Raw genomic sequence first — 288358 nt, 5'->3', positions numbered from 1 at the left:
GTAGTCTGTGGCCCTGTTTGAATGGTATTCTGTGGGTGCCATGGCCCTGTTTGAGTGGTATTCTGTGGGTGCCGTGGCCCTGTTTGAGTGGTGTTCTGTGGGTGCCATGGCCCTGTTTGAGTGGCGTTCCGTGGGTGCTATGGCCCTGTTTGAGTGGTATTCTGTGCATGCCATGACCCTGTTTGAATGATGTTCTGTGGGTGCTGTGGCCCTTTTTGGTATTCTGTGCATGCTATGGTCCTGTTTGAGTGGCATTCTGTGGGTGCTTTGGCCCTGTTTGAATGCTATTCTGTGTGTGCCTTGCCACTGTTTGGGTGGTATTCTGTATGTGCCTTGCCACTGTTTGAGTGGTATTCTATATATGCCATGGCTCTGTTTCAGTGGTAGTCTGTGGGTGCTGTGGCCCTGTTTGAATGTTTTCTGTGCATTCTGTGGCCCTGTTTGTGTGGCAGTCTGTGGGTGCCGTGGCCCTGTTTGAGTAGTAGTCTGTGGCCCTGTTTGAATGGTATTCTGTGGGTGCCATGGCCCTGTTTGAGTGGTATTCTGTGGGTGCCGTGGCCCTGTTTGAGTGGTGTTCTGTGGGTGCCATGGCCCTGTTTGAGTGGCGTTCCGTGGGTGCTATGGCCCTGTTTGAGTGGTATTCTGTGCATGCCATGACCCTGTTTGAATGATGTTCTGTGGGTGCTGTGGCCCTTTTTGGTATTCTGGGCATGCTATGGTCCTGTTTGAGTGGCATTCTGTGGGTGCTGTGGCCCTGTTTGAATGGTATTCTGTGGGTGCCATGGCCCTGTTTGAGTGGTTTCTGTGCATTCTGTGACCCTGTTTGAGTGATAGACTGTGGCCCTGTTTGAGTGGTGGTCTGTGGCCCTGTTTGAGTGGTATTCTATGTGCACTGTGGTCCTATTTGCATGGTATTCTGCCCTTGTCATGCCTCTTCTTCCCTTCATGTTCCATTTTCCATATTTTCTGTGAAAAGGGGATGGGAACAGTAAAACTATACAGAAGAGAAACAAATACCAATTTCTTGTAGTGTTTATTTTGTGATGTACAATTCTCTAGGCCTTTGACATGAAGAAAGGAAAAATAAAGAAAAAGCTTCCCACAAGTTTGGGAAAGGGAGGGAAGCCTTGGAAGAAGTAGGCAGGCTGTTTCCAGATTTGTCACCTACACATAGATTCAGATCTGTCGCCTACATATAGATTCAGATCTGCAGACCCACGTAGAGGGTTGGCAGCAGGCAGGGTGCAAGGCAGGGTACAAGGCAGGTTGCAGGCGGGTGGCCTCTGGCCAAATCTTGTTGACATATTTTGCTTGGCTTGAGTCATATTTGAAAAACATTCAAATTAGTTTAAAATGTAGAAATTTTCATAACAAAAACTCAAATTTCCAGCTTTTCTTGAAGAATTGGGATCAGGGTGCTGGTGGTTGGTGTCAGGGTGCTGGTGGGTTGATGGCTGCCTCTGTGAAAAGACCTGGCTCCTAGGTCATGGCCCCTCCAGCATGGGACTGGGGCCCTGGGGTGTGCTGCTGTACCTGGCCTAGAAAGTTCTGGTCTTGGACTTGGACCTGGGAGACTGGGGCTGGTGCTTCCTGGTCTCTCCTCTTCACCTGCTCCTGGCAGCCATGTGTGAGAGAGCACATCTTCAACAAGAGGCCCAGGGTACCTGCAAAAGTTCAGATTCCCAGTGACATAGGGACACGGGGACCCTTGGTCAAGTGGGCATTTGGGAAGTGGTGCTTAGTAGCAATCATGAACATGTAAGGTAATCTCTCTGCTGCCTTCTAAGGTAGAATAAACCATTCCTTTCTTTTTAAAAATAATTACAATGTGTTTTAAAAATGTGTTTTAAAAAATTACTATTACTTTATAAGATCCATGAAGTCTACGTGGTGCTTTATAGGGCATATCTGACTACAGCTGGTGTACTTTTGGGTGTTTTATGGCAAATTATTCTCAGATTACCCTTTAATGCAGGAAGGTCTGCCTGTTGTCTGAGCTCCCTGGGTCATATGGAAACCCCTCTGACTTGATGCAAAACAGCTGCCTCAGTCAGCTGTTCCAAAAAAGGAGCATTTTCAGGCTGAAGCAGCAGGAAAAGTTTTGAAATGTTGAATTACTCTTTCCTTGCCATTAAAATGTGATTTAATTTTGATACTAACAAATTGTGTAAATCTAAAGTGAAGTACTCAGAATGGAGTTTGTTAAGTGTGTTCTGGCGTTACTTACAGTATGCCCTGGGGGGACGTTCCCCAGGGAGGACAGCACAAAATTTCACTGACCTCCGTGTCCCAGGACCTCAGCCTGGCTGGGCCAGGGTCAGGGGCCAACCCATGGGCCTACCCCCTCTCTCTTCTGGGTCCCTGCTGAGATAAGCAACAAAGGGTCAATTGTCGGAGGCCTCCTTTTGTCTGAGGGGCTCCATGAGCCTCTCTGAATGCCAAAGTGTATCCATGCGCATGGATGAGCACATATGTATGAGTGTGCATGTGTGCATATGTGGTGATACACATGTGTGTGCATGTGTGTATGCATATGCATACATATATGCACATGTGAATACACATGCACACAAGCACTAAAAGACTGCATGTGTGCATGTGCATGTCTGAATGTGGACGAGTATACATGTATGTGCCTGCATGTGTGCACACATGTGTGAATGTGTGCGTGTGTGTGCATGTGTGTGTGCATATGCATACATATATGCACATGTGAATACACATGCACACAAGCACTAAAAGACTGCCTGTGTGCATGTGCATGTCTGAATGTGGACGAGTATACATGTATGTGCCTGCATGTGTGCATACATGTGTGAATGTGCATGTGTGTGTGCATGTGTGTGCACACACACAGGCAGTGGTGAGGCTTAAAGAGTTTTTGAGTTGCAGATACATGAGAGCAGGCAAGGGGCCTTAGAGAGGACTGACCAGATGATGGAGGTTCCTAAGGTAGAGGAGGAAAAGCATCTCATCTCTCAGGAGATCACACAGTTGCCTTTACCTGGCATTTGCTATGGCACAAAAAGCCTAGAGATTCTCCTACCTCCCCTGCTTTCTCTGTAGGAATGAGGAAGAACAGGCATATGGAAGCTTCTTACACAGTTCATTTGCCTCATTGGTCTGTTGCAACCTGAGGTTTCAAGGGAAGACCCACAAGAACTTTTCTACACTGTTCCAGCCTCTGTTCAGGCCTTCCTCATTGGACCCAGTGCATTCTATGTGATATTTCAGCCATGTTTCCAGAATGACTGTGAAATACCCTGTTCCCATCCATCCTGGAAGTGGTTCCCATGTAGCATGGGGGTTTTTCCCCTTCCCCAGTTGTCCTGTGCCCTTGCAGGACCTATTCATGCAGAGGTCTGCCGGGAGCCCTGGCTGCTCTGTCGTTTGGTTTGAGCCATTCCTGTCCACTGGAGTTTCCTTGATTCGCACCTTCTTCCTTAACAAGCTGTCCTTTTAAGAATGACAATAAAACATATTTTATTCAGAAGTCAGAAAAAGACTCATAAAAACGCTTCATTGAAATTCATCTTTGTGAAAGATTCATCTTGCAGCCCCTGTAACCAGCACAGCTGTCATGAGCAACTTTTCCTGAGTGTTTTTTTCTTCTTGTCCTTCCCACCCCGTTTCCTCTCCCTACTCCAGCAAGGGCTTATCTTTCAACTGTGGAGAAGCCACCAATTAAACTGTACTCCAAAGCTTATCAAAATATTCAGTCAGTAAAATTATCTTATAATTAGCCTCACTGTAAGCCAGAACGTTTTAATCCCAGGAAACGTAAAGTTATCCGGCATGTGAAATCTGTAAATTGCTCATCCTGACCTTCTGGCTACAGTTTCTGCTTTTATTTCTTTCCCAAAGTAATTTCTTCCTTGTTCTTCAAATTCTTGATTGTCTCTGAGGCATCTTCCTCTTCTGTTTGCTTAAGTTTGAAAGAAAACTTACTCCTAGTTGAGATAGAGAATTGAAAAATTCAGGTGAATCAACCTGATTTTATATATTTCATGCCGTCACTTTTAGCTGTTGTTTTTGCAGACATGAGCCTCTGATTGCTGATGGCTCGTCCTTGTTGGTCTCATACTTTGGATGCCTGCAGTGATATGCATGGCTGAATTTTTCTGGAGCCCAGCTATTCAAACAGTATCTGGGGGTTCTGCAGGCTGTCGAGCTGGGCAGGGGTGTCAGACTTTTTTATTTCAACCATTTCTCTTCTCATAGCTCTCCCTCCCCATTCACACTCCCACTGCCAGGGGACCCTCCTGTCATGTTTCACCACCTGGGACAGCACCATGAATGTTATGTCCCCACCCCAATCCTATTCAGACCAGCATCAAGGGAACCATAAATGATGTTTGGGGATCTTAAGGTGGAACTTAGACTTCGGCTACAGAAATGATATTCAGATGATGCTTAGGTTCTTAACTATTGTGAGCTTCTTAAACTAGTCTTGCTGTAGGTATGAGTGGGCTAATGAGACTTACACAGGCATGTTTGACCGTTCATTGCTTGTCGCATAACAATATTTTTGAAGTTCCCAAAACTCATTGAAAAATTAAATTTTGGAATGTACTAACATTTTGATAAATGGAGTATTGCCTGCATATAGTGTTACTAGTGGTAGTTATTATTTAGAGTTTTTCCTATCTGTCACACAGTAGGCATACACATACACACACCAAGATACAAACACACAAATATATAAAAATTGCTTCATCCTTATATTAATTCTGTGAGAAAGTAATTATTTTACCCATTTTACAGTTGGGAAAATTGAGGCTCCAACAGTTTCAATAACTTGCTGATGCAACTGAACTTGACTGGCTGGCCTGACTCTTATTATCCCTTCTGTGAACTATCCAGGGCCCATGTCATGTGATTTGACCCCCACTTATGCTTGAGAGGTTTCTGCATCCCCCCTGCAGAGTAAAGAGGAAATCACAGTTCGCCTCAACCTCCACTTGTTGCTGTGCCCAACAACTGAGTGCAGCATGTCTTGATGTCACATGTGAATTTCAGGCTCAATTTATTTGCTGACCTCAGAGCTGAGGCTTGCAGGCCTTGAGCTTACAGGATCAGTGTGAAGGCTGTGATGATCCCGTAGGGAGACTCTGGTCCAGGTGGCCTGGGCTCCACTTAGTGCTCCTAGGGTAGGAGATAGAGAAGGGACCAGCTCCCAGGACCCTTCCATGTGTGGCTATGTTCCCCTAATGCCACCCTTGGAATCGCCACATGCTCCAATTCCATCTTTTTGTGACTGTGTCTTGGAGCAAGAAGACCCACATTTTGGAAGGCATTTCTATCGAGAGACACCTCCTGTCTAATCCACAAGTAAATATTTTACGCCTCTTTAAGTCTCTTTAAAAATACAAATTTTCTTTAGGAACTAAGTTGAAACTAAATATGTCATTAAAATATGTTAATTTTGAAGCATTAACTGTAGGAAGTTTTAGGAAATCTTTAAAAAATAATTGTGTCAAGTTAATGTTCTTGTGAATTCTGCATATTCTTGATATTACTTAATTTATTTTTCTCTCTTTTTAATTACAGCTTGGGTTGACGATAGCCATTCGCTATAGCCACAGGTAAATGTTTACCTTTTTGTTTCTTTTAAGAATTATCCTTACCAGTTTGTAGCTCTTGGTTTGCTTAAGTCTCAGGTTTTGAGCTTTTTTTTTGGTGACTGCTTCCCTGTAATGTCAGTGTCACAGATGGAATTGTTCTAGTTGCTTGATTGGCAACAGCATATTGCTATTTAGAGGAATGAGGTCTTGTGAAAATGTGGTGGTAGATAGCACATTTCTTTTCTTTTTTTTTTTAAAAAAGGGATATTCTAGGTCATGACACAGAAGCACTATCTGGGTAATGTTCTCACTCTTAAGAGTGAGACACTCTTAGTGTGTCCCTGAAAACAGGAACACCCTGAATGAGAGGTGAGTCCCAGCAGAGAGAAACCCAGCAAGAGTTTGTCTGTGAAGCCCTAGCCACCCACTCCATGCTGGGCCTCTCTCTCTGTGTCTCAGGATGTCTGACAATGGCAAAAAGCCCTATTTTTGTCTTGCTTCATGATTTCTACCTTGGTCTCAACTGTATCACACTGATGAAAAATGTTTGTTTTTTGTGTTGGTATCAACCTTTTCCCCTTTGCATGTGTCAAAATGCATTTAAATGTTAAAGTAAGATCCAGCCCTAGCGGAGGGGTGATAAGCAGGGTCCTTCCTGTCCTTACGAAAACTGTGCTCACAGCCTCCCAAAGTGCCACTCTCTGGTCATAGGCTTTGGGCTTGGGGATGTCTGCTCAGCTGCCCACAAACAACCCAGAGTCACCTAATTTCAAAACAAGTTTTCCGCCTAAAAATGCTCATAACAAGGGTATGCATGGTTTCAATATACATGTGAATTGGGCGATTGTAGGCAATCCCTGAGACCTAGAAAGCTGCAGGGGAGCCATGTAGATTACAGCAGGAAGAGGGCAGGAGAGTTCTCAGCCCTTGGAATGAGACTGTGGGAAGAAAGGTGCTTACGTGGGACATTCTGGAGACTTGTCAAAGAAACTGCTCCAGAGAGGCTCAAGGTCATGGAAGGGAAAGAAACATATTTTCCTGGCCCATTGCTAGGTGCATGGCTGAGTCCCCATAGAAAAGTCAGATTAACTAGAGAAAGCATGCAAATTTATTTAATATAAGTTTTACATAACATGGGAGCTCTCACAAGGAACTAAAGACCCAAAGTAACGGAGGAACCTGTATGTTTTTAATGTTAGTTTGATGGAGAAGTGGACAGTTGTGGAGATGGATAATTAGACAATGGGGGTATGATCTAATGGTGATAAACTGGGCGGGAGATTGAGGACTTAACAAATTTAGCCTGTTTGTTCAGATTCTTCTCTGTGGTCCTGTGTCTTCAGAGATAAGTATTTCTCTGGGTATATGGAGGCTACCTCTCGAATGAGTTTTATGGCTTTTATCAGGGGAGGAGGGGAAGGGGAAGATGAGAGTGACCTTCCTGCTTCTGCTGTTTTCTCAAATGTCAAGGTGCTGTTTTCTCAAATGCTGAGGTGTCCCATCAATTGCTTGTATGTTTCCAGTTCTATGCATGCATGATGCATGCCCATGACCAAAGTGTGGCATCCTGCAGAAGGGTGCTTTTCCCTTGTAAGCCCAGCTAGACTCCTGCAGCTGCTGAGGCACACAGCTACAGCACACTTAGGAGGAAGTATGCTATGCACACAGACCTCTAACCCTAAAGCCAACTGTGTGTGTGGTATGGTGGGGTACTATAGTGTGAAGTGCTCTCTCCGGAACTTGGAGGAGCCTGTTTTTCTAGAATGTTCTCAAGGTGGACTGCTCCAGAAAGAAGACAGCTAAGATCTTGCTCTGGTTCAGAGACAAGCATGCTCTTCCCCATGATGTCTCACTATGTTGCAAGGGCTGGTTTTGAACTCCTAGACTCAAGCAATCATCTTGCCTCAGCCTCCCAAATTGCTGGGATTACAGGAGTGAGCCACCATGCCTGGCCAATGGAGGCTTCTGAGAGGAAGTAAGTCTTAAACCATCCTCGTTCCTCTAAAGTGTGAAAGTGGCAGGAAGCCCAGCTGACTCGGAGATGCCCCTGATAGGCTGATAACAAGGGTTTCTCAGAACACATAGTCTTTAAATTGCTGTCTGGCATTGCTGTGGAGGAGAGGGAGAGTTTGGGGAGAGCATGGAGGTGTGGGGTGGATCCTGGCTGCTTCAGATTGTTTCTGTAGTCCTACTAGTTCAACTTTGACTCCAAACTTAGAACCTACTCCTCAAACAAGCCCTGCAGAGAATTGGACAGAATGCAAGGAGGAAGTTAGCAGCTATCTGTTGTACATGAGCTTGCCTCTTCAGGCTCCAGCCCCACCCTTCTGTGCTCTCCTCTCAACAGGAGACATCCTAACACATGTGGCTTCCCTGCTGTGTTTCCAGGGTTGTTTGTCTCCAGGCTGTCTTTACCACCTTTAAGGTGTCAAGTGCAGAGCACTTAACAAATATCATGGATAGTTATGTAAGTGCAACAAAAAACAAACAAAAATCTCAGTAAGTGCGAGAAGTGACAACTGAAAGTGATGAGATTGAGGAGAAGGAAAGTGAAGACATCCCTGGAGGCTCCCTTGCAAGTTCCAAGGTCCTTCACCATCTCCCTTGGGGTCTGGGGACCAGGGAGTAGGTGGTGGCCCAGTGAAGCCAGTATTCACAAAAGGCTGCCCTCAGCAACTGGTGCCATCTGTAGAGGAGTCTGAAGACTTTGGGAGCACAAAGACTGATTAGAAAGTGATTGCAGTAACTCAGAGACAGCATGAGGACTTTCTAGGCTTGGCTGTGCCTCTCACAAAATGCGAATGTCAGACGATTCACACAAGCCAAGCTGAGGAGAGTTACTGAGGAGCATGTGATCTGCTTGAGGACTGACACTTTCAGTACTGTGGAAATGGAGAAGGGATGATCAAAGGGTTGTGTTTTCTAAAAATTGCTTCTGAAATATAAGGAATTCTGATTTTAAAATTCTGGAAAGTACAACAGCGTTTGTAAATTTGTGGTGGGACAAACCTACCCTCTGGGAAATCCTCATTTTCCCAGAATTGATGACACTTCGTGAGGCGTCACCGAAGAGCCGTTTGCAGGTCAGGCCTCTTATTCCCCGTGGGCACAGGAGGAGCTGACCTTTCCTCTTAGAAGCCTGCAGGTCACCATGGCTGTTTTTTTTTTTTTTTTGAAGACAGAGTCTTGCTCTGTCATCCAGGCTGGAATGCAGTAGCATGATCTCAGTTCACTGCAAGCTCTGCCACCTGGGTTCAGGCAACACTCATACCTCAGCCTCCTGAGTAGCTGGGATTACAGGCACCCATCACCATGCCCAGCTAATTTTTGTACTTTTAGTAGAGACAGGGTTTTACCATGTTAGCCAGGCTGGTCTCGAACTCCTGACCTCAAGGGATCCACCTGCCTCGGCCTCCCAAAGTGCTGGGATTACAGGCATGAGCCACCGTGCCCGGCCACTGTGACTCTTCTGCTCCTTCTTATACCTGGCCTTTCCACCTACCTCTCCCCTCATCCAGGAGGAGGGAGATGAGGGATGTAGGTTTCTGGTTGAGTTCCCTCTTTAAAAATCCTATTTGCTTGTTTGGACTGGCTGAAACTTCTATCCTTTTGTTGATTACTTTTTATGTGTGTTGTGAAAATTAGCCATTTGTTTTAGTCTGTTTGTGCTGCTATAACAAAATACCATAGACTGGGTACTGTATAAAGAACAGAATTTATTTTTTCACAGTCCTGGAGTCTGGGAGGGCCAAAATGAAGGTGCCAGCAGATTCAATCGTCTGGTGAGGGCCTGTTCCTTGCTTCCAAGATGGTGCCTTGTTGCTGCAACCGGGGGAAGGGAGGAAGGCTGTGTTCTCACATGGCCGAAGGGAGAAGTGCAGAGAGGAAGGCTTCATGAAGCCTCTTTATAAGTGCCTTCATCTCATTCATGAGAGAGGGAGCCCGCATGGCCTAATCACCTTTTAAAGGCCCCACCTCTTAATACCGTCACGTTGGCCATTAAGTTTCAACACCTGAATTTTTGAGGGAACACATGCAAACCCTAGCACCATTTTAACAATTTCGAAGTGTATAGTTTAGTGGCATTAAGTATATTCTCACTGTTGTACAATCAGCATCACTGTCTATCTCCGGAACTTTTTCAGCATCGCAAACTGTAACTCCATACCCATTAATTAAACAAGAAATTCCCTTCCCTAACCCCTCTCCAGTTCCTGAAAACCACCATTTTACTTCTTGTCTCTATAAGCTGGACTATTCTAGGGACTTTATATTAGTGGAATAATACAGTATTTGTCTTTTTGTGACTACGTTGTTTTACTTAGCATAATTCTTCAAGATTCATGCATATTGTAGAATATACTGGAATTTTATTCCTTTCTAAGGCTGAATAATATTCCATAGCATGTATAGGCCACATTTTGTTTATTCATTCATCCAGCAGTGGACACTTGGAATGCTCCCACCTCTTTGTCATTGTGAATAATGCTGCTATGAATTTGGATATACAAATATCTCTTTGACACCCTGCTTTCAATTATTTTGGGTACATGCCCAGAAGTGGAATTCCCAAATCATAGGGTAATTCTAAGTTTCAGTTTTTGAGGAGTGGCCATACTGTTTTCCTATTGATTATCATTTCCCTTGTCATGTTGACCCAGAACTCAGATGCCAGAGTTGAGGGCTTTCTGGGCCTTCTTTGTATGGGCACGGATACCTTTGGCATCAAGATTTGGGACTTTATATTCTAATGACCAGATCTGCTTCCAAAATTCTAATAAAGGTATCAGGACCAAGAGAGATGGTGGAGAAAACCCCAGCAGACTCCTTTAGTAGATGGGAGAGGCGATGAAGGAAAGCAGGACAGGAAAACGTTGTTCCAAAATGACAGTATTGGAAAGATGGGTTTACTCTTGAAGAAGAACGGATTTGGGGGCCTTAAAGGAGATGAATGTGGGGAGGAGGGAAAGGGGTCACTACAATTCTATAACCTTGGCCAGCCAGCAGTACCTCTCAGGCTGCTGCAGACACAGAGGGGCAGGATTGCATCAGAGCTAGAGGGGCTCTTATATGGCAACCGAAGACTTGAGGACCGAAGGAGGCCTGATTTTGTTTGCGTGCATATGCAGCAGTGCTTCAGCTGTTAAATCTCCTTTATTCAAATGAAAAGTGTTCAAGGTGAGACCATCCCCCGCATGTGAGCATGCAAGTGTACACACACACACACACACACACACACACAGAGTCTAACACTTGCTCACCCCAACCACTTCCACTGCTGCCCCCAGACACCTCTAACTCTTGCTAGAGGAGTTATTAAAGTTATTCCAGATCTGTCTGTGGTATAGAGGGGTGTGTGTGTGTGTGTGTGTGTGTGTGTGTGTGAGAGAGAGAGAGAGAGAGAGAGAGAGAGAGAGACAGAGAGGGAGAGAGAGAGACTTCATGTGGGCATGTGGGCAGGGAGCTGAAGGGTCAGGAAGTAGGGAAAAAATCATCATATTTTGATGGTATAAATGTACCAAGCAAGGAGAGCCTCTGCCATGACTGCCTGTGTGTTTAACAACAGGTCCTGCTCATGTTTCATTTATTATCATGGTGTTTTAATTTATTTTTGTAAAGTCAAGCCATTTTCATAGAGTGGAAAATTGTCTCTTGATGTTCATTCCCCACTGTTTGGCTTGAGGTTTTGGGGTGGAATCCACACAGTGGTGACAGCTGGGTTACCCCCAGAAGTGCCCTTTGCAGATAACAGCTCTCAGGGCCCCATCACCCACACAGTGGGGAACAATTTCCCCACTGTGTGGGTGTTTTGTTTTTTTCTTTTTCTACAAGATTGAAAGAGAGTTTAGATGTTCTTCCTGCCTGACCCAGTGCAGCAGAGTGAAGCAGGCTGCTCCCTCCTGGTGAGTACCCCTGGGCCGAGATGAAAGAGGAAACCGGCTCAGAGGTGAGCATCTCACCTTTGGCTCTCACTCGTATGATACCGGAGAGAACATGTGAACTAGCAGCATGGAATTTTTGCTCGTGCCACTTATGCCTGTATTTCTAAGAAGAGCTCATGAGAGTGGAGGATGAGAGCAGTGAACTAACTCCTAAGAGAATGACTTTGCTTTGTTTTTTGTTAGTTATGTTTCTTTAATAAACGAGGAAGGAAGCAAATTTTCCATTTGGTTCTGTGATAGTTAAATGAAGGTCCACAGAAGTGTGACTCTTAAGCAAACTCTCAATGCGGTTCTTTCCCACGACTGACTTCTTTCTACTGGTTTCTCACCTAAGAAAGGCTAAATTTGGCATCCCATTCAGGGCTGTGCCCAAACCTAATATGGGAGTTACAGTCACCAGCCCCATAAGAGGCTCTGGCATCCCTCGAGGGCTGGACGGGGAGAGAGAGTTGGGGAACCTGCGTGCGATCGAACTGCACAGTGTGACTGTCCCTGACCTAGACTACTGGGGGCCTGCCCTAGACTACTGGGGGCCTGCCCTTACAACAAAGTACAGACCCCAGGTGATTAAGCAGTCATTCTGAGACTGTGCTCATGTTTTTGTTTAGAATGAGCCCAGATGGCCTAGCAAGAAGTGAAGGGGTTGTGTACTTTTGTGTTCTGATTTAGATTAGAAGAGGAGTTGGAAGTTCATAGATGAATCAGAATGCTTATTGAATGGACAGGCAGCATCAATGAGCAAATGAAATTGCCATCTTGAAATACAAAAGGGAGGAAAAGACCAGAACCATAGCCATCAGGCCTATTGGATTTTGATTTCAAGTGTTGGCGTATAAATACCTAGCAACTCCCATTTGGGGCTGGTTTGATCTTGTGGAGACAGCTGGGGAGACTGTTGTTCTCCAAATTTTGTAAAAATAAACAAAAATGCCTTTCTGCCCTTTTTCCCTCTTCCAGGGAATAGTTGTTTCTGTCACTGGGACTCTGTGGTCGACTGTTCCATCTGTCTTTTTTTCAAACTTCACAGTGAGGCTCCAATCAGATATACACAGGGTTGCCAAGAAATTATTCAACCCCAATGGTATAATCTTAAAACAAAGCCTTCTTTTGGATGGTTGTGTTTTTGATGGCCTTAACACAAAATATTGCCCCTAAAGGGTGGCCTATGAATATTCACGAGGAGCCCAAGTCATATGCTTTTCCTTAGCGAGACCCTTAAGGACTGAGGGTAGTTGTTGGCGTCTCATGGCAGTGCTTGGCATGGGGCTATGAATTTGCTAGGAGAGGGGCAAATGCCCTTCAGGGTCCAGGGGTTAATGTAGCAGATGGATGTGTCTTTCTGTACCTCTCGTATTCCCTTTAATCTTCTGTCTCCTTTGGGTTGGTAGCCTTGTCCTTTCGGTGCCTTCTGCTCTGACCACATGGCCATTTCCCAGTCAAACCTGCTCATGGCATGTCTGCTGCCACACCCACAGGGTGGTCTCCGGGGAGCCTCAGACCTGACCATGCCCCTCCCACTAAGAAGTGGTTTTCTTAGTGGGCTTCCCTGCTTAGGAAGCAAAATCCTGACCTTTAGCACAGGGTTCAGACCTCACTCCCAACCCCTGTCTCCTCATGCTGAGCTTCCTGCCGCATCCATCCCTTGCTTTTGTTGTTTCCCATGGAGGATTAACTTCCCTTCTCTCTTGCAGACCAGTGAACTCACCCTCCAACAGCCCCCTTTTATCATCTCCTTTTCAGATCTATCAAGGAACCGTGCTCCATGCTCTTTTCTATTGTTGGGTCTCAGGGCTGCTTCTCAGGTCAGAGCCCAGCTCTATGTCTTCTCCTTCCTGTCTCCTCAGGCAGCAGATGGGAAAGGCAGGCAGCATCCCTATTCCTGCCACACATGCCCCTCTACGTCCTTCGAGCCAAGGCCATCTAACAAAGCCGTACTACGTCCACAGGTTTGGGAGGAACTGGTTCATCTTTCTTGAATGATATCCTCCTGAAAAATGACCCCTCCCTTACTTTCAAAAGACTAAGGCACCCACATGAAATTGATTAGGAGATTCAACACAGCTCAAATTAAAATCCCAGTAAGATTTTGTGTAGAAATTGGCAAGATAATTAAAAAATTTTTATGTAAAGACAAAAGAACTAGGCTGAGCACCATGGGTCACGCTTGTAATCCCAGCACTTTGGGACGCCAAGGCAGGTGGATCATCTGAGGTCAGGAGTTTGAGACGAGGCTGGCCAATATGGTGAAACCTGGTCTCTACTAAAAATACAAATATTAGCTGGGTGTGGTGGCATGTGCCTGTAATTCCAGTTACTCAGAAGGCTAAGGCAGGAGAATTGCTTGAACCTGAAAGGTGGAGGTTGCAGTGAGCTGAGATCATGCCACTGTAATCCAGATTGGGTGACAGAGTGAGAAAAAAACAAAACGAACAACAACAACAGCAAACAGAACTAGACCAGCCAAGCAATTTTGAAAAAGAACAGAGTCGGAAGACTTCCAGTACCTCATTTTCAGATTTGCTGTAAAGTTGCAGTAATCAAGGGCAAACTATAGGACAGGCAGGCCAAAGGACGGACAGACAGGCCAGTGGGACATAGGAAGAGGTCAGGAGTAAACCCCACATGAATGATCAATGGATTTTCCACAAAGGTGCCAAAATGATTCAGTGGAGAAAGGATAATCTTTTAAATAAATGGAGCAGTTGGACATCCATATAAAAACTCAAAAACCAAGAAAATCCCATACCACATACCATGTAGCATGTACAAGGAACAAAGGTGGATCATGTCCCTAAATGTAAAACCTAAAGCCGTAAACCTTCTGGAAGCAAACATAGGAGAAAATCTTTGTGATCTTGGGTTAGAGAAAACTTTTTTCAGACACAGAAAGCATGAACTATCAAGGAAAAAGTTGGCAAAAATGGATTTTATCAAAATTAAAAACATCTGCTTTTTGAAAAACACTGCAAAGAAATAAGCCACAAATCGGGGGAAAATATTGGTAAAACACATATCTGATAAAGGAGTTGTATCCAGAGCATATAGAACTCCTACACCCCCTTAACAAGAAAATAAAACAACCCAGTTTAATAAATGGGCACAAAATACTGGAACTGATTCTTCACCAAACAAGATGTATAGATGGCAAATAAGACCATGAAGGGATGCTCAACTTCATTAGTCATTAAGGAAATGCAAATTAAGACTAGAATGAGATACCATTACACATATATTAGAATGGCTTAAAACCTCAATACCATCAAATTGCCCCTCACCAGACCTCCCAACACAAACACAAATGCAAAAACACCCCGATAATATGAAGTGCCGATGAGGACGTAGAGGAACTGCAACTCTGATACGTTGCTTGCTGGTGGAAGGCAAAATGATACGGCTACTTTGGAAAAACACTTTGGAAATTTCTTATGATGTTAAACATACCTTTACCATAGACCCAAAGATTCCACTACCGGATACTTAAATGAGAGAAATGAAAACATTTGTGCACACCAAGACTTGTATGCAAATGTTCATAGCTACTCTATTCATAGTAGCCTCAAACTGAAGACAACTCCAAATGTCCTTCCAGTGGGAAGTGGGTAAACAGACTGTGTCACTTCCACATAGTGAGATACTACCCAGCAATAAAAAGCCGTTCTGCTAAGTGAAAAAAGCCAGACTCAAAAGTGCCCTTACTGTGTGATTTCATTTGTGTGACATTCTGGAAAAGGGCAAATTATAGGGAAGAAAGCAGACCTGTGCTCACCAGGGTGGGTGGAGGGCAACCCAGAAAGCAACATGAGGATTTTTGGGGGGTGACGGATTCTAAATCTTTGTTGTGATGACATGACTATATGTGTTTTCCAAAATTCATAGAACTGTGACACCTAAAATGGGTGAATTTTATCGTAACTAAATTATACTCAGTAACTTGAATTAAAGAGAGTTAAGGTAGGAGAGTCTCTTGGGCACTTTTTGTGGCGAGAACACCTTGTCTGAGGTCATGTTGACAGTTTTTCCAAGTGCTTCTGGGTACGGTGTAAGGGAGTTCTTCGTGTGGAGTTATCTTGTTTTACATGCCCAGGATGAGACCTTTGAGTTCACATTGAGCCACGTTATCATTTTCAATGAAGGCAGGTTTCAAACTGTGTGACTGCACTCAGTTTAGCCTGTTCCTATTTCTTTCTTTTTTTTTTTTTTGAGATAGAGTCTTTCTCTTGCCCAGGCTGGAGTGCAATGGAGCGATCTCGACTCACTACAACCTCCACCTACTGGGTTCAAACGATTCTCCTGCCTAAGCCTCCTGAGTAGCTGGGATTACGGGTGCACACCACCACATCCTGTTGATTTTTGTATTTTTTTTTTTAAGTAGAGACGAGGTTTCACCCTGTTGGCAAGGACGGTCTCAAACTCCTAATCTCATGATCCACGCACCTTGGCCTCCCAAAGTGCTGGGGTTACAGGCATGAGCCACCACACCCAGCCCAGCCCATTCCTCTTTCTAAGGCTTTCTATGTCAACAAAGGTGCAGTCAGGTCTTCCGTCAGTCCTGGACGCTCTGGACCATGTGGTGCTTCAGTGAGGCCCTCTTGCTAGCGTGGTGCAGCCCGAGGCAATCGGATTTGATGTTTTTCACTGCAAGGTGGCTGCAGAGCAGAACCAGTGCTCTGGTCTGTGGTCCTCAGAGCCCTTGAGGGTGCTGGGATAGCATCCCTCCATGAAGTGCAGGTGCCCGAGGTCACGTTCCCAGAGGCATCGCTCATCTCAGCCATCTGGAAAACTCACTGACCTGTGGGCCTCTCCCAGAGACCCGGGAAATGGGGGTTTGTTTTCAGACCTCACCGTTCTGTCCCGGCAGCAGAGATGAACATGGCCAGGGTCACTCCAACTCCCACTGGGTTGAATGCTGCTGAGTGCAGGGCAGAGAGCAGGATGGAGAGAGAATGAGCTTGGAGGAAGCCCCCAGCATATTCCCTGGAGTGCTGAGAGGAGCTGCCCTTCTGCCAGGACCAGGAGAGGCCAGCTCTATCAGCAGGAGACCCCTATGGGGGACTGTCCAGGCTGGTGTTTGTGACAGGCCTGCCAGGCGTTGGGAGGCACAGGGCGAAACTACTGTGGAGCTAGAGTCCATTGCTGCCTTCTGCATATTCCCTTGAGTGGTGCTGTGTCGCTCTGGCCCAGTGGATTGCGAGACAGTGAATCTGCAGCTGGTGCCTACCCATTTTATGGGGTGGTAGAGGGGGTCTACCAAGGTCTTACTTGTATTTCTGTTGAGAGGGAAACCGGGGAGCTCTCTGGTTGGGCTGCGTGTGGGGACCCTGGCTCCCTGGCTGATATTCTGTGGCCTGACCTGCAAGCCTGGCTTCAGGCTCTAGACTCCCTCCTGAAGAGTGTTTCTTAAGTTTGAATGAATGGCTTAAATTGGCAAGATGTAATCCAGGGGCTCTGTTAAATTAGCCACAGAAAGTTCTAGATTTGCCTCCCTCCAGTCACCAAGATACTGTATTTATAGGCAGTTTTTGATGTATGAATTACATTTTGGCTTCTTATGTGGCACAAACTACTTACAAATCAAGAACATTCTATATCCTCTATATCACATGGAGGATGGGCCTGTGGGGGCACCGGGACATCCCCTGGAGGGGCAGCAAACACCCTGTCCGCAGTGGCCAATGCAGACGGAGTTGTGTTGAGGCAGCTTTTTTTTCTTTTTCCTGAGGTGGTTTATCACTCAGATTCTGCTTCCTGTTGAGGTTGGTAGAGCCTCAAGTGCCATGCAGAGAAGTCGATCTATAAGCTTCCATTCTCTGGTCTTTCATGAGGCAGATGTGACTGCTTGTCCAAGTGCTATACTCTGTTGTATAAAGCAATCTCCACCATCGTTAGAGCCGATGGTGGGTGAAGATGGTATGTGGGTGCTTGGAGTGGAAAGACAGCCACATGTATACACTCACACGTCAGCAGCCGTGGGTCTCCACAACGTTTCTCCTCTAGAGAACAAGCTCCTTTGTCTGCATCCCCAAAAGAGCCGGCATGTGCTGGGTCCTGAGTGCCGGGCCTCAGGCAGGGTGGTCCATCTTGTGGCTATTTACTTAATATCCTCCTCCTAGACCTATGGTTCTAAACCATGGTGATTTTTGCCCTCCAGAGACATTAGGTGACATTTTTGGTTATCCAGACTTGGGGAGGTTACTACTGACTGGCAGCTATGGTGGAGAGGCTAGGGATGCTGTTAACCACCCTAAAATGCCTGGTTTAGCTACTCACAACAAAGAATAAACTGGCCCAAAATGGGAAGAGTGCCTAGGTAGAGAAACTGCCTTGACTGAGAGCTCCTGACGGTAAGCACAGTATTTATCCCTCTTTCCATCTTCAGGGCCTGGCAAGTATCATGAGCTCAGTTGGCCTAGGCTGAATCAAATCCGTGCTTAAAAGGCTCACATGCATGTTGGTTTTTGCGTTGATAAAATACTCTCAATATTCCCTGAGAATTTTTGTTCTATTTGTTTGCTTGTTTAAACATAGAAATTAAATCAGCTTTCAGTTAGTCATACTAGTGGGTGAGAGAAAAGGGTAGTTCCTCCAAAATGGTAGATCCCCCAGAATCCACTTACCGTTGTCTGTGCAATGATCCAGAGACACAAATGCATAGTAGGACTCACTCTCACCCGCTAGAGCCAGCCCGAGGCCCTTTCTTGTTTGGTTTGCAGGCATGGGGAGGGTGTGCTCTGCCCTTCAGGCTCTGCAGCATGTGCTGGCGGCAACTTCTGGGGGGAAGAAGAGAGGGGAAAGAAGAGATTTGCAGGCACGCAGTGGGTAGAGGATAGCATTGTTGGTACAAATTCCAGACATCTTCTGCCGGTAGCTCTTTGTGATCGTCCAGGCAGAACCTACCACATCTCCATCAAGGAGGCAGGATGTGGAGGTTCCATACCAGGTGCACTTGGGGATTCGAACTCAGGCCTCTGACTCTCAGCAGAAGACTTGTTCCCCAAAGTGTGTCACCAACACCACCCAGGGTGCTGGGATGGTTGCCTAGGGCTCAGATCCTTGATTCAGCCCCAACCTCTAGGGAGGGTGCTTGTTTGCTGGCCACCAGGAGGGGGATGAAGTGGCATTTGGAGAGTGTCAGGGCTGGAATGGCAGGCCATGCTCATGGAAAATTTCCTTGTTTAAGTAATGACTGAGAGCATTAAGGAGACTTCAGGTGGGGGATGATGTGGTAGAGGCCACTGAGACCTACCACCTGGCAGAGATCTGGAAAGCTCTTGTTCAACCCCAGGGAGAGGTGACCAGAGGGACCAGTTTCTATTTCCTCCCTTGAGAACGAGAAGGGGACAGTGGCCCCTGTCCTCTGGCATAGAGTCAAGGAGCAGAGATTACTGCTCTGCTCAGCCTGGCACCTCACCCCCACCTTCTGTGGAATCTGTCCCACCTAAATGGCCAGCAGATGTCCCTGGGGAGGAAGCTACCTACCTGTGCTTTGAGAAACTCTCCCAGTTGAGAGAAATGACCTACCCCAAGGGACTTGTCTTGCTTGAAAGGAAACCTTTAAGAATCTTCTTTTAAATCACATGTTTTCTGTGATGAGTATAGGTAGGAAGAAAGGAAACATTAGGTGTTGGAGACAAACTGCTCATTTGGAGGAGAATTCTGTTGTTTCATCCTTTGTACTTGTTACAATTCTTTTGTATACCAGAAAGCAAAGGTAGAAGAAAAAAACAGTGATTCTGCCAGTTGCCAACAGTTAATCCTGACCTTAAAACTAGTCTTGATGTGGAGGAGACATCAGTGTGCAATGCTTTAGACGACATACTGCTTAAATGCTTCCTCATTTAACTGTCATAGCCCCTAAAATGGGTGTTACTAATTTTGTTTTAGAGATAAGGGCACTAATGCTCAGAGAGATTGAGGGGTTGTCCAAAGCCACATAATCACTTAATGAAGACCATGTTCTTTCTAGTGTCTTAGGAATCTCTGTTGACCTGGGCAGAGTCTGAATAAGAGATACCATTTGAGAAAATGCACCAAACAAATCAAAAAGCAACTTTACAAGAGAAGATACAAAAGTGTACCTGATTGCTTGCCAAAGACATAAAATATATGATACGTACCGTGAAATACAGCAATTTCCCTTTATCCTTTATCCAGTGCTTCGCTTTCTGTGGATTCAGTTACCTGCAGTCAACCTTGTTCTGAAAATATTAAGTGGAAAATTTCAGAAACAACTTACTAGTTTTAAATTGTGTACCATCCTGAGTAATGTGATAAAATCTGAAGCCATCCTGCTCCATCCCATCCTGAATGGAATCCTCCTCTTGTCCAGATTACCTACCCATTAGTCACTTAGTAACTGTCTCAGCGATCAGATGAATTGTCACGGTGTCACAGTGCTTGTGTTCAAGTCATCTTTATCTGACTTCATAATGTCCTCAAAACACAAGAGTCATGATGCTGGCAATTGGGATATGCCAAAGAGAAGCCATAAAGTGCTTTCTTTAGGTAAAAAAGTGAAAATTCTCGACTTTGTAAGAAAAGAAAAAAAATCATATGCTGAGGTTGCTAAGTTCTACAGAAAGAAGGAGTCTTCTATCCATGAAATTGTGAAGAAGGAAAAAGAAATTTGTGCTAGTTTTGCTGTCACACCTCAAACTGTAAAAGGGACAGCCACAGGGGTGATAAGTACTTAATTAAGATGGAAATTAAATTTGTGGGTGGAAGACATGGACAGGAATGTGTCTGGTTGGCAGTTGAGTTCAGTACTCTCCCTGGTTTTAAACATTCACTGGGGTCTTGGATTGTATCCCCTGTGTATAAGGGAGACCTCCCGTAAAAGACAGAAGACCCTGTATGCTAAGAGAATATGTAATGTAAATCCCAACTTTTGTATGGATTCCAAGGACATTGATTTTACTAAGACTCAGATGATGCTGTTAAGACTATCTGCTTTGGGGTCTTTTTTTTTTTTTTTTTTTTTAAGACGGAGTTTCGCTCTTGTTACCCAGGCTGGAGTACAATGGCGCGATCTCGGCTCACCGCAATCTCCGCCTCCTGGGTTCAGGCGATTCTCCTGCCTCAGCCTCCTGAGTAGCTGGGATTACAGGCACGCGCCACCGTGCCCAGCTAATTTTTTGTATTTTTAGTAGAGACGGGGTTTCACCATGTTGACCAGGATGGTCTCGATCTCTTGACCTCGTGATCCACCCGCCTCGGCCTCCCAAAGTGCTGGGATTACAGGCTTGAACCACCGCGCCCGGCCGCTTTGGGGTCTTATTCATTCTTTCCTTCATCCACCAAACAGTTATTTTGTATCAGGTAGGATGCCTTTAGCTTTGAGTAACTGGAGACCCTGGCTTAACTATTTTAAACAGGAAGTGGATTGTTTTCTCTCTTAATGATTCCAAAATGGGGCGGTTTCAGGGTGATTATTTCAGGGGCTCAGTGACACCTCAAGGACCAGAGTGGCTTTGATCTTTCTTCTGTGCAACTCAGCATGTCAGTTTTGTCTTTGACTGACTCCCTCATGGTCACAATATGGCTGCTGAGGTTACTGCTCTCACATGTGGATGTGTGAGATTTAGAAGAGGAGGACCCATGTTTTCCTATATGTCATTTTTTAGCAGTATGGAAACTTTTTTTCCAGAAACCCTTCAAGAGACTTTCCTTCATCTCTCATTGGCCAGATAAGCCCGTCCGTCCATTCTTAAGGCCATCACTGGCAAGAAGCATTGGGGTGACTGATTGGCTTAGTTAGTGGCTCCATAGTGGAAGGTAGATTACGTGAGCAGACTTAGGACTCTATTACCGAGGATGAGGGGAGGAGGGGTTGGTCTAACAACTGGAAATGTTGCTACACATTTTAAAAATATTTTTGTTACAGAAAATTTTAAACATGAAGGAGAGAAGCATAGTGGATTCTCTATTATTTGTCCCTCAGTTTCTACGATTCTCAACGTTTTGACAGTTTTAGTTCACCACCGTCTTCCCTTTTAATTTCTGGCTAGAGTACTTTATTTATTTATTTTTGACCTAGTTCTTATTGATTGATTGATTGAGGCAGAGTCTGGCTCTGTTGCCCAGGCTGGAATGCAGTGACATGATCTTGGCTCACTGTAACCTCTGCCTCCCAGGCTCAAGCCATCCTCTTACCTCAGCCTCCTGAGCAGCTGGAAACATAGGCCTGTACCACCAAGCCCAGCTAATTTTTGTATTTTTTGTAGAGACAGGATTTTGCCATGTTGCCCAGGCTGGTGTTGAACTCCTCGGCTCAAGCGATCCACCCACCTTGACCTCCCAAAGTGCTGGGTTTACAGTTGTAAGCCACTGTGCCTGGATGCTAGCTAGAGTACCTTAAAGTGCATCCCAGACATAGATCATTTTTTAAGGCACTCTGGACATATATTGAGTACCTGCTATCTGCCTACTTACAGCCAAAGAAGATATCTGTTTCGGGGATGAGAAATTAGTGAAAACTCACTGGTGTTAGCTAATTTTTGCTATAAAAGACAAAATTCCCTGAAACAAAGGAAAAAGACAATATCCAGGAAACGGAGTTTTCTCCAAAACTTTTGTTTGTTTTGGCTGCATCTGGAGTCCTTGTGATGTTAGAGAACAGGTGTCCTGGGAAGTTCGGGTGGGGGACAGGGGATCCTTCCTGCCCCTCCCCCCTCCCCCAGACAGAGGTGGAGCTGAGTGGAAGTTCAGCATCTCGTTTGTCATTTCCCCTCTCAGGCTGATGAGGCCAATGCTTTCTAAGAGTGGGTTTTGATTGGGTGACACCTGTTTCTGCATGTTAATAGATTTCTGGGGTAAGATAAAGCTTGGTGATGTCACCTGCAGGTGTGTGAGCCTGTGGTAGCGGTCTGCTGCTTGACATTTGTTTCACGAGGCGTTGCTAGCTACATCTGTCCTCAGCTGTGAGAGTGTATGCACCAGCAGGCTGAACAGAGAGATGTTTGTAACCAGAACAGAGAATCAGATGTAACAAGCTGACTCTGGGCTGGGTTGCAAACACATGTACTTTCCCTATGGCGTTAGCTGATTTCATTCAGTTATGGAACAAAATACAAATGTTATTTCTTTAAAATATCACTGTGGCAGGCAAAGTATATTTCCATGCACCCTTTTCTGAGTTTCTTAAGCCCCCTGTTTTATTACAGGTTTAAAAGACCCCTCTTCCTCTGTATGTCTGAAACAGGAAGACTGCCTTCTTATTTACCTTCAGTTTAAAAATATTTAATCCTTTGAAGAGAGTTTGCATGCCTCGTGCGAGGCGGTACCTTTGTATGTAACACAATAAAATTTGCCACTCACCTACATGTGCTGCTTCATTTCTATATGACAATTAAAGGTCAAATTGCAAAGTTGAATCAGTTATAGCTCTGTGTTTAGGATACGTTCAAGCTGAGCTGATTTTATCTGCCTGGGCTTTGTAAAATGTTAGTATTTCCATAATGAGTTTAAAAAAAGAAACCTTTTGCATAACCATATTTGAAAAATCCAAAAACAAAGAAAAAGAGAAAGAGAATGGAGTGATGATATGAAATGATGCCATTTGACTGGACATTTGTGTAGCCTGGGTGGCTTTTGTGGCAGTTACGCGGCTTCTTATCTCAGCATTCTAGAGTGTGTAAATGGTGTCTAGGTGTGCTTTGTTTCATGTGCTGTGCATTTCGGTGCTATGTGAGAATCCATCTGACCCCAGTACATTTTATTTGACATGCACAGCTGGGTCGCTGGAGGATAGTCCAGGCCATTAGGAAGAATGCAAAAGAAAACACAGACAATCTATTCATCAGAACACTATGAAAGGGAGACTTATTGGGGCAAGCTCTGGCAAGAGCACACCTGGAGGAAGGAGAAGGAGGAAAACCAACTGGGCGCCTAGGGAGAAGGGCGGAGAAAATGCAGCTGCTGTTGACTGCGGCCGTCCGCATGGTGAAGGGCTTTGCCAGTGGTGAAACCTGATTCCATTTCCAACTTGTGAAATCGTATTTTAGGATGCTCTGCAAACAAGAGGGTTGGATGGTAGACATGAGGTCTTATTTGCTGAGGGGTCTTTACTCACCAGGCGCTTGGTACCCCAGCAGGACCCTGGGCTAAGGAGTGTGGTGCTCACTTTGCCTCTGAGGGCAGAAGTTCCTGACCTGTGGGATCAATGCTAGGACTCCCCAGGCATCCCTCAGACTCACAAAAGAGAGAAGAATCCTCAGGAAGGATCCTAGAATCCTTGGGAAGGCCTTTCCTTGCCCTTCTTCAACCACAAAGATGCCCCAGTAACCTCAGCCCTGTTCTCATAACCTACCTGCTCTCAACCCTGTCTTTCCCTTCCTGCTTCCTAGCCGTGGGGTTGTCACCTGAATAGCCTTGTTTTGTTTTGTTTTGTTTTTTTGAGATGGAGTCTTGCTCTATTGTCCAGGCTAACTGCAACCTCTGCCTCCCAGGATCAAGCAATTCTCCTGCCTCAGCCTCCCAAGTAGCTGGGACCACAGGCATCTGCCACCACACCTGGCTAATTTTTGTATTTTCAGTAGAGACGAGGTTTCACACATTGACCAGGCTAGTCCCAAACTCCTGACCTCAAGTTATCCACTTGCCTCGGACTTCCAAAGCGCTGGGATTACAGGCATGAGCCACCAAGCCCAGCCTTGAATAGCCATTTTGTAATCCTGTGTAGAGACCCAGGGAAAGGTCCTACCTCAGCTACAGTAAGCGGCTGGGGTGTCTGTGCATCACCTTGGTCATTTGGACCTCTGACCATCAGGCATTTTGAGCCTGGCCTGGACTGAGACATGGCTTGCTGTCCCCAACTTGCTCACTGGTCCTTGGGAAAAGATCAGTGTGTGTACTCAATTCACCATGATTGATCTTGGTGTAGAAGGTGGAATGCCAGAGGTACCCAAGAGCATTCCTTTCTGGCCAGAACTCTATCCAGATCTTTAGCGCAGAGACCAGGAGCTTTAGAGAGAGAGAGAGAGAGAGAGAGAGAGAGAGAGAGAGATAAAGAGAGAGAGAGAGAGAAAGACTTGAGTTCATGTCTAGGTGATCTGGGGCAAGTCAAGCACATGCACAGAAGAGCACTCAGGAAGTGGCAGCTGGGCTTACTTCCATCTGGGAACCACAGAGGGAGCTGGTGGTTTAACATGGCCCCCTATTATCCACTGGTTCCCCATTCTCCCAGATTGGAGTCCTGCAGGAAGTGAGTGTTACTCTATTTAGCCGAAGTCCACAATAAATCCTACAAGAGCTTCTAGGAGTAACAAGGCATATATCTGTAATTTCAGCTATTTGAGAGGCTGAGGCACGAGAATTGCCTAAACCCTGGAGGCAGAGGTTGCGGAGAGCCGAGATGGTGCCACTGCACTCCTGCCTGGGCAACAGAGTGAGACCTTGTCTCAAAAAAAAAAAAAAAGGGTTTCATTTAAGTATTGGTTTTTACAAAATCATGACTCCCAAATCAAACCAGTTTCCAGACTTATTAGGCATTTTCAGAAATCTTTAACTTCCTTTTTGCTTGATTATAAAGCTCAATGGAAATTCTAATCATATTTAAAAAGAAAACAAAAAGACAAAACAAAACAACAAATCTTGACAAATACCATTTGACAAGATTGACTTATAAACAACTAGTACTAAAAACCCAAACCACTGGAAATGCACGTGGCTTTTCCCGGTGGGGCAGAAACTGAAGGTGCTCATTTGGTTAACTGAGCTCTGGGAAGACCTGAGTGAATGCTGCTCCCTGACGGCTTTCAGGGTTTTATTTGTCCCATTCCCTCCACTTCCCCTTACATAGGTACTGCTTCTTGACCTGGAACGGAGAAACTCAAAATCTAACCCCAGCTATGTTATTAAATGACGAACCTTTAAGTTCACACAGGGGAGTTGATGGGAATTTCAAAACAACGGGGTTAAATTCTGCTTTTACAAAGATGGAACAAAAGCTCTCTGTCTTTTGGAGGTCACTAATCCGGTGTTTGCACCTTATTGTCACTGTGTAATGTCTGAAAAACTTGGAATTATTTCTAATTAGTGGGTTTCAGTGGATCTTGCTCTCTGAGCTGTTGACCCCTCGTGTTTGTTTAGCAGGATTTTCTCACTGGGCTGCACCTCGCCCAGCATTGTTTTGCTGTCAGAGGGTCTGAACGGCTCCGGGTGACCCCCGCAGAAATGTCCATGTCGTGTCGTGAGACTGGGGGAGCTGTTGTGAATTTTGTGATGACAGATGGCGGAAGCATAAAAGGCACCTCCACGGGCTTTGTGAAAGGGGATTTGCGCTCTCAGAACCTTTTTTTCTCTCTCTGTTCAGGAGGCATTTCTGTGATTGTTGACAGAGCTGCAGTGCTGCCTGTGTAGAATAGTGGTGGGGACTTCGAACCGAGAACACTCACATGTTGGCACACAGCTACTCACTGGGCCACTTCATCCTTCTCTGTCCCCATAACCAAGCCTCAGATAGCCTGAAGGTCTCAGCCATGTACGCTGTTGGAAAAGCTGGAGCTTCCCTGGAAACTTGGCACCCCAGAACACTAGGGTTTAATTTGATTAGGATTTCACCTGATTTCTGGAGATTACAGAACCAGAGTTATCAAAAGGGAGAGCATGGAGCTGAGTGCAATGGCTCACACCTGTAATCCCAGTGACTGGGAGCAGAGTAGAGGTTGGAAGTTGAGGCAGGAGGATCGCTTAGGGACAGGAGTTTGAGACCAGCCTGGGCAACATAGCGAGACCCTATCTCTAAAACAGTAATTTAAAAAAATTGAAAAGAAGCAAAAGAGAGAGAGAGCAAAAAGGGGTTCTTTGGTGCTGCTTATGAAATGGGCATTTGTGATTAGCTGCCTTCTGGGCTCTGGCTGAGACACAGAGGTTGGTAAAAGGTCACTTGCATGTGTTGGGCGGAAGCCTAGAGGGATACAAAAAGAAGGAATAACAGAGTTTTAAAATTGGTGCAAATGGCTAAGTCCTGTGTGTGCATGCCCCTGGCCAGTCACCCCCTGGACACTCATTATAGCCCCTTCAGCACCCCGATGGGGACCCTCATCATGGCCGAGTGAAACCCCAAAGGCTCCCAGAAGAGTTGCTCTCTGAAGGGGCTGAGGCCGGCCTGGAAGGGTAAGTGGACCTCTGTTGCCAATATTTACCTATTAGTAGAAATCCTAGATTTCTGGCTTGTTTGGAAAACTGGGCAGTCCGGTGGCACCTGGGGCCCTTATCCCACAGGGAGCCATCAGCTGGGGCCCCACAGTAGCTACCACCTTCAATGCACCCACATTCACTAGGTTTTTAATTTTACTTACACCTTGCCTGCCTACTCATTTCCTTGATTAACCCCATAGATGTTTCAGTTTGCAAATCTCTGATTTGTTCTAATTCTCTCAGAGAAACTGAAATGTAAATATATAAAAAGGACCTTTAGAATCAATTCCAATAAGATAATCCAAGATGTAGAAAGTGTTTCACGCAACAAAGATGTTTCTCTCCGTCATTCATAATATACAAAACTGGAAACAATACAACAATGGGAGAGGCTTAACTACATGACAATGTGTTCTTCTGATGGAGTATTACGTAACCATAAAAGTATTGCTCATGTAGACTTTTTAATAACATGGAGAGATGCTCATGATATAATGTTGAGTTAACTTTAAAAAGCTCCACATGAGATTGCATGTGCAATATGCTCTGTTTTCCAAAATATAAAAGTGATATGCATAGAGGAAGACTAGAACAAAATTTGCCAAAATATTAGCAGTGATTGTTTTTTGGTGATGAAATTATCTGTGATTATTTTTTCTTTATTTCATTCTGGGGTTTCCTCCTTTTCTACAATGAATGTGCATAGCTTTTGTGTTCAGGAAGAAAAGTAAAAAAAAAGGAAGAAACAGAAGTCCTGAAGATTATGTGATTTTCCCTGAGCCCCACAGCTGCTTGGTAACAGGGCAGGACTAAAACCTAAGTTTCCCGATTCTGAGATGGGTGGGACTCATTCCATTTATTAGGGCCAGGCTGCCCACAGCTGTGCACCTGGGTTTATGGCTTCCAGAGTTCTCACTCCCAGCCCATGTGCTTTGAGTGTGGTTGTCTCTATAGGGGAAGGGTGCATATATTATTTGGGTCCTTCGTTTTGCCTTTAATTTTGCAGTCATGAGCAATCTTTAAGAACCAGACAGCTGTGCCTCTTGCATAGAAATTGAAGCAAATACAGGCATTACTGCTAGTTTCACAACTCATGTGACTTGTGGGCGTATTTCCTTGGGGGTACACCTAGGCTAGAGCTTCTCCAATTTCTGTTTTTCCTCCCTCTTCTGCTTCTTTTTCACTAGGGAGGACACGTCAAAGCCACTTAGATCCCTTCACTGGGGCACAGAAGTGACACTATCCTTAGAAGAGCCCCTGAATATACCCTGTTGACTTTGCACCGAAAATGATCCACGTTTCAGCAGGTGCCATGAGAGCCAAAGACCTGAGTGCCCTTTCTAACGCCTGCCACTCACTACTTTGGTGACTTTGGTCAAATCTGTACTTTCCCAGAGCATCTCCCGTAGTGGGAGATGGGAAGGGGAACGTTTTTTGCTGAACAACTTTCCGCAGGGCATGTGGAACAGGCCTGATAGGAGACACTCAGTAAAGATTTTCATGGTCTTTGAAGGGGAGGAGTCCCTAAAACTGAACACCAGGGCTCTCCATCTGCCAAGGGCAGACTCAGGCTTCACCAAGCCCATAGGGACCTGAAGCCATTTGTTCCTCTACATCCAGAAACTCAACCATCCAGTGATCCACCCTGGTAGGCATGTCCTTGGGAGGTCAAATTCTCTTTGAGACTTGCTGAATTATGGGATCTTCAGGAGTGCCTCTTGGCTAAGGGTATATAAGCTTTCTTATATGCTATATCTTATCTCTTATATTCCTGCATGGGGATAGCCTTTCCAAGGAGACCAAATGCTCCCTCACTTTAGCCATGACAGTCTCTCCTAAGAAGAGAGAGCTTTGCTAACATTTGCCTCCAAGATTCAGCCTTGCCTGCCTACACTGTCGAATTAGCCAGGCTTTCACCAACTGTAATACAGTCTACTTCTTGGCCCTGTGCCTTGCAAACAAGTCAGCTCACCTGATTCGAACTCTGGGGTTGGGTGGGCTGCCGTTTTCATCCTGAGCAACCTCATATCCAGGATGTCAGGCGGGTGTCTCCCTGGAATGTCCTGGCCAGCCAGACTCACTGTGATCAGACACCTGTTGGCCCAGGTTTTCTAGCAAGTGGGTTGATGTGCAGGTGGGAACCCAGGGCAGTTGGGACATGAGATGTGACAGGCAGGCTGATGCCTTCCAACTTTGCTGAGTTTTGTTTCTTATGTATTTCTGTATGGTGGATGATTTCTGTTTTGCCACGCTTTTGAAAGGACTTAAAAAAAATCAGGGCCTTCAGGAGAATTTCTAGTTGCTGTGAAAATGAATGCCAACTGGAAATGTGTGTATCAATATCCAAAAGCCTCACCTTGCCTGTTACAAAAAATGCAACTGCACGTTTTCAGTTTCAAATGTTGAAGGACGAGATGGGCCCCTTTGCCTGGGGTCCCTGTCATCTGGCTGCCTTGGATTGTAGCGGAGCACACGGCAGGTGTGTAGCGTGGGGTTGGGCTGGAGCCAGCCCTGAGAGCTGCCTCCTCAGATCTGCCTCTCAAACCCTTTCGTTTTTACTTTGCTTTAACTTTGCATTTCTCAATCTTTGAACTATGGCCTAATTTCACATTCTGAAACTATGCATGAGTCTCAATTCTGTGAAGAATAGGATGTTTCGAAGGAGTGATGAGTCATCTTTTATTTCAAGCCAATGAGAAGCAGCCAACCTAAGAGATATTGAGGGAAGGAGCATTTGTGATATTTCAAGGTAATTTTATCTATTTTTAAATTTTATTTTTAATTTTACAAGGAGCACATTCTTATTGTAAACCTCAGAGTCCATGTTGCCTCCTCCACTCTGCCCCTTGCAGAGGCCAGCACTGCCGTGGATTTATTTATTTCCAGGTGATTTATGTGCGTTTATGTAGGTGTGTACAAAGAGACAAATATGTAGTTTTATTTGCATGTTTATTTTTGCATGTAAATGATAGCATAATCCATACGTTGTCCTACAACTTGTTTTTTTTTTCCCTCAAAACTAAATAAAGATTTGCCTTATTTTTAACTGCTGACACCTATTCCATGGTAGGTTTATTTAGCTTTATTTACCCTTCCTGATAGACAGAAAATAGGTTACATTTCTCAGTGTATCTCAGTGAAGCTCTGTTTCAATGACAAAATGAAATGCACTTTTATTTCCTTCCCCAAGTGGTAAATACTATTTTAAAAAAGAAGAAAACACAAAAGGAAAAATGATTCGGAAGGCAGGGAGGTCAGGCAGCTTGCCCACCGCTGGAGCATCCCGGCCTGTGACATGCTGTGTACCTCATTTGTGGCCAGCAGGATGTGGGGATAGCAGTGTCAGGGAGGGGCCATGGGGCAAGCCAGGCCTGGGGTGGGAGAAGCAGGAGAGGAGGGGCAGAGGGCGGGAGAAGAGCCTGGACAGTGGTATTAGAAAGGAGTGTGTGGACTGACCCCTGCTCTCAAAAGCAGGGAGGGGAACCTGAGGGAGGGGACGGACTTTGGAAGGGCTTCTCAGGGTGATGAAGTAGGATTAGCTCAGACTCAGTTAAGTGAGTCATTTGAAACAAAGGCATGAAGAGTAGATAGAGCCACATGCCCAGGGAGGAGGTGGACCAAGCAAGGCGAGGTGAAGCCAGGGGTAAGATTTGAATCAGGAAGATCAGAGAACAGGAAGGATCCAGAGGTCTTGGCAAAGGCAAAGAGCTTCTTTGGAAGATGAGAAATACAGGGGAGATGCCAGTGGAGGGAGCCAGGGGCAGAGTCGTAGCATTGCTTTGGGTGACTCAAGCAGTGGTGAAAGTCTTTGGGTGGAGGCAGAAACTCGAGGCACCCCTGGGTCCATTTGTCTGTCTCTGTGTTCACTCGCTCACCCATTCATGCAGTCATTCGGTAGCTCACCCACCTCCCTACCTCCCCGCTCACTCACCCACTGACTCACTGAGCATAAACGATGCCCCAAGCACAGGCTGGATGCTCAGGAACCCACTGTGCTAGAAACGAGACTTCTTTCCTTTGGGGCCTCCTGTCTGGTCTGGTCTGGGAGAAAGATGCACAAAGATGAAGTGCAGAAAGGGCTGCCCCAGAGTCTGGCCAAGGTGCAAGAGACCACAGAGCTTCCCACTCAGGCTGCCTGATGCATCAGGGCAGGAAGACCCTGCAGACAGGCCTTGAGGGATAGACTGTGCTTTGCTGAGTGGAGGAGGGAAGGGACAGCATTCCTGTACAAGGGCCCAGCAGTGTCCTGGGTGCTGGGAAGTTAGATGTGACTGGAGAATAAGGTGCTGTAGGGATCGGGGGATGAGGGAGGTGAGGAAGGGAGTGGACAGGAGTGAAGCTTGGATGGGCATGGAGCTGGGCTTCTGTCTGTAGCAGATGTCAGTATGTTAGCAGGTGAGGACTAGTGCCTGACTGATTTCTGGATGAAGAGGCCTGGGGGTGTGGTAATGGGTATGCTGGAGCCAGGAGGCCGAGGCAGGCACTGACTGGGGGCATAGCTCCTTCTGCAGCTTTCTGTGTCTATCCATCCTTCTGTCCACTCTTTGACGCTTCCAGAGAACTTGTTCTCTTCCAGACTGTGAAAGTCATTGACTAATAAGACGTGATCACCAGCGTCTGTAGGCTGCTGAATGGTGTCTTGGATAAAGTATGGGCCATTTATTTTTCATGCATGATGAATCAATCAGTCTGAAAGGAAACAAAGTCCTATTTGGACAGGGCGCAGGAAGGTGAGAAGGTCTGGATGGGGACTGGAGAGCCGATAAGGACTTCTTTTGAATTCCAGGTGTCAAACGAGTCTTTGCATTTTAGAAATTAGAAGATCACTATTAAATACCTTTTGGTGTGTATCAAAAAGTTGACTTGAAAAACAGCTCAAAAATTTCTATTCTTGATAGAAATGCAGCAGAACTGATTATTTACACTTGTTTTTTTTTGCAGACTGCATTTTTGTGTAACGAATTTCATGTAGTCAATGGAGAAAAGGTAGTTAAGCTTTGGAAACATTTCAAGTATAAATAAAGTGAGAGCCACACTATAAAGGGAGTTTCCAAATGACACTTATTTTAGAAGTTTGATTTTTTGTGGCTGCTCTGTCTGGTGTTATCATTTTCCCTAATTCCTGCAGAGATTGTCATTTGTGGCACCAGAACCTTTTCTCTGGAGCTGGGTGCTTTGGTTTCTGGCTCAGGATTGGCTGACGCACCTTTCCTTCCTAGGAAAAGAAGCCCACCATCAACAGTGCATGTAAGCAATTGATTCCTTTCGTGAGAATGCTCTTCTATATTGATCCACGTGAATCCTGGAAGGAATCTCACTTGCTATTGGTTTTCAGATCACAAGCAGCTCGCCTGGTCTTTGTTTTCCATTCTCTTCTCCTAGTACACACATCCTATTCATTTTTCTCACCATTGCTCCACTAGAATTTCTTTTCTTTTTTCTTTTTTTTTTTTTTTTTTTATCAAAACAGGGCCTCACTCTGTTGCCAGGGTGGAGTGCAGTGGCGCGACTCCAGCTCACTGCAGCCTCAGCTTCCCAGGCTCAGATGATTCTTTCACCTCAGCCTCCTGAGTAGCTGGTACTACAGCCATGTGCCACAATGCTTGGCTAATTGTTTTGTATTTTTAGCAGAGATGAGGTTTCACCACGTTGCCCAGGTTGGTCACGAATTCCTGGGCTCAAGCTATCCTCCCACCTCGGCCTCCCAATGTGTTGGGATTGGAGGTGTCAGCCACTGTTTCCAGCCTGGAGTTTCTTACATTGCTAGTATACAGGCTAGGCTGAAGTATTTTCCAAAATGCTCCCTCTGGAAAATGCACCCTCATGGTCATGGGGGTGACGTTGTGACAGTGGCAGCTAACATTTCCTGGGTGCTTGGCATGGTCCAGGTTCTACTCCAACCACCTTACCTATATTATTTACTTTTATCATCACAACAATTCTGGGAGTAGGTACTGTTTGCCAACTTTGTAGCTGAAGCCACTGAAGCACAAAGAGGGTAGGCCACATGGCCAAGGTCACACAGCTAGGAGATGATGAGCTTCTTCCCTGCTTGTGCCCTCACTCTCAACCCTGGGGTCCGCCGGCATTGTGAAGACTCAGCATGTCAAGTCTCATCCCTGGGGAAGGCTGTGTGTGTTGTAAACCCGTATCAATGCAGTCGTCGTTGGCATTGTTTAGTCATGTATTGGAGCCACACACACTTCCAGACCGTGTGATGAAAGGTTCCAGGAAACTGCATGTCTGTATTCTGTCACCCCAAAGGCCTAGCTGAGTACGTAGCTTCACCTTTTGTTTAACCTCTTTGGAGGGTCACTGGCCACAATGGTGAATGCATAGTGGGTCAGCTTGCTGGCAGGGATGTGTTCTGTCCTGCTGTCAGGGACACACACCAGCACTCAGCAGGGCTGTGGCTCGTGTCTCTTCCAGCGAGGCCAGGCCAGGCTCTGAGTGAATCTGTGTCATGTTGGAGTCCCTGCAAGCCCTGTGCTTGCCTGGATGACCCTCCCCTTATTCACTGGCCACAAAGGGGCGAAGTAGCTAGGGAGTCATTCAAACCCATGGCTTCTGTCTCCAGAGCCCACACCCTGAGCCACTGTGCTCTCCTGGCCCTCAGCCACTTTGCAGAGCTGCCACTGCCCCTTGCCATCCTCCTGGCCACAGAAGACCCCTCCTCTAGAGGAAGGGCAGCTGGTGCCCCTTCCTGTGTGAACCTAGTCACTGCCAGCCCCTATCCAGATCCCTTCAGTTGTCAAATGGACCTAACCTTCTCATCAAAAGTCTGGGTGGGATCTTTCAGGGCCACCTTCAGGCAGGTGGCTTGTAACAGATGTACCAAATATGTGGGTTTCACAGAGCCTTTTAGAAAATGTGGGTGATTCCTTCACAGCCTGTTTAAACCATGGGGGAGTGGGGAGGGCGAAGGACTAGTTCTCCTATGCCTGGGGGAAAATGAGGGCTGTTCCCTTGGTTTTCTGGGTTTTTAGGGCTGAGTCTGCCCTACAGGGCATTTCCCAGATTCCCACCTGGGGTGGTGCAAGGTCCAGCGGCCACACCAGCCACTGCCCCCTGCTGGTCAGCACAGAGCATCCCATCGTTGTAGAAGGCTCTTTAGGCAGAACTGCCCTAGTCAGCTGTTGCTGGGCAAGCTTTGTGTAGCACCATCCACTTGCTTTTCAACGGAAGCCCTAGACATCATTATTATTTTTTAAAGCCTGGTTCAACATCTGCAAATCTATAAATGTAATCCATCACATAAACAGAACCAAAGACAAAAACCAAAGATATGATTATCTCAATAGATGCACAGGAGGCCTTCAACAAACTTCAACAGCCCTTTATGCTAAAAACTCTCAATAAACTAGGTATTGATGGAGTGTATCTCAAAATAATAAGAGCTATTTATGACAAACCCACAGCCAATATCATAGTGAATGGGCAAAAACTGGAAGCATTCCCTTTGAAATCTGGCACTAGACAAGGATACCCTCTCTCACCACTCCCATTCAACATAGTACTGGAAGTTCTGGCTAGGGCCATCAGGCAAGAGAAATAAATAAAGGATATTCAAATAGGAAGAGAGGATGTCAAATTGCCTCTGTTTGCAGATGACTTGATTGTATATTTAGAAAACCCCATCATCTCAGCCCAAACTCTCCTTAAACTGATAAGCAACTTCAGCAAAGTCTCAGGATACAAAATCAATGTGCAGAAATCACAAGCATTCCTATACACCAATAATAGCCAAATCATGAGTGAACTCCTATTCACAATTGCTACAAAGAGAATAAAATACCTAGGTATACAACTAACAAGGGATGTGAAGGACCTCTTCAAGGAGAACTACAAACCACTGCTCAAGGAAATAAGAGAGGACACAAACAGATGGAAAAACATTCCATGCTAATGGTTAGGAAGAATCAATATTGTGAAAATGGTCATATTGCCCAAAGTAAAACAAAGCTGGAAGCATCGTGCTACTTGACTTCAAACTATATTACAAGGCTACTGTAATCAAAACAGCATGGTACTGGTACCAAAACAGAGATATAGACCAATTGAACAGAACAGAGGACTCAGAAAGAATGCCACACATCTACAACCATCTGATCTTTGACAAACCTAACAAAAACCAGCAATGGGGAAAGGATTCCCTATTTAATAAATGGTGTTGGGAAAACAGGCTAGCCATATGCAGAAAGCTGAAACTGGATCCCTTCCTTACACCTTATACAAAAACTAACACTAGATGGATTAAAGATTTAAACATGAGGCCTAACACTGTAAAAACTCTAGAAGAAAACCTAGGCAATACCATTCAGGACATAGGCATGGGCAAGGACTTCATGACTAAAACACCAAAAGCCATGGCAACAAAAGCCAAAATAGACAAATGGATCTAATTAAACTTAAGAGCTTCTGCACAGCAAAAGAAACTGTCAATAGAGTGAACAGGCAACCAACAGAATGGGAAATAATTTTTGCAATCTACCCATCTGACAAAGGGCTAATATCCAGAATCTACGGAGAACTTAAACAAATTTACAAGAAAAAAACAACCCCATCAAAAAGTGGGTAAAGGATATGAACAGATACTTTTTAAAAGAAGATGTTTATGCAGCCAACAAACATGAAAAAAAGATCTTCATCACTGATCATTAGAGAAATGCAAACCAAAACCACATTAAGATACCACCTCTCACAGTTAGAATGGTGATCATTAAAAAATCAGGAAACAACAGATGCTGGAGAGGATGTGGAGAAAAAGGAACACTTTTACACTGTTGGTGGGATTGTAAATTAATTCAACCATTGTGGAAGACAGTGTAGTGATTCCTCAAGGATCTAGAAATAGAAATACCATTTGACCTAGCAATCTCATTACTGGATATATATCCAAAGGATTATAAATTATTCTATTATAAAGACACATGCACACGTATGATTATTATGGCATTGTTCACAATAGCAAAGACTTGGAACCAACCCAAATGTCCGTCAATGATAGACTAGATAAAGAAAATGTGGCACATATACACCATGGAATACTATGCAGCCATAAAAAAGGATGAGTTCATGTCCTTTGCGGGGACATGGATGAAACTGGAAACCATCATTCTCAGCAAACTGACACAAGAACAGAAAACCAAACACCGCATGTCCTCACTCATAAGTGGGTATTGAACAATGAGAACACATGACACAGGGAGGAGAACATCACACACCGGAGTCTTGGGGTTGTGGGACTAGGGGAGGAATAACAGGGGTTGAGGGGATTGGTGAGGGATAGCATTAGGAGAAATACCTGATGTAGATGATGGAGTGATGGATGCAGCAAACCACCACCATGGCATGTGTAGACCTGTGTAACAAACCTGCATGATCTGCGCATGTATGCCAGAACTTAAAGTATAATAAATAAAGAAGTAAAATTTTCTAAATTTTAACTTTTTGTGACACATTCAAATGTTAAACAGTTGGGGTATAGGTTGAACAGAACATAGAAGTGGACTGAATTCCAGGGTTAGGAAGAAGGGAAGGGCATTAATCTGCGTTGTGACAAGCCTTCTGGGTGGTTCTGGTGTGGGATGAAGTTTAAAAATCATCAGCCTAAACCATTTAGTTTGCCCACAGTTATGCCAGGGAAAGTCAGGGCTATAACCCAGGCATTCTGATTTGCAGCCAACATCACCCTCATAGGTAAGGCCAAATCTTTAGGGCTATTCCTTACCATAGACACATGGTCACCACCCAGCCCACACCTGGTATCCCACATGCCATCTGTGGATGACTCTGAAATTTTTCTAGATATGATGCTTTCCTCTTCCTTTGTAATTTCCAATCAAAACCGTCTTCCTGTCTCAGGGTGCAGGATTTCTCCTTGGCTCCTGGGAAATAGTGGGGAGAGGAACCCATGTAGGAGTCACCAAGCCTGCTGACTGTGACAGGTGGAGTTTTGGTTTGAATGAGGTCAAAGCTGTGGTCAGAATCAAAGGATAGGTCAGGCCTGCTCAGGAGGGACCCCTGACCCACTGTTTAAATCACCCCAGTGCTGGAAAATCTATTATTTACTGTGTGGGATTAATTTCCCAGAGTCAGACTAGTAAAGACTTTATTACACCCTTTTCAGAATATGAAATTGATATTTACATGTTGGAGAGTGTGGTACCAAGCAGGCACTGCTTATCGAAACTTTACTGGATGTCATTTGAGAGGAAACATTTTGCATTCCTGGAGTGAGATATTACATATTGGGAAAATCCCTTTCTGTGTGCCTGCCTGGACGGGGCAACCCATGGGGACCTGGCTTTGTTTGGTAGTCTGGGGAAGGTCTCCAGTGGTTTCTGCTGTGGAGGAGGCACCCTGTTCACTTTGGGCCGAGAAACATTTCGTAATAGGACTATGACACCCCATAGACCTTGCTGGCACTCTGCTTCCAGGAGAGAAGTAGGTAATAATGTGGAAGCATCAGCCACTGGTCCCAGCCCAGTGGAGAAACAAACACCCTGAAGCTTGCACAGTGGAGCACTTAAAACTGAGAGTGTTATTAATGCCATTTATCTCAGGGGACTGCAGATTTGATTGATCAAATCCTTGCCATAATCTTACTGGTTGGGGATGCGACTCGACAGGAATCTTCAGTTAACTATGTGGAAGAATGCAGTGGGTCTTACATTACTGCTACTAAGATGAAGTTCCAGTTCAAGGTCAAAATCACTGGTGGTAAGAAAAGCAGCAGCTCTGTCTCCCTGGGAGCCAGAATCAGCAGTCTCCACTTAACCTGTGGTCACAGATGAGACCACCATAGCACGCTGAGACATCTCCCCTGACCCCAGCTCCAGGCATCGTTTGGAGACCAACACTCATAGTGACCTGGGAGTGAGGGGACTCTTCCTTTGGGTGCCTGCATCCTGCCGACTCATTCTGAGACTCACTTCTCTCACAGGCTTGTTCTGCCTCCTGTTTGTTTCATACGGCCTGGTGTTTCAGTAATCCACCTGTGTGTAACAAACCACTCCAAAACTTAATGCAAACAACTATAATCATTATCGTTGTTCACAAAACGTGCGTCAGGAATTTGGAAGGTTGTCATCAGGGGTTGTTCACACAAGCTGCATGGCAGCCGGGAGCTCAGCTGAGGCTGCAACATGTGAGCTGATCTCTCGTCCTTCAGGGCCTCTCTGCTGGCCTCAAACCATCACATCATCGAGGTTGGACTTCCTGGGATTGTAGTCCCTGGGTTCCAAGAAGGAGCACGTGGAAGCTGCCAGGCCCTCTGAGGGATAGGCCCAGAACTGGTGCAGCATCATTTGTTCTGTCTTCTTTTGGTCAAAGCAAGGCTGAGGCCCATCAGGATTCAAGAGGAGGGGACATAGAGGACATCTCTTGATGGCTGGAGTGCCAGAAGTTTGTGGCTACCTTGAATTTGCCACCTTCAGTTTGTACTGGGTGCAATACCTGGGCCTGCCTAAGGTTAGCACATGGATATGGGGTGGTGCCCAGCCAGGAAACTTTCCTCGTGGGCCAGGTGTCCCTGTCCTGGGGGTCTCCTACCCTCCACAAAACCGACCAGAGGTCATTCTTGCTGGCTCTTGGTCACATTGATGGGAGCATAGCCTCTCCCAGGTTCTCAGGTCCAGAGGAGAGCTGTCTCTTCCAGTAAGGCCACACCAGGCTTTGAGTGCATCTGAGCTGTGTGCCACTGGCTACCTGCACCCAGCTCCAGGAGGCTGCAGGATGTGGCCTGGCGCCCTCTGCTTTAAGGTCTAGATGGAGGCCCAGGTTTCATTTCTTAAGAGTGATGCTTGACTGCAGTGTTTCTGTTTACCTGGATTTTGGAATCCCTTGGTGTGTGGGTTTTGGGGAATAGGGACTAGAGGGAGGGGGCTGTTTGTTAGTGAACCCCTAAGCCTCCTGAAGGGCTGGTTCCTGGCTTGGCTCCAGTGAAAAGTCTCCAAGGAGAGAAGGGAGTGACACCCCACCGGACTGCAGGAACACCACTAGCTTGTCCAGTTATGATCAAAATCTATTTTACTTTTATAGTAAAAACTTGTATAGCATTTCTATTTTGCTTTTGCTGCCTGCAGTTTTTTTTAACATAAAACAAATGTTTTGAGTCACATTGGCACTCTAGGCAAATGTGCCAGGTTCCCCAGTCACACATACGCCCCAGGCTGCCCTGTCCCTGCAGAGGGTGACAAAACTGGGGAAGTTCTTGTCATAAAACTGTGTTGTCCACATCATGGGTCATTGGCAGTGACATTCTCCTAGGACCCTGTCTGTGGCTAATGGGAGGGTCCTCAGGCGACAAGGGCCTGGTGGATTGGGTGCCCAGACAGGCCAGTCAGTGTTTGATGCCTGTGAGTCCAGTGCGAGATGTGGGAGGAGACTTGGTGGCAGCCAGACAGCCTGGCCCCAGATGGGGTCCAGTGTGGACTCAACCTCAGCTCTGGGGAAAGAGTGTGTTGGGAGTTGAGGGGTGGTCCACAGGATGCCATGAGCCCCAGGTAGCAGGATGTTTGCTGAGCCTGCTCTTACAAGTTTTAAAGTATTATCTTACGTATGGCTCTCAACAACCCTGTGGCAGAGGTGCTGGAATTATCCCTGTCACTCTTTTGGGCACCTCGTGGGTGGGAAGGGGGCTGTGATTTGCCCCAGGTGCCTCCTTGATCACTGACCCCACTGCCCAGCTTCAGAGCAATGGAGTAGAGCCAGGGGAGGCTGTGAGCCTCCCTGCTCATCCCTCAGATTGCCCTGGCTCCTGCCATGGGAGAGGGTAAAGGGGCTCCCCTTGGGAGGGGCCAGAAGGGGCACGGGCCTCCTAGGGTGAATCTGTTCAATTACATTTTCTGCATCTGTCCAGCAGGGCAGGTTTATATACAGGGAGACAGGCTCTCCAAGAAAACAATGGGGCCACCCCAGGTTTTGAGATGTCCTTGAGGAAGTTCATGCAGCCCTTCCCTCACAGTGTATGAGGCTGAGGATGGGGAACAGGGTAGCTCTGTGGTCCTGGCATCCACTGTGTGGCATCAGCTAGCCCTAGGGCCCTATCGATGCCCTGGTCCTCTGGGTGAGAGATCTGAGGCCCAGAGCATTGTGCTGGGTGGAAAACAGCAACCCCACCCCAGAGCAAGAGCCAGGGAGGATGCCAAGAGGGCAGGTGGGTGCTGCTTGCCTCCGGAGACAGGCAAAAGGGAGACCAGCTCCCACCCTCAGCTGTCTGTGGGGCTCCACAAGGCAGCAGGAGGCATCAGAAGCAAACAGAATGCTTTTGGGTGATGGTGACGGGCTGCCCTGCGGCAGGGAGAGTGGGCACAACCTTTGTGTGGCCCACGTTGGTCGGCATCGTCACGACAAGAGATCGTTTAGTTCTGTGGTTTCAGGCTCACTGCAAAATACCTCTCTCCCACCCCCACCCCGGCCCCTGGTTTCCCTTCCAGCCACACCTGACATCCCTCAGTCAGAGCTGAGCCTAGAGGCTGCAGGGCAAAGCAAGGCAGATGAAGGCAGGTCTCTGGGAAGCGGAATGAGCAGAGAAATTGGAGTTGAGAGGCCCCAAGAGCCCCTCTGCCACTCAGCCTGACCTTGAGCAAACCCATCACTGTCCTCATTAGATGGCGAGGGAGGACGAGATTAGCATTTCTGCACATGACTCTGGATGGCCTCCTGCAGCACAGGGGAGGGGATTGGTTGTTAAAATAGTAATAATGGTGCTACTACATGACCGTGCCCACCTCCTCCAGGCGTTGTGAGGGTTTAACAAGTTAGAGCAGAGCAGAGCTCGTGGTGGAGGCCATGAGGGCTGTGATGCAGGTGTTTTAGAATGATTGGGTTTATTATTTGTGTCATTTTCTGAATTTCAGGAGGATTCTCAGGCTCCATCCCAGATCTCGTGAATCAACATCCCTGGGGGTGGGAGGTGGGAATCTGCCTTTTATGAAACAGGTGCTTCAGGTCCCAGAGCCCTGAACTGGGAGGTCACTGAGGTCTCTCCTGTGTTCTCTGAGCAGGATTCTCACTGACCTTGTTCCCTTGTCCTGCCACTGGCAGGATTATAAGCTGTGATCAGGTGCAGCTCTAAACCCAAGAACTGACACTAGCCTGCCACGTGGCTCAGCTCCATAACCTGATGGCAGCCTCTGAGCCCGTCCCTTGTCTGCACGTGGGCCAATGAGGCAGCACAGTTAGAGTGAGGGAGACTGACTTCCCATGTGCCTACCTAAGCCAGGATGTATACTCGGTTTGACAGGCACAGAGGATGGCTGTACATGCATAAATATCATAAGTGGAAACTGCCACCCCCTTTTTTTTTTTTGAGGTGGAGTCTTGCTCTGTTGCCCAGGCTGGAGTGCAATGGCATGATCTTGGCTCACTGCAGCCTCTACCTCCCGGGTTTAAGTGATTCTCCCACCTCTTCCGAGTAGCTGGGTATACAGGCACCTGCCATCATGCCTGGCTACTTGTTGTATTTTTGTAGAGACAGGGTTTCACCATGTTGACCAGGCTGGTCTTGAACTCCTGATCTCAGGTGTTCCCTCCACCTTGGCCTCCCAAAGTGCTGGGATTTTAGGCATGAGCCACCATACCTGGCCAAAACTACTACCTTTGAGAATATTTTTCTTGATTCTTGAAGAGGGAAGGACCACGGAGAACATTACTTCAGGGTTCTGTGAGTCACCACACACTTCTACTCTCTTTATTAAGTATATTTTTTGGACAAAGAAGAATGCAACTTTGAACACTGTGTCACCGCAAGCTACACAATTGTAAGACTCTCCTCTTTACGCCTTTGACATGCAAGACACGTCCCTTATAGATATGGGGAGGTGTGAGGCGTGGAGCCCCAGAAGTCACCGACCCAGCAGACAGGCTCACACTGTGCACATGGGTGTGGGCTTGCGGGTATGAGTGTGTGGTCCCGGTGTGTGGGTACACAAGTGTGGCTTCTGGCTGCATTTTCTGGCTCCTCTCCTCCAGGAGCCCCTTGCTGCCCACCTCGATCCTATCCTTCCAAGGGGAAAGCTACTTTTCTAGCACCCAGGTGGAATTGCATCCTGCAGTGGGTCCAGCTCTGCCTGGGCTGGAGGCCAGGCAGCATTCTCCCTGATCCTGGTGCTGTGGGATTTGGGGAAGGCTGCCTGACCTCTTTGAGCCTTGGGTTCCTCAATGTCAAATGGGGCTAGTGAATTCCATCCTCATGGCACCTCAAGTGAGGCTGTTGAAAGATATTTGGGATTTAACCTCTACAAGGGATGAGGAGGTTAGGGCACACAGACTCAGGTGAGTCCCTGGCTCAAGGACACCCAGGAAAGAAACAGCAGAACCACTTCTGGGGCCCTGGAGCCTGTGCAAATCCACTCTACTGTATTTTATAAAGCACCAGCTGCAGTCCTCACAGAAAAGTGGGGATCCAGGATGCCTCTGCTTTCAAGGAGACTGGACACATCATCGTATCTGGCTTCTTTCCACTGACTGCGTGGTACTTTATAAACATCCCTCTCAAAGTCATAAGGCTTGGGCACATCCTCTGTGATAGTGTGCCTTGGCCCCAGAACTGTATTTCTGGAACTTGAAAGCCAACTTGTAATGTTCTATCTTGGCATCTAAACCCAGGCAACCCCAGGGTGGCAGCTTTTTTCTTGAAGAGAGGCACCTCGGGAGACTCACCCACAGAGAGAGGCAGGTAGAGAAATGAGGTGGGCCAACCATGGTGCCAGGGGGGATTCCGGGCTGTGCAGGTAGAGAGAGCTTCCCCCTGGTGCATGTGGTGTGTCATGCCCAGGGGCTGAGTCTGCTGGCTGAGTCAGAAGGGCTGGGGTGCTCTGGGAGGGAGGGAGCAGGCTGGGCAGTGGGACCAGGCCTGTGCTGGGAGCCCGTCTAGGGTAGATCGCATCGCACTGTGTGCAGGGTGTCACTCCAGCTTGCCCAGGACCCCTGCCTTGTGTGGCTTGTGGCTAACGGGTGCTTCCCCACAGGCACCGTGGGGCCTCTGCAGCCAGGTGTCAGGACAGAGTGATGGCGGCTCAGTGTCAGGTCTCACTGTATGATGGCATGGCAATGAATTTAACACACTGGCACAGATGGGTCAGAGTCAATGAAATGATTCTAAAAGTATTTTTGGTCCATTTGTTTATTCTTTCAGCAATGTTTGTTGAGCGCCCCCTAGGTGCCAAACCCTGCTCTAGGCATTAAGGGATACCATGGTAAACAAAACTGATGAAAATCTCACCCTTGTAGAGCTGACAGTCTAGTGGAGGAAATAGGAAAAAGATAAGTCAATACAATATGAATTATATCAGTGATATTGAAACTGAGCCTGGGAGGCCAGAACTTAAGTCTCTCTACTACTCCCCCTCTGTGCTCGGATGGCCTCTTGTAACCTCCCCAGGCTGTGCCTGCTGGTGGCCCTGTTGCCCTCCATATCACAGATCCTCAGGAGATGCCCAGTAGGTGAGAGCTGAATGAAAGCAAAATGCTTAGGAAAGTTTCCTGTTTGCTGTGAGGGCCCCTCCTTCTCTGGCACAGCCAGCAGCAGCAGCAGGCGTGGCTGTCTCACAGTTCCTGCCCTCTTTGGGGCAGCGCGCAGAGGGTCCTGCTGGCTGCCTAGGAACTTCTGCCACCCTCCACCTCATGGACTATCCTCTGCCTGCCCTCTGCTCTGCAGGCAACAGGGCATCTCTAGTCTTGATGCAAACTGCCCTTCATTTCAGCAGCTCTGAATCGCCAGACCCTCTACTGACACTGAGGCTGTGCATTCCTGGAAACCCTGGAGGCCAGAAAGGCCCACTGGGATGAGATTGGTCACCTGGAGGGTGAAGACAGAGAGCAAGGGAGGGAAGCAGTGCCCGGCTTCACTGCCTGCTGGCGTCTCACCCACTGGTAATAATGACTCTGCACCTGAATGCCATGATGCCTCGCATCTGGGGAGAGCACTGCATCCCACAGCCATGCAGCAATCCTTCTTCCTGAGCAGGTGCTTCAAACCCTAGATCTGGAGGGGCACAGGCACCGAGTGCTCCCTCAGGCACTGGAAGGTTGGGTGTGTGAGCCTCAGGAAGCACTCTTGAATTATTTCTCAATGTTTTGAAGCATGCTTATTCTAAGTGTTGTCAATCTCATTTCAAAATTTAAAACAATCCCCATGCTGTCTGAAAATCACAGGCCTTTCCTGAGTCTATGAATAAAACAGTAAAAGACCTAGGTTTTATAAGCAGTTTCAGTTTGGATTTTCAAAACTTTTTTTTATCAATATCTTCTTTGTATTTATCCATCATGGCTAAGAGAGAAGAGCAGCAGAAAGGATCAACACGCCCATTCCACAGACTGGGAAAATCAATATGCAGTAGAGGACGTGTTTTCTTTGCAGGCACTTTCTAGTTAAGGGGTTGACAATCCTTTTCCTTAAAGGCCAGATAGTAAATATTTCATTATTTGAAGTCCATGGGGTTTCTGTTGCAGGTACTCAACTCTGCTGCCATAGCTGAAGAGCAGCCATGGATAATACATCAATAAATGAGCATGGCTGGCTTCACTTAAACAATATTAATATTAACAGGCAACCAGCTTACTGTCCCTACCCTAACCGAAGGGGAAATAGGAGCCAATCCTCAGACTTTGTGAGTGTCCAGACCTAAATGCTCTCCTATAGTTTGTTTTTCCTCCTTTGAAAATAAATTCCATTTGGGTGAATAGCAGCCAACATACCACAAGTTGCCCTTCCAGGAAGTACAGAATACCTAAAACTGCTGGATAAAAATATAAAAAGCATCTTCTTTTTCCATGCTTTAGTAAGCAGACAGATAAAGTGAGGTGAAATGGTAAGAAAACACCACTCCAGGGATGTAGCTGTAAATTGAAGCTGGTGGTGCCCTGAGGGCTTCTGTAATCTCAGTGCACCTCAAGCTTCCAGATTTACAAGGCCATTGCTCTAGGATGGGATGCCCAGGGCCGACACAAAGTAGGCAGTTGGATTGAGAATTGTGTGTGAAGCTGGGACCTGGTGACATTGTCAGTGAAAAGTAGGAGCTGGATAAAAGATGAGGATGATAAGGGAACTTTGCTATCTTGACCTTAGATCCAATGGAGGGGCCAAGAAACCTAAATGGAGTCTGGGGATACATTTCCCATATCTGTATGTTCTGGATTTCCCCAGCCAAGAATTTTAGTTTAAGGCCACTATGGGCTGAAAATACCATCAAGCCCTAGGAACCCATCTAAAATCTTCTCTGGAGGAAGCACATTAAGGCTGGATTTCCCAAGAAAATATCAAAAGGAACATGAGCTTGCAATCTAAACTCACATTGCTCACAAGTAAATAGGCTATAGTGGACAGGTCAGCAGAAATAATGAACGATGGTATCATATCTACAAAGACTGCAGATATTACCAAATGGAGAAAATGAAGCATATTTAGTAAATTCAAAGAAGCAAAAGAAGGTGTCAGAAGAATGACCAAGGAATAAGAGGCTTTGAGAAATGACCAAGAACATAAAAAATAAAGAGGACTTTTACAAGTGAAAAGTGCAATAATAAAAAATGAACTCAAAAGAGAGATTAAATAGATTAGATACAATTAGAAAGAAACAGAACATTAGAAGTTCCATCAGAAGAAATTATGCCTAATACATGGAGAGAAAGAAATGGAAAATATTCAAGAGGAGTTAGGAAATGTACAGGAAAGAATGAACAGCTTTAACGTATGCTGAATTGATACACCAGAAATAGGAAATGCAGGCTGGGCGCAGTGGCTTATGCCTGTAATTCTAGCACTTTGGGAGGCCAACGTGGGTGGATCACTTGAGATCAGGAGTTCAAGACTAACCTTATCAACATGGTAAATCCCGTCTCTACTAAAAATATAAAAATTAGCTGAGCGTGGTGATGCATGCCTGTAATCCCAGCTACTCAAGAGACTGAGGCAGGAGAATCCCTTGAACCTGGAAGGCGGAAGCTGCAGTGAGCTGGGAATGTGCCACTGCACTCCAGCCTGAATGACAGCGAGAGACTCCATCTCAAAAAATTAAAACAAAACAAAACAAAAACAAAGAAATAGGAAATGCAGAGAAATGAGAGGAGGGCTCACTACAATAAGTATTGGTTGAGAATGTTTCGGAATTGATGATGGATACAATTTCTGAGTCAGAAGCCCAATCAAATCCAAAGAAAATGAATTTAAAAAGCCCACATCCAATCCCATTCATTGAACTGAAGAGCAGCTTGCCCAGGAGAGGTGATAGATTTCCCTCACCAGGACAGCAGCTGGACTGAGAGGACCTCTTCAGCAACAGCTCAAGCCAGATGTCCATGCCATGGAATCTTCAACTTGTTGAAGGAAAAGTGATTTAGCCTAGGATTTCTACTTAGAGAAATCCTCTCTTGAGAAAGTAAAATGAAGACACTTTGAAGTATAAACTGAGAACATTTATTACCAACAATCTCTCTACCTAAAAAACTGAAGAACATTCTCTGGGAATAAAGAAAATAATCTTCGAAGAATAAGATGGGTTGCAAGAAGACATGAACAGAGAAACTGGTTAATGTATATTTAATCTACACTGCTGTCAAATGTTGAAAACAGTAACAGTATTGGCGGATCTGTGGAAGCGTAGAACTTAAACACCCCGGAGCGGTTGTGTGAGGTGAGTATCTCCAGCCAAGCCCTTATGGCCTTTTTTTGCTTGGTTACAAGGGCAACTGAGGTTCCATTAGGTTAAATATGCATGCTGAAATGTCTATGGTGGGCACTAGAAGAATAAAAACAGACTGTGTATTTCCATATGAATAGAGGAGAAGACATAGATTGAAAGGAAAAAAGAGCCAGGTGTGGTGGCTCAGGCCTGTCACCCCAGCACTTTGGGAGGCCGAGGCGGGTGGATCACCTGAGGTCAGGAGTTTGAGACCAGCCTGGCCAAAATGGTGAAACCTCATCTCTACTAAAAATACAAAAATTATCAGGGCATGAAGGTGGGCACTTGTAATCCCAGCTACTCAGGAGGCTGAGGCAGAATTGCTTGAACCTGGGAGGTGGAGGTTGCAGTGACTGAGATCGCATCAGTGCATTCCAGCCTGGGTGATAGAGTGAAACTCTGTTTCACAAAAAAAAGAAAAAAAGGAAACAAGAATGGATGTTGTAAAAGATACAAAGAATGCAGACATAGAGTGAAGAGTACCCTCCCTGTCCCTTCCCTGTCCCCATTCACCTTCCCAGCGTCATAGTACCAGTCCCAGGGAGCAAGTATCCTTCCCACCTGAGACAGTAGATATGTGTGCCTCAATAATGCATTTAATTTGAACTATAAGAATTGTTCTGCCAGTTTTTTTTTTTAACTTAGCAGTATGTCTTAGAAATCTTTCATTGGGTTGAATTTATGTAACCATTCTTCTACTGACAGACACTTCTGTTTTTATGCTTTTTGTTCCACCATTACACAAACAAGGCTGTGGTGAGTGACTTCGTACATGTGTATCAGTGTCCATCTGTGACTGTTTCTGTAGGATGGATTCCTGGAGCTAGAGTTGTTACATACGACTGTCACAATTTAAACATTGCCAGACTGCTCTGCAAAAGACTCCATTGGCCGGGTGTGGTAGCTTATGTCTGTAATCTCAGCACTTTGGGAGGCTGAGGTGAGAGGATTACTTGAGCCTGGGAAGTCGAGGTTGCAGTGAGCTGTGATGGTGCCATTGCAACCTGGGCAAGAGAGTGAGACCCTGTCTCAATAACAATAACAATAACAACAACAACAACATGACTCCATCAATTAAACTCCTGAGATTGAGAAGGCTCCTTTCCCCCACCGTCACTAACAATGGATATGGCAAATCTGGTTTAGTTTTGCTTTCCTCATTGTTTCTGGATTTTTAATCTCATAGGAAGAGCTTCCTCATGTGGGACTATACAAATATCTTTGAATTTTTCTTTCTAAATTTTTTCATGCTTTTTTTCTACATTTGACTTTTGAGATCATTAGAAAATTATTTTTAAGTTTCTGAAATATTTTTTCAAAGTGGATAGCCAGTTTTCCCTATACCATTATATCGAACAGTTCATATATATGTATATGTATGTGTGTATATATACACACACTCAAATATATCAAATATATCACATATATATTAAATACAGGAGATTGTTTCAGAGTTTTCTAGTGAATTCCATAGATCTAAGACTTTTCCTGTAAAACATGAATTATTTCTTTCTTGAGGGTTTTTCAAGATTTACTTGTGAAAGTATGAAATTATTTGTGTCTGATACTCTTTAGGGATAAATCTCTGATAACTTGAAAATTATATCATAAATTGATATCCAAAAATTATTTTGTTAACTATTTTAATGTAACCTATTTTCTTTGTAATCTTATATATGTGTGTGTGCATGTGTGTGTATATATATAAAAGCTTTATTAAGGTATAATTAACACACAATGAACTGTGCTTGTTTATAATGTACGATTGATAGTTTTCACATTCAGGAAAGCATTACCATAATCAAAATAATGAATATATTCATCACCCTCAAAAGTTTCCTTATGTCTCTCATAATCCCTCTCTTCCATCCTCTTGCTTTTCTCTCCCATCCCCAGACAACCAATAATCTGCTTTCCATAACTATTAGTTCCCTTGCATTTTCTAGAGTTTTATGTGGGTGGAATAATACAGTATATATTCATTTCAGTCTGATTGATTCTTCTTTTAATTGGTGCAATTATTTTGAGATCCACTCATGTATCAATAGTTAATTCCTTTTCATTGCAGAGTCATATTCAGTTACGTGGATGTATCACAATTTGTTTACCCATTTACCTGATGACATTGGGTTTTTTTTTCATTTGGGAGCTATGTCCAATAAAGCTGCTATGAACATTTGCATTTAAGTCTTTTTTAGGGACATATGCTATCTTTTCTCTCAGGCGAGTAAGAATAGAATGGGCTAGATCATGTAGTAGATGGGTGTTTAACTTTCTGAGAAACCACAACAGTTTTAAGTGGTTGTACCATGTTACTTTTCCAGCAGCAGCTTATGAGAGTTCCAGTTGCTCCACACTCTCAACAATCCTTAGTGTGATCAGTCTTTTTAATTTTAGTGATTCCAATGGGTGTGTAGTGGTATCTCATTGTGGGTTTCATTTTCATTTCCCTGAGACAAATGATATTGAACATCTTTTCTTTGCATGGACTTGTTTGCTATCCATTTATTTTCTTTAGTTAATTATCTATTCAAATATTTCACCATTTAAAAAAATTGGATTTTTTTTCCCATATTGGTGAGTTTTGATAATTCTTTATATATTTTGCATGCAAGTGCTTTATCAGATATGTCTTCTACAAATATTTTCTCCCAATGTGTGACTTGTCTTTTTGTTCTCTTAACAGTATTTTTCAAAGGGCAGAAGTTTTTAATTTTCATAAAACTCAACATATTATTCTTTTCTTTTATGGATCGTAAAAGGTCTTTTAGTTTTGTATCTAAGAAATGTCTTTTTAATCCAAGGCCACAAAGATTATCTTCTATTTTTTTTTTCTAGAGTTTAGATAGTTTTAGGTTTTACATTTAAGTTAATGGCTGATTTTTTCCTTAATTTTTACATATAGTGTAAGGTATGGGTCAAAATTCACTTTTTTGCATGTGGGTATCCAACTGTTCGAGGTCCCTTTATTGAAAAGACTATCATTCCTCCATGGAATGTCCTGTGTTCCTTTTTTATGACCTTTTCAGCCTTTTATTGGTCATTGATCTAGTCAGTTTTCTGTTTGTTTTGGTTCAATTTTGATAATGCATGCTTCTTAGAATATCATTCAGCAATCCCCAGCTATCAGAGTAAAAGACTCATTGTTAACAAAGTTGTTTGCCTGTGTTTCAAAGACCCTTTTTCATATTATGGTTCATTTATCAGTTTCTGGCTCTGCTTTCTCTGGGTAGACCCCCACGAATGTAATAGTGCCTTTTCACAAGAACTTTGTGCAGGTTTCCAAACAGTGTCCGATCCTGCCATTCACTTTTATGTGAGTCTCTGCAGAAGGCATTCCATGCCCTTTCTGTCACTGGGTTTGTTTGTTTGTTTTTGAGACAGTCTCACTCTGTCGCCCAGGCTGGAGTGCAATAACACCATCTTGGCTCATTGCAACCTCCATCTCCTGAGTTCAGGCAATTCTCGTGCCTTAGACTCCCAAGAAACTGGGATTACAGGCATGTGCCACCATGCCTAGCTAATTTTTGTGTTTTTGGTAGAGACAGGTTTTGGCCATGTTGGCCAGACTGGTCTCAAACTCCTAGCCTCAAGCAATCCACCTGCCTCAGCATCCCAAAATGCTGGGATTACAGGGGTAAGCCACCATGCCTGGCCCCCTTTCTATCACTCTTAATAATCATTCCTAAACTCAGGATACACATTTTGTTACGCATAGGATAGTCCTGGTTTGCTCCTGTTGGTGATAATAATTTTTAGTTAAGTGTCCTAATTTTGGAGAGCAACATTTTTTCTCAGAAGGTCTTTCATTGTCTGGCCTCTGCCCGCCTCTCCAGTGTCATCTTGGGCTACTTTCCTAAGCAGTCCATTCCAGCCATACCAGCCTTCTTAACACATGTAACTCTGAGTGCTATTTTATGTTTAGGAATGAGTAATACTTCCTATCTGATTTAAATAGATCTTATTATTTCAATAACCTCTTAATTTTTAATATTTATGAAAATTGTTAATACATGCTGCCTTGAACTAAAAATTTCTTTTCTAGAAATGCACTTAAAGATATACTCCATCCTTTATATGAGAGAAAAAAGTATGCATATTAAAGGATAGCATTACTTATCATAGAGACATACAGTACACCCTTAAATGTTAGGGGAAGTTGGTTAAAGAAAAAGTAGTTAATTCATGTGATGGAGTACAATGTGGTGTTACAACAAGTGATAGGATGCAGCCATAAAAAACAATGAGTTCGTGTCCTTTGTAGGGACATGGTTGAATCTGGAAACCATCATTCTCAGCAAACTGACACAAGAACAGAAAATCAAATACTGCATGTTCTCACTCATAGGCGGGTGTTGAACAGTGAGAACACACGGACACAGGGAGGGGAGCATCACACACTGGGGTGTACTGGGGGGAGCTAGAGGAGGAACAGCAGGGAGTGGGGAGGTTGGGGAGAGAGAACATGGGGAGAAATGCCAGATATAGGTGACGGGGGATGGAGGCAGCAAACCACCTTGGCATGTATGTACCTATGCAACAATCCTGCATGACCTGCACCTGTACCCCAGAACCTAAAATATAATAAAAAAAAAAAGGAAAAAAATTAGAATGGGAAAAAAAAAGTGATAGGATGGGTAATAGGCACTGCAGAGGAGGCAAAATTTTACTTCTACCATCTTAAGATTTTCAGCTGGACTTGATAATTAAGTTGAGACAAGTCAGATTAACAGGAGCAAAGCCTACACATTTATTTAAGTTTTATGTAATATGGGAACCCTCATAAGGAGAAGAAGACCCAAAAAAGTGGAAAAACCCAAATGCTTTTATACTAGGTTAAACAAAGAGAGGCAGTTGTGGAAAATTAACTAAACTATGTAGGGAGGCTAAAGAAGAAAAGAATGATCTTAACAAGATGGTTTGTCCAGAATTCTCTGAGTTCTTACTCCTTGTCAAATAATGTTTTCTTTCTCCTGGTACAGGGAGGGTATCTTTCACTTGAGAGTTTTTAATCTTCTGTTTTTAGAAAGAAACGGGAAGACTACAATGCCCTTCTTACATCTTCTATTTTTCCAGGGCCTTTTACTCAATATAATACTTTTACCAAAGTGGCATGTTTGGGGCTTACATATTCTGCCACCCTTAAGCACTGACATGAAAGGAGCTCAGAGAGATGTTATTAAGTGAAAAACTGAGATACAGAAGAGTAGGTACTGCATATTCTTTTGTGTAAAGAGAGGGATGGGTGGATATAAATATATGTTAACGATCATAATCCCAAAAGACAATGCCAAATGCCATAACCCCAGATGCTGAAATCTTTAAAGATCAAAATTCCTAAAGTCTAAATCTCTGAAGTCTAAAATACCCGATATCTAATTGAATCCCCATGCCATAATGACAGATTTGGAGTTAGGTTCAATAAAGGCTTCTAAAAGTGAATTTCAAGTTGTTACCAATAAAGTTTGTCTTTTGCTTTCAGCCAACGCATTTGGCAGAAAATTCAGATCAGTAGATTGGCCACAAGATACAGCAACAATTGAAACTTCATTTTTAAAATGTTTCATTTATCTGTGCTAGCATTCTTTCCAGCTGATGTAATTTCCAGAGCTTTTAATGAATTAGAGCCACGTTTGCCTGAAGAAGCCATGGAAGTTATTGACTGGTTCAAAAATAATTATGTGCGTGGTAGGATAAGAAAACATGCAACGGTGTTGCTTGTGCCAAATTTGTGGTCTGTATATGAGTGCATGGGGAATGAATTTCTGCTTACCCAAAACAACATAGAAGCATGGCAAAGGAGATGGAAACATTTAATAGGGATGCTCACATCAGTGTATATCAAATTATAAAAGAATTCCAAAAAGAGCAAGACCAAGTAGAAAATGAATGTGAAATTATCCTCTGAGGAGAGCCAGGCCTTAAAACAAAACAAACAAACAAACAGCAGCTATTTCTCTTGATGCAAGTCTTCGAAATATAGCTAATGATTAGTTCTTATTCTGTGCACTTTCCCATAATTGATTCCTAGAATGCACTTTGTCACATAGCAAATTTCTTTTTAGTTGTTTTTGCTTAGTCACCACTATTTTAAATTGTCAGTATTTTTTTAACGATTTGCTATGCTTTGTATTTCATATTTGCATCATTTTAATACTGGAAGTATAATTTGTGTAAAGGCTTTTGGAGATCTCTAATTTGCTTTATGCATTTTTTGCAAATTCAACTCCATAAAAGCACATGATCGCAACATTAGCTTTATGTGTAACATTGTGTATGTACATAAAATTGTTGAAACTTCCTTAGTAAATGAAGCGATATCCTTTTTGTACCTCTGTATTTGTGAAAGATAAAGTTCCTCAAGATCTCAGCTCTTTGGGTGTGGTGGTGACCCACGGAGGTTTTTGATCAATCTCATCAAAAAACTTAGATTGTGTGTCACGGTATTTCAGATGTGTGCAGTTGTAGAAGCGATTTCTTTTTGAATATGGCTGAGCTGCTCATAGCTGTTATACCCTTGCAATTGTTGTTAGTGTATCTGTCTATACAAAAAGATATATGTTATTATTGCCTATTTTATTGTGTAAAGTGGCCTGTGAAGTATTCTGTCATGTTTTAATGTTTCTCAAATCAGTTCCCTTTTAAAAATATAAAGCAATGTCTTTTAAATAATTTTTAAAATTATTCTGTCCAGAAGTATATTTTTGGCATTTTGATCTTTTGGGATTATGGCCCAAACCCATGTATATACATGCACATACTTGTGGGTGTGTGTGTGTGCACATGAAGGCACATGTGCTGTCTGATAGGATATGTAATATAGGGAGTTAGCAGGGGTGGAGAAGTAGGGTATTTCTTCTTTTCATGCCAATTTTTAAGCCATACGTATGTATCATTTCAATATTAAAAACTAGTTTGGCATTTTTAACCATTGCTTGGCCACACTGAACAGGCATTTTCTCTGATGGTCACAGCATTCTTCCCCACTGGCTTGGACTCTGGACTTTCCCCTATTCTTCTTTTTTTGAGAGAAGTCTCGCTCTGTCACTCAGGCTGGAGTGCAGTGGTGCTGTCTTGGTTCACTGTAGCCTCCACCACCTGGGTTCAAACAATTCTCCTGCCTCAGCCTCCTGAGTAGCTGGAATTACAGGTGCTTACCACCACACCTAGCTAATATTTTTTGTATTTCTAGTAGAGATGGGGGTTTTACCAGGTTGGCCAGGCTGGTCTCGAACTCCTAACCTCAGGTGATCCACCCGCCTTGGCCTCCCAAAGTGTTGGGATTACAGGCGTGAGCCACTGTACCTGGCCCACCTCATCCTTCTAAATGCCAACTTTCAGCCTTCAACTGGAGTTAGCCTTGCAGAAGAATTGAATTTGTACCATCTCAGTTTTCTGTCCCTTTTTCTAGGCCCAGAATCATCTCCTAGAACCGCTGTTACTGCTGTTCAGTTCCAGCTGGTCTTTATTGAACCCCTATTGCGGGCCAGGCTCATTTCCTGAAAACTGGTTTTGCTAATGTTTCTTATACTTGCTTGTGAAATCAGCCACTTCCTGTGCTGGTTTTTCCCATAACAGATCTCTATAGGCTTCTCAGTGCATTACCCCAGACTTTTTATCCTGAGAATATTGCATGGCAAGATGTCTGCAGAGTGCAGCCTAGGAAATGCTGGCCTGGTGTCCACGGGTCTGCTGTATATGTCTCTCCAGGCAGATGGCTTGTCTCCGCCTTCCAAGGATGATCTGGGGTGGGTAAACTCTGATCTGAAAGTGAAATCATCAACTCCATTAGCATGTTCTGAATTTCAGGATCTCCCTGATATGAAAAGTGAAAATTGGTTTCTATTAAACAGTGCATCAAAATTCTTGTGTACAGGACCAGGCCACTGACATCAAAGGCAGTGCATTGACTTTCAGTTCCTCTGCATCCCTTAGTTGTGTTCCCACCTTTTAGTGGGAACAAAGAATAAAAATTCCAGCCCTAGGGCCCAGCCTGGTGACCACCTGTCATGGACAGACACCCAACTGCTGAGTGTTATCCAATTAATAGAGGCCATTCCTAGCATTTCAACTTGGGGAATTAATTTACTATTACTTTGTTTTTATCTTTAGAGACAGCGTCTTACTCTGTCATGCAGGCTGGAATGTAGTAGCATGATCATAATTCGCTGCAGCCTTGATCTCCTGAACTCAAGAGATCCTCCTGCCACAGCCACCTGAGTAGCTGGAACTACAGGTGTGTGCCACCATGCCCAGCTAATTTTATTTTTATTTCTATCGTAGAGATGGAGACTTACCATATTGCCCAGGCTGGTCTCTGACTCCTGGCCTCTAGTGATCCTCCTGCCATGGCCTCCCAAAGTGCTGGGATTGCAGGCAAGAGCCGACATGCCTGGCCCCATTATTGATTGTTACTCTGAAGTGTGTGTTGCCTTTCTAGTTTGAGTAGAAAGTCCAGCATTCTCTTTATGGATAATATCCAGGTTTTGCTGTTTTCTTTATTTTTTATAATGAGAAGATTTGCTCTCTTGCTCACTGACATTGGAGGGCACCTATTTACCTCTCCTGTAGGCATATACAATTCCCAACATTCATTTGAAGAGAAAGACAATTATTTGAATAATTTGAATAAATAAATATTTTAAGTGATTCCCAAAAGACTTTCTCTGCTGATAAATATTTAGTGTACTTTTAATGATTAGTCTGCATTTGTTTTCTTTCTTTTGTAGCCTGGGCTTCTATAGTCAACAAAATCTTAGGCATTTGCTTTCTTTTAGAGTAAATGGCCTCAAGGCTGACCCAAACCCAACTCCCATCACCTTGGGCCCTGGTCAGTGGGTCCTGTACCATCTCAAAATTACCCCAGTACGGAACTGGAAGGGACGGGAAGTATTTAGGACCAAGTTCCAACATGACCTAGGCTTGTTCTGGGACTTCAGGCAAATGATTTGGCTTTACTGAGATTTGGTTTCTGCTATAATAGAAATTTGGGTTTACTAATGCCTCCCTCAAAGGATTATTTTGCAGACTCACAGCTGTATCCCATGAATGCACCCAGCAGAAGGCCCACATGTGGCAGATAGAGCATTGCTCCATAAATCCTCATTTCCTTTCTTTATCTCAGGTACACTTAAACACAACACTCCATGATAACCAGAATCTTCTTCACTCCTGCCTTCCTAGACCCCAAGGAAAAGTCAATGGACCCAGATTAATAGGGCCCATATTCTCAGGACCTGCCCGGATGTCCTTCTGATTTATTTTGCCCTATTTGTCTTGACATTAGTGCTAGAGGTTGGTGGTATGGATTTCAATCTGTATGAGTCTTAAATCCTTTTCTACTTCCCCATAGTTCTGCTGGTGATTATCTAAAGTCACGGCTATACTTGCAGGACAGGGAGGAAAAGCAACAATCTCATTTGAACTTAAGGTACTTTTGTGGTTTGCTTAGGAGGAGGAAATTGCAGATTCAAATTATAAAAGAACTTGAAAGAAGTTTTTAGTATCTGGGGGAAAACTGTGACAGAAGGTGCCATTTAAGACTTATGAATAATGTATAAGCAAAAGAAAATTTATAGTTACGAGAGCAAACCTGTCTGTCTAAAGAGAATTGCAGGAAAAACCAAAGATGCCAGCCCAGTAGCTTTTGTTCAACAAATTAGTTCAATAACACAACTAAATTTGGAATACCTTCTGCATGGAGCGTTCCTGAAGTGAGCTTTGTCTTGCATTTCAGAAGTCTTCTACTTTATCATCAGAATGAACATTCGGGGACATTTTAATTGCTATTTTGCACTCAACTCTATAGAACCTTCAAGCACTCTATGCATTTACTACACGACCGCACGAAGTGCCACGTGGATGTCTAAACTCCTATGATGTGATGCAGGCAATGCTTCATCAGTAGCAGCAAGTGGAAATTCAGGAGCCCGTGATGAAGTAAAATTAACCGCCCCTACTAATTTATTTAAAACAACAGCTTTATTGATATATCATCCACATTGTGTAAAATTGTTTCATTTAAAGTATACCATACAATGGCTTTTAGTGTCTTCAATGAGTTGTGCAGCCATCACCATAATCTAAATTGACAGCATTTTTGTAAACCCTTGAAAGAAACCCTGTATCCTTTAGTAGTCACTCCTGATTACCCCTCCCTGCAGCCTTAGGCAAGAACAAATCCATTTTCTGTCTCTATAGATTTGCTTATTCTAGCCATTTCATATTAATAACATCTTATAGGTGGTCTTTTGGGACTGATGTCATTCATTTGGCATACTGTTTTCCAGATTCATGTGTGTCATAGCATGTATTAGAATTTCATTCCTTTTTATATTCCAAGTAATATTCCTTTACATGCCTGTACTGCATTTTATTTATCCATTTATCAATTGATGACCATTGGGTTGCTTCCACTTTTTGGCTAGTGTGAATAATGCTCCTATCAACATTATTTCTCTACAGGAGAAATAATGCATGTTTTTATTTCTCTACCTTATAATAGAATTGCTGTGTCAAATGATAACTCTATGTTTAACATTTTGAGGAACTACCAAACTTTTTTTCAGTGTGGCTGTACCATTATATATTATCACCAGCAGTATGTAAGGGTTTCAGTTTCTCCACATCCTCACCAACCCTTGCTATTATCTTTTATAACCATTTCAGTGGATGTGTGGTGGTATCTGATTGGGATTTTGATTTGCATTTTCCTAATGACTATACTGAACATCTTTTTATGTACTTATTAGCCATTTGTATACCTTCTCTGGAGAAAGATCTGTTCAGATCCTTTATCCAGGTTTAAACTTTTGTTATTGATCTTTTTATTAGTGAGTTGCTTGAGTTCTTTATATATTCCAGATATCATTCCCTGATGAGAGATATGATTTGCAGTATTTTCTCCCATACTGTAGATTGTCTTTTCACTTTCTTGATGATTTTCTTTCACTTTCTTGATGATGTTCTTTGAAGCACAAAAGTTTTTAATTTTCATGAAGTCCAGCTTTTCTTTGCTTTTGGTATCATATCTAAGGAACCATTGCTTAATCCAAGGTCATGAGGATTTACTGCTGTGCTGTCTTCTAAGAGACAATTTTAACTAAGACAAAATTAACTAAGAGTTAATTTTTTGGATGGTGTGAGGAAGGGCTCAAACTTCTTTCTTTTTCAAGTGGATATTCAGTTATTTCAGTACTATTCATTGAAAAGACTATTCTTTCACCATTTATTTATCTTGGCATCCTTGGGGAAAAACCAATGGAAATAAATATAAGGATATATTTCTAGACTCTCAATTCTATTCCATTGATTGATATGTCTGTCCTATGCCAGTATCACATTTCCTCAATTACTGTAGCTGTGTATCAAGTTTTCAAAGTGATAAGTGTGAGTCTTTCAACATTATTTCTTTTTCCAAGATTGCTCTGGCTGTCCTGGGTCCTTTCTAATTCCCATGTGAATTTTGGTGCATCATGTCGATATCTGAAAAATGAGGACACTTGGATTCTGATGAGGATTGCACTGAATTTGCAGCTTAGTTTGGGAAGTATTGCCATTTTAATAAAATATCTTTCCATTAAAATAAAAAGAACAAAAAAAAAAGAAAAAATATCTTTCCATTTATTTAGATCTTCTTTAATTTCTTTCAACAACATTTTTTTGTTGTTGTTTTTAGTACACAAGTCTTACATTTCTTTTGTTAATTTGTTCTGAATCTTTTACTTTGGAGCTATTATAAATGGAATTGCTATTTATTTTTGGATTGTTCATTGTTAGTGTATAGAAATACAGTTAATTTTGTATATTTATCTTGTATCCTACAACCTTGCTGAACTTGTTTTTTAATTCTAACAGATTTTAGTGGATTCCTTTGGATTTCCTATATACAAGATCATGTCATCTGCAAGTAGAGATAGTGTTACTTCTTTTGCAAATAGAAATAGCTTTCCGGATACCAAAAGGATAATTATACACTATTCTTCATTATAGTTATAAATATTTTAAAAGTTATTCTTATATGATATTAATATATTCAGTTTATCTCTTATGGTTGCTATTTAAACGATACATCTTTTTTCCATCATTTTACTTTCAAATTATTTGTATCTTTGAATCTAAAGTGTGTCTCTTATATAGAGAATACAGTTGAATCTTGTTTTTAAAATCTAACATGACAATATCTGCCTATTTAATGCTAAATTCATTCAAATTTAATGATGAGGTTGGATTTACATCTGCATTTGCTTTTTATTTTCTATATCTCATGTTCTGTTCTTCTCTGACTGCCTTCTTTTACGTTAAATGAATATTTTCTAATATTCTAATGTAACATTTTAATTCATTTAATAATTTTGAAATCATTTGAAAACATATTTTTGGTGTTCTTTATTTAGTGATTGTTCTAGGGCTTATGGTAAAAGTATTGATGAAATTGATTTACATCTACCATTTTGCTTTTTGTTTTTTGTATTTTTTCTTCTGTTCACGTTCCCCCCACCCCCAGTCCTCTTTGAAGAAATAATTTAAATTTCTATATGTTGTAGTCTCACAATAAAGTTATATTCATATTGTAATACTCAGATTTTTTAAAAAATCAAAATAAAGAAAAAATATGGAATTATAACCTCTTTTATAATTGTCTACATAATTACCTTTACTAATGCTCCTTGTTTTTTTGTGTATGGATTTTAATTACTGTCTATTATAACTTGTTTTCAGCTTGATAAATATCCTTTAGTATTTCTTGTAAAGTGGGTCTGCCAGCAACTAATTCTCTGTTTTTGCTTTTATTTGGTAATGTCATTATTTCACCTTACTTGCTGAGCGGTAGTTGTTTTTTTTTTTTTTTTTTTTTGAGACGGAGTTTCGCTCTTGTTACCCAGGCTGCAGTGCAATGGCGCAATCTCGGCTCACTGCAACCTCCACCTCCTGGGTTCGGGCAATTCTCCTGCCTCAGCCTCCTGAGTAGCTGGGATTACAGGCACACGCCACCATGCCCAGCTAATTTTTTGTATTTTTTTTTTTTAGTAGAGACGGGGTTTCACCATGTTGACCAGGATGGTCTTGATCTCTTGACCTCGTGATCCACCCACCTCAGCCTCCCAAAGTGCTGGAATTACAGGCGTGAGCCACCGCGCCCGGCCTGAACGGTAGTTTTGCTAGATATATGATTCTAGTTTGATTGTTGTTTCTGTTTTCCAGCACTTTGAACTGCTTTGTGCCTTCATTGTTCCTGATGAGAAGTCAGCTGTTAATCTTGTTGCTACTTCTTTGTATATGATGAACCATTTTTCTCCTGTGTTAAGGTTTTCTCTTTGTTTTTGATGTCAACATTTTCATTATGTCTGTTTGTGTATCTCTTTACATTTATTTTACTTGTGTTCATTGAGCTTTTTGGGTGTATATTATGTTTATTTTAAGATTTGGTGAGTTTTCAGCCATTATTTCTTTGAAAAAAAAATTTTTTTTTGAGACAGAGTCTCACTGTCACCCAGGCTGGAGTGCAGTGGTGTGATCTTGACTCACTGCAACCTCCACCCCACCTAGTTCAAGTCATTCTCCTGCCTTAGCCTCCCAAGTAGACTGGTGAGCACCTGAGACTATAGGCGCACACCACCACACCTGGCTAATCTGTGTATTTTTAGTAGAGACAGGGTTTCACCATGTTGACAAGGCTGATCTTGAACTTCTGACCTCAAGTTATCCACCTGCCTTGGCTTCCCCCACAAAGTGTTGGGATTACAGGCATAAGCCACCATACCTAGTAAAAAAAATTTTTTTGTTTTTTCTTCTCTTGCCTTTCTTTTGGAATTCCCTTACATATATGCCAATATGCTTAATGGTGTCTTTCATTATTCTGAGGCTCTACTCACTCTTCTGTATTCTTTTTTCATTCTGTTTTTCAGATTGCATAATCTCTATTGATTTATGTTCAAATTCAGTCATTCTTTTTCTCTACTGGCTCAAATCTATTGATCTTCTGTGAAATTTTATTTCAGTTATTTGTCTTTGAACTCCAAAATTGGCAGTTGTTTCTTTTTTTATATATAATTTTTATCTTTTTATTGGTATTCTTCATTTGATTAAACTTTGTTATGCCTACTTTAAATCTTTAAAGATAATTTTATTTAACATGTTTGAACATACCTATAAATTGCTTTGAAGTCCTTGTTTCCTAAATCCAGTAGCTAGGTAACCTCAAAGACAGTGTTTATTGCTTACATCATTTTTCCCATTTATGGATCACACTTATTTCTTTGTATTTTTGTTAGCTAGACATTTTAAGTAATATATTTTACCAACTCTGGATACTGATTCTTCCTTCTGGGGCTTGTTGTTGTTTACTTGTTTATTCATTTAGTAACTTGGCTGGGCTATTTCATGAAATGTATTTCCCTTTTAGTGTGCCATCTCTGATGTTGTTTCTGAGAGGGTGCAGCCTTGAGTATCCGACAATCTCCCTGAGTGCCAGGAATGACTATGATGTTAGCTTGGCTCTGTTTGACTGTCTGTTTTCCTCATCTCCCCCATAAGCATTTGGATGGTCTTCCTCTGTTGATATTACACCAGTTGTTAGCCCCCATTGATAACTATTTGGTTACTATAGTTTTTTCAACAATGCCTTGGAGCATGTATTATGCCATAGTCTTCTCCAATTAAAATGGTGTCCATTTGAAAGGACAGGATATTGTCAGTCTTTTGAGGGTGCTCCAACCCCAGAGGACCCTTCTTAGCTGTCTTTTCCCCTGTGTGGTGTGTGTGTGTGTGTGTGTGTGTGTGTGTGTGTTTCTGTTTAACTTCTAGCTGTTCTACCATTTCATTGAAATATCATCTTTTGTCTTGTTACTAAAGGAATGACGGAGCTGCCAGCAACTCTCGATTGCTGACAGTCAAGATCTCCTTCAGTTGTAACAACACTCATAAGCATGATCCTCCATATGCTTTGTTCCAGATAAAGTTGATCTTCTTAGGCAAACCCAGAGAGCAATCTGTTCTTATGACCTGTCTCTCTTCGGAGTAGAATCACTGCACCACTGCATCAGAGCTGGAGGTAGGACAGTGGCTTGCTACCTCTGAGGCGACAGCCTGTTTTCTAAGCAGGACTCCACAAGGATGGTATTTCCTGGTCTTATCAGTTTGTTCTTCCTGGTATGAGACTTTCATCCTAGTGAGCTGGGGCAGAATATCCAGAATTTAGTATTCTCAACATCCTATGTCTAGAGTAGAGCTTCTGCCCTATGAATGGGGGCTGGGTAGAAACAAGGAGTCCCAGTTCTCTTGGCTGTAACTGCCTGGAATAAAGCACTTCTCTAATATAAAGCTGGAGGTGGTGGAGTGGGAAGTAAGAGATGCTAGTGACCTACTTCTATCAGAGTGAAGTCATAGTGCTAGCTGGGAGCTAAGGCGGGAGGGAACTTTATACTTTTGACCACACCTACCCAGAGAAGACCTTCTGTCACACTGAGCTATTGAGGTGAGGTGGGGAGTGTAATATAAGTGGACTGTGGCTCAAACACTACAGACTCTCATTGTTTTTACTGAAATTTAGATCTTCCTCCATTTGCTGTATGCCTTAGAAAAGTTTCCAGAGACTTTAAATGTTGTTTTAGAAATCAATTTTAGCAATTAAATGGAAAGTGCTTTGGTAACAGTAACATCTCATACAGGTCAGCAAAAGCAGTGGAACTCAGTATGAAAATTGGGTTTTCTTTTTGAGCAAAGTTCAAAAGTGAGCTGCTATCTCAGGTCCAGTCCATGACAAAGGTGGTACCAAGACCGTGGCCTCCTGGCTCTTGGCAGGTTCTCTAGCTTCCACTTCCCTCCCCAGCCTTTTTGAAATGCATTCACTCAGTCTACCATCTTGTGTCGCTTTCTTTGACATTCCATGATTTGGATAATTTCTAGTATCCAGAGATCTTACACAAAAACTCAAATGAACCTGTGGAAGTTTATTCCCAAGCTGTATCTCTGCAAACCAGATAAATTGCTTTTTTCACAGGCATACATTGTTAATTTTAGAAATGCTTTTTGTAAAAAAAATAAAAATCAATAGTCAGGTTATTTTCTTTTTAATTTTTGATTATGTGCAAGGATACATCAATACCAAGATATGAAATGGGCTTATCATAACCCAGATGATGGTACTGCCCTTTGGGATGGAGCCAGAGATTAGGCAGACAATGGATGATGGTGAAATCTGGGTGGCAAAGGAAGAATGCCCTGAAATGAAGTCCTGGGAAACCTGCAGCTGTATTAGGTACCATGCAGATTAATCTGTGGCAGAGGGGCAGCAAACCAGTCGGGGGCCTGTTGGCTGGCTCCAGCTGAGAGGATTTCTCATTGCTGTGCTCTGGGCCTTGATGACAGATGTGTTCATCCAACACCTGACATCCAGATGTTGGCCATAAATGGCACTCAACAACTGGGTCACCAGAAAGTTTTAAATGGAGGATGAAGTGTTTAGTTTTTGCTTGGAGGAGTGGTTATTATAATAGATCCACCCAAGGATTTTTTTCCCCTTAGAAAAATATTCTTGTGCACCGAAGACACATATTCTATTGCCAACAGAACAGCAAAGTTTGCTTTTAGTTATTTTTTGAATTGTAAAATCAAAGATGAAAAAACGATGCCTGAAAAAAGCTATATCCAGGGAGGCTCAGGACTTGTATTAATTTCCTGGCAGATTAGAGAATAAAGTGGGAGAGAGGTTAAAGCAAGGACTTGTCTGTCAAGTCGATTGGAAGGAGGAAGATCAAGGGAATTGTCTGGGAAGAGGGAATGGCTATTTTAAGCAGATATAAACAGGAGCCTGTTCACCTTCATAGATCTTTCTTGGGTCAGCCTGGTGGCACTTGCTGCAGTTAACTATGTTGGTAGATTTATTCCATATCCCACTGGGGTAGACCTACATCTCTCACCTCTGCTCATCTTTAAAAGTTAAAACCAACCACAGAGGAACATAGGCAAAGTAAAATAACTGATCCATCATTTCCATACAGTTAAAAAATGCTTCTAATAGGGAAAAATCCCAAAGCAAAAGTATTAGGTTAAATTGTTTATATAAAAATTAAAAATGTACATATTTCAAAACCAAAGCTAAAATATGTCACAGTAGAGACATATCTAAACAAATATAACTACAAGTGGTTTAATTTCCTTAATATATAAAGAGTTTCTATGAATAAATAGGAAAAATGCTAATACAGTAGATAAATGGGCAAGCTATAGACAATTTGAAGAAGACATATACATAGCTAATAAATATGTATATAAGATAGAAAAAGTATTAATAATCAAAGAAAGGCAAATTAAAATGAGATAATATTTTAATTTGTTGAATTTCCAAAGTCATTTGAAATGACAACAGTCAGCTTTGGTACAAATGTATTAAGATTGGCAAGGTTATACACTAGGAGAAGGAATGAAATGATATAATCTTTCTGGAGAGTGTATTGGTGATGTGTGTCAAGGGCTTTAAAAAAAGTTTACATTTTTTACTGCCACGTATGCACCTATGCAACAACCTTGCATGTTTTTCACATGTACTCCAAAACCTAAAATGCAATTAAAAAAAAAAAAAAAAAGAAAGAAAGGAGAAAAGGGAGAAATGGTTGTAGCCTAGATGCCTAACAATATCTATAACATATGTAATATTACATATGTTAATCTTCTTTCAGAATAATCTGTTATTCATAACATGCATAGAAATTGAATTTTTATCAATTTTGAGTAGTTGTTACTCAAATATTTGATAACTCATTTGTTATCAATATATTATCGTAGTATTGTTGAAGTGCTAATTCCAGAGACATATTCAAAGTAATCTTTTTCAGTTTAAGCGATTAATACGACTAATGAGATTTAGGAAATATTTTTAAAAATTGTCCTTTTTTCTTTTGAAACCAGGTCACTAATTCTGTATTATAGCTAAAAGAAAGACCAAATTTGTGTAAGAGAGATTTAAAGTTTGTAAATCTTAAATTATATTCATTCAAAATGGAAAAAAAAAAAAAGTTTACATTTTTTGATATAGTAATATTTTTCTACAAATTTACCTAAGGAAATAATCATGAAAATTACGCCTTCAAGTATATTTGATGACATGAGGAATTGCATACAATGGGATATTAGGTAAACAGAAAAGCAGGATATAGAACTCTTCATGATATAGTCCTAATTGAATATGTTAATATATGTTGGAGATAACATATCTTGATTGTAACATATACACCTGTCTGTTTTTCTTATGTTGAAATTGGGATGTCTGTAGTTGTGCACACGTTTACCATGTAATATTTTCTTTTTCCTGATAGATTATTATTAAATTAGTAGTACATCTTTGAGAGATTTTCTTTAAAGGGAGAAAATATGACATGTGTTATACATTAACATCTATGCATGGCCTCCCTTTCTCCTGTCTCTGTCTCTGTTGTTTATCTCTATTTATTTATATGGAAGCTAAATAAATCTGACATTATCAGTCAATTTTCACACTTCTGCCAGGTGAACTTTCTAAAATTCATATCTAAGTATGTCATATTTGAAACCTGCATTAGAACTTACTTCTGGGAAGATGGAGTAGGTATACTTTTCCTTCCATGACAACTAAAAAGCCTGGACATCATAAATAGAACAAATCTAAGACGACTTTGAAAGGTGGAGACAAGAAGACAGCCCAGCTAGGATCTAAGGAATGATGCAATAGAGAGCTTTCTGGTTTTCTTTTTGGCTCATTTTTCCTAGACAAGGTATTGGTCAAGCTGACCACCCACAATCACCAACAGGAACAGACAAAACAAACAAAAAAAGCCGGCCAGGTGCGGTGGCTCACACCTGCAATCCTAGCACTTTGGGAGGCCGAGGCGGGGGGATCATGAGGTCAAGAGATCGAGACCATCCTGGCCAACATGGTGAAACCCTGTTTCTACTAAAAAACGCAAAAATTAGCTGGGCATGGTGGCACACGCCTGTAGTTCCAGCTACTCGGGAGGCTGAGGCAGGAGAATTGCTTGAATCCTGGAGGTGGAGGTTGCAGTGAGCCAAGATTGCGCCACTGTAATCCAGTCTGGCATCTGGTAACAAAGTGAGACACTGTCACATACACAAAAAAGCCTCAATTAGCCTGCTTTCTGTAGCCAGAGGACCAGAAATGGGACACCCACCAAGACACAAAACTTTTAGCCAAATGCTCTACTTCAGTCAAACACCACAGAAGAAACTGGGGTCCCACCCCCATGCATGCCAACAAAAGCTGAGTGGAGAGTATAGACTTCTGCCTTCCCTAGGCTGTAATGAGGTTCCCTAACTCCATTATCAGGATGGTGTCAAAGAAAGGCCAACAGGGAGCTGGGCCTTGTATCCCTGCCCTGCTAGGAAGCAACAGGCCCTAGCACCTGTGGTTTCAGGAGAAACCATGTGGGGAATCTGGACAGCTGCCTCAACCTAGACAAGTCCTGCCACCTCCTGCCATGGTGGTGTTAGAGGAGTCCGACGAGAGTTAGAACTGTCACTGCTCTTCGGCAGTTATGACACTACACCCACTGCTGTGCCAGTGAAGACTATATGGGGAGCCAGAACTTCCGCCCCTCTCCAGCAGTACTGAGGAGCCCACCCCCATCACTTGGGTAATAGAGAACAAGTGAGGAACCTTGACCTCTACCTCTGCCTGTCAGTAATGACTCCTTTCTCTGTCACAATACTGTCAGAAAAGCCAGATGTTTAAACAAGATCCAGAGTCTCACAATATAACATGAAAATACACAGTTTCACATGAAAATCACTTGCTCTATCAAGAATCAGTTATATCTCAAACCGAATGAGAAAGCCAATAGGTGCTAACACCAAAATAACAGAGATGTTAGAGTAATCTGAAAAATATTTTAAAGCAGCCATCATAAAAATGTTTCAAAAAAAGAAATTACAAACATGCTGAAACATGAAAAAAAACTCAACAAAAAAAAATCGAAAGTCTAAGCAAAGGAATAGAAGATATAAAAGAGAACCAAGTGAAAATTTTCAAATAGAAAAATACGATAACCTAAAGAAAAAACCCATTGGATGGTCTCAACAGAAAAACGAAGAGGACAGAGGAAAGAATCAGTGAATGGGAAGATAGAGCACTAGAAATTACCAAATCTAAACAGAAAATAGCCTGGAAAAAAAAAAAAAGGAAATGAAGAAAAAGCCTCAGGGACCTGTAGAACTTTAACAAAAGCTCTAACATTTGTATCTTTAAAGTCTCAGGGGAAAAAAAATGAAATAGACAGGAGGGCTGAAAAAATGCTCAAAGCAATAATAGCTGACTTCCCAAATGTAACAAAAGACATACTATGGATTAAAGAAGCTGAGCAAACCCCAAACAGTATAAACCCAGAGCAGTTTACACCAACACACATCATAGTGGAACATCCAAAAACTAAAGACAAAGAGAAAATCTTGAAAACAGTAGAGAGAGAAACAACTGGAATCGTAGCATATTTTATATGAAAAACCATGGAGGCCAGAAAAAAAGTGGCATGACATTTTTCAGGCACCAAAAGAACTATCGAGTCAGAATTCTATATCCAGTAAAAATGTCATGCAGGAATGAAAAGGAAATCAAGACACTTTCAGATGAAGGAAAACTAAAAGCATTTGTCACTAGCAGACTTATCCTAAAAGAATTGCTAGGAAATTTTTCTAAACAGAAAGGAAACAATAAAAGAAAGGACCTTGGAACACCAAAGTTCCATAGTAGGCAAAAATATATAGATAAATACAATAGACTTTTCATCTCCTCTTGAGTTCTCTAAATTATGTTTGATGGTAAGCAAAAGTCAGTACACTGCTTGATGTGGTTCTAAATGAATAGAAGAAATATTTAAGACAATTATACACAGGGGAGAGAAATGCATATAAAAGAGTTAAGTTTTCTATACTTGGTTTGAACTGGTAAACTGTTGCCACAAATAGTCTGTAATGAGTTATGTATATAACACTGTAATAGCTAAAGCAACCAGGGAAAAATCTATACAATGAGATACTCTCACAAACATAGATGCGTCAAAATGGAATTTAAAAAAATGTTTAAGTAACCTAAAGAAAGGCAAGGAAAATAAAACAGAGAAATGAAAAACTGAGAAAACAATTTTAAAAAGTCAGACTTAAGCCCTAACATATCAATAATTACATTAAATGTAAATGGTCAATTAATTCAGTTAAAAAATAGACCTTGACAAAGTAGATTTAAAAACATAACTGAACTCTATGCTGTCTATAGGAAACTCACTTCAAATATAACAATATAGGCAGGTTAAATGTCAGAGAGTGAAAAAAGACATATCATGCAAAGATTTTCCCCTAAAAAGGTGGCTATTTAAATTTCATATAAAGTAGACTTTGGGGAAAAGTAAATTATCAGAGATTAAAAAGGACATTCACTAATGATAAAAAGGGTAACTCCATCAAGAAGATATGACAATCCTAAATGTCTATGTAAAACACAGCACAGGCTGCAAAATACGTGAAGTGAAAACTAGCAGAACTGAAAGGAGATATAGACCAACCCACAGTTATAATAGGAGTCCTTTCTCAACAATTGATAGAACTAGGCAGAAAGTCAGCATGAATATAGAAAAACTCAACAATATTATCAACTAATAGGATCGAATTGACGTTTATAGAACACTCCATCCAACAAAAGTAGAGTACGCATTCTTTTTTTTTTTTTTTTGAGATGGAGTTTCGCTCTTGTTACCCAGGCTGGAGTGCAATTGCGCGATCTCAGCTCACCACAACCTGCGCCTCCTGGGTTCAGGCAATTCTCCTGCCTCAGCCTCCTGAGGAGCTGGGATTACAGGCACGCACCACCATGCCCAGCTAATTTTTTGTATTTTTAGTAGAGACGGGGTTTCACAGTGTTGACCAGGATGGTCTTGATCTCTTGACCTCGTGATCCACCCGCCTCGGCCTCCCAAAGTGCTGGGATTACAGGTGTGAGCCACCGCGCCCGGCCACGCATTCTTTTAAAGTGCTCACCTAACATTACCAAGATACACCGTATCCTGTCCTGAAAAAAAAAAAAAACTGCTACAAATTTTTTAAGATTGAAGTCATTCAGAGTGAGGTCTCTATGATGTATTCAAACTGGAGCTCTGTAACAAAGATAAAAGGAAAACTTACCAACACTTGCTAACCTAAACAACACACTTCTAAATAGTAGTAAAAAGAGGAATTCTCAAGAAAAATTTTTTAAAATATGAAAAATATGTTGAACAAGATGGAATTGAAAATATATATCAAAACTTGTGGGGCACAGCTAAAGCAGTGCTGAAAGGAAAATTTTGTAACACTATGTTACAAAATGTGCTAAATGCATACATTATAAATGAGGAAAAGTCTCAAATCAATATCTAAGCTCTCACTTCAGGAATGATCTTTTTAGTCCATTTTGTGCTGTTATAACAATACCACAGACTGGGTGATTTATAAAGAACAGAAATTTATTTCTTGTAGTTCTGGAGGCTGGGAAGTCCAAGATCAAGGCTCTGGCATCTTTTAAGGGTCTTCCTGCTGTGTCTCCAAAAGGAGGAATGTCAAGTTCTCACATGGGAGAAGGCAGAAGAGCAAGAGAGGTCAAAATAGAGTGCACTCCTCTCTTCCGGCCCTTTACAACAGCATTAACCTATTAATGAGGGCAGAGCCCTTATGACCTAAACACCTCTTGTTAGGCCTCACCTCTGAACACTGTTGCATTGGGGATTACATTTCCAACACATGACTTTTGGGGGTACATATTCAAACAATAGCAAGAACCTAGAAAAAGAAAAACAAAATACATTGAAAGGAAGCAGAAAGAATAAAATAATAAAGATAAAAGCAGAAATCAATGAAATGGAAAACAGAGCAGTAGAGAATATCAGTGCACAAAGAAAATAGTCCTTTGAAAAGATTAATAAAATTGACAAACCTCTAGTGAGACTGTCAAAGAAAAAAAGAGACTACACAAATTACTAATATCAGGAATGATACAGGGAATGTTATTATAGACACTAAGAATATCAAAATAATAATAAGAGAATACTAGGAACAACTCAGTAAACACAAACTTGAAAACTTAGACTAAGGAATGAATTCCTTAAAAAAAAAAAAAAAAAATTACAACTCCCTCACCCAGTGTAATATTTGAATAACCTTCTAACTACTAAGGAAATTGAACTCATGATTTTAAAACTCCTAAGAAAATCTCCAGGCCAGATGTTTTCACTGGAAAATCCTAAATGTTTCCAGAAGAATTATTAATAGCAACAGTCCTATGCAACTCTTTTAGAAAATAGAAGTAGAAAGAACACTTTCTAGTTCATTTTTTTAAAGTTAGCCATATACTGATCCCAAACCAAATAAAGAAAATATAATAAAAGGAGAATGCAAGACAATGTTCCTTAGAATATAGATACAAAAATTTTTAGCAAAATATTAGAAAATTAAATTAACAATATAAAAAAATACAGATCACAGCCAAGTGGGATTTATTCCAGAGATGGAATGCTAGTTTAATATTTAAAAACCAGTCAATTTGGCTGGGCACAGTGGCTCACACCTGTAATCCCAGCACTTTGGGAGGCCGAGGCAGGCAGATCACAAGGTCAAGAGATTGAGACCATCCGGGCCAACATGGTGAAATGCTGTCTTTACTAAAAATACAAAAATTAGCTGGGCATTGTGGCGTGCACCTGTAGTCCCAGCTACTCGGAAGGCTGAGGCAAGATAATTGTTTGAACCTAGGAGGTGGAGGTTACAGTGAGCCAAGATCACGCCACTGCACTCCAGCCTGGCAACGGAGTGAGACTCTGTCTAAAAAAAAAAAAAAAAAGTCTATTTGATCTACCATATTGAATGCTAAAGAAGAAAAATCTCATAATCATTTTAATGGATACAGAGAAAAGCGTCTGAAAAAGTCAGTATACATTCATGTTAAAACACTCATTCAAGGAAGACTAACGAGGAACATCCTTGACTGAATAAGCAGCACCTACCAAAACTGTACAGTCGATATTATACTTTATGGTAAAGGACTGAATTACTTCCCTTTAAAATCAGGAATAAGGCAAGGATGTCTCCTCTTGCTACTCCTATTCAATATAGTGCTGGAAGTTGTAATCAGTGCAATAGGCAAGGAAATGAAAAGCATATAGATTGGAAAAGGAGCAATAAAACTGTTTTTGTATTCAGATGACATGATTATTTATGTAGAAAACCCCAAGATATCTACAAAAAATTCTACAACTAAGAAGTGAATTCAGCAAAGTCATATGGTATAAAAATAAACATACAAAAATCAATTATATTTTTATATACCAGCAGTGAATATAAGGGTATCAGAATTTAAAATACTGTATCATTTATAATTGCTCAAAAAGTTGAAAACTTAGATGAAAATTTAATAAAAGCATGTGTAAGACTCCTGAAAACAACACAACACTGATGAAAGAAATCAAGATCTAAATAAATGGAGAGACATATCATGTTTATGGATTGAAAGATTCTGCTGTTAAGTTTTAAGAGCCTATGAGCCTTACCTTTGAGACTGTGGATTGAGAGAAGTGAAGGCTTCAGCTCTTAAGCTGCTTGGGCAATTTCCATTGCCAAGAACAGTCTAAAGACAACCTGGAGCATGAAGAAATGGATGCACACTCTGAAGCACACTTCATCACCTGACTATTGACTCATGATGCTCAACCTCAGTGACAGGGAAACCTGGAGAATGTTGGGGCTCTGCATTTATCTCCTTGTTCACACATGGTGGTCAGGCTTGCTACCTCCAAGATGATAGCAAGTTCTGGATGGTTGTTGGGGCACACAGGATGCACAGAGACTCCACATCTGCCATAGAATGGAGGGGAAAAAGGAGAGAAGGCCTGGATCTAGAGAGTCTTGGCCCTCTTTCTTCTTTACTTTTATGGCCGAGGTGCTGGGGCTTCTGCAGGATCTCTGCAGTGGCACTAATGATGGAAGGTGTTTCTTCGTACAATTTTTTAAAACATGTAATTAATACAACAGTGAAATAATTAGCTCACCCCAGGCAGCCTCAGCTATAATTTATGGCTCCATGTCTCCCATTATTATTTTGTTTTGCATTCATTAGTATACATTAAAAAAAAAAAAATCTCAAGGAATCACAGTTCTGACGACTAACATTAACCACTCTGTCACTCACAGATATTGCTAAGGCTATCATTCTGAAAAGTAAATTAATTTCCCTTGGGTGAGAACCATCTGAGAAGCATTCAGCCTCCTCTCTAGGGTCAGCTGATTGTCTCTGGTAGGAACCTGCGGCTTCTATGGCAACACGATGTGCTGGGAGGCCCTGCCCACGCCACCTTCCAGGGTTTCTGTTTTGTCCACCCTATTTCTACCTGGAATTTGGGAAGAAGAAAATTGGCTGGTGTTTTGGGGTATGTGCAGGTGCTGTTATAAAGCTTTCCAACACAAACACACACACACTTTTTTTCTAACACATCAGTAGACTTACCTTGTTTTCTTCCCTCTCAGCAATCTCATTATCTTTAAGGTTGGATAGAAGAGACTTTTAACTCTGAAACTCTTTTTACAATAGTTTTAGTGATGCAGAGTAAGTTACTGCTTTGTTTGGGTTAAAGAAACAAAAAGAGTGCTTTTTGGGGAAATTTTAAAATGGCTTTCCTAGATCAAAGATGAGCAGAATAGCAGGTAATTTTAGGGACTCCAGAGGTAATGGTAATCACTGCATAGATGCCTGCTATGTCTTAAACAGCTGCTACATGTCAGGCATCACTTAGTCCTCATGCTCATTATTAGCCTCAGTTAATGGTTGAGGAACCTGAGGCTTAGAGAGTTTCTGTTACTTGCCCAAGATAACACACTGGCAGGTGTTAGAGTCTGAGTGCAAACCAGGTGTGTCTGAATTTCTAACCATTCTATCTTGTGCCGGTGATGCAGGTGGGGATGTGATGTTGACTTGGTCCCAGGGTAGTCTCTTATGGGCAGCATGAGTCACTAGAGAGGACAAAAACAAACTCAGTACAAAGGCAGTCAGGTTCCTTGGTGTTTATTTTAAGTAGCCTTGAACCACAGTGTGACGGGTTAGACCCACTTTTGTTTGTGTAATTGAACCCTCAAACAAAGAATCTGAAATTGGCCAATCTCAGATCCAGGGTGACCCTACTGGTCCTTGTCAGTCAGGGTTATAATACTGGCCAGAAATGACCCACTCAATGGAAATATAGAGCCAGGGCTGCAGGTTTATTGTGGGATGCATTGTCTCTTATCTGAGGGGCTTCTGCGGTATCCACTGGGGTCATCCCTCAGCTTGTGGGAGGAAGCAGCCTGACCCTAATCCCCTGTGGATCTGCAGCCTGCTCCATTCAGCGTTGGTCTTGCGGTGTTAATAGATGGGGTAGATGGTCTTTGCAGTCTCCAGTAGCAGAGGGTCAGCCCCTGCTGGATACTGGCCACAACTTTAAATCCATGGACCCTGCTGGGGAGGGCCTTTATGATCCCCAGGTTTTTGATCTGGCATGAATTTTGAGAAAGGAAAAGAATAATTGGCAAGGGCTTCTTCTCTGAAGAGCTACACTCTCTGGCCAAGGAAATCTCAGCTTTAATGCCTGTGCTTGCAGGTTTTAGGGTACTCTTTCTGCTCTCTATGTATACTATGTGACATTGACACCAAAGCCAAAAACCCTCATCTCTTTCCATATCAGAAATATTCCCATGTTTGAAAATTGTCATTGTCATTGAACTCACCACAACCACTGAGAATTATCTATTCTATTCTAGGGTGGTTGGATTGATAGACTGTTGAGAGTTGGGAGGAAAAGAGGTGACTAGAAGGTGCCAAAGTTATTTGTTGAGATTTCTTAAGACTCCGAAAGGCACTTTGAGAACTCTTTCTTGAGACCATTTTGTGTATTTAATCATAGTCTACTATCAAAGAAGCACACATACACATACACTCTCTATACCACACACACACTCATTCACTTACACACACACACGTATTTCTTCCATCTCCTTTATAGATGGATTGAAAGTTGCCTTTTGGACTGGGTATGGTGGCTCACACTTGTAATCCCAGCACTGTAGGAGGCCGAGGTGTGCAGATCACTTGAAGCCAGGAGTTTGAGACCAGCCTAGTCAATATGACAAAACCCCATCTCTACTAAAAATATAAAAAATTAGCCGGGTGTGGTGGAATGTGCCTGTAATCCCAGCTACTCAGGAGGCTGAGGCAGGAGAATTGCTTGAACCCAACAGGCAGAGGTTGCCGTGAGTCGAGATTGCACCACTGCACTCTAGCTTGGGTGACAGAGTGCAACTCTGTCTCAAAAAAAAAAAGAAAAAAAAGAAAGAAAGCTGCCCATGGGAAGAATGACAACTAAAACACGGCAGATGTAACATGTTAAGCTGATGCTTCAATGTTTCAGTGTAGGATTGATCCAGCCCAAAGGGCAAACTGTTACATGTACAACTTAAAAACAAAAAAAAACCAGCAGAGCCACCACGGTGGCTACGCCTGTAATCTCGCCACTTTGGGAGGTTGAGGTGGGTGGATCACTTGAAGCCAGGAGTTCAAGACCAGCCTCGGCAACATGGTAAAACCCCCATCTCTACTAAAATTACAAAAATTTGTCGGGCATGATGGCGCAGGCCTGTAGTCCCAACTACTCAAGAGGCTGAGGCAGGAAAATCACTTGAACCTAGGAGAAAGAGGTTGCAGTGAGCCAAGACTGTACAACTACACTCCAGCCTGGACAACAGAGTGAGACTGTCTCAAAAACAAAGAACAAAAAAACAAAACAAAACAAAAAACCAGCAGGAGTTGTGTGCAGCCTGGCCCCTTCCACGATCCCAAGGTGGAGGGTGGATCACCTGGGATTGGAGGTGGTGAGGCTTGGGGCTGAGGGTCAGAGTGTCTGACTCCCATACATTTTTTTTGATAATAAGAAGCCAGATGTTTACATTGTGGCTGGCTGGCTGAGCCAAATATTCCAAGTTCAATTGGTGGCATTACAAATATCCTGCTTTGTAAAATATTTGCCCTCTGAGTTTGTATGTCCAGGAGTGCCCCAGAGAAGGGAGAGAAACAGGACAGATGGGCTGTGGACTCTATGAGAGGTTGGAGGGTTTCTGTGGAGGCCACTGTGAATGGGGTGCAGTGGTCCAGCTGCCAGGCACTTACAAGCTCTCTTGAATTCTGCCTGTGGTCTGGCTATTAATGAAGGAAGGTGGACACAAAGGAAGGTGGCCTGAGCCCAGGAAGGAACTGAGCTTTTGTCTACAAAAGTCAGCACCTTGACAGTGGAGGAGGCTTTCGTTCCCCCTTCTTCTGGTTGCAAGGATGCCTGCAAACCAGCTTGCACCCCAAGAATTCTCAGAGTCCAGGGCAAGGCTTAGTCCCAAAGCTCCTCTGCTTCTAAGTTGGCTGGATGCAGTGGTACTGCAGAGCAGGAAACATGGGAAGTAATTATCTTTTTAGTAGGTCACTAGCCTCCTTTGGGAGAAGAGACCAGAGGGAGAGGGGAGAAGGCGAGCAGCACAGCTCCCCCAGAGGCTGCGCCTGCAGTAGCTGCCTTGGTGATTAATAGCCATGTCATATCCCACGAATGTTGCCTTAAGCAGCCGTGTTCAAAATTGAGTGGGAATGAAATAAAACAACTCAAAATAAATGTTTCCTCTCTTCCTTAGGAGTTGCTGGAATCTAGAAATAGCTTTTCACGTCTATAATTTTAAATGGCATCATTCACAGCACTCTCTGAGCCCGGCTTTATTCTCACATGGATATCATTGTACGCACACGCACCACTTTTTTATTTTGAAGATCACAAAAAATTTGAGCTAAGTGACTTGGTTTTTTGGGGGGAGGAAGTACCGAAATAAAAATTATATTTACAGAGAAAAATATAGCCTTTGTATGTGTTTTTAAAGAAAAATAGTAACCCAGTGGAGGAAAAGGATGGGAAGAATATTGTGTCCATATAGATCATAAACTAGAACAATAAAAACGTCTGGCAGGCAGTAACTGCTGGCCAGCTGCAGAGATTACAGTCCTGTGAGCTGCGTTCAGGGCAGTGTTGCAGGACGCTGGCAACCAGAGTCCAGGCCTGGACTGTCATGGCCCTTGGTAAGGCCAATGGGGCCTCAGAGCATAAATAAGAGGGAGACCGCAGCATGCCAGGGCAGGGTCTCTCAGGGGGCAGGCCCTCTGGGAACCCCAAGTCTTGAGGCCTTTGGTCTCTGTTGCCTCTGCTGCTGCAGGCTGCCCACATGGGGGCTGATGGTGGCAGTCACAGGGCTGACCTCTTGCTGCATCTTTGGGTGGGAGGAGCCTCAGTAGCCCTCAGTGTCATTCCTCCTTGGAGAAGCCAGAGAGCACATCTGATGAGTGAGAAGTCAGAGGAAACTCCCTGCTCGGTGCTTGGGGATTGTCAGGGTCTTGGGTCAGAGGTAGGGAAAGAAAGAGTTGGGTGGTACCTACCTTCTGCCCACCCACCTGTTTACCTCTGGCCCCTGACAGAAAAGCCTGTGGTGGAGTGGGCTGTTGGGCACAGGGGAGGCTCCTTCCTTTCATTCCTCTCATCCCTGTCCTAACTGCCCCAGCTCCCAGCCAGCACTCCAGTGTCTGAGAATTGAGTTTTGTTCACAACATCTAATGACAAGCAAATGTTCCAAGGAGAAGCGGGAGAGGGTGAGTGGAGCGGTTGGTGTGGAGCTGCTGGGAGCTGGCAGGACATTCATCTGCCCTCCTGCCTCTGTCTTTCCTGGGCTCATATGTCAGGGCAGGCTGGGGCACCAGAAGACTGAGCGGGCCTTCCTCAGCAGGCTGAGTCCAATGAAAGGTGCTGTTTTAAAATGTAGGTTGTATTATTACTCAGTATGGTGAAGCTGGCAGATCAGGAGAGGACAGCCATGGAAAGCACAGTTTGTTACTTATAGTTTCCAAAAGCAAGGGCACATCATACCACGCAGGGCCACGTGGGGAAACACTAGCATTGGTTAGAAGGCAGAGAGCATCAAGCGAAAATGTGGGCAAGAGGCTTTATTGTGGTTTCCAGAGGAAGAAATGGGCAGGGCAGGTAAGTAAGTTTAAGACTGGCTAGTATGAATAATTTCAGAAGGCTCCGAGGCATAGGATCTGTCCTGAGTTGTCTGGTACCTGGCCCTGGGGAGAAGAGGGTAGGTGCTGAGTGGAAGAGCCAGATGAAAGAAGCAGCGGGGATGGGGTCCTGAACTGATTTGTTTACATTTGAAAAGTACACTCAAAGGGAAGTCGTTTGCTGTCTTTAGGAATTAGCTGGCCCTGGGAGCCCCTGTCCCTCCAGGGTCAGCAAAGTCCCAGATGTCAAAGTGTCAGAGGCGCATGGTTACCATAGGTACACATGGTGCCAGCTGGAAAGGGAAGGTGGTGGGCAATGCAGGAGGTGCAACATTAAATGCTCAGCATTCTGGGGAGAAGCTGCTTCTTGCTTTGGTTGGTTTGGTTCTGTTCTGTTTTTGAAGGAGTGTGCCAAGGAGAAGGGGAGAATCAGGGAAGTCTCAATTTGGGGAAAGGGCATTTGGCTGAGTCCAGCAAAAATGAGTCCAGTTAGACACTGACAGTTAGGGGTGGGGTCGGCTGCAGGCAGGTAGCCCTGTTTGGACAGAGGCCCAGGATGGGGAAGAGCATCTGAAGGGGCTTAGGGGGAGAAAAGGCTGGAACACTCAAGTCAGGCTGAAGTGGGCTCTTGAATACCAAGCTGAGGCATTTGAATTTTATTCCCTACAAGCTGGCCAGAGCCATTTTGCTCCCTAGAAGTTCTTCCAGTAAATTCATAGACTTACATAGGATGTCTATGCTTGGCTGTATATCACAGTTATAGAACATAATTAACAAGTTAAGATGCCAAAGTCAATTTATTCTAGATGGAAAAAAAAAATGCAATGTGGCTAAAAACTCAGTGCCCCCCTGGGCCAGCAGGTAATGTCAGGGAGTGGAAAGGGCTCTGGGGTCCTCAGGGGACCACCATTCCCTGCCTAGAGCATCAGGCTTCTGAATTCCAGCAGATCGCATTATGGGAATAGGGTCCAGAGGTGCCAGGTCTTCCTATTTTTAAAGAAAGTCTGGACATTCAGATTCTTGTGAACACTCCTGATTTTTGTAAAATTACCTGGGAACTCAGCAGTGGATTAGGAAAACGTAACTCCTCTCTATCAGCACAGTGAAAGGCATTGCGAGGCCTGCCACGTAGACCCCCGATGGCCTCTTTCTGCTCTTCACCCGTCCCCCTAATTGAACATGAGAGTCAAAGAGGAAATGGCACTACTATAAGGTGTACCTCCATCGAGAAACGGAGGCACAACAGATTGGGGTGGGATCTGGCATCCAGAGACATTCCCTGAGGTCTCCAGTGGCCACTCTGCTGTGATTCATTTGCATTTCCTCATTTGCAAAACAAATTCATTCTTTCATTCATTAAATGGATATTGAGTGTATGGTGGCCAAATAAAGAGTTCGCCATAGAAACAGAAATTGTGATGGGATACTGTTTAAAATTGCATTATTATCATAGTTATTTTTCAGCAAAAAAAAAAAAAAAAAAAACAACCTAACAGCAACAACAATAAAAACTAAAAGTTGTGATCAATCACTGCTTTTGCTGTCACTGTGTAAGTAAAATGTCCTGAAGTGAAGCTCTGGAGCATGGGGCCGTGCCCAAGGCTCTCTTTGCACATGCCACCTTGTCTGGGTTTTCTCCATGTCCCAGGCTCTGGGCTCAGTGGCTGGGACTCAGCCTTCTTGACTTGGGGAACACCCAGTGCCTAGCATGGTGCTGGGCATAGAGCAGACACACAGACGTCCCCAGTGAACTGCATGTGGTCATTACCTGGTTTTGGTGGATAAGACAATAGCCACAACAACCATAGATAAAGCTACAGTATAATCACAGCATGTAAAAAGGGAAGTTAAGCGGGAGGAACACATGGAATTTGTAAAATGACTATATTAATCAGCTTTGGCTGCTGTAACCAAATACTGTAGACTGGGTGGCTTAAATAATACAAGTTTATTTCTCATAGTTCTGGAGACTGCAAGCCCAAAATCAAGGCACTGACAGGTCTGGTGAGGGTGTTCTTCCTGGCTGGCAGACGGCTGCTGGCCGCCATCTTGCTGTCTCTTCATATGGTTTTTCTCAGTGCACGAGTGTGGGGAGAGAGGTAACTTTCTCTTCTCTTTTTATATGGCCAACAATCCTATCAGATTAGGACCCATATGACGTAATTCAAGCTTAATTGCCTCCTAAGAGCCCTGTCTCCAAATAGTCACATTGGTGGTTAGAGCTTCAATGTGTGAATTCTGGGGGGACACAATTCAGTCCTTATCAATGACCCAACATCATGATGACACCAGCTTTGTGATTTTTTGGTTGGTTTCACCATGATCCAGCAAAAACTGAGATATTTCCCTGTAGACTAACAGCCCTTTCGTCTGGAGCCATGAGCCTGCTGTGGTGGAATGTGAACTAGGATGGTGGGGCGGGCATGGAAGAAGGGCAGGGTGGGGTGGTGCTTTTGAAACAGTCATCCGTGGGGTAGTTAGGCTGTGCCTAGAGGAAGTCTGTGCTCTTAGAAAACAAGGCTGTGCTCATAGTGTGGCCTTCCTTGTGTGTGCTTGTCATTTGTCCTCACCACCCCTGTGACGGCTCTAGGCTATGAATTCCAGATGCCTTAAACACTAAAAAGATTATGGTGCCCTTGTTTTAATTACAAATAAACACAATATTTAAGTATAAAAGTATGTTTAACAAAGTCTTTATCATATATAAGATTTTTTAAACAATTGTTCCTTCTCTTCTCTTTGAGTGGTTGATGGATGTCCTCAGCCCACTGGTGTGTGAAGCAAAGGTTTGCCCGCCGTGTTTGATAACATAGCACCGTGTATGCATGTGTGCGTGAGTGAAATGCTGTTCTTTCAGAAACCAACGTTAAACTAAGAGCTGTTCAAAGACAGGATGCTGCCAAATGTAGGATGTAGAGCATCAGGCTGTGTGGGGCAGAGGGTGACCTCTACATAAAGCCGGGGCTCTTTGCAGTCTACAAGTATGAGATTCTGGGAGATTTGTCCCTGGGCATTACCTGAGAGGACAGTCCTACACCACTTTATAAATTGCTCCAAGTAAAACCTTGGTTCACCTGACAGAGCAGCCTCAGAGTGCAATGCAGATGCTGTCTGCAGGGCACAGGGATTTAAGGTGGGATGTGGAGAACATCTTTTCCACATAGAATCGCAAGGGGGTTTAGGTGGGCTAAAAGTAATGACCCGCCTGTGAATCTGACAGGGGCACTAGGGTTAATGTCACCCTCCTTGTTGAGAATGTCCTTTTGAAATATGTTCTAGGGTATCTCTCCTGTCTTATTAATTATGTCACAAACTTAGTAAAGCTGAATAATTAATGATCATGGGGCACTTGGAACTATAAAATGTCATGTAAATGTTAAGGAGTAAAAATTACTCTGGTGTTAGATAGATGTGCTGCTTTAAAAATGTTCCATGCTGGGAAGGTTAACTTCTAGAAAAGCTGAAAAGCTTCCTGTTGGCCTTTCTTCAGAAACTTAGGATATCTTGTCCTAACCACATTTTAGGAAATTCAGATTTCTGCATTCTGGAGGCTTTGGAAGGCGAATGGCTAGCCAGCACTTTTAGCTCTGGAAATGAAGTTGCCTCCTGGATTTGGGTAACAGTGGTGTCTGTTGATTCCCTCTAGCTGGAGGCAATTTGGGCCCAAAGCCAAGGAAGAGGTGAAGATCATTGAGCACCAAATGCAGACCCTGCGGCTGATGCCCCACCTGGCCATAGCCTTAGCCCTGACCTTCACCAGCAGGTGAGATGGCTCTCAGGGTTTGCTCTCTCAAGGCAAGTGTGACGCCCTGTCATGAGTAAGAATTCAGAGGAGAAGCAGGCACAGGATGTCATTTTCTAACTGTGATCAGGAAAGAGTCTGTTGTTAAAATCAGATGCCCAGGTTAAAAGCATCCTTGGATGCTTAAACCTCTGTAGATGCTTTTAATCTGGACATCCAATTTTAAAGGATGCCAAGGTCCAAATCTTGATTTTCTCTGTATTCAGATGAATGGCAGCCATAGAGAATTTGAGAAGCCAGGAGCCAACATTTCTCCAGAATTTTAAAAGTAGCAGACTTGAACAGTTAAAAGTTCTTTACCTTCTGATAAAGGTTCTAATTTACAGTAAAGTTTTCAAAAATAGGTCCAGGTGTGTGTGTATATTTGGCGGGTGGAGGTGGGGAGGGAGGGCTTTGAATAAAATGTGTACTTTCACCTGGAAATTCACATTCTACCATAGGCTTTCATTTCTGCCTCTCAGCTGTTCCTCCCCAAGTGCTATGCCGTTGTCCAGCAGTTTGTGTGTCATGTTATCATCACCCCTGCATTATAAAGAAAAGAAACTTAAGACTTATCTCAAATCACAGAGCCTAGAAGTAGTGGACTGGGAGTGGAACTCCAAACTTTGGACTCTATTCTGTGTTCTTTCCTCCCTCCATAAGCAATTTTGCTTCTCAGTGTTAACTCCAATCATTCATTTCTGAATAATTTAGAATTAGCTTGTGTTTGAAATTTGACATGCCGATGGGGAAGCTAGTGCCAGCATTTATAAAAGGATGGTAATTAGAGAGCTCTTGCATATCTGGTGTGCTGCTGACAGGGTTGCCCAGCCCCTGCTGGCATGGCTGGGAGGGGTTGGGTGGGTGCACCTGTGTTCTTATTGCGAGGCTGACAAGTAGAATGCCAGTGTTCCAAGGTGCAAGGACACTGAATCCTGCAGGCTGAGCTGCAGGTAACAACAGTAAGATCTATCCATGCCACCTAAAAGAATATTTAAAGCACTTGCATCCAACATCTCTTACCTAAAACGTTTCTGAATTATTTTTTAAGGTTTAATTTGCCTACAGTGAAATACATAGATTTTAGTTTTTAGTGAAGTGAGTTTTGACACACACATACTCTTCTCGTGTAACGAACACTAACACCAAATATACAACATTTCCATCATCCCCAAAAGTTTCCTCGGACCCCTTTGCAGTTGACCCCCACCTCTCCACCACAGCAGAGACAGTTTTCCGATTTCTATTCCCATAGCTTAGTTTTGCCTGTTTTTGAACTTGATGTAAATGGAGTCATACCACATGTATTCTTTTATGTCCAGTTTATTTCATTCAACAGAAGGTCTTGATGTACCTCAATGTCATAGACGGTTTGTTAATTTTTATTGCTGAATAGTAACATGAAATGACTAAATTGCAGTTAGTTTATCTGTCGTACTGATGGACATTTGAATTGTTTCCAGGCTTGTAGTTACTATGAAAAGGATAAAGTGAATATTCTTGTTCAAGTTTTTCATTTTTGAACAAGAATATTCACTTTACCTAGAGAGGACTTGCTGGATAATTGGGTAAATGGATTTTTAACTTTGTAAGAAATTGCCAGTTTTTCAAAGAAGTGGTACCACTGTTTTACATGCCCTTAAGCAGCATGTGAGAGTTTCAGTTGTTCTTCATTCTGACCAACATTTGTTTCAGTTCTTTCTTAACCATATTCACACTAGTAGATATGAAATGTTATCACATCGTGGTTTAAATTTACACTTATCTGGTAGCTAATGACATTGAGTACTTTTTCGTGTGCACATTGGCCATTGTATATGTGAAAGATCTGTTTAAACCCCTTGCGTATTTTTCTAAATTGAGTTGCTTGTCTTTTTATCATTGACTTACAAGAGTTTATTTAAAATAAAAACAAGTTCTTTTTAGATATACTTATTTTAAATATTTTGGGTCAGTGTGGATTTTGCCTTTTTATTTTCTTAATAGTGTTATTTGGGGGAGCAGAAAATTTTAATACTGCTTAAGTCTAATTTATCTTTTTCTTGTTTTATGATTATTCCTTTCTGTGTCTTTTCTAAGACATTGTTATAACTATAGCTTCATAGTAGGTCTTGGAATCAGGCAGTAGGTCTGACCTTACAGAAATAAAAAGGAATATAAGAGAATACTGTGAACAACAGTATGCAAAAAAGAAAAAAAAAATCTGGGAGGCCGAGGTGGGTGGATCACAAGGTCAAGAGATCGAGATCATCCCGGTCAACACGGTGAAACCCCGTCTCTACTAAAAATAATGTTGTCAAGGTGACAGTACTCCCCAAATTAATCTACAGATACAATGCAATTTCTATCAAAATCCCAGAAGCCTGTCTTTTTAGAAATTGACAAGCTGATCCTAAAATTTATGGAAATATAAAGGATCCAGTATAGGCACAACAATCTTGAGAAAGAATAACAAAGTTGGAAGACTCAGATTTCTCAATTCAATAACTTAATACAAAACTGCAGTAATCAAGACAGTGTGGTACTGGAATTGAATAGATATGTAGGTCAATGAAATTAAATCAAGAGTACAGAAATAAATCCCTAAATTTGTGGCCAATTTATTTTTTACAAAGATGCTAAGACAATTCAATGAAAGAATGGTCTTTTCAATAAATGGTGCTAGCGAAACTGGATATTGATATGCAAAAAATGAAGTTGGACCCCTATGCAGCAGTTAAAATGGAGCACAGGCCTAAATTTAAGACATGAGACAATAAACCTCTTAGAGGAAAACAAATCTTTGCAACTGTAGGTTAGGCAGTGGTTTCTTAGTTAGAATACCAGAAGCACAATTACAAAAGAAAAAAAGTATATACCTTGGCCTTCATAAGAAGTAAAATATTTTTTGTGCTTCAAAAGTCACCATCAAGAAAATGAAAGATAATCCATAGAATAGGTGAAAATATTTTCGAATTATATATCTGGTATATACATCTGGACTTGCATCTAGAACATATATGAATTCTTGCAATTCAACAATAAAATGACAATTCAATTGAAAGATGGACAAAGATCCAAAGATATTTCTCCAGAGAAGATGTACAAATAACCAATAAGCACATGAAAAAGTACTAAAAATCATTATTTGTCAAGGAAGTAAAAAGCAAAACAACAATCAGATAAAACTCCACATCCACTAGGATGGCTATAATGAAAAAGATAATAACAAGTGTTGACAACTATGTAGTGAAATGGAAACCTCATACATTGCTAGTGGGTATGTAAAATGGTATAGTCGCTTTGGAAAACAGTTTGGCAGTTCTCCAAAATATTAAACATGAAATTACCATATAACACAGCAATTCTACTCCTAGGTATATACCCCAGAGAAATGAAAACATATATGCACACAAAAATGTGCACATGAATGTTCATAGTGACCTTTTTTATAATAATGAAAATGTAGAAACAATCCAGATGTCCATGGATTAACAAATGGGTAAACAAAATATAGCACATTCACAAAGTAGAATATTATTTGGCAAAAAAAAATGAAGTACTGATACATGCTATAACATGGATAAACCTTGAAAACATTATGCTAAGTGAAAGGAGCCAGTTACAAAAATCATGCAGTATAATTCTATTGATATAAAATTTCCAGAATAGTCAGATTGATAGAGATGGAAAGTAAATCAGTGGTTTCTAGGGACTGAAGGGTAAAGGAGGTGTAATAGGTCAGTCTTGAATTGCTATAAAGAAACACCTGAGGCTGGGTAATTAATAAAGAAAACAGGTTTAATTGGCTCATGGTTCTCAGGCTATGCAAGCATGGCACAGGCATCTGCTCTGCTCCTGGGTAGGCCTCAGGGACTTTTTATTCATGGCAGAAATTGAAGTAGGAGCAGGCATGTCACATGGTGAAAGCAGGAGCAGGAAAGAGTAGAGGAGGTGGCACACACTTGAAACAATTAGATCTTGTGAGAACTCACTACAGTGAGGACAGCATATAGCCAGGAGGAATCCACCCCCATGACCCAAATACCTCCCGCCATGTCCCACCTCCAAAATTGGGGATTACAATATGAGATGTGGAAGGGACATCCAAACTGTATCAGAAGAAAATGAGGAGTAATTGCTAATAGGTATAGGCTTTCTCTTTTGGGTGCTGAAAATATTCTAAAATTATAAGGTGATGGTTGCACAACTCCCTAAATATATTAGAAACCACTGAATTGTACACTTTAAAAGTACAAATGCTGTGATATGTGAAATATATATAATTAAACTATTGAGAAAGAGAAAGGAGAGAAAAAGAAATCAGATGGTGTGAGTCCTCTAAGTATTTTTTTTTTCCTCTCAAAATTGTCTTGCTATTCTAGATTCTTTGCAAGTCTGTTTAGATTGATTTGTGATTGCATGGAATCTATGAAGCAATTTGGGCAGTATTGTGTCTTTTAGATTAATGAAGCTGATATATCTGTTCTAAGTAATGTTTTGTAATTTACAGTGTAGAAATCTTGTACATTTTCCACTAAATGCAGTTAAAAGGCATTGATTTTTAATTTAATTCCCAATTGTTTGTTAATATTTAATGGAAATATAACTCATTATTGTGTATTAACCCTTATTGTCACTAAATTTACTTATTAGTAATTTCTTTGTAGACCATTTAGAATTTTCTACACATACAATGTATCACATATGAGTAAAGAGAGTTTTACTTATTTTTTCCACTATTTATGATTTTTTGATTTTTATTTTGTTTTGGTTTTACCTAATTAGACTGGTCAAAACCTTCACCACAATGTCAAGTAGCAATGGTGAGAGAGGACATCCTATATTGTTCTTGACTTCAGGTGAAAATGCGTGCAGTATTTCACCATTAACATGAATGTTCACTGCAGATTGTTACTGTCTTTCTTGTTTGTTTTAATTTTTAACTTTTGTGGGTATATACGAGGTGTTATATACTAGGTGTTGCATTTAAGGGGTAGGTGAGATGTTTTAATACAGGCATGCAATTTGAAATAAGCACATCATAGAGAATGGAGTATCCATCCCCTCAAGCATTTATTCTTTGTGTTTCAAACAATCCAATGACATTCTTTTAGTTATTTAAAAATGTTCAATTAAGTTATTACTGCCTATAGTCACCCTGTTTTACTGTTAAATAGTAGGTCTTATTCATTCTTTATAACTATTTTTTTTTTGATATTGTTGTTGATGCACTTTATTACACTGAGGAAATTCCCTTTAATTCCTAATTGGCTGAGTGTTTTGTTCATGTATGTTCAATTTTGACACAATTTTTCTTTCTCTATTTAGATGGTCATATGACTTTTCTCCTTCATTCTATTAAGTGAGTTACATTACTTTTCAAATTTTGAGCCAATTTGCATTCTTTAAAATCTTTGGTCATGTGCTATATCTATCTATCTATCTATCTATCTATCTATCTATCTATCTATCTACCTACCTACCTACCTACCTACCTATCTATATATAGATAGGTAGATAGATAGATAGATATATAGCTACATAGATATATAGATATATTTTTTTTTAGACGGAGTTTTACTCTTGTTGCCGAGGCTGGAGCGCAATGGGGTAATCTTGGCTCACTGCAACCTCCACCTCCTGGATTCAAGTGATTCTCCTGCCTCAGCCTCCCAAGTAGCTGGGATTACAGGCACGTGCCACCACGCCCAGCTAATTTTTTGTAGTTTTAGTAGAGACGCGGTTTCACCACGTTGGTCAGGCTGGTCTGGAACTCCCGACCTCAGGTGATCCACCCACCTCGGCCTCCCAAAGTGCTGGGATTGCAGGCGTCAGCCACCATGCCCGGTCTTTTTCTTTTTCTTTTTTTTTTTTTATGAGACTGAGTCTTGCCCTGTCGCCCAGGCGGATTGCAATGGCGCGATCTTGACTCACTGCAACCTCTGCCTTCCAGGTTCAAAGAATTCTCCTGCCTCGGCCTCCTGAATAGCTGGGATTACAGGCACCTGCCACCATGCCTGGCTAATTTATTTTTTATTTTTATTTTTTGAGATGGAATTTCACTCTTGTTGCCCAGGCTGGAGTGCAATGGCATGATCTTGGTTCACTGCAACCTCCGCCTTCCGGGTTCAAGCGATTCTTCTGCCTCAGCCTCCCGAGTAGCTGGGATTACAGGCATGTGCCACCATGCCCGGCTAATTTTTTGTATTTTTAGTAGAGACAGGTTTCTCCATGTTGGTTAGGCTGGTCTCGAACTCCCGACCTCGGGTGATTCACCCACCTTGGCCACCCAAAGTGCTGGGATTATAGGTGTGAGCCACTGTGCCTGGCCGCATTATTTATTTTTTATGTTAGAGGTAATTGACAAATGTTTTTGATAAGGATTTTTGTGTGTATGTTCATATGGAATATTGGTTTATAATTTTTTTACTTGAAATTTTCTTGGAAGTTTTTGGTATCTTCCAAGAAAAGTGTTATATTGTCTTCATAAAAGAAATAGGAAAGTTATCTCTTCTCCTCTATTTTTCTTAAGGAGTTTATGTAAGATTGCTCTTATTTCTTTCTTAAATGCCTGATAGTATTTACTAAGATGGTATGGATATGGGTTTTTTGATTTTTTTATTGGAAAGTTTTTAATGACTTTATTAATTTCTTTAACAAATATTAGTCTTTAGTCTTGCCAATTTCTTCTCTTGCCAGTTTTTTCTCTTGCCAGTTTTGTTACCCTGCATTTTTTCAGGAATTTGTTCATTTCTTTACTAATTTGTAAAATGCAAATGTTAATAATTTTCATTATTATAATATTAATGTCTGTAAGATCTGTGTCAATGTTACTTCTTTTATTTGGAAAAGAAAAAAAATTTTGGCTTCTTTTTTTTTCTCTGCCAATTTTGCTAGGTATTTATCAGCCTAGTTAATCTTTTCAAATAACCTACTTTGCCTTGGATGCTTTTCTTAAAACTTTTTTTTATACTTTAAGTTCTGATTACATGTGCAGATCTTGCAGGATTGTTGCATAGGTATACACATGCCATGGTGGTTTACTGCCTCCATCTCCCCATCACCTATGTCAGGCATTTCTCCTAGTGTTATAAAGATGTTCTTCAAAACCAATGAGAAGGAAGACACAATGTACCAGAATCTTTGGGACACATTTAAAGCAGTGTCTAGAGGGAAATTTATAGCTTTTCTTAAATTTTTGTTCATTTTCTGTGTTACTGATATAAGTCCTTGTCTATTCTTTTTTCACTTTTATTTTCTTGGATTCTATTTCTGGCTTCTGAAAGTGGAAGCTTAAGTTATTGATCTTAAACATTTCATTCTTTCTAAAATAAAAATTTAATACTATGTATTTCATATATCATAATTTCATAAGTCAAATATTTTTCTATTGTTTTTAGTTGTTCTTTGACCTATGAGCTATTTAGAAGTGTGTGGTTTAATTTTCCAATAATAAGGCATTTTCCAGATACTATTTTGTTACTGATTTCTAACTTAATTCTACTTTGGTCAGAAAACAAACCCTCTATTATTTCAATCTGTGGAAAATGGATACTTGTTTTATCTTCATGTGTGATCTATATTGGTAAATATTCGATGTGTACTTAAGAGCACATAATAAACCCTTGTTGGATGTAAGTTCTACAAATATAAAGTAGATCGAGTGGTTAAAATGTTTTTGGAATATTCTATATGCTAACTGATTTTTTGTATTTTTTATATCCTTATTGTTTTTTTTTGTTTGCTTACTATAACTGTGAGAAGAATGTTAACATTTCTAACAATGATTGTGATCTTGTTTATTGTTTTCTATTTTTGTTATTTTTCCTTTGTGTACTTTTAAACTTCGTTACTTAGCATATACAGATTTTGGATTGTTGTGTTTTCTAGAGGAATTTAGCTTCTCATATTTGTTAAATGTCTCTTTTCATTTCTGATAATTTCTCTCTTTTCTTGAAGTCTACATTCTTTGCTATTGATATGGACATACCATTTTTCTTATACCTCATCCTTTCATGGTATGTCTTTTAATTTTAATAAAAGATATTTTAATAAACAACATGTGATAAGATTTTGCTGTTTACTCAGTCTGATAATCTTTTAATTTGGAGTGTTTAGCCCATTTTAATTTACTATAAATTCTCATTTGGTTGGATTAGGTCTACCATTTTGCTCCTTGCTTCACATTTCTTCTGTATTTTCATAGTTTATTCATTTTTTCTTTTTGTTCCTTTTTAGGGATTATTGAGTATTTTTAGAATTCTGTTTTATCTTCTCTCTTGGCTTTTGGATTTTATTTTTGTAAGATATAGCATCTTGCTATATTGCCGAGGCTGATCTCAAAATTCTGGGCTTAAATAATTCTGTTGCCTTAGCTTCCTGAATAGCTGGGATTGTAGATGTGGGCCACCACACCCAGCTCTCTTGCCTTTTACTTGTACTTCTCTGCTTTTTCTTTTTCCTAGTGAATACTCTAAGTATTGTAATATTCATATTGTCATTATCCACCTTTAATTGATATTTTACCACTTTATATACATTGCAAACTTAGAAGAATAGAATTTCATTCATTGCTTTCCATTCTTTGTGCTACTATTGTCATATGTTTTTCTTCTACATATATTAAAAACCACATAGTACATTGTTATTGTTTTAATTTTAAGCAATCATCTTCACTTTAACATCTTATTTTGAAATACTTTTAGTCTTATAGAATAATTGCAAAGATACAGAAGGGTTCTATATATTCTTCACTCAGATTCTCTAATGTTATCATTTTACGCAATCATGGTACAATTATCAAAACAAGGAAATTAACATTTATACAATATATTAACTTAATTACAGTGTTGATTTGGATTTCCCCAGTTTTTCCACTAATGTTACTTTTCTATTCCAGGATCCAGTACAGAATACAACTTTACATTTAGTTGTCAGGTGTCCTTAGTCTCCTCTAATCTGGAAAAAAATCTTAGTCTTTTGCTGTTTTTCATTGTCTTAACACAATCTTTTTTTAATTTAAAATTTTTGTGGTACACAATAGGTATATATATATATATTTACAGGTTACATGAGATATTTTGATACAGGCATGCAATGTACAATAATCACATTAGGGTAAATAGGGCATCCATCACCTCAAACATTTATCCTTTATGTTGCAAACAATTCAATTATACTCTTTTAGTTATTTTTAAATGAACAATTAATTTTTTTTTTTACTGTAGCCACCCTGTTGTGCTAGCAAATGCTATGCCATATTTATTTATTTTTGCCTTACCCCTTTGAAGTGTACTGGCAAGGTATTTTGTTTGGACCTATGTGGTGTTTTCTCATCAATTAAACTGAGGTTATGAATATTTGGAAGGAAAAGCACAAAAATTATGTGCCCTTCTTATCACTTCATATTCTGGATACATGATATCAGAGTGTCTTATTACTGGTGTTAAGCTTGATCACTTGATTAAGGCAGTGTCAGCTAGCTTTATTCATTAAAAAGTTACTATTTCCCTGTTTCCATACTCTATTTTTAAAAAAATAAGTCACTAAATCTAGCCCAAACTAAAAAAGAATTAAGCTCCATATCCCGAAGAGAGGAGTGTCAAAATATTTGCAGCAACAAATTAAAACCACTATGATAATTAATAGTATTTTGGGGGAAATATTTTAATGCTATACAAGCATTCTGTTTCTCTTTAAAGTCATACCCAGTAATTTAAGCATCCATCAATGGATCTTAAATGTATCTTCTGTTTCTCAACAGCAGGCACATACATACATACATACATACACACACACACACACACACACACACACACACACACACGGGGGAAGAGAGAAGAGAGAGAGAGAGATTCTTCTGTAATAAAGAGTCGTCTCTTTTTTCTATTTATTTATTTAATCATTTATTTATATCAGTTTGGATTCATGGATATTTATCTTACTCTTTGAATTACAATTCATTACTATCATTACTTATTTAGTTTATTTAATTTTTATAGCTTTGGCCATTGGGAGCCCTGCTCAGTTGACTGCTATATCCTTTTGATATGACCACTTTGTTTTAAGCATTTCCTTGCTGTGTAACCACAGAAGATGCTTCAGGGTCATATATTTTTCCTACCCCACCCCTAGAATTCCTGCTTCCTTTTATTGGAAATGGTATTTAGAAACCAAAATCTGGGTGCTAGCTGCTATTGGGGTATCACTCTTCTAGTCCTCTGAGAGGACATAGCTAGAAAATGTATGTATCTATGAGGATATATAGTAAAATTTAAAAAGTGAATTCATAGTAATGCTCATACCTCAAGACTTATCCCAGCAGTTTCCCCTATTGCTTATTTGTAACTTCTTTCTCTGACTGTGAGAAACTTAGTATTTACAATATATTTTCTTGTTTAATCATAGCATGCATGTAAGTTAGTTTCAGAATTACTAATCTGTACCATCATGAGAAAAAAGTTACCAACTAGATTTTAGTTTTAGTCTATAGTTCTTGTTTCTTCAGGCTTAAAATATCTACTCAAACTACTGTTTTCCTAAATATTTTAGATTAGACCCTTTCTTCTCTACTTGAGTGTGATCATGTCAAACATTTGTAATATAGTTAGTTTCATTTGTCACAATCTCCATTCCATCTTGTGTTTCCCTGACATTGGGGTAGTTACTTTAAAATTTGTATACAATTAAAATCATATGTTGTGTTGTATGGTTCTATAGTCTCTGACAAAGACAGAGTTGTTCCACTTCAGTATCAAACAAAATTGTTCCACCGCCCCGCAAATTCCCTTGTGCTGTCTCTTTATAGTCAGCTCCTTCCCACAGTCTTACCCTCAGCAACCTGTTTTTCATACCTTTAGTTTTTCCTTTCTAGAATGTCATACACACAGAATTGTACAATATGTAGCTTTTTGGATCTACCTTCTTTCACTTAACAAAATGCATTTCAGATTCATCCATGTCACTGTGTGAGCCAATAATTTCCTACTTTTTATTGCTGAAGAGTATTCCATTGTGTAGATGTACCATAAGTTGTTTATCGATTTACCTGGTGAGAAATATGTGGTTGTTTCTACTTTTCACAATTATAAATAACTACTAAAAACTATTCTCAACGAGTTTTTGTGTGTATATAAGGTTTTGATTCACTAGGGCAAATACATAGAAGTAGGACTGGTAGGTCAAATGTTAAGTGTTGTTTAACTTTATAAGAAATTGCTAACATGTTTTCCAAAGTGGTTGTATCATTTTGTGTTTTTATCAGTGATGTATAAGAGTTACCGTTGTCCTGCATCCTTGCCAGCCATTTTTATTGTCAGATTTTGTTTGATTTTTATTTTCTCTTTCTGATAGTTATCTCTAATAGTTTGTAGTTTTATATTTTTATTATACTAATAACTAATAATGTTTAGTGTCTTTTCATGTACTTATTTGCCATCTATATATCTTCATTAGTGAAGCATCTGTTCAGGTCTTTTACCAATTTTTCATTTGAGTTGTTTGTTTTCTTATTGTTGAGTGCAAGAATTCTTTATAGGTTATAGAGTTTTTTGCATCGTATTTTTATTTTTATTTGCAAATGTTTTCCCCAAGTTTATCACTTTTCTCTTAAGAGTGCCTTAATAAGAGCAATAGTTTTAAATTTCGGTTTGGTTTAACAGCTTTAAATTTTGATTTGTCTTGAAATTGGGTAGTGTCAGTTCTCTAATGTTATTCTTTTATGGGAATTGTTTTGGCTATTCTTTTTTTTTTTGTCTTTGTTTATATATTTTAGAATCATCTTGTTAATATCTGCCAAAAAGATAGCTGCTGTTTTTCTTGGGATAATACTGACTTAGAAATCAAATTGGGGATCACGTTGGTCGCAGCATTCCTTTTTCTTTTTAAGTCTGTGGGATCAGTGTGATTTCTCCCCTTTCCTTCCTGTTGTTTTGTGTCCTCTTTCCTTGTCTCCACTGCTTTGTCTCTCACACATCAGTTTGGATAGAGGCCTATCAATTATATTGGTTTTTCCATATTGTATCTGATTGATTTTCCTTATTTTTATCATTTCAATTCATTGATATCTGCTCCAATCTTTCTTTTCTTCTTCTTGCTTTAAGTTCTCCCTTGCATTCCCTCTCTTTGCCTCTATATATCCACCCACCTCTCTTAAGCTGTAAGGTTAGGTTACTGCTTTGAGACATTGCTCCTTGCCTAATATAATGAATTCATACTAAAATTTATCTTTCAGCATTGCTTTAGCTTCGTCTTTCTCATTTTGATATGTTGCATTTTCATTTAGATAAACATAGTTTAAATTTTTCCTTAAGACTTCCCCTTCAGCCCATGAATTATTTATAAGTGCTGTCATGGTCCAATAACACCCTTTGTACGAATTTTATTCCTTGAAATGTATGGCTTAGTATAAACAATGTTCTGTGTACACTTAAAAAGAATGTGTATTCCCTTGCAGTTGGGAGGAGAGTGTTATAAATGTCAATTAGGTCAAGTCAGTTAATTGTGCTTTGCAGATCATATATATCATTATTGGTTTTCTGCTTGCTTGTTTTCTCAAAGACTGCAAGAAGAGGGTTGGCATTTCCAACTATAATTATGAATTTGTTTATTTCTTCTTTAAGTTTTATCAGTTTTTACCTCAAATATTTTGAAAGTTTTGGTGGTTGTTTTTGGGACTTACCAGTACAGGTTTATTTCTTCTTAGAGATTGATTCCTTTGTCATTATATAATTTCTCTCTTGATCCCTGAAAGTATTCTAGTCCTGAAGTCTATTTTGTCATATTAATATAGTTACTCCGAGTTTGCTAAGTGTTTTTATGGTACATCTTTCTTCATAGCTTTATTTTAACCTACCTGTATCATTACAGTGGGTTACTTGTAAACTGCAAGTAATTGAGTATTGCCTTTTTACTGCCTTATGTTTGACAATCTGACTTTTAAATGGTTTGTTTAAACATATTGTGTTTAAAGGGATTGTTGGTATGTTTGGATTAAAATCTGTCATATTGATAGGTGATTTTTATTTTCTCTGTTTATGTATTTTTCTTCTCATTTTTCTGCTTGCTCTTGGTTGAGTTGAAGCTAAGTTATTATTCCATTTTATCACTTTTAGTGACTTATTTATATACTTTTAAAAAACAAACTTTGATTGTTGACCCAAGGCTTATAATATATATCTTTAATAAATCATAGACTCCTTCAAATAATACTATTCTACTTCCGAAGTAGCGTAAGAATCTTACATAGTGTATTCCCAATTCTTCCTTCCCAGCCTTTGTGCTATACGTTATTTTTAAATCTAGGGTGTGTCTCAGGAATCCGTCATGTGTATATTAGCTCCTTAGGTGATTCTAATGAGCAACCATAGTTGAGACTCACAGGATCTTTTTAGGGAGCTTCCTGGCATGACCTGGAAATTACACAAGTAGAAAAGAGACAGCGGTGTCAAATTAGCATGAAAGTTTAAATTGGATCAAAATAACTTGATGATGAAACCTGAAAATTTTTCATATGCATGCCAAAGGAAAACGATTTTTTTTGCTTTGAGTTTTGCCCAGTAGGACTTGTAACTGTTACAGAGGCAAGACTATTCATTTGTGATCAATAGAAATTAACTAATTGATAAAGAACCCCGGAGTCCTTACCATGGGCCATTCATGAGTGCCGCAGTGTTGAACAGGACAGATTGACACTTGCCTTCACCAGCTGTCAGTCTAGTTGCCCCCAAGGACCTTCTAGTTTTCTTGACTTGGGTCTCTTTGCACCCTCCATAGTCTCTGGCCCAGCTCCGTGTCCCCATTGTAGCTCTGCAACTTCTTTCCTTTCCTCCTGCTTCTTTCATTCCTTGTCTCCTCCCATCACAGTAGGGGGTTGACCCATGGAAAATCTGGTCATAGGAATCCCCAGGAAAGCAGGGTCCCAATTACGGGAAAGAGGCTGCCTTTATTTTAACACAAACCCAGGAAAAAGTTGGCATATTCTGTGACAGTATTCTGGCTTTCTAGTTTCTTCCTAGTTTACTGTCCCTGCTACCTCTTCTCCAATTTGTGAGGAAATAGCTTCGTAAAGTTGGTTGAAACATGACAAACTTTTGGGCTAACTACTTACCCTCAACACACTTCTTTTTTTTTCTCTCTACTAAGGGTATCAAGTCTTGGTTATAGGGCCCATCTCCTAGCTTTCTATGAATTTAGGCTGCCAGTCAATTGGTTTCAAGGTTCAGGGTCTGGGTAAGTGGAGGTTTGACTGGTTAGATGTTTATTCAATGCATTCGATTCTACTCAAGTGCAAGGAGAGTATACATCTTTAGGTGTACAGGTCTGGAGTTAGGTGAGCAGGAAGCAGACAGTTTCCAGACTATTCTGAGTTCAAATTCCAGTCTCTCCACTTACCATTCATATGAGCAACCACTTAAATTGTCTGGATGTGCATTCCCTCATTAGAAACAGAGCATGAGGCCTGGTGCAGTGGCTCATGCCTGTAATCTCAGCACTTTGGAAGGCCGAGGCAAGTGGATCACTTGAGGCCAGGAGTTTGAGACCAGCCTGACCAACATGGTGAAACCCCATCTCTGCTAAAAATACAAAACAATTAGAGGGGCATAGTGGTGGGTGCCTGGAATCCCAGCTACTTGGTAGGCTGAGGCAGGAGAATTGCTTAAACTCAGGAGTCAGAGGTTGCAGTGAGATCATGCCATTGCACTTCAGCCTGGGTGACAAGAGCAAAACTATGGGGGAAAAAAAAAAGAAAGAAAGAAACGGAAAGAGAGAGAAAGAGAAAGAAAGAAAGAAAAAGAAGCAGAGCATGAATGTCAGTACAGGTATATCTCAGAGACATTGCAGTTTGGTTCTAGACCACTGCAATAAAGTGAATATTGCAATAACATGAGTCACATTTTTTTTGTTTACCACTGTATATAAAAGTTATATTTACACTATACTGCAGCCTATTAAGTGTGCAACATCATTATGTCTAAAAATATACATACCTTTGTTAAAAATACTTTATGCTAAAAAATGCTAATGACATCTGAGACTTCAGTGAGTTAATTTTTTTGCTGGTAGGGGGTCTTGACTTGATGTTGATAGGTACTTACTGATCAGATTGGTAATTGCTGAAAGTTGGGATGGCTGTGGCAATGTCTTAAGATAACAGTGAAGTTTGCTGCATCAATTGACTCTTCCTTTCATGAAACATTTTTCTGTAGCATGTGATACTGTTTGGTAGCATTTTACCCACAGCAGAACTTTTTTCCAAAATTGGAGTCGATCCTCTCAAACCATGCTGCTGCTTTATCAACTAAGTTTACATAATATTTTAAATCTTCTCTTGTTATTTCAACAATATTCACAGCATTTTCACCAGGAGTAGATTACATCTCAAGAAACTACTTTATTTGCTCATCCATGAGAAGCAACTCCTCATCCGTGAAAGTTTTATCATGAGATTACAGCAATTCAGTCACACCTTCAAGCTCCACTTCTAATTCTCATTCTCTTGTTGTTTCCACCACATCAGTAAGTTCCTCCACTGAAGTCTTGAACCCCTCAAAGTCACCCATGAGGGTTGGAACATCAACTTCTTCCAAACTCCTGCTGATGTTGATATTTTGACCTCCTCCCATGAATCACAAATGTCCTTAATGGTCTTTAGAATGGTGAATTTTTTCCAGGAGGTTTTCAATTTACTTTGCCCAGGTCCATAAGAGGAATCACTATCTGTGACAGCCATAGCCTTATGAAATGTATTTATTAAATAATAAGATTTTAAAGTCAAAATTACTCTTTGGTCCATGGGCTGCAGAATGGTTGTTGTATTAGCAGGCATGAAAACAACATGCATCTCCTTGTACATCTCCCTCAGAGCTCCTGGATGACAAGTGCACTGTCAATGAGCAGTAACATTTTGAAAAAAATCCTTATTTCTGAGCAGTAGGTCTCAACCACAGGCTTAAAATGTTCAGTAAACTCTATTGTAAACAGATGTGCTATCAACCATGTGCTGTAGTTCCATTTCTAGAGCACAGGCAGAGTAGATTCAGCATAATTCTTAATGACCTTAGGATTTTTGAAATAGTAAATGAGCACTGACTTCAACTTAAAGCCACTGGCAGCATTAGCCCCTAACAAGAGATTCTGTCTGTTCTTTGAAGTTTTGAAGCAGGTACTGATGAAAGTCCTAGATGGTAATGTCTTCCAAGGCTGTTTCACCTACATTGAAAATATGTTGTTGAGTGTAGCCATCATAATCACTGATCTTAGCTAGATCTTCTGAATAACTTGCTACTTAAGGGGTAGCTTCTACATCAGCACTTGCTGCTTCACCTTGGACTTCTATGCTATAGACACGGTGTCTTTCTATAAAATTCAAGAACAAATTTAGCCTCAAACTTTTCTTCTGTAGCTTCCCCACTTCTCTCAGCATTTGTAGAATTGAAGAGAGTTATGACCTTATTCTGGATTAGGCTTTGGCTTAAGGGAATGTTGTGATTGGTTTAATCTTCCATCCAGACCACTTAAACTTTTTCCATATTGGCAAAAGTCTCTTGTTTTCTTATCGTTTGTATGTTCATTGGAGTAGCACTTTTAATTTCCTTCAAGAAGTTTCCCTTTGCATTCACAACTTGGTTAACTTTTTGGAACAAGATGCCTAACTTTCAACCTATCTCAGTTTTCAGCATGCCTTCCTCACTGGGCTTAATTATTTCTAGCTTTTTTTTTTTTAAAAAAGCATTTCTAGCTTTTGATTTAGAAAGACATGCTACTCTTCCTTTCACTTGAATACTCAGAGGCCACTGTAGGGTTATTGGCTTAATTTCAACATAGTTGTGTCTCAGGGAATAGAGAGGCCTGAGGAGAGGGAGAGAGATGGGAGAATGATAGGTCAGGGTCACAGTCAGCACACGCACAATATTTACCAATTAAGTTCACTGTCGTATGTGAGTGCGGTTTGTGACCCCCCCCCCAAAGAATTACAATAGTAACATCAAAGATAGTGATCACCATAACAGATATAAAAATAATGAAAAAGTGTGAAATATTCTGAGAATTACCAAAATGTCACAAAGACACCAAGTGAGCATGTGCAGTTGGAGAAAGGGCTCTGATAGACTTACTCAGTACGGGGTTACCACAAGCCTTGAATTTTTAAAAAGTGTAGTATCTGCAAAATGCAATTAGATGAGGTATTTCTGAACCTACTTTGGTTTGTCAACGGATTAAATGAATTAACACATGAAATGGGCTTAGGACATGGCCTGGTATATCCTACATGCTCTAGTGTGGCAGCAAAGAGCAGGCCCTCTGTGACCCTACTTTTGGGGACCTAATCCTGATCTTGCCATTCTCTAAATGTATAACATGGAGAAAGCTGCTGACATCCTGTACCTCAGTTTCCCCATCTATAAAATAGGAATACTAATACCTGACTTAGAGGGTTATTACAAGAATTGAATGAGTGAATATTTGAACATGCTTAGATTAGGGTCTGGAGGATAATAAATGCCCAATAAATGTTAGTTGCTATTGCCATCCCCCCAGAACTCCTCAAACTTTCTATCCCCCTATCCTACCAGTGACCACATTGTGATGATTTTTCCTCCTACATTGAAATTACTCGAAGCCTTCCTTCTCTGTCATCTCTCTCAGACCATCCCTGGTTGCAGACTCCCACCTCATTCAGCCTGACCCTTGTCAAATCTGTTCTCCAGGAATCGCCAGCCCCCTGCCTGAAATGAAGTCTGAATTCCTACTTGCCAGCTGCCACCCTCCTGGGTCCCTCTGGCATCTTCTGTACTGGGTTATGTTAGTTTGTTCCTTCGCTGCCACAAAGAACTACCTGAGATTGGGTGATTTATGAAGAAAAGAGATTTAATTGACTCATAGTTCTACAGGCTTAACAGGAAGCATGACTGAGAGTCTTCAGGAAACTTACAGTCATGGTGGAAGGCAAAGGGGAAGCAAGCAACTTCTTCACCTGGCAGCAAGAGAGAGAGGAAACACACGGGGAAGTGCCACACACTTTCAACCAAGCAGATCTTGTGAGAACCCACTCGCTATCTTGAGAATAGCAAGGAGGAAGTCCACCCCCATGATTCAGTCATCTCCCAGCAGGCCCCTCCCCTGACATGTGGGGATTACAATTTGAGATGAGATTTGAGTGGGGACACAGAGCCAAATCAATCATAAGTCAAACTCAAGCTCCCACACATGGCCCTGGGGTGCCTTCCACTGCCTGGCCTTCCCACCTCCACCCACCCCCACCTCTCTGCCCTCTACTGAGGCCTCCACACCCATCCCGTGCTCCTGCTGTGGCCTTTCTTAAAGACCTCTTCTCCCCTCACACTCTTGCTTCCCTTATCTGATAAGTTAATACTTATCTTTTGAGACCCAGTTCAGGTTGCCCACTTGTCTAAGACACTCTCACAGAGCCCCTTGTGGAATAAGGAGCCCCTATGTAAGTTTGCTGGAGCAGGAGCCTGGGGCCCTCTTGTCATTGCATTGTAACTTTTGGTTTGTGATTGTAAATTCTGTGAGCACAGAAGTTGTGGATCCATAATTTGGTATCATCACACCTAGTGAAATCTGGCTCTCTGCATAGGTTGCTTCACCTGATTGAATGAAATTGCCTTGTGTAACTATATCACACTTAGCTGTGGGGTTGGTTGAAATTTTGCTTTTAAATCATTTGATTGTCTTTGAAACATAGATTTCTGAAGGGTCCATCAGGTAACTGGCCAAGGAAGCTGGGAGCTAATATCTCCCTTTGTAATAATCTAGTGGGATTTGCTACAGGGATGAATTTCCTAGCTTATAAAATGACTAACAATTTAAAAAAATCGATATTTGCAGTGCTCCTGCCAAAGTGAGTATTTTAGGGTCTGCCTCTCCTCTTTATTCCAGGCCAAATGGGCAGCTCAAGTAGTCCAGGATGGATCCCAGGCAAGGAGGGGCCACAGCACTATCTGTGCTGCTGCCTTTCAACTGGATTCACTTTTTCTTTTGGGAAATCTCCATTTACCCAATACCTGTAAGGGTAAAATTAAGAAAATAGTTAACACATATTAAAGTACTTACCATTAACCAGCACTGTCCTAATATTTCATGTGTAGTAACTCATTTAATGTCTCAAGACAAATCAGCAGGACAGAGATTTTTCTCTCTTTGTTTTTTGATTGATGTTTAAATAGCACCTGTAATGGTGCCTTGCACAAAGTTAGACTTTATGAATATTTATCGAATAAATGAATGAGTGTAATAACCCTTCACAATTTGCAGAAACACACCAAGTCTTCTCTTTGTCAAAAAATGAAGTTCAGGATAGTTAAGCACCTGAGACATTACTCATCAAATGGATACTGCAATTTGTGCACTAGATTTTTTAAAAAATATGATTCTAATAGCTTATTGACAAAAAGTCATGTTTGGTCTTTTTATGCAAAATAAACTTTGATAAATAGAACCCTGCCATCTCATTGACTTTATGGTTTTAGATATATTGTGGTATTTCTCATGAATCTTACCATGATGGTGGGTTCTTGATATTGTTTGGCTGTGTCCCCAACCCAAATCTCATCTTGAACTGTAGCTCCCATAATTCCCATGTGTTGTGGGAGTGATCCAGTGGGATATGATTGAATCATGGGGGCAGTTTTCCCCATACTATGGTAGTGAATAAATCTCACAAGATCTGATGGTTTTATAAGGGGAAACCCCTTTCACTTGTCTTCCATTTTCTCGTTACCTGCCACCATGTAAGATATGCTTTTCACCTCCCACCATGATTGTGAGGCCTCCCCAGCCACATGGAACTGTGAGTCCATTAAACCTGTTTTCCTTTATAAATTACCTAGTCTTGGGTATGTCTTTATCAGTGGCATGAAAATTGACTAGTAGAGTAAATTGGTACCACTAGAATGTTGCACTGCTGTAAACACATCCAGTGACTATGGAACTGGGTAACAGGCAGAGGGTAGAACAGTTTGAAAAGCTTAGAAGAAGAAAGGAAAATGGGGGAAAGTTTGGAACTTCTAGAGACTTCTTAAAAAGCTTTGACAAAAATGCTAATAATGATAGAGACAATGAAATCCAGGCTGAGGTGGACTCAGATGGAGATGAGGACCTTATTGGGAACTAAAATAAAGGTGACTCTTTCTATGTTTTAGCAAAGAGACTGGTGGCATTTTGCCCCTGCCCTAAAGGTTTGTAGAACTTTGAACTTGAGGGAGATGATTTAGGGTATCTAGCAGAAGAAATTTCTAAGCAGCAAAGCATTCAGGATGTGATTTGGGTGCTGTTAAGGGCACTCTTTTTAAAAGGTAAACAGTACAATTGTTCAGAAAATTTACAGCCTGAAGATGCAATAGAAAAGAAAAACCCATTTTCTGAGGAGAAATTCAAGCCTGCTGCAGAAATTTCATAAGTAATGAGGAACGAAATGCTTATCCCCAAGACAATGGGGAAAATGTTTCCAGAGCATGTCAGAGACCTTTGCACCAGCCCCTCCCATCACAAGCTGGGAAAAAAATGGTTTCATGGGCCAGGCTCAGGGTCCTCCTGCTGTGTGCAGCCTATGGACTTTGTGCCCTGCATCCCAGCTGATCTAGCCATGGCTAAAAAGGGCCAAGGTATATCTGGAGGCATGGCTTCAAAGAGTGTAAGCCCTAAGCCTTGGCTGCTTCCATGTGGTGGTGAACCTGCAGATGCACAGAACTCAAGAATTGAGGTTTGGGAACCTCTGCCTAGATTTCAGAAGATGTATGGAAATGTCTGGATGTCCAGGCATAAGTTTGCTGTAGGGGCAGGGCCCTCATGGAGAACCTTTGCTAGGGTAGTGTGAAAGGGAAATGTGGGGTTGAAGCCCCTACACAGAGTCCCCACTGGGTTACTGCCTAGTGGAGCTTTGAGAAGATGACCACCATCCTCTAGACCCCATAATGGTAGATCCACTGACAGCTTGCACCATGTACCTGGAAAAGCCATACTCACTGCCAGCCTGTGAAAGCAGCTGGGAGTGGGGGCTGTACCCTACAAAGCCAGAGGGGTGGAGCTACCAAAGACCATGGGAACCCACCTCTTGCATCAGTGTGACCTGGATGTGAGACACGGAGTCAAAGGAGACCATTTTGGAGCTTTGAGATTTGACTGCCCCACTGGATTTTGAGCTTGCATGGGACCTGTAGCCTCTTTGTTTTAGCCAATTTCTCCCATTTGGAACAGCTATATTTACCCAATGCCTGTACCCCCATTGTATCTAGGAAGTAACTAACTTGCTTTTGATTTTACAGGCTCATAGTCAGAAGGGACTTGCTTTGACTTGCTTTGTCTGAGATGAGACTTTGGACTGTGAGCTTTTGAGTTAATGCTGAAATGACTTAAGACTTTGGGGGACTGTGGGGAAGGCATGATTAGTTTTTAAATATGAGAACATGAGACTTGGGAGGGGCCAAGAGTGGAATGATACAGTTTGGCTGTGTACACACCCAAATCTCATCAGTGGGGTCTAATTGAATCATGGGGTTGCTTTTCACTGTACTGTTCTTGTGGTAATGAGACTTATTCACTACCACAAGAACAGTATAGAGAAAAGACCACCCCCATGAGATCTGATTGTTTTATAAGGGGTTTCCCCTTTCACTTGGGTTTCATTCTCTCTTGCCTGCTACCATGTAAAACGTACCTTTTGCCTTCCACCATGATTTTGAGTCCAACCCAGCTATGTGAAACTGTGAGTCCATTAAACTTCTTGCTTTATAAATTACCCAGTCTCAGGTATGTCTTTATCAGTGTGCAAAAACAGACTAATACAGTTCTAATACTTTGTTTAACCTGTTCTTTGAGTGGATGCAACCCATAAACAAATACCTTTCATTTCTTGAGACATCACCTATTAAATAAACATGTTTAGAAATGAGAAATAATTTTGCCTCAAGAATTTCTATTTCCTAATTTTTCTTTTGGGCCACCATGGGTTTCTTATATCAGAATTTCCTAAGACATGCTCCTCCTGTACTCTAAAACACACTGAACATGGAAGACTTCCCAGACTCCTTTGTTAAACAAATATAAGGTTACAACAAAGAGCAAGAGCCAGTGGTACACCTCTCCACCTGGCAGTTGGAAGCTTGTCTGCGGTTTCTCACAATCCTTTTCTTAAAGACTATTTATTTCTTATTTCCCACCTATTTCCATCCCTGGGGAATGGGGAGAGATAGGTGTGTGTGAGACTGGAGAGATTAGTGGGGAATTATGTATACATTTTTAAAAATGCCCATTTCTGAGATTCTCTGAGAGTCATTGTATTATAGTCACAGTCCGGAGCATGGGTGATGATACTATAGCATAAATAAAAATGCCACAACTCACGCCTGTAATCCCAGCACTTTGGGAGGCTGAGGCAGGTGGATCACGAGGTCAAGAGATTGAGACCATCTTGGCCAGCATGGTGACACCCTGTCTCTACTAAAAAATACAAAAAATTAGCTGGGTGTGGTGGTGTGTACCTGTAGTCCCAGCTACTTGGGAGGTTGAGGCAGGAGAATTGCTTGATCCTGGGAGGCAGAGGTTGCAGTGAGCCGAGATCGTGCCACTGCACTCCAGCCTGGCACCTGGTGACACAGTAAGACTCTGTCTCAAAAAAAAAAAAAAAATGCCACAAACTTGCTTAGGGCACTGACAGGAACGCTATTTAGGAATAGAGAGTCCTGGGTTTAAATTCTAGCTCTGCCCTCATGCATGTGGGACCTTGACCGAGGTATGTTTACCTCAGTTGAGCCTCAGTTTTCCCAACAATCCTATGAAACTGGAAATTATATTTCCATTTTAGATATGCAAATTCAAACCATAAGGAGATACCATTGCATACACACTAGAATGACTAACATTTAAAACACTGTAAAGACCAATTTTTGGCAGGAATGTAGAACAAGTAGAATTTTTATACACCGCTGGTAAGAATGTAAAATTGCATAACCACTTTGGAAAATTATTTAGCAGTTTCTTAAAAAGTTCAGAATGCATCTACCATATGATTGAGACATTTTACTTCAATATATTTACTCAAGAAAAATGAAGACATGTATTTCCTCTAAGAATTGTACGTTAATTTTCTTAACAGTTTTATCTGCAATAGTCCCAAACTGGAAACAACCAAAACGTTCATCAACAAGTGAATGCATAAATGAATCTGATGAGTGTGTTACATAGACTAGATTACTACTAGCAATAAAAAGCAACAACTACAAATACATATTGTAATATGGATGAATTTCAAAACAGCATGCTGATTGAAAGAAGCAAGACACAACACATAATCTGCAATTCCATTTACATAAAATACATCTCATCTATCGTATCAAAGAACAGATTAGTGGTTGCCTTAGGGTGGGAGTAAAGAAAGGAATGGACTGCAAAAAGGCAGAAGGCATTTTGTTCTGTAGCTTGATTGCAATACTGTTCTCCTGGGTATGTATCGTCAAAACTCTTCAAGTGGTGCACTTTGAATGAAAGTGTCGTTGTTTTGTTATTCCTCAATAATGTTGATTAGGGAAAAATATAAGTTGTTTAAAGCAAAAGTAGCAATGAGGTTTATAACACGTGTAGAAGATCTGTGTCGATATCTTATATATAATATATATATATATATATATATCTTTATATATAAAATCTCAACAGTACCGTACCAAAGTGGATGGGGTAGTGGAATTGAGGTATACTGTATTGTTGTAAGGTGCAGAATTTCCAATGGAAGTGGCATTAAAAAGTTACGAATACAAGAGGCATGTGAAACTTTTTTGTGTCTGGTTAAAAGAAAATAATTTGGAACATGATCCTATGTGTGTAGAACAAAAGAAGAGGAGAGTTGAGCATAGTGCCTGCTTTTTGCTGGGTCAAAGGTGCCTAGACAGATGTCAGTGTGAGTGGTGAGGCCTGTAAATGAACTGGAAGAAAAGTAAACTTGGACAGAAAGCAAAGGAGAGAATGTTGTGGTGGAGATTCATGGTTGCTTTGTCCCGCAGGTATGCTGGTACCCTCCTGGAAGAGGATGTCTTCCAGGGAAAGGAACTGGTCAGGAGTCGCTTGCTGCAGGTTCTGGTGGCGGGGCTGAAGGCCTACAGCACCTGGGAGAACATCCGCTGCCTACAGGACTGCCGCGAGTGCACTGGAGGAATGGTGAGCCCCAAGGACTGCAGCCCTGCGGGTCCCTACGATATGGGACACACTGGGGGAGCACTGTGGGGCAGGCAGAGAACATGCTTCAGAGTCAAATGGAAATCCCAACTAGCAATGACTCCAGGTTCCTTCCTTACCAGCCTTGTAGTCTTGTGTGTCTCTCTCATATGATGCTGTCAGGACTGACAGAGCTCGTGTTTGTAAAATGGCTGGCCTGTGGAGGCAGGCAATACGTGTCATGAAACTTGGTGGTGCAAAGGTAGTCCACCGAAACTTGATGGACAGAGTGGGAAAGGGCCACTGAAGGTTCAGACAATCAAAGCTCCGCTCCAATGTTTGAATCCCTTGGGGAGAACACAGGAAATGACCTCGAGGGTTTCCCACCCCTGGTGAGGACGCAGCAGGCGGAACATTCAGAGACTTCCTGGTGTGCCCCCAGCCCCAGTCTCAGAGTGGATTGTGCGGTGAGAAGCACAAGGTGTGAGAAATCCCAATATGGACATTTGGGGGAGTTGAGGGGGGCTCTGAGAGCAACTGGATTTGTGTGCAATTGTGAGAGCAGAGGCCCTATAGGACTCTACAGGTCTCCGCACCCATGCAGGGGTCCAGAGCCTGTGACAAAGTGAACCCAAGCTGGGTGTCTGAGAACAGGGCAAGCAGCATGTGGGCCTGTGATGCAGTGGCACGGCGGGACTGCAGGACCTGCTATGCGCTTCATTCCAGTGTGGGTCAGAGGCAGCAGCTCCTGGAACTCCAGACCACACCCCAGAAGAGAATAGGAGAAGGGAGCCCCCGTTGGCTTTTGGTCTGAATTTAATGCTGAGCTTCATCAAATATTTGCCTAAAAACAGCACCTCTGAACAAGAAGTGGAAGATGAAGAGTTTTAGCCTCAGTAGAAAATGGGTCAAGGGCAGCTGTAGAAAATAAAAGGCGAAGGATAAATTTCTGGAAAGCCAATTACCTTCGTGTGGAGCTAACAGATTGTACAGAGGGGCAATGGTGAAGATAGGCTGAGCCTTCATAAGAGGCAGAGCTGAGGGCAGAGCCTGAGGGACTCTCCCATGTGATCCATGGTGTTTGTCCATCTGAAGGCCAGTGTGATCATTTCTTTTAGGTGGCTGAGTGAAGATGTGTCCCTGACGATGGTGGCAGGTGGGGCATGTCTGCTTCATTCCTGTGGGGATGCTGCGTGGGGTCCACATGGAAAAGAAAGGGAATGGAGAATAAAATAATAGCTGGCATAGGGTGCAGCTGGCCAGGAACTGAGGTTCTCCAAGGCAGCTGGGCCAATGGTTCAATGTGACTCTCCTTAGTTAAGGAGGGCCCTGCCAGGGGGTTAGTTTCCATCTGCATCTCCAGGAGGTGGCTGTCCCTTCAATCATCAGGCTGGCAGTAGCTGGGAACACAGCCCAGGGATTCGGGGGTAGAGTAAGAAGGTTAGGTCAGCAGGTGGGGGGTTCAATCTGAAGTCCACATAGTGGGGGGTTGGGGCATTGCTGGGGGCCCTGAGCTCAGAAACTGTAGCCTTCACAAGTGACTCAGCCTGAGGGCTCGCTCAGAACCCTGCAGGCTCCTGGTCCTCTGGGCTCCCATGGCTCTTTCCCTTTCTCACAGTTCATGGGCAGATAGGCCCAAGGTTCTCTTACCCCCAGGCCTTTATAGCCTCCCTGCACAGAGACCCTCCTGTGTGCCTCTTGTCATCCTAACCCTCGTCTCTCCGTCCTGGCTCCAGTGCTCATTATGGGAGGCCATATTTCCCCAGGGTCAATGCTGAGCCCTGGAAATACCACCCAGAACAATCACCCTTGCCTGCTCTCCAGTGGTCTGGCCTGTCATGCTCACCTGTGCTGCCTAGGACCACCCAGCAGTGCAGAAATGGCCTCACCCTGTTAGAGAAGACACAGTCCATGCTGGAATGCCAGGCCCCTGGGCACGCTGCCTCACAGAGCTCTGCACCTGGTAGCTCCTAAGCAACCTAGGGCAGAGGGCCCTAAAATGCAAATGCTGTGTCCTCTGCTCACAATACTTCCGACACCAGATGTGTGGCTTCTCCATACAAGCAGTTCTCTAATTCTCTGTGGACACTAATGGGGTGCTCTACAACAGTGGCCTTCAACCTTTTTGGCACCAGGGAATGGTTTTGTGGAAGACAACTTTTCCATGGGTGGTGTTGGGGGTTGGTGGGGGCAAGGTAGGGGGGATGGTTTCAGGATGAAACTGTTCCACCTCAGATCTTCAGGCATTAGATTCTCATAAGGAGTGCACAACCTAGATCCCTCACATGTGCAGTTCACAATAGGGTTCACGCTCCCATGAGAATCTAATGGTGTCACTGATCTGAGAGGAGATGGAGCTCAGGTGGTGATACTTGCTCCCACCGCTCACCTCTTGCTGTGTGGCCTGGTTCCTAACAGGCCACAGTCTTGTATGATCTGTGGCCTGGGGACTGGGGACCCCTGCTCTACAATTTAATTCATTCTGACACTGGCTACCTGGAGTACATGCAGACTCCACAGATTAAGGCCTCAGTTCCATAAATCTTCCCTCAACTTTGGATGCTAGTCACAGATAGTGTTTCTCTAGATTACTCCCACTGGTTTTATTATTATTGAGACAGGGTCTCACTGTCACCCAAGCTGGAGTACAGTGGCACAATCACAGCTCACTGTAGTGTCAAACTCCTTGGCTCAAGGAGTCTCCCCTCCTCAGTCTCCCAAGTAGCTGGGACTACAGGTGCATACCATTATATCTGGCTAGTTTATTTTTGGTAGAGATGGGGATCTTACTATGTTGCCCAGGCTGGTCTCAAACTCCTGGCCTCAAGTCATCCTCCTCCCAACACACCCTCCCAAAATGCTGGAATTACAGGTGTGAGACACTGTTCCTGGTCTACCCACAGTTTTGCCTAATTTGTCTATAATTTAGGAATTCCCATGACCCTCTCCTTAGGTTCAATAATTTGCTATAACAGCTCACAGTACTCAGGGACACACTTAAATGTTTACTGGAAATAATTAAGGATACAGATAAACAGCCAGATCGGCTGGGGTCCAGAAACGTTCTGAGCACGGGAGCTTCTGTCCATTTGGAGTCGGTGTGCACCACCCCACCCCATACAAGGATGTGTTCACCAACTTGGAAGCTCTCTGAACCACATATTTTAGGGATTTTTATAGAGGCTTCTTCACATAGGCGTGATCAATTATTAAGTCAATCTCTAACTCTCCTCTCCTTCCTGGAGGATGGCGGGGGTTTCAGGGAGGGCATAAAAGCTCTGAACTTCTAACCATGGCTTGGCATTTCTGATGACCAGCCCCCATCCTGAAGCTGTCCAGGTGCCCACTAGGAGTTGCCTCATTAGAACAAAAGATGCTCCAACACCCAGGAAATTCCAAGAGGTTTAGGAGCTCTGTGTCAGGAACCAGGATCAAAGAGCAAATTTAGAACAAAGAATGCTTCTAGCATCCCTCCGGAAATTACAAAAGTTTTAGGAGCTCTGTGCCAGGAACAAGGGATGAAACAAAATGTGTATTTCTTATTAGATCACAATATCACGGCCCTGATTTCTTTGTTCCTTCCCTTCTCCTCCCCACCCCCAATCCACCTGACACCTAGCATGGGGATATTTGTAGAGACACAAATATTTGTTGAAAGAAAAGAATAAGCATCTTCTAATTGTTTTAAGTTCATATGCACACACACTGCATATTTTTCAGGCTGGAACTCCCTGGGAGTGAAGTGTATACTTGAGTCTGGGGCTACTGAGAGGATACTGAAGACCATCTCTCTCTTTTTTTTTTTTTTTTGGCTTGTAGTACTAGGCAGACCTTGCTTCAAAAAAAAGTATTTCAACACGTATTTACTGTCTTTGAAGCCAGTAATCCTGGGTGTGACTTTGGGCCAGTTATTCCCACCCCGTGCCTCAGTTTTTCCATACATAATATGGAGATAAGCCTTCCCTTGTAGAGGTTGTGGGAGTTGAATTCTATGAGACAAACAGCATAAAATGCTTAACACATGGACTCAGGAAGTAGGAGCTGATGTTTCCTTGATGTGCCCAGGCTGGGGATTTGGAGAAAAAAGATGCCACATGGTCTCTATTGCTTGCCATTGTACAAGGTAGACAGGTGGTTGCAGAACCCAGCACAATGAGACAGGCCCTGTGCAGCAGCAGGGGCTCAGAGTACTCAGCGTAAAGTGGAGGGTCCCCAAGCAGTGCCACTTGAGCAACTTAAAGAATGAGCAAGAGCCTTCCAGGTGGGGCTGGAGGACCTGCCAGGCAGGGGAACCCGAACACAGGATAAGGGTGTGGGAGTCTGTGGTGCACTGAGGGACACCATGATGGGCATGGCTGGGTCTCAGTGAGGATGCAGGGGAGGAAAGGAATAAAGGGAAAAAAGCAGGAAGCAGACCTAGAGAAGGGGCTAACCCTGTCTGCACAGCTGCCTGCAGCAGGTGCTCTGTGGTGCTGTCAGGCCCAGCACCACATAGTGCAGCTGATTGAGTGCACAGAGGCTCAGCCTGCAGCACTGCAGCATGATGCCTGGCACTTATGGACACTTCTTGTCAGCTAGTCTCACTTATTGCCATTTTACAAATGAGTAAACTGAGGCCAGACTATGAGGGCAGTGAGGGCAGGGACCTAGTCCTTGATCACTACAGCCTAAGTCTGACTGTTATGTGGAATATTCAGAAGGTAGTTGTGGACTGAGTGATGACCAGCTGACAGACAAATGGACAGATAGGCTGATGGGCAGAGAGAGAGAGAAAGAAGAAAGGAAGGAAAGAAAGAAGGAAGGGAGGAAGGAAGGAAGGAAGGAAAGAAAGAGAGATCGAGAGAAAGAATGAATAAATGCCCTGTGCATCTGTTTTCTTTCTTACCCTTAGAACTTGGAATTAATCCACAAAACTTGGCTCGCTGATCTTTCTTGCTTTATTATGATTTTTTTACCCTGAACGCTTTTTTTTTTTAAAAAAAAAACATAATTTTGTTACTTTTGGAGGGAGAAAGAAGACTGATTTTGCCTATAGACTACTCAGAAACAGAGCAGTGATGATATTCATTGGCTCTAAAATCTGCATAACCCGTCTTGACAGCTTATTTGTTGGGGACAAATTTTTATGTCAGTGTGTCTAGTTTAGGAGATGGGGGACTTGAGAAGAGGGGAGCATGAGAAATTATTGTAGTTTACCAAGATAGGGGTGCATCTTGCACCTAATTTTTGCTGCTACTCTAACCATAGGCCTCTGTGAAATCCTTTTCCTCTCAACTGTTAACTTCAGTGTTAACGGTTGTGAGCATCATCCTTGGAGGGCAGCTTCTTTGCTGAGCAAAGTCTATTTGAAATCACATTTCTTGCAATATTTTTATCAATTACAAAAATAATGCATATCCATTGTAGTAATTTTTGAGAATAAAGAAAAGCACAAAAAAGTAAAGTTATCCCAAAATTATGCTTCTCAGAGATGATTCTTATTGTCTGCAGTATATTCTTTCTGGGCAGTGTGTGTGTGTGTGTGTGTGTGTGTGTGTGTGTGTGTATTTCAAATGTTATAACCTCCCCTCTTCACCTAAGACTTGATATGGATATTGCTTCAAATCTTTACTACCACCGTACTTTGAAGTAAAATTTTTCTGGGCAGTGTGTGTGTGTGTGTGTGTGTGTGTGTGTGTGTGTGTGTGTGTATGTATTTCAAATGTTATAACCTCCCCTCTTCACCTAAGACTTGATATGGATATTGCTTCAAATCTTTACTACCACCATACTTTGAAGTAAAATTTTTATAGCTGGTACCATTTATCTTGTAGGTGTACCGTAATGCATTCAGTTAATCCCTCAGCTTATGTCAAAGTGTTTCATTATTATAAACAACACAATAGAAAACATTCTAGTACCTTGGTACCTAACTTATTTTTGCGCATACCTGGGATTGTTTTTTGGGAATCAAGTATTTAAATCAAGCCTGTCCATCCCATGGCCCTCAGGCCTCATGTAGCCCAGGATTGCTTTGAATGCAGCACAATGCAAATTTATAAACTTTCTTAAAACATTTGAGATCTTTTTGAATTTTTAAAAAATCTCATCAGCTATCAGTATTTGTGTGTTTTATGTGTGGCCCAAGACAATTCTTCTTCCAGTGTGGCCCAGGGAAGCCAAAAGATTGGACACCCCTGATTTAAATGATGAGTGGCATTGTCAATATAGGTTAAACCAATGTCCACTCCCACCAGCAGCTGAACACAGAATGCTTAATTAGTTTCTAGACCAGTGGTTTTCAAATTCTTTTGACCTTAACCCAAAGTAAAAGGTATGCTTTTCCTTAGAAATCTTTACAACCTAGTATTTACAAACACACATATATGAAATTGAGAAAAGAAATTTTATGAAACAGTACTGCCTTACTACTGTGAGGCGCTCTCATATTTTCTTATTTTGTGTCATTCTTTAAAAAGCAAGTCATGATAAAGTAAACTGATTTCATGACCTGCTCGTGTGTTGTAGCCTACTGTTTGTAAAACACAGCCCAGACTCACTGATCAAACAGAAAGGGTCTTGCTATATATAGTTGAGAGCTGCAGGTCATGAGAGTGTGTCTGTGGTGATCAAAAGAAGCTAGAGTTTCCAGGACATACATTTTCTGGCCCTGCTAGAAACCAAAATCTGGCTTCTGTTGAGACCAAAATATGATAACTTAGTTTTCACTGGAATGTTATTAATTCGGCCCTTGAGACTTAAGATTTTGTATTTGAAAGTGGGAAAGAGACAAAGGGCTTCAAATGTCTCCTGAGCACTGACACAGAAAGTGATCAGTTCTTTCTAACTGCTTGGTTTATCTTGGATCTGGAAAGAATGAGTGCACACAGCAGCCCCGCAGGTTTGGCCTCACTGAGAACTCATGATCCCAGCACTGTTGCTCTTGAACTGCTCTGTGGTTTCAAACCTTTGCATTCTAGGATTCTTTCCACAAATTGATGTTTCCATAACACTTGGTGGTCAGTTTAATAACATTATCACTCTGTGTTAGGAAATCACGAGACAGTCTTAAACTGGCTATTTCTACAGGAGCCTTGGCAATTTGTGCTTTCTTTGGGCAGTGGGCTGAATGTTGCAAGAGTAATATTCTGTTACTTAAAGAACATTCTTAGCAGTGAGGTAGATACATGCAGAGTACAAATAGAGGGGAAACTTTGGAATTAAATCTTATTTTAGTCTTTTACTCCTTTGTTTCTGAGTTATAATTTTTCTAACTATCTTAACCTTTGTGGTATAATCTGTTTCTTTTTGTGCATAAAACCTGGGATAAATGAGATTTTACACAAAAAGGAATACTTGTTCACAATATGATCATTAAATAGGCAGTACTGGTTCAAATTTCCATAATTTATTTTCATGCAAGCACTTCGAAGCCTCAGTGATTGCTGGTTAAGAATCATTGCTGAGTATCGCTAAGTTCTCTTTTTGTACAGAACAGTGTACTAGGTAGATGTTCCTAGGAAGCCAGGTAATGTGAGGGGGCACTGTACGCTGTATGGAATTGAGAGGAGGCCCTGAGGTTTCAGCATTAGGAGACTTCTGATCAAGATGCAGTAACCCTCTTGACAGAAACAATAAAAAAATGGACTATATGTTTAGGCTAAACAGTTTGCAAGACACTAGATATCAGGCATTGAAGGACAGTGATCTTTGAGATGAAGGAAATAAGTCAGATGAACCTGTGACTGCCCCAGTTTACTGCCTTAAGAGAATTTATAATTTATATATGTGTATATAAATATATTACATATAATTTATAATTTTATTTTTTAACTTTTTAAACTTCTTTTCTAGGTTCAGGGGTACATTTGCAGGTTTGTCATATAGGTTAATTGTATGTTATGGGGGTTTGGTGTACAGCTAATTTCATCACCCAGGTAATAAGCATAGTACTCAATAGGTAGTTTTTTGATCCTCACTCTCCTCCTACCCTCCATCCTCAAGAAGGCCCCAGTGTCTGTTGTTCCCCTATGTGTGTCTATGTGTACTCAGTGTTTAGCTCCCACTTATAAGTGAGAACATGTGGTATTTGGTTTTCTGTTTCTGTGTTAGTTCACTTAGGATAATGGCCTCCAGCTCCAACCTTGTTGCTGCAAAGGGCATGATCTCGTTCCTTTTTATGGCTGTGTAGAATTGCATGGCATATATGTACCGCATTTTCTTTATCCAGTCTATTACTGATGGGTATGTAGGTTGATTTTATGTCTTTGCTATTGTAAATAGTGCTGCCATGAGCATATGTGTGCATGTGTCTTTATGGTAGAATGATTTATATTTATTTTGGCATATACTCAATAATGAGATTTCTAGGTCAAATGGTAATTCTGTTTTAAGTTCTTTGATAAATTACTAAAGTGCTTTTCACAGTGGCTGAGCCAATTTACATTCCCACCAGCAGTATATAAGTGTTCCCTTTTCTCTGCAACCTTGCCAATATCTGTTACTTTTTTACTTTTTAGTAATAGCCATTCTGACTTGTGTGAGATGGTATCTCATTGTAATTTTAATTTGCATTTCTCTAATGATTAGTGATGTTGAGCATTTTTTCATATGCTTGTTAGCTGCATGAATGTCTTCTTTGACAAGTGTCTTGTTCATGTCCTTTGCCCACTTTTTAATAGAATTGTTTGTTTCTTTCTTGTTAATTGTTTAAGTTCCTTTTGGGTATTAGACCTTTGTTGGATGCGTAGTTGGCGAATATTTTCTCACATTCTGTAGATTGTCTGTTCATTCTGTTGATAGTTTCTTTTGCTGTGCAAATGCCCTTTCATTTAATTAGGTCTCATTTGTCAATTTTTTTTTTTTTTTCAATTTCTTTGGCATGTTTGTCATGAAATCTGTGCTAGGGCCTATGTCTGGAATGGTATTTCCCAGGTCATCTTCCAGGGTTTTTATAGTTTTAGGTTGTATATTTAAATATTTAATCCATCTTGAGTTAATTTTTGTATATGGTGTAAGGAACGGTTCCAGTTCCAATCTTCTGCATGTGGCTAGCCAGTTATTCCAGGACCACTGGTTGAATAGAGAGTCTTCCCCATTGCTTGTTTTTGTCATCTTTGTCAAAGATCAGGTGATCATAAGTGTGTGGCCTTATTTCTGGGCTCTCTATTCTGTTCCATTGGTCTATGTGTCTGTTCTTGTACCAGTATCATGCTGCTTTGGTTACTGTAGCCTTGTAGTATCATTTGAAATTAAATAATGTGATATCTTCCACTTTGTTCATTTTGCTCAGGATTGCTTTAGCTATTCAGGCTCTTTTTGGTTCTGTATGAATTTTAAAATAGTTTCTAATTCTGTGAAGAATGTCATTGGTAGTTTGATAGGAATAGCATTGAATCTGTAAATTGCTTTGGGCAGTATGGCCATTTTAACAATATCGATTCTTTCAATCCATGAACATGGAATGTTTTTCCAAATGTTTGTGTCATCTCTGATTTCTTTGAGCAGTGTTTTGTAATTTTCACTGTAGAGATCTTTCACCTTCCTGGTTATCTGTATTCCTAAGTGTTTTATTTTTTGTATTCCGAAGTATTTTATTTTACTTTTTGTGGCAATTGTGAATGGGATTGCCTTTCTGATTTGGCTCTCAATTTGGACATTGCTGGTGTATAAATGCTACCGATTTTTGTACATCAATTTTCTATCCTGAAACTTTGCTCAAGTTGTTTATCAGCTCTAAGAACTTTTGGGTAAAAACTATAAGGTTTTATACATCTAGAATTATGTCATCTGCAGAGATAATTTGACTTCTGCCCTTTCTATTTGGATGCCTTCTATTTATTTCTCTCATTTGATTGCTCTGGCTAGGATTTCCAGTTCTATGTTGAATATGAGTGGTGAGAGTGGCATCCTTGTCTTGTTCTGGTTCTCAAGGGGAATGGTTTCAGCTTTTGCCCACTCAATATGAAATTGAGAGCCATGTCTTGAACCCAGAGACTATGTCCAGAGCTCATGCTCTAAACCACTCTACCATATGCAATAAATGTTAGTATATGTTAATAGAGGGCATGGAATAGAAGTCAGAGACTACTCTGCCATATGCAAATTGACCTGTGCTGGCTTCTGCCCTCTCTGCTTCAGAAAATAGCAGAGTTCTCCTTAATAGGATGAGCACAGTTTGGATCTAACTTGTAACTTTCCAACTATGTGAATTTGGGTAGGTTCTCACTTCCCAAGACTCAGTGTCCATAGACATGTCTTGCTGAGCTGCCCAGTGGTTAGCATTAGTTGGAGTGGACCTTCCCATGGTGGTGAAAGTCAGCCACCAAGACCAGACCCTTCTTTTCCTATTAGTCTTTCTGACATTTCCTGCTGTTTCCCCCTGTTGTACAGTCAAGAGAAGTGAGGTGGGATTTGGTTAAATTACTCACTCCAATCCCCTTTGGTGAGTCAAGGAGAGGCTGGAACAGGAGTTGGCAGAGCTCTGCTCTTGGCATGCAACTGTGACATTCCCAGTGGCCAGTGCTTCGTGCTTACACATGTTCTGCATTTCAGCCTCTAATCTCAGTATGTAAGGGGAGAATCAAACTGGCCTCATTTGAACGTGATGAAAACCCTTCACCTGCCCATGTGGGAATTCTGCCTGAGAGCTGAACTCTGCTGGCTCTGATTAGTCAAGTGAGGCAGGCCTGGCAGCTTTGCTTCGATTCCCACCTTCTTGCTTTAAGGATTGGGTGGGGTCAAACAAGTTCTTCAGACTGTTGATATTTAGTTCTGCCTTCACATTGCCTCTTTCTCCATATTCAAGCAAACCTAGATTGAATTTCTAAACTCTTCTGAGAGAGTAATAGGGGAAGCAGCCCTGGATCTTACATTTCTGCCTTACAATGGAGAGGGGGCATTCTGAGAGACAAGAGGTTCCTTGTCATGGAAAGGGAGCTGCTGGCTTTGGTGTGGTTGGAATCTCATGGTCAGGGCTCTGTGACCTTGGACTTTACCACTGGGAGCCTCAGTTTCCTTCTCTCTTAAGGCCCAGAACTTGGTAGATATTCAATAAAGCTTGATTCTCCTTTCCTTGCCTTTTGCTGAATGTAGTAACAGATCACACTGAAAGATCTCAACTCTCTACCCTTCTCTTCTCCCCCTCTGCCACCAGGACCCGTTAGACACACATGGGAGCTGCTTGGTTGGGGTTCCTCGGGGTGTGGCTTTGGACCATGGAGGAAAGCCACCTTCTCAGCCACTGCTGACACCAAAGCATGGGGGTCTACAGGCCTGGGACCTAAACACACCACAGGGTGTCTACCAGCCCTCCACTGGGGAGAGCTGGAGCTCAGCTGATGGCCTTGGCCCTGCAGAGCCACACTCTTCACAAGGACCTCCTGCAGTGTCTCCTGGACCTTGTGTTACCTGAACCCAGATGCCCATGGCCGGGGCCTGTGCCCTCCATCTTGGTTCCTTTGAAACTAACACCAGAAGATGCCACTCTTGTGTCACCATGCCCTCAGGGCCAGTCTCCACAGCAGGACTTTATGTCTCCCCACATCAGTGGAGGGCCTTCTCTTATCTGCCCCCAGCTGCCCTGTTTCTCCTCAGTGTGTTCCAGAATTTCATGAAGAAGAACAGAAACAGGCAAAGCAGAGTGAAAAAAAGTATCTACAAAATTGGAGTGCAGTGAAGTCTCAAAAAAGCTTTGCAACCTAGCACAACGATAAGGTTATCAGCAAACACGTGCTGATCCTTCCTTTCACATTAGATGCAGAGCTGCTCTTTGCTGCTTGGAGATGTAATCCAGCCGGGCAGTGACTGAGTGATTATATTTAATGATTGCATAAGGGAACACTGAAACAATTGCAAGTGTTTGTAAATTTTTTCAGAAAGTGATGTGAGGCAGAGCCCCCTGCTTATTCAGTAGACTTTGTCCCAGGACTAACTCCTCAGGGAGATTCAACACCACCTCATTTATCTGGCATCAACCAACCCTTGGAACAGAGCCAAGGCCTGAAATAAACAAATCAGATCTCTGGGAATCCCAAAGAGATGTTGCAAAGCCTGCATGCTGGAGCTCAAGCCCTTACTCCACAAATGCAGGAGCCCGTGGCCTCTGTTCCTGCTTGTTCCATGTGTCTCCTGGTTTCTGTGGGCTGTAGAAGAAGGGCACAGGGATAGTGAATGCAGACAGCTAAGAGCACTCAGGAGCCAAAGACCAAGGTAGATCCAGAAGAACTATGAAAAAAAAAAAAAAAGACCAGATTGAGGCCGGGCGTGGTGGCTCATGCCTGTAATCCCCGCACTCTGGGAGGCCTAGGCAGGCAGATCATGAGGTCAGGAGATCAAGACCATTCTGGCCAACATGGTAAAACCCTGTCTCTACTAAAAATACAAAAATTAGTTGAGTGTGGCGGCGTGCACCTGTAGTCCCAGCTTCTCGGGAAGCTGAGGCAGGAGAATTGCTTGAACCCAGGAGGCAGAGGTTGCGGTGAGCTGAGATCGTGCCACTGTACTCCAGCCTGCGTGACTGAGTGGGACTCCATCTGGAAAAAACAAACAAACAAATAAAACAAAAAAACCCAGCCAAACAAACAAACAAAAAACAGACTAAAAAATGCAGGAGCACAGTGGGCTCCTGCCCAGCCCTAGGTGGGACTCGAAGCTAATCTGCAACAGTCCTCCAGGCAATGTGGGCACCAGGCAGGCAGCAGGCTGGTGCGAGCAGAGACAGTCACTCGAGGATCTCCCCTCCAACATGGATGCTGCAGACTTACTGTTCCCTGGAATAACAGAGATGATATTTGTTTAAATACTTAGCTTCTCACAGCAAACCCCGAGACATGTACATTTCACTGCAGACCAGTAGGTCACCCTGACTTAGATCTGATGTGGCAGAGGCCCTTTTGCTTCCTATACAGTTTCTTAAGATGCAGAACCATGAAAAATTCTGTCTAGTGCTTGGGTCATGGATAGCTGAGTCCAGCTGGCTGGGATTGCGTTTGTGGGCAGGACAGGGCTGAGCTGAGCTTCACCATAATGCCAAATGACTTGTGGGTAGGTGGAAAGAGTTTAGACACTGTCCGTACTCAGAGAGTCCAAGGCTGGATCTGGCAAACTTCCCAAGAAGGATCTGTCTGGAGTCCAAGTGTCAATATGGCCCTCTAGTAGAAGGGCCTTCTCAGTGGTTACTAAGACAACTTTATCAGCCAGACTCTTTGCTCAAGAGTCTCATTTTTCTCATTTTTCCAGGGCATCAACTGGTTTCTGACCAACTCCCTTTCTTTTTATTTTATTGGTCAGAGATATGTTTCTCTGGAAGGGTCGAGACCCTTCAAGAAAAATCCCAAAGTTCTGGGGCTTTGGATTAAAGCCTAGGCTTCTCCTCTCCTCTGCTGTCACTTTCTGAGCATTCTGCTGACCCTAACCTATTTGGCTGTAGGGATTTGCAAAGACAGCACAATAAAAATCACCTTGTGATTATAAATGATTCAACTTTGAAAGAACCTTGCTCCAAGATTAGAGGAATCAGCTCTTATTTTTTGAAAAAAAAAAAAAAAAAAAAAAAAAAAAAAAAAAATCATTTTTGACTCCTTGACATTCTCTGAGTCCCTGCTATGAGGAAGCACTAGGGACATGTATAGATGTTGTCACCTTTAATCCTCCAATAGTTCTGTGAGTAGGAGTTATTTTCCCATGGAAGGACAAACAAGGCCAGAAGTAAGATGTTATTTCTCTAATCTACTAAAAGGCAGAGGCAAAGGTTCTGCAGTCCTTCCAAATGAAGGCTATTATCCCTAATTCAGAACTTTGCCCCCTTTTTTTGGCAGGTGATAACTTTCTTCCCTGGCCCTCTGGGTTCCGTGTTAATGAATGTTCTACACTTAACCCTCATTTAACATAAGTCCATGGCTTTTAAACAAGCCTCTGTCTTTTGATGTTAATCTGTGGTTACTGGAAAAAATCGCTCCCCAGTGAGAAAGCCCATATGTCATCTTTGTGAGTGTCCTAGGTTAGTAGGTCCTATCTTGTCAGGCAAATTAGAGGGGGAAAGTAGCCAGCAGTAAAACTGACGCTCATCACTGATAAGGAAAAGAGAGATTGCTAAAATGACCCAGGGATAATCCATTTTATTTGGCAACATTCCTTTGAGGGTCTCAGCCCAAAATTTTTAAGGGCATAAACAAGGAGATTATAAATTTCATAAGGAATGGATAGCAGCCAGACATATGAGAGAATAATGGACAGAACTGGCATAGATCTTGGGCCAATTTGCCAAATTTTGAATCCACTGTATGTTGTTTAACTTTCTCAGTTTACTCTCCCTTGAGACAGTTCATAACTCTCCAGAATGATTCACCCCATATCCCAGCAAGAAACATGAAGGTTGGTGGTGGGGAGATGAAGTTTTACAAGTTGACTTCTCAATGTGTGACCTTCTTAGTTAAGATTATTTTGGATGCAGGTAAAAAAGGTCAATTATAAACTTTCTCCAGCAAGAATGAAGAATCAGTCTTAAGGAGGAAGGGCAGAGAGAGAGCGAGAAATGGAGAGAGAGAGAGGGAGAGAGAAGTTCTGGAATTTAGGTCTCATGAGAATCAGGGACAGGGAAGGGGTCTGGAGTTCCCGAATCTGTGCTAGGGGGGTCTCTCCATTTCTTGGGACCCATAGTCTCAGCCTTTGCATCTCTTGGTGTCTTCTCATTCTCCTTGATCTTCTCTGCATTTGAGACTGTCTATTGCTATGGAATTCATAGCATCTCTTTTCCAGCCACACTCTGAGATGGTGTTTCTCAGATCAAATGCTGAATCCCCATCTCAGTTGAGTCAGAGTCCTTCCCAACTCAGCCATTTCTGGTTAGGGAGTGGGGTCACACGTCATGAACGTGTTGGTGGATGCCCCATCTCTGTGGGTGCTAAGAGAGTTCCCAAAGAATAGGAGCTGAGCAGGTATCTATTATAATGTGTGCGGTAGTTTTTAAAATATTTTCTAATACTTTGAAGCTGGCATATAGAAATGGAGTTTAATTTTGTATGTTGATGTTATATTCAACAACCTAGTTAAATTGCCACATTAATTCTAACAATCTATTTGTAGCTCTTTTGGGTTTCCTGTGAAGATAGTTATATCATCTGAGAAAAATGATAGCTTCTTCCTTTTCAATCATTTACATTTGTTTCTCTGTCTATATTATTGAAGTGCCAAGAACTTCCAGTGCAATAGTAAAGTCAAGTGTATTTTATCCTTGACTTTACTATTTCACCATTAAAGATTTTATCTGGTGTGGGACTTGTGCAGATAATCTTTATTATGTTAAGGAAAAGCCTGTTTTACTCTTCATTTATAAATTGTTTTGTGCATGTGTATATTTATTTGATTGGTTTTAAAATTTAAATATATTCATTTTATGGAATTATTTATCTGCATTTATTTTGTTGAGATGATTGCACATTTTCTTCCCTTTAATCTGGTGAATTTGGTGAATTTACATTAACAGATTTTCTAATGTTAACAAATCTTGAGTTTTGGGAAATATACAACTCAGTCATGATGTATGTTTGTATATTTAAAAAGCTGTTGATTTCACTTGCTAATATTTGTTTAGGGTTTTCTGCTCTGTGATTATGAGTGAGGTTGGCCTCTGCTATGCTTTTCTAGGGGTGTCCTTAATCTAGTTTGGATATCCAGGCTATATCACCCTCATTAAATGACTTGAAGGTGTTCCTTATATTTCTGTTCTCTGGAAGAGTTTGTATAGAATTGAATTATCTCTTCCTTGAATATTTGGTACAAATATAACTACAAGGCTAAACAGACCTTGTGGTTTCTTTCTGAGAACATGTAAAGTGATTGGTTCTGTTTCTTTCCTGGTTATAAGCTACTCAGATTTTCTGTTCTTCTTGAGTCTGTTTTGCCAATTTTTATTTTCCTAGTAATTTGTACATTTCTTCTTAGTTTTAAAATGTATCAACCATAAAGTCTATGGTACCTTTTTCTCTTTTTAACCCTTGTATGGGTAGTTACACTCCTTTGCCATTCCTAATATCGTTTATTTTCCACAGCTGTCTTGTCACGTGATCTATTTTGTATATTTTTTCAAATAATAAACTTTTGGCTTTGTCCATCCTCTCTACTATATCCGGCTTTTCTATTTTATTGATCTTTATTCCTTCTTTTCTTTTGAGACAAGGTTTCACTGTGTCACCCAGGTTAGAGTGCAATAGTGCGATCACAGCTCACTGCAACCTGGACTTCTTAGGCTCAAGTGATCCTCCCACCTCAGCCTCCTAAGTAGCTGGGATTACAGGTGCATGCTATCATGCCCAGCTAATTTTTTAAATTTATGTAGAAATTGGGGTCCCACTATGTTGTCCAGGCTAGTCTCAAACTCCTGGGCTAAAACTATCCTCATGCTTCAGCCTCCCAAAATGTTGGGATTACAGGCGTGAGCCACCATGCCTGGCCATTACTTATTTTCTTCTACTTTCTTTGGGTTTATTCTCCTGGTCCTCCTGTAATATCTTAATTTGAAGTTTATCTCATTTTCTCCATTTCTCTTTTTCTATTATAAGCATTTAAAGTGATAACTTTTCTTTTTAAATGCTGCTTTGGTTATATCAACTGTGATTTGATATATAAGATTTTCAGTTTATTGATTCTAAGTTTATTTTAATTTTTATGGTGACTCATTTGTCTCATGAATTAGTTGAGCATGTTTTTCAGTTTTCTAATGTCTGGTGTTTAAAAAAATAGCCAACATTTGTTGAATTCTTATTGTATGTCAAATATCTGTCTTTACACTTTACATTCATCAACATAAATTCTCACAATGGCCCTATAGAGAAGAACTGTTCTGACCCCAATATTATGTATGTGAAAAGTGGGACACTGGGAGTTTAAGCAAGTTGCCCAAGATCACACAGCTCCTGAGTTGGCGGAGCAGAGCTTCAAATCCAGGCTGTTTGGCTAGGGAGTATAACTACTGTATACTAGTGACTTTTTAAAGTTACAGTTCTTGTTGTTATAATTACTGATACATATCTTCAGTTAATTTCACATAATCAGAGGAAGTGGCTGATGTCATAAAGGTTTTTTGAAAATGTTTTATGGCCTGTTCTATGGCTAAAGCCTGGTCAATTTCCATGTGTGCCTCAAAGGAGTGTGTCTTCTGTAATTGGATGCAGGGTTTCAAATGTGACCAATAGATCAAGCTTCTTAGTAGCACTATTCAAATATGCCCTGTTCTTACTGAGGTTTTGGCCTGTCTGATCTATCAATTATTGAGAGATGTGTGCTGAACTCTCCCACTGTTGATAGTGGATTTGTCAGTGTATTAGTCCATTTTTACACTTCTATAAGGAACTACCTGATACTGGATAATTTATGAAAAAAAAGGTTTAATTAACTCACAGTTCCACAGGCTCTACAGGAAGCGTGGGTTGGGTGGCCTTATAATCATGGCAGAAGGTGAAGGGGAAGCAATCATGTCTTACCATGGCAGAGCAAGGGTGACAGAGAGAAGTTATGGGGGAGCCACACACTTTTAGATGATCAGATCTCATGAGAACTCACTTGTTATCACAAGAACAACAAGGGGAAATCCACCCCATGATCCAGTCACTTCCCACCAGACTCCTGCTCCAGTTGGACGTGAGATTTGGTTAGGGACACAAATCCAGGCCATTTCAGTGTCTCTTTGTAATTTTATCAATTTCAGTCTCATTAATTTGACATTGCATTATTAGATATTTATAAGCTTAAAATTGTTATATTTTCCTAGTGAATTGAGTCTTCAATCTTTATTTAGTGACTCCCTTTATCAAAAGCAATGCCTTAAAATTTATTTTGTCTGATATTAATATAAGGACAAAAGCCTCCATTTGGTTAGTATTTACCTGTTATATCCTTATACTTTCAACTTTGCTGTGTTTATGTGTCTTATAAACAACATTTGCCTATTTTTAAAATTGAATTTACCTTGACAATATCAAAAAACTTTTCTATGTTTATGTGTCTTATAAACAACATTTGTCTGTTTTTAAAATTAAATTTACCTTGACAATCTCATGACAATCTCATTGATACTTTGACAATCAATCAATGTGTTTAGTCTAAGTAATTATGGTCATCACTGATACATTTGAATTCATGTTTTCTTTCTCTCTCTTATTTTCTATTTGTTGAGTCTTATCTTTGCTTGTTTGGACTTACAGCTTTCTGGTGTTTATGTTTCCTTTCCATTTTTTCCTTTTCTGGTTTTCACTCTACTTGTGCTCATTTTGTGGTCACCCTAGCAATTTTAACATGCACATTTAACTTACAACGTCTAAAGTTAATTATTAGCATTCTTTTCCCGAACAACAGAGGAGCTTAGATTGCTTTAACTAATCACCAGGTCCCATCCTCTAAACTATTGTTGTCCACTACTTCAGTACTGTTTTTGCTTTCCACAGTTTTCAATACTGTGTTTTTTAATCCCACACATTACCCATCATATTTATTGTTATATGGAATCATTTTTCTCTTTAGAGTTACCGCCATTTACCAATTTATTTGCTCACAATTCCTTCTTGCATCTCTGTAGTCATTTCCTGGTTTCTGGAGCACATTCTTCTAAACACCATTTCTTGTGGGTCTGTAGTTTTTGTCTGAATCTGTCTGTTTCATCTCAATCTAGAAATGTTACATATTGTTCAGTATAGAATTCATTGTTGATGGTTATTATCTCTCAGCACGTTGAAGTTTTGCCTCTGTGTTTTTTTGTTGCTGAGGAATCAGCTTCTAATAGTAATTTTTCATGGCAATCTATTTTTTCTTTCTGTTTCTTTTAAGATATTTTACTTGCTGTCATGACCTATGGTTTCACTACAATATTTATAAATATAAATTTGGTTGTATTCCTCTTGGATTCATATGAGGTTGGTAGATATGTGGATTTGTGTCACTAACAATTTTATTCAAAACATTTTATTCAGAATATTCAAAATGACATTCTGCCACTGTCATTTTGAATATTGTTTTCCATGTTCTTTGCATTATCTCCTTCTAGGAGATATTAGGCTATATCAATATCCGCTGCCTCTGCAGTTTTGATTCTGTTGACTTTTTAATCTTCTGCTCATCTTTTATTTGCTCTTGTGAATAAGTAGGTGGATGGTGCAGTGCTGACTGCCTCTTTCATTCTCAGCCCTCAGTAAGTCCTTCACTGTCTGCCCCATCCCCCACCCCCAGCTAGTCCACCCCTCTCTCTTTCTCTCTCTCTCACCACCTATGGCCTGTGCTCCACTCAGCAGCTGGAGTCATCTTTTAAAATCACAAATAATCTTACTCCAAAGCTTACAATTTATTTTTAAGTTTACATTGCACCTAAACTAACATAAAATAAATCCCCAAGATGGCTGCTGAGGCCCTGGGTGACTTGACCCCTGTCTGCTCCCAAAGTCTTTTCTTTGGGCCCTTCCCCCTCACTCACCACCTCCAGCCCAGCCTTCTTTCCAGGCCCTGGACATTCTGTGCCCCTTCATGCCTCAGGGCGTTTGCATAGGCTGCTCCCTCAGCTGGAACAATTGTCCTCCCATTCCCAGATTGGCTGAATTCCCTTCTTTACATTTCCAAATTAAGTAAGCCCTCTGAAAACCTTCTCTGGCATCCAGGTTGGAGGTGGTTTCTCTTAATATTTTTTTTCTCACAGAACCTCCCTGCCCCCACCTTTTCCTTTCTGGAACTTGACACAGATTTTTAATTACTTATTGTGTTTGTCTGCCTGACCAATGCCTGTCTCTCTCATGAGGACAGGGCCATGGCTGTAGTTCACTATGGGTAGCGTAGTGCCTAAGATGGAGGGAGCCTTGGTATGCATTTGGGGACAGGATCCATGAAGGAACTCCCTCCTGTCCTGCCCACTCTGTCCAGTGAATAAATCCCGAGAGCGCAGGGCAGCAGCGACAGGGTCCCCTCAAAGCATGCGGCAGGATGGGGCAACCTGCCATCACTCCACTGGACTCAGAATTCTGAATTCATGAGACCCAACCCAGATTTCAGCCGTCACAGGACAGGTTGCAGTGAATCTCCACACTCACAGGTCCCCTCACATACGGATTCTGCACCGCTGGGCACAGTGGAGGTCATAGGCGTAAAGTTAGTGCAACTCGAAGACATGGTGCTTCCTGGTTGATGGGTCAGTCTCTGTATTTTTAATTGGCATCCTCTAACAAATAAGATAGGATTGATTTCATCTGTTTCATCTTCTTCAGATTAACAGAATATACCCTCATTTGTTTAAAAAGGGGAAAGAACGCCTGTTTCTAATTTGTTCGGATACATTTATTAAATGTAATCATATAGTAAAAAATTCAGCAATGTTAAAAACAGCAGGAAAATATTAAACTTTCCATGTACAAAGTTTGGATCATAAAATATGTTTCGTGGGGCTCTCACTGAAACGGGACACTACCTTAATGACATTCACAATTAGTTGCTAAGAGGCTCGATGTAACCCAGAAGGCAGAGCGCGGAGGAGCTGTCTACTGAGCCTGCGCTTGCTTCCCAGAGCCCAGGTTCTGGCTGCTTCCCTCTCTGAGGATTCCGCTGGCATTTGGAACACGGGTTTAGAGTTCCCTCTGTCTAGCCTGTGTTTCTTTCTCTCCTGCTTAGGAATAAAAGAAGCTCATGGAAAATCTTATTCACTTTTTTTTCAGATGAAACCTGTTTCTTCCACTACTGCCCTTTTATTCCCCACCACCCATCGACCCCACCAAGAGTATACAAATGAATATCCCCACTCAAGAGTCCAACGTAGGAAAGAGAAAATTTTGATTTTGTAATGAAAACCTAAGGCGCTACTTACTGAGTGCCTTGAGTTGATGGCTTAGACTCCAAAAGATTTGTTCATATTGGAGAAGCAGTTAACATTGATTTATTTCTGGTCATGAACAGACACAGTTTGAGATAATACCTCCTACACTCTGTATTCATCTGTATAGCTGGCTGCTATACAAAGTGCCACAGGCTGGGTGGATTAAACAATAGGAGTTTCTTTTCTCACAACTCTGGAGCTGAAGCCTGGGATCCAGGTGTGGGTAGGGTTGTTTTCTTCTGAGGCTCTCTTCTTGGCTTGTGGATGACCATCTCTTGCCTATGTCACGTCCCTCCGTGTGTGTGTGTGGGTCCTGATGTCCTCTTATAAGGACACCAGTCAGTATTGGATTAGGGCTGCCCATGTACCTCCTTTAATCTTAACTACCCCTTTTAAGGTCCTGTTTTGAAATACAGCCACATTCTGAGGTTGTGGGGGTTAGCATTTCAACATAAGAATTTTGTGGGGGGCCAGGGTGGTGGCTCATGCTGGTAATCCCAGCACTTTGGGGGGCCGAGGTAGGCAGATCACCTGAAGTCAGTAGTTTGAGACCAGCCTGGCCAACATGGTGAAACCCTGTCTCTACTAAAAATACAAAAGGAGCCCGGCACAGTTGCAGGTGCCTGTAATCCCAGTTACTTTGGAGACTGAGGCAGGAGAATCTCTTGAACCTGGGAGGCAGAGGTTGCAGTGAGCCGAGATTGTGCCACTGTACTCTAGCCTGGGTGACAGAGGAAGACTTCATCTCAAAAAAAAAAATTTTTTTTGAGGGGACACAATGTAGCCCATAGTGCCCGTGTACGTGCATGCACATGCGCACGTGCACACACACTCTCTCTCTCTCTCTCTCTCTCTCTCTCTCAAGCATATGCTCTATACTTTTCTATAGGCCTCTTCCAACTACACGTTTAGTTTTAATCTGAGATATAGCAAGGCCCCAGTGATTAGGTCTTGCAATGAAGAGATTCCCAACAGAGACATATGAGGTGAGAGCCCCGTGCACCATTAGCAAGGCATCTTTGGCCATGTGTCAGCCGTGGGGAGACCTGGCTGGCCCAGCACACAGGCCAGTCTGTGTGTGGAATGGTCCCTAACAACTGGAACAACCACTATTGGTTCAGGGGCCCTCACGCTGTAATCAGCACCACCTTAGTTGGGAAGGACAGGGATGTGCTTTTAGGGAACTGAACTCCCAGGCTTCCATTCAGTTGGCAGCTCCAAATGGACACAGAAGCCTGTGGATCATGTGTGATGTGGCAGCCTCTGCTGAGCAGGCATCTGTGGCACCCTGGTTAAAGCCAAGGCAATTCAGAGACTGAGAGAAATGAAACCGAATCCCCAGGAAACTGAGGGAGCCTGTGGGCCACAGATGGAAGGAAAATGCCCCGTGGCAGGAGTGGGAGTGGAGAGCATGAAATGCAAGCATGGCAATTTCACCAGAATGCTTCGGATTCCTCTGGACGATGCCATGGAGGACCCTGGGCATCCTGGGACACCAAGGAGCCATGCTTCCTCCGGGACAGATGCAGGTTCTCATCTGTTGACTCCTGGAGGGCTGCACTGAAGAGGAAAACATTTGGCACCTGGCATGACTCCCTGTGGAGCAGTCCCTGCCCTGCCCTGCCCTTCCTTACCCTGCCCTGGGAGCTAGTGGGTCTTTTCTACCTGTGGCAAAAATAGACTTGATCGAGATACCTCATCCTGAGATTCACTTGCCTAGGCCTACATGGCCCCTCCAGGCAGACAAGACCCCTCATATGTTGCCTCTGAATCAAACACAGGGCCCAGGCAGATGGAGCTCCAGGGACAGAGTAGGGGAAACCTTGGAATCTTGCTTGGCTGAGTGTGGATGGCTTTTTGGGTTGACTCAAGGTTTGAGGGAGATGGCAGAGGGTTAATGGAGGACTGCAGGGCAACTCCATGTGACTCTGCACTCAGCCCTCTCTCTACTGAGCCTGAGGCCACAGCCCTGCCCTGCACCATGAGCCGCAGGCAGGAGGCTGTTGGCTCTTGACCCAGCTCCCCTGGGGCCTAGGGTGATGTTCAGCTTCAGAGGTCACCCTGTTTTTCTTGGGCATTGTCTCAAAGTCCCTTTAAGTGCAAAGTCTTTGTTCCTCGTTTTCTCCTTCTCCACTTCCTCCCCCTGAAAAGAGCTGATGGCCAATTGTCACTGGGGCCCAGGAGAGGCTTCTTCTTTCCCTCTCACCTCTTTGTCCTTAGCTGTACCTGTCCTGGTCTTTATGATGAGTGGCCATCTCCATGCTGGGCTGATTAGAGGTTCACTTCACATCCTTTGGGAGAGCTTTAGTTAACCCTAGGTGCCATTTCTAGCCTTCCTCCCCATCACCCCTGAGAATCAGGGTGCTGGGACACTGCCCAGTATCAGCATTCAGCAACCCAAGCTATAGAAGCTGAGGCAAGGTTTACATTCACTGTTCTCTACCCACTCTTTTTTCAGCCATGACTGCATATATCATTAGCTGTGTTCAGTAAGGGCCAAGCAAGACCAGGATCTCAGAGTCAAAGTTGGGCACCACATAGAGGCCAGAGTAGCACGTGGCAGGGGTTGGGGACAGGTGGGAAAATTGCTACCCAAGGCCACAGGTGATCCCAGCCCAGATCCAGGGGCTAGAAGGGAGGAGTATAAGGCTGCCTGTCTTAAATGAAGGGCAAGGGGTTAGAAAGTGAAGGTGGTGGGTGGGACAGCTGTTTTAAGCAGAGAGGGAGGGACACTTTCCTTGCAGTAAACCTACTTTGGACCTGAGATGAAAACGAAACCAGAGAGCCCCACAGAGGTCTGAGGGGAGTGTTCCAGACAGGTGGAACAGGATTGCAAAACCCCGGGGAAGTAGGCAAGCCAGTGTGGCCAGAATGAACCCCAAGAAGGTTCAGGGAAACCTCACTGAACTTCAGCTTTCTCATCCTGAAAACTGGAGTGATGCGACGTGAAAAGTAGAAATGACACATTGTATGTGGTGCATATGAAAGCTGACCCTCGGTAATGGCCTCCATGACCATGCTTCTCTGGGCACACGCTGTGATGCTGGTCTGTAAAGACTTGTGAAGTTCTTCTCTAACTGTCCCTTCCATGTGCAGTCATGGCCTCCTCCTCTCAGAACATTCCATGGCTCCCTTTTACCCAGATCAGCTCCATTGTCGGCTTCTGGGTCTTTCATTTCTTCCCCCACCAATCCTGCCAACTCCTCCCTCCATCCTGGTGATTCTTGGTCCCATCCCGAGCATCTTTCTTGGGGTTTTTCTCAGATACCCATTTACCTTCTGCCTTGGAAGGTTGTGAATGACGTTTTTCTTTCTTTCTTTTTAAAATAAATTTTCTGGTTGTTGTTGTTGTTTTTACAGTGCTTGTGTATTGCTTTTAGTAATTAATTAAAAAAACAAAAAGTTATTTTTTTCATAAATAAGACTTTTTATTTGCCATTATTATAAGTCTGAACTTTAAACGATTCTTGGACTGGTGGTTCATATCCATCAGCTCGTTCAACTTTAGCACCTTTCTGGTCCCCAGTGGCTTTTCCAGAACTACTGCCTTCACCATGAAGCTCCATGAGTTTTCCCAATTCAAACTTGGGCTTCTTCAGCATTTTTACTTTTCTAACGAAGACATCATGGAGAGGATAAATAGATTGGCAAGCCTTTTCTATGTCTTTTCCAGTGCTGTCTGGAATCAATTTATTGACCACTTCTTTCAAGTCATTTGTCTGCACCTCTTGGGTCATGATTTCCATCATCTTCTTCTGGATTTGGCGGACCTGTTGGTGCTGAGCATAAGAGGTCTTCTGTATCTGATTGTTATATTTTTTAGTAAAACCAACACAAAACAGATGAAGCAAGTAACCATTGGTAGTCTTGACGTCAACATGAGCTTCAATCACTGTCTGCCATTTTTTGACCATGGAACACATTTTGTTATGGGTAAGATCCATGCCATGGAAGTTAGTCAGTCAGTTTTTGTCCTGAACACCTTCAGTAATTAGCTTGAATTTCCTAAATGTAACTTTATCATTCTGTAATTTAGCAAGACTAACTTCAAACACATGACCCTTGAGGCCATCAGATGCAATTTTGGTTCCTTGGGTCCTGGTGACTAGCGTCTTTCCAATCTTTCTTATATTGAATATAGTGGGTGATTTCACATCGTAGCAATCTTTCTTAGAAAATGGATCAACCGGGAGAGAGATTCAAGATGGTCGATTAGCAGCAGCTCAGGATTGTAGCTCCCAGTGAAAGCGCAGAGAGCGAGTGGACACCACACTTCCAGACGAAATATTGTTGCCCACGGACCAGGAGATTCCCAGCGGAAGAGCACCGAGGGTCGCCAGCACGACTCTTTTGGTCGGTGCGGCTGTTTTGCCGGTGCCCCGGCGTGGTGGTTCTTGCTGCGGAGTATAGGGGACTGGGCGCCCTTTTAGTTGGCGTTTGGAGCCCCGGGAAGGCAGAGTCGCCCATTCAGCTGATTGAAAGGGAGACTGAACCGGGAAGCCAGACCAGGAGATACCCAGGCAGAAAAGCGCCACGAATCTCAACGCCGCTGTTTTTCAGCTGGCGCAGTGGGTCATTGCAGAGGAAACTACACAGATTTTGATGCCTTATCAGTGGGTGACTAGAACACCTGGGAAAGAGTCGACCGATCAACTAAAAAAAAAAAAAAAAGAAGAGGCTCTAAGATAGAAAGCCAGGCGATCGGGATTGGCTGGTCCTAACCCCCCGCCCCCCCAAAAAAACAGCAATTGGAAGCACCGAGGATTGAGAGTTTCACAGCAAGCACAGCTGAACCCCGGAAGGTCCAGCTCTGTGGGGGAAGGCCGTCCACTGAAGGAAGAAAACTAAGAAACAGAAAAGACTTCATTACCAACAAGCCGGACATCCACTCAGAGACCCAATCTGAAAGTCGGCAATTATAAAGACAACAGGTAGATAAATCCACAAAGATGGGAAGAAACCAGTGCAAAAAAGCTGAGAACATCCAAAATCAGAATGCCTCTCCTCCTACAGGGAATCGCAACTCCTCATCAGCAACGGAACAAGGCCTGATAGAGAATGAGTGTGATGAATTAACAGAATCAGGCTTCAGAAGGTGGATAATAAGAAACTTCTGTGAGCTAAAACAACATGTTCTAACCCAATGCAAAGAAACTAAGAACCTTGAAAAAAGGTTTGATGAAATGCTAATGAGAATAGACAATTTAGAGAGGAATATAAGTGAATTAACGGAGCTGAAAAACACAATAGGAGAACTTTGCAAAGTATGCACAAGTTTTAACAGTCGAATTGATCAAGCATAAGAAAGGATATCAGAGGTCAAAGATCAATTTAATGAAATAAAATGAGAAGTCAAGATTAGAGAACAAAGGATAAAAAGGAATGAGCAAAGTCTCCAAGAAATATGGGACTATGTGAAAAGACCTAATCTGCGTTTGATAGATGTACCTGAATGTGACGAAGAGAATGAATCCAAGCTGGAAAATATTCTTCAGGATACTATCCAGGAAAACTTTCCCAACCTAGCAAGGCAGGACAATACTCAACTCCAGGTAATAACAGAGAACACCACAAAGATATTCCTCAAGAAGAGCAACCCCAAGGCACATAATCGTTAGATTCACCAGGGTTGAAATGGAGGAGAAAATACTAAGTGCAGCCAGAGAGAAAGGTCAGGTTACCCACAAAAGGAAGCCTATCAGACTCACAGCAGATCTCTCAGCAGAAACCCTACAAGCCAGAAGAGAGTGGGGGCCAATATTCAACATCCTCGAAGAAAAGAACTTTCAACCCAGAATTTCATATCCAGCCAAACTAAGCTTCATAAATGAAGGAAAAATATTTTTTGCGAACAAGCAAGTACTCAAGAGATTTCATCACCACCAGGCCTGCTTTACAAGAGCTCCTGAAAGAGGCACTACACATAGAAAAGAACAACCAGTACCAGCCATTCCAAAAACATACCAAAAGGTAAAGAGCATCACCATAATGAAGAATCTACATCAAATTAATGGGTAAAACAGCCAGCCAGCATTAAATGGCAGTATTAAACTCACATAAATCAATATTAATCCTAAATTTAAATGGACTAAATGCCCCAATCAAAAGACTTAGACAGGCAAATTGAATAAAAAGCCAAAACCCATCGGTATGCTGTATCCAGACCCATCTCACGTGCAAGGATAGACAAAGACTTAAAGGGATAGAGGAAGATTTATCAACCAAATGGAGAGAAAAAAAAAAAACTAAACCAAAAAAAAACAGGAGATGCAATTCTCATCTCTGATAAAATAGACTTTAAAGCAACAAAGACCAAAAGAAACAAAGAAGGATCTTACATAATGGTAAAAGGATCAATGCAACAAGAAGAGCTAAGGATCCTAAATATATACGCACCCAATACAGGAGCACCCAGATACATAAGGCAAGTTCTTAATGACTTACAAAGCGACTTAGACTCCCACACAATAATAGTGGGAGACTTTAATATTACATCGTCAATATTAGACAGATCAACGAGATAGAAAATTAACAAGGATATCCAGGACTTTAACTCAGACCTGGAACAAGTAAACTTAACAAATATTTACAGAACTCTTTACCCCAAATCCACAAAACATACATTTTTTTCAGTATCACATCACACCTATTCTAAAAGCGATCACATAATTGGAAGTAAATCACTCCTTAGCAATTGTATAGCATTTGACAGGTTTAAATGAAATATTGGTTGGCTGCTTATTTGTTATTTTCTTCCCTTATTCCTTCCTGTCTCCATTGTTAAGCACAATCGTTGGCATAAAAGAGGTTTTTAATACCCATTTTTAGACTGCATTCTAGCCTGGGCAATAGAACAAGATTCCCGTTCTCTCTCCCTCTTTTTCTTCCTTTCTTTCTTTCATTCTTTTCTTTCTTTCTTTCTTCCTTTCTTTTTCTTTCAAAAAAAAAAAGAAAAGAAAATGGATCAACCACTTTCCTCGTGGCTCCCTTTTTGTCGCCTTTCATAAGGCACTTGTTCTTGCCAGCCGCCATGGTGCTGCTCCAAAATGTTCATTTTTAATCAAAAAATGACACAGACACACATGCACAAACTGTTTATGGTCATTTGTCCCCAAAGAATTCGAGGCCTCAACTGTAGAATTTAAGTCACTCAAGAAGATGGCTGCAAGCCCCTTTTAGTGACTGCTCTATGCCATAGGTCTTTCTGTAAGCCGCATACACATTTACCCAGGACGTGAATTCTAGGACTTTCTAAGCCTGGCTAGTTTCTAAATGGGTCACCTCAGGGTCCCAAGGATTGATACTTCTGTGATGCCAGGCGTTTCTGGTTTATTCCAAAGAAATTAGATCATAAATACACCCTTGTTGTTTTCAAGTGGGAAGCAACATGACAACCACAACCCTGCCTCGCACGTGGTTGGACTTTTATTTTTCTTGTAGCTGTTTCATTTTCCGTTGTCCACAAGCTGTTTGAGGGCTGTGAGCCTTGTTACCTCAGCTCTCAAGGGCCAGGTAGAGTCCAGAATCAACACATAGTTTCACTTGACTTTCAAACTACAAGAGGAGCTCAGAGTGGAATTTCTCCACGTAGGAGAGAAATTAATTATATTTCATGTGAAGAGCTGATACAGAACATCTTTGTGCTCCTGGAACTCCATTTCCTGTTTTCTGAGTGTCTTTTTGCTGGTTCTGCCCTTTGAGTAGATTCTCTCTCCTGTCGTGTTAAAGCCCAGCTGCCTGGCTTTCAGTGCAGGGTGCAAGTAAGTTTAAAAAGTGTCAGAGAACAACAAAGAGCCTGTTGCCCTCTCCCCTGCTGGAGGAGAGCAGAGCAAAATGCTCAGGAAAAAAAAGCACTTTGTTTCTTCAACATTAGTATTTTGAGTGTTTTGCAGCTGGGCTTCTTGGGTATAACCTCTGCTTCTCAACACTGAGGTGGTGTATTAGTCTGTTCTCACACTGCTTAATAAAGACATACCGAGACTGGAGACTGGGTAATTCATAAAAGAAAGAGGTTTAATGGACTCATAGTTCCACATGGCTGGGGAGGCCCCACAATCATCGTGGAAGATCAAGGAAGAGCAAAGTCACGTCTTACATGATGGCAGACAAGAAGGCATGTGGCGGGGAACTACCCTTTATAAAACCATCAGATCTCATAAGACTTATTCACTACTGTGAGAGCAGGGCAGGAAAAACCTGCCGCCATGATTCAGTTACCTCCCACTGGGTCTCTCCCGACATGTGGGGATTATTACAATTTAATATGAGATTTGGTGGGCACACAGAGCCAAACCATGTCAGGTGGTATATTTAGTGTTAATCTTCTACATCAGAACTTGAGAGATGATTCAAGAACATTCCAACACAATCCTGAACCTCACTTCTTCATCTGTAAAATGGGAATAATGCCTACTTCACAGGGCCATTGTGAGGATAAAAGGGATTCTGTGAGGTAAAGGAAGTCTATGTGAAGTCCCAGCACAGTATCTAGCATAGATAGAATGAGAAGGGTGAAAATGACTCCACTGCAGCCTTATGGGGAAATCACTCTGTAGCAGGACCACACTTCATCAGAACCTGATTTTATGTGGTTTACCCACAAGGCAGTTTTAATTCTGTGATTATTATGGGGTGGGGGAAGTGAACTTATGGTTGGAAATGTTACTGATTTACTTATCCATAAGCAAAATCAGTTTAACCTTATGAACGTAATTAAGGCTTCTGCTGAGAACTCCTTTGCTTCTGTAAACTGCAGGTGGTAACACAGCCCAGATAGCCTTGATGGGGAAGAGGGAAAGGTGGCCGGGCCTTCCAGGGTGGCTCTCCCCACAGGAGCAGGGCTGATGCTCACAGGTTTTCAGGGCTCTGAGGGTGGCAGGACCCCAGAAATCTAGGATTCTGGGACTCCTGTGGCTATTTTCAGAAGTGAAGCAGGTCTCCCAGGCATGAAGGGTACCCACGGGCCTCTGTGGCTTGAAAATGTTATTGGGGCAAAACTTGTCATTCCATATTCAGAGCTAAAGTGCTTACTGCACATACTCCTGGGAGAAGTAACAGGACAGTCAGCTTTGGCGTGACGGACAGAGGCAGAAGTGATTTGTGGAAGCGGGCTTGGACAGTGGGAACAATTCTGGAGATTTCACAGGGAAGACAAAGAGCTGGAAGAAGGAGGTAGTACAGAGGCCCTCAGAAGGGGAAGGGCCTGGGGCCACACAAAGACAGGCTTTGCTTCCTTCTTGTTTTGCTTGGAGCTGAACTTACTTTCTCCTGTGTAGCTGATTCTCTGGTTTGTGTGCAGAAACACTGCCAACGCTGCCATTTAAATAAGGATTTCAGGAAGTAAAAGAAAAAAAAAAAAACTGCAGGAGTGAGAATTTATGGTGCAGAGTATTTAATGATACTAACATGCAGAGTGGCAATTTAAGATGTTTATGCTGCCTCCCAAGGAATTTTTAGGTATACAGGCTAATTTTCAGAAGGGTTACTGGGGGTGGGGAAGCATCTTTCCCCTATTTACAGTGAGGTATAATCACTAGTAACTTGACATTTATTAGAATTTGGAAGAGAGATGGAAAAAACTCAGTCTACTTTATTGAAATCTTTTGCAGAAATATGACGTGACCACTTTCAAATTGTCTTTTTTTTTTTACCACCAAAATAATATTCTTGAACCAAAAGTTAATGTAAGGGAATCAAAATTCTTACAGTGGTTATTCTGGCTAGGAGACATATGATCGTTTTCCTCTTTTCAATTTTCTGTATATTTTTTAATTTTAAAGAAAATGTGAGTCCTGTATAATGATGGGGTTGCAAATTTGAAATGTGTTCTTTTTTTCTTTTTTCTGCAATAGGGTTACATGATGGAAAATCGAATCTCAGGCTTAAAGTGTGACACTGATGTGCTTGCCACTTTTGAAGGTGACAATGTTGTTATGCTTCAGGTAAGATTCGGGAAATGTTTTCAAGATCAAAAATTATTCAGAAGTCTGAAGTGTTTCACAGGTTTTATCTTTATCTAATGGCTTTATTTAATTGGCAGGTGCTTCCTATTAGGCACTTGATATTTGTTGCAGCTGAACAGGGGATTACATTATTTCTCTCTTAGCTGATCGTTGACTTTGAATTATATCTTTTTGGTTTAAGAAAACCACTTGAACATGGTGAGTAAGATTCTTCTACTAGGAAGGCTATGCCCCAGAAGATGAACAGGCAAAAGACATGAAAACCCAATTTACAAAAGAACTGGAATAGGTTAGCATCCTTATGATCTAGGAAATGCATGTTAGACTGTTCTGCAATGCTGTTTTCCATTCTCAATCAAATCGACTCATGTTTTAAAGTATGTTGAAGTCCCCATGTTGGCACAGTGGGGTCCTCTTGCATGTTGCTGTTGAACTGTGTATAATTCTACTTCTGGGCTGTATTTTAAGTTAGTAACAACTTGAAATACAGAAAACTTTAAGGCACAAACATTTTCTTTCTTTCTTTTTTTTTTTTTTTTAAAGATGGGATTTCACCATGTTGGTCAGGCTGGTCTTGAACTCCTGACCTCAGGTGATCCGCCCGCCTTGGCCTCCAAAGTGCTTGGATTACAGGCGTGAGCCACCACGCCCGGCCAAGGCACAAACATTTTCACCAGTACATTATTTATTACAGCAATAATGTTGGAATCTAAATTTTCAACAATAGGAAAATTATTATACAGGATAAATCATGTTCTGGCCACTCAGTGGGGAATTATATAGCTTTTAAAATAGTGCTTTCAAAGAGTGCTATTTTTAACAGAAATTTAAAACTTATGATATGGTAAGTAAAAATGATACAAAAATGTACAGTCATGCATTCCTTAACAACAGGAACATATTCCAAGACATTTGTTTTTAGGCTGTTTCATTGTTGTGAACATTATAGAGTTCACTTACATAAACCTAGATGGCACAGCCTACTCCACACCTAGGCTATGTGGTGGAGGCTATTACTCCTAAGCTAACACCTGTACAGCGTTGATACCAGACTGAACACCATAGGCTACTGCAACATAATTGTTGTTTTTTATTGATACATAATATTTGTACATATATAAGGGATACATGTGATGTTTTGTTGCATGGCTTGAATGTGTAATGATCGACTCAGAGTTTTTAGGGTGTCCATCACCTCGAGTATTTATCATTTCTATGTGTTGGCAACATTTCAAGTCCTCTCTTCTATGTAGTATAATGTTAACTATAGACACTCTACTCTGCTATCAAACATTAGAACTTATTCCTTCTGTCTGACTATATCTTTGTACCGATTAATCAACTTCTGTTCATCCCCACAGCCCCTCCCACACTCCTTTCCCAGCCTCTGGTATCTATCATTCAACTCTTTACTGTGATGAGATCAACTTTTTTAGCCCTCATGTATGAGTAAGAACACTCTATATTTGTCTTTCTGTGCCTGACTTATTTCACTTAACGTAATGATCTCCAGTTCCATTCATGTAGCTGCAAATGCACTGATTTCATTTTTTATGGCCAGATAGGATTCCATTATGTATATATATAGTATTTTCTTTATCTATTTCTCTGTGTGATGGGTATTTAGGTTGATTCCACATCTTTGCTATTGTGAATAGTGCTGCAGTAAACATGTGGGTGCAGGTATAACTTTGATACATTGATTTATTTTTCCTTTGGATAAATACCCACTCATGGAATTGCTGGATCATAAGGTAGTTCTATTTTTAGGTTTTTTTTTTTTTAGTTTTTGAGAAACCTCCATCCTGCTTTTTATAGTGGTTGTACTAATTTACATTCCATGCTACACCAGCCAGACACAACAAGAAACATAACCACTCTCCCCACCCCCATTGACAATTTCAACCTCTCTTAGAGCTGATCTTCCGCTGGATCCCTGACATAAGGAAGCAGGCAGAAGCAGGGGTAGTACTCCCATCCCCCACCCAGTGGCCTTAGTGGGGCTGAGCAGGGAGCTCATCTTTCCTCCCTCTCCGGGTGGAAGCAGGTGGCGCTCAGATGCCCCACCAGAGTAGTGTCAGCAAGGCCCAGTGGTGAATCCATCTCCACTCAGCAGCAGCAAGAATCCATCTCCACTCAGCAGCAACAAGAGCCAATGAAGTGGCTTATGGTGGAGCCCATCACCAGTGTGCATCAGCTCCCCACCTTGGGTCAGCAGGGGTCCAGCAGGGGTCCAGCATGGAGCTGAGTCCCTACTTCCACCTGACATTGATTAGACTAACTAGGAAGTATGAACAGGGACTAGTCACCACTCTGTGTTCTCCCCACCCCTTGTGTCAGTGGACCCAGTGAGGAGCTGAAGCTCTACACCCACATGACGACAAGAAACTAGAGCTAGTGGATGCTCTTCCCTCCCTGCCCCCCTCAACCTCCAAAGGGGATTTAGTGGGGAGTTGAGCCTTTAGCCTCATCTGGCATCAACGTAATGAAATAGGATGAAGTGGGGGAGTTAATGTCCTTCCTCCTCCCCTATTTTAGCAGAAGCCAGTGAGCAGTGGAGCTTTCACCTCATCCAGCATCAATGAGGCACAGTGAGGTGGTGGGAGATGGGGGTAGTTGGCCCTCCACTTCCCCACTCCCTTTTCTGATGTCAGCAGGGCCAAGAGGGAACTGAACTTGCACCTCGCCTGTCTGCAGCAAGGCAATGTGAGTCAGCACTCCTTTTTCTCCAGCATGGTGTCGATGAGACCCAGTAGGAAGGTGAACATATACCCAATAGGACCTTTTACTACACTTCACGATTAAATATCATCTCATAATATTAGATCTAAATACACTGGGTACAACAAAACATCACTTATTATAAAGGAACAAGAAAATCACAACTTCAATGAGAAAATTAATAGATGCTGATACCAAGAAGAATCCAGCATTGGAATTATTTGATAAGGATTTTAAAGTACCCGCTATAAAAGTGCTTCAAAGGTACATAAAAGTGCTACAAATGATCTTAAAACAAATTTTAAAATGGAAAAAATATAAGCAAATAAAAGGGGACCAAATTCAAATGATAGAATTAAAAATATAATAACTGAATTAACAAACTTGCAGTTTGACCCTAATAATAGAGTAGATATGATAGAGAGTGGAATCAGTGAATTTGAGGCCAGATCAACAGAATTTACCCAATCTGAACAATAGAGAAGAAAGAAAATGAACAGAATCACAGGGATCAGTGGAGCAATACCAAAAGAGCTAGCATTTGTATTATTAGAGTCACAGAAGGAGAGAAGAAGTGTGTTGCTCAATGCATGTAAAGGAAATATTTCAGACAACTATATTTAAAAAGTTAGGAGGGCAAAGAAACCTAATGGAGGTGAGGTTTCTCCACTTCACTCAAAGGAGTAAAACATCAATACCACCAGACCGTGATGACATATATTACAAATTTTTATATGTTAAAAAATAATAATGTGATATTGTGATGTTCTGGGGAAAACCTAATAGAAATGAAAGGAGAAATAGACAAATCAATAATTATAGTTGTTGGATATTTCAACACATTTCTTTCAATGGCTAACAAAAGTACTAGACAGCAAATCAGAAAGGATATGAAAGAACAGAAAAACAGGCACTGCTGGGCCTTCAGGTTCCTGTCAAGCTGCGGACGTGGATCTCTGTTCTGCAGGATGGGGTGTGTTAAAGTTGTTAAGAATAAAGCCTACTTTTAGAGATACCAAGTGAAATTTGGAAGACAACGAGAGGGTAAAACTGATTACTATGCTCAGAAACACTTGTTGATACAGGGTAAAAATAAATACAGCACACCCAAATACAGAATGATAGTTCATGTAACAAACAGAGATATCATTTTTCAGATGCTTATGCCCATATAGAGGGGGATATGATAGTCTGCGCAGCATATGCACACGAACTGCCAAAATATGATGTGAAGGTTGGCCTGACAAATTATGCTGCAGCGTATTGTACTGGCCTGCTGCTGGCCCACAGCCTTCTCAGTAGGTTTGGCATGAACAAGATCTATGAAGACCAAGTGGAGGTAACTGGCAATGAATACAATGTGAAAACCATTGATGATCAGCCTGGCACCTTTACCTGCTATTTGGATGCAGGCCTTGCTAGAACTATCACTGACAATAAAGTTTTTGGCTCCCTGAAGGGAGCTGTGGATGGAGGCTTTTCTATCTCTCACAGTACCAAAAGATTCCCTGGTTATGATTCTGAAAAGCAAGGAATTTAATGCAGAAGTACACAAGAAGCACATCATGGGCCAGAATGTTGCAGATTACATGCACTGCTTAATAGAAGAAGATGAAGATGCTTACAAGAACAGTTCTCTCAACACATAAAGAACAGCACAGCTCCAGACATGATGGAGGAGATGTATAAGAAAGCTCATGCTGCTATACAAGATAATCCAGCCTATGAAAAGAAGCCCAAGAAAGAAGTTAAAAAGAAGAGGTGGAACCATCCCAAAATGTCCCTTGCTCAGAAGAAAGATGGGGTAGCTCAAAAGAAGGAAAGCTTCCTCAGAGCTCAGGAGCGGGCTGCTGAGAGCTAAACCAAACAATTTTCTCTGAGGATTTTTCAGATAAAGACAATAAACTTATGGACAGCAAAACAAAATAGAAGAAGAAAAGAAAGAAAGAAAGAAAAAGAAAGAACTGAAAAACATAAGCAACAGTATTTAATTAACATGTATGGAACACTATTCAGCAGGAATAGTATACATGTTTTTCAAGCACTTGTGGAACTTTCTTCAAGATGGATTATATCGTGGGCCATTTTTTAAAAAAATTGGCAAATTTAAAAGAATTAAAAAGATACAGAATATGTTTTCTAATCATAATAGAATGAAATGAGAAATCAAGAACAGAAAGAAGAATATCTCTAAATACTCAGTGTCAATGTGACTTCAAATAATCCATAGGTTTATAGGAAATTTTAATGGAACTTTAAAAATACGTAGAAATGAGTGAGCATGAACACACAACACATGGGATGCAGATAAAATAGTGCTGAAAGGAAAATTCATAGTACTAAATGCTTATTTTAGACAAAAGGAAAGGTTTCAAATTATTCATCTAGATTCCTACCTCGTGAAAATTGAAAGAGAATAGCAAAATATGTAGAAACCAAATATAAGAAAGGAAATAATAAATGTAAGATTATAAATTAATACAATTGAAGCCAGGAGAACAATGGAGAAAATCCATGGCTCTGAAATGAATCCGCAAAGTTGACAACACTCTAGCAAAAATGACAAAGATAAAAATTAAGAAGGCTCAAATCACCAATACCAGGAATGAAACATATATTTCTAGAGTTCATGCAGTCATTAAAAAAATAATGAGGTTGCCAAACATGGTAACCTCTAATCCCAGCACTTTGGGAGGCTAAGGTGGGCAGATTACCTGAGGTCAGGAGTTCAAGACCTGCCTGAGAAACATGGTAAAACCCCATGTCTACTAAAAAATACAAAAATTAGCCGGGCGTGATGGTGCAATTCTGTAATCCCAGCTTCTCAGGAAGCTGAGGCAGGAGAATCATTTGAACTTGGGACACAGAGGCTGCGATGAGCTGAGATCACACCACTGCACTCCAGTCTGGGTGACCGAGTGAGACTTTGTCTTAAAAAAAAAAAAGAAAAGGAATACTAGAAAATAGCTTTACATTTAAAATTGAGAACTTAGAAAAAATGGACCAGTTCCTCAAAAACTGGAAACTATCTGACTCAACAAAGTTGAAATAGACAAACTGAATGGTCTTAAATCTTAAAGCCTATAATAAGATTATAAGCCTGTATCTTAAAAAAATTAAACCCTTCATAATAATATAAAAGTTCCTGAAAAAGAAACCTCCTGGCCTAGAAAGCTTGGAGAATTCTATTTACCATTTAAAGGAGAATTTTACACTCTCCTCTTCTGTTTCCAGAAAATTCTATTTCCAGAAAATAGAAGAAGAGAAGGTACTCCTTAATCATTTTAGAAAGCTAGTATTACTCTGATACTAAAAGTAGACAAAGATAGAAGAAAAAAACAATAAAGCTACATACTAGTATTACTCATGACTGTAGATACAGAAATGTTCAATAAAATATTAACAAATTGAATCTGGTAATGTATAAAATGAATTACACATGGCAACCTAGTGGAATTTGTCTCTGATATGCAGGTATGCTTCAACATTCAAAAATCAATCAAATGCAATCCACCGCATGAATAGCTAAAGGAGAAAAAGTCATATGATCATGTCAGTTTACACAGAAAAAGCATTTGACAAAATCCAACAACCATTCATGATAATCAGCAAACTAGGAAAGAAAGGAATTTCCTGAACTTCAGAAAAAGGGTCTACAAAAATTATAGCTAACATCATGCTTAATAGTGGAACTATTAATAGTGAACGCTTTTCCCCCAAGATTAAGAAAAAAGGCAAGAATGTCCACTGTTATTCAACTAGTGCTAAAAGTTTTGCTAGTGCTATAAGGCAGTAAAAATAAAGTTAAAACATAGAGATTAGAAAGGAAGAAATCATAACTGTAGCTTTCTGACAAAGTTGCAAAAGCAATCCAGTGGAGGAAGGATAGCCTTTTAAGCAAATAGTGCTAGAGTAATTGGACATCCACAGGCAATAACTGAACCTCAACCTGTCTCACACATTATAAAGAAATCTAACTCAAAATGAATTACTAACTTAAAAATAAAATATAAAATTGTAAAGCTTTTAGAAAAAAAGTTAGGAGAAAATCCTTGAGACCTAGGGATAGGGAAAAAGTTCACAGGCTTGGCATCAAAAACACATTTCATAAAAGGAAAAATTGGTAAGCTGGATTTCATGAAAACCGAACATTTTTGTTTTATGAAAGACCCTGTGAAGAGGATGAAAAGACAAGCTACAGCCAGGGAGAACATATTTGCAAATGATACCTTCAACAAAGGACTTGAGTCTAGAATATATGAAGAACTCTCAAAACTTAACAGTGAAAAACAAACAATCCAATTAGAAAGTGGTCAAAAAACATCAACAGACATTTCACTGAAGAGAATGTACCCATGGCAAATAAGCACATGAAAATGGGTACATCATTGTAGCCATTATGGAAATGCAAATCAAAACTCCTATGAGATATGACTACATTTCTATTAGAATGGCTAAAGTAAGTATTAATAGCATGAAAATTGAATAAGCTTGGTGGATTGCACCAACATTGTTTTTCTGGTTGGGATCTGTTAAATGTTGTGTAAAGTGTTACCCATGGGAGATAATAGATAAAGTGTGCATAGGATCTCTCTGCATTATTTCTTCTGCTTCATTGCTACAGTTGCATTCATGCAAATCCTACAATTGTATTTAAAGAACTTTTTTAAAAAGATATAAAACAAAAACCTATGCATGAGTAAGTTTAGAAAGAAATAGAGCAAAAATATTGGTATCTCTATGTTATAAGGGCTCTTGATTAAAAAAGATCATTCTTTCCATTGTTGTGTATCTTAAAAAGTGTATTAGAATGAGGACAGCTACATAGTATTTAGCGAAAGCTCCTCCTTCCCTCTTAGCTTTTAGCAATATCTATAGGAAAGTACATTATTTGGGGAGACCTGAGACTCATAATTTAACTTAGGCTACATTAAAAGTTGTCTGGTTTCTTTGTCTCCCTCCTGTTTAAATGTTGTAACAAAAACACTTCTTAAGAATAGTCAGTAATTCAGATATTACACTAATTCACATTCTCGATCTCAGTTTGTGATCCAAGTGAGATTTTTTGACAACTTTCTCTTTGGGAGTATATTTTAAACACAAGCATGTGATTCAACAGCACTTGACCCCGAAGCTGTGATTTAGTGCTTTAATTGCAAGCTCTAGCTCGTGAGCATTATGGAAAGGCTGCTTAGTGTGTTGTGGGAATGATCACAATTTCTAACTGAGAACTCCAGTGGAAGCATGGGGAAAAACAGGGACTTGTTTATCACGTAAGTGGGAGCGTGAAAGGAGGAACTCTGGACCACGAAGAGCAGGAATGTGCAGGGATGCTGGACTGCAGGGAGGCTGACACCTGGTTGGGAGAATGGATATCAGCACAGAAAGCAGGACACCCTATGCACTAAGAACACACACAAGTGCTCCAAGGCCTAGGCTGAGGAAGGAACCAGGGCATGGTCCAGTTTCACGGTCTGCTAAGAAAGAGATCACCAGAGACCTTACATGCAAACTGCAAGCCTTTTTTTCATTATTTTGCCAGACAGATATCTTCCAGACACATACTGGAAAAATGCTACCTCAAGCCATAGTCTAGCTGGAAACACTTCTTATATAAGTGGTATGTGTCAAGAGTCCCCAAGATCACCCCAAGGATTGATGATGCACTAGGATAACTCGCAGGACTTGACATATAGTTGTACTCATGGCTATGATTTATTACAGCAAAATCATATGTAAAAAACACACATATATATACATACATACATTTCTCTCTCACACACACACACACACAATGCAAGATCAACAAAGGAAAAAGTCACATGGACTGAAGTCCATAGGAAGCCAGAAGCAAGTTTCCAAGAGTCCTCTCTCAATGGAGTCACGAAGGTCATGCTTAATTCCCCCAGCAACAAATTGTAGCAGTAACATGTGATATGTTGTTTACCAATGAAGCTCAGTAGAGACTCAGTGTCCAAGGTTTTTATTGGAGGCTGGTCATGTAGATACCCTCTGCCTAGCACGTATCAATGCAGACTTTCAGAAGGAAAGCTAGCGTTCAACATAAACCACATTGTGTGCTCAAATGGTTTGGGCACAGTGAGCCACCCTTATCAGTCAGGGAATGGTGGGATCTTCCCAAACCCAAGTTCCCAGATGCAGTCTCAGGATAGCAGTCTCAGGCCTTTCATGTTAACTTTATTTTGCACATGGTGCCATAAGATAAAGCATATGCCCTTCCTGATTGGCATTAGTGCTCTTCCCTCTTTAAGGTCAAATAACCAGAAGAAATAAAAAGCAGGAATAAGTAAATGACAATGTCAATGACATCGACAGTGAGAGAGGAACCATCAGACAAGCAAGTATTTTTATTACTTTCTGCAGAATGCAAACTGTGGAACAAAATTGAAATGAAATTGACAGGTCAACCTTCTACAGTCTGAATGTTTATGTCTCTCCACGATTAATGTGTCAAAATCTACCAAGGTGATGGTATTAGGAGGTGGGGCCTTTGAGAGCTGATTAGGTTACCACGGCCTTGCCCTCAGGGTTGGGGTTAGTGTCTTATCAAAGAGAGCTGCCTTGCCTCTTACACCATCTGCAGACCCAGCGAGAAAGTGCCATCCATGAACAAAGCAATTAGGCCTCACCAGACACTAAATCTGCCAGTACCTTGATCTTGGACTTCCCAGACTCCAGAACTGTGAAAAATCAATTTCTGTTGTTTATAAGCCACCCAGTTTATGGTATTTTGTTATAGCAGCCTGAGGTGACTAAGACACAAACTGAGTGGACACAACCAGAGGTGGGGGTTGTTTCTTCTGGATGACCCTGGAAAGACACTGGGTCACAAGGATTGAGAGCAGGAGAGGGATTCAGACAGAGAGCCATGCATTCCCATAAAGGCCTATTTAATAGCAGGATGCCCTGTTCCCCACATCAGAGCACCTGACTACAGTAATAGAATCTGCCACAGCTCCAGAAACCTGCACTGGGAAGAAAACTTAACAGCCTGGCTATGCAGTGCTTGATCCACTGGGGTGAGAGACTGAGACTCCTGAATGCATAGCTTAGTGCTGGGGAGGGTCAGCCTGCTTGTTTGCCATCAGTCAGCACCTGCTCATAGGAAACTTGCCAGATGATTGCCCTGTGTTGGACCCAGAGTTTTCTGCTGCTGGGCATCCAGGGGTGATGCTTCCACAGTGACGGGAGGTGGTGCTGGCTGCTCGTACTGATCCACCTGGCCTTCCACTTGTGTGTTAGAATCTTCTCATTTTGGGGAGGCCATTTTTCTCTGGGTTGGATCCTGCTTTGATTCTCCTTATTGAAGTAAAGATGGAAAGTTCAGGAGACAGAGGGGAGAAACTGGTCAGTGAGTTTCACAATATTCTGATATTACCTACAGTGCTTTCAGCTCTCTACTGGAAGATGAAACTCTTCAGATCCTGAAGGTGCTAGGTTGCTGTCCCATGATTGAGGGGATGTGCTGTGGCATTTCTGCAGGCTTTCCGTGTTTCCCTTTAAGCAAGATGGAAAGTTTTCTGACCCTTTTATTATTTGCCAGGGCAGAGGTTGTAGCCCCTTGGTGAAATTTAATTACACCCTCCACCAAATCCAATTACTACCCACACCCATGAAATCCCATTATAACTTTCTTTTGCTTCATTAGAGATACACCAAGACAGGTCCCTTCCTAATCCATTCTGGCAGATTCCCTAAAGAATGTTAGTTGAGATTTTGCTTATATTGTTCCTTACCTTGCAGTGCAAATACGCAAAAATGCAAATGACCTGCCATTAACTTGCTTAAAGGCCAGGCAGGGTTGTCCACTTCCTGACCAGTCTGGGTGGCTTCTGTCACAGAGACTTCTATCTCGGAACTGCCCATGGCAAGATGTGTGCCTGCTGATGGGAAGCCTGGCAGTAATACCATCAAGCCTTATGTCCAGAAGAGCACAAAATATTTCTCCAATCAGAAGGAGCATTGGGTTGTTTTGGTGCCAGGCTGCGGCAGGTGGCCAAGAGAACAAAACCCCTTCTGTACTTTTTCTGTGCTTAAAACACTAGACTCAGCTGAGATGTGGTTTGGGGTAGGACAGACCTTTCCTGCAGGGGTTGGGGAGCCCAGCTGTTCTTCCCCTGGCAGGAATGCCTGAGCTGTGCTGTGGGGCTGGCCGGCTGATGTGTGCCGCATACCAGCAGTGGAATATCAGCCCAGTGTAGTTTCTATCAAATTTGAACTAAGGAAGAAAAGAAAAGACACCAAGTACATATCAGTTTTACTATAAGAAAGCTGATTCCTTAGGGATTTCAGACTCCTGAGGGTATTTTTCTAAGGATAACCAGAGAATGAACAATCAAGCATCATCAGACATTTTTGTTTTGTTTTTATTTTCAACTTTTACAATCAAAAATTTCAAACAGAAATTTCAAGACAGAAGTTGAAAGACTAGTACAGTAAACGTCTGGGCACACTGTCCACCTGGTTTCATCACACGCTAACACTTTGCCATATTAAAATTTCTCTTTTTATCCTCTATGCATATGTTTGTGTGAGTGTGTATGTGTGCACGAAATCATTTGAGAGTAAGTTGCAGGCATCAAAACACTTCATCCCTAAAAACTTCACTGTTCATTTTCTAAAAATAAGGATCTTTTCTTATAAAATCATAATAACCATCATCACACCTAAAAAAATGAACAATAATTTTGTAGTATTATCTAAAAAAAATTTAGAGAAAAATCAACAGCATGAAAAAGAAGGAGCAAGAGGAACAAACATAATGACAGGCACTGGAGGAAGCAAAATAGAGAGACAAAAACTAATTACTAACCCTAGGGACATGTGGCCACATTGCATCCATTAAGCAGGAACAGCCTGCTATGAGAAACAAGCATTCAGAGATCCATAAAGTGCCTGGAAAATTAAAAGTATACATTTGCCCAAAAAAAAAAAAAAATCCAATATAAGGGCTAAAGAACAAATTTGAGAAAACTTCCCAGAATAAATTAGAAAGATAAAAAAAGGAGGAGGGGTAGGATTTTGATGGAACTCCCTCCATCAGAATAAAGGGAAATTTCCATTCCATCCATTTTTTTTATGGATAATCAGTCTAAAATCTGTAACATTTCCAAGAAAGCGAACAGAGAATACAGAGAAGCAGGTAAATCAGAGAAATAGAAGAAAATTCTCGAAATCTGAAGAAACGCAAAAAAGTCTGGAGATTGGCAGGACCTGTTGGAAAAGATTAGAGCCTGAAAACAACCTGGAGAATTTCAGAACATAAAGCAAGGACAAAGAAAGGCCTCAAAGCCCTCAGGCCAAAAAACATGGGATTATTTACTAAGGGTTAAGAGTCAGATTGACCACAGATCTCTCAGGAAGCACTGAAGGAGGCAACAGCTTCTCAACTGTAATGTACCCTTATATCCTTGGAGGTCTTGTTCAATTTCAGATTCTGGGTGGGGGAATTCTGTACTTCCAGCAATCTCTTAGGTGATATTATGGCTGCTGGCCTATGGACCACACTGAGTGGCAAGGGCCTACAGATTTACAATAAAATGGAATAATACCTTTAAAGTTCTGAAGAAGGTTGCTTTGAATGTAAAATTTCACAGCTAGCCAAATTATTGGTCAAGCATGAGGCAAGCTAAAGACGAATATTCAAATGCACAATAAGTTCATTTGCCATGCATTTTCTGAAAATGTTCCTTGTGGATGAACTGCAGAAAGCATTAACGAAATGAAGAATTTAAAAGACATGGATGCTTTCTGGAGCTAACCCAAGGGGAGTATGTGTAGAGAAGTATCTGGGTGGTAGTGACGTGACAAGCCCAGAAAACAGTCCAAATTTGAACAGGAAGTCAGAGGGGTCAAAAGAATGACTTCAAAAAGGAAAAGAAAATCTGTTCAACAAAAAGAAGCAGGAGATTCTAATGATATGATGGAAAAGGCATGTTTCTTCTTGAAACAAGAGAAGGAGAGTCCATTAAGACTCCAGGAAAAACAAAACCACTCAAGAAAAGCATGCTCCAACTACAGGCAAATTAAAGCATGACATGAGAATGTATTTGACCTTCACACTGGGAAGCTTCTCCTAGCAGAACAGAAACTACTTAAAAATGGTTATTTCTGGAGTGACTTATGAAGGTAAAAGATTGAGTAAAGATTTTCGCTTTTTATTTAAGACTAATAGGGCTTTTCTTTTTAAAGATCAAATATATTTAAAACCATTAAAAGTATTCTCTCCCTTTGACATAAAAAGTCAGGGAGGGAAGAAAAGGGAAAAAAAGTGACAAAGAAAGGAAGGGCTTTTCAAGAGAACAAACCAACTCATGATACACACAAACCTACCCCATCCTCCAACGTAACAACCCTGTTCACTCCCACAATTGGGAAGAATTCCAAATTATTCCCCTAGGCAAGCAGGACATCAAGTATAGAGTGAGACCCCAGGACCAGCCTGTAAAGGCAGTGGGTATGGATATGGACTCGACCTTGAGCTAAAGAGCTTGGACTTCCTGTGCTCCAGCAAGGAACCACATAGTGGACCTAAAAGAACATTCTCACCAAAGCCCTAGCCTTCTGGCTGTAGGGTGAGCCCCAGTGATCAGCAGGTGAAGATGTTGAGATGCCAGAAGGAGAAAGTGCAGATACCCCTAAAATCAGAGGTGGAGGTTGGGTCCACCCAATCGTGTGACATAAAGCATCAATTTAAGGCCTGAGATTTGAATGGCAGCAGCAGAGGATGAAGGAGTGACTGGTGCAGGAAGTGACAGGGCTGTGGGTAACAACACTCTGCTTCCCTGGAAGAGCAGCTGCCTTCCTCTTCTGAGGGCCTCTTGAAGAGAGAGAGCAAGCAGAGGGCTGAGGGCCTCACGCAGCAGAACCGGGGCAAACAGTTCAATGGACCTTCCCTGAGACCAGCAGACAGGAACTTACACCCAGAATCACCTCTGATGATGGCAGAAAAAAAAAACTACGGAGAGGTGTATAGGTGTGTGAAATGAGGCCAAAGAGGCAGACGGAGGCCTGGCGAGTGAAGGCTGTCAAGGCTATGGGAGACAGGGGGCAGCCAAGCATGGGCCTAGGCCCAAGTCTCAGCCTGGAGGAGGATGGTGGTGCCCAGGCCAGGGTGGTGGCGTTGGAAATGAAGTGTAGAGGAGGGCTGGAAGATCAGCTGGGGGACAGAATTGATACAATGCATTCCCAAAATGTGAGCATTCTATTTTGGGGATGTGGAGGAACTTTTGATTTTAGAAAAGCTGACCAATGTAGTTTGAACAGACAAGTTCTGTTTTTCTCTTTCCAAATCCATTGACCCATATGCAAAGCTGGCATTAATTTTTTCAAAACCAGATGTTGCAGCATCTAAATATTTAAATTTTTCCTCAGGACTCCATGTATGAGATTCTGGAGAAGGGAGCCTTCTAGATCTGGGGCCTTTGTTTACCTTTTCTTCTCTGCTCCCCAGAATTTGATTTTAATGTAGTTTTTCAGATTGGGGACTATGAGTTCTTGACAAGAATGTGTTAATTTTGTGTCTTAATTTTGATGATCATCTAAACAGATCTAGCCTAGGCAGTATACACAGATCATCAGGATTACAACCATATGACCAGAGATTGCTGTGGGGGTTCCAGCCTTTGTCTTGCACTGCTAAGCCTGTCAGCACCAGAGAACACCTTGATCACCAGGAACCAACCAGGAAAAAACAGATGTAGGTTTTCTAGGATTAAAAAATATGTGTTTAGTGAAGGCCAAAGATTGGTATGATGTGCTTGCTGCTTGAAGAGGTGTCTTAGTCCGTGTCTTCTTCTGTAACAGAATACCACTGGGTAATTGATAAAGAACAGACATTTATTTCTCACTGTTCTGGAGGCTGGGGAGTCCAAGATCAAGATGATGGCCTTTGGTGAGAGCTACTCTCTGCTTCCAATATGGCGCCTCGAATATTGTGTCCTCACATGGCAGAAGGTGGAAGGGCAGAAATGGGTGAACCCCCTCCATCAATACTTTTCTAAGGGCACCTAATCCCATCCTCAAGGGAGGAGCCCTCATGGCTTAATCACCTCTGGAAGTCTCCACCTTTTAATACTATTACATTGGCAATACCTAAATTTTGGAGGAGACACATTCAAACCACAGCCGAGAGATTTATAGACCACAGAGAGATGTGGGAGAGGGACCTCTTTGCCCAGCCCTCAGAGGTATGAGTATAACTCCCCCAAAGGAACCGGCACAGGCTGGAAAGGACCAAGTTCATCCTGCAAAACGCAGTCTGTCACATGTTATTAGGGCTGTTGATTTGAATCTTATTGGTTTTGTAGTTTTGCTTGTATTTAATTTCATAGTTTAGAGTTGAATAAGAGCTATAAACATAAGGTGTTTATATCTAGTTTTATGTTTGAACATGTTTGAGTAATGTTATAATTTGAAACAACTTAAAACAACATTGGGAGTTAAAGAGAATTGTTTTTCTTTCAGAAAGGGTTTACACGGTACTCCATTTATAAAAAAACTTTGTAGGGTTTCTTTTTTAACATTCTGCCCATGGCTGTTTAATTCTTTATTTTGTCACAGATTTAAGACCAGTTACTTTCTCTTTTCAATTGAAAAAAATTCCACAAGTACCATGTATTCCAACAACACTGGACAGTTTGTTGTCATCAGGGCTTGCATGTATGAGGAAGCTTGCTGGAAATGAGGGCAATGTGGGGGTGGGGGAGAGGGCAGAGGGAGGCCAGGGGAGGTGAGAATGGGATGGGTAAACACTTGGGAACAACAGACCCGCCCTGCACTAGCGAAGGTGGACACATCTGCTTCCTGGAGTTCAGTTCAGACCCAGTCGCTAGTGGGGCTAGCAGTCAGGACATGTTTGTGTGTGATAAATACCCATCTCAAGTGGCTAAAACCATAAGAACACCAACCATGCTCCTTGGTGACTCCACAGCTGGGCCTGTCTGCCCTCGAGTCCCTTGCTTCTGTCCAGCGTCTGGTTCTACTGACACTGGAGTGGTTTCTGGGTTGTCTCATCAGTGTCTTAAAACAACTGCCGCAATTCTGGGGAAGACAGCACAAGGGAAAACCTTCCCCAGAAACCTTCAGCTGAACTCCTTGGAGGTCCCATTGGCCGGGATGGTGCCTGTGGCCCAGCTGTGTAAGAGCTGGCATTTCTACCTCTTTAGTGAGAAGTTTGGGCCAGAATGAAAAGTCTGTGTGGGAGGCAAGGGCTGGGCTGCCTGCAGGAGTGGTGAGCTCCTGAGCTGGACTCCACTGGGCCAGCTACAGATGGTGACAGGAAGGGCGCAGGGGTGTAGGGCAAGGGTACACTCCCAGGCTCTTTATACCATCTGCATGGGATCCGTGGACTGGGCCCACAACAGGGATCACCAAATCAGTCACCTTCAGGGCCAGGAAGAGGCCTTAATAACTGTAGCGGTCCCCTGAGTCTCAGAGCGTGGGGACTGGTGCAAACAGAGGGTCCTTGCCCTTTCCGAGGGGGCTGTAGCTACTCCTCACTTCCAACTCACCGTTGCGTTGAGGGAGCATTGGTTCAGGCTTCCCAGAAGTTCTAAGTTTTCAACAGAACGTAAAACAATTTGTTTTTAATGTGAAATGGCCATGGAGGTTGCAGGGGATATGTTTAACAAAACCGGTCTGTGGCACGGGGTGAGCCGCAGAGCCTTGCACACGATAGGCTGCAAAGGAGGGGACTCTGGAGGAAGATGCATGCTCAGGCCAGGGCGGCCTCATGGCCAGATAGCCCAGGCTCTGTTTCACTCATATTGAGGAACTGTGAAATCCTGTGCTTAGCCTCTCTGAGGGTTACAGCCCTCACCTGTAAAACTGGGAGCATCACCTCTACTTTGTAAGACTGTTAGTTATTCCTGTAGAGCAGTCCGCACACAGTAGGGGCTCAATTAAGGCTGTGTTGTGGTCATTAGAATAGGCTCTGGGTTCTGCATATGGTGATGGTTTGATTGCCAGACACCGGGGCCTAGTGTGCCATGAAGTAGCCTGGGCAAGTTCCAGCTGGGAGAGCCAAAATGTGTGCAGGAGGCTGATTTAATGTGGTGCAAGTGTGTGGGATGGGAAGTGAAGGGAAGAAGAGACCCCAAGAAAGGAGACAGGGACTGGAAGAGCTCCCTGTTCCTGTCTACTGTGGCATAGCAAACCACCCCAAACTTCCAAACTTAGGGGCAGACAACCACAACCACCTTGCTAGGCCTGTGGACTCTGCTTCCAGTCAGAAATTCTAATAGGAAATCTCAGAGGTGGCTCATCTGGCAGCCTCCTGTGTCTCCATGCCAAGCTCCAGGTGCTGACCCTGTCACTTAGTTCCCCAAAACGCCTGGATAAAGGCTCTTCAGACAGCAGCCAAGGCCCTGGTGTCTAGCCCTGCCCCTGCCCCTGCCCCTGCCCCTTTCTGCTGCACACACTGGCTGCCCAGGCTTCTCCATGCTGCTGTGTCTTTAAAGGTGCTCTGCCCACAGCCCTGAAAGCCTTTGTTGCTGCTATTGTTCCTTTTTGGATTCAGAATTTATGTCAAGTGTGAGTGTGCAGCCCTTCTATGTGTCCATCGAGCTTTGCATTCACCCGTCACCTCATCACATTATCCTGACATGCTCTCTGCTCTTGCCCCTCCCCCAGCACACCAGGATCCCTGCATTCTATTTGCATCCTCGGTGACTACACAGAGGCTGGCATACAGTAGGTGCAGCTTAGGTGTGGTATTATTGAAAGCATGGACTCTGGGCTGGGTGTACGAGTTCACACTTGTAATCCCAGCCCTTTGTAAGGCTGAGGTGGGCGGATCACTTGAGGTCAGGAGTTCAAGACCAGCACTGCCAACATGGTGAAACCCCATCCCTACTAAAATACAAAACTTAGCCAGGTGTGGTGGCAGGTGCCTGTAATCCCAGCTACTTGGGAAGCTGAGGCAGGAGAAACACTTGAACCCAAGATGTGGAGGTTGCAGTGAGTCAAGATCGCTGAACCTGTCTAGGCCTTGGTTGTCTCATGTGGACAATGAGGTGAATGATTCCATGAACTACTCCCAAAGTTGTCATGAAGATTAAATTAGGTATTCCACCTAAAGATTTTGGAACAGAGCTTAGCCTTAGTAAATAGCTACTCAAAGAAAATGAGTAGTTGCTGCTATTAGGTGTTGTATAAATAGATCAACAAATGAATGAAGCTCATTTATTCCTTAAGGCTCAGGTCAAAATCTCTCCTGTTGCAGGAAGCTTTCCCTGATCCTCATAGTAAGGGATCTACTTTTGACTTGCTGTGCTTCTGTGCCTGTCGAGTTCCTTACAGGTCCCCCTGAGTACAGTTGAGTGTGCATAGGCTGATGTCTCCATGTGCACTGGAAGACCCCAAGGGACAGCTGTATCTTACTCATCTTTTTAATGTTCCCTATACTCAATATAAACAGTAGGTGCCTTGTGCATAGAAAGTGCTCCATAAATGTGGCTGGAATGAAGGAGGGAAACCAGAAAGGGGAAACCACTTTATATCTAGCTGGAAAGAGACACTAAGAAGATAAGTGAAACTTGGCCCAGATTTAACTGAAAACAACAAAAGTAAACACTCTTAAGTTAGATTGAACTGTGCATGCATTTTTGCTGGGCCTAAATCACTGCTTCAGGTCCATCCATCCTTCCTGGTTTGAAGTTCAAATCCATGGTTTTTTTTTTTTGGTTTGGTTTGGTTTGGTGTTTTTTTTGAGATGGAGTCTCGTGCTGCACCCAAGCTAGAGTGCAGTGGTGCAATCTCAGCTCACTACAACCTCTGCCTCCCGGGTTCCAGCGTCAAATCCATGTTTAAGGACCAGCAGTTACTCAGAGCTGCTTACATGTTGGTTTCTGTGCTAAAGTAGTCCTTCCCCTTCCTTTTCCCCTCCCCTCTCTTCTCTCCCTTCTCCTTCTCCTCTAGTCTTTCCCCTCTCTTCCTCTCCTCTATTCGCCTTCCCTCCTCTTCCCTCCCTTCTTCTTCTGTCATCCCCTCCATCTCTGTCTCTTATTTCTTCTAGCCAGGGAATTTTTAAGGATTCTCCTCAAAGAAATCTTGCCTTGATGGAATGTCCAGCATCTAAAAGTAAAGAGTTAAAATGCATGATGGTGGAAATTCATATCCACTTGGTCTTTTCTTCATTCTCATACCCCTAGGTGACCTCTGAAATGCCCTTAGGAACCTAGGCTTGCCAGATGTAGGAAACAGAAATATAGGATGCCCAGCTACATTTGTATTTCAGGTAAACATGAATATTATTTTCATTTAAGTATCTCCCATGCAATATTTGGGTGTCCAAATATAAACTGGGTGTCCTCTCTTTTATCTGGCAATCCTATTAGAACCCCTAGGGCCAGGGCCAGCTTCATGGGGTGAGATTTGTGCAGTGACGCAGAACCCTGCACTCAGAAGGGACCATGCTTGGTTTAATGCTCTGTTCTCACCATCATACAATTCTTAATAATTTTTTAACAATGGGGCCTGCGTTTTCATTTTGTGCTGGGCCCCAAATTATGTAGCCAGTCTACCTAGAGCTCTTTGGAGCATGATTTCAGGCCCACTACCATTAAGTACTGCTACTTTGAGTGAATCTACCACTCTATGATACAAACCCAAGTGCGGCCCCACTGCCTGGATTCATAATGTATATCTGGCAGATTTTCCTTAGAAATCACATTTTTCTATTATAATTGGCTCTAAGTGTTTCTGCCTTGGCAGCAGCTTCTACTTGTCAGGCTCTTTAATCCAAGTTTCACTGTACCTAGCATAAATCAGTGAAATATTTAGTGTGTGGAAATGCTGGTTGCTTCATAGATGCCTTGAAAAGCGTTTTGACCTAAAAAAATAACTTTTATTGGTATTACATAATCATGTTGCATGATGCATATGATATTTATTGCAAATGCATGTTGATGATGTCATCATTCTGCACAATTGCTAAGACTCATAATTTCCAAATGTTGGCTGTAGATTTGCTTGATTCCTCCTCTGAATGGGATCTTTTTTTTAAAAGAAAAGAACATGGATTTTTGACTGCTCACTCACCCTAGAGTTCTACTAAGAAAGGGGCTCCTGAGCAGGTGTATATGAAAATAAAGAGTGCAGGACCAGCAGAACATGCAGAACCAGAGAACTGCAGAAGAGCCACAGACACACCACCCACAATCACCTGTCATAAGTTGTCTTAAGAAAATCTGGAATAAGTAAAACACCAGACTTGGAGGAGAATGTAATCACTTGTGTTGCCGAAAATAATGTTTCACTTTACAAAACAATCTTCCACTAGGTCCGTTTTAAGTAATGAAATCTCTAGAACTAACACATGTAATGAATAAAAATTGTATTGAATTTCTTGGTTTTGATAGTCTCCATTATTATGTAAGAGATTACTTTTTTATTTTATTTTTGGAGACAGAGTCTCACTCTGTCACCCAGGCTGGAGTGCAGTGAGGCGATCTCAGCTCATTGCAACCTCCATCTCCTGGGTTGAAGGAATTCTCCTGCCTCCCAAGTAACTGGGACTACAAACATGCACCACCACACCCAGGTAATTATTTTATGTTTTTAGTAGAGACGGAGTTTCACCATGTTGGCCAGGCTGATCTCAAACTCCTGACTTCAGGTGATCCACTCACCTTGGACTCCCAAAGTGCTGGGATTACAGCCGTGTGCCACTGCAGCTGGCCAAGAGATCACTTTTTAGGGGAATCTGGGTGATGGCTAGAGAGAATCATTCTGTGCTGTTTTAACTTTGCAACTTCTGTGAGTCTACAATTATTTTTAAATATAATTAAAAATTATACACACACACACATATATATATATTACATAATATAATATGTTCAGGAACACATCTATGAGATTAAACAAACACATCTTCATTGCACACTCAGTCTAGGTGGTGACTGATCTATCTTTGCCTCTGCCTGGTAATTTATAAAATAAAGTACCAGATCTGGAGACTGTAATGCTCAAATCCCATGGTAGCTGATAGCTTCAATCACTTAATCTTTCATCAAGGGGGCGTCAACAGCAGAAAATAAACTCATTTTTAAAATCACGTTTCCTTGTCTCATGACCTAGAAAAGGAGCAAAGATTCAAAGTGAGTAATCTGCTTTTGTGTTGTTAGTCAGGACCATGTTTATCTCCCTTGTCTCTCTTAAGTTTAGTGCCTGAACTTGATTATTGTATCATTCTCATTTTTTGATCCTAATTAGAGTGAGTTAGTTTTACCCAATTTTAGTTGCTTAAATGGAAAAAGTGGAAGTAGTGACTGAAGTTAAAGGAGATTATCAAGGAATTGGACGTATTGGATGAGATATGGAGAACAGGATTGGAATGTACTTATTCATTCACTCATTCGAGGGTGAGTCCTCACCTCCAGGCTCTGTGCAGTACATTGTCTGATGGCACAAGGATGGACACACTTTGACCCCCGGCACTTGCTTTCCAGGCTGCAGGAAGACAGCAAGCCAGTAAACAAATTGTGGCCTGTAGCACCAAGAAGCCATAAATGCTATGGAGAAAAATAGAGTAAGGGAAAGCTGTAGGGGTGGGGGTGGGAATCAGAGAAAGCGATTTGTTCATACTTGGAATGACATCGCTTCTGCAGTGAGAGTGAGATAGCATTACAACTATCATAAATTTTATAGATTAGCAATAACACAGGTAAATCTTAATCCTGGTGTTGTGTTAGTGAAATGGAATTGGATTGCTATATCATTTTAATTTTAATTCTAGTTAAAGTTAGTTTATTTTCCCCACTTTTCCAAATCCTGGCAGGGTTTGATTCTCACACTCATTTTGTATAGCAGCAGTCATAAAAATGTGTATGTTCTTTGACCCATAATGCAGTGATTCTCAATCTCACTGGACCTAATGCCCTCTTTTTGACAATAAATATTTTGTAACACTCCCTTTACTATCCTGAATGAAATCATGGGTCACATAACCTATCTAGAGACATAATTGCAGGAATTCAAGACAATACTTAAGGAAACCAAAAGGAAGTTATTTATATTACAAATATATTATTAAATATATTTATTCAGTAATAAAGTAAATAAAAATACACCAAGACATATAATTCCTGCATCTATACTCAGAATTACTGTGGCAGCGTTGAGTGCAGATGCCCAGGCTTATGGACCAGTCACACCTGGGAGCATTGCAGGTTGCCATGGTAATGGGAAAGGAGAGGAGGCTGTGTCACTTGTGTGCTGGCCTAAAGCACCTCTAATTTCAAGGGAGCAGGGTTTAATTTTTCCATACGCTTGGGACTTGGAAAACCTGAAAGCTTTGGTGTAACTAAGTTCAGGGCTCTTAACTGCCTGCATGTATTTGACCATATGGCATTTGACAGGACATGGGATATAGCACAGTCCTCTGTTGGTTGAGACTGTCCCATGCATTTCACACCTGGCTCTGCCCATCAATGCCAGTAAAGCTCCCCTAGGCAAAAATGCCTTGAAAGTTTTCAGCATCCCTCTTATTGGCAGGGTGGCCCTCTTTCAGAACCTCTGTATCAATCAAGTTCACAGGGATTTATTCTCAGGTAATAATACAAAATAGGACTATGTTCTCTGTCTGCCTATATTGCTATCAAGGATATTGTGACAACTGTAAAACCAGAAACAACCTAAGTATTCAACCAAATGGAAATGTTTCATTAGCTATGATTTATCAAAACAAAGTTATACAGCCAGTAAATAAACAAATAAAATTCTACATAACAGTGCAAACCAAAAATGTCATTTATGATATACTCTTGATTAAAAGCATACATAACATTTTATATGATCTATATAAAAACATGCATTCATATATAACAAAGAAGAAATATTCTGAAACTGATAGTTGAAAGAGAATGAATAAGCTATCTATTGATTTGTAACAAACCACCCCAAAACTTAGTGCTTTGAGACAACAGTTTGTTAGCGTATGATTCTGTAGGATCAGCAGTTTGGGCTGGGCTCACACCCTGTGGTTTTTCTGCTGTTCTGCTGGTCTTTCCTGGGCACTCATGCTGTGGTAGCAGCATGTCAGGGCTTGGTGGGGCACACTGGTCACAGGTGACTTCACTCACATGTCTAGTGGTTGTTGCTAACCATCAACTGAGTTTCTGCAGCGGACTAGCCATAGACATCTTCTTTGAACCACCACAGAAAAGCAGGCAGTATTTTAGGCCCAAATTATAACTTTAAAGCTGTTGAAGTAGAAGATTGATAGAGGATAGAGATTGTTTTATTTGTGTATTTCAATACTATTCCCCAAAGGGCTAATTGACCAGAGAATGTCAGGGGTGAAAAAGAGAATGGACCAGCCATCTGGTTGACAAAGGCAAGCGGGTTTTACTAAGGTGTCAGCTAAAATAGTTGGTCCCAGGACCAGTGTTAGAGACTGATACAGGCAAGAAGAGAGAGTGAACAGTAAGTAGTTAGTGAAGTCAACCACAGGGGAGGATGGGGAATGGTGTGATAAATGCTCCACATTTGCCTTGCGGAAATAGAGGCCCTTGTAAGAAACAGGTCTTATATTTGATTCCTTCCAAGGAGTTCTCACAAATACATCTTATCAGATTGCAGTATTAAGGACACTACCATTTTTTAGACTGCTGAGACTGATGAGTGATAAACTCTTTGTACAGATTGTGGGGTGGGAACTGCTGGCCCAATACGCCAAACAGTATGAAGAAGAACCACTCTTCGACCTGCTCCAAAACTGGGCTGAGTCTGTGGGGGACAAGCTGAGAACCAGGTACGTATGTCTCGGGCCGTCATTGTCATCTGCCTTCAGTGGCTTATCATGAAGCCTGAGTTCATAGATCCTCAGCGTAATTCACTCTTGCTTGAAATTTTTAATATTTGCTATATGCAAAAAAATCTGTGAATATGTAAAATTAATGCTCATTCACTCACTACCAATTTAAAAACTAAAACATTGCTCATTCTGTCCTTTCTGCTTGAGTTTCTTTTTTATTTCGTGTTCACTGTTCTAAGCACTTTACAGGTTTTAATACTAAAAACCGCATGAGATAAGTTCTTATTTCCATTTCACAGATGAGGAAACTGAGGCACCGAGGTTAAGTATCTTGCTCAAGGTTATGTGGCTAGTGAGTGGCAGAGGTAAGATTTGAACCCAGACAGTCTGGCTTCAAGATTCATGCTTTTGGTTGTTTGTATTGATCTTTCAGTATTGTCCGTTAGCTTTATAAATAAAGCATAATATATGTAGTATTTGTAACTTTGTTTTCACTCAATATTTTGTTCCTTAGAATCATTCAAATTGTTGTGTATAGCTGCAGAACTCCTCTTCACAGTATTCTGTAATATTCCATCCTGTGTTCTAATCTCTGATATCTGTGGAAATTTAAGTTGTGTACAGTTTTTTGATATTTTGCATGATGCTGTTATGAAAAACCCTATACATGTTTTCTGGGGGATGTGCACAAGAGTTATTATAGGACTTCCAAACTTAGTTGACATTACTTAGAATAAGAAATACACCTTAAATCACCATGGACACCCATGTATCCATAGGGCCTCCACCTCAAACGCAACTGAAGCAAACAGTTCATTGAGCAGTGGCCACCTCCCTATTTATTACTAATGATGCTCTCTGATATTTTTAAATTTTATTTTTAAAGAATACTGATCTTAGCAGAATACTGATTTCAGCCAGATATGGTGGTTCATGCCTATGATCCTGGCACTTTGGGAGGCCAGGACAGAAGGATTGCTCAAGCCCAGGAGTGAGACCAGCTTGAGCAGTATGGTGAGACCCCTGTCTCTACAAAAATAATACAAAAATTAGTCAGGCATGGTAGCATATGACTGTGGTCCCAGCTACTTGAGAGGCTAAGGCAGGAGGATTGCTTGAGCCTGGGAGGCATAGGTTACAGTGAGCTGAGATCATGCCACTGCACTCGAGCCTGGGCAACAGAGTGAGACCCTGCCTAAAAAAAAATACTGACCCCAACCCTTAAACTGATTTTATGACCTATTAGTTATTTGCAATCTCTTGTTTGAAACACTCTCCCCTATGGACTGTATTACCTAGGAGTGGAATTGCTGTGTTATGGACCAATGTTCAACTTTACTAGATAGTGACAGATGACTTTTCACGGTGGTTGTATAAATTTATACCTCCATTAGCAGCATGTATCTTGTGGACCCATATTCTGTTCTCACCAATACTTGGTACTATCAGACTTCTTAATTTTTGTCAATACAGTATAAGAAATGATCCCTCACCCTGACTTTAAACTGAATTTTCCTGATTACTATTAAGGATGAGCATGATTTCACATGTCTGTTTGCCATTTGTATTTCTTCCTATGTGAAATGCCTGTTCATGTTTTCTGCCTATTTTTATTGTGTGTTTGTGTATATGTATGTATGTGTGTGTGTCTTGGTCTTATTGAGTTTTAAGGGATCTTTATCCTTTGTTATTATAAATGCTTTAATTATCTTTTATATGTTTGTGGCTTGTCTCATATTTTCTTTTTTTCTTCTTTTCTTTTTCTTTTTCTTTTTCTTTTTCTTTTTTTTTTTTGAGACAGAGTTTTGCTCTTGTCACCCAAGCTGGACTGGAATGGAGCAATCTTGGCTCTCTGCAACTTCTGCCTCCCAGATTCAAGTGATTCTCTTGCCTCAGCCTCCCAAGTAGCTGGGATGATAGGCACCCACCACCAAACCTGGCTAATTTTGTATTTTTTTAGTAGAGACAGGATTTCTCCATGTTGGTCAGACTGGTCTCGATCTCCCAACCTCAGGTGATCTACCTACCTCAGACTCCCAAAGTGCTGTGATTACAGGCATGAGCCACCACATCCAGCCTATATTTTCTTTCTTTTTTTTTTCTTTTTTCTTTTTTTTTGAGACAGAGTCTCACTTTGTTGCCCAGGCTAGAGTGCAGTGGTGCGATCTCAGCTGACTGCAACCTCCGCCTTTTGGGTTCAAGTGATTCTTCTGCCTCAGCCTCCCAAGTAGCTAGGACTACAGGCACATGCCACCATGCCTGGCTAATTTTTTTTTTTTTTTTGTATTTTTAGTAGAGATGGGGTTTCACCATGTTAGCCAGGATTGTTTCAATCTCCTGACCTCGTGATCTGCCTGCCTCGGCCTCCCAAAGTGCTGGGAATACAGATGTGAGCCACTGTGCCCAGCCTTGTCATATTTTCTTTATGGTGTCTTTTGATTGAGATAAATTCATTAATTATACTCAAACTTAATCGATATTTTCTTTTATATCCAACACTTTCTGCATCATCTATTCTGAGGTCATGAGATCTATATCTTTAGAAATTTGAAAGTCTCACCTTTTACATTTAATTATTGAATACATAGACATTTTTGTGCATGGTTTGAGGAAGGCATCTAATTTTATTTTTTACCTTTAGGGACAGTCATTTGTTCTGGCAGCATTTACTGAATTGGACATTCTTTCCTAGTAATCTGCAAGGTCTCCTCTGGCATTTATTAAATCTCCATCTATTTGGGAGTTCATTCTGGGACTATTATTTTCTTAGTCTTTTTGTATATTTTTGATCCAACAATACACTGTTATAATCACTCTGACTTTAAAACAAAATATTACTATAGTATTACATTATATTATTATATTGGAAATGTAATTCAGAATTGTGTTGACTGTTCAGGATCTTTGGCCATTTCATGTAAGTTTTGTAATCAGTTGTCAAGTTTCTTAGAAATAAAGGATGAATATTGTAGGATTGTACTTATATGACATATCTACAGTAGTCCAGTTTGTAGAGACAGAAAATAGAATGTTGGTTCCCAGGGGCTAATAAGAGAAGAGAATTGGTAGTTATTGTTTCATAGGTACAGAGATTCAGTTTGAGAAGATGAAAAAGTTGTGGAGATGAATAGTGGTGTTGGTTGTACAACGATGTGAATGTACTTAATATCACTGAGTTGTACACTTAAAAATAGTTAAAATGGGCTGGCTACAGTGGCTCACACATGTAATCTCAGCAATTTGGGAGGTTGAGATGGGTAGATCACCTGAGGTCAGGAGTTCAAGACCAGCCTGGGCAACATGGTGAAACCCTGTCTCTACTAAAATTACAAAATTAGCTGAGCACGGTGGCGTGTGCCTGTAATCCCAGCTACTTGGGAGGCTGAGGCAGGAGAATTTCTTGAACTCAGGAGTCAGAGGTTACAGTGAGCTGAGATTGAGCCATTGCAATCCAGCCTGGGCAACAAGAGTGAAATTCCGTCTCAAAAAAAAAGTAGTGAAAATGATAAATGTTTTGTTATTTGTATCTTACCACAGGTCTGAAAACCTGCTGAAAGTTTCTTTGAAAGTATATTAAATCTATAGATTTGCAAAAAATTTGACATATTTATAAAGCAGGTCTTCCTCTCAAAGATTTTCATCTTCAAAGTGTCCTTCAGGGTTTTATAATTTTTTCCATACATAGTATATCCTTTCATAGACTTATTACTAGTTACTTTATTATTTTCTTGTTAAAAGAATATTTTTAAATTATAATTTTTATAGTTAATGGTTTATTATACATGCAGTTGGCTTTTGTGTATAAAGCTGACTGTACAGAAATTTCTTTTAAATGTGTCTATAGATTCTTTGGAGGTTTTTTCCATAGATAATCATTTGTAAATTATGAATTTTTATTTCTTCCTTTCCACCTGTTGTTTCTTTTATTCTTTTCATTTCTCACAGCAAGAGCTAGGACCGCCAACACAATTTGAATAGAAGCCATCTTACAGGGTGTTCTTTTGTCTTATTGCTGATTTTAATTTTAGAGAGAGGGTCTTACTCTGTCCCCCAGACTGGAGTGCAGTGGCATGAATGTCATTGCTCACTGTACCCTCCAACTCCTGAGCTCAAGCTATCCTTCTACCTCAGCCTCTTGAGTAGCTAGGATGACAGGCATACACTACCACACCCAGCTAATGTTTTGTATTTTTATTTTTGGAGTCAGTGTCAGTCTTCATTGCCCAGGCTGGTCTTGAACTGTTGACCTCAAGCAGTCACTTTTCCTTGGCCTCCCAAAGTGCTAGAATTTCAGGCCTGAATCACCTCTCCCAGACTTTTATTGCTAGTTTCCTAAATAATTAGTTTAATATTTCACAACTAAAAATGATGCTTGCTGAAATTTTTGATAGACACACTTTACTTCCTAAAGAGGCTTATACATTTTAAAGGTATTTTTGTCATTACCAGATTAATTTTATCAAATTATATTTTTCTGTATCTGTTAAAATGATTGTATATTTCTTCTTTATTTTGTTAGTTTGATGAATAACTTTTGCAAATCGTCTAATGTTAAACTACCCTTGCATGCTTAAGAAACATTCAATTTTATTTTGCTGTATTATCATATTTATATTTTCCTGGATTTGTCTTGTTAGTTTTTTGGGGGAATTTTATTGTATATTTGTAGTTTTCCATTCTTATACATTGTTGATTTAGATTTACGTCAGTGTCACAGCTCTCATAGAGTTATTTTGGGAGTGGTTTCTTATTCCGCCGAAGAATTTGTTAAGTTATTTGAAAATAATCTGAGCTTAGGAGTATTTTAAACTACTTAATTAGCTTAATTGTTTAAAGACTAGGCTTTTCTTTTCATGTCAGTTTAAGTAAATTGTATTTTTTGAGGAATTTATTGACTTGGTTTTGATTTTATTGGTGTAAGATTTTTTGTGTACTATTCCTATCATTATCTTTTTAACTTCTGCTAGATCTGTAGTAGTGTCTCATTTGTCATTTCTGAAATGCTTCCTTGTGCCTTCTTCTTTTTTTGTTATGGTTCAATCTCATCAGATGTTTGTCTGGTTTATTGTTATTTTTCAAATAACCAACTTTTCCCTGTGATCCTTTCTGTTGTTCCTTTGTTTTCTATTTCACTGATTTATGGTTATGAATGTATTGTCTCCTTTATTACTTTTAGAGAGCTTATTATGCTTTTTTCTTTTGTGTATTTTTAAATTATTTTTGTATTTTTTTTTCAACGTATTGTTTGCTGTTTCAGAGTAATTAGACATTGAACTTTTCGAAAGCTCTGCCAAAAAGAAATGCTTAAATGCCAATTTTAATAATGGTATCATTGGATAACTGGTAGAGCTGCCTTGTTAATAATGCAAAATTGCTTATGTGTATTGAGCACTGGCTATATGCTTGGGACATGTGCTTATTAACTTATTTAATCCTCACAATTATTTTCGTCAGTTTTTTTTTTTTTTTTTTTTGAGCAGTCAATCCTGCTTCAACCTGCCAAGTAGCTGGGATTACAGGCACATACCACTGTGCCCCAGCTCCAGTCAATTATCTTTTACACAGCTGTAAGTAACAAGAAAAAACTTTTATCAATGCATTTATCATTTCTGATGATCTTAATTCCTTTGTGTAAATACAGATTTCCAATTGATACCATTTTCATTCTGCTCAAAAGACTTCCTTTAACAATTTTTTAAAGTGTAAGATAGCTGGTGATGAATTCTTTCAGGTAGTGTATGGCATGGAAATATCTTTATTTTGCCTTCATTTTTAAAAGCTATTTTTACTACAGAATTTTACAGTGACAGTTTTTTCTTCCTGTACTTTAAAGCTACTGTTACAATGACTTTTCACTTGTATTTTCTTTTTTTTTTTCTCCACTTTACCCATTGACTCAGATGGCTCACATATTTTTTTTTTATTGACAATCCTGCCTCTATGATTCCCATTTTATCCATCCTCCACACTACCATCAAAGATTTTTCTAGAATATAGAGCTGATTACTTTCTCTCACACAAAATTTTTCAGATTCCCTAGCACTACTTTAGAGATTTTAGAGTAATACATGAAGCCTTTCATTGTAGATTTTACCTACCTAGTTTTTTTTTTTTTTTTTAAAAAAAAAAGGAAGAAAGAAAGAAAGAAAAAAGAATGAAGAAGAGGAAGAAAAAGGAAGAGAGAGAGAGAGAATGGGAGTATTGCTCTCTTGCCCAGGCTAGAATGCAGTTTAGTAATGGATATTGAAAACCTCTTTTATACCAATAATTATACTTAATGATGTAGACAGGAAGGAATAAGGGAAGAAAATAACAAACAAGCAGCCAACCAATATTTCATTTAAACCTATGAAATGCTATGCGATTACTGAAGAGTGATTTACTTCCAATTATGTAGTCACTTTTGGAATAGGTGTGAGGTGGTAATGTATGTTTTGTGTATTTGAAGTGGAGAGTTCTATAAATGTTTATTAAGTTTATTTGTTCTGGGTCTGAGTTCAAGTCCTGGATGTCCTTGTTAATTTTCTGTCTCGTTGATCTATAACATCGTTAGCTCTTCTTGTTCCATTGATCCTTTTGCCATTATGTAATGTCCTTCTTTGCCTCTTTTGATCTTTGTTGCTTTAAAGTCTATTTTATCAGAGGCGAGAATTGCATCTCCTGCTTTTTATTTATTTGTTTATTTTTACTCTCTGTTTGATTGGTAAATCTTCCTCCTTCTCCTTGTTTTGAGTCTTTGTGTATCATTGCATGTGAGATGGGTCTGGATGCAGCATACCGATGGGTTTTGGCTTTTTATCCAATTAGAATATATATAAGTTTAATACTGGCATTTGATGCTAGCTGGCTGTTTTGCCCATTAGTTGGTGTAAATTTTTCATTGTGTTGATGCGCTTTGCTTTTTGATATATTTTTGGAAAGGGTAATATTGGTTGTTCCTTTATATGTACAGTGCTTCTTTCAGAAGCTCTTGTAAAGCAGGCCTAGTGGTGGTGAAATCACTAAGTACTTGTTTGTTCGCAAAAGATTTAATTTTTCCTTCACTTGTAAAGCTTAGTTTGGCTGGATATGAAATTCTGGGTTGAAAGTTCTTTTCTTTAAGGATGTTAAATATTGGTCCCCACTCTTTTCTAGCTTGTAGGATTTCTGCTGAGAGATCTGCTGTAAGTCTGATAGGTTTCCCTTTATGGGTAACCTGACCTTTCTCTCTGGCTGCCCTTAGTATTTTCTCCTTCATTTCAACCCTAATAAATCTGGCAATTATGTGCCTTGGGGTTGGCCTTCTTGAAGAATATCTTTGTGGTGTTCTCTGTATTACCTGGAGTTGGCTATTACCCTGCCTTGCTAGGTTGGGAAAATTTTCCTGAATGATATCCTGAAGAGTATTTTCCAACCTGGATTCATTCTCTTCGTCACATTCAGTTACACCTATCAAATGTAAATTAGGTCTTTTCACATAGTCCCATATTTCCTGGAGACTTTGCTCATTCCTTTTTATCCTTTTTTCTCCAATCTTGTCTTCTCATTTCACTTCACTAAGCTGGTCCTTGACATCTGATATCCTTTCTTCTGCTTGATCAATTCGACTGTTTAAACTTGTGCATACTTCGCGAAGTTCTCGTGTTGTGTTTTTCAGCTCCATCAATTCACTTATATTCCTCTCTAAATTGTCCATTCTCGTTAACATTTCGTCAAACCTTTTTTCAAGGTTCTTAGTTTCTTTGCATTGGGTTAGAACAATTTCTTTTAATTCACAGAAGTTTCTTATCACCCACCTTTTGAAACCTGCTTCTGATAATGGAACACACTCGTTCTCCATTAAGCCTTGTTCCGTTGCTGATGAGGAACTGCGATCCCCTGTAGAGGGAGAGGCATTCTGATTTTGAGTATTCTCTGCCTTTTTAGGCTGGTTTCTTCCCTTCATTATATATTTATCCCTCTGTCGTCTTTGTAATTACTGACTTTCTAACTAGGTCTCTGAGCGGATGTCCAACTTGTTGATTTCCAGCGCCAAAATCTGAGCAATCCACTGTGCCGGCCAAAACAGCAGTGTTAAGATTGATGGTGCTTTTCTGCCTGGGAATCTCCGGACTCTGCACCAAGAACTGCCGCGCTGAGGCGCCAACAAAACCGCCGCGCCAGCCACAAGAGTCGCCCTGGCGACACGTGGAGCTCCTCTGCTGGGAGTCTCTTGGTCTGTGAGCAACAAAAATTCATCTGAAAGTGTGGTGTCCTCTCATTCTCTGCACTTTCACTGGGAGCCCGAGCTGCTAGTGATCAGCCATCTTGGATCTCTCTCTTTCTTCAGTTTTTAGGTCTAATTATTTTTCTATTAAAATACAAAATATGGAATGAGATTATTGGTCCCCCAAATCCAAAAGTATTGAACTAGTTTCTGAGGAAACTGTTCATTAGAAAATATAATCTCACAATCCTGATTAAACACAAGGAAAACACAGTAAATGTTGGTCTGTGATTTTTTTATAGCCATTGGGATGAAGTAAAATTGAGATATCTGTAATCTATCTTTTTTATTTTCTTTTTTTATTGCTGCTCAGGACCTGTGGTCCATCTTAAAGCTTAAAAACACAAGCTCCTACATGTTAGGACTGTTTCACTGGACTCTCTCTTAGTTTTAATGTCTCCATTTGTCCTCACACTCTAGAGTTAGTGGGTCTTCCTAATATTTCTAGCTCTGAGTGGGAAGTGTATAGTATGGATAGCTTTTCTCCCAATGTATTAGTTTGAAAATTGTCCAATATATTAAGGAATTGAAAGAATAGTACAACTCCCCACCAGAATCAGTTTCATCCTTGCAAGAAACTTGTTCCCCAACTGGCTGCAAATCATCTACCTTTTCATTTCTTTTTCAGATAGCAGAGCAGAGCTTGTTTCCATCATTTTGGAAGCATGACACACTCTCACCCATATGCAAATCTATATTCCTAGCACATTTTCCAGGACAGAGTTGAGATGTGCCAAAGGCAGTATTCCAATTGTAAATATTTGGAAAGTTCCAGTCCATTTATTTTTGTCTCAATTATTGACCTCCAAAACAGTATACATCTCTCTCCCACACATCTAGGTTTTACTGATTCAGTCTCTGTATTTATCCACTTAAATCCCAAAACTTTACTCACTCTGACTTTTATGTGAAAGAAGCCTTTGTCATCAATGTGTTTTCAGCACTCACTGTGTACTGGGCACTTCTTAACACATTGGTGATCAGCAGTTACTAGGGGCTCTGCCTTCAAGGAGTCTGCACTCCTAGAGCAGTAGGATGGTAGACATAGTGACAGCCCCGAGAAAAGTACTCTTGAGCAGGTGGGGACCTGAGGAAAGATGGGTTGAGAACTTACTAGTACCCTCAAATCCCTCCAATGGGCACCCATTTGTCCATCAGTAACTACCCCTCATTTGGGCCTGGGAGGAGTCAGTCAGGGTACTGAAAAGCTTCCATGGGACCAGATAAGGCAGATGGAGCATGGCAGGGGGAAGAGCCCTGGAAGGAAGTGACTCTGAGAGGAGGCTGTACCTGGCTCTGCAGACAGCCCCATTCAGCCTTGGCTTGTCCCTGTAAGGGCTGCCTTATTCCCTACCACATGGAGGCCTGCCACTGGGGCCCTTCCTGTTCTCATCAGCCTGTGGACCTTTAGGAGGTGGTGGTAGGTGTCCAGCAAAGTCAAGATTTTGCCTTGCACCCAAGATGTTTTTCTACATTATGCTGTAAAATTTACAAATATTCAGCAAAGTTGAAATAATTTTATAGGAAGCATTTAAGTACAAACCATGGAGGTTATATTAACCTATTACGGTACCTGACCTCTCACTATCACATCTATGGATTCATGTATGGAACTCACTCATCTATTCATCTTCTCTTTTTGATCCATTTCAAAGTAAACTGTAGACATCAGCATGTTTCTAAATAATTTAGCATGAGCATCTTTAGTGTTACATATTTAAATTCTTTTTCTTCTTATGTAGAAATTACATACAATAAAGTGCATAAATCTTAAGTGTACATTCACTGAGTTTTGACAAATGCATATACCTATGTAACCAAACTCATATTAAGATATGGACCATCACTCCAGAAAGTTCTTTCAGGTCCCTTCTTGGTCAATCTTACCACCCAGATACAGCCACTGTTCTGATATTTTCCCACTACAGATGAGTTTTTTCTGCACTAGAACGTCACATAAATGGAACCATGCAGTATGTACTCTTTTGTAGCTCCCTCGTGAACTTGGCATAATACTTTCTGACATTCACCCATGTTGTTGTGTGGATTAGCTTGTTCCTTTTCATTATTGCAGTATTTTACTTTATGGATATAGTAGAATTTGTTTTCCATTCTCTTACTGATGAATAGACACCTGGGATGTTTGCAATTTTTCACTTCTGTGAGTAGAACTGCTATGAGCATTCTTATATAAACCTTCTGGTGAATATATGTTTTTATTTCTCTTAGGCAAATAGTAGGAGTGGAACTGCTAGATCATAGGGTATGTGTGCGTTTAGTCTTATAAGAAACTGTGACAACTTTTTGCAAAGTGATTTTACCATTTTACACTCCCATCAGCAAGCATGAGAGTTCTGCTTTCTCCAGATCCCCGGCAACACTTCATGTCAGTGTATTTAATTTTAGTCATTCTGGTGGATGTATAAGGCCACCTCACCGTGGTTTCCATTTGCATTTCCCTGATGACTAATGATATATATTTTAATGTAAACTTTATTTAAAAATAGAGTCCAGCTACTCGGGAGGCTGAGGCAGGAGAATTGCCTGAACCCAGGAGGCAGAGGTTGTGGTGAGCCGAGATCGCGCCATTGCACTCCAGCCTGGGTAACAAGAGCGAAACTCCGTTTCAAAAAAAAAAAAAAAAAAATAGAGTCATTTGGATCTTCTTGTAAAATACACAGTTACAAGGAGATTGCCTTTAGTGATGTTCCTGTTTTTAAAGAGAGTTTGCACACTCTTCTGCAGTGGGCGGGTTCCTGGAGCTATGTGACATGTGACTCACGTGACTCAGTGAGTGGGTGAGAGCCCCTTCCTGCGGCACGTGCAGTTCACAACCTCGTTTTGACAAACATGTTCTACCATCTGCATTCCAGGAAAGCTACTTTCCAATAATGGCCCCTGGATGACTAAAACATACTTTTCAATAATAATATATGGAAGTTCTTTATATCTTTTATTAAATAGACCGAGGCAGAAACCCAACCTTCTTAAAGCCCAGATGCAGAATAAACATTGACATCATTTAAATTTCCTGGTAATTGGTATGTAAATACCTCCCCCTTTTCCTGTCTAAATGGAGGGTGATTATTAATTCAGCACTTGGCATTCTCAAAAGCACTACATCAGTTGCTTCTTAACGTTTCTCTCATGCCTTCTGATTAAGCAACAACAGCCACTTGGGTTTTTTATTTTTAGTTAATGTGAATTTAAGTTACTTGGGTCTTATAATAACATATTTCCTCAGGAAGTGGGGAAAGGGGAGGGCAAGAGGCGGCCGCGCTATGGGAAACCCTAAGTGTGAATTAACCCTTCCCCTGATTGTCTGTGCTATCTAAAGGTTCATGGTGGGGCCAGAAAGTCAGCATAAAATACAGAGTTTCATGATGAAAAGCTGACAAGCTTTTAAGGAGAACTTGCTTGTTTTGAGTCTGTGCTTACATCTCTTAACTCCTCTGTGCCTCAGTTTTCTCATTTGCCAAATGGGAAAGATAGGAATTGCTGCCTGCTGAAGAAAGCCACCATCTCTGTGGTACACCCTCCCCTGTGCTTGCCTGCAGCCCTCTCACTTCCCTCCGGGGTGCCTCTTGCTTTAAATACTGATGTTCCTTAACAAAATCTGAGCTTGACTGAGTTCTGCCTGTGTGACCTTGAGCAAGTTACCAAATCTTGCTGAGCCTCAGTTTCCTGAACTTTACATTGGATAATTATAGTATTCTAGAATTATTGAGAAAATTGAATAATTCACAGCAAATAATGAGACAAATTCCTGATATATAATATATTTAATAAATATTCATTGACAAATACTTTGTGACAGATATATTTGATTATTAATATCCAGTTATAATAATTATAATAAATACCCAGGAGTGGTTATCATAGTCTCACTTGACAGAATTGTATGGTGGGGACTGGGCACAATGGCTCATGCCTGTAATCTCAGCACTTTGGGAGACCAAGGCGGGCAGATCACTCGAGGTCAGGAGTTCAAGACCAGCCTGGCCAACATGGCAAAACCCCGTCTCTACTAAAAATACAAAAATTAGCCAGGCATGGTGGCTCACGCCTGTAATCCCCACTTCTTGGGAGGCTGAGGCAGGAGAATTGCTTGAACCTAGGAGGTAGAGGTGGTAGTAAGCTGAGATCATACCACTATAGTCCAGCTTGGGGAACAGAGTGAGATACTGTCTGAAAAAAAAAAAAAAGAATTGTATAACGGTTGAGTTATACATGAATTATATAATGGCTGAGTTATACTTCATAGAAATTGTATAGCTATTAATTAAGAAAGACTATGTAAAATATTGAACACTACTTATAATACAATAGTAAGTGGAAAAATTAGGTAACCAAGCAATCTCTATACAATGACACAGGACAACCACTTAGAATAAACTTGAGCTAAGCATTTATCAGAAAATTACTGAAAACAATTATGAATACAGTCAGTGAGAGATGGCATGGGGAGATTATGTATATTGACACTATTCTATAGAAAAAAATGTTTTTGAAAAAACAAACCCACTCTATTTCTTTCAAATGAAATTCTTTGGTAAGGCCAAAATAATAATGACGGTCACTGTGCTTTTCCTACAGTTTCCTGGCATTTAACACGGACACAGTCTATAATCTCGCCTTTCTGTTGAAAGCAGTGAAATTTCATGAACAGTTTCTTTAGTGGAGTTTGGTGGCCAGAATTTATTATAAGGTAAAGATAAACTGTGTTATATTTTTCTTTTTGACATGTGTTTAAGGGTTATCCTTGCTGGTGAACTATCTGTTAAATTTAGTAGAAGATGAGTCAGCTTAATGACAAGCTTCTGGAAGTGACTAGAGCTCCTACAGGCCATTTTGCATGATAGTTTTGCTTGCTGCAGAGGCCAGCATGTTCCTGTTTAACCGCCCTTAGGTCGTCTTGTAGAATTCCACCTGTAAGCATCATGTGGCTGCCATGGGAGTGGATGAGTGGTATAATTTTCAGCCCTTATCGAAATTAAAAAATAATTGTTTTATATCTATGAAGAGTACATTGTTCTCTAAGGCAGGGAGGGGAACTGCATCAGGCATACATAAAAATTAACATTGGGTTGGTCTAAGATGCCTTCTATCTCCTATTAAAATCCCCATGAAGCTCTGCAAAAGCATAAAACCTTATGTCAGCATTGATAGAAATATAGAGGGAATTTCCACTAAGTTCAGTGCCAGTGGGGTTGGTTTGAAGGATCACCATCCACCCTAGCAATATCTATTTCATCTTCTGATCCAGCACAGAATAGCCAATGGGATCTCTGGAGAAGGCTTTACTCCTCCCACTCTCTGTACAGGCCAGGGGTTCAGGGCTGCTGTAACCAGAGTCCAGATTGCTTCTCTCCTTCTGCATGAGAATTAGGTTCCAAGAAGGCCAGAATTGGGTTCCTGCAACTCTCCCCCTCCAATTCACCCCTTTTTATATCAACTTCAAGGTCACGTCTCCAAGTACAACACAGCAGGGGTAAAAGGGAAGAGGATGAATGGTACATAGGGATGGATATTCTCTTAGGAAATGCTCTGGAAACAGAAGTGCCCCTGGAAGCAGAAAGCTGCCAAGATCTACCTTTGTGGAACGCAGCTACACTGGATGAGAACCTGCAGGAAGCCAGGGTAGGAATTGTGTAAATCAGTTTATCCCCCAGGCATAGATCTGAGGTGAGGCTCCACCAGACCCCAAGAACACATTCAGGTGGGTTTAAATCATTCCACGTATCCTCCACATATCAAACATGGAGCCAGCCAAAATAGGAGATGGATATATCCAAAAGGAAAAATGCTGCAGTTGCAGTAGAAGCAGAATTAACAATGCAATCTGGGAACTGTTTTCTAAGACTGTAGAAGAAAAGGCTGAAAATGACATGGCAAGAGAAGAACATAGAGTCAGCGTGAAGTGGTAGAAATCTAACCTATGGATAACAAATATTTCTGGAAGTGCTGGAACAAAAGGAGCAGAAATAATAATCACAAACATAGTATAAAAAGAATTTCCTTTATGTAAAAAAAATCCTATGCTAATGGAAAAAAATGCTTATGCTTGGACATAGATGAAAAATCTAGAATAAAGAGAACCGTATGTGAGCAACAAGACAGAAAATAATAGTTTACTCAAAAAGAGAAAAAATTAGGCTACCTGCTGTCATTCACTAGCTCCAAATGGAGTAATAAGTATTCCTCTAAAGAGGAATCTTCGTTATCTAAGCATAATATTACAAGCCAAATTTAATCCCTGAGTACAGGCTATGGAAATATATTTTTAGATATCTAAGAATCAGAAGCAATTTCACTAATACAGACTTCCTTAAAAAATTATTTTAAAACTTACCCCATAGGACACAGAATCAAAATGAATAACTCAAAAATAAGGAAGTCAAGATATAAAAGGATTGGTGGTCCCTGTGAAGTCAATACTATGTGTTTTCAAAAAATAGTGACAAAATTGCCTGGGCACGGCGGCTCATGCCTGCAATTTCAGCACTTTGGGAGGCCAGGGCAGGCAGATTGCTTGAGCTCAGAAGTTTGAGACCAGCCTGGAAAATATGGCAAAACCCCATCTCTATAAAAAATTCAAAAAAAGTAGCTGAGTAGTCCCAGCTACTCAGGAGTCTGAGGCAGGAAAATCACTTGAGCCTGGGAGGTAGTGGTTGCAGTGAGCTGAGATTGCACCTCTGCACTCCAGCATGGGCAACAGAGAGAGACCCTGTCTCAAAAAAAAAAATTTTTTAAGTCTTAAAATTAAATATGGAAGCTAAAAATATTTTTTTGGAAAAAAAATTATTTTTTTTTAAAACTTGATAAACTGGTTCTGTAATAGCCTATACTGTTTTTTAAGGTAAGATGAAAGACAAAGTAAAAACATGCTGAATTTCTTACTTTAATTACAGGGTAAGCAAAAGACCTTGTTTTGTTCTGACTTTAGTAATTAGAGAAACGTAGGTTATGTTTCCCTAGTTACTAGAGAAATAGATATGTTTTATTAAATTGAAAGCTAACCTAACTACTGAACACAGAATGCTTGTTTTCCAAATCACTGCAGCAGACAAAGCAATGAAGATAAACAAGTGTCCAGAAGTTTGTGTAATCAGAGCAGAGCAAAGAACAAATCAGAAAGCATGTTCTTAGGAGACTCAAAGACACTCCAGTGCAGCTCCTTTAAGTGAACCCACACCGAGGCCGGGAGAGCTGGTCAAAAAGTTCCCACTGTGAATTGCTCCTTGGTTTGAGAATTTCTCTAGGATTGCTTCCCTAAATCTGTTTCCCATTAATTGTGATATCCCCTTTGTCTCTTCTAATTTGGCTCAATTCAAGACCCCTCTCTCTGGCCCCAAAAGATTAATGCTTTGATCTTGAACTAAGTTGATCTGGTAATTCTTTGAAAACAACATTTCCATTACAATATGATCCCTTAAGTCAGTCCACAATAAGCAGTGGAGAGGCAGCTTTTGATACATTTTCATCCTAGAGAGCCATAAATCCCTCCAGCTCCCACCTCTGGAAAGTGGGGGATTAGATTTAAAATGGACTTTAATATGAAATGAAAGAGATTTCAATCCTCCTAGTAAAAGCACAGACTCTCAGATTAGATTAGATTACACACTGTGTATAGAAACAAATCTAATTATATGCATTGATATGTAACTATACATATCAAAACAAAAATGATATTTTAAAAGATTTTCAAAAGTAAACGATGAGTAAATGTGTGTTGGCAAAAGCAAGATATTTTCAGATATCTCTCAAAAGGTTGTTATATTAGTTAGCTGGGGCTGCCATGACAAAATGCCACAGACTGAGTGCCTTAAACAACAGAAATTTATTTTCTTACAGTTCTGGGGCTGGAAGTTCAAGATCAGGTTTCCCGAGGGGTTGGTTTTCTTGGAGCGTCTCTCCTTGGCTTGCAGTGGCTACCCCCTTGCTGCGTCTCACGGCCATCCATCCATGCACCCACACCCCCGGCGCCCTTCTTCTTCTAAGAATACTGTCGTATCGCATTAGGTCCTCTCTCAAGACTCCCATCTCTAAATATCATCACATCCTGACGTACTAGGAGTTGGGACATCAATGTTTGAATTTAGATACACAATCCAGCCTCTACCCGTTGGTAATATTAATCTTATCAAAAGCATTAACCAGAAAAGCAAAATGATGACCCCATAATCATGAGCCTGTGTGTGCAGAATACATTTTGTCTTCCAAGATGGACCCCCCCAAGAATCCCTCCTCCTTATATTTGCACCCTTGAGTGTTTTCTCCCATGCTGTACCAGAGTTGATCTGTGTGACATACAGCAGAAATAATGGCATGTTTCTTCCAGATAAAAAACATTATGACTTCCATCTTGGTCACTCTATTGCACTCTCTCTCTTTCCCTATCTCTAATAACTCTGGGCAAAACCATGTCACAAACATGCCCTATGGGGAGGCCCAGGTGGCAAGGAACTGAAGCTTCCTGCCCACAACCACATGGGTAACCTTGGAAGCATAACCTGCAGCCCCAGTCACAGCTTCACAGACTGCAAGTGTGGGACAGTCAACACTCGCTGCAACCTCATGAGAGTCCCTGAGCCAGAACCACATCATCAAGCAGCTTCTGGATTCCCAGACTTTGGAAACTGTGTGCATAATGAATGCTTGGTGTTTTAATCCACTAGGTTTGGGGCAGATTGTTACACAGCAACAGATACCTAATCCAGATTTGGGTAACCAAAAGTTGGGTGCTGACATAACAAAAGCCTCAGTGGGGGTGTGGCTTTGCAACTGTGCAGTGAGCTTTGAGAAGAATCCTAGTGGAAGCCTAAAATGGCTTGAAGAAAGTATTACCAGAAACCTTTATGGTCTTAAACTGTAGGTGAGCACTTGTGGGAAAGTGAGGTAAAATTATTGGAAAATGAAGGAAGAGGATCCTTGTTACGTAGTGGCAGAGCTGTAGCAACACTGTTGCCTTGAAGTTATGTGGAAAGTCGAAAATGTACCCAATCAATGAAATGATCCAGTGAAGGAGATGTCCATCCTGCAAGTTGAAGATGCGCCTGCCTTCTTATTGCAGCTTATAGTGATGTGCAAGAAGAAAGAGAGAACCTCAAGGAAAGAGCTTTTAGCATGAAGGACCTGGCACTCAATATGGTTTTGAAGATCCACAAGCTCTCCATTTGGTCAATGTGTTCATTTATTAGGGCCGTTGTGACAAAGCACCACAGACTAGGTGGCTTAAAATAACAGAGATTTATTTTCTCACAGCTCTGGAAGCCAGAAGTCTGAAATCATGGAGGCAGCAGAGCCATGCTCCCTCTGAGACCCTGGGTAGAGTCCTTCCTTGCCCTTCCTGGCTTCTGGTTGCTGCTGGCAATCTTTGGTTTGCAGCCACATCTCTCCAGTCTCCCCCTCTGTCATCATGCGACATGCCCATGATATCTCCCCATATGTCTCTGCTGTCTCTTCTGTTTATCAGGGCACTAGTCATATTGGATCAGGACCCACCCTGATTACCTCATTTTAACTTGATTACCTCTGCAAAGACCCTATTTCCCAATAAGGTCACATTCACAGGTACCAGGGGTTAGTACTTCAACATGTCCTTTTGGAGGACACAGTTTAACCACAGCAGCAGCAGACAATGCTAAAATTGAAATGGCTTCAGAGCAAAAATATAATCCAGGATGTTCCCAGAAATGTGTAATCTAAGGATAAAGCCCAGGACATGATTGTACAATTCTTTAAGAACTGTAAAAGATTAAAGGCAAGTCTTGCTGGGTGCAGTGGCTCACGCCTGTAATCCCAGCACTTTGGGAGGCTCAGGTGGGCAGATCACAAGGTCAAGAGATTGAGACCATCCTGGCCAACACGGTGAAACCCCGTCTCTACTAAAAATGCCAAAAAAATTAGCCGGGTATAGTGGCTGACACCTGTAGTCCCAACTGCTTGAGAGGCTGAGGCAGGAGAATCTTGAACCTGGGAGGCAGAAGTTGCAGTGAGCTGAGATGGTGCGACAGAGCGAGATTCTGTCTCAAAAAAAATAAGTAAGTCTTGAGTCATGCAAAAGGCCTTCTGAGATTATAAGTATGTCTTTCAGACTCTTAATTACACAATAAAGCTTCTAGGAAGCTTGAGGGCATCCTCCGTCAGCCTTCTCAACACCCCCAAGGGCCTATGTCAAAGAGAATTGTGGGTGTGGCCTTTGTCTAATGGAATAAACCTCCTCAAAGATTCACGGGAAATGCACAAAGTTTTTAAAAGAATTTTATCAGCCAAAGATCTTTCGGCTTGTGCTGAAAGGTACAGAGACAATACAAAATGAATAGAGTCACTAAGCTTCTATAATCAGGGAACAAGTGGAGGAAAAAAAACCACCCAGCTACAAACAAGTGCTACCTTTCATGAAAAGTCAGGATGCCTCAGAGGAAGAAGCAAGAACCCAGATGGTGGAGCCAAGGGTCACAGAGAATCGAACTACCTGGGTATGCATAGGACTGTGCCCTTATCAAGGAACTTCCAATGTTTGCTCAGCTGGATGTCAGAATTTATATGGACCACTGATTCCTGCATTTTTCCCATTTTCCTCCTTTTGGAGTAAGAGTATACATAGCAGTTATCCTGTCCTGTCCCACCATTGTATATTAGAGGACAACTTGTCTCCTTAGTTAACAACCTTCAAATGGAGAGGATCTGTACTTAAGGAATAACACCCGAGGAGCCTTATTTGCATCTAGACTGAATTTAGATGAGGGGATTTTGGACTGTGAGCTGATGCCATAATGAGGTGAAACTTTTGTGGGCCTTGGAAGCTGTATGTTTTTAGAGGAATGTGAATCATTAAGGATGATTAGGATGGGCTACGAGAGCCAAGCTCCAAGACAGCTTTCAATGATCCCTGCCTCCTATAGTCACACCCTAATAGACTGCCCACATTATATCAAAATTGGCCTGAAGTTGAAATTGTCTTATAAAAGGCACTGTGGCTTGTGCCTTAGTCTCACTCAGACTCTCTCTCTCTTTCTCTCTCTCTCTCTCTCTTCCCCCCCACCCCACTTTCTGTCTCTCCCATCACTCTTTCTGGGGAAGCCATGTCATGAGCAGCCCATGTTGCAAAGAACTGAAACTTCTTGCTAAAAGCAATATGAATGCACTTGGAAGTGTTTCCTGTAGCCCTAACCAAAGCTTCAGAGACTGCAAATCTGGGACAGATAGTCAACAACTCATGAGAGAATCTGAGCCAACCGTGAGAGAATCTCATGAGAGAATCTGAGCCAACCATGCAACCAAGATATGCCCAGGTTCCTAACCTTCATAGACTGTGTGAGATGATCATATTTTTTGTTTTAAGATGCTAAATTTGCGAATAGTTTTTTTACACCACAATTGATAACTAATATGGCATCTAAAACAAACAAACAAAAAACTATTCAAAAGTGTTGGCATTGATATACACATTTTTAGAGCAAAATATAAAGAGGAATTATAATATTTTTCAACCAATATTTCCATTTAATAATATAATGTGGCTATCTTTCTATGTCAATAAGAACATGATTGTACAAGGTTCTGATGCTTCTAGGTTTTTCGTTATATGGACAATGTCATAATGAATATCCTTAACTGTATGGCTTTTAGACTTTACATACTACAAAATTATTCTTTATAAATGTTGAACCAAATTTTACTTTTCCAGCATGGTATTAGAATCCACATTTCTCCACTAACACTTTATTTCTCCAACTTTCTAAGTTTTTACTGTTAGGGTTTAGGAGTCTATCATCTGCTTTTCATATTTTCATTTTATTTTTCCCATTCCCCTACCCTGCATATTTTTATTTTATTAATACAGGTTAAACACTTTGGACAAGAAGTGTTTCCAATTGCAGATTTTTTCTGACTTTGGAGTATCTGCATTATACTTGTGAGCATCTCACATCTGAAAATCTGAAATCCAAAATGCTCTAATGAACATTTTCTTTGAGCATCATGTCAGTGCTCAAAAACTTTCAGATTTTGAAGCCTTTCAGATTTTGTATTTTTGGATTTGGGATGTTCAATCCGTATTAGAAAATAGGTCTACTGTAAAATGTCTGCCTTTAATTTTATTTTCAGCATGATATTAGATGCTGTCTGGTAGTTCTTAAATATTCCGAAGTATTTTCTGCTCATAGTTCTTCTTTGCCAGAGACCAAATTGTTCATTTTCTCCTGTGTGTATTTTCTGATTTCAAGAGAAGAAAACATTTACACACACATAAGTATGTTTCCCAAACATAAAATAAACGTTAGGCATGTGGGGTGGTGAACAAGGGTTTTAGAATCACAAAACTAGCTTTTACCACTCTCAAGCTTCGGTTCTTGTATCTATAATTTGGGAAAACAAGAGTAGGTCATGATACAAACTTGTTAAAAGGATGTATTAAGATAAAATATATTTTTAAAAGCACTAAAAATTATAAATCTTGCACTTATGTTAAATATCTTGGTTACTGCCATTCATGTAACCATCTTTATGGTCAATTCAAATAAATATTCATTGAGCACAGATAGTTTTCTAGGGCCTGGCGGAAAGACCACAAAGATTTAGAAAATATGCTCTTGCCTTGAGATAAGTCCACCTCTGGTTTTAGCCCAAGGCAAAATAAAATATACGCTAAATTAAGGCAAAACCTACAAACTTAGAGGAAAGAATACAGACTTCTGCATTTTAGTTTGTATTTTTGGCCCAGCTTTTTGCTCAGCTAGCTGTATGTTGGCTCATGTCTACCTGCATTAGTATCTTGACGTATTCTGTTTAGCAATTTGAACATCTGACCCAAACGGAGTCTGGGCAATAGTCTTTGGACACTGTCCAAGAGAGGGTGATTTCATCTAGAATTCTGAGATCTTCTAAAAATAACCCTGTGATTTAGTTCAGAATCTTTAAATTAAAAAGGCAAAAACACAGGTGGGTTTCAGAACCCTGCTTTTCTTCTCAGCTTTTTAGTAATGATCTTTAATTTTCTTCAAAAGCTCATTTTACTTAAGAGATGCTTGGTCAATCCTTCTAAGCACATGGGAAGCCCATCTGCCCTCTACCCTGGAGCAAGTGCGAAGCGCTACTAGTTCACAGTCAGAGAGTTGAGAAGACCACTGAGTTACCATGAAAGAGCAAGCCTTTGCTATTGTTTGATAATGGTGTAGCCAGAATTTCACTTAAAATGGAGCCAGGAAATCCCCTTCCTACAATGTGTTGGTGGCCACAGCGGGAGTCCAGCCTCCTAGCTTCCCTTGCCTGCCTTGCTCTCCAGTTTTACAAAATCTTGTTGCAAACAACTCTCCATCACAGTTGCTGCATGATTTCCACATTAGTGGTAAGAAAAAATAAACCAGTAAACAATAGCTTGTCATCCAGGAACATTCTGGTAGGCTTTTGTCATTCTATGATATAAGACTATGGAGAAAAAAATAGATTCTCAGTAATCAATCTGTTTAACAAATGACTGTTTCTTTTCTTTTCTTTTTTTTTTTTTGTTTCTTTTTTTTTGAGACAAAGTCTCACTCTTGTCCCCTAGGCTGGAGTGCAATGGCATGATCTCAGCTCCCTGCAACCTCTGCCTCCGGGGTTCAAGCTATTCTCCTGCCTCAGCCTCCCAAGTAGCTGGGATTATAGGCACCTACCACTACGCCTGGCTAATTTTTATATTTTCAGTAGAGACGGAGTTTCACCATGTTGGCCAGGCTAGTCTCGAACTCCTGACCTCAGGTGATCCACCTGCCTCGGCCTCCCAAAGTGCTGGGATTATAGGCATGAGCCACCACACCCAGCCGACTGTTTATTTTCAAATGTGCCTAACAGAAATTGGGGAAATGGAAGGATGAGAATGCAGATGGACTTAAAATAGTTCTAATTCTCCAAGGGCTGATTCCTGTTTTGTCTCTCACCACCTGCGGCATTCTCCCACCACACTGGTGGTGCCCCCCACTTCAGGGTTTATAAGAATAACCTGGGAAAGACTAGTTTTCAAAATCTGATACAGGTTGCCCTCCATCACACTGCAAGGCTGAGTCCCAAGCAAAAGGCAAGTCATTTGCAAATGAACACCATGAATGATCCTCAAAATCCCTCAAAATCCAGGGGCAGTAACTCTTTGGAAACAACTACTCTAAGTTATTTTTCCTTATTCAGATTTGGAGGTTTGGATGGAGAATTGGTGGAGGCTGGAAAAAAGATTATTAGAAACATAACTTTCTAGATCTTCCTGTGTAGAAAACTGCCGCCCACAGTTTTTATTGTTGTGGTCAGTGTGCAACCTGACTACTCTTGTGTGTGTGTGTGTGTGTGTGTGTGTGTGACTTTAAAGCTCTTAGCTTAGATATTTAAAACATAATAAACCACAGTACTTTGCTAAAGCCTATCTTTCTAACAGATGCTACCTATTCTGTTTGTTGTAGTTTTAGACTGACGGTGTCTTTGCTCAGGTCACCTGCTTGGGGTTTGGAGTCTCACCTTAGTTCTCTTTTGTTGAAAGTGCAAGCCGTGTATGTTGGCAACTGGTTGGCACATATTTATCAAGTGCCTGGGAAAAGGACAATAGGATGTCCACCAATCAAGGATATTGATCTAATAGCTTTGGTCAGGCGGTGGCTGGTAGATCTAGAAGAACTCAGAAAAGCCATTGATGATGAATCCAGACAGAGAAAATCCAGTGCTGGTTGGCTGGTACTGCTCTGAGACTCTGAGGGTAGGGACAGGGAACGGAGAGTGATAGCAACCACTCTGCGTTTGTAAACTTTTTAGAAACCAATACAGTGGCCTGAATGGCAGATGTTTTACAACAATCTCATGGCACAGAAATATCAAGAGCTTTGTTCCAGAGACAGATCATCAAAGACAGGAAGTAATATTGGTAACCAGATATTCTAAGTTCATAGTTTGCATTGAGCTTGATGTATCTTCTTAGTCCTGTGGTTGAGTTGAGTTGAGAAGATGACCTGATAGAGGGGCCCTCTTTGTATCTTCAGAGCATTGATGGCTGCCTGTGCAAAGGCCACCTCGTGCAAAAGTGAGGCTCCCTCTCTGCTCACTGGGGCTTGAAAGTCCTGTACAGGGGGACCATATTCCCATTGCTCAGTGAGAGATAAGGCTTAAAACACTGAAACTCCAGAGAGAGGGAAAGGATGATGTCGTAGCAAGCTATGCGTGGTGGTTCAGGAAGGGATAGCTGAGGAGACCGAGGAGTGGACAAGCGGGAAATCCAAGGCCAATTGTGGCCACCTCCTGGGAGTACAGTGCTCCCGAGCCTTAGCTTTGCTGGGGCTGGTCACTGGAATGACCTTGTTTTGTTTTGTGTTGTTTCCCTCTTTATTTTTCTTTCCTTCTTTCTTTCTTTTTCTTTTTTTGAGATGAATCTTGCTCTGTCAGTCAAGCTGGAGTGCAGCGGCATGATCTCAGCTCACTGCAGCCTCCATCTCCAGGGTTCAGGTTTCCTCAATATCCTGATGGATTTTAGTTATTCATTTTTTGGCTATGTGAAATATTACTAAATTTCTAACACTCAATGCTATACACAAAAGTGTCCCTGCTTCTAGGCCTACCCAAAGCTATTCTCCTGCCTCAGCCTCCCAAGTAGCTGGAATTACAGGTACCATGTCTGGCTAATTTTTGTATTTTTAGTAGAGATGGGATTTCACCATGTTGGTCAGGCTGGTCTCAAACTCCTGACCTAAGTGATCTGCCTGCCTCAGCCTCCCAAAGTGCTGGGATTACAGGTGTGAGCCACCACGCTCGGCCTGCACAATTCATTTTCAAAATCCAAAGAATGCTTAATAATCATTTTATCTTTCAGTGTGGTTTTGTTTTTTATAACAAGTTAGGTTCATTTGTAACTAATTGCATTCTACTTTGGGTTTCCTCAATATCCTGGTTGATTTTAGTTATTCACTTTTTAGCTATGTGAAATATTACTAAATTTCTAACACTCAATGCTATACACAAAAGTGTACTCAGAGAGCTACCACTCTTTTCTGATTCCAGCCACCCCCTTTCCATCTATTCCCTTTTTTTTCTACAGACCTCATGTAGGTGGCAATATATCTTTAATGTCTGGCTTATCCTTCCTGTATTTCTTTCACACACAGAGATCTACCTCATTCATTTTTTGTAGCCACAGAAGAATCTACATTATAGATACACTGTACCTTACTCCACCCATCTCTTATGTATTTAATCCTTCTTCCCAACATTTGGTCATTACAAACAACATTACAGTGAATAACCTTATTATATAAATTTTAGTATTGTTTGAGTTATATCTTCAGGGTAGGTTTCCAGAAATATAGTTGTTAGGCCCAAAGGTAAATACATTTGTAGTTTTGTTAGATATTGCCAAATTCTCCTCCAGAGGATTTGTACGGTTTTCATTCCACTGAGTGAAGTCTGTTTCTTCAAAGTCTCATCAATAGAATCATACTTTATAATTTTTGCCAGTTTGATAGTGGTAACTTCACGTGACTCTAATTGTGAGTAACTTTGAACAGTTTTTCATCTGCACCAGGGTCATTTTAATATGTTTTCAATGTATTGTCTGTTCACATTATTTTCCGATTTTTCCATAGGGTTTTGGTATTTGGGCCATCAATTTTTAAGAGTACTTTCTACATTAAGAATTGCACCCTTTTGTCATACTGCAAAAATTTTCTCCCAGTTTGTTGCTTGTTTTTGACTTTGTTCATGATGCTTTTTGCTGTGCAAATTAAAAAAAAAATTTTTTTATGTAGTCAAATTCAGTAATCCATTTTTTTATTGCATCTGGAGTTTAACTCACAGCTAGAAAAAAGCCTTTCCCTTCACTTAGGTTAATGATAAATTCATTTCATGAAACCTCAGTATTGTTTTGAGGAGTCAGAAAATGGAGTTTGAGAGCATGCATGGTAACTCACATCTGTAATCCTAGCACTTTGAAAGGTCGAGGTGGGCAGATTACTTGAGGTCAAGAGACAAGCCTGACTAACTTGGTGAAACCCCGTCTCTACTAAAAATTTGAAAATTAGCCTAGCTTGGTGGTGTGCACCTGTAATCCCAGCTACTCAGGAGGCTGCAGCAGGAGAATTGCTTGAACCCGGGAGGTGGAGGTTGCAGTGAGCCAAGATAGTGCGATGGCACTCCAGCCTGGGTGACAGAGGGTGACTCCATCTTATAAAAAAAAAAAAAAAAAGGAAATGGAGTTTGAGACTGCCAAAATTAGTGGAAACAAAGGTGGAACATCCAAAAACTAAAGAAGCCACAGAGAGGGAAGCTTCAAAATATGTGTATGAATACCACTCAAATCTGTGACTGGGCTGGGTGTGGTGGCTCATGCCTATAATCCCAGCACTTTGAGGGTGGATCATCTGAGGTTGGGAGTTTGAGACTAGCCTGACCAACATGGAGAAACCTTGTCTCGACTAAAAATATAAAATTATCTGGGCATGGTGGTGCATGCCTGTAATCCCAGATACTTGGGAGGCTGAGGCAGGAGAATCCCTTTAACCTGGGAGGCAGAGGTTGTGATGAGCTGAAATCACACCATTGCACTCCAGCCTAGGTAACAAGAGTGAAACTCCATCTCAAAAAAAAAAAAAAAATTTATGACTGATGCCTGGAATATCCATGAGTGAATAAGATGCCAAGAGCTCAAGGGGTTTTTAAGCTGGAAGCTTTAAAGAGCTGAAACGAGAATTCAACTGTTGCCCAACACACAGGAGTCAGAATTTTTAGTCTATCCTGCCAAATTAAAGGGGTGTGGTAAACTCAGTGGGCTTTTCATTGAAATCCCAGAAGGGCCATGCCTTAGAAGTAAAACTATGTCCCAGGAAAAGGAATTGTCTAAGGACTGAAGCTACAACCAAAAGAGGCTAAAGGCAAGTCAAAATAGATTCTTCCTGACAAAACATAAAATCAAGCCTCTATAAATTCAAGTTTACCTGCTAATGTTTTAACTGCATGCTAGAATAAAAGTCAACACCCTTTAAGGAAGCCAACAGGATTCAGAGTCAGTATCATTATAGTGTCCAGTAAAATATTATCAAGCATGGGAAGAAATAGGAACACATAATCAATGGTCAAGAGAAATATCAAGAAAAGAAGACCCCCAAATTCCCAGATATTGAAATTAGCAGACAAGGGCTTTTAAAAAATATAAGTTTATTAAAGAGTAGGTGGAGCATATGGATAAAATGGATGAAGAGAGGAAATTTCAGGAGATCTTTGAACAATATAAAAAAAGAAACCAAATGGAAATTCTAGAACTGAAAAATACAATACTATTAATAAAACAACAATAAGTATATGGGATTAACAACACTCTGGGCAAAGAGAGAAAAGTGTCAGTGAACCTGATTAATAGAAGTCATTTGAATTAAAGCACAGATTGAAATTTATTGATAAAATAATCAGAGCCCTCATGACCTGTGGGATAGTAATACACACTCTACTATATATGTAATTGGAGTCTAAGAAGGAGATGAGAGAGAGAATAGCATAGAAAAAGGATTAGCCAAATATTTTTAAAATTTTTATCAATAATGGCAGCACATAAATTCAAGATTCTAGCAGGATAGGATGAAAAACAAATATAAAAATAGGAGCACATCATAGTATAATTGCTGAAAACTAAAAGTAAAGAAGAAATCTTAAAAGTTAGAAGAGAACAAAGAACATTAGATACAAGAAAATAATGGTAGAATGATGGTTCACTTTTCACTAGAAGCTGTAGAGCTAAAGGACAATAGAAAGATATCTTTACAGTGCTGCTGAAAGCAAAAAGAATCTACCTAGAGCTCTGGATCCAGCTGTGTGTGTGTGTGTGTGTGTGTGTGTGTGTGTGTGTGTGTGTGTGTGTATTAAAATGAAATAAAAGCATTTTCAGTAATAGAATTTGTCACCAGCAGACCTATACTACTAGAAATGCTAAGGAAAGTACTTTAAGTTAAACAAAATGAAAGTAAATGGAAATGCATATCTAAAGTAAGGAAGAACACTGATAATGCTAAATATATAGGCAAATATGTAAGACTACATTTTTGTCCTAAGCTTTTTAGAATTCAATTGGCTGTTTAAAGCAAAATAATTACAATTATTTAGGGTTTATGGCATATATAGAAGTGAAATGTATGGTAACAATAATGTAAAAGATGGGTTGTAGTGTAAATGGAATTATGCTATTATGAGGTTCTTACATAATATATGAAGTAGTATAATATTAATCCAAGGCAGACTGTTGTAGGCAAAGACTATATATTGTAATATAGAAGGTAGACTGAAGCAGAAAGGAAAACCTTAATCCTAAAGAAGACTTAGAAGAAATAAAAATCAAAGGAGGACTACAAATAGCAGTATGATAGACTTATACCCAATAATATCAATAATTACATTAAATATAAATGGCCCCAATATTCTAATTAAAAGGCAGACATTGTTATAGAGGGTTAAAAATAAGCAGGGCCTTCTATATGCTTTGAATGTAAAGACAAGGTCAGGAAAATGTATAGCATGCAATTACTGAGCATAGGAGGTACTATATTAATATCAAATAGAGCAAACTTTAAAACAAGGAGTATTACCAGGGGCTGGGTACAGTGGCTCACGCCTGTAATTTCGGCACTTTGGGAAACCGAGGTGGGCACATCACTTGAGCCTAGGAGTTTGAGACTAGCCTGACCAACCTGGCAAAACCCTGTCTCTACTAAAAATACAAAAATTATCTGGGTGTGGTAGTGCATACCTGTAATCCCAGCTACTTGGGAGGCTGAGGCATGAGAATCACTTGAGCCCAGGAGGTGGAGGTTGCAGTGAGCCAAGATTGCACCACTTAACTCTAGCCTGGACAACAGAGTGAGACTCTGTCTCAAAAAAAAAAAAAAAAAAAAAAAAAGGAGTGTGTTACTAGGGATAAAATCATTTCTTGATGATTAAAGGATAATTTCATCAAGAAGACAAAATAATTCTAAATAGATATTTAGCATTATAGAGATTAAAATACATGAAACAGAAATTGACAGAACCATGGAAGAAATAGATAAATTCAGTAATTGATGAAATAAGTAGATTAAAATGTAGTATGATACAATGTGATCCAAGAGATCCAAGATGGCTGATCACTAGCAGCTCGGGCACGTAGCTCCCAGTGAAAGCGCAGAGAACGAGAGGACGCCACACTTTCAGACGAATATTTGTAGCTCACGGACCAGGAGATTCCCAGCGGAGGAGCCCCACGGGTCGCCAGTGCGACTCTTGTGGCCGGCGCGGCGGTTTTGCTGGCGCCTTAAAGCGGCAGTTCTTGGTGCAGAGTCCGGAGATTCCTGGGCAGAAAGGCACCATCAATCTTAACACCGCTGTCTTGGCCGGCGCAGTGGATTGCTCAGTTTTCGGCGCTGGGAATCAAAAAGTTGGACGTCCGCTCAGAGACCTAGTTAGAAACCTGGTAATTACAAAGACGACAGATGGATAAATATATAATCAAGGGAAGAAAGCAGCCTAAAAAGGCAGAGAATACTGAAAATCAGAATGCCTCTCCCTCTACAGGGGATCGCAATTCCTCATCAGTAACGGAACAAGGCTTAATGGAGAACGAGTGTGTTCCAGTAACAGAAGCAGGTTTCAAAACGTGGGTGATGAGAAACTTCTGTGAATTAAAAGAACTTGTTCTAACGCAATGCAAAGAAACTAAGAACCTTAAAAAAAGGTTTGACGAAATGCTAACGAGAATGGACAATTTAGAGAGGAATATAAGTGAATTGATGGAGCTGAAAAGCACCACACGAGAACTTCGCGAAGCATGCACAAGCTTAAACAGTCGAATTGATCAAGTAGAAGAAAGGATATCAGAAGTCGAGGACCAGCTCAGTGAAATGAAACAAGAAGACAAGATTGGAGAAAAAAGGATAAAAAGGAATGAGCAAAGTCTCCAGGAAATATGGGACTATGTGAAAAGACCTAATCTACGTTTGATAGGTGTACCTGAATGTGATGAAGAGAATGAATCCAAGTTGGAAAATACTCTTCAGGATATCATTCAGGAAAACTTTCCCAACCTAGCAAGGCAAGGTAATATTCAACTCCAGGTAATACAGAGAACACCACAAAGATATTCTTCAAGAAGACCAACCCCAAGGCACATAATTGCCAGATTTATTAGGGTTGAAATGAAGGAGAAAATACTCAGGGCAGCCAGAGAGAAAGGTCAGGTTACCCATAAAGGGAAACCTATCAGACTTACAGCAGATCTCTCAGCAGAAACCCTACAAGCCAGAAAAGAGTGGGGACCAATATTTAACATCCTTAAAGAAAAGAACTTTCAACCCAGAATTTCCTATCCAGCCAAACTAAGCTTTATGAGCGAAGGAAAAATTAAATCCTTTGCGAACAAACAAGCACTTAGAGAGTTCACCACCACCAGGCCTGCTTTACAAGAGCTTCTGAAAGAAGCACTATACATATAAAGGAACAACCAATATCAGCCTTTCCAAAAATATATCAAAAAGCAAAGAACATTAATACAGTGAAAAATTTACATCAACTAATGGACAAAACAGCCAGCTAGCATCAAACGCCAGTATTAAAGTTATATATATTTTAATTGAATAAAAAGCCAAAACCCATCGGTATGCTGCATCCAGACCCATCTCACATGCAGCGATACACAAAGACTCAAAGAGAAGGAGGAAGATTTACCAACCAGAGAGTAAAAATAAACAAATAAACAAAAAGCAGGAGATGCAATTCTCGCCTCTGATAAAGTAGACTTTAAAGCAACAAAGATCAAAAGAGGCAAAGAAGGACATTGCATAATGGTAAAAGGATCAATGTAACAAGAATAGCTAAAGATTCTATAGATCAACGAGATAGAAAATTAACAAGGATATTCAGGATTTGAACTCAGACCAGGAACAAGTAAACTTAATAAACATTTATAGAACTCTCCACTTCAAATACACAAAACATACATTACCACCTCACACCTATTCCAAAAGTGACTATATAATTGGAAGTAAATCACTCCTCAGTAATCGCATAGCATTTCATAGGTTTAAATGAAATATTGGTTGGCTGTTTGTTTGTTATCTTCTTCCCTTATTCCTTCCTGACTACATCATTAAGTATAATTATCAGTATAAAAGAGGTTTTCAATACCCATTACTAAATTGCATTCTAGCCTGGGCAAGAAAGCAATACTCCCATTCTCTCTCCCTCTTTCTTTTCCTTTTTCCTCCTCCCCATTCTCTCTCTTTCTTTCTCTTCCTTTTTCCTCCTCCCCATAAAAAAAAAAAAAAAAAAAAAAAAAAAAAAAAAAAAAAATGTAGTATGACTACAGGCATATTTTATTGTGCTTTGTTTTATTGAATTTTGCAGATGTGTTTTTAACAAATTAAAAGTTAGTTGGAACTCTGTGTTAAACCAGCCTATTGGTACCATTTTTCCAACAGCATATGCTCACTTCAAGACTCTGTGTGAGAATTTTTTTAGCAATAAATAATTTTTTTGAGGTACATACTTTTTTGGACATAATGTTATTTCACACTTAGTAGACTATAGTGTAAATGTAACTTTTATGTACACTAGGAAACAAAAAAGTTTGTGTGACTTGCTTTATTGATATATTTGCTTTATTGCAATGGTCTAGATCAGACTTACAGTATCTCCAAGATATACATGTATAGCAGATATGAACAACAGAGTCATCTAATTCAATCTTCTTGATATTCATAGACATCTATTGAAAACTATACCCAGAGCTAAAATGTTGGTCATAAAATGAATCTCAATAATCTTTAAAAAGATTTAAATAATGCAGAGTATATTCTCTGTTGACAATGGAATTAAATTACAAATTAATAACAAAAAGATATCTGGAAAATCTTCCAAATATTTGACTACTAAGAAACATATGTCTAAATAACCTGTGACTAAGAGAAGAATCACAAAGAGAATTAGAAAATATTTTAAACTGAATATTAACGAAAACACAACATGTTAAATTTTGTGAGGTGCAGTGACAGGGATCCTTAGAAAAAAATTTATAGTTTGAAATGCTTTCTTAAAAAATATTTTAAATAAATGATGCAAGTTTCTACCTTAAGTAGCTAGAAAAAGAAGACCAAAATCAGTAGAATAAAGGTAACAATAAAGACAAGAGAGAGATAATAAAATAGAAAACAAACTGTAGAGAAAATCAACAAGCCTAAAAGTTTGTTCTTTGAAATATTTATTCAAATTGCTTGATTCTGACAAGACTGATCAGGAAAAAAATGTAAAGTACAAATTAACAATGTCAAGAACGAAAGCAGATATTAGAATGTCATAACACATACTACAGATATTATACAGTATGAGAATATTATGAGCAACTTAATGCAAATAAGTTCCATAACTTAGAATAAATTCCTGGAAAAATACAGCTCTCAAAAGGTAACAAAAAAATGAAAGATCTAAAAATGTCATTAAATGAATTTCATTTTTTTTTTAACCATAACAACATTTCAGTCAAAATGAATTTAATTTGTAATGAACACATTCCCATAAAGAAAGCCCCAGGTCAAGATGGTTTTACTGTTGAATTCTATCAAACATTTAAAGATAAAATAGTATCAGTCTTACATGAAACGCTTTCAAAAACCAGTGTAGGACTGAACCAAAAATTAATAAATATAGTACAAAGAAAACAATTACAAACCAATATTCTCCATGAATATAGGTGAAAATGCATAATAAAATACATCATAACAAGTGGTGTTTATTACAAGAATGCAAGGTTGGTTTAATATTAAAAATATGTCAGAAAGCATACAATACTAACAAAGGAGAGAAAATATGATTATATTATGGGAAAAATATATTTGATGAAATCCAACATTAGCTCATGATAAAAAGTCTCAGCAACCCAAATGCCCATCGATGATAGACTGGAGAGGGAAAATGTGGCGCATATACACCATGGAATATTATGCAGCCATCAAAAACGATGAGTTCGTGTCCTTTGTAGGGACATGGATGAACCTAGAACCATCATTCTCAGCAAACTGACACAAGAACAGAAAATCAAACACCGCATGTTCTCACTCACAGGCGGGTGTTGAACAATGAGAACACATGGACACAGGGAGGGGAGCATCACACACTGGGGTCCGTTGGGGGGAAATAGGGGAGAGACAGCGGGGGGTTGGGAGTTGGGGAGAGAAAATTAAAAGAAAAAAAAAGAAACGGAAAATAATAAATGTGTGTCCATTCAGGAAAAAAAAAAAGTCTCAGCAAAGCAGAAATAGAAATAAATTTCCTCAATTTTTGGAGAGTACAAAAATCGTATAGTTAACCTCATATCTAATAGTGAAATGTTACATGCTTTTCTTCTAAAGACAGAACAAGGCAAGAATGTCCAGTTTACTACTTTTATTTGACATTGTATTGGAGGGCCTAGCCAGTGCAACAAGACAGGAAAAAAGAAATAGAAGAACTTACCAAACAAAACAAAACAAAATACTGCCAGACTAATAGCTCAAAACAGGGCTACCAGATACAAACTCAATATCCAAAACAAATTTTGGTTTTACATGCTATCAAACAATTGGAAAATAAAATTTAGTTTACAATATCATCTAAAAACATAAATTTCTTAGGAACACATTTAACGGTAAAACCAAAACATGCAAGATCTGTACACTAAAAACCATAAAACACCCAAGGAGTAATTGAAACAAGCCTATGTAACTGGAGAAGTATGCTGTGTTTGTGTCTGGGAAGACTCCATACTGCCATGATGTTCATCCTCCTCAGATTAGGCTGTAGATTCAGCACCATTTTAAACAAAATCTTGGCAGGAATATTTGTAGAAATGCACAGGCTGATTTGTCAATCACATAGAAATGTGAATGGCCTAAAATAGCCCAAACAACTTCAAAAAAATGGAAGAAATGTGGAGGGATTGTACTACCTGATTTCAAAGCTTGTGCTAATGCTTCAATAATACAGACATGATATTGGCATCAGGATAAACAGATCAAAGCAACACTACGGAGTCCAGAAATTGATCCACATTTATATGTTCACTTGATTTTTTGACAAAGATATGAAGGAAATTTAATGATGAAAAGATAATTTTTTAATATCGTAGGAAGCATCTAGATAATCTGAATGGAAAAGAAATTAACTGTGACTTTATTTTCTGCATAATACTCAAAGGTTAATTTGAGATTAATCATAGACTTAAATATAAAAGGAAACTATAAACTTTTCAAAGGAACACAAAGGAGAATATCTTTGGGAAGTTGGCATAAGCAGATTTCTCAGAAAGACACAAAAAGTACTTATCAGTAAATTAAATACTGATAATTAAATCTTTTCCAAAAGTAAAAAATTTTTCTTCTCTAAAAGTTATCATTAAGATCATACAAAGATGGCTGGGCGCAGTGGCTTATGCCTGTAATCCCAGCACTTTGGGAGGCTGAGGTGGGCAGATAACGAGGTCAGGAGATAGAGACCATCCTGGCCAACATGGTGAAACCCTGTCTCTACTGAAAAATACAAAACTTAGCTGAGCATAGTGGTACGCGCCTGTAGTCTCAGCTAATTGGGAGGCTGAGGCAGGAGAATTGCTTGAACCTGGGAGGCAGAGGTTGCAGTGAGCCAAGATCTCACCACTGCACTCCAGCCTGGGGACAGAGCAAGACTCTGTCTCAAAAAAAAAAAAAAAAAAAAAATATATATATATATATATATATATATATATACACACACACACACACACACAAAGACAAACCATAGCCTTGGAGAGATTATTTTCATAACCTGTATCTGACAAAACACTTCTATCCAGAATATATAAAGAACACCTACAATGGAATAATGTATAGATATGACACAAGAAAAATTGCACAAAAAGCTTTAAAAGATATTTCATAAAAGAATATAAAAGAATGGCTAATAAGCACATGTGACTTTGCCTAATTTTTATTGGTCATCCCAGAAATAGAAATTAAAATCACAATGAAACACCATGACACACCCACTGAAATGGTTAAACAAAAATGATTGACAACACTCCATCCTGGCAGTGCTACAAAGCAACCAAAGCTCTCATAATGGCTATCTGAAATCTAAAATGGTAATCACCACTCTAGAAGACAGAGTGGAAGTTTGTTATAAGGAAGTTTGTTAAATGTACACCTATACTATGACCCAGCAATGACCTTCCTAGATATTTGGCCAAGAGAAATTAAAATATATGCTCACAAAAGACTTGTACAGGAATGCTCATAACAGCTTTATTAATAACATCCAAAAACCAGAAACAGGAAGCCAGATGTTCATCAACATGAGACTAGATACATAAACTGATATATTTCATACATTGGAATACTGCTCAGGAATAAGAATGAATAAACTATTGCTACATCCAACAACATATGTGAATTTTACACATTACATTTAGTGAAAGAAGCCTGACACAAAGTAGTTAATACTGTATAATTCCATTTATGTGCCATTCAAGGAGGGGTGAAATTAGTTTTGTTTTTGTTTTGTTTTAGAGATGGATCTTACTCTGTTGCCCAGGTCGGAGTGCAATGGTACGATTATAGGTCACTTCGATCTCAACCTCCTGGGCTCAAGCAATCCTCCTGTGTCAGCCTCCTGAGTAGGTAGGGCTATAGGCATGTGCCATCACACCTGCTAATTAAAAAAAAATTTTTTTGAGTTAGGGTCTTACTGTATTGCCCAGCCTGGTCTCAAACTCCTTCCCTCAAGTAATTCTCCCTCCTTGGCCTTCCAAAGTGCTGGGATTACAGATGTGAGCCACTGTGCCAGGCCCCAAACTAGTTGATGGTGATCTGGTGATCACAGTCTGAGGGAGACTGCCCTGGCCAGGGGAGTTGAGAGGGGGTACAGGGCATGTCCTATATCTTGATCTGGGTGATTGTATGGGCATATGCACATGTAAGGAATCCTGGAGCTGGAAACTTAAGACTTATCTGTGCTATACATCTGACTCTATGTATTTTCTACTTCAGTGAAAACATTGACAATTATAACTTAAACATGTCCTTACAACAGCAGTCAGACAGATTGTTTGCATTACAGGCACTTTGTCTTTTCATATGAAAATGGAAATTTACAAGTGCAGAACAGGAGCCTTCAGCTACAGAATCTTCATACACTGACTAGGGGAAGAAGCAATGGCTAATGACAGCAGCTCTCACTTACCGTGTGCCGATCCTGGGCCAGACACCGTGCTAGGCACTTTTCAGCATCATGTCAAAAAATGGCAGTGGGTGCCCAGGCCAGCCAGCAGTGTGAAATCCAGATAGCAGGGTGACAGATGGTGGGGGTGGTCTATACTAGTGGCCAGGGTCACAGAAGCCTCGCAAGAGGTGAGCAGTGGAGGGCTGGCCCTGAACACAGGGAGTTGGGCCCTAGAGAGTCTGGACATTCTATTCACTGGGGAGGATGAACCCCAGGAAGCAGGGCCCCAGCAAGATAGTGAGGAAGGGCCAGTTATGGACGTTAGGCAAGTTAGCCAGCAAGATAAAGGGACAAGACAGAGCTCAGTTTCAGAAACAGGCAAATCTATGGGGACATGTGACAAGCTCTGGGCTCATGACTAAAGAGCATACAATTGAAATGACATTTTCTAGCTTACCCTACACCAGTTGCTTGTGAGTTTGACTTGGTGTAAGTGACTGGACACCATACTACAGTTTCTCAAAGTTCCCCCTGATTAGAGAGCGGACTTGCCCTGGGGTGAGGCATTACTGAAGATGGTGGTATTGGGGTGTGCAGGAATGAGCCTGTTATTCTATTTTGCCCAGTGAGCAGGCCCTCCTGGTGAGCTGGGATCACAGACATGTGTTGAGTTCCTGCCATAGTGAAGAGCCGTCCAGAACCCATTGTCTTGCCACAAAACCAGCAATCTTACTGCAGAACTGAGAAAAGGGACCCCACAAAGTTATCAGACCACACACCCTCACCATTTCTGCATAAACTCAGCCGTGGCAGCCAGACTTCTGCCTCCAGCAGCACAGTAAGGTGGGGACATTTCTGCCACTAGAAGCCAAGGGAAGAGCAGTGGCCCTTATTGGGGACAAGGCATTTAGAGCCAAGCATGCAGGTGACATGCATGATTAGGACATAGCAGAGAAGGGAGAGGGGAGTCAGATCCATCCCTATCAACGCCTTCACCCTCTCTCGGGGCAGTGCTAACTGCAGTCTGCCCACTTGTCAGCGTAGTGGCTTGGTGGTGGGAATCCATGGCCACTTACCTAGAATTCCACGTGGCAGCTCTCGGTGACCCGCTCAGATTTCTGCCCTTCTCTTCCTGCTTGCCAGCACCTTGGGCAGTTAGGTAGTCTGGTTCTAGTTTAGTTACTGTTGTTTAATCCCTGATACGGTTTCACTCCTTACTGGCAAGTATCTCAAACCTCTCTCCCTGCTGTATGCAAAGATGCTCACAAGTTTTCTTGAAGTTCTGAAAAGTGGGCGGACTTTAGTATTCCTAAGGGCTTAGCCAAAAATATAATTCCCTTAATGACAGTAAAATACATAAAAGTGCTTAGTTGAAACTTCAAATATACAGCTAAATAAAAAAATAAGGAACAAAATCACCTGTAAACACTTTTATTTTTACCAACCAGGTCCTTTTAAAAAAATGCAGCTTCCCAGTGGTTCTCTCTATGCCAGGCACTGTAGCAGTTCTGGGGTGTGAGGATGACCAAGACACAATTCCTGTCTCCGAGGAATTCTGGGGGAGGAGGGTGGCAGGGGAAGTGCAGGGAGAGGACATGGAGGAGGGAACAGGGGGGTGGGAGGAGGTACACACCATGAGGTGGGCTTGGTGCATAGGGACTGGGATGGCCATGAGATTGGAACTGAATCTGGAATGACAAATGGCAGAGCATGCCCTGTCCTATCATCCCCAGGCAGAGAGTGGGACTGACCTTTCAGGCAAGGCATAGGGATGTCAGCGACAGACTGGCAAGTTCAGCCTGAGCATCAAGCCAGTCAGTATCCCATTGGGTCACAGGCTAGAGAGGCTGGTGGACAGGGTGACTGGGTGGCAGGTGGGTCCACAGCCTTGTGTGCCGTGTGTGGGGCTGGGGACCTTCCATATCTATCTTCCCTGCAGAGGTCGTGGCCTGATCACATGGGAGTTCTAGGGAGAGCCTTCTGCAGTCAGTGCTGAGAGAGTGACCATTTGAAGGCCATAGTAACTAAAGGCCCAGAAGAGTGAGGATGCAGCCTGAGCTGGGGTGGTAGCAGAGAGGCTGGGGAGGTGCTGGTGGGACTTCGGGCATTGTGATGGGGAGCAAGCTGAGGGGGGAGTCAAAGCTGGGAAGACAGGATGCCATAGTGGAGTTGGAGACACAAAGCCCCAAGGAGCCCCAAATTGCAGTGGGGTTAGTGCTTCCCTTGCCAGTCCCTTCTTTACTGGATTTTCCCCAAATCCCTTATGGGGTAGGTTTTCTGCATGCTATACCCATCACCTCCCACTCGCAGCCCCAAGAATGCCTCCTGCAGCTGCCTCACGAGCCCAGCACCAGCTGAGCTGCTGCAGAGATTCAGGAAACAAAGATCTTGAGGCCTAATTTCTTTCCCATATTAAATGTACATTTTTCTGCCTTATGTCAGCTTTAAGCAGTCACTAAGGGCAGTCAGGTTCCATAACATAGTCTTCAGCTGAATGTGAAGATCATATTATTGAAACAAGATCTTTCTAGCTGACCATACTCCAAATGCATGCTTTGGTGCCTGTAAAATCTATTTAAGGCCTCCTGATTTTCCCCTTTCTATTCCTCCATCTACCAGGACAGTTAAGGAGGAACTTTCAAAATGAGAAAACTGTTAAGAAAGGGAAGAAGTATCAAACATTTATTTACACATCTGTTGTTGGAAATTACTGAGATCAATTTCAGGAGAGTAGAGTCCAAATGTGCGCTAAATGACCAAAGAGAATGGATCATCCGACAATCATTTTCTATTCCAAAAGTCTCAGTGATGAAAAGCGGACTCTTCATTTGACATGAAAGGAAAGAAGGAGGAGAAATTAGAAAGTAATATATTCAATTATAGAAGCCCTTTGCCAAGGCTTTGTTGATTTAATGTTCTGACAATTTCAGTTAAGCCTCAGCAGGGAAAAGTTTCAGAAACAGGTCAGATCAAACATGTATGGGTTCCCACTCCTGGAACTCTAATGTATGACAAAAATGATTGAGTCTTCACTAGGCATGGACTTTTACCATGGGGTCTGTTTATATTGCCAGGGCCCAGACCAGAGCTTAGAAGACAGTGTGGGTGAAAGAAGAGGCTACAGAGATCCTGTCAGGCCCTGTGACTGCCGTGCAGTGAGTGGCTGACCCTCTCTGCTGAATTTGCTCTATTTCTCTGCCCTCTAAATCCACTTTCTTTTTCTTTTTCTCTTTGTTTTTTTTTTTTTTTTGAGATGAAGTCTCCCTCTGTTGCCCAGGCTGGAGTGCAGTGGCATAATCTTGGCTCGCTGCAACCTCCACCTCCTTCCTGGTTCAAGCGATTCTCCTACCTCAGCCTCCTGAGTAGCTGGGATTACAGGCATGTGACACCACACCTAGCTAATTTTGTATTTTTAGTAGAGATGGGGTTTCACCATGTTGGCCAGGCTGGTCGCGAACTCCTGACCTCAAGTGATCCACCTGCCTCAGCCTCCCAAAGTGCTGGGATTACAGGCGTAAACCACTGTGCCTGGCCAAATCTATTTTCTTCTCCACTCCCACCTAGTGCCTCTACTTCTACTCTCACCACCCATCTGTGGGAGGGGCTTCCTTCATGTAGTCATTGATTGACCAGGCTCCCATGCTATGCTGGGTGCTGGGGTGGTCACAGTCCTGCCCTGATCAGAGCAGAACTCACATGGCAGCATGGCAAGTTACTGTGGTGGACCTGCCAGCTTGGTGGGAGCCCAGAGGAGGACACCTGAACCGCTCTGGGGAATGCGGAGCTGGTGGGAGGCTTTCTGATGAAGTGTCTTATGTTCTTGAAACGAGGAGGTGGTAGTCAGGTGGTGGAGGGTATTCTGGTGGAGAGAATTGCATGTACAAATATCTGAAGCAAGAGAGTGGCATGTGCTTTGGATACGGTTCAGGATAGAGAGCTGTGTGTGTGTGCACATGTGTCTGTGCATGTGTATGTGTATCTTTGAATGTACATTTACTGAGACCCTACCCTGCACCAAGCACCATTAAGCAAGATGATATTTTTGCTGCTGTGAACAAGATGGTCTGGTAGGAGCTCCCTTTGTGAACAATGATGTGGGCTCTCATGCAGCTGTGCTGAACCAGCTGTGTTGGAGCCTGGGGACCAGGAGGGCCAGACAGATCGTATTCTTTGGAGCCATATTTATCTGGGTTCCAGTATGTGACCTGGAGACAGAAATGGAACTCTTCTGAGACTCCTCTGTAAATGCAGAATGTCTTTCTTATACATGTCTTCGGTGCAGTGCTTGGCACATGGAATATCCTGGTTGCTGGACCCATTCATAGCATTATCAATGCCATCGATAATTTTGGCATTGTGTTTTTCTAGGAAAAATGTGTTGTGAATTCCAGCCTTGCACCTCAGGGGCACACCTCCCTAGACAGGGACTGCTTCGCCTGCTCCACCCTGCAGAACTGCCACCTGCCATGTTTTGAGCAAAGGGAGATTCTGGTGCAGAGAAGGCTGGGACAGGCAAGGGTGGGAGGGGTGTAGGTAGAGGAGGGGGCGATGGAGAAAAGCACATTGGACTTAAACTCTGACCTAGGCTGAGCATCTCAGTGTGTCTCAGAGACCAGACGAGAGGCCTGCAGCTGGCCCCCAAATCCAGGATACAGTCCTGTCTGAGGCATTGGGAGGACATTTCCTTTTCTTTCTCCATGGGAAATAAGCTGGAAACTGTGGACATCAGTTTGCCCTCTGTGTCCTTTCTCCCATATTTCCTTTTTCTCACATGTAGCAGGATGTTGAGGGAGATTTGTTTACCCTCCTGTCTTGGAATTGTAGCTCAGGTTCAAAGCTTAGGGCAAAGGTGCCAAGAATCCCACATTCTCATCTTAGAAGCCACCAGTGAACCGCCGGCTGCTAGGCCCAGCCCCCTTGCTGTCTGCGAGACTCTCCTTGAGGACCGGCCACATCTGCCCCTCCGTACAGAAAGAGGGCATCTCAGAGCTCAGGAAGAGAGGCTGTGGGTGGAGAGCGGAGGACCCTCTTCCCAAAGCCAAGCAGATGAAACCAAGTTTAATAGAGAAAATATCTAAAGATGAAAGGGAGGAATAATTAGGGGTACAAATACATGGGAGAGGAGTGAAAGTGGAGATAGTTGAATTAACCTAGGAAACAAGATAGAAAGAACACAAGGAAAAAGAGATAGAAATACAGGAATAAAAAGAAAAAAGAGATCTGTTTCTAGGGAATGTAAAAAAGAAAAAACTTGGAAGGACCAAAGAATACAGAAAGACAGAAAAACACAGTAAGAATGAAAAAGTGGTTACGTAAGCCCAGAAAAGAAGACGGAAAAAACTCATCTAGACCAGAGAGAGAGAGAGAGAGAGAGAGAGAGAGAGATGAAAAAATACACAATAGCTGCCAGGCGCGGTGGCTCACGCCTGTAATCCCAGCACTTTGGGAGGCCGAGGCAGGTGGATCACGAGGTCAAGAGATTGAGACCATCCTGGTCAACATGGTGAAACCCCGTCTCTACTAAAAATACAAAAAATTAGCTGGGCATGGTGGCACTTGCCTGTAATCCCAGCTACTCAGGAGGCTGAGGCAGGAGAATTGCCTGAACCCAGGAGGCGGAGGTTGCGGTGAGCCGAGATCGTGCCATTGCACTCCAGCCTGGGTAACAAGAGCGAAACTCCATCTCAAAAAAAAAATACACAATAGAGAACAATGTAAAGACATAATACAGAAAGAAAAATACAGGAAGGCTGGGCGCAGTGGCTCATGCCTGTAATTCTAGCACTTTGGGAGGCCAAGGCGGGCAGATCACCTGAGGTCAGGAGTTCAAGACCAACCTGGCCAACATTGGTCAACATGGCAAAACCCTGTCTCCCCTTAAATAAAAATACAAAAATTAGCTGGGTGTGGTGGCAGGCACCTGTAATCCCAGCTACTCGGAAGGCTGAGGCAGGGGAATCGCTTGAACCTGGGAGGCGGAGGTTGCAGTGAGCCAGTATCATGCCACTGCACTTCAGCTTGGGCAACGAGCGAAATTCCATCTCAAAAACAAAAAAAGAAAAAGAAAAATACAGGAAGGCAGACAAATATATAAAGACCCCCCCCACACACACGAAAGAAAGTAAAACAGGAAGAGAGACAGGAAGGTGGAGATGGGGCTGAGCAGATGAGGGATGGTCCCTTCCTGACCCTGGTGCAGGCAGGAGCGGGATTACATCTGTCAGGATACCCCTGAGGCAAGCAATTCCATCTGGAGGTGCTTCTGGGAATTCTGAGGAAGGCAGCCTTGTGTTCTTCAGCCAGTGCAGTCACAGAGAGGTATGGGCAGGACCCCCAGGGAACCCCAGGCCCCCCAGCCAGAGCCAACCAGGAGGCAGAGAGGGCTCCCAGGGGCCTGCAGCAGAGGGAGGTGAGGCCAGGTGTCACTGGGCTGGAGGTGACCATGCTGGAAGCCCAGGCCACAGGCAACACTTACTACAGAAAGGAAAGAGAAGAAAATGAGAAGGAGAACAAAAAAAAAAAAAAAGACTCTGTGTCCTGGGGAGATCTGGCTTGCAACATTTCCCATGACTCTGTGAGATGGTTACTGGCTGGGCAGTTCAGGGCTCACCCCCAAGAGCAGAAAGTGGGGAAGCAATCATTGTGTTGACCTACTTATCTATAACAATATTTTAGTGTAGGCGCACACTCCATATCTGTTGTTGAACTCCATATCTGATGGGCATAATGTAAGAAGGCCAGCACCTGATGTGTGTCATAGCTGACATCCAAGTGCAAAGACGCCCTTCTATCTGCCAGGTGGGAATGCAGTTATTGATCAGGACTGGACTCTTTCCTGCTGATGCCACATCTATGCAAAGGGAGATGAGAGGGGAAAGGAGAGATTTAGGAATAGACACAGTCAAATAATTCTAAGGACATACAAATGAATCTGGGGCTAAGTACAAGGGGAGGAATGATTTTAAACACTGCCTAGTGCAGGAGCCTGAAGAACTCAGAACGTGAACGCAGAAATGTTGGCACTGAAAAGGCTTGATGCATTCTGCAGAGGATCGTGCACTCCCTCAGGTTTCTGCTCATCCTGTTTTAATTAAAAAAATGGAATGTCCAGGGAGACATCTGTAGCTCTTGGACAAGGTATTGGGCTGGAAGTCTGGCATGAGGAAGGGGCCATCTCTGGGTCCAGATGGGTGTGGGGATGTGTGGGAGGAGGGGCCCATGGGAATTAACAGTGAGATGCAGAGCATGGTGCTGAGCTTTAGGTGGTCCTGGGTATGGAGAAGGATGGAGTCTAATTGCCAAGAGAGACACTGAGCCCCTCAGCATGGTGGAGGGCAGAGCGGGCACAGAACACAGTACTGGAGGAAGACATGGGCCAGACAGGGAAACTGAGGCTGTTGCAGCTGGGGAAGCCACCGCAGGGGCCTTAAAATGGTGTGCTGGGAAGAAGGACGAGGACACCCAAGATTTAGCAGACAAAGGAGGGACAGTCCTAGGCTGTGATGGTGGAAGGGATGTGGCTGGGCCAAGAGAACCTGGCAAGGACGATCTGAGCACTCAGTCAGTGAACTGCCACCTCAGGACCAGCATTTTGCTAGTGCTGGGCACCCTGGCCTCCTGTTGAACAGGTCAAGTAGGGACTGTGATCTCCTTCAATAATTAGGGGAGGAAGAATGTATCAGTTAAAGTGCTTGACCGCAGTGGTTTAAATAAATAGGGGCTTGCTGTTCTCCCTAGTGAAAAGACATAGGCAGCCCAGAGCTCACGCTGTGGCTCCATGACAAAGTAGGGATGGGACTCTTACTGTCTGTCCTCTCTGTCTCCAGGTTGTAGATTGAATTCTGTCCTTGAAAAAGATATGTTCAAGTCCTAACCCCCAGCACTTGTGAATGTGACCCTGTTGAAAACAGGGTCTTTGCAGATGGAATCAAGTTAAGACGAGGTCACCCTGGAGTAGGGTAGCCTTTAACACAATATGACTGCTGTCCTTATAAGAAAAAGAGCAAAGACTCAGGGAAGAAAGCCTTATGCTGGCAGAGGCAGCGATGGGAATGAAGCAGCTGCAAGCCAAGGAATGCCGGAGACTGCTGACAACCACCAGAGGCCAGAAGAGGAAGGAAAGAGCCTTCAGAGGTGGCATAGCCCTGCTGACAGATTGATTTCAGGCTTCTAGCCTTCAGAACTGAGAGAATACATTTCTGTTTTTAGCCACCAGGATTGTGGTAAGAGTTACAGCAGCCTCAGGAAGCAATATACCTCCATAGTGCAGCCTGTAAAACTGTTCCCAAGGTCACAAGGTGGCTGAGTTCCAGGCAGGTAGGTGCAGAAAGGACAAAGAGAAAAAAGGCCGTATCTTGTTACTAGGAAAACAGTAGCTTTTACAGAAGGTCTGCCCAGTAGACAACTGCCTATTCTCATTGGCCAGAGAGGTTACATGTCTAACCCTAGCTGCTAGAGTATGGGGAGAAAAGAAAGCTCATTGGCTGAGCTTTTTTTAAAAAACAAAAACAAAAACAAAAACAAAAAAAACAATTTTATAAAAATTGTTTTAAAAAAAATTTTATAAAAATTTTATTAAAAACAATTATATAAAAATTATGTAATATATAAATGTATAATAACGTATATTATATGTAATTTATATGAATTAAAATTAACCAATTTTAAATATACAATTAACCAGTTTTGACAAATGCATTTGTCATATAGCCACCACCAGTATCTGGATATAGGACATTTCTGTCACCCACAAAGTTCCTTTGTGCAACTTTGCAGCCAATCCCTTCCCCCATCCCCAACTCCTGAAAACTACTTATCTTTCTTTCATTGCAAATTTGCCTTTTTTTATCATGTAATACAAATGGACCGGCATGGGTTTGTTCCTCTTTATTGTGAAGTGGTACTCCTTTGTGTAGATGTATACAATTTCTTTACCCGTTAACCAGGTGGTTAGATATATGCACTGATTCTCGCCATTTTGGCTATTATGAATGAAGCTTCTGTGAACAATTTTATATTCAACTTTATGTGGACATATGTTCTTATTTATCTTGTGTAAATACCGAGGGGTGAAATGGCTGGGTTCTTCTGTAGGTATAGGTTTAACTTTATCAGGAATTGCTCAGCTGTTTCTAAAGTGGCTGTACATTTTACACTCCTACCAGTGATGATTTTGAGTTGCTCCACATTCTCACCAATGCTCCCTTTTGCAAGTCTTACCCATTTTAGCTATTTTAATGGGTGTGTGGTGCCTTCTCATTGTACTTTTAATTTGCATTTCTCAGTTCTTTTTCATGTGTTTATTTGCCATTCATTTTATCTTCTTTGATGAAGTGTTTGTTCAGATTTTTTGCCCGTCTATTAAACTGGGTTTTGTTTTCCTACTACTGAGTTGTAGATGTCTTCACAAATTCTGTACAGCAATCCTTTATTATATGAGATTGCACATATTTTTGCCTAATCCATTACCTGCCTTTGCATTTTTTTAATAGTGTATTTAAAAATCAGATTTTTAAATTTTGAAAAAATTCAAAATTTGTGTCTTATCTCACAAAATCTAAACCAAGGTCACTAAGACTTTCTATGTTTTCATCTAGAAACTTTGTAGATTTAGTGTTTGCGTTTAGGTCCATGATTCACTTTGGGCTAACTTTTGTATATGGTATGAAGTAAGGGATAAGGTTCATTTATTTCTTTGTTTTTTCATATGGATGTTCAATTGTTTTAGTGCCATTTGTTGTAAAGATTGTTATTCCCTCATTCAATTACCTTGGTACCTTTGTAGAAAATCAGTAGACCATACACCTGTGGCTCCATTTCTGAACTATCTACTTTGTTCTATTCACCTATGTTTCTATCCTTACCCTGATACCATACCATTGTGTTTATTATAGCTTTATAGTAAACCTTAAAATCAGGCAGTGTGAATCCTCCAACACTTCTTTTCTCAAAATGGTTTTGACTATTCTAGATCCTCTGTACTCTCATACAAATTTTCTAATTAGCTTGTACAGTTCTACCATACACACACAAAATAAAGTCTGCTGGTGTGCATTTTGATTGGCATTGTGTTGCATTTATAGATCAATATGGGGAGAAGTGACCTCTTAGCAATATTGTGTTCTCTAGCCTGTGAACGCAGTATATAGTTCTCCTTTCTTTAACTGGTCTTTTTAAAATTTTCTTCTGCAAGATCTTTTCATTTTCATGTGTAGATCTTGCACTTTATAAAATACAATTTATAATGTATTTTTGTATATCAATCTTGTACTTTGGGCCTTTGTTTAAATCAGTAGTTTCAGTAGCTATGTTGACAGAAAATGGTTTGGGTTCTCGGATCATGCAGAAAGGAATTCAAGGCAAATCACAGTGCAGTGAGAAGAGACCATCAATTGATATCTACTCAGTTTCAGAATAAGGCATCCTCAGAAAGCAAGAGGAGTGTGCCATCTTTGTTTTTTGTTGTTGGTAGTGGTTTTGTGTGTGTGTGTGTGTGCGCGCGTGCGCACGTTTGTGTGTGTGAGATAAGGTCTCCCTCTGTTGTTTAGGCTGGACTGCAGTGATGTGATCATAACTCACTGCACCTTGACCCTCCCAGGCCAGGTGATACTTCCACTTCTGCCTCCTGAGTAGCTGGGACTACAGGCACACACTACCATGCCCGGATAATTTTTGTATTTTTTGTAGAGATGGGGTTTCACCACGTTGCCCAGGCTGGTCTTGAACTCCTGGGCTCAAGTGATCCACTCACCTCAGCCTCCCAAAGTGCTGGGATTATAGGTGTGAGCCACCACGCCCAGCCCATCTTAGTTTTAAACTCTTCTTATATAGGGGTCTTATCTTTGTAAAGGCTAAGCTAAGCTATGTCTACATGTGGGTGGGCTGACGGCATGGCAAAATTTACTATTCTGTTGATTTAAAGAAAATTATCCTTGTATTTTTAGTGAATAAGTATATCAAAGCATAAATATAATTATCTTTAAATCATATATTGTTATGGATATTGAGACATCTGGACTTTCCATTGTTGTAAGATTGTGTCCTTTCAGGTACATTTAAGCTGTTTTCTCAACTGTAAACATCTCATGACTGTGGTTTGTGACTGGCAAGGAATGTGCCTTGCTAGTTTTAAGATGGAATTTATTTTAAAATGATGTCACCTTGGCTCTTCTGTGCTCCAGTTTCTGTAACAGCTTTATTATATATTTCTTAGTCTGGGTGTAGTGGCTCACAACGGTAATCCCAACAACTTTGGGAGGCCAAGGCTGGCAGATCACTTGAGCCCAGGAGTTTGAGACCAGCTCCAGCAACACAGCAAGACCGTGTCTCTACTGAAAATTCAAAAGAGTTAGCCATGCATGGTGTTGTGCACCTGTAGTCCCAGCTACTCAGGACGCTGAGATTGGGAGGTTTGCTTGAGCCCAGGAGATTAAGGCTGTAGTGAGCCATTACCACACCACTGCAGTTGAGCCTGGGTGACAGGAGTGAGACCCTGTCTCAAAAATAAATAAATAAATAAATAAATAAATAAATAAATATTTCTTAAAATTTTTCTACATAGACAATCATGTCTTTTTGAATGAAGTCAGTTTTACTTACTCCTTTTTGTTTGTTTTGGAGTTTTTTTGAGACAGGGACTCACTGTGTTACCCAGGCTAGAGTGCAATGGCATGATCATGGCTCAGTATACCCAGCCTCAAGCAATCCTCCCACTTCAGCCCTCTGAGCTCTTTGGCCCCCCTAAGTGCTGGGTTTATAGGCTTGAGCCACTGTACCTAGCCTACTTATTCCTTTTTAATCTCTGCCTTTAATTTCCTTTTCTTGCCTTATTGCCCTGGTTAGAATCTCTATTTCAGTGTTGAAAAGAAATGCTGATAACAGACCCTCATCTTCTTCTTTAACTTAGGGGGAAAGCACTCAACCTTTTACCTTTAAGTATGATGTTAGCTGAGATTTTTTGCAGATCCTCTGCAGGAAAGTGTTTTTAATTGGCTATATTTTGCTGCCCAAATCTATTTGAGGCTTTTTAGGAAAAGAAGGGTGAATGGATATGGGGAAGGTACTTTTTTATGCGTTCAGCTCTGTGTCTTACCTGTGTGATGCTGTATCTGGACATAGGCATATCTTTTCATTCAAAGAGTTAAATATGGGATGTTGTTGATATTAAATGTGACCATGTATGATCATGCATCTTTATAAACAGCATGCTTGGGAGGGGCAGGTTTTGCCAGGGAACTAACTCACTCTCAGTCCATTGGGAGGCAGTGTAGCCCATGGTTAGGGATGTGGGCTCAGAGGCCTGGGTGCCCTGTTCCAACTCAGCTCTGCAACCCTGGGCAAGTTACTGAACATTTCTGTGTTGCAATTGCCTACCTATAAAATGAAGATCTTAATAAAATCTACTGCCACGGCTTCTGAAGACTTAATGAGCAAATACAATTAAGTGCTTAAAACAGAGCCTGTTTTCTGGTGCATTTTTAAGGAGGACTTAGTTTGCATAAGGCTATATTTACACACAGGTTTTCGGTAGCAGGCTTACTGTCTGAAGCAAAGAACAACTATATCGTTTTTTAAATCCTCTCCTGGAACTTTGTATTAAGGTTTTTTAAGATGAGAGGGTTGATTTCTGTTGTTTTACAATATTGTTTGTATAATACATATATTTTAAAATCTTGTGCATTGCATGGGCAATTAGAGGGTTATAATGGTTGCCAGCGATACTCTTGAAGTTAATGCTGCCTCTGTACTTGGAGGCCAAGCCAGAATTTGACCTTCTGATGTGTTCATTTTGACTACTAGACAACAGAATGGTGTGTAGAGCCTACACTGCTCCATCAGTCCATTGGGTGTGAGGACCACTGTGAAGCCCCCAGTTGGCTTTAGCCTCTTATTTCCCACAAATAAATTCTAATTCAAGGGGACAGAAGCTTCTCAGTCGGTTGGTTTCCTGTTCTAGGAATGCTGCCTTTCCATCAGCATGCCCTAAGACCTGGGTGCTCTCCTTCCTGCCTGGGGTGGGTCTGAAGGTGGGGCCAGGGAGCCTCTTGCCAGCAGGGTTGAGGTTGTACTTGGCCTGCTCCAATGTCATACAGGAGCACCAAGCTATTCACATATAAGGAAAAGCACTTAGGAGCTGGCTGGCAGGCCTTCGAGGGGGCTTTCCTCTTCACTTGAACTTGTGTTTTTTTTTCCCTTTTCCCTCATACTCTTTGAGGAGTGCAGTCACAGCAAGCTTTGCACAGGGCTTTCGGCAAGGTTTCCCACCCAAAGTCCCTTCTTCAGGCGGGGTCTGCATTGTACAGCTAGTTGTCTGTCCCTGGTTTTCTTTTGATCAGGCCAATGAAAAACTTACTCTACACATTGAGTTAAAAAAAGTAATTAAAAAGTGCCTTTGATTCTATTTGTACACGTCAGCACAGTGTTTTATTCTTCTCTGCCACCCATGCAATGGTGGGGGATATTTGGTGCATGATTAGGAGATTAAACCGTATTAATTGGGATTTCCTCATGGTGTCCTTTACAGTGGGATGAGTAGGGCTTCAGCATCTCCTTCCAGAACTTCCAGGAGTGTCTAGCCAGCTCTTGTCCTCCCCCTGCCAAGATGTTCTCAGGCTGTTACCTGAGAGTTGCATGCATCCGCCACACCCTTTCAGTTGTAATTGTGACACCAGCGCAGAGATATTGATTCAGGGAGCAGACGTTATCCTTTCCCTCGATTGTCATGAGATGTCCCAGTTAGCTGTGGAACCCGAGGCACCCATGACATTGTCCTCCACACTGTGCCTGCAGCCCCAGGTGATGTTGCTGAATTATACATGGGTAGAGGCTTTCGGCAGCGCTGTTTTTCCACTGGAGCACAAAGCACTGTGTTACAGGAGGGATTTTACATGTGGATCTCCGGGCCCTGCAGAAACCGCAGAGCTACAGGGAAGCAGGTCATTATTTAACTGAGAGAGCCCATCAGGGTGTGAGTTTAGTACAGATGAGAAGCAGATACATTGAGTGTAACTTTCTTTTTGAGTTATTTCCTTGAGCAAAAAAAAAAAAAAAAATGCTAAAAGTTTAAATATTAAACCCATGTGGTTTTCAAAACAAAGAAAGGAAAGAAGGAACAAAGAAAAGTCTTACGGGCCACATTTAACTCTCCTCTCTGATCAAATAAGAATCTGAGACCGTCAGCTCCTCCTAAATGACTGTAATTAACTGGTTTTGTGGTTCGGTATCTTTCTGTTCTCTGCGTTTTCTTCATTCTTATTTTACTCCAGTTATATTAATGTTTCCTCACTTCCCTTCAACTAAAATACAAAGCAAAGAAATAAGACTCCCTTCATTAGAGTGATTGAAAGATCATCTCACACAGAGTAGATGCAGAAAAGCTATTTGTCAGACGCATAAATGACATCCCTTCATTGTGGATCCTGTCTCCGGGTTTATGTTAATTCCTCACATACATCAAACATGGCGGCTACCCGGTGCCAATTCTTGAGACACAGCAGATGTTCAAGAAATGCTTTGGAAACAAATGGAAACTCCTGACTGCAAGGGAAGGAAGGAGGGAAGGTGGGCTGGTTATGTTGAGGATTAGATTCAAGTAGTTCGCTCTGGTATTTTGAATTCTTCAGGCAGTAAGTGACCGAATCAGAACAGCCTCACTTGATCTGTGATGCGTTCTCCCTTCATGTGTTTCTTTAACTTGTGACCTCCATTAGTATAAATTAATGTAAGCATGGAAACAGGACTTGCTCTACACATATGACATTTATTCATCTAACAAGCAGTTTTTGCAGGTCACAGAGGCCAGCCTACAGAAGGTTCTGCACTGTGTCCATGCTTAATGTACTGAACATTTGGATATTTGCCATCTGTCTTGCTACTAAGTTAGACTCTGTCACAATATCCTCAGTGGTGATTTTTCTTCTGTCGATTGGACAGGTGATGACCAAGAAGGAGGATTTTTTCCATGCCTGGAACTCATGTCTGTACCACCTGGCTTCTCTGTCTCTGGCACACACTCACCGAGGTCAGTTGGTTCCTGTTGAATATTTGTAATTGAGTGACTCAGGGGTCTGCGGGTCCCTGGAGACAGCTCTGCAGGGAAAGGAGAGTCCCCACATACAGAGAAAGGACAGTCTTTGTGTTGAATACAGGGCCCCAAATAACTTACAGAGATGTGAAGCTTGTGGTAAATCAACTTTCAACTTACTAGAAACACTGACCATATGACACCCTCAAAGCGTGATGCTAAACCAGTTGGGAACTGCTCACTTAACACAACTTGACAATCACACACAGCACTTGACAGGAGCCAGTTGGCAAAATGCCTGGCCCTCAGAAGTGGCCCTCTGCCCGACCACGATCTCATTCCTAAATTGGAGGGTGTGCACACAGATAAAATGAGGGCGTTTTAACAGGGGCCCTGCCTGAAGAATTTTAAGTATCAGAATTACTTAAACCTAATCCTCAGATTAGCAGGAAACTGGGTCAACCTTCTAAAGCAGTGGTTCTCAACCAGGGGCAATTTTGCAATGTTTGAATACTTGGCAATGTTTAGAGACATTTTTGGTTGTCACACTGAGAGGGTCAGTGCCACTGGTGTGTAGTGGATGGAGGCCAGGGATGCTGCTGAACATCCAACAGGGCACAGGGCACTCCCCTGCAACCAAAAATTATCCAGCCCCAAATGACAGTAATGCTGAGACTGCGAAACGAATATTCAGTTTGGCTTCAGTAGACCAAAATAGCAAAATAAAATGAAACACTTAAAACCAAGTGAGATTCATGACAACTTATCATTGAAATTATTGTTTAATTTCAAGAATCATCTTTTTGTTTATCATCATGTCCTGCCTGCCTGGGGGGAAAGTGTTAAAAGAGAAAGGCCAGGCATTCGCCGAGTTGATGGCTTTATGGGATTTTCAGCACACTGGGTCGCTGCTGGCCCTGGGAGGACTGGGTTTGGTCTCTCCACAGCTTCCATCTTGGGCACCATCTCATGGGGTAGAGATAGGAGCTCCTCAGTGGGGTCAGGGCAGGTGTTATGGCCAGGAACCTAGGAACGTGCCTGCATCCAACACAACCTCCCAGACTGACCATCCCCCTTCCTCCCTAACTGGGTGGTCCCAAAAGTGCCTGTGATTCAGTGCCATATGACTATAGCTGCAGAAAGGTATGGGAGCCTTTCTAAGAGCTCTGATGAGAGCTGGATTGGAATGGGTGGTTTGGTCTCAGACTGAGCCCAGCTTCTTCCTTCCTTCTAAGGACCAGCTCTTGGGACCTTGCACCTTTGGATGAGCCTCCTAACACAGGGCTCTGGAGTAAATGTGCTGAGAGCACAGGTTTCTCATAGGGACGGGAAGCAGGGGGTTCATGGGAATACCTCCCCAGAGACTGGTCTTTTCACACAGTGACCACACTCTGAAATGACCATGACCACATTAGCCTTCCTGATTCTGATTGAGTTCCACTTTCTGCTTCCTGGGACATGGAGGGGGAGCAAGGAGAGGGACCAGGAGCATCAGGGACAGGGTGAAAGATTCCCTCCCCTATGGGTCATGAAGGCACAGGATTGGGTTCCCTCATTTACAGACTCAAAAATTTTAATTTATTGCCCACCCACAGTATACTAGGCTTAAGGAAACTGACTTATCTTAATTGAACTCAAAAGTAAATAATATATAAATCTGAATGCTAGTTTATTCATCAGAAATAAAATCCAACGCCAAGGCATTAGTACATGCCCTATCTGTTCTATGGGCATATCTTCAGAGAGAATTCAATTGTAATTAGGAGGTTGCAGCAGGTCACACTATCAGGACAGCTCATGCCCTCAGGCCTGCCTGGAGGTCTGAGTGACCCCTGTGACCTGCTCCAGACCCTGGAGCCCAGAGGGTGTGTACTTCCCTGGACTATCTTGTTGCACTCAGCATGAATCTCCCTCATTTAAGAAATTAATGTAAACTACGCTTCTTCTGTTGATGGGTTATTTCTTCAGATTTGCTGATCAGGCTGAAACATGTCTGGGGTATGAAACAGCACTCGAGACACCCTGATTGAAGGCGAGTGTGTCTTGGGCCTTCTCATTCACTGTGAGTAGACATGCTGGCTTCACTCTCAGGGGTGTTTTGGCCCAAGCTCCTCCCTCTGGGCCCTTGTGTACTGACCACAAATATCATCCTTCCAGGGACATGAGAATGAACTATATGGGCTCCAGGTAAAAACCTTCTAAACATTCAGAGAAGTGATTATGTTTGAAAAGGGAGGAGGAAGTCAAAGAATCACTCCACAATTAACTTCACCTTAGAAACATGATAGTTCAGGCTGCACAGCCTGGTTGCTGAGAGCATAATAGAGCTTAGTGAGGACTGAGGATGTGGGCTCTGGAGTCAGGTCACCGGGTTCTGATCCTGGCTTTACTTCTATCAGATGTGTGACTGTGAGTGAGTTACACACCCTCTCTGAGCTTCCTCATTTACAAAATGTAGAGAACATGATATTTACCTTGTGGGCACAATGCCCCAAAGCTCTTCCCCAAAGCTCTTACCTTTGTATCTGGCTCATCATTAGTGTTTAATAAAACCTTTTTGTTACCGCTAATCACTACTCTATGAAAACCTTAATTCTTATCACCAAAGTAGAACATTTCAACCTTGTTCCTTAAAGGGAAGAAAAAGAGGAAAATGAAACAGATTAAGTCTGAATGTATGAGGTCTTCACACCAGGAGGAAATATCAAGGATTTGATGATGCCACAGTACAAAAGAAATCCAGATAAACTCTGAACCTTTTATTGGTGCATAACCACAGTAGCACAAATGATTATTTTCAGGAAATTGGCTTCAGGTTCAGTGTCAGATAAAGAGGACTTAGAATTATAAAGAAAGTAATGGAAGAAAAATCATAAGAATTAGTTTAATGACAGCCTTTAGAAGGCCCAGGAATGTTTTGAAATCGAGAAATCCATCTGTAATGAGGTCTGTACAGATATAGGACGGGTCCTAAAGATAAGGATGCACTGAACATAACACTAGCCAGTAAAATTTCACCAGCGTGTCATTACATTCAAATAGCATGTTACCCTCTGGCAGAGGCCTCCAGGGCATGGGAGAAAATAGAAGGAGCCCATCTATCTTCAGTGACCAGACCCGGATGTCGCCTTTGGAGCCTTTCGAAGGATTACAGCATAGGAAGGAAGAGAAGGATCAATCTGTTAAAGCACAGTCTTAACGTCACCCCAGATGACAATGAACTCAGAATTTGGCCAAGTGGAAACGAGCCTTCTGGCATCTGTCTCCATTTGTCACCTGAAAACTAGGGAAAACCATATTTGAAATAAAAACGTTAAGCAGTCTCTAGTGGTTTCTGTAGTGGGATGTAACTATTACAATGATAAATCGTTAGTTTTCTGTGATACACATTTTTATCTTGCCCTAGAAAGTGCAGTTCTGAAGGTTGGTGCTGTCTGAACCCCTAAGGTTGTACCAATCGTAAACAAAAAAAGGAGAAAGGAGGCACTTTTACTAAATAAATTGCATCCACCACTTTCCAGCTCTGTGCAGAATTGTCTCTCGCTTTTCTCCTTCTCGAAGCTTGTGAGTAGTTTTCGTTATGCAGCGGAAAGTCCCCTTTCTGGTTCTTAACAAAGTGACTAATAATTTAGAATGTTCACATTAAGAGCAGGTTGTAATTATAATTAGAATATATAATAATGTGGATTTCTGCCTGTCAGGGATTAATTTCAGACTCCTCTCAAGGATGTATTTGTTTTGAAACAAGACTTTTTTTGTTAATAAAAACATGATCGCATGCATTATTAAAGCATTATTTCTGTATTTTATCCATTAGTGCTTGTTCCAGTATTCTTCCTGGGATCAGCTGGAGCTGTTCTTTATATAAACAACATTCACCTTGATTTAGTTTTGGCTTTGGCATTCATCTTCTAGGAAATTATAGAAATATCCCTGCCACCTCCTTGAATGTGCATTACATTATGTGAGCTTAGATAAACAAAATGCTTAACATCAACCGCTAGTCCTGTGTGAATCTAGGTACTTGCCCCCTTTTATTCATCTAAACCCAAGATTGTGGAGGACAAACCCGAGTTGGGGTAGAACCAGAAGTTGCAAGTCAACACTTCTCATTCTTTGACTATTGGGTTTCTGTGGTGTTTTTCTGTTTCTTCTGGAGGCGGAGGCCTGGAGGGGAGGGGAAGAGTGGGAAGACAAGAGATGCTAGTTGGCTATGATACCTGTGTGCCTTCCTCTCCCCCAGCACCCATCTTCTGGTGTGTCTTGCTTTAGAGCAGTCTCCTATGGCCCCACACAAGTGGCCTGAGGGAGGGAGGGAGCCTTGGGCACCACTGCTCCTGCTTCTGCCCCTGTCTTTGTTTAGCACCCATTAAATAGGTCGGCAGTGGAAGCCAGTAAGAAGGTCTGTTGAGCCAAGAATAGGCAGATGGAATTCACCGCTGGATCTCAGTAGACCTGGCATCTCAGAGGCCCCAACATTGGGGAAGGGAAGGAATGTCCCCTGGCTTCATTTTCTCTACCTCAACCACATGGCTGAATCCTAGGCCTATGAGCAGTGGCTGTGGGCAAAAGGTGAGCCTAGGAGTTGAGGGTCACCATTTCACAGAGTGTGTGATGGCCAGGAGCAGCCTGAGGAGTCAAGGGAGTTCAGGGACACTGGGTCTCTGAAGTTTGAGGTCTGGAAATCCAGGAGCTGGCCAGACATGGAGGAACCTGAAAGTGATAACTCACCTGACTACCCTCAAGCACAATATTGCCTCGAGGGAGAGAGATGAAGGTGGTGGCCAATTGGAAGTCGGAGGGAGGTGCCTGGTGAAACGGAGACTGGCAGAAGTAGGAGCATGGAGGTTGCTTGTGCTAACATCAAGGAGGGCTCTTAGACAAAAAACATGAGGACATTCGACTGGATGGAAGCACTGTAGTATGTAAAAATTTGCCAAGTGTCATGGCTCATTGGCCAAGAGACATGGGAAGAGAAGGTTGAAGAACACAGAGCACCCGACAGGATGGTAGCTCTGCGGAGAGCTCCCCTCTGACATCCCGCAGGTTGCGTCCATTGGTTATCATGCTGGGGTTTCCTCCCGAGCTTCTCCATCTCCCCACAGCCATGTAGTTGAACTTCAGGTTTGGATCAGCTGGGCCCTAAGAAGACCCCAAATGCTGTTTTCTGAAAAAGTGCTGTCACACCCCTGAACTTCCGAGCTTGTCCCTGAGGAAAGCTGTCTTTAGAGACTTTACTGACTCACTCTCCTTTGAAGGAAGTGACAAATTCTGGGGTAGTTTTTATCACCAATGACCTGAGGACTCTGTTGCAGTGGAGAGAAGGGGAGGAAAGGCAAAAGCAAACTCTGACACCCCAATGATATGTGTTTTATGGAGGACTCTCAAGAACAGAAGTTAGTGGCTGTATTTGACCTGATCCTAATGAAATGTCACCCTTTGAGCCACTTCTAATGGCCATCATGCAGCCGTCTGTGTACTCATCACAGCCACCACAGCCGTCTCCATCTATAGAGCATTTTCTCTTTGCTAAAGTATTACCAAGTGGTTGGCCCTTGTAATTTGTTTAATCTCCACAACAACCTTGCAAAGCCCACTGAGAAAACTGAGGCTCGGAGGGGTGAACAACTGCCTGGGGTCACACACTAGTGAGCTGTGGCATTTTGACTTTGTCCCCAGGGCCAGCTAACCCTACAGCTTTACCCAGACAGGTGATGGAGCTCCTCAGCCCCATCCTTTAGGGCTTTCCTTCCCACAGATGAATCCCAGAGAACGGAATTTCTGGTGTTCTTGAGTTTTTGGAAGTCTTTCTTTGTGTATTTATTTATAGTAAAGTTAGCATGTACTGCTTCCTACTACCTTACTGGGTTTGCCTCTGAGCAATGCTTCTTATTTTTTTCTATTTCACAGCGTTTCTATGAGGACTAAATGAAATTACACGTGTGAAAGCCCTAGGGCCATATAGCGTAAAGGAGGCCCTGTGCAAAATGTTAGGGACAGAGCAACTCTAATCCCCCACTAGGCAGTGAGGAAGGGCCCACTGCCTCCTCAACTTTCATCTGAGGAAACTGAGGCACAGAGAGATTACTAAGTTGTCCAAGGTCACACAGTTAAAAGAGGCAGAAGGAAGACTCAAATCCCAGCAGACTGCTACCATCTGCCCATGTTGCAGGGCTCCTGGTGCTTGTTGGAGCTGAATTTGGAAGCTCATCATTTCTAAAGAACCAAAAAATAAAATAAAATAAGCCCTTCCCACTTTTTAAATGTGTTTTTGCTGTTTTGTTTTGCACTCTGTGATTTAAAAAAAAAAAATTGTACCTTGTATGATGGATTGCAGAGATCTAGTCTACAGCCCCTGCTCATTTAAAATCTTCTAATATCTAAGTAGTTTCAAAATATAGTTACATTAGTACCCGAGTTGATGGGCAAAAGTAACACAAAAAGTAAAAAAAAGAAATGACTTGCACCAAGTATACTGTATTTGTGAGTTTTCCACTGGGAACAGGACGGAGAATAAGACCTTCTAAACTGTGAATAAAAGTAGAAGCATAGGAACTCTTGACTTATCATAGACACTCTAGATAGAATTTTGTATTTAAAAATATTATTCCATACCACATATTGTAAAGTTAAACTTGTTTGCAATAAACATAAATTTAAATGTAGGTTTTAAAGGACAACGTGTTCTAATCTCACAAAACATTTAGCAAATAACCTTTGAGCTCACATGATCCACCCACACAAAAACCAAAATGAACTACAGAAAAAAACATAGAAAAAGCAACTGTCTGTTGACAACCAGAGTTTCTTTCAGCTCTTCCAGTTTTTCTTCTATAAATAATCTGTATGTTTCAAATGTGGCCATTTTCTATAAAGGTGCCTCCTGGCATGTTCTTATTTCAATGTGTCTTAAAAACACGAATTAAATGTGTAAATCATGGAAACTATTGAGTTTTTGGAGAGGAGATCTTTAAGATACATGCTATTTAGATACCAAAAGTGTCAAAATGAGCATTAAGATGATGTATTCTTTCTTCAATGCATCTGTTTATCTTTTGTGAAATCTCAAGTTTGATAAATCACCAGAGTTAAAAACATCATTTTTAAGCTATCATAGATCCCAAGTGCCAGGAGGAAAAATAGTGCTTTGTCTCCTCTTTATGAATTTGCTTCTCTCTTTGCCTATGACTTATGAGATTTTATTTGCAGAGAAAACATAATGCTCTATTAACTTGAAAATGATGGCTTTTACTTAGAAACATGAGAACCACAAAGAAAAAAAAAGCAGCATTTGTCCTCTGAGATGTAATCATTTAACAAGTTTTGATATCTACTTAAAGTGGCACAGAATGTTAGAGGGGGAAAATGATCACAAGATAACTAAAAGTCAGATTTTCACCAGTATTTCACCTTTGTCTACTGACATGTAGAATCTCAGCTCTGGCATATCAAAATGGATATTGAATACTTGGTGGGGAAATTTTATATAACATTAAGTAGAGATTGGTGGCACCTATCTCTTGCAATTCTTTTTTGCTCCTGAAAATCACTCAGAAGTTCTCTCTTTGTTGGCCACTTGGAAAATAAAGTAATTCTCATGGATTTTTATAATTATGGGTGAAAATTCTTCTGTGTCCAGGAGTGCAGCAAAAAAGAACTTGTAGTAGAGATGGCTTCTAACCAGTTCTTTCTGTGAGCTGAAAGATTAAAGTGCATGAATCACATAAATTGGTTAGTCTAGAAAACATAACATAGCAGAGAAAAACGGCTTTTAAAAATGTTCGAAACAGCTGTTTCTCAGTATGTAAACCAGTTTCTTGGTAGGATAGATATTAGAGTTCTTTGCCTTGTGCATATCTTATCATTCTTCAATCCTAAGCAGTTTAAGACTAAATAAATTTTATGCAAACCCATTCTAGGCCATGGGCATGCAGTTGAGTTTTTCTAGCAATTGTGCTATTTTAACAAGATACCCAGGTTCTGCCCTGACACCAGAGGTGCCTGATGTCCCAGCTGCATAGGACCTGTGGCAGCTGACCAAAGGCAGCTGAGCTCAGTTTGCTCTGTTCTTTCTTCTTGCAAGAAGCATGCAGACCGTATTGGTCCTAAAAAATAGAATCAAGGTATTGCCTCAGACCACAGGACCAATGCAGCAGAAGGCCCTGGAGAAGCTGCGGCTTGCTCCATCTCTCAGCCTCCTACTGCTTCATGAAAAACAAACACTGAAACGATGGAGCTGCCCCTCCGGAATCTGGCATCTGCTGTTATCCTTCAGAAACAGTCCTGATGTGGAACACCCTTCTTTCATTCCCTTATCCAGCCTTCTCGCCCCATATTTGTTGAAGGCCTGCCATGTGCCAGGGACTGTGTCACACTCTGGGAATAAAAGGTCCAGTACGAAACAGCCCCTGCTCCCAAGGAGCACTGGTCAGAACTGAGATGAGAGTTGGCATGGACTAGGAGGCCCTGAGAGAGCACGGAAGAGACAGAAGTTGGGCAGGGGGTGCAGGGTCCACGCGGCTCCCCATGAAGTTCCAGTGAGGCAAGCAGCATTTGAGACTTTGCCTTTTGAAAGACAGGTAGGATTTAGCTATCAAGAAGGTAGAAAGGACATTCTGTGCAGATGGAAGGGCAAGGAGGGAGGCAGGAAGTGCATAGGTGATTTGGGAAAGTGCTTTGGCTTGGTGTGGTCAGGGTATAGGGCCAATGTGAGGGTGAAAGCAGGGTCCCACAGGGCCTGAGTGCCCAGGCCAGTAGCTGTCATTGTCAACTCCCACTGTCAGTGTGGAGTCTGGAGAAAAGCTTTGGGAAGATGTCTTCAGGTGTGGAGGTGAACAGCTCTGAGGACAGGAACTGAGGAGCAACAGCAGGAGGCCTGGGTGGAGGGGTGGGTTCTGGAAGTGTGAGGGCGAAGGAGCCTGGAGGGCCTCCACATGAAGGGTGAGGTAGGAGGAAAAGCCAAGGGTGACGAGGGAAGGGCTGGTTCTGGGCAGCAGGTGGAAAAGAGGGAACTGGGCCCACCTCAGCCTGGGCATGTGGTGCATGTGTGACCTGGGCCCACACATACAGATGCCGAGAGGAGCACATGGCAGAGAGGATGGCAAGGACTCGTGACATCCAGGTCCTGAGCCTGAGCATTGTATTAAATGTGAGAGTGAATACCTGCAGGGTGGAAAACAGGGTCGATGCCACACCTGAGGCAATCGACCTCGGGTCGATCTCAACAATCCTATCCATTATCTTCCTATCCATTACCTGCAGCTCTCCTATCCATTATCTTCCCAATTTAAGTGTGACACTAGAGGCCACAGCTGTTTGATTCCAAAAATTGGTTGACTCTTGTTCCGCTGATGGGACAGTGGTGATGGTGGTGGCCTCCAGCTGAGTGTTAGTGTCAAAGTTGTCCTTCTGTGCCGGTGAAAGGGGATCTGCAGGTGGGACAGAGCCAGGCCATGGGGAGGCTCATGCTGGCTGCTGGGGACGACACTGGAGAAGTGATGCGGTAACAGTGGCTGCTGCCTCTGGCCCTAACCTTGCTCTTGGCTATGACTGAAGCAGGCCCCAGGAGGCAGCCTTTTGCCATGGTGAGCCAAGGCCATGTCAAATAGGGGAGTGCATGCCACTGTCCACCCGGGGAAGGGCAGCCCCCTGCACACAGGGAGTCCATGGGTTCCAGAAGGGGTCCAGACGAGCTGTGCTGTCATCTATTCCTGAGTGAATGGCACATTTTCCCCAAGCTGAAAGGGCTCTGCCATTCAGGAAAGCAGGCGACCACTGTGAGTGAAGGGCTTGAACGGGGAATGACAAGGGGCCTGCCTTGTCAGAAAGAAGGTGTTTGGGAGAAAGGCCAAGAAACACCATTGAGAGAACGAGCCTGGAAAAGTGGGCCAAGTGGGTCATGGGGAGTGCTGGCTGCTGCTTCATGGAGGTTGGCCTCTGCTGGGCAGCAGTAGGTGACCTAGGAAGGGAAGGAGCTGGAGAGCAACTGGCACACCCAGATTCCCTGGAGGGAAAGTTTCTTGACTTCAGGGGACGTGGTGCTTTGGAGAAAGAGACCCAGAGTGGAGCTGGGTGGACGATGGAGACCAAAACAAGTGGGTGTGTGACCAGCAAGTCAGGGGACAAAGATCTGCAAAGAGGTGGCGGCAGTGGGGGAAAAAGGAGGGTTGGCATTGTAGAAGCAGTGGCCCGTCGCCATCCTGGCAGAGGCTGTCCCTTGCGAAGTGCTGAGATCCCAGTGTTCCTGGCAGAAAACATGTTGAGACTTAGTTATAGACCAAGAGCTTGTCTGTCAGAGAAGAGATGTATGCTGGCTCCTGTGGGCTCCCAGGTGTGGGGCCAGAGAAGGGATGGCCACACATGCCATGCTCTGCCACTTTCTGGAACAGAGGCGCTCTCTGACAGGACAGGCTTGGTGGAGGACAGGGCAGTGAGCAGGGCTCTCACCCTCTTGTGGAGGTCCCCCGAGGGCCAGCTCCACACCCCCGACCACATCTCAACATGCAGGAGACTGGCTGCACCATGACTGCTGATTGCCAAGAAGTTAAACCCCTGTCAACCCTCCTTGTTGATTCTGAAAACAAAGCCAGAGTTCTTTCTGCAAAACGAGCCTTTTTGTTTCTCTCTCTCTCTTTCAACGTTTCTCTGTTGTGTTATGAAAAAGAGGTGGGTGGGGGACTTCAGAAGCTGTCTGGAGTGGCAGACAGCTCTGCGTGACGAGCTGAGAGCACTGCTGTCACCACAAGTGGGAGGAGAGGTCTGAGGACAGTGGCTGCAGTGTCCCAACTCCTGCTGCAGTCAGTGGAGAAGGAGTCACCAATAAAGGGACCCTGGCCAGGAGCCTCAGATATGGGTACTGGGGATCCTGACCCTCAAGGCTCCCAGGGAGAAGCTGGTGAGGAGACACAGGACCCACTGCTCCTGGTGCCAGGCAAGCCTCAGTAAGGGAGGCTGCTGCCTCTGGAAAAACCTGGTTCCCAGAGGTGCTCAGCCATCAAACTCCTCCAGAGGAACTGTCCATGGAGGGGTAGGTGTCAGCCTCCACATTTCTGCCACCCCTATGAGGAAGCTGTCTTCCTCATCTTCACTATAGGTACCTGAGGTGAGAGCCACATTCCCCTACCAGACTCAAGACTCAGCTGGTGCAATCTCCTCTTTCCAGGGACAGAGGGCTTGGATGCTGAAGAGGTCTGGGTGAACCTGGTATTTTAGTCCCAGGTCTTCTTTCCCTACCAGGAGTCTGCCCCTCCCATGTGGGGCCCAGGGCAGAATTACAAAGCAAGCTTACACATGTTGAAGAAAATCTACTCTGCCCTCCTGCCCTGACAAATGTAACTTCATTCATCCAGAAGGCCAGATTCGAATTTAGAATGCCCAGACTCCTAGCAGTTGTGTGAACCCTGCAGCACAGTGAGAAGCAGCCCCTCAGCGCCCCCTCTCTCTCACTGCGCCTCCAGCTCCACCCCGTGCAGATCCTCCGGTCTAGACACTCAAAGGTCTGTCCACACCCCTGCAGTCGGTTGCCCCTTGGTCACCCCATGGGTCTAGAGTAGACATGGCAGTGGTGTGGCTCACTAGCAACAACACATCGAAGAAAAGAGGCTTAAGGTCAGGAAACCAGAGTATTGGTCCCTAGAGGAGTGAGTGCAGGTTCCAGGTGGGCAGTCCCCAGAGTCCCATGGGCAGGGTCCTCTAAAGCTTAGCCTCAGAGGCAGGGCTCCTATTACCCAGGGCCCTGGCACAAAGATTGAGAGAGAAGCTGAAAGAACATTCTGAGACAGGATTTCTGAGCACTGCAGCCCCAGGTGCAGGTTATAGGTCAGGGTCAGTTGTACCTGCTAGCTTAGTGACAGGTGCCCAAACTGACCAGCAATATTTCGAAGAGGAAAATCAGTACAATGGTATTTTGTGTTTGTTTTATCTGCCCCTGATTTGAAACAGCATGTTATAATGAAATTTATTCTAGGTGCAACCATTTCCTTGAGTTTTAGGTATCTCGCATTTTGTAAGGTTCTACCTTGCAGCAGTGACTGCAGGGGATGAGGCCATTGTAGGTAATTTACTGCTGATTGCAGCACATACAACAAAGAGGAAACCTGTTTCATGCTGCTCCATATTGTTTTTCTCCAAAATGACCCTTTTTTACTTGAATCAGGTGGTTATTTCCCTATGCTTCCTCTTCCTGATCCCAACCTCAAAGCTACTCGATATCTAAAAGTCTCTTGTTCTCCCTTCTTTTGTCACACAAAGGTAGAAAGGTTCAACCAAGAAGAACTTGATTCTACTCAGAGAGGTGCAAGCTTCGGCCTCCTACTACCACCATGAATGGTACTGGAACACTTAAGAGCAGTTGAGACAATAAATGTTGAAGCAAGAAGGTGATTCCGCTGAGAGTCCCTTAGGGAGGCTCACGCCCCAGAGGGACCTTACATTTTGTCGGCACTTGTTTGACTTCGTATCTTATTTTCATTAGGCAGTCAGCCCCTTGAATCAGCAGCAAAGGTAGAGGAGCAAATACGACAAATGCTTTCATTTTAAGGTTTTTTTCCTTTCTATTTAAAAGTTGGGGAGGAAGAAGGGAGGGGATGTGAAATGTCAACCTGTCATGAGGCTTCTCTTGCAAGTTGTCAGTGAATCAGCTATCAGGGAAAGTGGCCGCACAGACCTGTTCTCATGACAGTGAGTTCTCATGAGCGCTGATGGTTTTATAAGGGGCTTTTCCCCCTTTTACTCGGCACTTCTCCTTCCTGCCACCATGTGAAGAAGGATGTGTTTGCTTCTTTCTGCCATGATTATAAGTTTCCTGAGGCCTCCCTAAACCTGCAGAACCATGAGTCAGTTAAACTTTCCTTTATAAATTACCCAGTCTTGGGTATGTCTTTATGCAAACCTAATGGTTTTCACCGCTTCTTCTCTTTTGTGATTTGATAGAAATGAGAGTGGGGTGAGGGGAGAGAGAAACCTGCACTGGCATAGGAGTCTGTGTCACTCCGACATCTAGGGTGGGGGGAAAAAGCTGAGACATAGGGGCATGCTGCTTTTGTGGGCCTCTGTTCTCAAGGTTCATTCTCGTCTTTTGTGTAGAAATGGCTGTAGGCTGCTAGCCGCATGATGCTCAGCTAGCCCATTGAAGGGAACTGGACCAAAGTCTGACCTTGTGTTCCTACTTCAGTCCAGTTCTACAAAATGGGGTCATGGTTGTGGACATGCTGGACATGATGGGGACAAGACAGACTCTGGAATAGGACCCAAGTCCATCTCCTGAGCCCTCTCCTGAGGCCAGGGCAACCCAGACATCTAAACACTAGAGACCGACTGGGAAAGAGAAACCCCATGTGCCATGTGTCACATCAAGACATCAAACAGGGAAGAGGGGAGACTTAGAGAAAGCTTTGTACAGGAACCTGAGATGGAGTGCAGACTCACTATCAGCACCATTTCTTCATACACAGCCTCACACCTGCTCCAGCAAGTGGCCTCCAGGGTCCACACATCACTGATGAGGAAGCGAGGCTCAGCAAGGCTGTGTGACTTGTCCAAGGACACACAGCTGGAGGTGGCAGAGGGAAGGTTTAAAGTCAGGTCTGTCTGATCCCAGGCCTGTGTTGAGAGTACTTCCCATCATGGCCCTGGAGAAGGGTGATGTATTAGTGCTTTCTCACACTGCTAATAAAGACATACCCAAGACTGGGTAATTTATAAAGGAAAGAGGTTTAATTGACTCACAGTTCTGCAGGGTTGGGAAGGCCTCAAGAAATTTACAATCATGGCGGAAGAAGCAGCAAACACGTCCTTCTTCACATGGCAGCAGGAAGGAAAAGTGCCAAGCAAAAGGGGAAAGTGCCCTTATAGAACCATCAGATCTCATGAGAACTCTACCATGAGAACATTATGGAGGGTAACCACCCCCATGATTCCATTACCTTCCACTGGGTCCCCTCCCGCAACATGTGGGGATTATGGGAGCTACAGTTCAAGATGAGATTTTGTTAGGGACACAACCAAACCATATCAGGTGAGATCCTGGCCAACCTGAGGATACAGAGAGGGAGCACATGGCCCAAGATGGAACCCTGCATGAGTGAGAGTCAGGAGCCATCAGGGTAGTTTGCATGGGCAAGAGGGGCTAGGCCTGGAGTGATGAGGAGGAATGCATGCCATAGGCATAGGGCTCCAGCAGGGCCAGGCTCAGAGTGGTGGCAGCAGTGGGCATGGAGGCTGGGAACGAGCAAGAAGGTTCTCCAGGGATCAAAGTGACAGTGCTGCTGTGGAAAGGGATGCATCCAAGGGACATCATCGTACAAGAGTCAGCAGACATGGGGTCCTGAGGGAGGAATCAAAGAATCAGGCTCAGTGGCCTAGTGGCTGGAGGATGACAGTCCCACAGAAATGGGAAAATGCTGGAAAGGGCTGGCTTGGTATGGATGTCAATTGGTTTGGATTAGATGTACAGAGTTCAAGATAACTTGAAGTGGGTGCTATGTCTGTGACAATGAAAAGTATTATAGTGGAGTCCAGTGCACAGGAAGTGAGAAGCATGAATGCAGGGTCACCACAGAGAGGAGAGAGCTGTCGGTAAGAATCCAGTAACTCTAAGGAAGCAAGTCAAGTGTTTCAATTTCCCTGACCTGCACTAAGTAAGATTCTAAGTTATAGCATAAACCTTTATCAAATAAAATAGCTGCCTTAAAAAGGTGAGCTGAAGAAAACCTAGCACTTGAATTTGTAGATTATTCTTTAGCCATTGTCAGAGATCAATATGTTGTCACACCAAATCAGGTCACAGCAAAAGTCCAAAACTGAGGACAGAGTTGGGGGAGAGAGGTCTTGCCTACAGGGTCTTTCCCAGGCTGCTGTATTCTGAACGGGTGAGAGGAAAAGCATTCGTGTAAATTTAACACAGCTTGGGCCCTTATCTCCCCGTACAAGTTTCTGCTGAGCCCCTTTTATAGGCAAAGTTAATTTTTAAAAAAGATTAAATTGATGGTTCTATGTAATTAACACTGGCTTCAGCCAATTGAAGACTGGGTGGGTATATGCATTGGAGAGGCTGTGGAAGGTAACATTGCTCTCTCTATGGATCCTAAGTATGTCTTGATTGGATAAGAGCAAAATTTAGAGTTGGAAGAAATAATCAGCACCAGATATGACTGAGAGCAGTCAAGACTGCATGGAGTAATTTAGTCACAGATGAGAGCAGTCTAAGGAATTGTATTTTAGAGTAGCATTGAAAACTACAAACAAACCTACCCAGACAATATTTTCTTGATGAAAATTCAATATTGCTGATATCATTCTCTTTAAAATATCTGTATTTGTAGACATGACATCCAGACATGCTTCAGGACAAATCATTGGAATCTGACCGTCCCTCAGTCTTGAGGCTGAGTTTAGCTCTGCCCACCTTTGTGGGATCTGTAGGGGTTCCATAGGACCAGGGAGCAGTAAATGGCTTTATTGGCTGGATGGGTGGGCTTGGGATGTTCAAGTGGAGGACTGAGTTTTGCTCTACTCAAAAATAAGAGGCCCAACTGTTCCCAGCAGAGAGCAATGAAAGGTTACAGCGGGTAAAGAGAGAATGCAGCTTTGAGTATAGCAATCAAAGGCTAATCTGGATGGGTTAACTTGGTAAAAGCCTTAATGCCTGTCAAATAAGTGGATTTAAATCTGACAGTGGCAGAGAATTGTGGGAGCATTTTCAAGCATCAAATAATACAGTCAACACAGCCTACAGGGAGGACAGTCTGTGGCTTATACCAAAATAAAAATTGGTGACCACATAAGTGAGCCTTTGATGAGAACCTGGCCACAAATATGAAAAGGGGAATGTAATTTGTGTAAATTTTCTAGATTAACTTTCCTAGAGCTTTCATGGCCAATTTCAATGTATGATTAAAACTTTTTTTTTTTCCCATAAGCCTTCTTAGGTTTCTCTTCCCTATTCTCCTTGAGAAGGCTGGTTGGAGAAAGATGACTTGATATATTTGGGGGAGTTTGTGGGGTTTGAGTCAACATTTGGGGCCATAAACCAAGAGAAGAGTTAAAGCCATGGAAGTTATGATGAAAGACTGAGATTTTAAAAATTAGCACTGTCAAACTTACAAAGGCAGGTGCAGTCCTCTCAGTGAAGGTCCCAGGAAATGGGGACATAGTGTCATCTCTGGGGACAAGATGGCCCACAAGGAAGCTGAACCTGGGACCTCCTGGCAGCTTAGAGAGGAGCTTTGCTGATGGGAATCACCTTGTACATACTCTGATGTAATGACTCTAGCTGAAGGGGTGGAGAAGTCACTGTGTGGGGGCCCCTGACCCATGCATGGGACAGCTGGGGAGCTCTGCCAAGTCACCAAGGAAGGACGAACAGCATGCCATTTATGTCTGTTGTAACCACAGTGTCCTCCTTCATATCAGAAGGGCTCAGAGTCAGAAGTGAAGTCGTTCACCATTTCTATTTCTTTCCTTCCAGTTACCTTAGAGCAGTTCTCCCTGGCAGTGAAGAGCTGTCCCGACCAAGACGACCAGACTTTGTTAATGAAGGTAGGTTATCAGATAAAGAACTTATTTCCTAAAGGCTCAGAGTGTTTTTAGTGCCTCGAGCAGAGTTTCATTTTTACAAGAGGGAGTAAATTTATCATCTCTGAATCGTGTGCTCCAGAGGGATAAGCTTGTCATCGGCGAATTGGCTGGTTGCTGGTTAATGAGCACCACTGCTGCCTGCAGAGTGCAAGAAAGTGACAGGAGAGTGGGTGTCCACACGAGTGGGGAATCTATTTAACTCTCCAGAGGGCTCAGTTGGTTCTAGTTAAACTTATCCGACAGAGTCTTGATGCTTTTTTAGCAGATTTATGAGGCTTGGCCAAATTCCACATCTCCCACTATATTTTTAATTAAGACAAAGGATTCCACACGTTCCCAGTCTGCTGCTTCCTACTTTTGTCACCTTAAGAAATGCTACACAAATTAGACTGTTCTTATTCACTACCAGAATGGGCATCTTATGTCATACATTCCTTGCCCTTGTGTGGAAGAAAAACTCTTTTTCCCTGCAGTAACAATTGTTTTTTTTACCTTCTTAATGACAGGAGCAGAGGCATTTCCTAATGGCATAACCTACACTTAGGCTGCCTACCTAGGTGAGCCAAAAGTGTGGAGAACTCTGGCAAGCTGCCTGCCTGGATTTAATTAAAACCATGTCTTTGAAGCAGAGAGCAGTAAACAGCAGCAGATCACAAAGGTACACAAACATACTTTCCCACCAGTGACTAAGACTCATGCTTTCACCCAGAAACCCTGCAGACTGACCTTGAGGCACAAACGTTTCCATGATGTCACTTCAGTGCAGTACCACCAGGAAACCGCGTGCACCAGGAATTGCATTGCTTTACCTAAAAACCAGTTTCTTTACCAGGTGTCCTCTGACTTTAGAAATGGGTGGAAAAAATAGGGTGTCAGTCTGAGGGATTTTCAACTCATTTGCCTAAGATGTGATATTTTTGGTCTTTAAAAAAAAAAGCTTTCAGTGATGCTAGTTTTATAATAAAGGAGTGCTGCCCAAAGCAAGTGTGGGGTTTGCCTGGGAAACCTGATTTGTCAGAGTCCTGGGCGTCTGATACACTGACTTAGAATGACGTAGATTCAGACACATAGGCATTTCTTGTTTTGCACACTTAATTCTCCATTTCCTGCTTTAAGTTCCGTTCTGCAAGGACCTTTCCTTCCGAGTGCAGGCTGGCTTTCCATCACTCCATGACCGTGAAGCAGCTCTTAGGCCCTGGATGCTCACCTCTTTTCTCTGCTTACTGTTCAAGGTGATGAGGACACAGGACCTTTGGTCTTTCTTCCCTCCATCCAGTGTTTCCTCCTACCATCTGCTTCTTCTTGCTTCTTTCTTGTTCTTCTCCTACTGTCCATCCCTCACCATTTTCAGGAGGTGAAACTCCTGGGCTCCCATGTAGGTTACATGGGCATCTCAGAGGTATTGTGGGGTAGAGAGGGCAGTGACAGAGCCCAGCCCCAGAGACCACACCTCCAGGCCTGCTTCTAGTGGTCCTCATGGCCTTCATGACCTGGGATGCCACAGCCCCTCTGAGTTTCTTCACATCTAGAGCGAGAGCTGAAAAGAGATGCTATCCAAAGGCCCCTCCTCCTCTTACCATTTCACCTTGTTGCTGACTTTTATAATGTACTGGCTGGCTTCTCTGGCACATTTGGTTAGAAACTAACAGTTTGGGGTTGGGAGAGGAAGCCTCAGATGGCCTGAGGTGTCCTGGAATTTGTGTGATCTCCAGTGGCATTCAGTATTTTGTGTCTTACCTGTTGGTTCCTGCAGACTGTGTGGCCTCAGCAACAGAGGATGATTTCTGTGGGTGTTTTCTCAATATTTGCAAATATTTGAACAGGCATCATCAAAGAAAGAAGTTTCACTGAACAGAAATGTGTGCTGAGTTCATATATACTGAAACTATTTTATGATTTTTTTCAGGAGATTGAGGTGTTCTAATGTCACATATCAGAAGGCACTGTGTGTGTGACAGTGGTATGCTGGGTTTTTGTAGATGTTATGTGAGAAAACCTATTGAGGGTGACAGTAGATTATTTTGACTACAATCAGCCTGAAGGTGATTGTATGTTTGCTCTAGTGAGCTATCCAGTTTGCAGACTGTCTGCAATAATTTCACATATTTAACTTAACCTCATTAAAACTTGTTGGAGGCAAAAAACAGATCTCGGCCAAATATGATATATATTTTTTGAGACAGACTCTTGCTCTGTCACCCAGGCTGGAGTGCAGTGGCAGTCTCGGCTCAATGAAACCTCTGCCTCCTGTGTTCAAGCAATCATCCTGTCTCAGCCTTCTGACTAGCTGGGATTGCAGGTGTCCACCACCACACTCAGCTAAGTTTTTGTATTTTTAGTAGAGAGGGGGTTTCATCATGTTGGTCAAGCTGGTCTCGAAATCCTGACTTCAGGTGATTCACCTGCCTCAGCCTTCCAAAGTGCTGGGATTACAGGCATGAACCACTGCACCCAGCTGATATTTTTAAAAATTATATTTTGCATGCATATTGTTGCATTCCTACATTGTCAAAGGTAATTGAGACCTGATGACAAATATTTAAAGGGGCACCATTAAAAATACAGCTTGTATAGCAGGCATGGTCCATGATTGTCCCAGGCAGCCTAATTTTGAATCAAGTCAAAAGCCCCTCCCTCAATCACACGGCTGCACCTTGCCTAACCTGTGAAGATGCTGTATAGACAGATTGCCAAGAAGATGCAAGAGATGAACTCACAGCTAAACAGATGGTTGAACCAAGGTCAGATCCCCCTGCAGAGACAAAAGCATTGAGATTTTGAAGATGGCACAAGCCAGAACCTTTATCTGACAACCAGGAAGAGCAGGAGGGACAGGAAGAGAAGTGACTAGCCACCATTGCACAGCTCGTGCACCGGCAATAGAATTAGGACCAGAAAGCAGGATCCCCAGACTCTCATACTTGACTTCTTCCTGGGGAGGCCCCACTCAGACAAGCAAATTCGTAGAAAAATTTACCACCCCACCCCTTCACCACCACGAGAGCACACACAGGAGGTGTGACTGCCATGGAACCATGAGGGCTACTGTGGTGGCAGGCTTGTGGAGTCAACTCTCAAGGCTTGTTAATCACACCCTTCTTGCTGAGGGTCCTGTTAAGACCAGAGAAAGCCGGCTTCTCTGTGACTCAGTTTCCCATCTACCAGGCAAAGGTAGAAGTTGTTACTGGCTTAAGGTTTGCCCACCACTGCAGATCTGAGAACGGGCTAGGGAAGCAATATCCAAGGGTAAGGCAGCTGTTATCAGGGGTTGCATCTCAGTGAGATTTCACTACAGTTTGAACCATAGAACAATATTTAGATTCCATAAATTACTCATTTGACCCTGTTGGTGTTTGATCTCCATACCTACCTGTTTCTTCACTGATTCTTAGTTCTATTGCCAATTAATTGCTTTGGTGCCTCTTAGTCACTACCTTGGAGAGCCCATTTGCCCGTGGCTCCACCTGCACTCCCCTGTGACTCCAGGTGTCACCTGAGTGCATGTCCAAGTAAGCTCAGCAAGTCTAAACCTCACCAGTCTCTGCCCTCCCACCCTCCGTCTAGGAGCTGTGGGGTAATCTGTGGTGCTTCCCTGTCCTAGAGCTGCCGTGGAAGGTCCCATGTGTCTGTTCACTCTCTGTGGCCTCTTTCAGGGTCCTCTGTCTCCCTCTGTTCCAGCAAAGAGTACCTGGACCTGATCCCTTAAGGACAAGTTTCTATCCCCACTCTGCCAGCAACCAGAATGTAACCTTGGGCAAGTCACTTTTATCTTTTACCCTAATGTCCTCTTCCAGTAAAAGAGAAGGTAAATTAGACCATCCCAAAAACCCTTCTAGCATCACACTCTCCAAAGTTATGAGTGGACATTGCTGACAAGGCTGTAATTCTAAATATGCTTGAGAAGGAACCAACCTGGTCCTTTACCACTCCTCTCTCTCCTCCAGGCACTGCCAAGTAAACTTCTTGGGGTCACACATCCTACATGTCACTCTGTGGATGCATTTCTAGCCTAACTCCTTCTCACCTTTGGAATAGGGTAATCACAGAACTTATCATCTAAACATGGACTTGTTTTGTGAGTGAAAGGGGCACTATTAAAAATGCACCTTGGATGGCAGGCATACTCCATGACTGTTCCAGGCAAACCAGGGCGTTGGGTCAGCCTAGTTTTAAATCAAGGCCAAAACCCCTCCCTCAATCAATCACATGGCTTGACTTGCCTAGCAGGCCTCTTTCTCAGTGCTTGGTCCAGACCCTCCCTGTCCCCACTCCCACCAGGACTGTCCCCTCTTAAAAATCCTAGCCTATTTAGGGTGGAAATTGGCAGGAAGACAGATCTCTTGGTGACAGTCTGCACTTGCACCATCATTTACTGAATGTAAACGATCACACCTCCTGATTTTGTTCTGGCACATCTCAGAGTTTCTTACACATCTGGCAGCAGCTGCCTCCAATTTGGGTGGGAGACAACAGCCTCAGCCTGGGGTCTCCATGGGACTAAAACTTCTGGAAGCCATCATCTGCAGGGCCTCCCTGCCTCCCTCAGATAAGTTAGAAAATATTTAAATAGAATGCGCAGAAGAAAGTGGCCCTTGCTGGTAAATGTTTCTGACCAGGTCAGAAGAGGAGAGCTAGTATTGAAGGAGGTTTGGCTGATGGGTTATACCTGGAGCAAGACAGTAGAACAAGGGTTGGCTTCCCTAATCTAGTGATGCTGAGTGAGTGCCTGGAACATTCCCCATGCTACAGCCCCCACTGTGGCCTGACTCGGCCACCTTGCCAAAGGCACCTGACTAGAGGCACCATGGGAGGCTCAAGGCAGGACTGTCTGTGGGTGGATCTGATATCTACCACATTTACGACAGCAAACAGTAGCAAAAACCAAGTGACTGTAGGAAAATAAAACTTGGCTTATTTATAGCACTGCCTTGAATCTCTGCTCTTAAGTTGCAACCTTTGGCAGGGCTGTCACACATGAGCAGCCACCATGCTCCCTCTTGTTCTTGGTGGAGGGCTGGCTGAGGTGGGCAGGCTGTCTGGTGGTGCAACAGATGAAACCTTGTTCTGAGAAGACATGTAGAACGGCTTTCATAGCTGCTGTCTACCCAGCGGGACATGCAGGGGCCCATCGGGGTTGGTGGGCACAGCTGCCAAAAGCCGCGGCCCAGGTAGAGCTAACCTGCAGAGACAGCTCCCTAGGAAGGCTCCACTGATTGGGAGGTGTGGGAGGCTGAATGCTGCTGGAAGCTTCCTTAGCATTTCTTTTTTTTTTTTTTTTTTTTTTTGAGTTTTTTCTGCGAGACCTGGAATCTCTGCCTTTGCGACCCAGACGGGTTTTTTAAATTAGATTTTAGGTTTTGGGGTACATATGAATAATATGCAAGATTGTTGCATAGGTACACACATGCCAGTGTGATTTGCTGCCTTCCTCCCCATCACCTATATCTGGCATTTCTCCCTTAGCATTTCTTAACCAGCCAAGTATGAATGCTGTCCCCAAAAAGAAGCCTGGGTGGGTGTGAAAGGAGGGACTCCAGGCCTCCTTCCACCATGGTCTGGACAGATGCAACCCTTTCTCTGTCAAATTACATTTTAAGAAATCAGATACATTTGAATCCTCCTTAAAACCAAAAATCTCCAAGAGACCGACATGACTCAACCTTTCAGTCCTCCACGCTTACTGAATACAGCTTCTTCCCAGGCACAGGCATTTTCTCCTGGCCTGGTGGAATCCTGTCAGGAATGAGGGTTTTCACAAAAAAAAAACAATGCCTTTCCCTCAGCTTGGGAACGACTGTGCACGGAGGAGAAAGGGAATTTTCCACATGACCGCTCCATCGCTTCACCTCCCCGCAGAAGGTTTAGAATCACCCCAGCAAGCTGGTTGTCTAGTGTTTCTTAAATTGTCATTGTCACAAAGATTCTTTCTGCTTCACTTCTCCCAAAGTTCTCCTCCTCACCACCCCACCTCCCACCTTGGTCCAAGGCACAGTAATTGAGCCATTCAGTATCCAGCATGGGGACCGGTCCTGCAGGACCAGGCAGGTGCCTTTGTCTGCCTTTGTGCTCAGAGAAGGACTTCGTGCTTTTGGTTCTCATAAGGTGCTCGCCACGGCAACCCAAGTGTCTAAGCAGGGCATTTGCAGGGGACTGTCCCAGCCTCACAGGCGGTTAGCAGCAGCAGTTTGAGCCTGTCAAGTGGGCGAGGTGGGGTTTTTCCCTTTTTCCTGCATTCTAACTGCTTATTCTTCCTTTTCTCACCTATGTAGGTGGTTGCTAGTTTAAGCACCAAACCTAGCAGCCAGTAATTAACTACACACACCTCCCATCATGCACAGTGCAAACCATGATGTCCTCCCTTCTGCAGGTGGCCTTGTCATGCCCAAGGACCTCATCTTGGCCCTATGCCATTAAGAGAGTCCTAGGTCCAGAACCAGCAAGGGCTTCCCTCTGCCTCTCGAGCGGAGGCACTCAGGGGCTGCCCGTTGTGGCCACATGCCCTGTGGGTGCACCACATATACCCACATTACCACTCAATCATCTGGGGGTGAGCATGGGATTGGGCCTGTCACATGGGAAAAAGGGGATTCTTTTCTGGGGTGTAACTGCATTTCCAAACCCAGTGCAGGATGAATAGTGTCAGTCCTTGTTCTGAATTCCCATAACATAGGTGATAAAATGTGGCAGAGTTCCCATAATACAGGTAAAAAAGAGTGGCAGATAAAGAGTTGGGGGTGAGCTGTGGTTTGGAATCCAGCCCTGGCCCTTTCTAACTTTCCCTCCACCTTCTCTTGTCTTTGCAAGTTAGAGCCACACAGAAAGAAGTAAGAGTGTGGCTGGCAGTGTGCCTAAGATAAGCTGTTCAACAAATGTTTACCAAGTTCCTATTGTGTGACAGATAGTGTTTTTCTAGTACCTGGCTCACTTGAAGAGTATATTCTAATGTTTTTATGTTTAATAAGGGAAAAGATTGGGAGGCTAAGGCAGGAGGATTGTTTGAGCTCAGGAGTTCAAGATGGCAGTGAGCTATGATTACGCCATTGTCTTCCAGCTGGTGTGAAAGAGCAAGACCAAATCATGTTTCAGACCTACACTTCCAGCAACAAATGGTTTTCTCTCATTCCTTTGCCACTGAGGCCCAGGATACCTCTCTCTCTCCACTCCTACAGGTCCCCTGCAAGTGCCAAACCAACCCCCCAAAATATCAGTAACAACTATCCCTCCTAGTGAAACTTCAGTTATGGAAAGGGATCTTTGAGGTCCCAAGACTAACTTTTTAACTCAAAAAATATATATATTTAATGGTAGCATGCCAGTCTCCATCATAAGTCAGCAGAAGAGTCATTTTGGTGGCTGTCTGCACACAGTTACCACGGTCCCTCTTGAAAAACATTTATGATTGCCTACTCTGTGTCCAGCACTCTGCTAGGCACGGAGGGTGCAAATATCCATAAAACATGTCCCTCACCCTCAGGTAGCACCCTGACAAACAGGTGAGACAGACACATTAGCACTCTGGAGTAGGCTAAGTGCTGAGAGGGAAGGAATTTGGGAAACTAGCAGAGCACTCAGTTGGGCACTCAACTCAACATGGGTTTAGGGAAGACTCCCTGAGGAAGTGACATTTGAGCTAAGTCTCCGTGTCTCTGCAGGAAATTAAATTTAACCAACTGTGTGGGTTCCACTGTGCATACTGGTGGTGTTGATGTGACATGTTGTGTTCTGAGTTTTCCATTTATAGTGTTTCAGGTGCACTGATGCATGCCTTGAGAGCTGACTGCCAAATAGGGGGCCCAGACAGCTGCCTCCCCACGGGAGGGGGAGTATCCAGAAGCTTCCATTCTTGTTGTACACATTTCCACAGATGACCACCTATCACTGTCTTGAAATTATAGCATTCAATATTTCTTTCTTGGCTTGGAAGACTTTACGGGTCTTCCAGTAGCTAATGTCAAAGTTAGATGTCTCTGGGAGGGAATGCAGCAGAAGCCATCACCAGCTAATAGTTGCTCTAGAATTGTTCTGAAAGCATAGTATCTAGGCCAGGGGTCAGAAGTAAAGGGGAGGAGGGGTGGTAGGGGATTAGGAGGGAGAAGGCGGAGGTGCTCCCTCTCTTGCAACAAACAGATCTGCTCTGCTGTCTGTGCATCTGCACTTCACCTAGCTCCTCCACAAAGTTCTCCTATCAGGAGAAATGAGCCAATGTCTTTCTAATCCAAATGCCATCAGAAGCAAGCTCAACTTGTGCCGGATCACCTAAAAGGAGCATATGAACGCACAGATGGCAGCATATATGAAGACATTACACCTGCTCCGCCCCTTGATACTTCATTGTCAAGTATCTAAATAAATATCTAAATGGAGAACCAGCTAGGAAGCACAAATCCTGGTGTTCAGAAAAGCACTCTGCCCAGGCATAGAGAGTACAATGCTTTGGGGATGCCTACCCATGTGAGTCTAGCACTGGGCTTGTGGGTGGGGTGTTCCTTCTTGAATGCTCTGTTCCCTGTTTCCTCTGTGCACAGCTCTAGGGGCAGATTTCATTTCAGATGCTTTAGAAAACAGGATGGCAGGAGCGGATATTACTAGAGACCAAAGAAAATTAGAAGGATTTGGTATAAGTCATATGTAGAAAACTGAGAGCAAAATTTGGCCCTCAGAGACTAAAGTTAGTAGGAGGAGAAAACAGGGCCTGGCCAACACTTGTCATTTCACCATTTAAATAGAGATCAAGATGCTGAAGTGCCCAGGATACATCTCTTTTGTGACTTGCCCAGAGCATGGAGAAATTTCATCAGGGAGCTTCTGAGATATGGATCCAGACTAGCAGACATTAACAGAATTACCAGGTGTCTAGAGGGATCCCAGACTTTTCAGCGCACAGTGAGGGGTATGTAAACACCAAAGTTATATGGGAAGTCATGCTGGATGGATTGACAAAGGCAGCAAAGCCCAGTACTCACACTGAGGCAGATCCCTACCCACAACCAACAACATTTGCACCTTCATTAAAAACTGGAAATGTTAAAAGACTTGAAGATTTCTGCTCTTTGCACCTGCTTAGCTCTTCCTCTTGCCCTTGCTAAATTTTAGCTTCTTTCTTTTCGGTTAATTTCACAATGTTCAAAAGTGTATTAGAAAAAAAGAAACCCATGAAGCACCATAGATAAAAACTTTGAGATGGGGAAAAAGAAAAATAGTGGTTTGATCTACTCTCTTCCTCTCCCAGAACCCAGGAAAATGCCTGGTACACAACAGATAAGGAAGGGAAGAATAAAAAAAGGAGGAGGAAATTAGTTCTGGATGAAATGTCAGAAAAATGGCCACCATGAAGGCCCCAATCTACCAATCACTCCCCTTCCTGGGTCTCCTGATGGAATGTATTTCATCTTCAGGAAAATATTTCCATCTTTATGTCTTTTAGGAATGTAAAAAACAACAGGATGAGCTAGGGCAGTGGCTCATGCCTATAATCCTGGCACTTTGGGAGGCTGAGGCAGAAGAATTACTTGAGGCTAGGAGTTCAACACCAGCCTGGGCAACATAAATCTCTACAAAAGATTAAAAAAATAAATTACCCAGGCAAGGTGGTACATGCCTGTAGTTCCAGTTATTCAGGAGGTTGAGGCTGGAGAATCACCTGAACCTAGAAATTTGAGGTTACAATGAGGTATGATTGAACCAGTGTGCTCTAGCCTGGGCAATGCAGCAAGACTCTGTTTCTATAAAATAATAATAATAGTAAAAAAACAGGGGGCTGGGATGGGAACAAGGCAACTTGTTGTGTTCCTAAAATCCTTGCCTGATGGAAAGGGCAGCTAAGAACAGCCAATTGATAATTGATTAATGTGTTACATTTTGAAAGTACACAAAACATAACATTCAGTGTCAGGATTAATATTAATTTTGTAAGTGAGACAAACCATTTTCCTAATAAAAGTGAGAGGCTCTCAGATTAGATGAAAAATAACGCCCAACCAAACAATATATATTTTTTAAATGCACATTTCTACTCCCAAGAAGATGCAGAAGACATACTCATTCCTACTCCTTCTGCTAAGTCCAACTAAAAACACTGGACATTACATTTAAAACAAACATAAAAGACTCTGAAATGTGAAAATTAGGAAGTAGACCAGCTAGGAACCTCAGGACCCAGTGAGTGACACAGCAGCAACTCCCTGAATTTTCTTTGTGCCTCATACATTCCAGATTTAGAGCTCAAAAAGCTGGCAACCTGGAAATAGCTAATGCACACAAAAGAATTAAAAAAGAGAGAAGAAGGTGGAGAAGAAGGAGGAGATGGAAGAGGAGGAGAAAAGGGAAGAGGAGGCAGAGTAGGAAGAGGATAAGAAGAGGAGGAAGATAAAAAAAAGAATAAAAAGAAAGAGAAGAAAAAGGAAGAGGATGAGGGAAAGGGGTAGGGGAAGCAAAAGACTCCTCCAGCCAGGCATCACAGAAAAATCTGTGGCCCCACCTTTACCCATGCCAGAAAAGGCTCAGTGGGGAGTGCAGAGTCCACACTCACGAGGCTACAATGAGACAATGCAACCTCACCACTAGGGTTATGTCAGAGGAGGCCTAGTAGGGAGCTGGGGTTTTCATCACCACTTGGGAGTAATGAGGCCTCCCTTTCCCTTCTGCCTCACTACAGTGTCACTGGAAACCACCTGGGGAGCCTGGACTTCTTCCTCCACCCAGCAATAAGTCGGTCTGCCCCATCTTCACTCTGGTGGTATCAGAGAAGGCCAGATGGAAAGAGTCAAGACTATAACCACTGCTCCTAGTAGTAATGAGACCCCCCCGTAGTGTCAGTGGAGACCATGTGGGGAGCAGAAATGAGGCACCTCTACCCTTCCCAACCAGAGTGGGATCAGCAGGGGCCTAGTGGGAGCCAGAACTGCCTCCCAGCCCAGCAGCAATGAGGAGCACCTCCCAACCTTGGTTGTCACAGAGGTTGTAGCATATCACCCTCCCCTAGTGATGCAGCATCACAGGAAGGTACCTAAGACCAGGTTTAAATAAGATCTAGAGTCTCATCTTAGAATACCAAAATACATAATTTTTAATCAAAAATTACTCACAATACCAAGAACCAGGAAAATATCAAACTGAATGTAAAAAGCCATCAATAGACACCAACATCAAGATGACAGTGATGCTAAAATTATCTGGAAAAGGTTTTAAAGCAGTCATTATAAAAATGCTTCAATGAGTAGTAGTGAACATGCTTGAAACAAATGAAATGATAAAAATATCACCAATAAAATCATCTCAGCAAAGAATAGAAAATATAAACAACCAAATGGAAATGCAAAAACTGAAAAATATAACAACTGAAATAAGAATCTCAGTAAATGGGCTCAATGGCAGAATGGAGAGAACAGAGGAAAGAACAAGTGAACTGGAAGATACGATAGAAATGACTGAATTTGAACAACAGAAAGAAGACGAAGTGAAAAACAGAGAGCAGAGCCTCAGGGACCTGTAACAAAATATCTAAATTTATACCATTTGGGATTCCAGGAAAAGATAAAAAAGAAGGTGGAGCTAAAAAAGTACTCGAAGAAATAATAATTGAAAAATCCCCCAATTTGACAAAACACATAAACCTACAGATTAAAAAACCTGAGTGACCAATAGGATACATCAAAGAAATTCACACCAAAACATATCATAAAGTTCTGAAAACTAAAGACAAAGAAAGTCTTAAAAGCAGTGAGAGAAACAACACCTTATCTCTAAGAGAAAACTAATTCAAATGACAGCAAATTTCTCATTAGAAACCATAGAGGTCAGAAGGAAGTGACACAACATTTTTTAAGTGTTAGAAAAAAGGAACTATCAACCAGAAACTTATGTCCAGTGCAAATATCCTTTAGGAATTAGGAGGAAACCAAGCTATTCTCAGATTAGCTTGATTACTCAAATAAGTACACTAACAAAGTGGAAAGAAGTTCTCTAAAAGGAAGGGACATGATGAAAGAAGGAATCAAGAAACATCAGGAAAGAAGAAAGAATGTGGTAAGCAAAGATAGTAAATTCAATTGGCTTTCCTTCTCCTTTTGAATTTTCTCAATTATGTTTGACAATTGAATTGAAAATTATAACATGGATGTAATTCTAAATAGATGTAGAGAAAACATCTTAGACTATTATATTGTAAACAAGGAAGGGGAATAGGATGTAAAGGATGGTGCATTTTTCATACTTCACTCAAACTGTTGATGTGTGTTGACCATGATTAGTTATGTATACAAAATGTAATAACTGGAATAACTACTAAAAAACTACTCAAAGAGATGCACACCAAAACACCATGTATAAACCAAAACTCTAAAAAATGAAAGGAAAACAGAAATGAAAAAACAAGGAGAACAAAAAGAAAACAAGAAATACGGTAACAGTCTTAAACCTAATATATTAATAATTATATTAATTCTGAATAATGTAAAGGCAGCAGTTTAAAGATAAGGATAGTCAGAGTGGATTAAAAAACATGAACCGATTATATGCTGTGTATAGGGTGATATAGATAGGTTAAAAGCAAAAGGATCGAAAATAACATATCATGCAAATATTAATTAAAAGATAGCAAGAGTGGCTATATTAATATCAAATAAAGTGACATCAGAGCAACTAAAATAGTTAAGACAGAGAAAGACATTATATATTAACAAAAGTGTCAATCCACCAAGAAGATATGGCAGTGCTAAAGGTATGCACCAAACATGAGAGCTACAAAATAAGTGACATGAAAACTGATAGAACTAAGAGGAGAAACAGACAAATCCACAATCATAGTTAGAGACTTCAACACTCCTCTCTCAACAACTGACAGAACAACTAGACAGAAAATCAAATCACAGAAAAACTCAACACCATTAACACATACGAGCTATAGACATTTATGGAACACTCTACCCAACAACAGCAGAATGCATTATTTTCAAGTGCCCATAGAACATAAACCAAGATGGATTATAACATGGAACATAAAACAAACCTCAATAAATTTAAATACCTCAAAATAAAAATACATTGAACAGAATGAAAATGAAAAAACAACATGTAAAATTGGTGGAACGTAGCCAAAACAGTGCTGAGAGGGAAACTTACAGCTTATTTTAAGAAACGGAAAAGTTTCAAATCAGTGACCTAAGCTCCCACCTCAAGAATCTAGAAAATATAAAAAGAAAAATAAATTCAAAGAATGCAGAAGTAAGTAAATAATAAAGATAGGAACAGGAATCAATGAAATTGAAAACAAAAAAAAATCAGAAAATAACAATGAAACAAAAAGCTAGATTTTTTGAAAGATAATAAAAGTGACAACCCTCTGGCAAGACTAACAAGGAGAAGACACAGGTTACCAGTATTAGGGGTGAAACAGATTATATTAGTAAATACTCTGTAAACATCAAAATGACAGTAAGATAATACTAACAAAAATTCTATGCACATAAATTTGACAATTTAGATGAAATAGATGATTACTCAAAAACACACAATACCACAACTTCCTTAACATGAAATAATTTGGATAGCTAGTTATAAACTAACTATCGAGTAAATGAAATTTACAATTTTAAAAATTCAGAAAAAGGAAACTCCAGGCCCAGATACTTTGACTGGTTAATTCTGCTAAACATTTAGGGAAGAATTAGCTTAAATTCTTCACAATATTTTCCAAAGAGTAGAAGAGGAGAGAACTTTTATCAGTTCATTTCTTGAAGTCAGTATTCTCCTGATACCAAAATCAGACAAAGAACAATGAAGAACTACAGACCAATACACCTTATAAACATAGACATAAAAATCCCTAACAAAATATTAATGGGTAGAATTTAGCAAAATATAAAAAGAATTATGCACTGACCAAGTATGGTTTACTCTGAAGATGCAATTCAATTTTTACAAATAAACCAATCTAATTCTTCATATTAACAGGCAAAAGAGAAAAAAAATCATATTATCATTTCAACTGATGCAGAAGAAAGCATTTGACAAAATTCAACACTTACTCATGATAATAGTTCCTAGACATATAGGAAGGAAGTGGAACTTCCCCAACTTGGAAAACAGTATCTACAAAAATCTTATAGCTAACATTATACTTAGTGGTGAAAGATTGAATTCTTTCCCCCTAACGCTAGAAACAAGGCAAGGTTTGGTCTTTATTTCTATTCAATATAGTACTAGGAGTTCCAGCCAGTGCAATAAGGCAAGATACAGAAATAAAAGACATTTTCTTTTAGATAAAAAAAGGAGACAAGAATATCCCTGTTTACATAACATAATTGTTTATGTAGAAAATTCCAAGGACTCCACCTATAATCCCAGCACTTTGGGAGGTGAGCCTGGCAGATCAGGAGGTCAGGAGTTCGAGACCAGCCTAACCAATATGGTGAAACTCTGTATCTACTAAAAAATAGAAAAATTAGCTGGGAGTGGTGGCGGGCACCTGTGGTCCCAGCTACTCGGGAGGCTGAGACAGGAGAATTGCTTGAACCCAGGAGGCAGAGGTTCCAGTGAACTGAGATCGCACCACTGCACTCCAGCCTGGGGGACAGAATGAGACTCTGTCTTGAAAAAAGAAAAAGTCCAAGGAATCTACAAGAATTAAGGGGAAGGGAAGGAGGGAGAAGAAAGAAAGGAATGAGAGGGAGATAAAAGAAGGAAGGAAAGCAGGTAGGCAAGGAAAGGAATACTTAGAACTTATAAGTGACTTCAGCAAGGTTGCAGATACAAGGTCAACATTAATTCACTGTATTTCTATATACAATTGTTCCAAGGTATCTGTGGGGGATTGGTTTCAGGATCACCCCTCAGATACCAAAATCTATGGATGCACAAGTCCCTTATATAAAACTATGTAGTATTTGCATATAACCTATGCACAAAGATGTACTTTGTCATCTCTAAATTACTTACAATATGTAATACAATGTAAATGTTATGTAGGTAGTTGTTATAGTGTATTCTTTAGGGAATAATGACAAGAGAAAAGACTGTACATGTTCAGTACAGACACAACCATCCTTTTGTCTCCCAAATATTTTTGATCTGTAATTGATTGAATCCATGGATGCAGAATTCATGGATATGGAGGACTGATTTTACTAGTATTGGACACCTGGAAACCAAAATTTCAAAGAATACCATGTACAATTTCTCAAAAAATTAGAAATACTTAGGTATAAACCTAACAAAATATGTATAGGACTTGTATTCTAAACACTACAAAATGTTAATGAATCAAATCAAAGTAGAGCTATAAAATGGAGAGATATACCATATTCATCAATTGAAAGATTCAGCATAGTAAAGATATTATTCTTCGCCATATTGATATACAAGTTTAACTAAATTTCTATCAAAATTTCAGCAAGATTTTTTATTCCTGTAGACAAAATTATACTAAAATTTATATGGAAAGGCAAAGGAACAAGAATAGCTCAAACAATTTTGAAAAAGAATAAAGTGAGAGGAATCAGTCTTTCCAATTTTAAGACATATAACTATAGTAATCAAGGCTGTATTGATTACTACACTGATTATTAACAAGTTAATACACACATAGAATAATGAATAAAAATAGGGAGTGCAAAAATAGACCCATACCAGCACGCCCAACTCATTTTTTATGAAATGGCAAGAGCATCTCCAACGGAAGTAAGATAGCCTTTTCAACAGATGGTGCTGGAATAACTGAACATCCATAGGCAAAATAAGAAAAAAAAAGAACCTTAATCTAAGTTTCATATTTTATACAAAATTTAACTCAAAATAGATCATGGACTTCAATGTACACAAAATGTAACACTGTAAAAACTTTAGAAATAAACATATAGAAGAAAACCTTTGGCAACTATGGTTAGACAATTAGTTCTTACGCTTCACACCCAAACCATGATTCATAAAAGGAAAAACTGATAAACAGAACCTCATCAAAATTAAAAGCATTTGTTCTGTAAAAGACTATGTTCAGAGGCTGAAAAGACAAACTACAGTCTGGGATATGTGTGCAAACCACATATCACACTAAGGAGTACTACCTACAATATACAAAGAATAATCAAATGTAAACAGTTTTTTTAAAATCCAATTAGGAAAAGGGCAAAAGATACAAACAGGCATTTCACTGATGAGGCTAGAGCTGACAATGAATGAAAAGACATTCAACATCAATAGCCATTAGGGAGATGCAAATTAAAACCAAAATAAAATGAACTCTTTCCCCCAACACTATTGGCCTATCAAAATGGCTAAAATAAACAACAGTGATAACACGTAATGCAAGTGAGAATGCAGAGAAACTGGATCATTCATACATTCCTGGTGGGAATATAAAATGGTACAGCCACTCCGAAAAAGAGTATGGCAGCTTCTTAGAAGACTAAATGCTTACCATACAGCCCATACATTACACTCTTGGGTATTTATCCCCCACGTAATGAAAACCCATGTTCATACAAAAACTTGTGTATTAATGTACATAGCTGCTTTATTCACAATAACAAATAAAAAACTGGAAACAAACCCAGTTGTCCTTTAATGGAGGAATGATTAAGGAAACTGTGGTGTGTTCATACCATGAAATATTTCTTTGCAATAAGAAAGAATGCACTATTGATACATTCACATGGGGAATCACCAGAAAATTTTGCTGAGTGGGAGAAAATAATACCAAAAGGTTACATACCATGATTCTGCTGATATAGAAGTCTTGACATGACAAAATTATATAGAGAGGTAACAGATTAGTGGCTGACAGTAGTAAGGATGGGAAGATGTTTACAGAAAGAGGAAGGAAGTAGGTGTGGCTGTAAAAGGGCAACATAAGGGACCTGTGTGGTGATGGAGATGTTCTGGATCTCACTGTGTCAATGCCTATATGTTGGTTGTGACCATGTACTATAGTTTTTAAAGATGTTACCGTTGGGTGAAACCGGGTAAAACATACCCTACATATCTCTGTTACTTTCTTAGAATTGCACAAAAATCTACAGTTATCTTGAAATTAAAAGTTTCATTTAATTAAAAAAAAAAAGCTTAAAAATGCACTGAAAACAAAGTGGCTCAGAATAGTTCAAAGAACAAATAATGATCAAGTAAATAATAATAATAACAACAAAATCAGGGTTATTATATTAAATACTGAGCCAGGGTTGAATTCAAGACAATAAAAACGATTGAATGAGAAAAGGTATGAGTATAAAGGTCATAGTCTATGATGGGGATTTAACTCTCGTATGTTTTGTGCATGATGTGAAATAACAAAATGATACATAAAACAAGACACCACTCTAGGAAAATCCAGGAGAAATCCCAGAAACTGCAGAGTTCTATGAGAGTTTTAACTCATCTCTCACCAAGCCATGAAGAAACTTTGAATAATAAGAATAAAGTTGAGTAATAGACATACATTGAATTTGGTTCCTGACAGTAGACACTGCATCTTCTTTACAGAGTCTCATGAAACTTATAAAAATGGATCATATATTAATCTATCATGAAAAGCTCAGTAAATTCCACAAAGTAAAAATAGCTTGAGTGGTATTCTTTGCATCGATGAGATAACACTAGAAATAATAAAAAAGAAACAAAAAACCCACCTTAGTCACTTATAATTTTAACAGTCTTTTAAAACTCATATTTGATCAAAGAAGAAACTAAAATAGAAAATTCTAAATAACTAAGAAGTAATGATAATGGAAATGTTAAACAAGCAGAAAATAAAACATACCTTCAAACTTTGAGAAAGGATGAATCAAGTATCCAATTTAAGGTGCATTTTTATAAGTGCTATGAAAAAAATATGTAAAAGATAAATTTGAAACCAGTAGATTAGATTTTTTAAAGTCAAGCTAATTCTCTGGAAGATAAATGAACAGATAATGAACTAGAGAAACCACTGACTTGCTTAGTCAAGAGAAGAAGGTGAGAGAACACATATACTCTGAAGTAGAAACAAAAAGGTGGAGATAAATACAGGTACCTAGAGACTAATAAGTAATATGGAAGAGTATTCTATAGCATTATTTACAATCAAAATTCAGATGTTGGGTGCAACGGGTGGTTGCTTTAGGAAAATATAAGTTGCCGGAAAAAATGGAAAATTAAAAATTTCGTAACAATGAAATCAAAGTATCAAACCAAAGTATCAACGAACAGTGCATTGGACAAATATTTATTGAGTCTCTGTTATATGCCAGGGCCCTGAGAATTCCTGGCCCTGCTTTCAGGGAGCTCTCTGTAAGTTGGGAGTGCGGGAAAAAATAAAGAAGCCCTCAGGGTCATAAGAGCCCAGTGGCCAGGGGCCAGATGGAGGTGGGAGAGAGAGAAGCCTGTGTGCCATGATGCTGGTAGATGGGTTTTCTGTACTTCTGATTTCCTGTCACTTGAAGAGGCCAGGATACAGCTATGTTTCATCTTTTCAGTAAGACAGAAAATAGCATGTGCCTTGGGTCTGGCTGTCTGTGGCCTGTTCCTGCTTTCCATGGTGGCCTGTTTGTTTGATCCATTTCATCAGCACATGGCCCACTGTCGCCTGACTGTGATACTGAGCTCCCCAACCCAGGAAGAGAAACAGTCACCTCTGCTCCAGAACATGGTGGTGAAGAGAGGGCCATCTTGAGCTCCTGAGAGTCCAGTCTTAGAAGGAAAAACTCACATTAATTCTCGACCCTCCTCTTGTCAGAACACTTGGCTACCAGAAAGAGCTGGCTGTCACTGTCTGACTGTATGTCACCTTTCTGAAGAAGCATAGTTTTGTTCCCTCCTCTCCCCTGACCTACTGCTGAGACAGAGTACAATGGCACCATCTCAGCTCACTGCAACCTCCACCTCCTGGGTTAAAGCAATTCTCCTGCCTCAGCCTCCTGAGTAGCTGGAATTACAGGTGTGCACCACCACACCTGGCTAATTTTTTTGTATTTTAGTAGAAACAGGGTTTCACCATGTTGGCCAGACTAGTCTCGAACTCCTGACCTCATGATCTGCCTGCCTCAGCCTCCCAAAGTACTGAGCCAAAGTCGTGAGCCACCACACCCAGCCAAAGAAGCATAGTTTTTAAGACACAAGACTGTTGAGCAGGTTGGATTTTAAAAATTGGGAAACTTCTCCAAGGAGTTTGGAAGGAAAAGAGACTTTGATCTTGAACAACTTCCTTAGGGGATCAAAGAAAAAGACCCACTAAGATGAATATTCCCCCTCCTGCCCCATTCAGGTTAAGTATAAATATGACTTCCTCACTTTCCAAGACCTGAGCTCACACCTGCTGCTGATGACATGGAGGAGACTGAGCAGGGGAGCCACAAGGATTAGATATGGGCATTGTTCCAGTCTGGCCCAATTTTTAGTCACTTTCCTATTGCAAAGAATGCCCTTAGAAATTGCAAAGCCAATGCTTTTTGCTAATGCTAACAGAAATTCCTTAAACTAGGAGATAGTGCCACTGCCCATCAATTTTACAGAGCAATAATGCAGATCCCAAGTGGCTGAAGTCTGAGGCAGAAGGCAGAGCACTTCATCACAGTGAGAGAACTGGGTTGTTGCTGGGGGAAGCTGTTCTGATATCACGCTGGTATTACCATGCATTAATAAGCTTTGTTCATCTTCTCTGACACTGGAGGGCCAACTCAGTCCTTTTGCTTCATCTTCCTGCTTATTATGCAGCTCAGGCCATTGAGATGGGCTGCCTGCTTGTCATAAATTGTAGGCAACCTCCCTTCTTTCTGTTGGTGGTCCCAGTGGGCTTGAGCTCCTGGGAACCAAGGCTTTCATTTCCACAAATGCACACTGAGCCCTGATGCCAGGCTAGGCACTGTGGGGAACTCCAAGATACATGAGCCACACAGTTCCTGCCTTTGTGATCATGTGTGGTCAGGGAGAAGGTCACATGGCCTAATAATTACACCAACGGGCAGAATGTGTAACAGATGGGAAAACACACAGTTGTGGGAACTCAGGAAGGGAAGGAGTAACTTTCAATGAAAGAACAGGGACATCCTTGGACAAGGTTTCAGTACATAGACACTTAGAGAATGCAGCCATTTCAGCCTGGAATTTGCCATAGCAAAGAAGGGGGATCCCAGAAATAAGAGGATGACACATGAAATATATGTATATGTAACCAGAACAATTTAACCATCCTAAAATAATCCCTTATGCTATGACTCTGTAATTGTTCTCTGCCTTTCAGTAGCCCCTGTTAACCAATGATCTGTTATTCTCCATTAGTATATAATTTTGTCTTTTTGGCAAAATTCCATGTAAGTGGAATCATGCAATCTGTAAACTTTTGATATTGACTTGCTTCACTCAGCATGATGTCTTTGAGATTCAGCCAAGTGGTTGCATTCATCAACAGCGAATCATTTTCATTGCTGAGTAGTGGTCCATCATGTGGATGTAGCACAGTTTGTTTATCTGTTCCCTTTGAAGGGCATTTGGGTTGTGTCCAGTTTTTGACAATTGTGAGTAGAGCTGCTATATACAGGTTATGTACAGGTTATTATGTGAACATAAATCTCCATTTCTCAAGGACCAAGTTTCTTACCTCAGTCTTGGCACTACCAATCTTGACAACTGGGGCTAGATACTTTGTTGTGAGGAACTGCCATGTGCACTGCAGAATGTTTAGTATATCCCTGACCCCTACTGATGCCAGTAGAACTCTCCCAATTGTGACAACCAAAATGTCTGTAGACATTGACAAATGCAAATATCGTCCACACCCCAGAACCATTGCTCTTGGTTAAATACCAGGAATGAATTTACTGGATTATATGGCAAGCATATAAATTTATAAGAAACTTTATGTTACTAATGTATGAGAGATCCAGTTGCTCAGCATCCTAGCCAACACTCAGTATTGTGTATTTATTATTTTTGCCATTCCAATAGGTATATAGAGGCATATTATTGTGGTCCCCAGTAGCTGATACTGTTGAAAATCTTTCTGTGTGTTTATTCACCATATGTATCCTCTTTAGTGAAACCTGTTCAAATCATTTACCCATTTTTAATTGGATTTGTTTTCTTACTGTTGAGCATTGAGAGTTCTTTATAGATTCTAAACACAAATTCTCTCTTGGATATGTGATTTTTCCAAATATTTTCTCCCAATCTATAGTATGTATTTTTATTTCCTTATTGGTTCCTTTTACAGAGAAGTTTTTTATTTTGATGAAGTCCAATTTATCCATTTTTCTCTTTCATAAGTTATGCTTTTGGTGCTATGCCTAACTCTTTGTTAAACCTGAAGTCACGAATCTCGTTATTTTTCTAAAGGTTTAAGTGTTTTATGTTTTACATTTAGATTTATAATTTTTATCTGATTTGTCCATAAGATCTGAAGTTTAGGCCAAGATTTGTTTATCTTTTGACTATTGTGATATCCAATTGTTTCAGTATCATCTGTTGAAAATGCTATCCTTTCTTCATTGAATTCCTTTTGCATCTTTGTGAAAAAATTATTTGGACATATTTGTGTAGAACTATTTCTGGATTTTTCTACTTTGTTCCCATTGAGCTATGTGTATATTTGTTGACCACACTATCTTGATTACTGTAACTTTATACTAAGCCTTAAAATCAAATAAGATGATTCCTATAATTTTATTCATCTTCTGCAAATTGTTATAGTGACTCTAGTTTCTTTTCTTTACATACAAATTTTACAGTCTGTCTCGACAGAAAATTCAGCTGTGATTTTGATTGAAATTATGAAAAATCTATGGGTCAGTTTGGGAAGAATTAACAAATGTACTATATTGACTCTTCCAATCCATTTTATTAGTTCCTCTTTGATTTCTTTAATCCAAATTTTTTATTTTCAGCATAAAGATGATGTACATGTGTTTGTATTTTTATAACTATTTCATTTTGGGGGGAGCGATGGTAAAAATGTATATTGTTTTAAGTTTTGCTTTCTAATTATATGTTGCTAGTATTTAGAAATATAATCAATGTTTTAATGTGTTGATCTTGTATCCTGTGATCTTGCTAAGTTCACTATTAGTTCTAGAGGATTTAGGGGCATGTGGGACATTTACTGTGTTTATTTTTTTCTGTGTAAGCAATCAGGCAGTCTGCGAATAGTAACAGTTTTATTGTTTCCTTTCCAATTTCCATGGCTTTGTTTTCTTGCCTTGTTGCATTGGCTAGGATTTTCAGTATGTGATGAATAAGAGTGATAAGAATTGACATCCTGACTTTATTCCAGATCTTAGACAGAAAGTATTCAGCCTTTTGCCACTAGACATGATATTCTCTGCAGGATTTTCTGTGTGTATGTGTGTTTTTCTCTTGTAATTGTCCTTAATCAGGATAATCCTTCTATTCCTAGCTTCCTAAGAGATTTTTTAAAATCATGAATTAATGTTAAATTTTGCCAAATGCTTTTTTCCTGTATCAATTGATGTGATTATGTTCTTTTTTTCTTTTCTAGGTTGTTAATATGATGACTAACTGTCTTATTTTGATGTATTTTTTTGTGGGGGAGGGGAGAGACAAGGTCTCATACTGTCTCCCATGCTGCAATGCAGTAGTGCCATCACAGCTCATTGCAACCTTGACCTCTCGGGCTCAAGTCATTCTTCCACCTTAGCCTCTCAAGTACCTGGGACTATGGGCATGTGCCACGATGCTTAGCTAATTTCTGTATGTTTTGTAGAGACAGGGTTTCACCATGTTGTTTCGGCTTGTCTCAAACTCCTGGGTTCAAGTGATCTGCCCACCTCGGCCTCCCAAAGTGCTGGAACTATAAGTGTGACCTGGCTAATGGTTTATTTTTGACTATGCAACTGGCCTTGCATTCCTAGGATAAAGTCCATTTGGTCATGATGTATTGTTATTTTTATATATTGCTGCATTCAATTTGCTAATATTTTTGTAGGGGATCTTTGCATCTATGTTCCTGAGAAATCTTGGTCTGTAGTTTTTTTCTTCCTGTACAATCTTTGTGTAGTTTTGGTATCATAGTAATGCTGGCCTCATAAAATGAGTTGGGAAGAGTTCCTCTTCTATTTCCTGGAAGAGACTGTGTAGAATAGGTGATATCTTTTTATTTAAATGTTGGGTAGAATTCACCAGTGAAACCATTAAGGCCTAGAGATTTCTTTTTTAAACAATCTTTTAACTATGAATTACATTTCTTTAAACTTTAATAAGACCATTCTTGTTATGTATTTCATTTTGTATGATTCTTGGTAGCATGAAATATTCAAGGAATTACTTCATTTCAGCTATTATCAAATTATGTGTGTAAAGTTGTTTTGTATTATGTGTGTAAAGTTGTGTGTAAAGTATTTTCTTTTATACTTTTGATTTCTGTGAGGCTGTAGTGCTTTCCCCTCTTTCATTTTTGATTTTAGTAATTTGTGTCTATTTTTGCCTTTTGTAAGTAAGTTTGTTAGAACTTTATCAATTATCTTTTTAAAGAACAAGCTTTACTTTTACATTTATTTTTCTCTATTGTATTTCTATTTTTATTGATTTCTGTTTTTATATTTATTATTTCTTTTCTTCCAGTTACGTTGGGTTTATTTCACTCTTGTTTTTCTAGTTTCTTGAGGTAGACTTAGATTATTAATTTTAGACTTTTCTTATTTTCTGTTGTAAGCATTTCATAAGTTTGCCTCTGAGCACTACTTTCCTGCACCCCACAACAATATATATGTTGCATTTTCATTGTTCGCCACTTCTAATTTCCCTTGAGACTTACTCCTTGACCCATGAATTATATATAGAAGTGTGTGGTTTAATTTTTAAGTGTCTAGAGTTTGTCCTGTTACCTTTATGTTATCGATTTCAAATGTATTTCTATTATAATCAGAGAAGATGCCATGTCTGATTTACGTTTAAGATTCTAATTGTCAAAATTTGTCTTATGACCCAGGATGTGGTCTGTCTTGGTGGATATTTCATTTGTCCTTAAAAAGTGTGTATTTGCAATTGTTGAGTAGAAAGTTATAATGTCAAGTAGATCTAGTTGGTTGATAATGTTCTTCAGTTCTTTGCATCCTTGCTGATCTTCTGTCAGTCAGCATTCTATCAACTGATAATCTCAGTTCTATCTATTACTGAATGAGTAATGTTGACATATTTGACTATGCCTGTGGATCTGTCTCCTTATCCTTTCCATTCTGTCTGGTTTTTGCTTAATGTATTTTAAAGTGTTGTATGTGCATTCACATTTAGCATTTTTACATCTTCTTCCTTCATTAACCTTTTTATCATTGTGTAATTTATTCCTGGAAGTTTTCTTTTCTCTGAAGTCTACTCTGTCTGATATTAATATAAATACTACAGGCTTCTTTGGATTAGTTTTTGCTTTGCACTTTTTTGTCCTCTAGTTTTACATCTATTGTTATATTTATTTTCATGCATACAGCTTAGGTTTTCTTAAAATATTATTCTGAAAATTTGTCTCGATTAGTATGTTTAAAGTATTTACATTTAATGTGATTATTGATAGGTTTGAATTAGGTCTATTATTTTATTTATTTTCTGTTTTCTCTGCCTTTCATTCCTCTGTTTCCTCTTATGCATTGTATTAGTTTCCTATGGCTGCTGTAACAAATTACCACAAGGTTGGTGAAATGAAACAACAAAATAGTATTCTTTCGCAGTTTTAGAGGTCAGAAGTCTGCAATCAGTATCAGTGATCCAAAATCAAGGTGTTGGCAGGATTGTGCTGCCTTTGGAGGCTTCAGAGAAGAATCCATTCCTTGCCTCTTTCAGGCTCTGGTTGCTGCTGGCATTCCTTAACTGTGGTCAACTCATTCCAGTCTCTCTCACTGGTCACATTGCCTCCTCCTCTTCTGTCTGCGAAATCCTCTCTTATAAAGATGCATGTGATTGCATTTAGACTCACCTGAATAATCAAAAGGATTATAAGGGTTTTAATTTAATCACACCTGTAAAGGCCCCTTTTCCTTATAAAATAATATTTGCAGATTCCAGGAATTAGGATCTGATATCTTTGGAAGGCTATCATTCAGCCTGCAACACATACCTTCTTTTGAATTACTTGAACATTCTTTAGATCTAAAATAAATTTATCTGTATCTCTTTGTATATGTGTTTTTCTGTTTTGTAGTTGCTATAAGAACTACAATATATATACTTAACTTGACAATTTACTTAGAATCTATATTGTATCTCTTCAAGTGGAATGTAGAAACCTTACAACCATAGTGTTCCTCTCCCTTCTTTCTGTCATAGAAATCTTATCAGTACATCTACATACCCTGGAAACCACATCAGACAATATTTTGCTTTCGAATTTTGCTTTCAATAATTTGACGTCTTTTAAAAGAGTTATGAGAAGAACTAGTCTGTCATATTTATTCAGATGTTTACCTTTCTGTTGCTCTTCCTTCATTCCTGATTGGTAGTTACCATTTCCGTTGTTCCTTCCTTCATTTTGCTTCTGACCAAAAAACTGCTATTAACAACTTTTTTAGAGCAGATTTGCTGGTAACAAATTCTATTCTCTCATTGGTAATTTTTAAAAATCTCATCCTAATTTCTGAACAATCATTTACTGGATATATAATTCTGGATGAAAAATCTTTCTGGTCTCTACAGTTTCTGATGACAAATTCAGTCATTCAGATTGTTTTTCTCCTAGAGGTAATGCCTCAGTTTTTCTTCAGCTGCTTTCAAGATATTTTTCTTTGTCTTTAGATTCCAGATGTTTGACTATGAAGTGTCTGGGCATAAATTTATTACTGTTTATCTTGTTTGGGGTTCACTAAACTTCTGAAACCTGCATATTTGTGGGGTTTTGCCAAATGTAGGGAGTCTTTTGCCATTACATCTTCAAGTACTGCCTTCTTTTTCCTCTCCTTCCATGATTCCAATGGCATGAATAATTTGTCACAGTCCCACAGGTCCCGGAGGCTCTGTTTTCTGTGCCAGTCTATTTTCTCTCTGTTGTTCAGATAGGATAATTTCTATTATTCTATCTTCTAGGTTACTCAGTCTTTCCTCTGTCTCCATAGTTCCACTGTGGAGCTCATTTTTCTTTTAATGGGTTTATTTTTCAGTTCTAGAATGTCTACTTGATTCTCTTTTATATTATACATATATAATATATAATGTAGATATTGTATATAATATATATGCATAATATATAATATATTAATAATATTGGCCAGGCATGGTGGCTCACGCCTGTAATGCCAGCACTTTGGGAGGGCGAGGTGGGTGGATCACAAGGTCAAGAGATCGAGACCATCCTGGCCAACATGGTGAAACCCCATCTCTACTAAAAATACAAAAATTAGCTGGGCATGGTGGTGTGCCCCTGTAGTCCCAGCTACTCGGGAGGCTGAGGCAGGAGAATTGCTTGAACCTGGGAGGTGGAGGTTGCAGTGAGCCAAGATCACACCACTGCACTCCAGCCTGGTGCCTGGTGACAGAGTGAGACTCTGTCTCAATATATATATATGTGTGTGTATATATATTATACATATATAACATATATTTATATACACAATTATATATTTGTATAATATATATACTTACCTAAATTTTTATATATTAAATATATATTTTTATATAATAATATATAATTATATATATAAATATATATTTTTATATAAATATATGTACTTTTTTTTTTTGAGACAGAGTTTTGCTCTGTCACCCAGGCTGGAGTGCAGTGGCATCATCTCAGCTCACTGCAACGTCTGCCTCCCATGTTCAAGCGATTCTCACGCCTCAGCCTCCCAAGTAGCTGGGATTATAGGCACCCACCACCATACCTGGCTATTTTTTATATTCTTCGTAGAGACAACGTTTCACCCTGTTGGCCAAGCTGGTCTTGAACTCCTGACCTCAAGTGAGCTGCCCACCTCAGCCCCTCAACATGCTGGGATTACAGGCATGAGCTACCACACCTGGCATGTATTTAGTATTTCTTTTCTGAAACTTACTATTCTATCATTTGTTTCAAGAGGGTTTGTGATTGTTCATTAGATAATTTTTATAATGGCTACTTTAAAGCTTGTGGCAGATAATTCCAACATCTGTGTCATTTTGCTGTTGGCATCTGTTGATTGCCGTTTTTATGCAAGTTACATTTCTCTTTTCCTTTGTATGCTGAGAAATCTTGGATTATTTCCTAGACCTTTTGAATATTGTGTTACGAGATTCTGTATGTTGCTTAAAACCTATGGAGAATGTTGATGTTTTTGTTTTAGTAGGCAATGTTCCTAGTTATGTTTGGGCTGCAAATTCCAATGTACCTTCTATTGATTGAGATTCCAATGTCGGTTTAGCCTTCAAAGCTTTTGCAACACTATTTAGCTATGTCCATGTATGCACCACCCACAGGCCGATCTGGCATCTGAATTCTCATCTGTCTACTAGTTCAGTTCTCAAGAACTTTTTTTTTTAAAGCTGTATATTTATCTATTTTTTTTTAATTTTTTATAAATTTATGGAATACAGTGCAATTTTGTTAATACATGCCTATATTGCATAGTGGTAAATTCAGGGATATTAGGGTATTCATCACCCAAATAGTGTACATTGTCCCCACTAAGTAATTTCTCATCATCTATCCCCCCAGCCTCTCACCCTTGCCTGATTCCACATTCTATGTCCTAGTGTATACATTATTCAGTTCCCACTTATAAGTGAGAACATGTAATAATGGTCTTTCTGTGTCTATTCAGTCTTTTGTATGCCAGTTAGCATCAAATCCATGCATGAAGGCCTCAGGCTGCATTCAACATTTCATAAACATTTCATAAACAACTTTATGGGGCTGCTTTCCCAAGTCCTACCTCTCCATGACCATCCTGATACTTTCTGGTTCCCTGGGGCTTCCTCTCCTCATCCTCCAGCTAGAAAGCTGAGGTTTAGTTATCCCACACTGCTACACATGCTTCTGGGGACATGAGAAGCATGAGGAAAAAGAGTTAAACTCACTGCCAGTTTTGCAGCACTTTGAATTCTGATCTTCTTCCCTAATGTACCTGCCACTATTTGTTTTTCAGAGTCCTCAAGTAGATTCTCCATGCACTCTGTCCAGAAATTATGGCTACATTCAGTGAGAAAGATGGGGGAAGTCATCTACTCTATGTTACCCAGAACCAGAACCTATAGCCTATATCTTTAATAAGAGTCATCTGTTTTGTTTTTTATTTTAATTTTGAAAAATGGAGGTGCTACAGTGTGATGCATCAAACACACACATACACACATTGATTTCTGAAAGAATTAATTCCAACTTTTGCTCTATCATTCAACTTTCTTTAAGCCTCTGTTTCTTCATGTGTAAAATGGGGGCTGTGCCAGGGGTCCCCACGACTATCCTCAGGTTCAGGGATTTGCTAGAAGGGCTTGCAGGATGCAGATAAGTTGTTATATTCATAGTTATAGTTTATTACAGCAAAAAAAAAAAAAAAAGATTAAAATCAGCAAAGGGAGAAGGTACAGGGGATAAAGTCCAGGAGAGGTCAGCAATCTCCTGATTGTCCACTTCCAGTGGCATCTATAGACAGCATTTAATTCTCCCAAAAATGATATGTGATGACACATACAAGGTAGTGGCAACGAGATCACTCCAAACCTTGGAGTCAAGGGTTTTTTCTGGATCAGTCACATAAGCGTGTAGCACTCATATGACTGACCTCAGCTTCTCAGACCATATCCCCCGACTGCCCCAGAGGTAAAAGTGATGCACCATGGCCAAAGGCCCAGGCATACAAACACATTCATACCAGGCAAGATACTACAAGAGCTCGAAAGTCCCTCTCCCAAGAGCCAGGCAAGGTCCAGTCTTGAAAACTTTGGGACTGTGCAGGATTTGAGCAGCCCAGACCTGTTGAGTTAACTCTTTCCTGCACAGGTCTACAACTTTTAGCTTTCAGAATTATTATGAGGACTAAATGAGGTGGATGTAAAATACCTTGTAGTGTCTAACACATAGTAGGTGTTTGATTAATATCAGCTATTAGACTGTATAGACAGAGATTTCAAAGAGGCTTATGGACTTGAGAGGAAGAGAAACAGAAACATCATTCTGACAATACATCCAGAAAAAAAAGTGATTTGGGGCCAGGAGTGGCAGCTTATACCTACAATCCCAGCACTTTAGGAGGCCAAGGGGGCAGGATTGCTTGAGCCCAGGGGTTCAAGACCAGTCTGGGCAAGATGGCAAGACTCCATCTCTTAAAAAAAAAAAAAAAAGGTTATGATTTTAGTCAACTTGAGTCATATTTATAGAAACCAGGGTAGGAGTAGAGGGACACCAATCTAAGGAATATATACACACACACACAATGAGAAGTGGAAGGATGGTGAGGTGGACATTTGTCCAAATATAAACACAAAACATTTAATAAATGTCAGTTGGGCCAAATCCCAACATAAAATGAGGCTTGACATATAATCTTACAAAAATTTAAAAGGCCATTTTTAGCTACATTCAGGATTTGAAGAGATGGGCTCATGGTTTAGGCAAGAAAACTTTGGTATTAATGCATGGCAAAAATAAAGCAAAGCTACTTATTTCCTATTATGTTCCCATCTTCTCTCTGAAGCAATGTTGTCCTCAATTGGAGAAGACTTGTGATTGACGAAGATTTAAAACCAAGGAGGACAAAAGAAATGCCAGAAAATTATAAATGAGCAAATGTCCACCTTTTCCAAGACAGCTAACAACACAATGACAGGATCAAATCCACACATATCAGTACTAACCTTGAGTGTAAATGGGCTAACTGTCCTAATTAAAAGGCGAGTGGCAAGCTGGATAAAGAGGCAAGACCCATTATGCTGTCTTCAAGAAATGCATCTCACATGCAGTGACACTCATAGGCTCAAAATGAAGGGATGGAGAAAAATCTATCAAGCAAATGGAAAACAGAAAAAAATGCAGAGGTGGCAATCCTAATTTCAGACAAAACATATTTTAAACCAACCAAGATTTTAAAAGACAAAAAAGGACATTAAATAATAGTAAAGGATTAAACTCAACAAGACCTAACTACCCTAAATGTATATGCACCCAACACAAGAACACACAGATTCATAAAACAGGTTCTTAGAGACCTGTGAAGAGACTTACATTCTCACACAATAATAGTAGGAAACATCAACACCCCACTGACAGTATTAGACAGATCATTGAGGCAGAAAATGAACAAAAATATTCAGGATCTGAACTCAGCACTGGATCAAATGGACCTGATAGACATCTACACAACTTCCCACCTAAATACAACAGAATATACATTCATCTCATTGCTACATGGCACATGCTCTAAAATTGACCACACAATTGGACATAAAAAACATTCAGCAAATTCAAAAAACTGAAGTCATACCAACCATGCTCTTAGACCACATAGCAATAAAAGTAGAAATCAAGACCAAGAAAATTGCTCAAAACCATACAATTACATGGAAATTAAATAACCTGCTCTAAATGACTTCTGAGTAGACAGTGAAATTAAGGCAGAAACGAATTCTTTGGAAGTTCTTTGAAACTAATGAGAACAGAGATACAATATAGTAGAGTGTCTGAGACACAGGTAAGGTACTGTTAAGAGGGAAATTTATATCACTAAAAGCCCACATCACAAAATTGGAAAGATCTGAAATTAATTACCTAACATTACAACTAGAGGAAATAAAGAAGCAAGAGCAAAACAACCCCTAAGCTAGCAGAAGACAAGAAATAACCAAAATCAAAGCAGAACTGAAGGAGATTGAGACATTAACAAACATGCAAAAGATCAACAAATGGGAAAGTTGGTTCTTTGAAAAAATTAGTAAGATAGAACACTAGGTAGACTAATAAAGAAGAAAAGAGAGAAGGTCCAAATAAACACAATTAGAAATGACAAAGGGGACGTTACTACTGACTCCACAGAAATACAAATACAAATAACCATCAGAGACTACTATGAATACCTGTATACACACAAACCAGGAAATCTAGAAAAAATGGTTAAGTTCCTGGATATATACAATCTCCTAAGGCTGAACCAGGAAGTAACCAAACCCATCAACAGACCAATAATGAGCTCCAAAATGGAATCAGTAATAAATAGCCTACCAACCAAAAATAACCCAGCACCAGATGGATTCACAGCCAAATTCTACCCGATATACAACAAAGAGCTGGTATCATTTCTACTGAAACTATTTCAAAACATTGAGGATTTGGGACACTTCCCCAACTCATTCTATGAGGCTGGCATCATCCTGATACCAAAGCCTGGCAGAGACACAACAAAAAAAGAAAACTTCAGGGCAATATCCTTGATGAACAAAGATGCAAAAATACTCAACAAAATCCTAGCAAATCAAATCCAGCAGCACATAAAAAGCTCCCCCATGATCAAGTAGTTTTTATCCTTGGGAAGTTAGGTTGGTTAAATGTATACAAGTTAATAAATGTGATTCATCACATAGAGCTAAAAACAAAAAACATAAGATTATTTCAATAGATGCAGATTAAATTCAATAGATAGACGTGAATGGGATTGCATTCCTGATTTGGCTCTCAGCCTGGATGTTGTTGGTGTATAGAGGGTTGGTTGTTGGTTTATTGAGGGTTTTTAACATGAAGGAATGCTGAATTTTATCGAACATCTTTGATAAAAGGCATTGAAGGGACATACTTGAAAATGGTGAGAGTCATCTATGAAAAACCCACAGTCAAAATCATACTGAATGGACAAAAGCTGGAAGCATTTCCCTTGAAAACCAGCACAGGACAAGGATTCCCCCTCTCACTACTGACTAACATAGTCCTGGCCAGAGCAATGAGGCAAGATAAATAAATAAAAGGCATCCAACTAGCAAGAGAGGAAGTCAAACTATTCCTGTTTGCAGATGACATGATTCTATGTCTAGAGAAACCCTACAGTCTCTACCCAAAAGCTCCTTGAGCTAATAAACAACTTCGGCAAATTTCAGGATACAAAATCAACATACAAAAATCAGTAGCATTCTGATACACCAACAATATCCAAGTTCAGAGCCAAATCAGGAATGCAATCCCACTCACAATTGACACAAAAAGAAGAAAATACCTAGAAATATAAATTACCAGAAATGTGGAAGATCTCTGCAATGAAAATCATAAAACACTGCTCAGAGAAATCAGAGATGACACAAACAAATGTAAAAATGTTCCATGCTCATGGATAGGAAGAATCAATATTGTTAAAATGGGCATCCTGCCTAAAGCAATTTACGGATTTAATGCTATTCCTATCAAACTGTCAATGACATTCTTCACAGAACTAGTAAAAGCTATTTTAAAATTCATATGGAACCAAAAAAGAGTCCAAATAGCCAAGGCAATCCTAAGCAAAAACAACTAAGCTGGAGGCATCATATTACTCAACTTCAAGTTATATTACAGATACAGTAACCAAAATAGCACGGTACTGGTACAAAAACAGACACATAGACCAATGGAACAGAACAGAGAGCCCAGAAATAATGCTGCACATCTACAACCATCTGATCTTTGACAAAGCTAACAAAAACAAGCAGTGACGAGAGGACTCCCTATTCAATAAATGGTGCTGGGATAACCGACTAGCCATATGCTGAAGATTGAAACTGGACCCCTTCCTTATGCCATATACAAAAATCAACTCAAAACGGATTGTAAAACCTAAACCTATAAAAACCCTGGAAGATGACCTGGGAAATACTATTCCAGATGTAGGAACGGGCAAAGATTTCATGATAAAGATGCCAAAAGCAATTAAAACAGAAGCAAAAATTAACAAATGGGATCTAACTAAAGAAAAGAGCTTCTGCACAGCAAAAGAAACTATCAACAGAGTGAACAACCAACCTACAGAATGGGAGAAAATATTTGCAAACTACACATCTGACAAAGGTCTAATATCCAGCATCTATAAGAAATTTAAACAACTTATAAGACAAAAACAAACAACCCCATTGAAGAGAAGGCAAAGAACATGAACAGACACTTCAAACGAAGACAGACATGCGGCCAACAAGTATATGAAAAAATGCTCAATATCACTAATCATTAGAGAAATGCAAATCAAAACCACAATGAGATACCATCTCACACCAGTCAAAATGGCTATTATTAAAAAGTCAAAAAATAACAGATGCTGACACAATTGCAGAAAAAGGGGAACACCTATACACTGCTGGTGGGACTATAAATTCATTCAAACATTGCTGAAAGCAGTGTGTCAATTCCTCAAAGAACTAAAAGCAGAATTACCATTTAACCCAGCAATCCCACTATGGGATATATACCCAAAGGAATATAAATCATTCTACCATAAGGACACACACATGCCTGCATTCATTGCAGCACTGTTCACAATTGCAAAGACATGCAATCAACTTAAATGCCCATTAATGGTAGACTACATAAAGAAAATGTGGTATATATACTATGTAGCCATGAAAAAAAAATGAGATCATGTCCTTTGCAGGAACATGGATAGAGCTGGAGGCATTATCCTGAACAAGCTAACACAGGAACAGAAAACCAAGTACTGCTTGTTCTCACCTTCAAATGGGAGCTAAATAATGAGAACACATGGACAAACAAAGGGGAACAACAGACACTGGGGCCAACTGAGGGTGCAGGGTGGGAAAAGGGGGAGGATCAGGAAGAATAACTGTTGGGTACTAGGCTTGGTACATGGGTGATGAAATAATCTATACACTATACTCCCATGACATCAGTTGAACTATATGCACATGTATACTTTTGAACCTAAAATAAAAGTTAAAACAAAAACAAGAAAAAGTTGATATGGGAAACTATAGAACCTGAGATTACTATAAATCCAAGGTAAAATTCTAAAAAAGACTATTCCAGATAGTTTATGTACCAATACAAGAGAGACCATCACTAGGAGGCTGTCTAGTTAAGTAAGAATAAGTAAAAATTAGTTAAGTAAGGATAAGCCTTACTTAAGTAGGCTTAAGATTAAGTAAGGATAAGTCTTACTTAATTAATCATTACTTCCTTCCTTTTTTTTTTTTTTTTTTTTTTTGAGACGGAGTTTCGCTCTTGTTACCCAGGCTGGAGTGCAATGGCGCGATCTCGGCTCACCGCAACCTCCGACTCCTGGGTTCAGGCAATTCTCCTGCCTCAGCCTCCTGAGTAGCTGGGATTACAGGCATGCACCACCGTGCCCAGCTAATTTTTTGTATTTTTAGTAGAGACGAGGTTTCACCATGTTGACCAGGATGGTCTCGATCTCTTGACCTTTTGATCTACCCGCCTCGGCCTCCCGAAGTGCTGGGATTACAGGCGTGAGCCACCGCGCCCGGCCCTACTTCCTTTCTTAATCAGGTTACTAGAAGAGAAAATTTGGAAAAATTGATGATGTGTCTTGATTTTGCCCAACATTTTGCCAAACTCTCAGGATCTCCTATAGACCAGCTAGAGAAATAAGAGTTAGGTAATATCCCATTAAATATGTTCCCAGATAGCTTGAATCAAATCTCAGATAACTTGAATTAAGCTGGTGTAGACCTATCAGCTGACAAGACTTTACAAACGTATAAATGACACAACACATCAGGTGACTTAACCAAGATTCTTAAAGATTTTGGGGAGGTCAATGTGGGCCATACCAAGAAGATGACTTTAAAATAAATTTAAAATTAAAATCATCCCCTTAGGGATGTATATATGTATGTATGGGTTGGTTGAAAATAGTTTATGGGGGGAAAGGCTTAGTTAGGAATGTCAAATGATCAAATGCTTGATATAAACCAAATGTCATGGTATTCTTTCACTCATTTATTCAAAAATATTATATACCAGCTGTAAAAGCATGTTCTGTCTTGCTTTGCATGTAAAAGTATAGAATCCAAACCTAGGGCAGTAATGGTGCTGCAGATGCCAGGGTGATGAGACAACAGTGGATATTGCATTTAGTTTTATAAGACACCTTGGAGAAGAGAATTAAACATCCAGATGAGGCCACCAGTTCCAAGGTGGCCCAAGAGTTAAAATAGGGTGTTAAAAGGAGGATGACAATCTGTCGAGGCTGATCCTCTCGAAGGATAGAAGACTAAATGGAGATGTGAAAAATGTCTTTAAATTTCTTAAAGGCTATTGTCTGGAAGCTTTCATAGACTGCTGCTCAGTTCCTTAGGCAGCAGAAGTTATAACATCAATAGCTATGAGTTATAGGAAAATGGGTTTCTGCTAATATCATACAGTGTGTCAGCTCCTTTACCAGACACTAGGTATACAGAGATGAGCAAGACAAGATCGCCTTACTCACAGTTGATCCATAAATTCATATTGTGCATAGAGAAGTAGCTCCAGACATAATGGCTCTTCCAACAGTGAGATTCACTAGGAAACTGGATGCCTTTTAACATCCTGAGCTCCCATCTCTGGAACACAAAAGAAAAGACATTTCAAGTACTGTTTGAGGGACTGAGATGGGGCTGATGGTAGTTGTGCCTAGCTGTGGTGTTCTGGTAGCTGCCAAGACCTAGGACTCCTATTTACCAGGACAAGCAAAGGGCTAGCCCAAGGAGTGTCTGAGCTGTGTTCCTGGAGGAAAGCAAACAATTAAAGCCCAAAAAGTGGCCCTGAGCATCAGGTACACAAAAGCCACAGACTTTCAACAGGAGAGCAATTCTAGAGTCCAAAGAAGAGAAGAGCAAACATAGCCAGGATGCATGGTGTGAGCCTGGGGAAAGCCATCAGTTGGGAACAGCCTGGGAATGCCAGCTAGTTGGTGGCTTGTTGGGAGCTCTCTGTGACCAAGCAGGCTTTGGCTTGGATCAGATGGGCCTGGAGAAGACACTGTCAGGGATGTTAGAGATGGGACTTGTGATGGATATCTTCCATTTGCCTCTCTAAGCTCTGCTCACCGGTCTTCTGTACCTTATGTGGATCTACGAAGTTGACCTACATCACTTGCATCTGTGGAATCCTCACTTTCTGGACCCAGTTTGGTTTAGATAACAGCTAGAGCAGTGGTTTGGAGTCCTTGAAGAGGTCCTTCACATCCCTTGTTAGCTGAGAACAGCTAGAGATTAAAGAGTGGGGAAGAGAGAGGAGTTAGTATCCCCCTGCTCCCTGCTTGCCTCGCTGTGGGGTCACCTTGGGATTGCTGTTTTTCTTAGCTGAGGGTCACAGCTCCTCTTAAAGTGTCCCCGTTTACATAGCTTTTTCTTCCAGGATCCAGCAGCCACTCCCTGCCCTCTACCCTCTAAGCCTAGAAGGTAGTAACAGCTCCAGAGTTACCAGCTCTAGGGTACTGCACTATCTCTCAGGGGCCTCCTACATCTTGTCTATCTTATTTAAATGCTTCTTAGATTATACTAATGTGAATGCGTCTTCTGTTTCTTGGTTGAACCCTGGCTGATACAGGATTCTGGATTGAGTAAGAAGATGGACTAGATTATTTCTAAGAATTCTTATGCTTCTAGAGCTCTGGATTTCTTGTCACTGATCTTATATATTTGCATACCTGAGTGATGAGGATTAAATTTCCACACCCAGAAACTCACAGCAAATATTTCTGTAGCACATATGAAGTTCACCTAGAGACTTGTGATTTGGCTTAACCACATATATATTTTATTATTTTTAAAAGAATTTGTGTTTTCGGTATGAATTGCAGATCACAGTCTCAGCTGCTCACACTATGTCTGTAGGGTCAGGTAACATCTTTATTGGTGTCATGTAAAAGAGCCAAAGGGTGCTTAAACTGGCCAAGCAACTACCGTTCAGACTTCGGAAATTTCATAAAACAGCTGAAATTAGTCTTAAATATCTTTCATAAATAAGTTGCTCAGCCACACTGTGATGCTTCCCGGGAAGACCGAGTAGTTAAGGCTCCTCATAATGATGCTGTTTGAAGGATATCCCACCTCAAGAAAAGAATGAGGAGACCGCAGGACTGCATGTCTGTGAAGCGCATGACTTCTGAGTCTGATAAGCCATAGAAGGCAAATTGTCATCTGGCGTGAAGATCATTGCTATTTTACTAGAATAAGAGGGTTTTGTTTTTGCTTGGTTTGGTTTTGAGGCTGTCTTACTTCTAAGGAGTCATTATCTTTTAGAGATACACAGTGAGATGTTTGTGAATGAAATGATATGACTGAGGTCTGCTTTGCAGTGATACAGAGAGGGGGAAGAATGGGTGGGAGCAGTCACAACACAATTCGCAGTGAGTGGATAACTACTGAAACTGGGTGGTGGAGACATGAGGTTCATTAGACTATGCTCTCTATTTTTGTATTTTTGTGTGATTTTGGAATTATTGAATATTAAGAGTTGTGTGAATAAACAGTTAAATAAAAAGTGACTTCTTCCTACAGGGAAACTCATTTATTGTTTCTTGGTGCCCATGATGTGATGCAGAAGCTCTGTATGTAGGTTTCAGAAACATAACAAGAAAAAACATATTGAAACAAAATATAAATGAGGAATGCTATTTTTTTGTGTGTGAAAGTTTACCCAAACCATGCTCAATGGAAAGTATGAAGATGTTATTATTCAGGATGTACATTTAGAGTATCTTTCATGTGAACTTTGCTGTATGGACTTTGCTTCTAAATAACTTGGGGTAAAGGAGAACCAGGTAAGTTACAGATGAAATAAGATTGGTTGTGAGTTAACATTTCTTCAGTTTTGGGAGAAGAATACATGGGAGTTCATTATACTATTTGTTCTACTTTTGTATATGCTTTAAATTTTCCACAGAATTATTTTAAAAAATTAAACCTAGACTGGGCCTGGTGGCTCATGCCTGCAATCTCAGCACTTTGGGAGGCCAAGGTGGGTGGATCATGAGGTCAAGAGATCGAGACCATCCTCGCCAACATGATGAAATCTCGTCTCTCCTAAAAATACAAAAATTAGCTGGGCATGGTGTGCGTGCCCAGCTATTTGGGAGGCTGAGCAGGAGAATTGCTTGAATCTGGGTGGCGGAGGTTGCAGTGAGCCGAGATTGCACCACTGCACTCCAGCCTCGCAACAGAGCGAGACTCTGTCTCAAAAAAATAAAAAATAAATAAAACCTATACTGCACATCCAAAACATGACCACTTTACATTAAGAAAGTATAAACTTTCAGGATTTTATGAAATGTAATATTATGTTATTTCTCTTTCACCTCCTTGTATTCTGTGTTTTCCAATCCATTTCTTTTCTCTTCCCCCACCCTATAGTTTTGTCTGTTGTATGGAACCAAGCTGGTGTTTCAGGAGCGGGCCTGGTATTTAGAACATAAATACTTGACTTCTGTGGCCAGTACGAGGATCAGGAATCAGGTAAGGACCTGGGGTACAGGAAAAACCCTTTGTACATCAGCTCTGGGCTCTGCTTTCTTAGAAAACAGTCCTGCCAATCTTCTATCAGTTTCCACTCATGGATTTTTATGCCTCTGGGACTTCACATGTATGTTTTCATTACCTATCATGATCGTATTACACTTCCGAGTTTAGATGAAGATGACAAGGGAATGACTCACTGTACATGAGCTTTCTAACATGAAAAGGAGAGGAAAGTGTCAAAGTGTTTTCCTTGTCTTGGCAAAAAAACAAGTATTAATGATTTTTTTTCTGCTTCTTACCAAAGCCTATTAATGCATTCTTCATATTAAGAAGAAAGAGCCATGATACTTTTATGTCAGTAGTAGCCATGGGGAATTCAGTACAATAGCTACGGAGCACCTGAAAAAGAAGGTGAGGCCAGTATTCACCACTAAAATGCTACTCCAAACAAAAAGAATGTGAAACAGCATACTCATCAGTAAAACACATTTCTGATTACATCCTTTCTGCAGGAGAGATGCTGAAACACAAACAGGTATAAGACTAAGTTTCCACATAAAGGGAGCTCATCTCTGAGGACACAAAACCAACTTTAAAAACATAAATACTGGCCTGGTGCAGTGGCTCACGCCTGTAATCCTAGCACTTTGGGAGGCTGAAGTGGGTAGGTCTCCTGAGCTCAGGAGTTTGACATCACCCTGGGCATATGGTGAAACCTTGTCTCTACTAAAATACAAAAAAATTAGCTGGGCTTGGTGGCACGTGCCTGTTGTCCCAGCTACTCCAGAGGCTGAGGCACGAGAATCACTTGAGCCCCAGAGGTGGAGGTTACAGTGAGCTGAGATCACGCCACTGTACTCCAGCTTGGGTTACAGAGTAAGTCTCTGTCAAAAAAAAAAAAAAAAAAAAAAAATACTCTCACAGGGTCATGGAGGTTTTTGAATGAACTTGGTCATAAGAATAAATTCAGAGTTGACAGAACAGATGTCTTAGGAATGAATGCCATTCTTATGCTAGACCTTGAAGAGTAGAAAATTAAGACAAAGTGGAGGTGGTAGTCCAATTGAAAGGGGAAAATGCAGCTGAAACTTCAGACAGTGTTGATAAAGTGAGCACGATCATAGAAATGGAGTAGACATATTAAGAAACAATAAAGACTTTACCTGTCTAATGGTTTTCCTGGAGAAACAAAGAATCTTTTTCCTTTTCAGGAAAACAGAGATTATAGAGAAAAGTATATGTAACGATGCTTCAGTAATGTGTTTCTATATAACAAATGACTCCAAACTTATGACTTACAACAACCACCACTTATTATTTGTCTTGGTCCATTTTTTGCTGCTGTAACAGAATACCATAGTCTGGGTAATTTATAACAAAAAGTCATATATTGCTTACAGTTCTGGAAGATGGAAAGTCTAAGGTCGAGGGGCCCATATCTGGCAAGGGCCTACGTGTAGCCCCATCCCATGGAAGGGAAGGGCAAGAGAGGGTTAAGCAAGAGAGAAGGAAGAGAGGGGTTGAACTTATGCTTCTATTAGGAACCCACTCCTGAGATAACGGCATTAATCCATTCATGAGGGCAGAGCCTTCATGGCCTATTCGCCTTTTAAAGGTCATACCTCTCATCATTGTTGCATTGGGAATTAAGTTTTCAACACAAACTTTGGGGGACACATTCAAGCCACAGCATCCTTTCTCATGATTTTGCATTCTAGACAGAGTTCAGCTATTAACAGCTATTCTTCTGCTCCCTGTGGTGTCTGCTGGGGCTAAGTGTTCACAATGACTTTTTTACTCATGGCTGGCACCTCAGCTAGGATGACATGAAACTCAGCCAGGATGACAGGAACAGATGGGCAATTGTCTCCTTCCAGGTAGCCTAGTTTGGGCTCATGCACAGTAGACTAGTCTCAGGGTGGTCGAATGTTTCATTTGATGGCTTCCAGGAAGGAGAAAGTGGAAGATGCCAGTCTTCTTAAAGGATAGGCCCAGAACTAACATAGTGTTTCTTCTACTGAATTCTATCAGTCAGAGGAAGTCACAATGCCAGCACAGATTCAGAGCTGGAGGAGAGACTTTGCTTCTGGATGCATGCACACGCTGGGAAGGGAAGAATTGATGGCAGCTATCTTTGGAGACTATTTACCACAAAGAGAGTGCCTACTTTGGGAAGATAGAAGAATGCTTTTTATTTAGAAAAAAAGAAAACTACATAAGGGAAGATTTTAAATCTGTGCCACCAGGTATTTCAGTGACACAGAATTAGATAAATAGTACATCAGAGGAATATTTAGTGGGGGAAATAAACTTTCATGTAAAACATTGAAGTGCTTTTTTATATATATATATATATATATATATATATTTTTTTTTTTTTTTTTTTTTTTTTTTTTGAGATGCAGTCTTGCTCTGCCACTCAGGCTGGAGTGCAGTGTCATGATCTCAATTCAGTGCAACCTCGGTCTCCCAGGCTCAAGTGATTCTCTTGCCTCAGCTTCCTGCGTAGCCGGGATTATAGGCACCTACCACCACACCTGGCTAATTTTTGTATTTTTAGTAGAGACAGGGTTTCACCATGTTGGCCAGGCTGGTCTCGAACTCTTGACCTCAGATGATCCACCTGCCTCAGCCTCCCAAAGTGCTGGGATTACAGGCATGAGCCACCACGCCAGTCTGCTTTTATGTTCTTACAGTGCAACATGCTTTCCACACTTCTCACTTACTGGATCCTCTTAACAGCCTGGGGGATTAGCAGGCAGGAGCCAGCCACTTTGGTACAAGCTTTATCTGTAGGGCTATAGGACATCTGAAAGCCTTCTTTGTCACATCACTGATCTGCCAACCTTGAGCATTCATCCCCTTTGCTGGTGTCCCCAAAGGGGAGAGGATAGTGGAGCTGGCACAAATCCTTCCTTTCCCACTGCCACAGTACCTTTTTGCAGGGATCTCAAGCCTTTAGAGAAATGATTAGCAGCCATTCTTCACAAAAAATATCTGGAACTTTTGGTCAACTGAAAGTGCTAAATGAGAGTGTGCTTGCAAAGAAGGTTAGAGGGGACTGGGCTGATTGGCATTACTGACAGGCGTCCAGGTGTTTTCACATGATAGCTCTCCACATTTCCTGATTGTTTCTTCAGATGCATCTAACATTCTGGTTACCCCATCCCCCCAATTTTTAATTCAAATTGTTAGAATTTCTATTTTTAAAAAATTTTTATATCATACATGTTACTTCTTCATTTCCTATTACCCAAAGATATATTTAATATTGTATTTTTTTTAATACATCAAAACTTAGCTGTTTTATAGTCTGTAGCTAACAATTCCAATACCTTAAAATCTTTACAAGTCTATTTATTTTTGTCTTTTGTTTCTTCTATGTGCCTGGTTATTTTTTATTGTGTGTTGGTCATTTGTTTTGAGAAATAATGTGTAAGATATACCCGAAGGCCCAATCGAAGGTAACTTTCCTTTGAAAGGCCTCTGAAAACATTCTCAGTTTGACACCCACCTTAAACCAAATTAAAGGCTTGAGGTTTTCTGGAAGACTCAGATACTCAAATTAAGGGTAGCAATTTTTTTACCCTCCCCAGGGAGATATAGCTCTTTGACCTTCCAGTTTATCATGGTGAGAGTCTGCTGTTAAATTTCTTCCTTAGTGCTGACCCTGGTTTTTGACTACTATTACCTCCTATCCCCTCCCTGATCACCATCAAGTTGTCAACGTGAAAATTCAGATTTTCTGGAAATGGTAAATACCTTCAGGGAAAATGCAATTTTCTTGTTTATTTCTCTGGGTTCCCACATACATTTTGGCTTTACTGTTTTGTCAGATCATTGATGCTTTGAAGATATTTCCTGTATTTTCTTCAAATATTTTGGTTGTTTTCTGCAGAAAAGTTAGAAAAAAAAAGCCCTCTATTCTCAGAAATAGAAAGTTCATTACATGTTATTCTACATGACCCCACAACAACCTGGTGAATCATTTTCATTACTCTTACATGTAGATGAGAAAACTGAGGCCCAAAGTTGGCCAAGTAATTCACTCAAAGTAACACAGCTATTAAAAACTCCTATCTCTCTGACTGCTAACACTTTCATTTATTTTATTTGGATAAAAATCAGCATCAGAACAACAACCACATCCAGCACCCAGTTCTTGGTTTCTAGCACCATCCTCCAATAAAAGGAACAGGGCCCTTGGAGAAATGGCTGATTTTAGGACTGGGCAGTGATTATACAAGATGAGCCTGGAGCATCTTCTAATGTCAGAAAGTAAGAAAGTGTTTGGAAAACAAACAAACAAAAGCCTGCAATGATGGCAGTATGTTCACAGGACACAGGAAGGAGCCAACTGAAAGAGCTCCCTCCCCCTGGCCAAGGTTGGAACAATTTGAGCAACAAAATCATGTAATATTTGGGGTTATAACTCCAAGCATGTAGTAATTAAGTCCAAGTCCATAATGATATGAATAAATGATTAAACAAATAAATAAATGGGGAAAAGACAAGTCTTCCTTGCAGAAGAATGCCAAGTAATATGTGTAGCTACTTCTCCCTCCATGAGGTAAAGCTTAATTCCCCTTCTCTTTAGTGTGGGTTGGACTTTAGTGACTTGCTTTTATTTTAAAGACTAGATTATGGAAAAAAAGAAATACTTATTTTACAATGGAGAAACCTGGTAGATCCTACCCTAACCAAGTGATGAAGTTACATATCATCAATGATACATCATGTTGATAGCATGTACTTTGGTATGATACGAGGAAAAGAACACTTCCCTCTTTCCTGAAGCCCGTAACCCAAATCTAATCAAGAAAAAACACATCAGACAAAACTAAATGGAGGAATGGTCCACAATTCAAAGGTGTCCAATCTTTTGGCTTCCTTGCTTGGGCCACATTGGAAGAGGAAGAATTATCTTGGGCCGCACATAAAATACACTAACACTAATGACAGCTGATGAGCTAAAAATAAAAATCACAAAAACATTTCATAATGTTTTAAAACAATTTATGAATTTGTGTTGGGCCACATTCAAAGCCATTCTGAGCCTCATGTGGCCTACTGGGCTGTGGATTTGCCAAGCTTGTCCATAATAGCTGCCTCGTACCCATCAAAACTGATGATGCAGGAAAGATGAGAAAAGACTGAAACCATCAAAAAGCAGGAGACATGATGACTAAATACAATGAAGTATCCTATTTTGAATCCTAGGACAGAAGAACACGAGTAGAAAAAACGGTAAAATCTGAATAAAGTCTGTAGTTTAGTTATTAGTAATACATTAATATTGGTTTCCTAGTTTTTATAATGAGCCATAGTTATGCAGAAACTGGGTGAAGGACATATGAGAACTCTTGTTATCTTTGAAACTTTTCTATAAATCTGAAAGTATTCCCAAATAAAAAGTTTACTAAAAAAAAACCCAAAAAATCAGCATAGGGAGATAGCAATCACCCCAAACTATTTCTAAATAAATAAAACTTTCCAGAACACCCAGGACTCACACTGATGCTCCAGTCTAATGAAAATTACAACTGCATATTATACATACTTAAAAATGATCTTGATTTCATTCTCATTAAGATCTTTAAGGAAAGTAAGGCTGACATAATCCCCATTCAACAAATGAGTAAAACTAAGAAAGAGAGATGTTAAATGACTGTCCAAGATTCTAGCTGAATCCAGAAACCAGAACTCTGAATCCCAAATGGGGTGGATTAAGCTCCAGGCATTGCTCATTTGTAGCCTGGCTTGTTCCCTTGGTGCACTGTAGGGCACTAGATATACTGAGGAGTTCACACACTTCCCCAAAGCAGGCAAAATCCATCCACATATTGAGAAGGTAGCACAAGTGCCCAGTTGTTGAACCAAGGACCACAAGAGAGGGGGTTGGGTTAAGGTTTAGTTTTTAAATTCCAATTTCCCACAATCCTTCAGATCAGAAAACTAATGCCCATTCTTTTGTCTGGAACTTCAGTGTTGTCAGAGCAAGTCCTTATTCATTCTCATATCATCCTCACCAGTACCCTTTAGTGTGAACAGCTGTTACTCCCTTGTAGGCACTGGGAATCTGAGGTTGATTTGCTGCTCAGTGAACAAACAGCAAGCTGAGGCTTCTGTGGCAGGTTTCGGACTCCACTCCACTGCTGCCCTAGTGTCTCCAGGGCTGAGGAGGAGGATGAGCTGCTCCCCCTTGATGCCCTCTCTGTGAAACCTTGGCTCGAAGGCCAGTGATGGTGCCCCTGGGGCTCCATCATAACAAGGTCTCTAAGTACACAAGATTCCTGTGTCCTGGCCATTAAGCATTTTTGCAGGGGTATGTAGAGAACAATTGTGTTCTTTGTTCTTGGAAAATTTTGTGTCCAGGCATTATCCTGTTTCAGTCTTCATTAACCCAGACATTTGTATTTATTTTGCTTCAGATAATTATCAGCATTAGTGAGTAGCTATCAGCTGAGGCTCATTTTAAGGAAGAAAGCCTTTCAAAATGACCCGACAGTTAACAATTGTATATCTCCATTAAAACCAACTTCATTTTGCTTATAAAATAAAGCAAAGATCTCAGCTTCTTAAAATAGAGAATTTTAATGCAAATGACAATTATTAGTCTCTTATCTTATTTTACACCATCCCTTGAAATTGACTGAAGTTACAGTAGCCTTATTTTGCTCCCTGAACTCTTGGGCACAGCTGTCCTGCTCTGCCAGTGCCTGCCTGCATTGGGACGTATGGAGAAGAACAAGTAGTTGTGAACATGTGGTCAGCCCATGCTGAGAAATCAATGCAGGAAGAAGCTTTTCAGCCTATGTGTGTTGAGAGAACCACAGCCCAGCTGTGGGTTGCAGATCAAAAAAGGACCCTATTCAGTGTGGTGAAAATAATACGTAGCAAAATGTTGAATCAGGTTCTATTTCCTGCCATGAACTCAAATAATGGAATCATGTGAGCATGCAGGTGATGAAGGACCTGCAGGGAAGTGAGGCGGGCTGTGTAACCCCGGCACAGCAGGGAGGAAGGCCACTCTACCTCCCATAGGCAGTAGTGAATTGCCTGTAAAATTAGCAGAGTTGAAAAACCAAAACCTCATTCACTAAGAGAGAAAATAAATACTGATTGTAACCATGCCAAGAAATCTGGACACCTCCCCCATATTAGATTATATTTATACCCATAGCTGCTACTGTCACCCAAATGTTGCCTTAATGTCCTATTTGAGTCATGACCATCAGTTCCTAGATGCACTGTGTCTGTTAACACCTTAGTGCATTTGAGGCTTTCTCCCATGCCACTAAGGCTGTTTTCATTTTGGTGTCCCCACTGATGTGCTAGGTGAAGCCCAGATTCACCAGCACAAGCGCAAATCCTGTTTTATACCCTTGCTGTTAAGTGGACACAGGAGCAGTTGCACCAGCCAGCAGCCTTCGTCTGCCCTACTGAAATGAGCCATTCATTTTCTCCCTGAGTCAGGGAGAGCTGCCCAGGAGCCCAGCTGCAATAAGGAGGCTAAGGAGGGCCTGTCGATGACATGTGATTGGGACTCTGGCTGTATATCTGCTCAAGTCTAAAATGACCACTAGAGTTTGGGTGTTAGTTTCACTTCAGTCAATCAAACGGTTGAATCATAGAGGAAGAAGAGCATTCAAGCCCGTTGATTGATGAGTCATTCAAGCAGTTCTGAGTAGACATAGCCAATGGCATATTGCTTTATTTTCAGGAGACGTGGCTTGGAGTAAGAACGTGCAGAAGTATGGTAGACACCAGGCTCCAAAGCCAGGATGCTCCTTGACTCCTTTTAATTTAGAAGATGGATTACACTCGTTTACTATTTTAATCTAAAGCATAAAATATGAAGGTAGTCACTGCTTAGTGCCACAAAGGCTTGGGATTAAAGAACACAAGGAAAAAAATTAGGAGAGAGTTCTAAGCTGGAAAGATGGTGCTAGAATATTAGCCCTTCTCAAATCTGAACTGCAAGAAAAACAGATACCCCACACCCACACCTGCCGGGCTTAGAAACAGTTCATGTGCCTGGAACTTCCTACAAAATGCGGTGTTGGCTGTTTTCCATGCCACATTGAATGTTTGTTTTTAATGAACACTCGGATTTCCCAGCCTTCTATTTCTCCTTCCCCAGACCACCTGGATCAAGAGAAACATTCAGACGCTAGAATCGAAGGCAACACAAACTAAGGTTTAGGCACAGCATATTGAAAGCATTCATTGGAGTGGGGAAGAGAGATGGGGTTTCTCAGTCATTCACCTGCTACTAATAGACTTTTGCTTTTCTCTGCAATAAATTTGAGGGAAAAAAGGTCTCTGTTTCCCTCACCTCCACCCCATTCAGCCCACCCACCCCACCCAGTAAGGCTCATCTGATTTGGCTTCAAGGCACTAATAAGGCTGTGAGAACCCCTGGCTGTGTCATCCTGGCTGAAGCTGGTGTGAGGTGTAAGAACAGGGTCCTACTCTGCCAAAGTGGAAAGGGACCACTCCTGGCTGTGGTCAGTGAGTTGAGCATGTTATTGAAATGACATTGAAATGAAGTGGTCATAGCAGAAATGCAACTGGGAGTCAAATTTTTAAATCCTCTGATTTGAAAGCATCCCCAGAAATGGTTTTAACCTAGCTTCACATCTGTAGGACTCCTGGTTTACCTCCTGGAAACAGCAGGGACCAACTAGAATGTAGGTGTCTCCTGCTCCACCTACTCCTCCCAGTGCAAAAGACTCTAAAACAGGGAAACAGGAAAAATATTAGTACGAACAGTGTCCTGCTAAGAGACAGGAAAATCTCTTTTCCCTTCCCCCTTCCCTTTACTGACCTTGCATGCTCCTCAGTGGTATAAAATACATTGTTGAACCTATAAATGCAGGCCATTCAAGTCAGGTTAAGAAAATCTAAATGGGATTTGGTTTCTTCAGTTTGGCCAGTAAAAGGGACCCTGAGGTCACCCCGCTGCAATCCCAGTTTCCGCATGGCAGCCACCTGGTCAACCCTCATGCTGCCTCACAGTACAGCTTTGTGTATCTGGGGACTGAGCTGGGATCATTCTATTTTCTTCATTCAAGGGTAACTTATAACCAAAAGAGATAGCAAATTATTTTGCTGAGCTCTAGACTCTCAGTTTTTCTGGTAGCTGCATTATCCTGGGCTCCTTGGGGATGTACTTAAAATCGGGTGCCCTTCTCCATGAGTGTCTTTGGGTTCATACCCTTGGACCAGGATGCACAGTGAGAATTTCTGACTTGTGAAACTTGTACCTAAGAATAGCTGTGTTGCACAAAAAAGGACCTCTCAGGAGATGAGATTCATCTGAGTCCAATCAGACTCCAGTAGTGCAGTTAAGGACAGTTATTTTATTATGATTCCAGGGAATTTAAATAAATTATTGAACTTGAAATAGAAATGACCCCTAATATATCCATTTTGGTATAAATTAATATTCTAGTTAAAAATCAATACTTTTTATAATATAAAATGTGTTTGTAGTTGCTTTTCATTTTTCTGATGGTAAGTTACATTTTCCCTTTGATTTTACAGACAAGACATTGCTGTGGCCTATTCCATTGCACTTTTCTTCCCTTCTTTGGGGAACTCAAAGTGATTGGTACTTAGTAACCATTAAAAGATAGCACATAGGGGCCAGGTGCTGTGGCTTACACCTGTAATCCCAGCCCTTTGGGAGGTTGAGACAGGCCAATCACTTGAGGCCAGGAGTTCAAGACCAGCCTGGCCAACACAGTAAAACCCCATTTCTACTAAAACAAACAAACAAACAAAAACATGAAAAATTAGCCAGGCATGGTGGCATGTGCCTGTAATCCCAGCTACTAGGGAGGCTGAGGCATGGGAAATGGGGGTTGCAGTGAACCACAATTGTGCCACTGCATTCCAGCCTGGGCACAGAGCTAGACTCTGTCTCAAAAAAAAAAAAAGGAGCACATAGGGCTGGCCACATTTGAAGACACAGAGAAGGGATAGGACTTAACTTGTGAGAGCTGATATATCTATGGAAAGGAATTAAGGACTCTGCAACTTCCTTTCCTGGACAGTTAGTCATTCACACCACAGATCGTGGCCTTGAATCACTAGGCATTAATTCCATTAGCCTAACTGGTTATTGCTGAGACAACATAAGTAAAAAAGGTCCAGTTCAAGTGTATGACTTTTTTGGGACTTTGGGGATGCAGGTGTTCTATTAATTTGCATAAATGTTCCATGACTGAGTTCATTTTGTGATAATTTAGCAAGCTGCCATATACCTAATAAGCTTCACCTAAAAAGAATAAAAGGAAATAGAAAATAATAATCTCCTAGTGCTTATATAAAAGATTTTTGTTAAAACCTAACTTGAAAGTTACTCTGTGATTTTTTTTGGTTGTTTTTTAATGAAAGTCTTTTTCGAGAGAATCATAAATTCATATGCAATAATGCAGATATTTCATGTCCCTTTACTTAGTTTCCCTCATTGGTAACATCTTATACAACTGTACTTCTACAGTATCACACCCAGGATTTTGATGCAGTGACATTGATACAGTGAAGATACAGAGTATTTTTGTCACCACTTGTGGCTCTTATAGCCACACCCTCTGCCCTTCCTTCACCCTCTCTTTAATCTCAGGTGACTACTCAGCTGTTCTCCATTTTTATAATTTTGTCATTTTAAGAATGTTGTATAGATGAAATCACATCATATGCAACCTTTGGAATTGGCTTTTTTCACTCAGCATTATTTTCTGACGATTCATCCAGGTTGTTGCACATAGCAGTGGTCTGTTCCTTTTTATTGCTAAGTAGTATTCCACACTACAGATGGACTGCAGTTTGTTTAACCAGTCACATATTGAAGGATATGTGGATTGTTTGTAGTTTCTGGCATTTAAAAATAGAATAAATAAATATTTGCATACAGGATTTTGTGTGAATATAGATTTTAAATTCTCTGTAGTAGATGTTCAGGGGTGCCATTGCTGGGTTGCATGGTAGGTACATGTTGACATTTTTAGGAAATTGCCAAAGTTTTTTTTAGAGTGGCTGTAACAGTTTACATTGCCACCATCAGTGTAGAAGTGATCCAGTTTCTTCACATTCTCACTAGCATTTGGTGTTGTCATTATTTTCTATGTTAGCCATTCTGATATGTGTGTAGTATATTTCATTGCAGCTTTAGTTTGCATTTACTTAATGGCTAATGATGTTGAGTATCTCTTCATATACTTATTTATCATCTGTATGTTCTCTTTATTGAAAAATTTGTTCACCTCATTTGCCCATTTCTAATTAGATTCTTATTTTTTTTAACTGTTTTATATGTTCTAGGTACTAGTCCTTTTTCAGATATGTAGCTTTCAAATGTTTACTCCTAATTTATAGCTTGCCTTCTTATTATTTTAACATGATCTTTAATAGAGCAAAAGTTTTTAATTTAATAAAGTCTAATTTATCAATTTTTCTTTTAATGGATTGTAATGAACTTTTACTGTCAAGTCTAAAAATTTTCACCTAGTCCTAGATCTTGCAGATATTATCCTATGAGCTTTATCTAAAAGTTTTATACTTTTACATTTTTCATTGAGCCATGATCCATTTTTAGTTACTTTTTATATAAGGTACAAAACTTAGGTTGAGATTCCTTATTGTTTGTTGGTTTTTTGGTGTAACCATGTCCAATTGCTCCAATACTATTAGTTGAAAAGGCTATACTCCCCATGTTAAATTGCTTTAACACCTTTAAAAATTACTTGGTCATATTTGTATGGTTCTATTTCTTCATTTTCCTATTTTATCTATGCATCTATGTGTCTATCCCTCCACCAATACCACATAGTCTTAATTACTGTAGTTACATAAGTCTTGAAATATGGTAGTTTGATTCTACCTCTTTATTATTTTACAAAATAACTTTGGGCTATTCTAATTCCTTTGCCTTTTCATAGAAATTTTAGGATAATCTTGCCTAAAATTTTTTTTCACAATTTTACAAATAATTTTTATAATTTTACAAAAAATCTTGCTGGGATTTTGAGAGATATTGCATTAAAACTGTAAGTTAATTTGAAGAAAAAATTACATCTTATTATGCTGCATCTTTTAGTCTATGAATATGGTATATCTCTCTACTTATATAGATCTACACTGATTTATTTCATCAGCATTTTACTGTGTTCAGCACACAAGTCCTAGTCCTAGTCCTGTTTTGTTGGATTACATCTATGTATTTCTTTTGAGTGATTGTAAATGGTGTTGCATATTTTAGTGTCTACATATCCATTACTATTATATGGAAAAAAACTATTTTTATATGTCAATCTTTCATCCTATGACCTTGCTCAGCTTCTTAAATCTAGAAGTTCTTGTAGATTCCTTGGAATTTGCCATATAGACAAACATGTAATCTGCATATAAGGACAGTATTTCACTGGATAAAAGATTCTGTGTTGGCAATTCTTTTTTTTAAGCACCTGAACACATTTTTGGCTTCCATGGTTTCTAATGAAAATCTGCTGCCAAATAGTTTTTTCCCCACTTATAAGTAAAATGTCATTTCTCTTTCTCTGCTTTTAAGATTAAAAACTCTTTATGATGTGCCTTTGAATAAATTTCTTTGGATTTATCCTATTTGGGGTGGGCTCAGCTTCTTGAATTTGTTGGTTTATGTCTTTTGCCAAATTTTGGGAGTTTTCAGTCATTACTTTAAGTACTTTTCTGCCCAGCCCACTTTTTCTTCTCTTTCCAGAACACTGATGACACTTAGGTTGAATCAGGTTCCTGATCCTCTGTTCATTATATTTTCAGTCCATTTTCTGTCTATTATTGAGATTCAGTAATTTTTATTGTTCCATATTTCAGTTCACCAGTTATTTCCTCTGTCATCTCCATTTTGCTGTTGAAACCAACCACTGAGTTTTTCATTTGGGTCATTGTACATTTCAGTTCTAAAATTTCTATTTGGGCTCCTTTTTTATCTCCTTTTTCATTGCTAACATTGTGTTTCTTTGCTGAAACTTTTTTTTTCCATTGATTTCAAGTGTGCTTATAGTTGCTCATTGAAGCATTTTTATAGTGGCTGCTTTAAAAACTTTGTCAGATAATCCCACCATCTCTGTCATGTTGGCACTGACACCTATTGATTGTCTTTTTTTACCCAGTTTGACATCTTCCCGTTTCTTGATATGAAGTGACTTTTGATTGAAACATGAACATTTTGGATGTAAATTTATGAAACTCTGGATCTTACTTAGACCTTCTGTTTTAGCTGGTTTCCTTTAACACTGTTCCAGTGGGGAAAAGGGGGTGCATCACCTCATTACTGCCTTATAGGGATAGAGTCTAGGTTCTCCACTTAGTCTCTATTGACATTTAAAGGGCTGGGGACTCCTTGTTATTTCTGGGTGGAAGTGGGAGTTTTAGTTACTAACTAGGCCTCCACTGACATCTCACTGGTGGAGAGGACAGGAAAGCCACATTATTGTTTTCTAAGGAGCCTTCACTGACACTGGCAGTGACTTTGTTACCGCCATGTGATGGTTAAGTCTTGACTCTCACTAGGCCTTCTCTGACAGCATCCCATCTGGTAAAGGGAAGGATGCCTCTCCACTGCCAGGCTGAGGTGGAGGTAACAGCTCTCCATATAGTCTCTACTGACACCATGGTGGGCACTTCACTGTAGCATGTTGTGGCTGTAAGACTAAGCTTCCCCATTTAGCCTTTAGAGCCATGGCAGGGGTGGGGGGCATGGAACACATAGTTTGTCCAAAGTAGGCTTTTGTTAGGATTTTTGTGTACATCTGTTGGTGTTTCCAGGTTGCCAGCTTTTTTAGCTCCAATGTGGGATATATGAGGCAAAAAGAAAATGCAAGGAATTCACCGCTGTGTCATTCCTTGAATCCTATGATTCCTAGACAGTCTGATTTCTCTTCACCTTTCATAGTCTTCTAAGATTTGTTTTATATGTAGTATCCAAGGATTTCAATTGTGCTTAGTAGGAGAAATAGGAAAAAGTATATCCATCTTCTTAGAAGTGACTTTGACTACAGTTTTTGAGAAGAGAAAATGGTATCTGAAAGGACTGGAGAGCTTTCTGAGTTCATTTGACCCCAGATCAGTGTTTTCCATGGAACTTCCATTTTTTCAGCCCCATTTCACTAGAACCACCCCAGACCCTCTGTTTTCATGATAAAAAGTCTGCCTTTAACTGTTTCTTCCAGCAGCACTACTTGACTTTATGTAGAGAATCCTTTCTAGTCTTTGCTGGCTTGAGAACCATTCAGTCTTAATTCCTGTAAGTCCAAGCCAGGAATTTTCCTAGGGAAAGAGTTGACCATTCTATGGCAAAATTAGGGAAATAAAATGTATCAGGTTTTTCACAATGCAAAATAAGTTTTCATTAAGAAATTATATTATTATGTTCTCCCTACATTTTAGATGCTGAAAGTTTCCCTTTACATAAAATTATGATTATAGTCAGTTCTTTTTTGTTACCCTTATTTGACAAAATAGAAAAGTTGGCAGTTGCATCTTGGTTACCCCCAAATTGCTTTGTTTCCCTTTATTTTTCTTTTAATTTTAAAAATGGAGGTTTATTTATATACATTGAAGTGCACAAATCTTAATGGTGCAGTTCAGCAAGTTTTGACAAATAGCAGACTGTATAATGCAGATCTCAGTCATGTTAAAGGAGGTGTCTGTCACCCAATAAATTCCTCTCAGACACTTTTCCATCATTTCCTCACTCTGACCCCTGAATTTCTAACTTTATTAGAAGAGCTCAGTTTTCCTGCTCCAGAGCTTCATAGGAATGGAAGCAGATAGATGTATGTTTCTTTTGCTCAGTATAATGTTTCTGAGATATTTGATGATTTATTCCTTTTTAAAATTAATTTATTTTTGCTGAGTAGTATTTCATTGTATAGGTCCAGCCCCTCTCTCCTTCCAAATGCTCATCTCTTTAGAACTCACCTGGTCAGATTCTCCAGGAACTGGCCTTGTTACCTCCAGCTGACCTCAGTTGCATCATTCCATAGGTATTAAGGTGCAGTGTTATTTATACTCACCTGTGTGAAGAAAAAATGAAGACTTAAGACTCAACTTTTTTTTCTTTGATTAACACAGTTCGTATTGAAAAAAAATTGTTTATTCTCCTGTTGATGGATATTTAAGGTGTTTATGGACCGATGTTATGAATAAGATTATCAAGAATGTTTTGTGGAAAATGTTTTATTATCTCAAATTTAGAAACATTTCAACCATTATATATTCAAGTGTTTTATGTCCCATTCTTTCTGACATCTGAAATTCCAATGGCATGTATGTTAGATTGCCAATATAATCCCACAGGGTACTGACATTCTGTTCATTTTTTTCTCTTTTCCCCATTTGAAATAATTTCTATGAATCTGTTTTCAAGATTATTGATTTTTGTTCTTCAATACTTACTCTGCTGTTAAACTCATTAGTGAATTTTTATCTCAAATATCCCATTTTACAGATCTAGAAATTTCCTTTCATTCTTTCTTAGAAGTTACATTAATCTCTTAAAATATCCCATGTTAATCTACTATATCCATTTTTCTCCTTTTTTTTTTTTTGAGAAAGAGTCTGACTCTTTCACTCATGCTGGAGTGCAGTGGCATGATCTTGGCTCACTGCAACCTCTGCCTCCCAGGTTCCAGCAATTATTGTGTCTCAGCCTCCCAAGTAGCTGGGATTACAGACATGCACCACCATGCCCAGCTAAGTATTGTATTTTTAATAGTGGCAGGGTTTCGCTATGTTGGCCAGGGTGGTCTCGAACTCCTGGCTTCAAGCAATCCACCTGCCTCAGTTTCCCAAAATGCTGGAATTACAGGCAAGAGCCACCATGGCTGGCCTTCTCCTTGTAAATTCTTGAACACATTTATAATAGTTGTTTTTAAATCTTTGTCTGTTAATTCCAATAACTGGTCATCTCTAAGTCTGCTTTTACTGATTGTGCTTTGTTTAGATTTTAGGTCACATTTTCCTGTTTCTTTGCAGGTCTTATAACTTATTGTACTTCAAACATTGTCTATAACAGATTTTACTTTCTTTTGTTTATTTTCCTTTCTTGTGTCTGGTGGTTAGGGTCAAGGACTGATCATTAAGATTCCTCCTAGAGTCAGGTTGAGAAGGAGCTGCTCTAGTTAGACTAAGTTCACTGTGCTTAGTCCACTTCCCCACTACACTACCCTTTTTATTCTTTCAGAGTTTGAACTATGAAGATGGTGAACTACAGTTTCAGATATCTTTGATTCACCTTTGAGTTCAACTCCAGCACAGCTCCAAAGTCTACGTACCACAAGGATGCATAGACCATGCGAATTTCCTCTGCTTTTCAGTTTCCATGAACTGATGCTTTCATAGCAAAATTCTGGGTTGAGAGTAAAGAATTGCTAGGCCAAGTGTTTGTTTTTGTGCTAGGAGTTCTTCCCAATTCCAGTCCATCTGGCCATTTTTCTCATCCCTTCAAAGTCTCTCCATCTCTGTTAGGCTCATTCTTCTGTCCATCTGTCTCCAAAATAGGCACCTATCCCATGTGTGGAAGCTGCTGTGGCGTTTGGCTTACCTAGAAAGAGCTCATCTCTCTGAAATCACTTCTTTAATGTTAATTTCTTATGTATTGTGCTTTTCAGTAGCCCCATAAAACATCCGATTTTTACTTTGTTCAGATTCTTCAGTTTGTTACCATGGAGCAAAATTCTCTTGAATCCTTCTATATTTTAACTAGGAGCCTTCCCAATTGATTTTCAGATCATTTGGGTCCATGAAGCTGAACATCCCAGGACCCACTTACACAGAATTTCTCCATAATAACTTTGTACTCTTATTGCATTTTTAGTTTTGGCAGTTTGTGGGGATTCTGCCTCTTGAAAATTTTTGACTGAAGATTATTCCTTCTTGGGTGTGTTCACTTCTTTGGGTCTGTAAGTTGATTAAGATGCTTTTTTTTGTGGGGGGGATAGGATCTCACTCTGTCACCCAGGTTGGAGTGCAGTGGCATGAATTTGACTTACTATATCCTCCACCTCCTGGGCTCAAGCAATCCTCTTCCTTCAGCCTCCTGAGTAGCTGGGACTACAGGCATGAGCCACCACTTCTGGCTAATTTTTATATTTTTTGTAGAGATGGGTTTCACCATGCTCCCCAGACTGGTCTCAATCTCCTGAGCTCAAGAGATCCACCCGCCTCAGCCTCCCAAAATGCTGAAATTACACGCATGAGCCACTGTGATGCCATATTTTTCATATGAGAAGTGTGCAGCTAATACTGAAGCTTTATTATAATAACTACCTAATTGAATATTCTTTCTCGTTTCATGTAAATGCCTTTGTCTGTAGAAAATGTCTAAGAGCAGCATTGTGGTTACTTTAATTTCATTGCCAAAACTTTTATATGGTTTCCTGTATTCTAAAGGGAAAGGTATATGCACTTGTCTTCTTTTTAAACTTTTCCTCTTATGAATCAGTAGCAGTATGAATAAATGTCAGAAGTTCTTATTAAGTGGTTAATGTTGATGCCTCTGTCTCGGCATTCTTGTTTTAGGTAATGATGATTAAGCAGACTTTGTCATGAAAATGCCACAGTTGTAAAGAAATTGTATTTATTACTAACTAGAGAACCCACGATAATAACAATAATATTTATAAAGAATCAACCTGCGCCAAGTTCACTAAATCCTTCCATCTTAGCAATAAGGAAGGTTTTATGGGTTGGAAGTGGCAATGTCAGAGTTCAAAGCCCTTCTTCTTTACTGAAGTGGACATTGCCAATAATACTTAGTAAACAGCCAAATTGTGTACTCTTTAGTTGAAGAAAATTGCAATGAAAAGGACATTTTAAAGGTAAATTTTCTTCAAGTTTAATTATTTAGTGAGGCTAAACAAAGATGATTTTGCTGTTGTTAGGTAAGGAAGACAGTTTATTCTAACATTTCAGATTAAGCTAAATATTTTTTATTAACTAAAGAACAAATCAACATAAAATATAATTTAAATTGATTCAAGGAAAATATTAAGCTGGAGTCCTGATTATTTAATAGACCCTTGGAATGTCATTTTATGCTAATGAAACTTGGTTGTAGAGGAAACCAATGAGAAGGTGTGTCTCCCTGGGACCAGGAGACCCAGCAAGCTAAGGTCCAACCCTCCCTTGAGGAGCCAGCCAGTTGGCAATGAAAATAGGAATGGAGCTCCCCTTTCTAGTAGTTGTTAGGAGACAACTACCAGAAAGAGATTTGAGAGAAGAAAATTGAGAGAAGTAGAATCACAGCACAGGCTGTGAGATTATGCCTCGTGTGAGTGTTTCAGGTTTATTTTTCTTTCATTCACTGCTTAGTCAGGCATAAGGACTAAGATGGGAAATTACCTGCCACAGACCTATCATCTGATCCTTTACAGAATGTTTGTCTAAAGGGAAAGCAATTCTTCAGAAGTGAGTGAGGAGGAGGTAAGTCAGGACAAGGCCTCTGTGCATTCAGTAAGTTTGGAAGTCTGAAAAAAGTGGGAATAGGTGCAGATTAACTACTTAATTGTGCCCATTTTCACTAGTCATGATTTGCTAGTCAATGTGCTGCTCTTTTGAAGGCACTTGAATTGTTTGACTTAAGGTGGTGATCCGAAGGAGCAGGGAGGGCCTGTCAACCAGTGCAGAAGAGTACTCCCAAATTCCTGAAGGAGAATCTGCAGAGCAGAGTTGAAGCTTTGTCCTTCTGCAGGAAAACGTCCTTACAGGTCATCAAGCTGCACTTTTCACATCATGGTAGCTGGCTGTGAAGCCGATGTCCTTGGCACCTTCCTCTGGTGGCAACATCATAGAGTGCCCCTGGACCCCATTACTGCCCTGGTCCTCTCAGGGAATCCGAGTCAGTGTGGCTGGGCAGATTCATGTTCTTCACACTAGGCACACACAGAATACAGATTCTGACTTAGGGAGAACATCCAGGGTCACACATCTGCCACAGTGGTAGAGGCATTTCCTTAGTGCAACACCCCATAACCTCCAGCAGCTGGAAGCAGTGAGGCACTGGGGGAAAAGATGGAGGCAGAAGGGCAGACAAGGCTGTAGAAACAAAAAGCTCTGGATTAAAACTCTAGTTGCAGCAGTTACAAGTTATGTAACTTGAAACAAGGTATGTGACTTAAATTCTTTAAGCCTTGATTTTCTCATCTGTAAAATGGATTGATACCTGATAGAGTTGTTATGAGTACCAAATAAGACAGTGAACATAAAGCCCTCCTCTGTAATCTGGCACACAGTAGGTGTCCAGCAAACGTCAGCATGGGGTAGAACACAGAAGACTTTGCTTATATATGTAAAGTGCCACATGTTGCTACATAGCATTATTATAAAAATGCTGGAGACACAGCAGACTGACAAGTCAGGGACAGCTAAGTAGCTCCCTTCTGTACCTCATTTCCTTTACCTGCCTGCCTCTCCAGGATGGAATGTGGAAAGCACAGATATTGCATGGTGAAGATGGATCCTTGGCAAAGGCTGGAGTAAACAAGCTATGAATTGTTGACTGGGGACTAGGGTTGGGCGAGACAAGCATGGAATAAATGTGGCCCGAAGCACCTGCCAGAATGCCAGTTATGTCACAGCAGAAGCAAAGGTGACAAATGACAGCCACAAGTAACACAGAAACCTCATTTTACCAACAGCTTTAATCTTATTCCCTCATCACATCTTTTAGATTAAAAGATGTTGATTAATTAAGTTTCCCCTTCTTGTAAAGTTTCTGGCTCAACATCTATAATCTAAAATGAAGTCAACTGAAAAAGAATGGACAGGAAATTACATTAATAGCTCACCAATATCTAATAATCACTTAGAAAATAAGAGTTGGCCACATAGAGATTCTTTTTGGAAAGGAGGTGGAATTGATGCCTTATAGCAAGTTTATTTGTTGTTTTGCTTAGTCAGGTTTAAAATTTCTATTTCTGTGCATTGACGAGCAATAATGACTGATACTAATTCTGTGGGTAGGCAGCCTGGACAGTTCTTTGGCTAGTCTTACTTGGGATCACTCCTGTGGCTGCAGTCATCTGAGTTCAACAGGACTAGGATGTCCAAGATGGCCTCTCTTTCATATCTGGCAGTAGGTGCTGGCTGTCGGCCAAGGCACCTTGGTTCATCTCTACATGGCCTTTTGTTCTCCACCAGGCTAGACTGGGCTTCTGCACAGCAGATGTTCTCAGGGTTATAGAAGAGTGATAATGGGGGATTCAAAGTTTCTTAAAGCCTAAGCTCTGGAATTCACTCTGTGACATGTTCCCCATATTCTACTGGCAAAGCAAGTCATAACTCAGCCCAGATTTAAGGGATGGAGAAAAAGACTCTACCAAGGTAGCCAGACAAGAAATGGGCTAATGAAGAGACATTTCAAATTGGGGTAAGGGATTTTTCACATAAAACAGCATGTAGTCATCCTATGCTGAGAATAGAGGTGAGGCATATGGGAAGAGGCAGGAAAACCTGCATGGAGTCCTAGAAAAGCTGAGGTGTCCCTGCAAGTGCACTGGGTACTTCCCACCTTGAACATCTATTGTATGATTAACACCAGGCCATGCTGGGAAAATATGGTTTGTTTAGAAGACTGCAAAGCTTAGTCATTGCCCATCCTTGGCCATCCTATTCTCCCAACTGAAATAAGGAAAATATAGGGAGAGTCAAAAAAGAGCAGAAAAACAAATTGAGTACTGCAACTAGATGGAAGTGGGAAGCCAAACTGACAGTACAATTTTTCCCTCCTTCCCAAGTACACGTATTAACATAATCAAAATACAGTGTCATCCCTTGAGGGTTGAGTGCTTCTGCTTTCTTTAAAGCAGATAGTCTCAAATTTCATTCACTGGCTATTTCCAGTTGATTGTACATTCTTATTGCTTGTAGAACGATAGTGCCCATGTTTAGGTTTGACCTTAAAAACATTTTTTTTTTACAAGAACCTATAACTTGTTCATGCTCTTTTATTTTTAAAGTATACCTATTCATTTGTGTTTTTCAAAAGCTGATGAATTTTCTTTGTAAAGATATGGGCAAGCTTGAGGTACTTTATCCAGCATAAATAGGTCATAAACTGGCAGGGCAGGGGACCCCCCCCACAGTATGTGCAATTTTTATGTTTATAGTATGGAAGCATGTTTGGTAACAAAACTAAACTTTAATAACACACTGCTTAGCCCCAAATAAAATTACTCCCTAGTAATAAAAATACTATAACTATGTAATAATCAATGCTATATTATCTACTCTTTTATTTTGTATTAAAGAGATCATGTATTTTTTAAAGTCTTTAGAACACCTCAACGGCTTCACGATGTGAGACCCATTCCTGCAGCGTATACCATTAAATCTCTAAAGTCCAGCATTGTACCTAACACTGGGTAGGAATCCAGCACACATGTTGTGAGTGAAAGGATGGTAATTATTATTGTTATCTTGACAGCCAGGAACAGAGGTGGGTGGGTACCTGGAATCAGAGTCAAACATTAACTAACAGGAATGATGCCTCCGTCCATCAAGACAATAATCATTTTGGGGTTTCTGTTGCAATGTATGAAGAATGGAGAAGGGTAGGAGGAGTTATTTTAGGCTGCCCCAGAAGTTTAGATTTAGAAAGGATGTTGGCAGTCAACTCCTCTTCATAGCCAGTTCATTGTTCCTCCCTAGGGTGCCATTGGAGGGGACACTCCTAAACCTTTATGAGTGAAGAAACCCTCTTTTTCACTAGCCATTGGGTTCCTTTTTACTTTTTAAAAGTTTTCTTTATGTTGAAATCTGCCTCCTTTAATTCCTACCTCTGGCCCTACGTTCTGTATTTGACACTAGATAGACAAAACCCATACTCTATTTTACACTCATTCAAATCATTGTATTTCCCCCACTGGTGAATATATTACCAAAGTTGGTTGAGTTTCATAATGCAAACCCAAAGGGAAAATTATCTTGAATAATCATATGACAATATGTGGAAAGTTTAGAGGCTGTGTACGCCACCTCATGGTTTTGAACTGTGTGGTTAAAGACATTGAGAGTCAACAGATTAGTCAGGGATTTCTCAAGAGTATTAATTATAAACTTTGAAATCTTGGCCAGTGAAAGTTCATTTTAGTGCATCTTGCAAATATGATCAAAGGTGATTTCAGTACTGATTTGATGATGCTTAACCACATGGTGAAGAATGAACTTTTTCATTAGAAATTACAGATGTAATAGAGCACATTTTCAGGGAAGATGCATTGTTGGACTACTACAATTCATGTTCTTCCCCCACCATATCCCTACCCTCTACATCCCCCATCCCCTAAGCCCCACCTTCCTTCTTGGGACCTCACTGTGTCTGAAAACTTGAAATGGCATTTTGGTTTGCTGCAAACGAAACTGTGATCTAAACATCAGTGCGGCTCAGAGATGACCACCATGTGCGGGCAAACATGGGGCTGGCGTAAGTGACGTTGTTAAACCCATAAAAATAAACCATGAAAACCTGGGGATTTACTGTGATTTGGGGAGTGAAACAAATTTACGACTGGCTGAAAATTTGAAAAACGGAGTACAATGTGTAGTAGATTAGAAGAAAGTAAGCTGTCCCTCTGCCCTTGTATAGTTTTAGAAAAATAATATTATTTTGGTAACTTTCTTTTTTTCTGGGAATAAAAAAATACACCGGCACCTAAGCCATGGAAAATGAAATAAAAATACACTAGTGCAGCTTCCAAAACACTGGCTTGCATCTCCCTTCTCCTATCTGCCAGGAATATCTTATCCCTGCCTTCCAATGGCTGCCAGAACAAGCGAGGGCATCCATGGCATTCCTTGGCATTGGCATTAACAGCAGATCGATTTTCCGCAGCAGCCAGGTGGAAGGTGCTTAGCCTTGGTCCGCCGTCTCACTGTACTGAATTTTCAAGAATCGTGGCCTACTGCCAGCCAGGTCCGAAGGCGCTAGTCTGGGGAGACTGGATCAGATCTCCTCTGGTTCACCTGTTCTAAGGCTCTTCCTGTTCAGTTGCCTCTGCGCGCCAGAGGGTGGCACCCCAGGCACTCCAGAGGTGGATTGGAGGGGATAGCAGGGGAAGAAAAGGGGGAGGAGAGGACGTTAGAACCAGGAAGGAAGGACCTAGGAGGGACGGGGAGGGAACATTAATAAATTCTCAGACATTGGTCTCGAGTTCCCGACTAATTTGGGGGCACAGCCGCCCCCACGTTCACACCCACCCCCTTTACGGAAAAAACCTCGGTTTCCATTGGGCTAGGTGTCAGAGTTGGGAATTTCTAAAATAAAAAAGGCTTCCGAGCGTTATTCATGGCCAACGGTTTCCATGGGAGAATCCAAAGGGAAACTAGTTTCTGGGGCCTCTGGGTGTGCGGGTGCTTGGGGGTGGGCGGAAAGCCGTGGCACTTAATCGCTGCGAGTGCGCCAACATCTGACCTGTCCCTTTGTGTCGTGTTTTGCAGTTGCTGGATTTGTGGTACTCGTTGAAGGATGATGCCCTGAGGGTGATCGCCGCCTTTAACATTCCACACACCAACCTCCACGCACCAATCGCCGGAATCTCCAACCCGCGGGCCTTCTACCCTGCACCGCTGCAGCCCGTGGCACGGGAAGGGGCGCTCTCCCAGCTGCCCAAGCTGGGAGCCAAGCTCTAATGGGTGTGGCGGGAAGTGTGGTGGCCCGCCTGCAGCTGCCACGAAGCTCGCTCCACTGACGCCTGGAGCTGGGGCCGAGGCCAGGCCACACGCTGGGCCGCCGCTCTCCGAGAAATTGTGGTGGCAGAGCGAAGGTCCCGCCGAGGCTGGCTGCTAGGAAAGACATCCAGAGGGTCGCCTGGTGCGCTGGATCCCTGTGCCCTTTCCCTGAAACCCAGCTTGGCCTGGCTGCAACCTCTCCCAGCTTTGGTGCCCGATTGCCTAGACAATCAGGGTGGGCTCACCCCCGCGCGAGCGCGCCCCACAGCCGGGTGCCGCCAAAGGTCTCCCGCTGTCAGCGGTGACTCAGATTCCCAGTGATTTAGAAAAGCTGTGGTGCCAAGTGAAAGAAAAAAAAAGCAAACACCCTTAGACAAAAGCAAAAAGCTCCACTCCTTCCGCAAGCAGGCAAAAAGCTTGGGTTCAGCAAGTGATGCTTTTCCAGCGAATCAGACGTTGTGGGGCTCTGCGAAGAAACGCACGGACGGGCAGAAGGAAGTGGCAGCCTGGAGTTTTGCTCTCGGCAAAGCAAGAACTCGCCTTGTCCTCCCAGGTCGGCGGCTTCCGGACGGCAAGACAAGGCGCGGAAAACATTTTTACCAACTGACGCTGTAATCTGTCCTTTAGAAAAGCATAGGTTGAAACGTTTAATAAAGAAATTAAGC

The 288358-nt window shown here is 41.3% G+C and overlaps 1 protein-coding gene and 1 pseudogene across 1 annotated transcript; both read left to right on the top strand.

Annotated features, from left to right (window-relative positions):
• Positions 1 to 79536: 79536 nt before the first annotated feature.
• ACOXL (acyl-CoA oxidase like) lies at positions 79537 to 287721 on the top strand. Its single transcript, XM_064371646.1, is given in 10 exon segments — positions 79537 to 79571; positions 80085 to 80201; positions 104216 to 104369; positions 135039 to 135128; positions 158534 to 158643; positions 171488 to 171599; positions 209012 to 209099; positions 225568 to 225638; positions 263871 to 263972; positions 287463 to 287721. Coding segments are annotated over 10 exon segments (1071 nt in total). The 3' UTR covers positions 287655 to 287721.
• Positions 138839 to 139839, top strand: LOC105727641 (large ribosomal subunit protein uL18-like; annotated as a pseudogene).
• Positions 287722 to 288358: the final 637 nt, after the last annotated feature.

This window comes from Aotus nancymaae, unplaced genomic scaffold (assembly GCF_030222135.1).
Source record: "Aotus nancymaae isolate 86718 unplaced genomic scaffold, 86718_ANA_hifiasm-v0.15.2.pri h1tg000155l, whole genome shotgun sequence".
Taxonomy (NCBI): Eukaryota; Metazoa; Chordata; class Mammalia; order Primates; family Aotidae; genus Aotus; species Aotus nancymaae.
This window is presented reverse-complemented; position numbering and strand designations above follow the sequence as displayed.